This window comes from Mirounga angustirostris, unplaced genomic scaffold (assembly GCF_029215605.1).
Source record: "Mirounga angustirostris isolate CCGP_5_RB_7025 unplaced genomic scaffold, mMirAng1.0.hap1 SCAF_6, whole genome shotgun sequence".
NCBI classification, from domain to species: domain Eukaryota; kingdom Metazoa; phylum Chordata; class Mammalia; order Carnivora; family Phocidae; genus Mirounga; species Mirounga angustirostris.
Genome location: NW_026991714.1, coordinates 33,795,654 through 34,081,730, shown reverse-complemented (window position 1 = coordinate 34,081,730; position 286,077 = coordinate 33,795,654). Strand labels below are relative to the sequence as shown.

The window sequence follows — 286,077 nt, the reverse complement described above, 5'->3', positions numbered from 1 at the left end:
CTAATCTGAAAGATGGAGAGGGAGAGTCAACGACATTTTGCCTTTCCTTCTTATCTGAGAGGTGTCATTTTGTGAACAAAATGTCGCTACTGTATTGGTAGACCACAATTTGCATTGGACCTTCTCATCCCGAAGCTTTCTCTTTTTCCCTGACATATTCTCTGTCATCCCACATACCACCCTACAGGTGTCTCACCATGCGGAGGGCTCCAGCCCGGACCAAGGCCTTGAAGGACTCCGGCAGTGACATGGGCAGGAACTGGCCTGAGCCTGGGAAGGGTGGCAGCTTTGTGCTGCCTTGATGTTTGCTTTATTTCAACTGAGACGCTGAGTCTGAAATTGAGGAACAGGGGACCTGAGCGCATCTGCCGTTGTGGATGTTGCCAGAACACAGAGTTCACTTTGCCTCTTGGGATGGGGCACAGTCAGAGCCCGGGCTAGGCGTGGGTGATAGATGTAGCTGGAAAACATGTCTCAGGCAGGTGAGGATGTGGAGGAACGTGTCAGTGGTTCACTCTCTCCAATAGCTTCTTCCCCAAATCTACCAGCTAGTTTCCCCTCTTTGTGTTAGTGTATCATTAAAATGTAACCCATAATTTAAAGCACCATCTCGGAGTCCTAAGGTGACTATGGGAGTCATAAAACCACTTTTGGAGAACTTGGATTTTAAGTTGTCTCCTCTCCTCATTGCAAAACATTCTAGGGGGTTGCAGAGAAGAGGCGGGGACCCGCTCAGATGGTCTTCTTCATCAGCGGGGGACACGATGACCAAAGATTGGAGAGGAACAAGTATCTCCTGCCTAAAATACTCAGGACAAAGTCTTTTGTCTGGCATTAGGTAGCACTTAACCTTTTCCACTTGAAAAGCAGAGTCCAAATTTATTTTTTGTCAAGCCAGGTCACACAGCTCCAGAGCCCTACCAGAGAGGCACCGCGTGCGGCATCCATCCTTTCCATTCTGGCATATCTAATGCAGAGCTAAAGACAGACCCTACTCTGTTCCCTATCCTCTGACCTTCACTTCTGAAAGCCCCTTGCTTTCAAGGTGAGCAAGTCTTGTCTTGGAACCAATTAAATATACATACCACAGTGACTGGAGTGTTCTTGAAAGGATGCGCAAGGGGAGTACCAAGAAAGAGGAAGCATTTCAGAATGAATTATTGATCAAGATTTCTCTCATACACAAACCCACGAACAAGAGTCTGGCATTCCCAGCCAGGGGCAGATTGCATCTGGTGTGGTCTTCACGGGGTTAAGAAAGATAACCTCTTTGCTCTAAACTCTATTTATTTGGTGGATGGGAAATGCATTTACATCTCTGTGTATCTCCTTTTGTTTGATTTTCCAAGGAAGCCTGAACCAGCAGATTTCAGAAGAAAGCTAACACATCTGACAGGCTTAGAGAAATGATGTGTGCCACGCGAAAAAATTAATTGAAAAAAAAAAAACCACTTTTCACTTATATAGCAGTTTTTATCCCAGGCTTTTTTTTTTTTTTAAGATTTCATTTATTTATTTGAGAAAGAGAGAATGAGAGACAGAGAGCATGAGAGGGAAGAGGGTCAGAGGGAGAAGCAGACTCCCTGCTGAGCAGGGAGCCCAATGTGGGACTCGATCCCGGGACTCCAGGATCATGACCTGAGCTGAAGGCAGTCGCTTAACCAACTGAGCCACCCAGGCTCCCTAACCCAGTCTTTAAACAGGTTATGGGTATTAATTAAATGTTGTCATGCATCACTTGTCACCTTGGTTCTATTAACGCAAGTAGAAACATCACGTTTGATTGCTGTTAGAGGTGGAAACTGAGGCATTGTTGATGGATAGACAAAACAGTCCCTGAGGAAGTGAAGGGAATCTCTATATGGACCACTGAAATCTCACTCATCTCCTGAGAATGATGGAGACGAAAACCAGGTATAGGCCACACTCTTCCTGCCACCCTCGCTCCTCCTGGTTGCCATTTTCTGCTAACCCAACCGACTGAGCTGTCTTCTTGCAAGTCAACTTAGCGGCCATGACCAAGAGTATTCCTTATCTAGGGCTGTGGAACTAATTACCACGAACGTATAAGCTGAAACAACACACGCTACTGTCTCACAGTCTCTGTGAGTCAGGAATCCAAGCATGACTCAGCTGGGTCCTTGGTTTAAGGTCTTGCATGGTGACAGTCACAGTGTTGGCCAGAGCTGGGTTCTCACCCAGAAGTCAGCTGAGGAAGAATCTGCTTCCCTGCTCACATGGTTCTGGCAGGCTTCCATTCTGCGCTAGTTTGTGCTGGTGTTCCTAACGGCCACCCACAAAGCCTTGTCACGTGGCCTTCCTCAACACGGCTCACTTATTCATTGTCAGCAAGGAGAACATCTAGAGTCCATACCAAGATGGAGTCTCATATAATGTAATGTCATCACGTTATGTGCTTGGCCATTACACAGGGGGCAGCCCATCACTTTTGCTGTATTCTGTTCGTTCACGGGAAGTCACAGGTCCCACCCACACTTGAGCTGGGGTCATTACACAAGGCTGTGAGTCTGTCTGCCACACCCAGGAATCTGAAGTAGAAGCTCCTTCATACCTGTAAGCTTTGAGGTAGGCTTTTGGGGGAAAGTAAGGAGCTGGTCAGATTATTTGATATTATTATCTATCTGGCAGGAAACAGGAAAACTCAGCAGAACACTGAACCCATACAAAAATAGGTGTTTAATAAAGATCTCAAGGAAGCTCCAGTAGTTTAGCTCATTAATCGAGATATACAGGATTAATACACTCAACCAGCAGCCAGAATACTAAAATGACTGCCTTCAGACACCATTTTTTCGTTCAGGAAAAAAAAAAAAAAAAGCAAGGATAAACAAGAGAAATTCAGTTCAATGCAATAAAGATTTAATTGAATGCCTACTCTTTACTCACACTCTCCTAAAAGCTGGACATGAGACACAGGATGCTTTTAGACGGGGGCAACATTTCTCAAAGTGTAGTCCTCATCTGGATCAAAGCCACGTGCCGGGTGTGTGATGAAAGGTAAATTTCTGGGTGCCATCTCAGACCTTATTGAGTCAACTCTCTGGTTGTAGAACCCAGCAATCTGCATTTTAACAAGAACCCTGGGGAATCTCCTTCACATTGAGGTTTGAGAAAGGTGGATGCACTTTGCAAACTTTAACACGCATACAATGACTCAACCGAGGTCGTGTTAGAATGCAGGTTCCAATTCAGTGGATCTGGAATGGGGCCCAAGATTCTGCGGTTCTAGCAAGCTCCCAGATGACATCATTGTTGCTGGTCCTCTGAGCACACTTGGAATAGCAAGAGTGGAAGACAAGAAAGACTGGAAGATCCAAATAGCAAAATTTCTCCCCCTCTCCAAAGTGGCTGTGAATTACAGGATTTTAAGCAATTAAATATTTTAAGTGAAAATCTCTAAAAACTTCCCAGAGCCAGATGGGGATTGCTTTTTTCTGTGCACTAGGCATATTGTGAATTTGGGAGGAAAGTGGCATTTAGGCTTGTGGGGGTGGGAAGGGCTCAGGTCAGGAGAGTGAGTGATGCCCAGGGAGAAATTGTGACGTCAGTGGGTGGACATTTAGAGAGATAAGGGCACGGGGAGGAGATAGCAAGGGTTCAGGAGAGTGGCTGGGAAGCCTAGAGTCTGGTCAGAGCTAGCTAGAATAGCCCAGACAGAGCAGCACCCCTCTCTAGCAGGACCCAAGGGAGAGATGAAGCACAGAGCACAGGCCGCTATGGAATCAGCCAGGGGAAGATAAAAATAAAAGACAAGAAGGAGAAGAAAGAGCTTTAACAATTATGGATCAGAATTAACCAAGTGTGCTGACCAAATGCACAAAAAATAATGGAGAGCGAATAAGATTTCCTGGAAGGGCACCTGGGTGGCTCAGTCGTTAAGCGTCTGCCTTCGGTTCAGGTCATGATCCCAGGGTCCTGGGATCGAGTCCCACCTCGGGTTCCCTGCTCAGCGGGAAGCCTGCTTCTCCCTCTCCCACTCCCTCTGCTTGTGTTCCTGCTCTCGCTGTCTCTCTCTCTGTCAAATAAATAAATAAAATCTTAAAAAAAAAAAAAAAAAAAGATTTCCTGGAAGAAGCCAGAAGGTCGTAGGCAGCTGGTAAGGTAGATGGCCACCAATGTATTCTATCACCAGAAGCTGACAATGGTATATCTCAAAGGCAAAGGTTTGATTTTGAGCCACACAACGGTTGCAGGGAAAATGCCTGGGAGGTCCAGGGTGGCTAATTAATATTTTAAACCTGAGTTAAGCTAACTCAGCCATGGGAGTAGCACTATTTTGGAAGGCCTGGGGCTGTGTGATCTGGAGGAAAGGCCACAGAACTGGCAGTCAGGAGACTTGCCTTCTCCTGGTTCATCGACTCATTCATTACAAATTTATTAAGAGCCGACCAGATTCTAAGCCCTGTGCTAAGTTCTAGAAAACCTAAAACAACTATTAAAGTAATTTAAAAAAAAGATCTCACAATAATAATGTTACTACTACTACTAATATTTAGTGATTAATTTGTGTTGAGTATCATCCTGAGTAGTTCATATTTATTGGATGTCTTAAATATGAGAACAATCTATTGAGGTGGTTAATGTTTTTATATCCACTTTTCAGATGTGGGAACCGAGGTGAAGAAATAACAAGAAAGACTATCTCTGCTCTCGGGGACCTTATAGTCTAACAGTCATCCTCCCACTGATGAACTGACTTTTGGGGAGTTTTCCTTCTGTTTCCTCTTCCAATGCCATGGCAATAATTAAAAATGTTAAGAGCTTTCTCTGATCCATATTATCTCATTTAATCTTAGTGATCACTTTATGAGGTAATTATTATCATCATTCCCATTTTACAGAGGAAGAAACTAAGTTTCAGAGAAATATGTAATTTTCCCAAGAGGCCACATCTAGGATTCAAATGCAGTCAGCCTACCTCCAGCCTAAAACATGAGTACAAATAGCAGATGGGACTCCACCTCTGAGCTCACATTTCACTGGAACGTCCTCTGGCATACCTATGAGTTCCCTGAATTTTATATAGTTTATTACCCAGATATTTAGTATCTGAGATCAGATGAGATTGGGCGCGTTCAGGGTGGTATGGCCGTAGACCAGATATTTAGTATCTGAACCTGCTATGTGTGCTAACAAACTCTAAGGGACAGCCTGAAGAAAAAGTCACAGCCTAAGGACAAGTTGTGACAGGGGAAAAAAAAAAATCTATTTGATGTCCATGGCAATGGGAATGAAGAGCAAATTCAAGGTCTCCGCCCCCTACGTGGACTCAGACCCAGCACTGCACGGGGATGCTCCATTCGGCTTGCAGACCTCAAGGCACAAGAAATAATTGACTCTTTGTGAGTGCAGGGATTTGTTTCAGCACAGATCCAGAATGCAACCTTTCCTGATCGAGTTGAACAGGAAAGGATTTAAATTGAGGTCCTGAACTCAAAGGAGAACACATTAATCATGCTCATTGCTGGAGTCAGAAACAAATTCATTTTTCCTGTAAGGAGTGTTATCAAACAGGAAATCAAGTCCACAGGGTGAGGGAGGTGGTGAGGTGCCTGGGGGCAATGACAGAAGTGCCTGGGCAGACACTGGAGGAAGCGCATCTCCAGACTCTGTAGAACTTCACACACACACACACACACACACACACACACACACACACACGTCTCCATGTGCAGAAGACTATGTGCAACCTTTTGGCTTGTATAATGGATGACCCAGAGTGTAAAAGACGCTCCAAAATTTGAGACCTTCAACTTGTCCACAGTCAAAATGATTCATTCATTCATTCAACAAAGCTCCAAGCCTAAGTGGTTTAGCAGGGAAACAAATCAACATTGGCCCTTCCTTTTTTAAGCTTGTTGCTAGATATAGAAAATAATCAAAGGACCTGATAATGATACATAAGCTAATAGCTAAACAAGACCATTCTAGATGGGCACACATGTTATGAAGAGCGCATACAGGATGGTCTGATTGGTAGAGGCCCAAGATGGGACTATCTTAGACCTGGATGCCAGGGAAGATTTCTATTGTGAGGTGACGTTGGATCTGAGACCTAAAGGATGAACAGGAATCCATGTAACAGGCATGGGGATGGCAGTGCTAGGAAGAAGGAAGAGAAAGCACAGAGGCCTCTGAAACAGAAAGAAGCAAGCTTGGCCTATGCAAGGACCCAACAGGAGGCCACCATGGTTGGTGTGTAATGGGAGGAGCGCACAGGATGAGATATGTGCGAGAAGCCAGGGTAGGACCAGATCCCACAGGGTTGATGTGCCATGCTAAGGAGGCAGGTTTTATTTAAGAGCAAGTGAAGCTTTTGAAGCAGAAAAGTGATCTGATTTGCTTTATGAAAAAGATTGCTTTGCTACAGGGTAGAGAATGAATCGTAAGGGTTCCAGATGGTGGCAGGAAGACCAGCTAGAAGACTACAGCAGTTGTCCAAGCTGGAAATGATGGTGATTTAGATGAAGGTGGGGCCAGGGAGACTGGAAAAAGGCAGGTGGATTTAAGAGCTATTCTGGAGGTAGAACTGATAGGACCCACTAACGGGTTGAATATGGGGATGAGCAATGCCCTAAGATTTCAATTTTTCTGTATTTGAAGTTTGTTTTTGTGAATTGGGTTCAGCTTCATATAACAGAGATGCTCCCGTGTGTGAAGCACAGTTAACCAGTCTAGAGTTTCTCCTGCTCTTCTCTCATGCTGAGGACCCTGGGCAGAGGCACACCACAGGAGGGAGGAGAGAGAGCCAGGAGCCTGGAGGGTCTCTCACCTGGAGGAGCCCTCACCTGGACCTGAGGCCTCCTGGCACAATCAGCTTCTAGATAGCTTTGACAAGAGACTAGCCTTTGGAGGAAGACAATGACACAAAGTGTGGGCACAGAACATTGGAAGATGGTCTTGCCAGCAATTGCAGATTGACCTTATCCCATCAATGAGGAATGAGCCATAGATCAGGATGAGCACACAATCCCTGCGTGTGTGTGTGTAAGTGTGTGTGTGAAGGAAAGCTGGGTTAAATTGGGAAAGACATGGAGAGCAGAGGCAGGCTTGCTATTGTCTTTAGAGAGAAAGGATGTTCCTTACCTGCCTTGAATTAACAGAAAAAAAAAAAAAGACTACATCTAGATCCTGGATGTCTAAACTTATCTCCGATTTGCAGCAAAAATAGAAGGGTGGGTGGTAAAAATGTGGCTGAAACAGTCTTCAGGAACTTGGGTTCCCTCAGAGCCCAGCATCTCCGCCCTTTGTCCACACAGGTCCTCACGAGGGACCCTGGTGTGAGGAGGACGGGCTGTTGCCTCATGGGGGCCAGGTCTTGGGGCAGAGGGGGTCATTGGAAATGTCCCCCTTCAGGCCCCTGTCAAAGCCAATTAGCCATAAAGAGAGGGGTAGGTAAGTCTCCAAAAACTTTTCTTTAAAACAAATATAAACACAGAGCTGGGCCTGAGTGATCTGCCTGGGAGAATCAGGGGAAATGAAGCTGACTCCTGGGGAGGCGGAAAAGCAGCATTGCTGAAGGGGGAATTCGAGAGCATGTTTTGCTTGGCATGTGATGAAAAGGAAAGAACCAGCAAGGACTGGCGCTCCCCTGACCCTTTAAGGGGGAACTCCCTTCCCTCCAAGCATTTAATATCTCTCTGTTTTGACAAGCTACTTAACCCCTTGGGCCTTCATTGCTTTGTATGTAGAAAACATACAATAAAACCTCAATTGCCTTAGAGACAGGGGCTGGAGCAAATGATCTCTGGAGGTCACTTCAAAATCTTGGGCCTGTGGTTCTACACAGGAGACAGGTTCATGCACTGGTGAAGAATACAGTATGGGAAGGAAGCTTATACCCAACTCTTCCAGGTCCTGGCTGAAGAGCCTGGGGCAGGTCATTTATCTCCTCTTTGTACAGTGCAGATTATAATAGGGTTGTTATAAGAAATGAATGAGTTAATAGACATAAATTGCTCAGAACAGCACTTGGCACATGGTTATGACTCCATAAATATTAGATGTGTCTTCTCTGCAAACCAGCCTTCTGTACCGATCACCCTATTATTTGGGCTCCAAAGAATTCAACACAAGGATCCTTAGGCTGCCAGGATGATCCCAAGTCAACTTGTCTATTCTCCTGCTTCCATGGAAACTTGGTCTAAAGTACTCCAGAGAGGGGAGTTGGTGCCACATGGTATCATTTGGGGAAGCACCCCATGGTGTCTGGTTTCCATGGTTACCATCACAGCTGGTGGGCTTGCATGTGACCCGGGAGTCCCCTTTGACCAGGAGAACTTGTGGATACCACAGCCACTGTATGTGAGGCCAACCTCAAAAAATGAGGCATCTGGGCCTAAGGTCACAGGGAGGGGCTGTTTTCAAACATCAGAAAGTGACCCAAAGAGCCAATTCAAGCTCTCATCCCCTGATCAATGTTGCAGGGAGTCACAAAGCAGAATAACCTCTTCCCAAACTTCTTTTATTAGTAAGGCCAAAGATTCAATAATTAACCATTAGTCTCATTAAAAAGAAGAGAGGCGACTTCACAAAGCACCGGGGACCCACGGTCCTCAGAGCTAGCCGTGGAGGCCGTCAGGAGAGGCAGGAAGAGAACTTGGTGACCCAGCATCAGGAACAAGAGCATACCCAGAAGTCCTCCCTTCCCTAGGGCAACGTTAAATGTTTCTCCAAAATAGGAATAATAAATGGCATGTGGTGGGTGGTTCCATTTTCTAACAAACTCAGACACCTTCAGGAGCAACTGCCCTCTTATTCCTTCCAGAAGAAAGAAGCATTGCAAATGCCTTTCCTTATATAATGGAAGAGAAATCTGCAGTCCAGAGAAGAACTTGTCAAGATAGAAAAGCAGTAGGAAGACTTGAAATAGAACTTCACTGTTCTACTCCCAGCAACTCAGGCAGCCTCGTACCTGATATTTTAAGCAAGGACTAGAAAATGGCTTCCATAGGAGCTTTTGGTTAGCCCCCTGGCCTGACCCAAAGGAGCGACAATGTTTTGGAAAGAATGGGGAAGCCATCTCCTGATGGGCTTGCTGCCTCTCGTCCCTTCCCCTAAAATTCAATACTGTTGCCAGGGTGATGTTTCTTAAACTTTAATCTGCTTATGTCATTCCCCCAGTTAAATCCTTAAATGACTCCCCATTGACTTTAGGATAAAATCCAAAGGGCTTGGTAAGGCTCCTGCCTTCTTCCCTGGCTTCATCGCTTCCCACCCCCAACACACATATGCTCTGGTCCATCCATCAGGATAGCCATACTTTCTCTTTTCTTTTTTCTTCTATGTGCTGAGTGTATTGCTCATTGCCTGTCCATCCTTTTCATTCTCGTTTTAAAAAAGATTTATTTACTTATTTAATGAGGGGGGGGATAGGATAGAGGGGGAGGGAGAGAGAGAATCTCAAGCAGACACTTTGCTGAACACGGAGCCCAAGGTGGTGCTCCATCCCAGGACCCTGAGATCATGACCTGAGCTGAAATCAAGAGTCGGCTGCTTAACTGGCAGAGCCTCCCAGGTGCCCCCGCCTGCCCATCCTTTTCAATTTCCCAACTTCAGCTCCTTCATAGGCAGGTATCACCTCCTCCAGGATGCCTTCCCCCACCTTCAGGCTGGAGAAGGCTCCTTTGTCAGTGCCTTTGCAGCACGACACCAAAGAGACCCCTTAGCCAGGATGTTTCACCACCTTTGGAGCTATCCTATTGCCAGCCTGCCTGCAAGCTCCCTGTCGGGCAGAGGCTGGGTCGTATCCATGCCTTACCTCCAGCCTCCAGTACAATGCCTGGCACATGGTGGGTGCCTAATAGATAGTAAACGAATGTCTCTCCCTCGCCTAAAGTAGTCACCTTTTCTTTAGTAATATTATATATAACTATTTGCATGGCTATTTAGTTACAGCCTAGAAAAAAACGGGAGGAGAATCAATTGTTGCTCAGAAAGTGATGATCACCTGCTTTGTTAGAGGAATAGAGTTAGGGGAGCATGACATTGTGGGGTGTGTGTGTGTGTGTGTGTGTGTGTGTGTGTGTGTGTAGAGAAGGGGCATGAGCAATTACGTGTGAGATTTACTTTTATAATTTGACCTTTGTTTTTGTTGATTGTGTATATGTGCCTATTTCCTGGGAGCATACTCACCAAAGTGAATGAAAGGGGAGGAAATGGCAAGAAGTTGGAAGAGGTGAGTCTGGTATTGCAAACTGCCCCAAGACACATACTCCTCCAAACACATAACGCATAGAATTAGCCCAGGAATGCAGCAAGGATCTATCAGGGTTAGGGATCTCTTTATCATAATAACCCCTCACCTTTAGGTTGCCTGCTAGAGTTTACAAAGCACTTTTACATTAAAGTACTCATTTGTTTCTGAGACCATTCTCAAAGGTATGCAGAACGTTTTATCTTGTCTTGTTTTATCTTTAAATAATGTAATGAGCAGCCACGTGCCCACAGACAGTACAAAAAATTAGAACGTTCACGAAAACTTGTACCTATCGTTGTAGTCTCCTCTGGCTCTAAGCCCTCCCCATCCCACACCCAGAGCCCCATGCTAAAGGAAATCATCTGCTTTCTTTTATATGTATTTCTAAAAAGCATAGTTTTGTTTGAGTCTTTAGCTACATAAAATGGGCATCACACTGCAGAAATCATGTGTGCCTTACCTTTTAAAAACTTAGTATGATAGTTCTAAGTTTCATCCATATTATTGCCCAGAACTGTGGTTTATTCCTCTTGCATGCCAGGTATTATTCCGTATATGACCGGCTTTACCACAGGTCACTCCCCCACTTCTCAGTCAGTGGGTTTTTGAGCTGTTTACACTCTTGCTCCTGAATAGCGTTGCTATGAGTATTCTTATACATATATCTTGGTATCCATATACAGAAGTAACTCTTGGGTATTTATGAAGTATCACAGTTGCAAAGTGATAGAGAAAATGAATGTTTAATTGCAGAGTAATGTCAAACTTTCTTATAAGGTGTTGTCATACCAAATCGTGTGCCAGCCAGTGGCGTATAGGAGCAGCAATCACTCTGTATCCCCTCCAACAACAGGGTTAACCTAAATGATGAAGAGTGATTAAGTATGAGTCTCACAGTTGCATCCTTCGAGCCAAATCAGGCTGCTTGTCTTACAGAATATTTTTCTAGTTGTTCTTATTTTTTTTAATTTTAATTTGAAAGCCTTTAGATGGAGACTACTGCATACTACAGATCCCACTATTCCTAGTGTCTGATACATGGGCCAGTTCACACATTTATGTTATCTCCTGGCCTCTATAGGCATTTGAGTTGAGATTCCTGTGATTTATAAAGTCTATGAATTTAGACTTGTGGAATAATAGCGAGCCCAAGCAAATGTGCTTTCTAAAAGAGAATTGGAAGAACTCACTTCTGCAGATTTTGATCAAGCACCCCCCAAACCCAAAACTGGATAGTCCGTACAGAACAGAATGCATTATAATCTAAGGAGTTAGTGGAATCAAGGTCAAGAGACAGGCACAAATGGGATGGTACTTGAGATAAACAACCGTGGAGAGCATGGGCTGCCTCAGCTCACCCACACACCCATTCTTAGACGTACATGTCATTATCCCCATTTTATAGCCAGAGAAAATGAAGCCTAGGGAAAGTCATTGGCTTCCATAGCTAATAAGTAGGGGAGAGCTGGGATCCAAATTTATGGCTGCAAATTGAATCCAGACCCAGGTACAATATACCATAGCACACCGCTTCCTAGGTAACGCACTGTCTCTTCTCTGTTGGAGCACTAACCAGGTTTATGGGAAGAACCTAAAGTTTTTAAAGATTTAAAAAAATTTTTTTTATTTATTCGAGAGAGAGAGTGCACATGTGGTGGGAGGAGGAGCAGAGGGAGAGAGAGAAGCAGACTCTGTGCTAACCACAGAGCTGAACACTGGGCTCGATCTCAGGACCCTGAGATCATGACCTGAGCCGAAACCAAGAGTCAGATGCTCAACTGACTGAGCCACCCAGGAGCCCCTGGGAAGCACGTAAATTTAATGCCCATTAGTGCTGGAAGGTGGCTATAGCACTTGCTCTTGCAGTTTTTATAGATAAGGAAACTGAGGCCTAGAGAAGTTAAGGGGCTTGCCCAAGATCTCCTGGGGAGTCTGGGAAGGCACTAAGATAGGAGCATGTTCTCCTCACACAAACACCAACTTCTTATTCCATACTGACTGAGCTTTGAGTTCCTGTCAAAGGCCCAAAGACAAGTCATTGCAAACTGATATAATTCACTCTTTCTGGATTGAACCACATGTCTCCTTGCAACCAGACACAGAAGTTGATAGTCCTGGAAGGAGCAAGTGTAGGGAAGGAGAGAATGATTTTACCTATACTGATCTAGAAACTGAATACCTTCACAGATTTTGATTTTGGGCTGCACTTCGAGTATAATTATCTTTTTTGGAAAGCTACTAAAACAAGAGACACATGCCAGAACTTAGAGATTCACTAATCCTTCTGGAAAGGAGAAAAACATTAGGAAAGCAGTCTTTCAAAGAATAGTAACATCTTTTCTAGAAACAGTGACAGAGAATGGGAACCCCCTCCATCGAGTTTTAATGTGAGGCCTTTCTTCTCAAAGTAGGTTTGGAAGGTTGCAAGAATAAACTGATCCCCTTTAAGAATAAATTCAATTTTGAATTTTTCTAATCCAGGTCTGCTTCCCTCAATGCTGGATCCTAGTGAAGGCTATCTTCTAGAGACCAGGAGAACCCTCCAACTTCAGGATAATCCCCCAGAGAAACTTCACTGGATCATTTACCAAAAACAATTTTGACTCCATATCTGTTGAGAGACAGCATGTTCCCAAAAGACTCAGATGTCATTAGCAGGAGTTGCTCTAAGCTTTGATGGAAGTCCAGGGACTTCTCTGCCCTGGACTACCCTCCACTACCACCGGGGGAAAGGTTTGATATGAGATCACTTGCTTTCCTTCAGGCACAGAGCTAGGCACAGAAGATACAATGATGAGTAGGATAGACATTGCCCTCAAAGATCTCACAGTCTAGTAGGGAAGGCATATAGAGAAGCAAGCACAAATCAGAGTACCCTGTACAATGGCAGGACTATGCAACTAGACCAGAAGAAGAGGGGAAAGTGATTAGTACTCCCAGAGGTGGAGAAAACCACTCAGGAAAGGAGATGTAAGAGCTGAGTTTTAAGGATAGGTGTGATGCTCAGTTCTAGCCATTGGATCTCAAGCATGTTCTTGGAACTCTTTATCTTGGGTTATCTCTTTTTTTTTTTTAAGATTTTATTTATTTATTTGAGAAAGAGAGAATGAGAGACAGAGAGCACGAGAGGGAAGAGGGTCAGAGGAAGAAGTAGACTCCCCGCTGAGCAGGGAGCCCGATGCGGGACTCGATCCCGGGACTCCAGGATCATGACCTGAGCCGAAGGCAGTTGCTTAACCAACTGAGCCACCCAGGCGCCCTATCTTGGGTTATCTCTTAACCAGAAAGGCAGAGTGGTTATCTCCTGTGTGGAAGAAAATTAATACTTTCATTTGCAGAGCTGAGATTCAATGGTCCTAAAACTATTGAGTAAATGTATCCCCTTGAAACGCATCCCTGCCAAGCGCAGCCCTTTTCCTACTGTACATGAAGGAGAGACATCTCCACCCAAGTGTTCTCCGGCTCTCTGGATTTGTTTCATACCTGTGGAGACAGGGGATGACCTGATGACCCCCAGCAGTAGCATCCTGCCTCTTATCTTTCTCTCTATTATCCAGCAATAACAGCAACCTCTTATATTGTCTCCGAATCCACAAGTTCAAACCGGCATCTCTATCTCCTATGACCACCAGACGGCCAGATGTGACTACCTCTGCTTTCCTCTCCAGAGAAACCAGAGGTTACTTTGGTTCCAACACAGTGGAGGAGAAAGGATTATCATCTCCCACTCTCAGGCAATTTTAGCATCCCTACTCCTCCTGCCCCCCTCCCTCCCATCGAAATCAAACAAAGCCAACCATTCCATCCTGATCTGTCCCTTTCCCCTACACTATATCAAGCTAGCCACAGATGGCATACACGGATTATTGCTCCAAAACTCCCCAGTGCCCACTCTCTTCCATCAAGCTGGTTCCTAAATCTGTGGATGCAGCAGACTTCAGAAGAGGAAGCAGCGTGATCACGCAGCATGAGCCTTGGCACAATGGAGTCTGGGCTGTGCCAGGGCCAGGATGCCCGAGTCTCACCCACTCTGATGTAGCACTCAGAATGGCATCTGGTTGCCCCACTGTCCACGTGATGGGATCCTTGTGCTAAAAGCCAAGTTTCTCTCTTTAGTGTTCTCTGGGTAGTAGGTAAAGAAATTCACAATAAAGTAGGGAGAAAGGAAAAATGGAAATGATCAGGGAGAAGTAGTTGAAGGACTTGGAGGCAACAAAAACTTGAATACCTCCTTCTCTATCATTCATTTTCCCTGCATACAGCTTCCAGAGGGGGGTCTTGGGGAGGGCCAGCCAAGGAAGTAAAATGAAGGTTTGGGGGGCTGGGGGGGTCTTTTCTGCCTTGGGAGCTTTTGTGTCCTCCCAGTAATCCTGCCCCCAATTATCCTAGATTCCATCCCAAAGCACTTAACCGTAATACTCATTTGTTGATATTTATTATGTCTCAAGCACTGTGTTTTATGTTTTATTCTCATTTCTTCATTTCATCTTCAGACAAAACTGAAGGCTAGTATTATTTTACCCCCACTTTTCAGAAAAGAAAACAGAGCTGTTAAAGAAGTTGCCAAGATCACACAGCTCTTAAATGGTGGAGCCACAATTCTAATCAGGTCTGTAGGATTTCAAAGACTTCTTCCCTGAAGGATCTCATCAGCCCAAACTAGCTGTCATAACAGAGTAAAAAGGCATTACCTGAAGCTTTCTATCTGGGAGATATTTACATTTTAATAGCCTGTCTCTTAACGAGGCTTCAATGAGCAAAGAAATGAATTGCTTGTAATGCTATTTGGGGCACTGTAATAGGTCACAGAGGAAATACATGAGGTCAGGGGTGTCTCAAATAATAGTGTGTAGACTGTTGTCTATCTTGACTCCATATAATGAAGCCAGGCCCATCTGAAAAAAGGTTGAAACTACTGCTCTCCATTTATTCCATTAGAAACTGTGCTTCCTAGGAGTTACAAGCAAGAGAAGCTTTGGATATAGGAAAGTCTTCTCAGTGAGGAAGCCTGTGAAGTTTGGTAGATGTCTATTATACATACATGCATTTGCATGTACACACACACACACACACACATGCGTGCACGCGCCTCTCACCTCCCAGCCTGGGAGGGATTTAGTCATACCTAATCACAGAGAGATGAACAAGGTGATTTCCCAGGAAAACTGGCCTCAACTTGGAACCATTAAGTTTGACTTGGAGTATTCCATTTCATTTCCCAGAATTTCCTAAAGACACACATGTAGTTGACATTTTTTGTCCTTAAAACAACATTAGATAAGCAAGGCAAGAGACTTCCAACACATTCTTGGAAAAGAAAAACATTTTTCCAGACGTGGGTAAAGAATGAGTTGTCCAGCCAGTAACACTGGGGGATTCAATTGCCCCCCTCCTCCAGACTTTCTGATCTTTCAACCCAAGTTTGATTTTCTGTCCTGCAGGACCAACCCTCCTAGGAAATTATCTTCTGACAGGCTACCAAACACAACCCCTTGAAAGCAAACAGCCCGTCCAAAGGTCTTTATTTGTCTTTGTCTCTTCCCTCTGGCTGTGCAGAGGTCATCTCCGGCGGAGGAAGACACAGGTGGTGCCGACCTGCTCCGCTCCTGGGACAGGCAGAGGCTGATTGCCAGTCCCCTCCTCCGGTGCTCGCACTCTCTTACCCCTTCCCTCCCAGAGTGTTCCTGTGGCTCCCTATCTGAAGTGGAGAGGAGAGAAGGGAACAGTGGCAAGAGGACAACGCCAGAAACATTCCATCGACAGGGACCCTGCCCTACACCCATCAACAACGAAAGGAAATCTAAACAGGGCTTCCACACTTTCATTCCAGAGATATGAATGCAAGTAAGCTAGATGCGTATGGGGTTAGCTATCCCAGGGTTACCTTTCCATTCCTTTGCATCATTTTAGCACAGGGAGGAAGCCGTGAAAGTTCTAGTTCCATCCTATCAAAAGATGCACAATTCCTTGACAAATGCTTTTGTAATTAGCAGTTAGTCACCCAAGGTACACATTTGTCCTAGGGACATTTGTACCTAAGAGAGGATGCTCAAACTGGTCAATGCTTGACCTCAACATAAAAGCCAACATCCTATTAATGGTTTCCTATAAGCCCTGTAGCACTTTGCCCTCTTCCCCAGCCTCTCTGACCTCATTTCTTACTGATTTGCCTTCTGGATTTCCCACTCACTCCTGTCCAGCCCAAATGGTCTATTTACCAGATCTCCCATTTTAGTCTTAGTCCTGGCTATTCTTTCTGACCTGATCAATATTTCCCCCAGAAATTTCCTTGGCTCACTCGCTTACTACATCAAGTCATTGCTCAAATATCACCTTTCAAAGAGCCTGTCCCCTGTTTCCTAATGCAAATTGCATCTGCCCCCCCATCCAGTCCCCACCCCTGTACTCTCCCCAAACCCTCTCTACCCTGCACTCTCTTTTCTTTTTTTTTTTTAAAGGTTTTATTTATTTATTTGACAGAGAGAGACACAGCGAGAGAGGGAACACAAGCAGTGGGTGTGGGAGAGGGAGAAGCAGGCTTCCCGCCGAGCAGGGAGCCTGATGGGGGGCTCGATCCCAGGACCCTGGGATCATGACCTGAGCCGAAGGCAGGCGCTTAACGACTGAGCCACCCAGGCGCCCCCTGCACTCTCTTTTCTTCTCCCACAGCACTGGTCCTTTTATAACATACTCTCATTGTTTATTATGCTTATTGTTTATTTTCCTTTATCTTCATGCCCTGCTAGAATGCTAACTTAAGACAGTAGCGTCTTTTGAGTTCTTTCATCACTGATGTATCCCGAATGTCCAGGAGAATGCCTTCTGCATAACAGATGCTCAAGAAATGTTGGCTGAATTAATGCTGAGTGGAAGGATGTACTTCTCATGGAGACATTTCAAATACTCTCTAGAACTAGACCCACCTCCCCCCGTATTCTAAGCAGCCAGGTCCACCCCTGCAAGTGCAGTGGCTACAAAGGAGAGCAAGCCCCCCATGCTTCCTGTGTTCCTCACAGCCTGAATCCTGCCCCCCTATTTTCCTTTGCACATCTCACACTCTGTGCCCAAACTTGAAATGCATCTTCCCACCTTTTAACCTCCTGATGCAGTTCCCATTGTAGGTTTCAGGTACAATAACCCTCAGTTTGCTTCGCTACCTGCCTGCAATTCAGACTTTATTCCCCACTCTGGGGCTCTGGCCTCCTGGGGCTGTGTGCCTCCTGGTTCTGCTTGGAGGCTGGGTCCCTCTGCCTGGCAACAGCCCCATGCGCACCCTGCTTGGCTCAGAGAGGAAACTTGGACCCTAAGCAAGTAATGCTCGGGGATGTATCTTCAGTCAGTTATCAGGAATGCCTGGACACATTTAAATCGGTAGCACTGAGCTCTTAGCGTCATCCAGAAACAAGTCTAGTAAAGAGTCCAATGCACAGTTATGCCTCTTTGTGTTCTGAGTGTCAGAATTAACCTTGAATTTGTACATCAATCTGACAGGCACAAAACATGTAAACTCTGAAGCCACAATGATCACAAACCATCCCCAAAAACTGCACATGTGTTTTACAGAAAATTTCTCCTGGTCTAACTCTATGTGACAGCAAAAATCAAATTGTACTTTAGTTTTCAACAGCTATTCAATCTCAAAGTGGGGCGGCCACTCTTAAGCTGTCAACAGCCAAACTGCCGACTCTGTAGCAGGGAAACTCAGAGGGCGCCAGACTGCAGCGAGGCTGATGCATTTATGCAGTGCACTCCGCAGACCCACTGCATCTGTAAAACTTCAGCATCCACATTAATCACAAACTCCTCCCAGGGGAACCTGTCACTCCCCATGCTGCAGGACCCACCTGCCTCAAACTTTACAGTTTCCCACAACATAAAATATAAAATGATATATAAGCAATATAAAAATGATACCTACCATGCGTATATCACTTTGCAGATTGCAGAGGACATTTACATCCATACCTGAATTTTACTCCCACATCAACACTGCAGAGTAGGTATTATTGTCCACATGTTAGTGAAGCAGGAACTGAAGTTCTGAAAGGGTAGGGAGGTTGTGCAAGGCACACGGCTGGGACATGGTGAGTTAAGTTCGAACCCAGGCCCTCAAGTGCACGGCCAAGGGCTCAGCCTTCCCACCTCTGCTGCCTGACTTGGTCACTCAGTACCCAGTGCTCCTCACCACACACCCCCGCCCCCAGTGACTACTTCTGCAGATGAACTCTCTCCATGCTACCAACATACTTCTCCTCTTCCTAACTGCATAGCAATGCTGCCCCATTTTTGGACACGCCATGCATTTATTGTAGTTCTGACACCAAACATTCTGTGTTCAACTGCCCTTCCTCCTCTGTGCTCTTGATCCATACCTTGACTATTGCTCTCATTATATTGTACCACAGTTATGTGCATGTGCATCTGTCTCCTCCTAAGGGCTCCTCCAGGACAGGGGGGTGTCTCAGCTCTGTTACCCCAGATTTTAGCACAGTGCCTGATATGAACATTTTCAGTAAAGATGTAAAATCTTTGAGATGTTGAATAAATGACAGTTTTGCCCAAGAGATGCAGGAGGATCCCTCAGAGCCCACGTTCAGTTCCCCCCTCCCCCCGGCCCACGTGCCCTATCACAGCCGGAGCGCACCAGGAAGAAGCATCCTGTGCAGCCACAGACCACGTCGGCGTCCGAAGTCCCAGCAATCCTCAGCACTGTTGTTCCAAGAGTCTTGGGGGAAACTTGACTCAGTGACGAGCTGATAGGGACAGAGACCCAGGAACGGAGGAGAGAAGATCTGCCAAGAGAACAGAGGGGAAGGGGGCTTGCCAGGAGGAGCTTCAGCTCTGTCTCCAGTCTTTACCTTGACGTGGCAGGTCCAGAAGACTCTGAGGCCCCTAGGAGGGAAGCAACAACTGAGTCAAGGAAAAGCTTATGCTTCAATCTGGAATTGTTTTTCTGTAGCAGAACCCTGGGCTCCCTGAAAAGTGGCCCACTTATAGTTGGTTTTATCTCCATAAAGCTTTGTTGCAAATTCTTCTTCCAGCTGGGGCCTCTGTCCTATGTGTGCGTGCGAGCGCGCACAAACACACCATCTCCTGGGACAGAGCTCAAAGATCTATCGCAATGACGTGACCTGGAACCTTCACAGCTCTCTGTACAAATCAGTTAAACTCAACAAATTCAACTAATGTGTTAGGGTCTCCTCTGGGTCCAGCAACGTTCAGGACACACAAACCGGAAGAGACACGGCTCCTGTCTGATGGAGCTCTCATCGAGTAGATCAAGTAGAAGCCATATAAAAATTAAAGAAGCTATCACAAGTAATAAACACGCTGTGGGATTAAGGGAAGGGAGAAATTAATTCCTCCTGAGGAGAACGAAAATCCCCTTGGAGTTGGTGTGAATTCAGCTGGGCCTGGAAGGATGGCACTGGGGCTGGTTACTTTGGTGTCTATGCAGATCATGATCTCCATTGCAGGGAGGAACTCAAACAGGACTTCTAGGCTCTCCCAAGAACAGTAAACATCAACCAGAAAGCTAAAAAGCAAAGATTACGGGTTCAGGGTCATCCCCATTTTGGAAGTGAGGAAGATGCTAGTCCACTAAAGCGTGCTAACTCACTCAGGAATAGTGAGGACTCGAGATATTAAATGAAAGCCTGAACATGAAGTGCTTAGCACAGAACCTAGATGAAATCACTCCGTAGCACCCTTCCCCCCCTTGCTTCCCGGCACCATCTTACACTCTTGCATATTCACTTTCAAACTTGCTCCCCATGCCAGCCCTGCTCCCAGTCTTGGTATCAAATCTAAACACAGGAACTTGAATAGGAAATTGTGGAAGGAGGCAACATTCCATGGGAAGAGGAGCACTCGGGTCATGTCAGGGGGTGGGGAATACTTCCACACAGCTCCCCAGGGAGCAAGTGAGTGAGGATAGTGGGAGGCAGATGTGGGGGTCAGAGCATTCGGGGCCATCAATGCCAAGCTCTGAGTGGATGGTGCCTGCAGGGTGGACCACTGAAGGCTTCTGAGGAGCGAAGTGATCTAATCATGTCTCTGCTGGCTTTCCCAAGACCCGTGTCGTTCGTTACCTCAGGAAGTAACCACTTGCCTATACAGACTACGGTGTTAATCCTGTCCCTAAAAGATGGAGAAGATCTTTGCTGCCTCTGCGGTCTACGCTCTACGTGGGTGCCTAGAACAGCTATCTCTGAGGGCCTTCAATGCCAAGGACTCCACCAGACATGAAACACTGACAGGTGAGCCCCAGGTGAGCACTGATGTGGCTGCGTCAGCTCTTGGTGAGGGACCAACAGGCCTGTCTGTGCAGATGCTTCTGCCAACAGTATTCAGGTCCCAGATGGCTCAGGCCAAGCAAATATGATACATCTCCTCTCCTTCATGGCACTTGTTCTCCATCTTTACTGAAAGCCCCCCCAAAAGAATGTGTTGCTTCTTCAGTAAGAGGCAGTGATTTTCATCACAAATTTATGGTATTAACCAAACCATGGGGAAGAGTTTCCATTGAGCCCTGCATATTTCTTTGTGTAGCCCAAACGGTAACATGTGTTCACTAGTGGGGAGCCACGAATAACCCATCCTTGGCAGGGAAGGGCATTCCAGTAAAAGCAAGTAAACTCTAATCATTAGAGGCAAGAGTGAATAGTGGTGTGGTCAGTCTTGCTCTTTGAAGAAAAAGGAAGTGCAACTGATATTACCTAGCAAGTACACTGAAATTCTCCAGCCTGAAATCTTGGGATTGGTAGGCTTGGGTGGAGCTGGGGCAGAATCTGTGAAGTAAAGAGAAGTAAGACCTTTTTTTTTTTCCTTCTTGTTTCTGGGTTATCAGGGACTAGAGAGTGTTACCATGGCAAAATAAATAATCTGATAGTTACAGGGAACATATTTTTTTAAAACATAAAAATGGGACATATGGTTTGAAAAGTATGAGTGTACTTTGGAAAATATAAGGAAAAAAAAAGCATACAAAATTGGAGCTGTTCCTGAAAAATCTTTAGCATGTGGTCACCTTCACACGGTGCCTGTATTGAAGAGGAATGCAGTACGTACAATCGAGGATAAGCCAATTAACACAAATCACTAATTGCGACTATGGCCAACCTATGGTCTTTGTGTAAGAAGAATTCATTAGCACTGCTCAGCTGAGCCTCTTCTTGACTCTGAGCAGCTAAGCTAGTCGCTCAGAGGTCTCGGCCTCCTGCAAGCAAGCAAAAGAGCCTTCATTTCTGCACGTCAGGAAGTAACACAACTCTGGCCAGTGTCGCCTTTGGTGAGCAGACTCGGAGGCTAATCAAGTTAAAGGGAAATTACACACTGTCCTCCAAGAGAGCTTACCCTGAGGGATTTGTCCATCTCTTTTTTTGAACAATTTAGACCAGGAGAAAGTAATGGCTTTCCTTACTACCTAAGAATTGCTTTATTCTCATCTGCAAAATGCATAGATGGTCTTGCTCATCCCAATATACATACACACACACCTTCATCTCACAATTCCCTCTCCCCACCCCACCTCTCTCTCTCATACACACACACACACACACACACACAGGATGTAAGAGCAGGCTCCATTTGGTTGTAGCTCCTGGGAGGGAAGCAAAATGGAGCCAAATTTGCATAGTATGCCAGACAAGCCCTCCGGCCCCTGAAACTTCACACCTGTCTCCTGCCAATACCCAAAGCGCCATCTGCTTCTCTGGGAAAGCCAGACACAAGGCCCCCTCTTTATGCCTTTGGTAGATGATGAGAAAATCTGGCATGGGGAGCCTTAATTGCTCAAAAATAACTCTATGGTACGTAACATACAGTTACATGAAGATCCGAAGAAAAAGCCTTGGCAGTCTTTTTACAAACATTCAGGATAATGGTTGGGGCATGCAAAAGGGAAACTATTTAAGGACTCAACCTAGTCCCAAATTATTTCCACTGCCAAGAGCTCCACAAGTGAGGAGTTTTGCGTGTGGTAGAAAGTCCCACAAGAAGAGCCAGAGCAAGCATCGAGGCAGGGTCCTATTTTTTTCACCCACTCCACTCTGTGTTTGAGCTGCTCTCCTAAAGATCTTTCTGCCACCTCACATAAACGTAAAGTAAAATTTACTCATTAACACGCCTTTTAAAGTACAGGTGTATCTCCAGTTGTGAGAGCAGAGCCGAGGGAAATTCCGTCTCCCCGACTTGCACAGCGGTGCCGGCGCAGAGACCAGCCACGTCCAGCGGAGACATCTGAGAGAAGCTGGGGCGTCTCAGCCCAGTTCAAGTGCAGGACGGGAGCGAGGCAGGAGGACACAGGTTTGCTAACAGCGGTACTACTGACATTTGGGGCTGGAAAAATTCTTTGCGGGGCGTGTTGTTCTGCGCCTTAGGGGCCGTTGGGCAGCACCCCTGACCTCTATCCACCGCATGCCAATAGCACCCCTCTCTCCCAGTGTGACAACCGGGGAACAAAGCTCCCCCTTTTAAGAACTACGGAACGAGAGGATCTCTTGAGGTTTCCTCAAAGCCCACTGTTGGGGTGTGTGGCTGGCAGAGAGGGCTCGGAGAGCATCGCATCTATCACAAAGGGTGATATTTGCTTGATGATGAGTCTGTCCCGCATTCGACTGTAGTTTTGTCAGGACAGGAACCATTTCCATCTGAGCCCATGGCCTGGAGTGTTGAACTGTTATGTGAAAAGATTGAATCAGTGCCTGAATGAATGGTGGGCTAGATCCCAGGCTCCTTTCCCCATCCCGCGTTCCCTATGCCAAGGGCTGAGTCCTTGTGTTGGTGGTGGGGACATGACAGGGTGGGGGGATATCTTCAGAAAACTAATAAAATAAATGACTAAATAAATGGAACCTCTTGTCTAAAGAACACAGAGATAAGATAAATCATTTTGAGTCCTGGGAAAATTATCTCCACCATCCTGCCCTGGTTTCTCCGTTCAGCCAGAAAACACTTCAATTTATCTTGTGAAATTTTTCATCCACTAGACGAACATTAAGTATTTCTTTCCTCTTTTTTTTTTTTTTTTTTAATATTCTTCTCTCTACAAAGGTGGGTTGGCTCTCAACTCATTGGAATAAAAGCTCCATTAGCCTCAGTGCACGTAAGGCTTGTGAAGTTGGCCTGGATTCAGGGCCGGCAGGAGGATAAAGAAACATGACACTCATTCTTCACGTAATTAGAGTTGGTAAAATAAACTGTGTGCATTTCATTAAAGGAATGGATCCATCAGGCCCTGGACAGGGCGGGAATCCTATGCTCACAGCATCAGTCTTTTGTCTCAAATTAAGCCCTAGCTGATAGAAAAAAAAAAAAGGCTCCCATGGAGTCATCGGGGAGCTTTCCTGTACCCCGCTCCCCATCACGTCGTATCATTTAGTCTCGGAGCCCACATAATTTCTCAGCTGGCTCAAACCCGGCCAACACTGCAGCTGTCCTCTTACACATGACACACGTTCTCCGTCACCCCCCAGAGTCCCTGATAGGATGCTTCCCTCCCTCAGTCGCATGATGTCATTGGCACGTGTGTATCCAGGAATCCACCCTCACCCTCCGTGCTTGGCAGTAGCCAGGATGAGGTTGCCCTGAGAAACCCGCATTTTTTACTAGTCTTATGACATGTAGCAACATGAGTGAGACCACTGATTGGAAATCAATAGAATAACCTGTGATCATGAAATAAATTCTCTTTGAAAAGTAAACAACCCCTTCCTAAATTCAAGTTATTTAGTTATTAGGACCAAGTTCTGGTCCTTAGTTATGTTAGCACCCTCTTCTAAAAAAATCTAATCCCACCAAACCCAACCCAGCTTTCAAAAAGCCAAGAAGTTCTTTGCAACTCCAGTCTGTATTCTTGGTTTACCAGAAGCCACAGTCATAGCTAGGGATGGTCTTCCTCTCAGTCATAGATCTCTCTCCTGCCCTCACTTCAGCTAACTTAAAATCAGGAGCCATCTCCTCGGATGGTCCTCTGCACCCTCCTTACCCAGCAAATGCTCCTTTTTCTCATATTTGATCTATAAAACAGAGAGGAAGGTAGGTGGCGAAATAAGGCAGGCTTACGTAACAGACAAGCGAGCTCTCCACTAACAGCGGAAGAACATCTCAAGCAAGAGGCAAGAAGAAGAGCCAAGAAGAAGAGCCATAGGAACAGTACAGGGCTGCCAGGAAGTAAAGACAGTCTCTGGAGTAGACAGGCCGAGGAAGAGGTGACAGAAGTAGGAGTTGTTTTGTCTGGAGATGCCAGCAAGCACCATGGCAGTTTCCCTTCTGGAGTCCTGGCAGGGCGCTGGGTTACTGGTGCTGCGCGGTTGGGGCCAATCACGGCAGATGAGGAAGACAGCCAAGGCTCCAGGATCAGCCAATGAGAGAGCTTCTCTGATGACGCGAGCTGTGAAACATGGGGGTCACCATTTCTGGGGGTCACCATTCCTGGGGGTCTTTAGGATGAGGAGAGGCAGGGGCTCTTAGGTGGCTCAGTCAGTTAGGCGTATGCCTTCAGTTCAGGTCATGGTCCCAGGGTCCTGGGATCGAGCCCCACATCGGGCTCCTGCTCAGTGGGAAGCCTATTTCTGCCTCTCCCACTCCCCCTGCTTGTGTTCCCTCTCTCACTGTGTCTCTTTCTGTCAAATAAATAAATAAAATCTTTAAACAAAAATTAAAAAAATAAAAGATTAGGAGAGGCAGTCATCCATCCAGGAAAATAATACTGTGCTGGCCTGGATGAATTCTTAGCAGTGTCCCTAATTCTAGAAAACTAAGGAACTCTAGGAATTATATTCAGGGCAGAATGCAGCTCCAGAGCAGGTTTGGGGTGGGGGACGGTGGTGCTAGCAGGAACCCGGCTCTGCCCAGTGGCTTAGCAGTTCAATCCAGCCTGGGTCCCCTCTGGTTTAAACATGTTCTGAGCGGCTGGTATATTTCCCCATAGTTCTGGTGGGTCTATTTTGTGGTGTTTTCTCCTTCATTATCCCACTGAGGGTGGAGTGTGTGTGTATGCGTACATGTGCATTTCCTTGGCCATTTGTGTCATGGGAAGTTTTCCAGAGACATTTCCATGAGTGTAGAAGCTTCAGCAGAATCAGGGAACAGAGATGGGTTTGGGGGTGGGGAGGGGGTCTGCTCGTGGCTGTGCCTTCTCTTCTCTATGAACTCAGCTATTTGGCATCCATGACGTCTCTCCCATTAAGCTCACTGAAGGGTTTGGGGGCAGCTTCTCTTCCCTGCTGTTCTTTGTACACCCTCTGCCCTCTCTCCCTCCTCACCCCCTTCTATTTTCTGCTCTCCTTTTCCCTTCTGGTTTCTTCAATTTCAATGAGTTTATTGGCATGACGAATGTTGCCAAAGCCAATAGCACTGAGTCTCAGAGTCTGGGGATGGATTTCACAGTGGGAAGGGGGTGACTGGGGCCTCGGACCACATTCCCACTGTGGGTTTCTGCTTCAGTCTGAGGTGGTGGCAGGCTGCCAGCGCCTTGTTCACTTGGGTTTCCAGTCTCAGCTGAACTCACCAGCCTTGTCTCCAGACAGGGAGAAAGTTCTTATTATGGCAAAGGTCATGTCTGGAGCCTCAGTTCTGGGAGGGGTGGGGTTCAAGCTTATGTTTTCAAGAAGCAGTTTAATAAACAAGTCCCACACTGTCCCCTACAAACCGTGCTGTTAAAACTCCAGCCTCCCACTGACACTGCAAATCCACAGGCTGGGGCCAGGGTGACAAAGACCCGCAGGGCTCAGGCCGGATGCTCTAAGGAGATTAGAAGGGTCTTTGACAGTCTTCTAAGTAAGTGAGAGTCTTACCTTTAGTTGTAACCACCCCCACGCCCCAAACACACACTCAAGAACAATTCTGGAATGAGAGATAGACAGGAGAAAATGGATATTGTTACAACTAGAGCCTCAAACATCCATTTCAAGTGAGTTTCAGCTAAGGAAGTCTCCTTCCTAATGAATGAGCCTTATGAGGCTTAGCAAGCTCCTATTTTCAGCCCCCCACCCCACCCCCGTACCTCAGCTGATGGAAATTTCTATTTGTAATGAAAATCAACTTTGGAAAGCGTCACAGCAAGGGACTTTTTTTCCTGGCTGCCCCAAGATTAATCTGGTCCATAGGATGCCCCAGATCATTGCATTCGGTAATTTCATTCTGCTTATGATCTATTTCTTATACGATCAATATGATAAATGCGATGGAGAGCAAAGTGGGTTACGCAGACGCTGGTGAAGTGAAGAGGAGAGGGGAGTGCTGGGCTGGCGCGCCGTGTGTCTCATGAAGCAGAAAAGCAATTCAGTCAGACTAAAGGCTACAGACAAGGCGGTATATTCTCCCTGATAAATGCAAATGATGTGACTGCACCACCCCGCCACCCCGCCCAAATGGGGAGGGAGTGGGGGAGGGGCGAAGAGCCCTGCTGTCGGGAGCCCAGCAGTCCCTTAGGAACCCACAGGCAGTCTGCAAGCTGTAAGCATAGTGGGTGGGGGGAAAGTCCGGGTGCTGGGAAAGAAGAATTAGAGTTTGCTTAAACAATCAGGGCTAATGGCAAGCCCCCTCTTCCGGACCTAGCCATGCCTCTGAGCATTGCCAGTTTTAAAACAGTTTTAAAACCGAACCAGGCATCTGGCAAGCAGAGAACCACAGGGAAATAGTGGAGAGCGCACTGAGCCATGAGAGAGCCCCATCATCTTCTCTGAGCTTCCGAGTTCCCTTGGCTGCAGATCTTGTTAGGTAACAATCAGTTTCGTCATCTGCGTTGTTATTTTGCACCAGGGTCTCTGTTCTCCCACGTGAGCTGACGTGAGCTGATGTCCAGATGTCCTCACACAAGCCATCGAAATTCTCCGCATCCAGGTTTTGTCTTGTGTTCCAGGGAAACGATTACAGCTCCTCTATTGCTGGAGAGTGTCTTTATGAACATGGAATGAGATGAGGTAGTCTGTCGTGTGCCGGAAGGGTGAGGAATTGGCTGCAGAGCCACTGCGAAGCCTCTAAGATGAGAAAGAGGGTATACTGCCCTCAGAAAGTTTAGCGATGAATACGGAAGTGGGTCAACTGCATGATAAAAAGAAGCAAGACAGGGAAGAAAGAATCCTCGCCCAGGAGGGGCAAACTCTGGCTTATAACCAGGGCTTTACTGCTCTCATTTCATGATCCCACAAGTTCCTTCCCCACTCTGGGCCTCAGTTTCCCCAAAGGAATATGAGACAGTTGGGTAATCTCTAAGGCCCCCCGCTTTGACTTTTTATGATGCTGTGACAAACTGAGCCCTAAAGTGGGTGCAGATGTTCAAGAGTGATGTGAGCTCCAGAAGGAAACGTGACAGAGCTAGGTTTTAGAACAAGGAAGGGTAAGCTTTGGCAAAATGGAATGGCAGGGACATTCCAAATGTGGAAAATCAACTTTACTAAGTCCTCAATTTGGGGCGAGGATGTCTTGATCAAGCGGACAGTTTGAGTAACTGGAACCTAGAGAAGAATAAGGGGAAAGGTAAAGAGGTGTGGAAGGTGCCCTTGGCCTCTGAGCCCTTGTCGGTGGGGAGGAAGGAGTGGACTGTGCTGCCGGGTTGGGTGGGCTCTTCACACTAGAGTTGAGAAGAACCTGACCTGTTGCCCTCTCCCCTTCACATCTGTGTCAAAAGGACCCCAGCCTTAAGGATCTTTCTCAGGAGGAGTGCTCTGTCACAACAACGCGGCTGTTTCTTAAGTTCCTTCAGGAAATAAAATTGGAAGTTGCTCAGCCCTGCTCGTGTTTGATCCCTCACAGACACTTTGTTCTCCTACTGCAGAAAGCCTGAGGCAGGCTGGGGAAGGTAAGCGAGGGAGTGCTGTGATGGGGCTGTCGTGGTAAAATGGATTCCAGCAACTCTGCATTGGTGATTCTCTGCCTTCCCACACCTCCCTCTACATGGAAGTCTGGTCTCTGGAGGAGGGCAGGCAGAAGGCCCCCTCCATTTTCTCATCTAGATGGCAGAAGCTGTGAGGAGATCTTCACTGGAAATGTTGATAAGTGGTGATCAACTGTGATCCAACTGATATCCAAGCCATTCACGGCCTGTGTGAAAGTGGTCAGGACAACTCACCTGAATGTTTCCATTTGCAAAAGGACCAGGAGAACTGTGTTCTAATATCTACTGCATCTATCACAGGTAGATCTTAGATCTTTTTGAAGACGCCAGGGGCCTGGGCGGGAAGAGGGGGCCATCCACGGGCAGATGTTGAGCCACATGCAGCGGTTTGCAAATTAAAAAAGAAATAAAACTTTCAGAAGGAGAAGTGACTTATTTTAGCCAAAGCTTCCTCATTTCATCTCCATCCAAATACCTCAGCAAATGCCACGTTCCGAAAGGAGTGCAGAGTGGCGTCAAGGATCAAAAGGCAAGGCCTCCCCTCTCTGACCTGCATGAAATGAGTTGTCTAGAATGACAGCATCAGCTGCCTTACCAGTGGCTGAGGATCATCAGCCAAACCAAAAAAAAAAAAAAAAAGTATGGGCTTGCCATCCAAAAAGAGAGATCTCTTAATCTTCCCCACCCTTCCCCCTTCTGAGTTCATTTTCTATTGACCTTACTCAAGCTTCTTTGGGTTCTCGGCCTTGAAGAGATGTTTGATTTGCTCTGCCAACAGCCCAGGCTGTTATTCTGTTGGTAATGAGTTCAATTCACGTGAGAATCCAGAGCTTGCTTCTGAAGCATGCGGGCAAGTCCCAGGTGACACGTCTGCAAGGGCCACTTGTCTGAGAGTTCCTCTCAAGCCCTTGGATGACTCAGACTTCACTTTCTCCAGAACTCTCCAGACTCTCGAGGCTCCAGAGTAAGTCCAGTACCAAAAATCAAAGGGAATTTTCGAACGGGAAGACTTCCAAAATCACCAAAGACTTGAATTACCTTTCCATAATTGGGAAAGTCCACCAAATAGCAGAGAAATGATTTCTTTCTTTTTCCTCTGGCTTGCTAATCAAAATACTGTCTGCTCGCAATCCAAGGAATGTCATGAGGCCTATTCCCAACGAGCTCAACCCCAGTAATTGGAAGCAGGCCTGCCTCGCCTTTGGTCTTGGGTATTTTCATCATTGGACTGTTTGAGCCAAGACATACGTTTTGCCAAGGAAAACTTTCCTTTGAAACCTCTGTCTTATCCAAACAGAGAGTTGGAATTGACTCTTGGCAGCACCAAAGATAGTTCTGAGTTATGAAAAATAGGACATATGTGTCAGTCAATCCATGAGATTGTCCCCCATCTGGAAAAAAGAAAGCCTTGGGTATGAACCCATCTTTCCTTCCTGTAAACTGATAAAGCCAATGCACCTGTAACAAGCTCAGAGACCTGCTATGTGGCCCACATGTCCAGTTCCTTTGACTGTGACCTCCAAATCCTTCTACCCAAAGAGGTTTGTGAGGCAAAAGAGCAACGCGTGCTCAGTGAAAGGGAAGAGCTGGGGTATAGAAGAAATTTGGTTGCCTTCTTCAAGGGGAAACATTTGAATTTCAGCTCTCAGCAAGACTGCAGTTTGGGGAAGGTTGGGTCCAACTTGGAGGACTTGCAATATTGGAAATCATACTACTTGCAGGCATTATTTTCTTGGGGAGTGGAGCAGGTATTCATAAAGGGAACCATGTTTATACCCAGATGCTGATGAAAACATTTTGCAAATATTTAAACCAATGAGCTTACCTGGAAAACAGAGGGTACGTGATCGGCACACTGCCTTCCGTAGAGGAGGGGCCAAGTAAGGGAGAGATGGGCCCTTATTGAGGAATTCCAGGTTCTGTGAGTTCCCTCCCCACCCATGCTGCCTCATCTTGGGTTCCTGGTTTCTCTCCTAGTGCTTTCATAGCTCTGAGAGGTGAAGTATTGCCATATCACACTCAGGACTGTCACTTTTGCAGGGACGAAAACTACTTAGAACCATAGAATCTTGAGGCACCTGGGTGGCTCAGTTGGTTGAGTGTTTGCCTTCAGCTCAGATCATGATCTCAAGGTCCTGGGATCGAGCCCCCCGTTGGGCTCCCTGCTCAGTGGGGAGTCTGCTTCTCCCTCTGCCCCTCCCCTTGCTCATGCGCTCTCTCTCTCTTTCTCTCTCTCTCTCTCTCAAATAAGTAAAATCTTAAAAAAAAAAAAAAGAACCATAGAATCTCATAATGAGACACGACCTTAAAGCCCATTTAAATCAGATGGCCGGTCTCACGCTAGAGTGCCCACACAGCACAATACACACCAACAACAGGACATCACTGCCAAGAGCACAGCTCGACCTGCAGGACAGCACAGGGCCACATCCTCCCAAGTGCTAACGCCATCCCAAGGCACATAAACACTTTGCCAGTTTAGGTGGTTAAGATCATGGGCTCGGAATGCTTGGAGTTCGACTCCCTGAGTCCAAACCCTGGCTCCACTGCTTACTCCTAGGTGACCTTGGGCAAGTTACCTGACCTGCCTTGCATCAGTTCCTCATCTGTAAAATTGGGATAAAGATAATACCTACCTCCTTTGGTATTTGTGAAATTAAAATGAACTAATACAAGTAAAGCACCTAGATCCCGCTATCCCACTGAATCAGCCAACAGAGATTCCCTTCATTTAAAAAAAACACTTTTTATTATAAATAATCCTATGTATATACAAAAGCATAAATATCAGGATAATGAGCCCTCTTGTATCAAGAATAGTATAATGAATGCCTCACCTAGCTTCAACAATGATCAACACGTAGTCATTCTTGCTCTATATACACTCCACCCACCTCACCCCCACCGCAAGTATTTTGAAACAAATCGTATTTCATCTTAAATTATTTCAGTATGTATCTCTGAAAAGGGGGACTTTCTGAAAAATTAATAACCATAATGGCATTATCATACTCCCCCCAAAATATAAAAATAAGGCTATAATACCAAAGTCAATCTTTGTCTTATCTATGTCTCTCTGTCTCTCTTTCTCTTTCTCTGTTGCAAATGATATGAAAAAAGGTCCACACATTGCAATTGGTTGATATGTCTCTTAAGTCTCTTTTTTTTTTTATTCATCTTTTTTTTTTTTTTTAAGATTTTATTTATTTATTTGACAGAGAGAGATAGCGAGAGCAGGAACACAAGCAGGGGGAGTGGGAGAGGGAGAAGCAGGCTTCCCGCAGAGCAAGGAGCCAGATGCGGGGCTTGATCCCAGGACCCTGGGATCATGACCTGAGCCGAAGGCAGACGCTTAACGACTGAGCCACCCAGGCGCCCCTCTTAAGTCTCTTTTAATTTATAGGTTCCCCTTCAATTCTTTCTTTTGACTATTTCCTCCATGTTACTTTTTAGTCTGAAAATTAAATCGTTTGCTGTATAATGTTTCTAACAGTCTGGATTTTGCTGATTGCATATCATTTAACATGTTCCTCTGTCCCTCTGTATTTCCTGTAAATTGATAGTTAGATCTGCAGGCTTGATTGATTCAGGTTCAATAATTTGACAAAATTACTTCATGGGCCGTGGTATGTATTTCTATGAGGAGGTTCACAGTGTCTTGCTGGTCCTTTTGTTGTGATGATAGCAATATCAATGATCATTGTTTAGATTTATTAACTCATTGTCAGGTTGCCAAATAAAATACAGGATGTCCAGTTACATTTGAATTTCAGATAAACAACAAATGTTTGTTTAGCGTAAGTATATCCCAAACACACACACACACACACATATATATATACTAAGCAATTATTTGTTGTTCATCTGAAATTTATATTTAATTGGGAGTCCTACATGTTCATTTGCTAAATCTGGCAACCCGAATTAGGGGCTGCAAAATGGTGACATTCTAATTCTACGTGTCCTTCTTTGGTGGCTGCGATATTTTTGTACGGAGAAACTGCCCCTCATCTAGTTGATAGACCTGAAATACTGACCATATATGAGAAACAGGATAAATGCTTGATTTTTTCCTTTTATTTATCAACTTAAAAATAATGAGATAGTTCCTTCAATGACCAAGAGAGGTATCATTATAAACTCATGAATATGAATATGTTTGTTGTGAATTTCAATCCTTTGCGGTTATTATACATCCTGGGGTGTCTAAGATATCCCATCTCTGGTCGGTGAGAATCTAATCTAGTAGGATACTGAGTCCTTCTGATATACCAGTCGTGTTTAATAGTTTGCTTTCTGCTATGACAAGATTTTTCGGGCTCATCTTGTATATTTCTTGTGCTGGATCTGCATCAGGCATTTCTTTAAGAAATCTTGTTTCCTTGGGGTGCCTGGGTGGCTCAGTCATTAAGCGTCTGCCTTCGGCTCAGGTCATGATCCCAGGGTCCTGGGATCGAATCCCACATCAGGCTCCTGGCTCAGCAAGGAGCCTGCTTCTCCCTCTCCCTCTGCCTCTCCCCCTGCTCATGCTCTCTCTCTCTGTATCTCTGTGTCTCAAATGAATAAATAACATCTTTAAAAAAAAAAAAAAAGAAATCTTCTTTCCTTTTAAGAGAAAATGGTATTTAGAAAACATAATCGGGGAGCTAGGCCTGTTCCATGTTACTGAATTGTTCATTTCTTTTAAGTCTTTTCCATACAGAGAGCCACTAAGCATGTACTTTTTAAAAGATAATATATACTGCGATTTCATAATAATATCTCAAGACAGAACCATGGGTATTTCTTCTCCTCAACGACCTCACATCGGTATGTCCTTTCTCCCATAATAAAAATCCCTGTTCTCAATAACATTCATATAATTGCTTATATGCCAACAAATACACATAAAACAATGTTACAGGTTCACAAAAGCTGCAACCTCAGAATAACAATAGGACACCACCAACAACATGGCTGAAAAATAGCTCCAGGTTTTGTTTCATTTCGTGGTTCTTTTTGTACTTAGGGCATGTCCTACTAGGGATATAAAAAAATATACACTTGTTTTAAGTTACTTGAAATACTTTCCTGGTGTGGTTATGCTCCAATTGGATATACATTTAAATTCTTTTTCCCCCCTTTCATTTTACTTTCTAAATTTTTAGGGATTGCTTTTTTTGTATTTTGTTTTAAGATTATGTAAAAATATTTACATAATTCCAAAGACAAATCTATAAAACATGGTTTATTCAAAGAATTCCAGTGCCTCTCCTGGCTTCCTCTATTCCCTCCCTCCTTCTAAAGGTACACATGTTATTTTTACAATCTATCCTTTATTGGTTTAGCCTTCCAAAATTACTTTAATCTAAACAGATACAAAGATATATCTGTATCCTCCTCATTTTTCAAGATTCCACTCCAATATTATTCCTCGGAGGCCTTACCACCAGGAATAGAGTACTCATCAAATTGATTACAGCCAAAAATATATCTTGCCTGGCAATATACTGGTCTGGTCACACTGACTGTTTAAGCCAGCCTCCATTCTGACTGTTCACGTCTCTATTCTAATTGGTCGGTGCCCAAGTTTTACCTAATTACAGCTCGTAGCATTCATGTCCACCTCCCTTGGTAGCAAAAGTTGCTAGGATTTCCTAGAAAGCCAGGGCCAGACCAGCCCTTATGCATTTTTTTTTTTTTTTAATATCCCATACAGCCACAGACACAAAGAAAATTTGTTGAATTGAATGCATCAGTCAGTGCTTATTAGCCCTGGATAAGCATCCAAATTACCTATCCCACTTTTTCGGTACAATTTTAAAAAGTCCAGGTTGCCAAGTTCTACCCAAGACCCACTGCATCAGAATCCCCAAAAGTGATCACCAAGAATGTGGATTAAATGATAAACCATGATTCTGTTTTCAGCCAGCTTGAGGACCATTGACCAACTGCCACTCTGCATAAATGCCCTAATGGAGCACATACAAGCACTTTGCAGGGAATGTTTCTCAATAGATTCTTCCCTCTGCTGTTGGAGATGGTGCGATTCTGTATTGGTAAAGCCAAAAAGAAAACTTAGCCAGTCATTCCATTTACCTTGATGATTTTCTTCAGAGAAAACTTAAAGAAGGATGGAGGGTGGGTTTATGCCTCTCAAAGAGGATCAGTTGCATCGAAAGGTTAATTACTTTTGAAGGTCACACAGCTTGTCAACACCTAGGATGAAACTGGCTTCATGATCTTCTGGCTTGGAGCTCTGTCACTGTTAGCAAAACAGCTGTTTCCTTTCACCCATCCTAGGATTACCTGAGGGCAGAGATGACACAAAGCTTCTCATCCCTTCCTGGGCTCCTCCATCCCCAAGCAGGACTTGAGAGCCAGGGGGGATCTTAGGGATCGAGTCCAATCCCTAAGGTGACACGATAGTGGCCTGCATCAGAAGGGCAGTTAATGGCAACGCTAGGACTAGAATCCAACTTCCCTGCCTTCCTGGCTGATCAGGCTTTTTCCCTCCGTGGCTGCATGTACACTCTCATCTGTTCTTGGGTCATCCCCACGAACAGTCCAAGCTCAGAGGATGCCTTCTGGTATGAACGGAGCTGCGTCAGAGTCGCGGACATCTAGTTCAGCCACGTGGCCTAATGTCGCATGTCTGCGACTATGGAGAAGGCAAGAATCAGACCCTATTCCACTTGTCTGGGCTTCAGTGACAAAAGCCATGGCCAAGCGGGGGTCTAGCGAGTGACAACCAGTATAAGCTGAGAGGAAGAGGCGAGTGGGCTGAGAAAAATCCCCTCCTCCTACCGTAAGCTTAAATGAGCTCTCCCATTTGATTTTTCTTGCTCATCCTAGCAGTGAAAAGAGGCAGTGGGTGGGTGGGATAGCCGGGGGCAGGGGCCTCCCAGAAGTCTCAGCTCACTTGCTTCCTCCGCGTCCTCCTTTTCGCTTTTATCCCCCGGGCTCTTCAGGCCAGAGATAGTCTAATTGGTGTCCTGGTGGAAGGAGATGGCGGGTGAGCTTTAGAGAAACAAGGCTGAGGGATTTCTTCCATTGTGCTGGTCTCCATAATCCTCACCATTCCCTGTCCCCAGCCCGCAGTCTGAACCAAAGGCAAAAACTGGAGGGGGTCCACTTGGTACATCTGGCTATTTTGGAAAGCTCCAGGGAGGGAGTCATCATGGTAATCGAATGCATCAATTAAACCCAACAGATTTTTTCAATCACAGGCAGTATATGCGTGTGCACGCACACACACGCACGCACACACACACGCACGCACACACACACAGATACTGTGGCCTGTCTCAATGTGTATCCAGGGCTCACTCTGGCCTCTCCGGCTTCCACAGTGTGAGGCAAGGCAACGAATGTATTCAGTCCACAAGAATGAGGTTATGGGGGATGAAGGAAACCAGAGGGGGTGGACAAGCATGCTGGTGAACTTGAATGTGTGCCAGAGAAGGGGGCAGAAGGGCTTTGAAGGCAAGAGTCCTATAGGGATGCTAATCGTGAGTATTTTATTGTGATTATTCTGGTCTCTTTCTCTCCCTGGGATGCACACAAAACGGTGACGTGGGATGGGAGCCTCCCGGCTGCTCGCATATTGCCTTTGGAAAAGAGGTCAGTGGTAGAGAAAAGCTTTCTGCCCAAAGCTTTTGGAGAAATCGTTGCTTGCACTGGATTAAGGTTCAAAAGGAAAATTTAGGCTAGAATTTAAGAATCTTTCAGGCTAAAAGTACTGTAAAACTGTAACAGGTGCCAAGAGTATTAGTAATATATTCTAAGCCTCTTAAAATTTATAAGATGGTAAATACCTTATCATTAGATGCACTCAAAAAATGACCACCTACTTGGTCAAGACTTTATTTGGAAATAAGTTCTTTGCAGATGAAATCAAGTTAAAAGGAGGTCATCCTGGACTAGGGTGGGCCCAAATCCAATGAGTGGCGTCCTTCTATGGAGGCCATGTGAACACACATGGGCACACTCACACACAGGCACATGGAGGAAGAGAAGACAGCTATGTGAAGACAGAGGCAGACTTTGGCATGATGCAGCTACAAACTAAGGACCGCCATAGATTGTGGACATAAGCCAGAAACTGGAAGAAGCAAGGGAGTCTTCTTCCCTAGAGCCTTCCAAGGCAGCAGAGCCCTGCTGACACCTGGACTTCCCACTGTAGACCTCCGGCACTGTGACAGAAGAAATTGTTTTTAAGTCACCCAGCTCATGGTCCCTGGTTCCGGCAACTTCAAGAAACTAACACAGGGTCAGACCGAATGGCCTGGAGGGTCTCTTTCCACTGCAACAGCTGTAGTCTTAAATTTATGGTGGTTTCTTTGTTAAGAGTTGATATGGCAACATCTTTCCACTGATTTCCACACAATCCTATCGTAAGAGAGAAGGAAGCATGGCTGCGAAAGAGAAGTAGGGAGCTGTGAAAGCCATTGTGGTCCTGTAGAGAGAGCACCAACTGGACTCTCCATCCCTCCAGGAAGGGTCCGATTTTGTCTACTATGAAATTCCCTCGCAGACGGGCTCCCTTGCTCCTCCTCCTCCTCCATGGAAGTGAAAAACAACTGCATACTCTGTACTTGCTCTAGGGGACAGGAACCAGACCCCAGTCCCCAGGGCTGTCAAGTGGGATTCCTGACTCAGGAGTGCCATTCATTCCCAAACAATTAAGATAATCCAATCATCGCTGCAGACAGCACACATTAATGCCATTAGAGGCAAAATCTCCCAGGGCAGCGGTGGGAGGGGGAGAAGGGGCAACAAAGCAGAGTGGGCCCAGTCTCAAGGTCCCTGTGTTCTCCAGACTGAGTTACCTGAGCCAGATGGCTCTGAGGCAATGCCAGTGCCCTTCTCTAGGGAAACCATGGCCAAAAGTAAAGATGGTTTATGCTAAAAGGAAATAGAATCATCCAGACACTTGAAGGACAGCCCATGCATCTCCATGAACAGCGCATGGGGAGAGACTCAGGAGACCTGGCTTTGATCCTGGCTTCTCCATTTATCAGCTGCATCCCCTCGGGCAAAGTACTTAATCTCCTAAACCTCAGTGTTTCATTTGAAAACAGGGAGGATTACCCAACTTCCTGTCTGTCTTTGCTGTTCTGAAGACCAAAGCGCATCAGGATGCAATACTTCTTGCTTTGCAGAAGAGGAAAATGAGGCTACCTGACCGCCCCCACCCCCCCGCAAGGCCACCCCCAGTGAGAGACAGATGGGGGTGACACAGAGCAACTGCCCTATAAATAACACTTTTTCTTGCACCAAACGCTGTGGTTTACAAGACTCTCCGTTGACTCTCATCACAGCACTTTGATGTCCACCTTCTTTTCCTGTTTTACCGCTGGGAGAGGCTGAAGTTAGCAAGAAGTTAAGTAATTCTGCTGAGACCAAGAGGCACCAGTCCCAGAGCCAGGAATCAAACCCACTCTGAAATCTCTGCTCTTAGCAACTACAATTGGGCCCGTCAGTCTTTTTCGGATACAGCTACCTGCTTCTCATGTACACGAAAACTTGCTATATACATATTATTACATTAATTATTAATATTAACTGTTCAATGGTATTGCAGTAAGAGAAGTGGGCCTTAGTTTGAGTTTGAAGCTCATCAAAAGCACAGAGGTGATTCTCAGGTCCTGGGATGAGGTAGATATAGAAATTGCAAAACAGTTTGGCATACTCCTCCGTCGGAGGATCTTTTCTGAGCTCATCAGTCAACAGGGAGGAGAGGTACTGTGTATAAATAAGGCTCAAGTGTTAGTGGCTGTCCCCAGTGGTAGAACTGGTAGCAGTAAAACCAAAGGCGTCGCTAATGCCTCAAAGGAGGAGACCTTTGACCTCCTGACATTTCCTGTGTCATCAAGCTCCATGTATGGAAGAGAGCCAGGTGTGCGGAGCAGAGCTGGATGGCTTCTGCGGTCAGCCTTAGCGAGGAACATATATCATGGGTGTTCGCCAGTCCGGGTCCACAGGAAACCCCAACATCAGAACCAAGACCTGCCATTGGTTTCTGGCAGACTGAAGACAAGTTGGAGTGAAGTGGTTACAGATGATAAAGAACTTTCACTCCCAGCGGAAGATATAAGAGAAACCTGTCATGGTCCTTGCCCATAAGGAATTTGCAATCTGATGAGAGGAGAGAAATGCTGAAGTTAAGCACACTGATTCATAACAGGAGAGGTCAGAGGGGACTATAGCACAAACAGCACAACGGAACAGAAGGGACCCAGGACTTGGAATTAAAACGTCTGAGTTCTAGTATCTTCTCTGCCACTTCCCGGACAGGTGATCTACATATCACTTGACTTCTCCAAGAGAAGGTGACCTTTAACGTCTCAGAAGTGGGTAAAAGATGGCAGATACCATTAAGGAAGGAATTCAACAAGCATTTATTAAGTGGCTTTTCTATACCGAGCTTGCAGTGGGTAGGAACAAGTTACAGACTCTTACATACTGCATGAGCATAAAGTGCCCTTGGCCAAGATATTGGAAAAGAGAGGGGTCTGGAGAAGGTCCTGGAGATTGCTGAGGCCTTGGATGGCTGGGGGACGGACGTGAAGGTGGATGACTCATTCCAGATAGCAGGAATCACATGGGTAGAAGTTCAGGGGATAAAATGAGCTTAGTGATTTCAAGGAATGGACTGGGAACCAGTATGCCTGGGGTGGGTGGGTAGGGGTTGTTAGAAATAAACTGTGCACAAAGGGTAGGGCAGGATTCTGAAAAACCTTGATAGATGGCCTCTAAATCCTCTGGTATTATAGTTATGGGTGTTATTTTTGTTCAAGGGAAGAAAAAAGAAAAGAAATGCACGCTGCTCACCCAAACATCAGGACATTCTGTTCCTCTATGATTGTGCTTTGTGAAAATGCTCTCCAGCAAAAAAGAAAAAGAATGATTAAGGGAAAAATATAACTAGAGCCACATTCATTTCAACTCCACTGAAAACACAGCAGGAGGAAGTCGCTGTGTTTGCCAAACTCCAGAAAGAGACACAATTGATGGGGGGGGGGGGCGGGGGGAGGGAAGCAGGAGATGGGAGATGAGGAGGAGGGGTCCACTGTTGTTTTATTCTCCCAAGAAGATGTTGTAAATAATGGCAAGGTATAGTGCACGGAAGGAGACATTACTGTGACAGGGCCCTTTTAGGAAGGAAAATGGAACTAAATACACGTTCTTGTTATTCCTGATCTTTCATTCAACCCCCCATTTACATAGGGGTTCCCTGGAGCTGATGTTTCCCCTTTGCTGTCACAAGTAGTCATTGACTGGAGCCCATCATTTCAAAATAACGCCCTGCAATTCTTCCATTGTCGTGATTAATACAGGGTAATAATTATTAGCCACACTGAAAACTGCAGAGGAGAGGTATGGCTGCCAGGCTGCCCAGCTTTATGGAAGCCAGGAAAGTTCCCCGTCATTCCACCAGGGGGGGTGATGTCCCTGAGAGACCAGGGAAGGCTTTCTGCTCTCTTAGCGTCTCCAGGAGGCCAGGCCCTGGGGCTCCCTCCCCACTGGGGCAGAAGCCTGGGCTGAGATTCACCCTATAGCCAGGACCTTGCAGAACCAAGCAAAATAGGAACTCCACAAGAAAGGCAGGAGCCTGGGGCTCCAGGGAGGGTGGGGGAAGAAGAGAGAAGGGGAATGAATATACGATACCCAACCATCCCCTACTCTCAAGCCTTTGAAACATCAGGAAATATTGTCAGCTGAATGGATCGAAGGGGCTAGAGCCACCCATGACTCAGGAAGATTCATAACACCAGAGCCCTGAACAGAAGGGTTTATCAAAGGCAGGCGGAGAGAGAAATCATCCCACTCGAGACAATTCAAAGGCAAAACCCTATTTCTCAGCTCTGTCCCTGTATTACACCCCCTCTTCGATTTTTTAGGCCCTGGGCTTTCTTCGCCATTACAAGTTGGCTGTCTCAGTCCCCCGGCCTTCCTCCATCCTCCGAGGAGAGAGGTGGAGTGGTGGTGGTAGTGAGGCAGGGCTAGGAGAGAGGAGAGCATGGAGCCTAATTCTTGCTTCTTACAGATGTGGGGACCAGGGTCAATGAGGGAGGGGCCTCGTGCAAGGCCAGGGAAGAGCAGAAACAGGACCAGAACGCAGATTTTCCTGGCTCCCAAGAAGTGGGGCTCTAGGGCGCCTGGGTGGCTCAGATGGTTGGGCGTCTGCCTTCGGCTCAGGTCATGATCTCAGGGTCCTGGGATCGAGTCCCGCATCGGGCTCCCTGCTCCTTGGGAGCCTGCTTCTCCCTCTGCCTCTCTCTCTCTCTCTCTCTGTCTCTCATGAATAAATAAATAAAATCTTTAAAAAAAAAAAAGAAGTGGGGCTCTAACCTCTGGTTTTTGGTGGAAATCACAGTCTTTTCATTCAGACCATGGTTCTGAGTAAACAGAAGCCATTTCAGAAAACAAAAACAAATAAAAATGGTGCTGTGACCCCAGAGGGAAAGAGGAGGAAGGTCAGAAGAGAAAGATGGACACAGAGAATTGTTCTTGTTGTCCTCTCCTTCCCGTGTCATACTCTACCTGGGACATCCAGCAAGAGGCTATTTCACCAGAGGAATAATAATGGACTCGATATCAAACTGATGCTGAAGGAAAAGCGTGGATCTTTCTTTCTAGGAATTCAAAACTCAGAAGACAGAAGGCAATGCTAAAGTGTTTTATTCCCGTTTCATGATGCTGATGCTGATGATGCCGTGGTTTCCTGCTGACCAAGGGCTCGTGCCATTTCTGGATTATTTCTTTTCAGACCTCGGTAGTTCACACCCTGCCCTAAATTTACAGCAATGAAGCAGGAACTGGGGTCTGCACCTGGATGGCAGGGTATGTGATTTACTTAAGCAGTGTTTTGCTTTATTTTTGCATGGGGCAATAGACTTGACCTTCTGTGAGCCTCCTCTCTGGGTGAGGTCCCACCTACCCCCGCCCCTGCAGGGCCCTGGACCAGCCCCCACCTGTCTGGCTTGAGGCCTCCCAGACTCCCCTTGGCTGCTGGTATGCACTGCCAGAGACAGGTCCCTGGGGCCACGTCTAGCTTTTCAACCTGACCCTCCTCATCTTCCCACCACATACCAGCTCCAGTCCCTGGGAGGGCCTGGGCACTGTGTTAGGGACTCCACGTATCAGTCAGAAAAGAGAAGTTCGGAGGCTGGAGGCAGACAGACAGAAAGAGAGTGTCATGTTCTGTCCCAGAAGAGCTTGCAGTTAGAGGCAAGAAGAAATTCTTCTGCTATCATTCTTGTCTTTCTTTCTCCCCTAATTAGGAGGAGATGTAAGTTCAATTCTGTTGGGGTTTGTAGGGCACAGATGCAATCAAGGCGAAGCCAGGCACCGGCGTTTTGCTCACCCTGCTCCCTGTGGGCTCCCACAAAGACCGACTGGCAGGCTCTCTCTAAGGGGTGGGGGTGACACGCGTTGCACCCAATTATCCCATTATTTTGAAAGGCAGGCATGGCCACCTATGTGGTGTGGTGCAGGGCAGAGGCGACATAAGCTAGTGGAGAGGTGCCTGGGCTGGCAACTTCTTTCCTCTGGGCCAACTCTCATTGTTAAACACATACCCTGCAAAATGGGGAAGAATTGAGCTCATTAGTGTGATTGTTTATAATAATCATGATAACAACCACAACATGCTCTCCTTTGTAAGAGAAGATGACACTCCTGACCCTCAGTAGGGCTGAAGCTTTCCCTGACTCAGGATGAATCTGCAGGAGCCCCCTGCTGCAGGGGCTTAGGGTCACTGGCTGGTGGGGAGCTAAGAGGGATGAAGCCCGGCACCTCCCATTTCCTGGCATCTGAAGTATGGACTCCCACAGTCTCATCAGTTTTGCCTCCTCTCTGGAGAAAATGGAATGTCAGATGAACCTAGGTTCCCATTCTGACCACACCACGTGCTACCTGGGTGGCCTTGGGACCAATGGCTTGACTTACCGGTCATCAGTTTCTGCATCCATAAAATGGGGTGATGGTGCTTACCCTGTAAGATGAGATTTGTGAGGATTATGTATCATATGGGTATTCTGCCGAGCGCTGTGATGGAGACAGGGTGGGAGCCCAGCACATGTTGGCCCTAATCGTTCTCCGTGGATAATTTTAAGCAACTGAAGGGAAGGTATCTTTTTGCCTAAAGAAAGAAACCTGGACAGAATGATCGCTTCCTATTGGTTCTGAGAGTTTCTGATCTCAAAGGAAGGAGCTGTGCTGGCTCCGTCCAGTCTTACCCCCACGGCCCTGGGTGTGCCTGCCATCAGAATGAATCCTCAGAAAGCCTGGCCGTCCAGTTCCAGCTGAAACTCAGAGAGCAAGTGTCACCCGAACCAACCTGGGCCATGGGAGCCAGAGAGGTCAGTGTAGGGCTTCCTGGCCAGCGAGGGCTCCCGAGCAAGGAAGGACCTCACAAAGGCATCTTCATAATATATCTCAGGCCATGAGGATCCATGCCGTTCTCATTCTGAGACAATTGAGGAGTGTTCACTGAGGCACCTTGGCCACTCTGCCTGCCTGGCACATATGGGTGGATATGGGCTGCCCACTCCAGTGTGGACGTCGTGCTCTGTGATTCCATAGGGGAAGGTAAGAGGCAGAATCTCTTTTGCTCTGTAGCATTTTCCAGTGAAGGTGTGGGAGGGAGAGACCCGAAGTGATAGGGAGACAATGCAGCCACCCATAAGCAGAAAGGTTTTTTTTTAAGATTTTATTTATTTATTTATTTGGGAGAGAGAGACAGAGCATGAGCGGGGGGAGGGGCAGAGGGAGAGGGAGAATCCCAAGCAGACTCCACGCTGAGCACAGAGCCTGACACCGGGCTCGATCTCACAACCCTGAGATCATGACCTGAGCCGACACCAGGAGTCAGACGCTTAACTGACTGAGCCACCCAGGCGCCCCATAAGCAGAAGAATATTTCTAATGAGCCCAACTATTTTCCCTGGTAAAACCGAACAAGAGAATGAACTGTAGTTAATAGCAATGGAGAACTAAGTTTGGTTCTGGAAGGAACTTCATGATTTTAAGACAACCACCCCATATGCTTGCATAACTCTCTCCAATTCACAGCCGGTGTCTTATTTGATTCTTGTGAAGCAGAATATGCAAGGCAAGGGATATTGTTTCCACTTCATAGAGGGGGAAACTGAGGCACAGAGAGGCTTAGCCAGGAATTACAAGACCAAATAAATAGTGTCTTCTTTTGGGGGGGAACCTCTTAGAAAAAAAATAAAGGAGGAAGGCTCTTTCACAGACTCGCGGTGCCAGGCAAGAGCAGTAGCCAAAATCGTGAGCAGAGGACTTCATCTAGCCCTCACATCCCACGCCCGAAGCCCAGCAGTCCAAACTCCCGCCCTGACCCCTTCCCTTGCACGTGCAGGATTCTTGTGGCTTGTTGCAGGGAATTGTTTAAGTAGCTTTAGGCTGCAATTGGTTGGGCCTCACCGAGAATATTCTCCTCCCAGAGCAGCATACCAGATGGATGGAGGGAGGAGGGAACTTCGGGAAAGAGGGCGAGGTATACAGGACATGAGCTCCGCTTGTGGGAGGTTTAGCGAGAAAGGAGTGAAATCCTGCCTTGTTTGATCTGGAGCCTTAACAGGCTCGCTACTGTTTAAAGTACACAGGAAAGCGGGATTTGTGAAGAGATGAGAGGGGAGGCAAGAGGGGGGTGACATCTTTATGAATGGTACTGAGAATCCCAGAGCAGGTGCCCCGTGGCTGTGTCCTGGGCCTGTGTCCCCACGGCCCAGCCTGAGGCTCACCGCTCTGGCATCCCAGCAGCCTCGCCTCCATTCATGGGACTTGGCGCACGCACTCCAGTTTGGCCCGTCAGACCCATCTCTTTGTTCCTAACAATGGGGGGGGTAGAGGAGCCTGCCGCTTCTGCTGTGTGGCTGCCTGACCAGGGTCCACTGGGCGAAGGTGAGGTATGACATGGGAGACAGAGGGGCCCACCCACGAGGGGAACGTGTCCCTGCCTTGAAATGGGAAGACTCGGGGTGAGGGCACCTGAGAGATGATATGCGTTTGGAGTAGAGATAGCCCGAGTTGGTGGCGGCAGCGATGGCCCCAGCTTTGGCAGCTAGATGCAAGCCTGGTTACAGACCACGCACCACCCAAATGTCCCCCGTTGACATTGGCAAGTGTGAGACCCTGACCTCTGACCCCAGCGGTCCGAGCACACTGCGTCCCAGGCCCAGCCCCCATCCCACTCCAGGCACCCTAAATATATGCACACACACACTTGCAGGCAACGTTCCCATGCAAAACGCGGATGGCTTGCCACCCGCCCCCCTCCACCTCTGAAAAGGAGCAGACTTCATGCTGAAAGCCTGCCGAAGTATGGCTGGCTTCCAGCACCAAAAACACCTCTGGGGATCTGAGGGGCTACTGCGCTGGCGTCTATTTTCGGGGCTGGAGCTGGTGCAGTGGCCGAGAACTCCCTCTGGGGATCGGCTGGCTGCCCATTTGGGCCTCTTCTCCCCAACGTCTAAGGTTCGCTTTCCAGAGCCTGAGGAGGGCTGCTCAACCAGACTTGCCCTCTGCAGGAGAAATACTTACTCATTTCTCCCAGAAAAGAAGCTCAGCTCCATTTCTAGAATGCTGTTGCCTCGTCCTCTTCCACTTGTCTGATCTTCTTCCCCAAGTCACCCATCTAATGACAAGCAAAGAACAGGTAGGGGTGGGGGTGGGGGGCCCAGAATAACAGAGCGAAGCAGCCACAGATGATTTTGCAGGGGTGAGGCTTCAGGAGCACCGCCACTGGCCCAGGTGGGCGGGCTGGGGTGGAGGAGAACCCTGTTGAACTTATTAGGATTTTCCAAAGATGAGAATTTGGCATACGACAAACAGATGCCCATCCAACCATCCATCCATCCATCCATCCATTCATTCATGTGATAAGTATTTATTAAATACCCACTACTTGCCCAGAACTGTGCTGGGCTGTGACCGTCTGTCCCCGTGGAAATGAGGATGAACTACAAGGCATTGGCAGAGGCTCCATGAGTCCCCAGGGGCGATGGGTTTGACACCAGCTGGACAGGATGAAGAAGAAGACATCAAACTCGAGTTCCACGAAGACATAGACAGGTCTGAGGGTATGGAGCCTATTAGCATGATTATTAGCAAGATTTCTTTTTTTTTTTTTAAAGATTTTATTTATTTATTCATGAGAGAGAGAGAGAGAGTGAGGCAGAGGCAGAGGCAGAGGGAGAAGCAGGCTCCCCGCGGAGCAGGGAGCCCGATGTGGGACTCGATCCCAGGACCCTGGGATCATGACCTGAGCTGAAGGCAGATGCTTAACCGACTGAGCCACCCAGGCGTCCCATAGCATGATTTCTTTAAAAAGTATGTGAAGAGATAATCATGTACTGTATACAATTCCTTTAAAAAAAGAAATCTCATAAATGTACTGTTAATAAATAATATTTATGGAATGAATGAATGAATGAATGAATGAATGAATGAATGAATGAATACCCAGTGATCAAAGGGATGCGCTTAGTGGAGCACCTTTAAAGACTGAAAGCTCATGTATATTGTCATTGCCACATGGGATGTTATATTTAAATACAAACCATGAACTTGAGTTGTTCTTTTTTTATTCCCAAGATACATCGTTATAATTATGTGCTTAACTAATAAGATCCATATTTATTCTAGCTTATTGGGACTAAAAATATGAAAAAAATCTTTCCATTTTAATGATGCTAATAATTCTTCCAATGGTTTTACATAGATCCATTTTAATTCCATCAACTATGTGAAGATTGAAGGTAGAAACTCCCATCTTACAGATGGACATACTGAGGCCCAGAAATGTTAAGTGTGCTTCATCCAGGCGACAGCTCAGTAGACTGGATTAGTGTGCTTCTGGGGCTTATGCTGGCCATAGGTACTCCCATAACCTCACAGAACTCAGATCTTAGACCGTGTTCAGTGACAATGTGGAAACTTGGCGATATTGTGTTATGCTGCCTACAGTGTGTTCTTCCACCTGTCTTTTCTCTCTCTTCCCCTCCCTGCATTTGGGAAGCATGGGGGAGGCTGAGGAGGAAGGATGGGGTGAGTGGAGGGGTCTGTTTCATTTTATCCTGTCTTGCTCCTCATTCTAGGATTTATTTCTGGACCATGGGTGGGGGAGGAGGTATGAGACAATTATTTAAATCGTATTATAATCTTCCCAAGATGTGATTAAATCGAGGCATGGGGAAGAGATGTGACCCCCTTCCAGGGTCACACAACATTTGATTTAGAACCAGAAGGTCCTAGTTTTCAGCCTCAAGCTTTATCAATTGGATATTTTCAACCCTACCACTGGCTGTCTTGGGTGTAGCTGGCCAGACTGATGTTCCATGTTTCGATCAAATGGGAGAAATGTTGTTCTAAAATCTTCTAGCATCTTCTTCAAATCATATTCTTTAATAAATTGTGGTTTATATTCAGTCTACTCAGAGATAAGAGGGTAGACAAGACTGTCTGGATGGGGAGACAAGACCTACTTATAAAGAGAAATAAATAATAATATGGGGTAACTTATGATAATTGCCTGGAGGGATGCCAACAATAAATGCTAAAGTAGTTCAAAGAGAAAAGCAAGTATGGATCAGGGAAAACAGCTTAGACGGATTCTATGTGGCTCCACAGGACACACCAGGAATAACCAGTGAAAGTCACAGGGAGACAAATTTCAGCTAATTACAATGATGAAAGAACTTCTGAAGAATTAGTTAATTTCTGTGGATGAAGTAAAGCCTAGATTTTCCTACACACACATCCTACACTGTGTTGAATGGACGATTGTGCAAGACCACCGTTGAGTCTAAATTTCTAATTACCACCACCCTTTTTCTTAAGCTCCTGCTCAGAGAATTTCATGGACTCCCTCCAGGGCTCCCAGGAGTGATTTTTTTTTTTTTTTTTTTCCTGTTTATACCACTGAGGACTGTGGCCACCAGAGGGCAGTAGATGGAGCTTATCAGAACACTTGAACATGTTGAGTAAACTCGCCTGTGCTCTAATCGCGAGCAGGGACTACGCAGATCCTGCGAACTCACTGGGGTCTAGCTTGCAGGCCTCTTTCGGAAAGCCGCGTCCAGGCACTGCGGACATACTGAGACTCTATGGCACGGAATCAATGGTCGTAAAACCACCGAGGCATTGCCATTTGGAATCCAGAAACCTCTCACCTTAGGTTATTAAAATAAGTTATCTTACCCCCACCTCTGCTTGCCCTGCCAGGCAAGCTCCCTGGGCCTGGATATGGAAAGTGCCCCTCTGGTTCCCCCACGCTTGCCAGGTGCCCAGGATCCCTAATAGACCTGGAAACTTGAACTTCAGAGCAAAGCTCACCTTTGCATTATAAAAATAATAATTAATAATAACTTCAAACCTCATTTGACAGCTTGTTGGCTTTTTGAAATTCACTACCAGAGAAAATTTGCTCCCACGGATTCTGAGGCCCCCTTCTCAACCTCATCAGCCAAGGCCCGTTCCTCCCCACTCACCCCTCACTCAAATTAAAGATGAAGACGGAGGTGTGCAGGATGGGCGCGGTGACAGGTGATGCTAAGGCGGGGGGGGGGGGGGCATATCCCCACTGCCCTCACCCACTCTGCTGGCGTCCTGAGCTCCTCGCAAGGGGGCTACGCCAGCTGAGCTCACAGGGCCCCCACCGGAATCCCCAGGCCCTGGCAGATTTTCGTTGCCCCCTTGGCCACTTAAGGTGGCCGGTAGGTCCGGGCTGAGCTGGGCTCAGGGCGGGCAGCCCGGCGGCCTCCCGATGCCAAACCTGATTCTCCTTTGTTGACAGCTCGCCGAGGAGGCAGTCCGGGCGGGCGGGGGCGGGGGCAGGGGGCTGGCGGGCGCGGCGGTGCCAGCGGCGGGCGCGGGCGCGGCCGGCAGGGAGGGGGTTAACGCGCGCGGCCTCTATGATAATGAGCTGCATGGTAATATAGGGAGGCCGGCGCTGTGGGCTCAGCCGCCGCCGCCGCCACCACCACCACCGCCACCGCCACCGCCACCACCGCGGGAGCCGGAGCTGCCCGGCGCAGCGGCGTCCGCGCCAGACTGGAGCGGGAGGGTGGCCGAGCGCAGTTGCTGGGAATTTGTCAGCCCGGAGGGGGAGCGATCCGGAGAGAGACCCCGCGAGCTGGGGAGCGGTGGAGAGCGCGGGCGCCGGAGCGAGCCGAGCCAGCCCCGAAATAGATCTAGAAAGCCAGGTTCCTGGAGGAAATGGGACTGTGACCGAACCGGGGAGCAAGAGGGGAAGGAAGCGCCGGGCTTGCTGATGTCAGAGGAGCCCGGAAAGTCGCGCTGGAAAAATCCTAAGACAGCCGGGGCTCTGCTGCTTCCCCAGGAGAGACACGGCCAGCCACCCCCACACGTCCCCTCGGCGCCTCCGGGTTCCCCCCCGCGAGCCGGCGACAGCGCGCGGCGGGGCTGCTGCGGGGCGACGGGGGACTGAGGGGCGCGCGGACCGGAGACCGAGGGGCCACTTCAGGAATACAGATAAGTGGCTGGCGGCTGGACGTGGATTTTAATGAATTTGGACTCCATGTGGATTTGGTCGTCCCCGTGATTGCGAGCTGCGGGCAGCGAGAGGGGCAGCGCGCCGCCCTCGGCAGCCGGCGGCCGAGGCGGACCGGCCGGGAGCGGAAGGACAGACCGACGTCGGCGAGCTGGGTAAGCGGCGCCTGGGGCCGGGCGCTCCGAGTCGCCGGCGCCCTCCGCCCTCTCCCCGAGCGCGCGCCCGCCCGCCTGGTCGGGGTCCCGGCCCCGGGCACGGCGGCTCGGCCGCGGCGCGCGAGTCCCCGTGCGGGCTCGGCCACTTTCGCGGGCGGGAACGCGGCGTGCGCCGGGTGCGGGCGGACTCAGAGCCGCCGCCTCCCGCCCGGGGCTTCCCCGCCGGCCGCCGGCTCCTGGCGGGGAGGGCGCTCCGCGGCGCGTCTCTGCCGCGCACCTGCTGGCACTCTGCGGCTTTGGGGAGCACGGAGGCGGCGGGGCCGTCCCGATAGCTGGCGCCCAAAGCGGGCCTCGCTGGCACGAGCAAGGGAGCCCGAGGCCACTGTGGCCAGCGCTGGATTTGGGGGCCTGAGTCCCTGGCGGCCGCTGGTCGTTCCTTTGGATCAGGGGACTTGGGAATGGAAGGGGAATGCATCATCTGCGCGGGGTCCGTGAGGCTCAGGGAGCGAGTCCAAGGCACTGAGTGGGGCTAAGTGCTCCATGACCCTCTCTGTGCTCCCTCGTGGTCAAGCACCCATCAGCACCATCCTCTGGTTTGAGCAGCACGAGAGGGTTGGGGGCTGAAGCAGGAGATGGCCCAGGGTCCGAAAAGCTCCTTATAAACCATTCGAAAATATTTCCCTCCATGTGTTCCTTCTTGCCCCACCCCACAAGTGATGGAGGGATCTTAGAACATTCTAGCTCTTTTTATCCATCCCACAGGTAGTCTCTGTAAATATTAATCTTGGTCTGGGTGAGCAAAGAGAGTCACCGGAAACTGCCATTCCAGGTCCGTGACAAATGTCCACCTGTTCGGCATGACCCTTGCCCTAGGAGGAGCTGCTTGCTCAAACTCAGCTCTAAGTGAGAGATGATGGGGGGTGAGGTGGGTAAAAGACTTGGAGTGCTAGGTCCGTTAAGAGTCTAGGAATGACAGCCCCATGAAATGGGCCATGGAATCTGATCAGGTCTCCTGTAGGAATGTAAGATCCTAGGGTGATAGTCGCATACCAGAAGTGTCTATGAAAGGGACATAGGGACCGGACCAGTTGGGGGGGGGGGTACCAGCTGTAGCTTGTGGCAGTGGTTTGGGGCTCTAGCAGCTCAGAGGAACCCACACAGATGTGGGGATCCATTCATTCCCTTCCTGCTATTCACAAGCACAGTGGACAAGGTTTGTGAGCAGTTAAGATGGGTATCTGGGCTGGGCTGGTCGTTTTAAGACGAGGAGTCAAGTTCAGCCCTCCCCTCCCCAACACAGAAGCAGGCTCCTGTCTTGCTGGGCTTCTTTCCCAGACCTTGAAACTTCATTCTTCCCTCTGGGCAGGCTTTGGATTCTGGGGCCTTCAACAGAGCGACAGAGCCCTAGAAGAGATGGCTCTGGCTGGAGGAATTCTGCTCTTCCTAATTGAAATGCACAAGTTTTGTGCAATCACCCCAGAAAGCTCCTGGAGTTGCTAGCAGCCCTCTCTCCTCTGACCTCCCTACAAGAGAGGAGCATTCATTAACTTCCCCCTCACCTCACACAGCACCATTTGAAATAATTACCTGTGAGCTGTCCCTAGGGGGTGGTGATGGGGGGCCAGTGTGGAGTGAGGGGAGAGGGTAGGGAACCTAGGAAACTGAGAGAGATCTGTCAAGATATCCTAGCGAGGTGGTTTTTCTTTTCCATTCTTCCACCTGGCATTTCCGCCTTTTGCCCGACCCTTCCTCATCCCAGAACTTGCCCTCCCTGCGTTACCTGAAAGAGCCTTTCCCTCTTCGGGGACCCGCTGATAAAGGGAGAGCAATGCAGGCTGCCCTCTCTGCTCCCTCACCGTCCTCAGCAAATTGCATTAGAACGGGGCAAATTGGCTTGCAAAGCAGTTAAATGGAAATGACATTTGGAGTGATGTGCAGTGGGGATGCTGCTAAGGATCAGCAGGATCCAAAGGGGTAAAGTAAAGTACCAGAAGGTCTCCTCTGCCCAGGGGTCATGAATCTGGCAGAAGAATCCCCCCCCCCGGCCCTTCTCTTTAACAGAACGGGAGGATTGGGGTACCCCACAGTCTGGAGCAGGGCAGAGGGGCTGGTTGGCCTTTCAACCCACGTCCAAATGAAGAGCAAACGGTGGTGTTGCACGTCCATCCCCCAAAAGAAACCATGTCGTTATAAGGTCGGTGACCCCCCTTTCAGAGCTGGCCTAAGTACCTATCCCTGTCCCCAAAGAGCTGGGGAGCATTCACCCTCCCCAACATGCTTGACCATCAAAAGCTGCAGGTGTAGTAAATGTGTAAGTTCCCCATCTGGTATGCTGAAGTCTGTGCTTAAAATGAGGTGAACAAGAAAACCCTCCAAGAACAGCTACTTCTCCACTAGGCCCCTTTCCCATTTGTGAATACTTCTGATGATTCCGTTAATCTTTATTTCATGGGTAAGATACCAGAAAGCACAGGTGCAGGAGGGGCAAGGAGGGCCACAGTTAAGTATATAAGGCACCAGCCAGCAGCGGTGGAAACGCACCCGTTCAGGTGCTGTGGAATATTTACAGTGCTGAGTTCTCACTGTTTGGGGGTTTATAGTCTCTATCCTGCCTCCTTTCCTGCAGCTGCCGCCCCAAGATACGAGGTTTGTTGTGGGGGGAGGCGGTTCCTGTCCCCGGCAGCAACAGCCGCCCCCCAGCCCCCCAGCTGTCTCTCCACATTGCCACACAGCTGTCTCCACACACACAGACGGGGGCCCCATATACTTCTGCCCATCGTGGCAAATGGAGAGGTAAGGAGCTCCAAGCCCAGCCAGAGCCCCTACCCCCACCCCACCCCCCATTCTTGATTGTAAAGAGCCCAGAGCATTGTGTTACAGTCTGTTAGCTACAAATAATTCAGGACTGTCCACAGAGAACCTGGTGGCAACAGGCTTGGAGGTGCTGTTGCTTTCCTGCTCGTCTGCACCCCCAGCCCCATCGCCACCACCCTCACCCAGGGGCAGTCTGCTATCAATTCATTATATGTGAATATAATATCTCTTTCTCCCCTCCACATATGCTCAGCTCCAACAATGATGAATGGAACAGTTTTTTCACTTAGTTACAAAGATTTCATGCCTGATTAGAGTAAATGAAGGCTGGGTGTGCATCCACTTCTTTTTTGGTCATTTCTAAAGGTGAGCCCTGCAGAGACAGAGAAAGGCAGTTCTTTGCGGGGTCAAACGGCTGGTCCCAAGGCGCCCTGGGAGGGACGGTTGGTAAGAATGGGACACCCCTTTTCTCCTCGGCTTAGCCCTCAGGCTCTCCGGGGCCCCACTCCCTGGCACTGGGGCATATGGAACCTCTTTATCTAGCTCCACACTGTTCCATCTGGAATTCAAGGGCAGAAATAGAGGCGAGAAAGTTCTTTGTCGGGGAGCGGGGTCCCTACTGGGCAAGAGTGTAAAGGAAGAGGAGGAGGGGAGGGTGAGAGCTGAAAGAGAAAGCTTAGGCCTGAGCAGTGCAGAAGTTCCCGGCTCCTACAGTTGGTTAACCATTAACCCCCTGCCCTGCCTTGGCCAGGTCTCCCGCTTGGGGGAAAAGATCAGTCTCAGAAACCCAGAAGCCCAGCAGGTGTTCCCTGCAGCCCCCTCTGGCTCAGCAGAACATGTGCGCCATCTCCCCTCCTTGCTCCAGCCAGAGGCTCAGTCCTAGCCCCCACCCCCCCCTCCCCTTCCCTGGCAGGGGCACCCTCTTCCCACCCCCTGTCCCTTCACCCAGGCATTGCCTACTGTTTCATGGCAGCATGCCTCTCAGCGACCAGGAAGTAGGGGGGCTGGTGGGGAGAAGTGATAGAGGGGAGCAGGCTGGTTCCACTCAAGACCCCAAAGCCGGAGCGCCAAGCTCAGGTTCAATAATGTTCCAAACATATGTATCAACCCACAGGGCCCAGGTTTGCTTGGGGCATGGAGTAGGGGAGAGTTTCTGTGCAAGTTTCCTTCTCCTCCAGGAACACTGGGTTGTCCTGGTGCTTCTGTGATCTGGCTGGCGGGTCCCTGTTCAGGCTCTCTGAGAGTGGGTCATTTGATCCAAGGCCATGTCAGAGCATTTCCAGTTCATCAGACCTGGCGTCTTGAACTTCAGAAGGAAAAAAAAAAAAAAAGCCAGCCGATGAACCAAGCATGCAGACTGACAAGATGCAAGGCAAAGGCACACGTGGAAAGCCCGAGTCCAGATGTAGGAACAGTCGCAGACACACAGAGAAGCAGGGTGACGGGGAAGGAAGATAAGGACAGAGAGACTGAGAGTGTGAACGGGGCACAAAGAGCTGAGAGCAAACACAGAAAACAAGTGGGAAAGAACAGTCTAGGCAGAAGGGAGCTCTGCTCCGTCTTCCCAGGCAAGGGGAGGCTCCATCTGGGCTGCAGGGGGATGCTGAAGTAGCAGGTTATCTCCACTAGAGGGGGCTCTTGAAAACCAGGCTTGGCCCTAAACAGTGGTTTTTGTGCTTTTTTTTTTTTTTCTTTGAGAAGAAAAAAAAATAGATATATTAGAAACTCCCAGCTGTCACTACCCAGAGACTACAACTGGTAGGGTCCTATTGCCAGTGGGACCTCTGGGCCGCCGTCTGGGAAAGGCGTCTGCCGCATTAAGTGGCGGTGCCCCAGCCGGGTGCGCAGCTAGGGAGAGGCCTGCCCGGGCAGGATGCGTCTGGGGTTGGGCCCTGGGGAGGGGGGTGCAGTCTCGAGTTAGCAATCTGCTGGCCTGCCCGCCAAGAGGCTCCTGCCTTTCTTTATCAGCAGCAGAAGTTCTTGGCCCAAGCCCAGGACTTCACATGCCTGCCCCCCCACACCCCCTTCCAGCTCCCTAAATGTGGATTTTTGAGATCCTCCCAGGTGGTGGCAAAACTGCTCCTGAGGAGACTTTTTTAGAAAGACTTTTCAGGAACTGAACGCATGTCAACGTTGTATCGCTGATTTAATCTTTGTCTTCATATTCTCTGTGGGAGCCTTTCTCTGAATCATAATTCCCCCCTTTCATTTCAGCAGAGGACAGTATGGACAGGGAATGGAGTCCAGACGCTTTTCTCATCTGAGGAGATAATAACTGTCTAACGGGGTCTGGAAAAAGATTGAAGTTTGGGGACAGGCAGGGGGCCAGAGAGTCACATCTTTTCAGATCTGATACCAGCCTCTGATGCCTCATCTTCGTTTCCCTTTGGCTCCTATTTACCTGGGGTCAAGCGGAGGGAGGGAAGGGAGGAGCGAGAAAAGAAAAAAGAAAAACAAGATAAATGTATCATGTTCTGAAAGTTTAATCCTGCTTTTCCTTGGCTAAAATTACTTTCGGTGTGAGAGATAAAAGGCAGTGGAGTTGCCCTAGGAAAATTCAACTTGTCTTTGAGAAGGAAGAGGGGAGGGATCCTGGGTCTCAGCGTGAACAGCCCTTGAATGAACCTCTTTCCTCCATGCCCCCCACAACAAGTTCTCTCTGAAGCTGAGAGAGAGAGGGAGAGGGAGGACGGAGGTGCCTCCAGGGCTTGTCTGCACCGTCAGGGAGCTCACGCCAGGCTTGCTCTTCCTGTCTTTAAGCACCCTCCCTTCCCACCTTAGTTGCTTGTTTGGGTTTGCAGGGGACAGAAGAGGGGATGAGGGAGAACCCCAGGACACCCCTCCAACTTTACCCTTGGTATATGGATTGGTACACCACCCATCTTGCCCTTGCACTGAACCAAATAGGAAGACACCCAAAGCAGAAATTGGGATCCATTTACGTTTAAACAAACAGAAGTGGATCACTTCTTTGTGCAGTGCTAGCAATGTGTTAGCTCCAAAACAAAGATGGAAGAGTAAGAGATCATCCCTGCAAGGAACAGTAGGTTGCAGGGATGGGGGAATTACCTAAGCCAAGGATCCTCCAAGGAAACTTTAGTATAAGGCAGGATGGAGTTAACCGGTCTACTGGAGGGGCCAGGGAAGTGAAGGCACAGAAGCTCCTGGAAGCTTTGGCTCTGGTCCGTGGAAGGTGTAGATTTCCAGGAGAGAGACTCATACGCCGACAATTTTGGTTGACTGTCAAGAATGACTGTCTAACATTGTCCCATCCCTCAGCTTCTCAGAACTACCCGATTCCCCTCATTCTCTGGGATTTTCAACGGACAGCCACGTTGTTGTTTTCTGTTAGTCAACATCCGAGAGCAAGCTCTCCATGGCCCACACTCCTGAGGGCTTTCCACATTGCATTCTATGCAAATTGCATCCCTTTCCGGTCCTCTTGAGCTGGCGGCAGAATGCCCACGTGGTTCATCAGGAAGTGTTATTACTCATTGGTGTTCACATTTCAGTGTCCAGAATCCTGCTGTTAACTCACCCACTCTTACCTGAATGAACTCATTAAATGGATCAGACACAAGAGGAAAAAAAAAAAGTTTGGATTTTACCTCCACACCTTGGCTGGGCAGGCAAGCCAAGTCCACCAGTCACCTCTGCCCTGTTTCCTACCTTGGAGAAGGAACCAGTATCTTTTTAAGGTTTCTGTCCAGAAAGAAGGCAGGGAGGATGAATGGAAAGAGGCTCAAAGGAGGAAGATTTCAACTCAATGAAAAAACTTTATCCAATCCAGTAGTGGATGGCCATACTCTCCTTGCATCTTAAAATGGTCACATAAGATCTGGGGTAGGCAGACCCTGCATTGGGATGGGGGGCATGTTTGGAACTTCAAGAGGCCCTTGATCTATGCATATATATGTAAATATATGTATATTTGTGTGTATATGATATATACGTGTGTGTGTGTGTGTGTGTGTGTGTGAAGAGAGAAGTTTATGCTACCCCCCGCCAAATGTACGGAACCACTAGACTCTAGTGTCTGGGGCCTCTTCCTGTCCTCCTTTTCTGCTTTCAGCTCTCGTTGTGGGACTAACCCAGCACCTGTCCCATGTCCCAAAGTCATAGGCCACTCACTCTCAGGATAAACGAGAAATCCAGGGACAAGACAGTCTCAGAAGGTCAGGGAAGCCCAGGCTTTGTCATTGCTCTGCGACTCTGGACAAACTATAGAACTTCTCTGAGCAGAGGCTCCTCCCGTTAAGGGCGAGAGGGAAGGTTCAGGAGGAGAGGAAAAGGAGGTAAAAAGTCCCTGCCTGCCCTGTAAAGGCAGGGGGACCAGAGAGCAGACAGAAGTGGCAAGAGGGGATGTTGCTGCTTTGAAGTGGTTTCCTGCTTCATAAAAGCGAAAGGCCTCGGCTGGGCTGGGTAAATATTACGTTGGCCTCTGACCTCCCACCTCCCTTGACTGCTCCCCTGGCTTCCCTTTTTTTTTTTTTTTTTTCCTCCTGAGCAACAGAGATACCTGAGGGAGAAGAGGCTACTTTCTCAACTTCAGGGTCCTCAGCAGGAGCCTTGGTCAAAGCCAGACAGGAAGACCAGGCTCCTTCCCTGTCCCCAGACATGAGAGCCCTCTTCTGAGTCAGCAAGCTCTACCTGCTCTCCGCACACGCCATGTTGGCCGGTGGTGGTGGTGGTGCATTTCCAGAGACAGTGGGGTCAGGACCTCACAGTCGCCTGATAGGACTGGCCTGCCCACCCTCACCCCAGCCACCTAGACCTTCCTGCCAAGTCCTTTGACATTCTGTGGAATGAAAACCCACACCAAATGAACACATTTCAAGTCTACCACCCCATTCTGAGGAATCCCCCAGGGTGTGGAGCCCTTCAGCTTTCTGGACCAGAGGACCCAGCTCTGAGACACTTGGGGGGAATGATGTGAATTGCATGTGTCACTGGGAGGCCACACCTGGCACCCTTGTGTAGGAGGCTTGGACGCCCCCCCGAGAAGGGTGTCAGAACAGATGGCCAGGAAGAGTCTGGTGTCAGAGTCAGGTCCTAATGCACAGGAACAAAGGGCCTTCCCTCACACTTGTCACTTTTCCCTCTTCCTGAAAGACTCCTCACCTGCCCACTGGGGCTTATCCACCATTTGCTCTCTGATCACGGGAGGGAGGCAAGAGGGAGCCGTAAGACCCTCTAGGAGAGTCAGCTCCTGCCCCTAATCTTGTACCTCAGTTTCTCCATCTGTACAGCGGGAACGAATGCTTTTCATGACTACCCAAGCACCCTCACTTCCCTTTGTTTCTGGAGCCAGGCATAGGGAGATAGTTAGGGGATTTGGAAAAATGACAATTGTTGCAAATGTGCAAAACTATTCTAAAATTTGGAGCAGGAATAAAGCCAAGCTAGGGACATTTTTCTCCTCCTCTCTCCCTCTCTCTCCCCCTCTCTGAATTTGTTTGGAACTTTCTGAGAAAGTAAGATTTTATTTAAAAGAAATCTATATGCTAAAGGTTCTTATATATAAAAATAGATAAAAGTCTCAGTGGAGACTGGAAACTGAGAGGAAAGGAAGTAGTGATCCTGGCATTGGGGCCACATGCCTGGCTCATGGGTAACACTTAACCAGTGGGGCTGGATTTTGGATTCTGAATGTGCTACCCTTAGGGTTTCAGTGGCTTTGGCTTTAAGAGTTGAGATGAATGATACTGTCATAGAACTGGTAAGTTGGCATATTTCTGGGAGTCAGCCTCCCATGGCAGGAGAAGGGGCAGATCTCATGGGCCTCTGGCTGCCTGCCTGCAATAAGGCTTGCATCTCTCCTACAGTGAGAGCGCCTCAGAGCGTGAGTATTAATGGGGCAGACTCAGCATGAAGGGCATTAGCAGGAGCTGGGTCCCAGAGCCCACGCTGGACCCTGGGCCTTAAGGATTAGATCATTGGACAGAACAGGAGGATGGCTGGTGAGGTGCATCAGCTGTCATCTCTTAGCCCAAGCAGCACCCCCCCATCCAGCTGAGGCACAAGGAGCCTTGTCCCCTTTTGGAAGCGCAGAGCACGGGAAGGCCCTGGAAGGAGAGAATCCTATGCATTGACAGCACTGCCCAAGAACCAGCTGTGGAAAATGAGTCTGACGAGGTGCCTTGATTTTTTTTTTTTTTTTTTTTTTTTTGTAAATCACTTTTGAGAAAACAACTTGAATTACAAAAGAAATGGGTGTTATATGTAGAATACCTGGAAATTGTCTCTGAGTATCTGAGAGCAGCTTTTACTCTGGCTCATATCATAGATGTGAAACCCGAGTCCAAACCAGGTGAGTAGAAGGCCCTGAGCAGTCACACAGCGAGTGGCCATTCACGGCCCTCTGTGGGCAAGGAGGTGTGTTTGCCCCAGCCTAACCCAGCACTCTTGAGCCCTTAGCCACGTTCTCTTCCAGTCTCTCAGTTCCCAGCTCTGCCCAGCGACCTCCCCCGTCTCTCTCTCTGTCTCTCTGAAGATTTTATTTATTTATTGAGAGAGAGTGAGCACACAGAGGGAGAGGGAGAAGCAAGCTCCCCACTGAGAAGGGAGCCTGATTCAGGGCTCCATCCCAGGACCCTGGGATCATGACCTGAGCCAAAGGCAGACACTTAACCGACTCAGCCACCCACGCGCCTCTCTCTCTCTCTCTCTCCCCCCCTCCCTCAGGCTTGAGCAGGCAGGCACCTCACGGTGAAGCAGTAGTCCCTGAGAACCAGTGTCTCCCCCTCTCTGCCAGTCTGCGGGCGCTAGGATACCCAGACTGCCTCTCCGTGGAGCTGCACAGTATGGTGGAGACAGGCCCCCCTCTTTTCAATTGCTCCAACCAGCTTTCCTCCATCCCCTGCAAGCCTTGCTATTTGCACAGTCAATGGCTCTGGCAAGGCCAGGCCGCCCCTCCCTCCCCGAGAGGCACTGTGGGCACTGTTTGTGTCTCGGTCTCTATGGACTCAGCATTCACCACTTGAAGAGGGTGAGACAACAATGGCCAGAGCAGCTGCCTGCCGACAGGGCTGCCGGGGAGGCTGCCGGGGAGCGGCAGGCCCTCCAGACTTTGTGCACCATGCACCTGTGAGCTTTCTCAAGCAGCCAGGGCCAATGCAGAGGGAATGAGCAGGGCAACCGGGATCCAGAGGACCTGGTCCAGGCCACCTGATTGGCTCTCTCCGCATGCCCGCAGCTTTCTTGGCCGAGCCTTCTACCAGCTGTGTAGTCCCTCAGGGCCTGGAGGAAAAAGCAGGGTCCCGGCCCCTGGGAAGCTGCCATTTTTAGCCTCAGGACAGGAAGAGGCAGGGACATTTGCCCAGGTAGAAAAAGACAGGGACGCTCCGCCAGGAGCCTGCCCCCAGGTAGAAGAAAGGTACATTACTTGCAGAGATTGAAGTTGGCGCAATATGATTTCATTTGATTGAACGTGCAATTATTGAATATGTGCTGTGTGCCAAGTGTTCTGGGAGGAAGGCATGTCCCTGTCCAGGCTCGTGACAGGCTTGCAATGTGGCAAAGGAGGCAGGGGATGCACAGAAATGATGCTTGTACAAGTTCAGTGTAAGTACTGTAGGGGGGCACAAGAGAGAGGGATTAACCAGAGCCATCTGATCAGAAGGGGACCTCCAGGGAGGGAATGAGCCCTACTGCATTTGGGGAATTTAAACAGAGGTTGGAGGATGACAGCCGGATCTCAAGAAGGGATTCCTCTGTGGAGCAGAAAGGGACAATGGGTGATGGCTGAGATCCCCACCCACTTCCAGGCCTTGTAACCTGGAGTCCCTGTTTGCTGCTCGGTAAATACAACGGAGGGAAAAGGCCCTGTTGGAAGTGAAGTGGAGTGTTGGCCCGGGCTCGTGAGAATGACCCGCAGCTGCTGGCCTTAATTTCACAGCAAACAGAGCGGGTTCTCACCCCTCCACCCCCACAACTCCCCTCCGAGCAGGGTGCCAGCAAGGCTAGGCTGGGCTAAGCCCCGGAGCCAGAATTCTCATAATCACATGAAAGTGAGCGCTCCGTCCACAAGCAGGAGCAGACCCGCGGAACGGAGTCTTGGAGTCTTGGTCAGCTCTCTGCTTACACAGCTCTAACTTCTAATCATTGTCATAAACAGGATGGAAGCAGCTGCTCACTCCAGTCTATTATCAGCTTGGTTGGAGACAGAGAAATTTAAATGACAGTACGATGCTTAGCAAAGAAACGAAAGTCGGTGTTAAAAATAAAGAAAACAAGACAGCTCATTTCATCGAAATGGAAGGGTTATTAAACAGCCCCGAATTAATCAGTGATGTGCCAGGGCTGGGAATTGAAGAGCAGCAGGGCCAGGGTAGAGAGCTGGGAGAAGGTGGGTGGGAGAGACGTCCTGGGGCAGGTAGGCACTGCCTGGTCTCTCCTCTCGGGCTGCCTGCCGGGACTGGGGGAACTGGGTGGGTCTTCAGAGGGGCAGGGGCAGCTAATTCTCTGCCCCACAGATAAGAGCGGGTAGGAGGCCCTGCGGACTTTGGTATCCCAGCCTCTCTCCTTACAAAGTCCTGCTTCTGGAATCTTTCCATCAGCTACCCGCCACGCCAGCCCTGGGGGCTGTCTCCAGCCCTGCGCCTTCCCACCAGCCAGGGCTGGGTGGGAGCCCAATGGCTTTCTGTGGGTGGCCAGAAGCTCCCCACCAGGCCTTTCCCTCTCTCCCAGGGAGTGTTCGCAAGATCTCAACTCTGAGTTGAGCTCCTGATACCCCACCCCCATTCCAAAGGGCATCCCGAGTATGACCAGGCTGTCCCTCACAGGCTGTGGGAGGGGTACGCCAATGACATAGCATATGGGGCATTCTTAGTGAGCTCTAATATCACTGCACAAATGGCAGTTTCTATTACATGGGCGGGGGGGAGGGTGTCCTGGGTCCTGAGAACACAACAGCAGAAGAAAGGTTTCCCAGAGGGCACAGAATGGGTCTGGTAGAGAAGCAGACCTGCTCACACCTTGGCGGGGCCGTGGGAGGGGAGGCCGTGGCAGGGGAGGCCGTGGCCGAGCCCATCTGCATGCACGTGTGCACCCATCCGGCTGTGCAACATGTTGGATCTTGAATCAATCATTCCGAGAGCATTTTCTCTGCTCTTTGGCCTCCACATTCTTTCTCTTCACCCCTCCCTCCCTCCTGCTTCCCTCCTGGCTGTTTACCCTTTTCCAGGCTCTTCTCTCACACCCCATTCATCATCTGGGGCCAGATTCTCACTCAGGGAGTTCTTTTCATCTCCTGGCCCAGGTTCCCCCCCCCCCCCCCATGCTGCACCAGCCTGCATTCCCCCCGCTTTCCCTCCAGCACATTCTTCTCTCCCCGTGTCAGCCTCTCTGATAACCGTGTCCTTCACTTTCCCTCCCAAGAGGGCTGGGGTCCTAGACATCGTGAGCTGATAGGATGACAAGGGTCTCAACCGAGGGGCTGATGCCGCTCCAGGGGGGTAGGGGTCCTGCAGACCGCGTGCTTGTGCATCTTGGCACCGACAAGCCCCCTCAGTGGACGGAACTCTTTCCGGATTGGCAAACCCCTCCTGGTCCACATGTGTCCCTTTTATCCAGCTCCAGAGCACTCCTCCTGCTCCGTGTGCAGGGGTGTGAACGTGCCTGTTACTTAAGAGCGGCTGCCTGGCAGCTTGGGATCTTTTCGGCAGGAGCTCAGAGTCTCAGACAAAGAGAGGAGAAGAATAGAGACTGAAGGTGGGAAGGTACAGGGTGGGGACACAGCCTGCTTAAGAAGCTTCCTCTTAAAAAGGAGTTACAACTTTTTATACAAAGGCTGGCTGTCAGTTCAGAAGAGCACAGGAGAGGAGGATCAGGCGGGGGGACTTCACCCCACATGCTGGCCAGACCTGGTATGGGACGAGTCCAGCGAATGCGGAGCTCGAGGCCAGAGACCGTCCTCAGCATGGACTCCTCCTCCTCCTCCCAAGGGCTGACTTTCCTCTTTCCTCCTTCTCTCCCTCTCTCCTGCCAAGGGCACCTGGATGAATCACCAAGAGTAGCAGAAGTGCCCTTAAATCACCGTTGAGGTCAGAGGAAGTGGGGGGTGAGTTGGAAAGCGTGGGGCCCAGGGAACTGGGGAGAAAAGCAACAAGGGACCAGGGGCACCCAGGTCCTCCTGAGAGGCCAGAGCCTCGAGAGCTTCCCCGTCCTAAGAATCTCGGTCACCTGGCTAACCAGAGCCTCCAGCCTTTGTCACCAGCGCATACTGGGCAGCCAGTTGCTGCCAAGGAGGTGATGTCCTTGTGCAGTGTTTCTCCAAAAACAGAAACAAGAGTCACTGGTGTTTATCCAAAGCAATGGAGTTTGCGGAACACTTTCCACATCCATTGTCTCGTGGATTCTCACCACAGCTCTGCGAGGTGTCCTTCCACAGCTGGGAAACCAGGGCCCCGAAAGGTTAAATAACAGGTTCAAGGTCAGCGAATTAGGAAGTGGTTAAGCGAGACCAGAGCCCAGGTCTGTCCCCAAAGCCCACAGTGTCTTCCCTCTGCCTGCTGCCTGGCCACACACACCATTTGACCCCCTTACAGAAGAGCCCTGTTCCGGAGCCTTCCGAGGGGATTCTCACCCCACCCCACTCTGCGCTTGATCACTCTTGCTGTCAGTTGGCCGTGTATTATACACATTTTGTGTGATCTTTGAACTTGTTCAATTTGTGTCTTTGGAGCTCTCTTGCCTTTTCCTGCATGAGCTCTGTCTGTGTTGTGTCCTTCACTGACAGAGCGGGTGCCCCGGCCCCATTCTTCTTCATCCTTCTGCCCACCTCATCCACCTCTCAGTGACATTTGCTCTTTCCCCAGCGGGTTCAAGATGAACCTTCCCAAACGGTTCATCCCTTCTTCATTACCTCCGTCAGTTATGGCAAATCGTTGAGCCAAGCGTGTTCACACCTCGTCTAAGGGCAGACTAGTCGCTGAGAAAAGCACATGAGCCATCCCCATGTCCGCTCTCCCCTGCTCTGAGCACAGAACTGAGTGAGAGGCATCATGCTACCCCTGAATGGGATGCCAAAGAGCACAGGGATTATTCCTGCACTCTTACCTGGGAGCCTCTAATTCGACGGAGAGATAGAACACAGTCATATAACAAGAGACCCAACAGCAACAATGCAGCATGTGCTAAAAACAACAGTTTCTGATTGATTTTGGAGGAGAGAGAGGTGATTAGGGGTGAGGATGTCCTAGAGGCTTCCTGAAGCTTTGAAGGACACACAGGGCTTGGATAAGCCAAGAAGAATGTGGAGATAGTGGCTGTGGCCATGAAATTCTGCAAGGTGTCCTGGGGACTCAGCACATGAACCAGTTTGTTGGGAGTGGAGTTGGGAGAGGGGGAAAGGGAAGCTGTAGAAAGAAGAGCCAGCTTGGGAAGAACTTGAACTTGGGTACTTGGCAGTCCAGACTTGAGTCTATCTGGGCAACAGAAGGAGTTGCCATAGGTGGATCTCATACTTGGCCATGTGCCTGGCAAATAGACAAGGAGTTTGAAGTACAGGAAATGATGCAGTATGAGGCACGCCAGGCAGGAGATCTGTGGCCAAATCTTCGCTGCGAGGGTCTGTGTCCGCAGATCGTCTCTGGGCCAGTCTTACATGTCTCAAGGAGACGACACCAGGCTTGCTGGTAAAGAGACCCACTCTTGAACTTTGGAAAGCCTGACTTTTGGAAAAGGATCGGGTTTTTTAAATGCACCTTGATCTGGCCCCAGTGGCTCCCTTCTTGCCCTGCCGCGAGGACGAAGCAACAGTGGTAGGGGAGTGCTCCTTGTCCCTGGAGCATGTCAGTGGTCAGTGACCGGCTCTAGGAGCCACCAGGGAGCAGAGAGGCAGGAGGGTCTGCACGAGAAGGAGGAAGTGCCAGGGAATGACCGGGGCCATTACAGTTTTCCTTCAAGAGAGGAAAGATGGGGCAGCTTGCAGGGAAAGGAAGTGGTGTTTAGGGCCAGGCCGTCGCCGGAGAGCTGAGGTGAATGCCTGGTGTTTTGTTTGGGTTGTTTCTTCCTCTCCTTTTCTCTCCCTTTCTCTCCCACTGCTGCGAATTGGAGCTGTGTCATTATTCTTTGAAAACATTACGGTTAATGGCAGCATAATATGCCATTATGTGGAGTAACCGTAATTTATTTAACAATTTAGTCGGGCACTTTCTACCCTGTGTCCTGCTCTCCTGCCCCATTTCAACCTCAGAGCCCCGTGGCTCTCCCGTGTTCAGTAAGGATGGAGTGAGAAGGCAGGAGATACGTCTCCGGGCTCCTTGGAAAGGTCATTTGGAATGTCTCTGAAAGGTGACTGCCAGCTAGCAGACCTCTTGCCACAAAACAGCCCCAGAATCCACCTTGTAACAGATATCTCAACCCACACCTCCCCACACATCCCAGCCCTGCTTCATTACCAAAATAAAATGGGAGCCTCAGGTTTTGACCTTTAAAATAAAGTACTTGCCAGATCTTCCTTAACATTCTACTGAGTTTTCCCAGACCAGTGATAAGAGGGTTTGGTTGAAAAATAACATCTAAATATGTAGGCAGTGTGGCATAGTGGGGAAAACATGGCCATCAGAAGGTCCTCCTTCCTAGCCGAATGACACTGGTCTGGTGATTCAGCCTTGCTGAGATTCGGGTTTTTCATCAGTGAAATGGGGAGAAGAATACCCATCTTGCAAGATAATCACAAAACTCCAGTGCGTATGCAAAGGATCCAGCACAGTGTGCCACGTAGCGAGGGGTTAATAAATAATATAATAACAGTAGCTCTTCTTTATTGTTTTGTGTTATAGGAAACAAATAGCAGTGGCTATTTTATGCTACCCATGGCCCCTGGGGTACGAAGGCTCCTAGCATGAATCTGGCTCGGCTTAGCAAAGCCATATCCCCACGTTGATGCCTAGCCTGCCTTTGGAAGGAGCCTGGGAATTTCTTTTTCTGTCCTTTCATCCCAGAATGCCTACCAGAAGAGTAACCCCACTTCTAGGATGGTTGAAGCAGGGGCCAGCTCAGAGTCAGGGGAGAAGCGGAGCGACCTTTCAAGGCCCCACGCAGTGCAGAGGGCAGGCTTGCTCCCAGGGCCGGATGCTCAGAGTCCCGCTAACTTGCCGAAATTCTTTCTGCCCCAGGGGTGGGGTGGCCATGGCAAGTCATGCTCCTCCCTGGCCATCCCCCAGAGGGGGTTGAAGAGGGCAGAGCCCACGGAAGGGGGGGGAGGGGTGGCGAGGCAGGCAGCTGCTTGAAATTGATTGCTCTTGTAGTTTAGTTTAGACCATGGGCTTCTCAGCGCTGCCCGGGTGGCGACCTTTAGATAATAAAGGGAATTCTGGGAGATTTCTGACAGGCCCATGACATATGGGGCAGGTCTGCAGGGTCAGGCGGTGTATCTCCCTGCTCCTGGCCCCAGGGTAATGAATCTTGTTTTGACTTTGCAAAGCCAGCCCCGGCACTGCCCCAGAAAGGAGCCGAGCCCCCTCCCCTCCACCGGCCCTCAAGTGCGTGTGTGTCTTTGGAACCCTTCATAATTCAGGGAGACACCTCCAAGCTTTTACAGCCTGTAGGGGGAGAGGACAAACACCGCAGGCTCTGCTAAGGCCCTGGGAGAGCTGGTGTGGTTTCCAGGGCCCCATCAGAGCCCACGGGGAGAGCTGGGAACAAAAGCAACAGAAACCCCTCGCCTGGTGTAAAAACAGGCAGTGGTCCCGTAACAGGACTGGGAAAGGAGCTGGGGTGGGTTGGAGGGAGTCACAGAATATCCCATAGGGTTCTGGGGGTCTGCAGGTGACACCCCTACTCCTCTGGGCAGGTGCAGCAGAGAGAACGGGAACCCGTCTGCAGGAAAAGCCCCACGAGTGAGAGATGGCAAATACCATCTCTGACCCCACTGGGGACGAAGCGGTGAAAGGCAGTGCGCGGTTGAGGTCTCTGGGCCTCTGTTTGGTGCTGGGTGAAATAGGAGGTGTGTTTGCTGCCGTCAGTTCCCACGGAGACGTGGAGATTGACATCTCTAATGCCTCGCCCGTGTTGGCAGATGCAAACACGCGTGCTTGTACGGGCCTGTCTACACAACCCTCCCCCCGCCAGCCAAGATGGTAGAGTAGGTTGTTCCCCCCGCACCCCCCCACCCCTGCTCTGGGGACTGCAACAACAAAAACGTGTTGTCTCAGTTCTGGAGGCTACAGGTCGTGCGGCTGGCAGCTCCTTGCAAGGGCCAGGAGGGGAGGGTCTGCGCCAGGCTTTCTCCTAGGCCCGTGGAGGGCCGTCTTCTTTCTCTCTGTGTCTCTCCACCTGATCTCCTTCCTGTACCTCTGTGTCCAAATTTCCCCCTTTCTATAAGGACACCAGTCATTTGGATTAGGGCCCAACCTAATGACCTCATTTAATTACCTCTATAAAGTCACTGTTCTCCAAATAACAGTCATATTCTGAGGCACTGGGGGTTAGGACTTCAACACACGAATTCGGGGGGTTCATGACTGAACTCCGAGCGCCGGGACCCAGCCTCTGTACTTTGCCCTGTCGCCCTGCCTCTGCCCACTGTGCCTTCTGAGAGGTTACGTCATCACATGGGATCTGGAGCAGAGAAGCGCACACAGCTCTGGTCACCCAGACCCTCACTGCCTCACCGCCTGGAATATGGGGTCCTCTCTCACTGCCGGTCGGGACTCTTAGGGCCACCCCACATTGCCTTCTCTTACTCTTGATGCTTGGCCGCTGGCTCTGGCCCACCCAGGTGTGACAGGAATCCCAGGGACAGACTGCTGGGGCATCTCCCTGCTCACAGTGAAAGCCGGTGGCTGGGTAGAAACTGTCACCAGAAGCTGTCCCGACCGACACACACTGGAGCACCACCCTATCATCCAGTATCATGGATCCCACTTCCTCAGGGTCGGATGCCAAGAGGGCAGGTAGGCAGAGGCCCGTTTGCCCCCTCTGGCTCCCCTCACCTTCTTCCTCTCGCTCCGGGGTGAGACGTAGTCTCTTAGCTTCACATAACAGCACAGAGTCTGGGGGAAAAAAATGACATTCGATTAATGAAGCAAACGCAGCTGGTATAGCAGTGACATCTAAATTGTTCCTTTGGTCCCTTTATTTTCTGTAGGAAATTCTCCCTCTCCCTACAACCCCCCCTCCTTTTCCCTTTAAATTGCGTGCATAAAATACGCTAATAACAATCTTCGGTGTCTGTGCATGAGTGACAGCTGAAATAAGAAAAAGACTAATCGTACCTCCTGCAGCCCTGTCACATGGAGATTAAATGAGCCTCCCTCCTGCCCCTCTGTGCTCACCGCCCCCTCCCCCACTCTCTCCTCTTGCTCCTGGTCTCCCTCCTCAATGAGAATATGGGCATTTGAATAATAATATTATAGACGCCATCAGGGTGACAGTGGGGAAAAAATCAGCTCAAACCCATGATTATTCCTTCAATCTAATAATTATTTAAATACCAGATAACTCCTTTCACTCTAATTGAGGCCTTTCAGCTGTCGGCATTACCCGGGGCCTTTGCGTTCGCCCTCTCGCTCACCTTGTGCTGCCCAACGTGCCTGGACTACCTCCGAGGTCCGTGTTAGACAGAGTGACACTTGGCGTGTTTGCATATACGACTGCACAGATGACATTATGACAGGTCCTTCAGGATCGTGCCGCCCACAGGGGACAAGCCAGGGCCCCAGAATCGCACATGTAGACGTTTTATCCTCGTAGACTTTAATTCATAGAAATCTTAAACCCAAAGGAGCCTTCTGAGGTCATTGGGACCCATCCCTTGCCTCTGGGTAAACGTCTTCCTAGACAGCTGTTGGGAAAATTCACCGTTAGAAAAGCCCATAGTCTCCTTGGCATGAAGCCCAGGAATCCTCTCTAGACAGGATGTCCCCCTTCATATCTAACTTTAGTCTCTCCTGCTGCAGTTCTAACTCTTTGGGGGAAGAGGCTTCCTGCCGCTTAGACTACATCTGACCTATCTGTGAGGTTGTCTGCAGCCCAGAGGGATGTGGCATGGGACAGCACAGCCCCCAAGTCACAGTGTGGGTGCCATTCCAGCATGTCACAACGGCTGCAGCTTTGAGTAGGTCAGAGGAGGTCGTTCTCCCGACAGAGAAAGGAGCCATTGACAGTGGCTCTTTCGTCCCCCTCAGTCCCTAGTCCCTCTCCTCCTTGAGTCTGCCCTGCGAACTCACTCCCTGCCCAGGCCTGGCGGCAGGCTCACTTCTGCCCATCAGGGGACTGCCACCATCAAAGGCACCTTCTTTCCCTCAAATAGGGCAGTCTCGAGGTGGAACATAACTGACTCCCAGGACCCTTTCACCTACAGCAGAGGAAGCACGAGGCTTTTTGTCACAAGGTCTAGCCTGTCCGTGACTCATTTGGGGTCACATTGGACAATTTTTTCTTTCCATGATCTGTGGTTTCTTATAGAAAGAAGGAAGGAAAGAAGGAAGGAAGGAAAGGAGGGAGGAAGGGAGGAAGGAAGGAAGGAAGGAAGGAAGGAAGGAAGGAAGGAAGGAAGGAAGGAAGGAAGAAGGAAGGATGGTATCCCGATTCTAACTCCTCTTCCTATTGGCTCCTTTTGCTATAATGGAGACCAAGTGAAAGCATAGAGGTCATAGAGGTCTGCGTCACCCAGATCTCCTGGGAAAAGGCACCAGAGCAGGTAGGCGGGGAGGAGAGAGTCCTGCCCTGAGCTGAACTGGGAGTGCCTGATTGTCATTTCCTCCCTGCTTTGCCTCCGACACCTACAGCAGCTGATCTGGAAGGTATTAGATGCTTCCACTGGCTGTCCCCAACGTCTGCCTCCTGAGTCCTGATCGGGGAGACAGTGTCATCAAGCCCTCCAGATAAAATATTTAGTGATACTTGCTTCCCAAAGAGGCAAGTGTGACCTCTCCTTGGTATGCGGCATGCTCTGAGTAACATGTCTCCAGAGGGTCGGCTGATAGGGCGAGTGTCCTGGAGCAGCATGTCCTGAATTGGACTGGGGGTGGGGAGAAGAGAGAATAGGCAAGTTTTTGGCTCTTGAGAATGCATCTGACAAACTGACTTCACAAACAGCCACAGAGAGAGAAATGACGGAAAGAAGGAGGCATCATTAAGGGAAAACTCCCCAGGTTGACATTAGACAGTTGGTATTAGGACGAAATGCTGGGTATACAAAGTCATAGGCACATGTTTGCTGGCTTCTACCAAACCGAGGCTGGAGAATTCATTTTAAGACAGATCATGGAATGGCGGAGTTCATGAAGAGCTGGAAATATTGACAAATAAATTATTAATAATAAAGGCTAATGTCTCTGGAACGTTTCAAATGGACATCATTCTAAGTGCGTTATATGCATTAACTGACTTCATGGTCATAATCCTATGAGATAGATACTACTACTAATCCCATTTTAGATAGATAGGGACAGAGCACCACAGAGTGGCTACGTACCTTGACCAAGTTTACACAGCTGTCGGCTCTGTTTGAATCCAAGCAGCTAAGTTCAGAGCTCATGCATTTAACCATTAGAGCACACTGTCTCTCACCAGAGGCACAAATGTTCTCTTTCCTCTGAACTCAGATAGGAGACCTGATCCTTGCCAGCGGGCCCCGCCTTGGAATGGCTACTTGGTAATATCAGCCTTGGCATGGAGAGACGGAGGCTCCCAACTTGGCTGTTAAGTCCGTTGTCCTTGGGAAAGCCACATTCCCAAAGTGGACCGTGAGCCTCCCTTGCCAGCCCTGCACTGCAGACCATGCCTCCTCTTGACTCCTGTGCACCAGTACCTGCTGCTTTAAGATCAGAAGGTCCCAGGAGCTGTCAGTCCCAGAATAGATGCTGATAAAGGAATGAGAGGGAAACAGCCCACTGTAGTGGTCTGTTGAGAACTCCTGGCCCAACCAGCCTTACCAGGTAGCGTGGAAGGACCTCAGTCTCAATGGCAAACTCTAGAAGCTAAAGGAAACAAGCCTCAAGGTTATCACTTCATCTGAAAGAAGAAATCGTACAAACTGGTTAATTCAAGCACTCTTTATTTTAAGATCAAGAAATAGGCTCAGGAAGATGCTAGACCAGTTTAAAGCCATAGTACTCATGGGGGACACAGGCAGGATTTGAATCCTGGGTTCCCGAGGCCCCCCCACTCTTCCTCCTGCCCTAAGACTTCATAGCTATCACGCCATTTTCCCATTCATAGTTTACCTCCCAGCGTTCTGTACTTCTACCAGCTTCCCTGCTGGCTGCTGAGAGGCTATGTTGGGACTTGTGCAGTAGTATGATAGAGAAGATGGCCTTGGATCTATTCCCTTTCCCCTGACACAGGCTTCCCAGATTGAGCGCCTTCACTGGGTCAGGGAGAGCTGGGCCTCAAGGTCTAACCACAATGTTTATTCCCATGGAAAGGAAGACAATGAGCGAAAATGGAGCTCAGGAGCTCTGGCAGGATTCCTGAAGTGCAGTCTCCTGGGGAGGCTTCAGTGATGATAATAACAGTTGGCATAAGTTGAGCACTCACTGTGTGCCAGGCGCCACGCTGAGAGGTTCCCCACGTCATCTCATTCGCTCTTGTGACAACCTTGAGAGGTACCTTCTGTCGTTGCCCTCATTCTGCCAGAAAGGGAGATGAGACTTGGCTTGCCCCAGAGCCCAACTTGTCCCCAGATTGTGCCTAACAAAAGCCACTCACTTTTCAAACTGTGCCTCAGGAGGAGAGTGAGCTGGGGGGCCGGGGGGGGGGGGGGTGGTGAGATGGTTGATCTTAACCTCACACCGTGTGCTTTGTTGTTATCTCTGCTACCAGAACCTTCTTCCTCCAGCCACGGGCTAAACATGTATGTTGTACGCATGTTGTGAGAAGGCAGGAGTGTAACATTCCCACCAGCTCAGTGCTGGGGTGTCTGAGAGCACACTTTCTCAACGGCCAAACCCCACGTGTGGGGTGGTGACACTTTCGCGGCCTCCCTCACAGCCCCTTGTGGGACACCCTGCCCTCCGCCGGGCCAGAGGAGCTTTCCTACCCAGAGACAGGGACATGCCCAGAATGGTCTCTGGTCGTTCCCAGTCCAGCTGCAGAATGGGAGGATTCTGTTATTTCCTTTCCACAGCTCCTCTTGAGGAATTCACGTCCTGCTACCGGCCCCAGGACGTCACTAAAAATAACCTCTGGTTTCCAAACCGAAAGCCCTGTCTGTCGGGAGACTTTGCTGGTGCGCGCGTGGGGCCGGAAGGGCTGTGTCGGAGCCGCTGAGGTCAGCCTGGGCCTCATGCCGCTGGTGCCTTCCTCTTTCCAAGGAAGCCTGGGGCCTCATGAGTCAGCCCAGAACACCCCAGTGGAGCCTGGTTGGAGGAGGGTGGTCAGGTGGGGCCTCGCTCTGGCACCATGGTGGCTGTCAGGCCTTGAGGAGGAGCGTTTCTAAAGACACAGAGCAAAAACTGCGGATTTCCAAGGTGGCGCCTGTTCTAATTCTAACCCATTCCAGCCAGATTTGGGGGGGGGGGGCGCACGGGGGCGGGGGCGGAGTTGAAAGAGACACGACTCTTCTAAGCCGCCTTGGAGCAAATTCTCCATCCTTGGTTTGGTTGTTTCCATTCCTGCCCAGAGTTCTGTCTGGACTTGTCTGAGAAGGTTGCCGGATAGTCTGTCCAGCTGGAGAGCAGATTTCTCTGCCAGACAGCTCGCTGCCTCGCCACTGTCCCTGTCCCTGACAGTCAGGGGCAGTGCTCTTAGAGATGGGACAAGCTCTACTCTCCCATCCTCTCTGCCCAGGAGTCTGGAAGCTCTCCACAGGAGCCCCACCTTGCCCTTCTGGGCAGCTTCCTTAGAATACAGAAAAGCTTTAGGGCCTGGGGGTCGGAGGGACAGGAGAGTGACTGGACTTCAAGCAGGACAGGCTGAGGCCTGGCATGGACTTCACGCATCCTTAAACAGTCACGGGGCCCCAGCAGGGGCTGGAATGAGACTGATCATAGACTCACCTCCCTTTGCTCCTCTCCCCGTTCTCGAAACCCAGAACTCTTGCCCAGGTGGCTCAAGCTGGACTCAGGTAGCCAGTTCCCCTCAGCAAAGAGGCTGGCTCCTCCCGGGCTTCACCTGTAGAGCGGCCAAAGTGGGAGCACCTTCGGCTCACCAGAGAGGCAGTGGCTGCCATCCCCCTGTCCCAGAGTGGGGTGGGGGGAGTGTCCACGCTTCTCCTTGGGGCTGTTCAGGCCCCTGAATGGCACACGTGAGAACCCCAGTCCTATCAGTCTCCCCATATTTCACTTTTTTAACAAGTTTCAACAGCTAACACTCAGGGCCTCTCCTTTCTGGAGACGACGAGGCTGAGGAGCAGTGGGGGGCACTGTTTTTCAGGATGAACAGCCCTTCTCCTTCCCTGTGGAGGGCAGAGCATGAAAAAGCGCTGAAATGCAGCAGTGTGAGGGGCTGGGTAGTCTGGAATAAGAAGGAATTTTATTGGCGACATCAGGCTCTGGGAGTAGTTGTCCTAGAGAGCCTGGAAGAGGGCCTTCTAAATAAGCTTTTCAAAAACAGGAGAGATTTCCACTCGACCGGGAGAGGACAGACGTGACATCTGGGTAGGGAAGACCGGCTTTAGTGCCGACACTCAGATCGACTGGCTGGGTGAACTTAAACAGTCTTTTAACCTCTCCAAGAGATAAAAACGACGTCTTAAGAAGACAAAAATAGAGATGCTTTGTAAAGTAAAAAAAAAAAGTATTTTACAGCGTAGAGGCTGGAGACCAAAATAGATAACAGGATTCCCTGAACATCCCAAAGAGGGGGAGAGTATATTAAAAATAGAAAAACCAAAATACAGAAGGAAGAGACTCAGAGCTAGCCGGGATTGGGACCCTGGGTCAAGCCATCCTATTCCCTCTTCCCAGGATTTATTTTTTCCATCTGACCACTCTGCCTTGTGTTTTCCAGAACCATGTGAGGGCCAGCCCAGGAAGGTGGAGTAGATGAGAACTCCGAGGATCTGTGTCCTCCTCCCCTCCACCCCACTCAGAATGGAAGAGAGGAGGCCCTGGCCACGCGCTGCAGAGGTTGACAGCTGGTCTGTGGTCCTGCTCTCCATGGTCTGGGTGCTGCTGGCTCCCGGGGCGGCCGGCATGCCTCAGTTCAGCACCTTCCACTCGGAGAACCGGGACTGGACCTTCAACCACCTGACCGTGCACCGAGGCACGGGGGCAGTATACGTGGGGGCCATCAATCGGGTGTACAAGCTGACGGGCAACCTGACCATCCAGGTGGCTCACAAGACGGGGCCGGAAGAGGACAACAAGTCCTGTTACCCCCCGCTCATCGTGCAGCCCTGCGGCGAGGTGCTGACCCTCACCAACAACGTCAACAAGCTGCTCATCATCGACTACTCGGAGAACCGCCTGCTGGCCTGCGGGAGCCTCTACCAGGGGGTGTGCAAGCTGCTGCGGCTGGACGACTTGTTCATCCTGGTGGAGCCGTCACACAAGAAGGAGCACTACCTGTCCAGCGTCAACAAGACCGGCACGATGTACGGCGTGATCGTGCGCTCGGACGGCGAGGACGGCAAGCTGTTCATCGGCACTGCCGTGGACGGCAAGCAGGATTACTTCCCGACCCTGTCCAGCCGGAAGCTGCCCCGCGACCCCGAGTCCTCCGCCATGCTCGACTACGAGCTGCACAGCGACTTCGTCTCCTCCCTCATCAAGATCCCCTCCGACACCCTGGCCCTGGTCGCCCACTTCGACATCTTCTACATCTACGGCTTCGCCAGCGGGGGCTTCGTCTACTTCCTGACGGTGCAGCCCGAGACCCCCGAGGGCGTGGCCATCAACTCGGCGGGGGACCTGTTCTACACGTCCCGCATCGTTCGCCTCTGCAAGGACGATCCCAAGTTCCACTCCTACGTGTCCTTGCCCTTCGGCTGCACTCGGGCTGGCGTGGAGTACCGCCTCCTGCAGGCCGCTTACCTCGCCAAACCCGGGGACTCCCTGGCCCAGGCCTTCAATATCAGCGGCCAGGATGATGTGCTCTTTGCTCTCTTCTCCAAAGGGCAGAAGCAGTACCACCACCCGCCAGACGACTCTGCCCTCTGTGCCTTCCCCATTCGGGCCATCAACCTGCAGATCAAGGAGCGCCTGCAGTCCTGCTACCAGGGGGAGGGCAACCTGGAGCTCAACTGGCTCCTGGGGAAGGACGTCCAGTGCACCAAGGCGGTAAGGAGGCGCTCCCCTCCCCCTCCCCCTGATCCCTCCCTCCCGCAGTCCGTTTTCCGGCGGGTGACCCGGTGCGCACCCTGTTCACCGGGCCACCCACGGCCTCAAAAGACAGGGGTTTTCAGGTTCACGTTATCTGGTTAGAACCAGGAACACAGAGCCTGACCTAGCCCCGACAGTTGGAGTGTGTGTGTTGATCCAGCGAGTTGTTCCAAAAATGCACCACACCAGGCCCTGGTGTAGGCCTGGCCGGCTTCTGAAGCCACCGAGCCAGCGAAGTGCCCTGGCTTCGTGGAGCTTTCATGAGTGAGGGGTGATAAATAAATACCTCAGAGGTGTAGTCTGTCAGATGGCAATAATTACTGTAGAGAAAAATGAAGCAGGGAAGAGGGAGGGGCAGTACCCAAGAAGATTGATTCATTGAAAAAGTGGCATTTGAGCAAAGACTGAGGAAGGTAAGGAAGTGAGTCATGTTGATATCTGGGGAAAACATTCCGGAGAGGCAGCAGCAAGTGCAAAGAATTCAGGGCATGCCTGGTGTGTGTGAAGAGGTAGGGAGGCCGCTGCAGTAAGGGATGAGGCCGGGCAATGATGACAGGGACCAGATAGTGCACATGGAGGGCTTTGTAGGCCACTGGGAAGCCAAGTGCAGGAGTCGCATAGTCAGGGGGATGTGTAAGTCGGAGGAGAGGGAAGGGAGTCAAGCTTGACTGGTAGATTGAAAACTAGGGAAGAAGAATCCAGAGTCTGGGCAAAGGGAAAAGAGGAGAGGAAGGGAAGCTCGGGATCCAGACCTGAGGACAGCAGATACAAGAACATCAGTGGCGAGCACTGTCCTGACAGAGGGTCAAGATGCTGCCATCTAAGTGGTCACCACAATCTATACATCCACCCATCTGTCCATCCATCATCCATCCGTCCATCATCCATCCGTCCATCATCCATCCATCTATCCATTCATCCCTCCCTCTATCCATCCATCACCCATCCATTCACCCACCCATCCATCCATTTAACAAGAGAGTATTGAAGATGTTCCGAGTGCTTAGCACTGTCCCGGGCACTGGGGATGCACATATAAAAAAGATGTAATAACTACTCTCACATGTCTCATAATCTAGTGGGAAAGAGAGAGAAAGGGAGAGGGAAAGAGAGGGAGATACTGGCAATGTAATACAGTGGCTAGGAGTTTGGGCCTCAGAGACAAAGATCGCAGTCCAGATACTATCTGTGCCACTTCCTGGCTTCAAAAGTAATTTAATGTCTCTACATTATCATCTGTGAGATGGGGATCATAATGCTTACCTCATGGGATGATCAGATAAGATAATACGTGGCACAGATTAGCACTGTGTTAGGTTTACCATTATTAGTTAACTATCGGGATGTGTGACAAGTGCTAAGATAGATTTCTGTGCAAAGTGTTGTAGCCTGTGGATTTGCAGCCTGGGGAAAAATCTGAGACCAAGGGGCCTGTATGGCCTTTTGTGTACCCTAAATTGAGGGTGCCTGCTATTGGAAGCAAAAACCACATCTTAAAGCAAGAAAACGTGTCATGCCTCATCTGTGCTTCTGTTCCCGCCATCATTTGCTTGGTATGATAGGATAGTGGTTAAGACAATAGACTTTGAAGTCCAGTGGATTTGTACTTAAAATCAGTTCTACCACTTAAAACTGTATGACTCTGGGCAAGCTATGTATTTGGTCTGAGCTGTAATTTTTCATCTTTAAAATAGAGATGATACTATCCTCTTTTTATGACTGTTATGGAGATCAAATAGAAAATGTATATGAAGTGCTTAGCACCATACTTGACACATAATAAGCATTCAATAAATGGAAGCTATAATTGTTAATATTAATCACAATAACAGAACCAGTTATTTGCTCTTATTTCACTTTTATTTTTTTTAATTAATTTATTTATTTTAGAGAGACAGAGAGAGAGAGAGCACATGGGCCAGAGGGGCAGAGGGAGGGGGAGAGAGAATCTCAAGCAGACTCCCACCTGAGCGTGGAGCCCAATAAGGGGCTCGATCTCACAACCCTGAGATCAGGGCCCTGAGATCACAACCTGAGCCAAAACCAAGAGTCAGATGCTTAACCGACTGTACCACCTAGGCACCCATATTATTTCACTTTTATTAAATGAGGAGGCTGAACTAGATAATCTCCAAAGTTCTTTACAGCACTGATATTCTATACCTTATGGTCCCTAACCAGTCAGGAGAGGTGGAGAGGAAATGCAAGGGTTAACCCCCTTCCACAGTCCTGCCTGGTTCCCATTGCCCAGAGGGGGCCTTGTCAGGAGGAAACTGCTGATTCCTGCCTGCTTCTGAGCCAGAGGGAAGAGGAAGCCTACACCCTTCTCTGGCTCCAGTGGCTTGCAGAGAGACAAGCCTGGGCTAGTGACCAAAGAGCAACAAAGGCACTGGGAGAGAGGTGACAGTAGGTGGGACCAGGACCTCAGAGAACAGCCCCTTCTCAGTCCCCCTGTCCCACCCCTGAGAGTCACACTCATCTGGTGCAACCTTTACAGCAGGGTGGGCAAGGAAGCTGGAATAGGAGTTGCTGCTTAAAGTCTTTATAATCTAAGGAGTCCCAGACCTGGGGATCCAGAAACATTTGGTGGCCTTGGAGAGGGTTAGGGGTGGGTGAGCGAAGCTGTGGTCCCAGGGCTTAATTTTAACATAATCTCTGGACTGGCGTGGAGCTCTCAGATGAAGGACTTGAGCTTTGCACCCAGAAAAGGGATGAGGAAGAGGACTATCACTCACTGAATGGAAGCTCTGTACTAAAGACTAAGCTGGCCAATTTAAGTGGTATCTTATTTGAGCCTTGGTATAACCCTATGAACCAAAGAGGATCATCCCTATTTGGCAGATGGAAAAACAAAGACTCACAAAGATGAAGTAAATTACTTAAATCTACACAACTCTGATGACAAAGCAGGGATTTGAGTTCAGCTCAGCCCATTATGACTTCTGAGTCCAAGCTCTTTCTGTTTAGCCTTGCTGCTGCTAAGGAAAACCATACATCAAGCTCTCACCATTTGAGCAAAAATAAAGGGGCATCAGCTATTTAGAAACACCTGACAATTTAGAGAAATGAGAAAGAAATGCCAGTCAACTCCAGGGGCTGAGATTCTGGAAAAAAAACATTTCCCTTACAGTTCTGGAGATTTTAGAATCAGGAGGAATGTAGAGAAATCCATAATCACTGGCAGGTTTTTTTGCTTTTGTCATCATTTCTCAGAATTTGGCTTGGACTATGCCTATGCCCAGATTTTGCAGCCTTACCAGCCCCTGGAGAAAGTGGGAAAGAAACTGAAGCCCTGAATCAAGGACTTTCAGAGCTAAAGAAAGCTTGACCATCACCTTGTCCAATCCTTTCACTTTACGGAGGCTCAGAGAGGGTCTGTGGTATACCAAGGTCACATGGCTGGATAGTGGTAGCAACAGGACTACAATTTAGATTTCTTGAGTCTTACCAGGGTACCTGCTGCATACAGTGTAGCGATAAGAAAGAGAAGTAGAAAATGTAAAACGTGGTAACTGATTCCTCTGACCTGCCTTTCTTGGGAGCTAGAAATTTCCATCACTGGGTCTAGTGATGTGCTAGTAAATATTACAGTTGGTTATGTGCAGAGAGTGGGGGTGGAGTGGGGACACTTGATTTGAAGCATTTGCCAATTTCCAAGGTGTAAATACTCCCACCGTGGCCACATTCAAGCCACCAATGTGATGCCACTGAATGCAGACAGGTGTACAGTCATCCCTCATGAGCTGTCCAGCATGCCACTGCTTCACTCCCTTCTTGAGGAGCTTATCTCTTCTGCTGTGTCTCCCTATTATCTAGTTGTTCAAGGTCATCCTTAACCTGAATGTTAGTCCCTTTGCTAAAGAACGCATACATTTACACAGACACACACACACACACACAGGCACACCATACACTCTCACACACACAAGGGCAGCTCCACCTTTCCCACCAGTATCAGGGGCAGCAAAACGCCAAGGACTCACAAGATCCGAGTCTCTATTCCCTTTGGATCTAGGAAGGGAACAGAAGGGAAGTCCCTGGGTTAGCCATCACATGCCCTAGCTCATAAATCATTTCTTCCAAGGAAATTAGCTGTCAGTGAGTGATGCACCAGCCTGTTCTTCCCCGGTGAGGGTGAGAGGAGGAAGTGGAAGGGAACAGTTTGCAGGTTTCTCCCTCATGCTTTCTGTGTTTCCCACAATAATCATTTCCTTCCTTCTCTGGGCTGCCTTCTCAGACCCAGGAGGAACAGCTATCACGGAACTCTGGGTTCCTTCTGGCCCAGAGTCTACAGCCTCTGCCCACAGCATTCCTGGTTGTACAGTCAGCTGGGGTGTCTCAGGGGACCCATCACGACCCAGTCCCATCATCTGTTGCACCAGATGAGTGTTTTGCAGGCAAAACAAGCCCCTCAGCAGCCCCTGTCCTCAGGAAGCATGCAGTCTTCTTCTTGTTCTTCTTGTTCTTGTTCTTCATGTTCTTGTTCTTCTTGTTCTTGTTCTTGTTCTTCTTCTTGTTCTTCTTGTTCTTGTTCTTCTTCTTCTTCTTGTTCTTCTTCTTGTTCTTCTTCTTGTTCTTCTTCTTGTTCTTGTTCTTGTTCTTCTTGTTCTTCTTCTTCTTCTTCTTCTAACTAAGTGAGATCTTAGAAATAATCCATTTACTATCCCCTTTAACAAGCCCAAGAGAGGATATTACTGTTCTTGGTTTACACAGCCACTTAGCAGTTGAGCAGAGGCCAGAATTCAGGTCTTCCTACTTTGGGGTAAGCGAATTTTTCATTGGCTCAGGGTGGTTTTCTTTCCAGGGTGCCCCAGTGTTTCCTGAAAGAGACTCTTTATCTAGGCACACCACCAGACCCTTCAAAAGCCCGGTAACAGGAAGGCTATCACCTCCAGCATTCTCTTGTGTTTTTCTCTGTGAACCTGGCTGAAGACCTATAGTATACAATAGTGGAAACCATTGTATGACTTAACAAAGCTCTGAGGAATGGATTCTTCCGTTTGCTCTTCAATAATTTTCCCAGAAAAGTGGTCAAGCAGTATGACAAATGAAGAAACTGAGATTTATGCCGGTGAAGTAAGTTTTCCAAAGTATGAGGGCCTGTCCCGTATTATGATGATCCTTTTCAATCTATCCCCGGTATAGGATCTGGTGAATAATGGGATGGCTTACAATTCCTTATGCCCAAAGGGAGACCTGGCAGCCCAAGACACAAATCCTCTCCAGCTGATGGAAATCCTGTGATGACACTTCCAGACAGAATCTCCCCTGTCTAAATAGAAGCATGCCTACAGAAGGGTTTGGTCCCCAGGGACATTAAAATGACCAGAAAATGAGTGCAAGCAATCAGCTTTCCAGATGACCCCTGATCCCTTGGCAGAAGAGTGGATGAGTGGCTGTGGGTTAGGGTGAGGAAGGCTGCAGACCCCTCTATCTAGTTTCACAGGAGCCAGAGTGGGATTTGTGAGTCCCTTGGTGAGATGTTTTTGTTTGAGGCATGTGTTAGGTTCCTGAACCCCACGTGTGTACCTCTGGGAGGCCTTGTGCCCTCGAGTTGACGGTTGGGTGGGGGCTAGTGTAAGGAGACTCTGCCCGACTTCTGCTGTCATTTACCCCAATCCCCTCCCTTCCCTCCAGCCGGTCCCCATCGACGACAACTTCTGTGGACTGGACATCAACCAGCCACTGGGAGGCTCGACTCCAGTGGAGGGCCTGACCCTGTATACCACCAGCCGGGACCGCATGACCTCCGTGGCCTCCTACGTTTACAATGGCTACAGCGTGGTTTTTGTGGGGACGAAGAGCGGCAAGCTGAAAAAGGTAAGAGTCCATGAGCCCAGACACCCGGTGCTGTTCAGCTGTTGGCGGAGATATAATACAGGCAACTCTTCCTTTTCTTGAAGGGGGTTAGAATCGGGGAGTAGGTAGGGGTTCATTTTGTGGCTTATCTTCTAGCTGCTTCCTCCAGTCGTTAGTCAGCGAGTGTCTAGGGAAGGCAAGCATATTTCAGTATTGCCCAAACTTCACGGAATTAGACAGGCACCTCCCTCTGAGGGCAGGAAAAAAGAATCACCCTTTATCTGCAAACCAAGTAGAATTGATGCTTTGACTATCTGCGTTATGAATCACCCACATCACAAATCCCTCGCCACGTTCATAGAATTGATGGCACTGGTCAGAAGTCTTTGTTGCGTCCAAAGCAGCTGGTCAGAGCAGGTGACTGGGCCCAATTCGAAGAATCCAAGCGTATGGTGCCTGAGTGAGAAACTGCCCTCCTGCCTTGCCTCGTCCTGCAATCACAGACTCTTTCCTGACCTTCTGCTCCCCCCCCTCAAGACTTGAGCTGCCAGGAGGAAGTCAATATCTCATCTCATGCCTGCCCTGGGCACCTCGGGAGGGCACTGGCTGGGGCCGGCAGTTCAGAGGGCCTCTGGTGCAGCGGGCTGAAGCCAGCAGCTTGTACCTGCTTATCTAGAGCTCAGGGTGCAGAGACAAGCGCAGTCCGGTTCATTATGTGGGATTACAGCAGCCTCATTCTTTCCGGTCCCAGCTAATCCCCTTTTCCCAAGCTTACCCTTCTGCCACCTTTCCCCTGTCCCGCCACCTGTGGATCGAGGCCCATGCAAGACCTCAGCGCATCTCACCCTTTGATGTTGACAGCACCCCGGGCAGCTCTTTCCCTCAAATCCATTTAGAGCCCAGGGAGAGATGTCTTTCGGGAATGTGGAGGGAGGGGGTGGCAGGGAGGGAGCCTGAGGAAGAATTTGCATGTTCTGCTTGTTCTGAGTTGCGGCCAGAGGAGGTGAGAAACACTGGTCTAGGTTTGTGCGGAGGTGCTGAACTGTCCGGACTGCTTTTGGTTCTCTTGATGCTAAGGCCCTTTAACCCTTTTCTCGCTCTGTGGAGAGGTTGCTACTTGTTGCCATCCTGTGCCCCTATTCTGCCTGGGACCGAGGACCTTGGCCTGGCCTTTAGGCCCATGGAAGAGAGTATGGATGTGGTTCCTGCGTTTGCCTTTCCAGAACTCGGGGGAGGGGGAGTTGCCTTGGGAGATTCTACCAAGATTTAAAAGTGGCATATTCCACTGGGCCAGTGTGGAATTCAGCGTGGACCCCTGCGGCTGGCTACTTCCCTGCTTGTATAGACAGGTAGACAGCACCTTGCGTAGGGGCACTGGGGCAAGGAGCCTGCAGGAGTTGAAATCAAGCCTGAACTCTCTCTGTCAAGCCAGGTACCCTAGGGTCTTAACATCCATCCAGAGGGGCTCCCCTTATTAAGTCATCTGCCCACAGAGACCGACTGTTTCTCTAATGCACAAAGGCTTTTGAAGGGCCAGCAGTACCCACAGTGAGGTTGGTGCTCAGCACCTTCCCTAGTTCTTCCAGGGCCTTCACTCACTGTTCTGGATCATTTGTGTGACTGTTTGTCTCCTTTATTCCCTTGAAAGTTCTGTTAAAGGCAGGAGTCATGCTCCATTCATATTTATTTACCTCCTTCTGCCTAATTCTTTCACCAAGTGTTCACACATGGGATAGGCCCCCAAGCTGCTTTTGAGAAATAGAACCATTCTAAGAAATCTTCGAGATCATCTGGCCCAATACACTCATTGCTCGGCAGGGAAACTGAGGTCCAAAGAAGACAAGTGACTTGTCCAAGCATAGAGACTGTGACAAGTCACTTCTTGCCCTGACACTCAATTTGGCACCCTTTTTACTTGAAGAGTCAGCCCTGGAGCACAGGGATGGAGGCCGAGAACTATCTTCAGGTCCAGGCTTGCTAAGGAGCTCAGCCAGGGACTTGTGCCTCCATTCACATCAGTCCTGTGTCTGAGTTAAGGAATGAACAGTTGCTGACCCGGGTGTATGAGAACAGAACAAAGGAGGAGTGACCCAGACAGACGCAAAGGAACCCTTGTGCTGACCCTCCCGTTATCTCTGTACATCTTGTGCAGCACGCACAGGGGGCTGCTTGGGGCATCTTTCCAAGCCACACACCCAAGTTAGCCAAGCTCTCCCGGCCCTGTTGGAATCCTGGCGGACAAGTCGCTATGGAGGCAAGTCAGCGGGTTCAAGGGCAAGGCTAGGGGCGTGGCTGCCCACAGCTTGTTCCAACCTGCACAGTGGCCACTACTTCTCAGTCTTCATTTGGCCTTCCTTCGGCTGTTTCTATGAGCTCATAATATCACTCCTTCTCCTGTGCAGCCCGCCCTTCCTTTCCACCCACGCTCCTTTGAGGCACCCCAATACTTATACCCTGGCTCCCACTAGCCTCCCATTTACCCACCCGCTTGCCCCCACCCTCTCCAGAGCATCAGTCCATGAGGAATTTGTGGAATGTCCCCAGGAAACTCTACCATGGTCCAGGCCCCGTAGCTCTTTCAACACAGGAAGGAAAATAAAGGAAAAAAAAAACAGCTAAGAGTTTGGAGAGGGGAGGGAAGTAGGGTGCGTCAGAACTGTTCACTTCTTCCCTGCCTGACCAGGCGTCTGTCAGATGGTCCAGCCCTCATCCACTGCAGCCACTGGAACAGGATGTCCCTCTGTGGGGAAGTGTAGAGGACGCAGAGACCATGGCATGACCGTGAGGGGCTCTTATGTGCCGTGTCACATACTTGCTCGTACACTATTCTCTGCTAGACAGAGAACAGCAGACTAGGCCTTCTGAGCCCCAAGCCTGTGGAAGGAACAGGCAGAATAAGGGTAAGACCTCAAAGCCAAGGTGGGTCGTACCTGCATCGGCTAAGGGTCAGTGCACTACAGGTGGGAAGAAGACAGGTGTGTGGCCCACCACAGGGATGGGACAATGGCAAAGAAACCAACCACTCTGGTGTGACTGACCTTGAAGGCTTTACTGAGGAGGAAGGGCTGAGAAACTGATGAATTGACCAATGGGGAAGAGAGAAGGGCATTCTAGACCTTGGGTGCCACACTGAGAAGGTGCAGAGCCTGTGCCCAGAAGGTCTAGAGTGCACAGGGCGGTTTGGAGGATTGGTGAGGGGAAGGTCAAGCTGGAGCACCGTGAGGGTCCAGCCCTGAGAGGACCAAGTGAAAGGATCTTGGGATTTTTGCTGACCACAAGATCAACAGGAACCAACTGGGTGAGGCAGATTTCCCCAAATCAATTAGTCTTCACTGTACTAATAGGAGAATAATTTCCAGGTCGTGAGACATGGTGGAGTTACGCTATGTGAAGACTATTTTCAAAAGGATAGTAACTCAAGGAAAGAAGAGGAAAGGAGGAAACAAAACATCTTTCCTCAGATAGTACAACTTACTGAGCACTTATTATATGTCAGGTGTTATTCTAAGAGCTTTATATCTATTAACTCATTTAATATTGATATAATTCTGTGAGGGAGGTGCAATTATCACCTCCATTTTACAGATGAAAAAACAGAGGCCAAGAAGGGTAAAGACGTTCATCTGAGGCCACAGAGCTAGTAAATGGCAGAGCCAGAATTTGAACCCTCATCATCTGCTTTCGCAGTTCACATACTTAGCCATCAAGCTGTGGAAGACGAACTAGACTTACCTGGTGTGGCTCCAGAGGGCAGAATGGAACCTGTGAGCAGGACTGACAGTAAAGCACATTTCCACTACTCTAAGGAGGGAGTTTCTGGTAGCCAAACATGGAAAGACCTGACTCAAGAGGGAATGAGCTCCCAGTCAGTGGAAATATCTAAGTCACTGACCAGGGATGCTGTGGAGGAGCTCCTGCGCCTGCCACATGATCCTTACGCCACCACTGTTCCCCTGACTCCTTCAGTAGGAGTGGGCGTTAGGGGAGGGCAGGCTGTGGCAGAGGACGAGCAGAGAGAGGGAAGCCGAGGCACCCTGCGTGTGGGCTTTGGCGTCTCGAACTGGGTTCAGCTTGCTCTCGGGGTGTAGCAGAAAGCCCTCAGGGTCAAGGAAGAGGTGAGGGTGCAGAAAGGGCAAGGCATGGCCAAGATGTTGAGGGCAGGCAGGCCTGGGGGGTGGATATAAGGGAGAGGAAAGTGGGGTATTCTGGGTATGGGCACAGTGGTGTGGTGGCTAAGGATACGCTGAGAGTCCAGAGAAGAGAGGCAGGGAGCGCATGATGAAGCAGATGGAGGAAGCACAGTGGCATCAGGAACTGCAAACCCGTTGACTAAGACTTCCCAGCTTGAAAGGAGGAGCCCAGGAGGCAGTTGGAGCACAAGTCATGGGGCAAAGGAAGGAAGGAGGTGGGCTGAGAAGCTGCAAGGACATGGGAGGGAGGACTCTCTCCAGGTTCGGGGCAGAGTCCTTCTCGTTCCTTCTCTCTCTTAACGACTGCTGAAGCTTCTGCCTCAGTCCCAGCTTTATGTCCCTGCAGGCTTCCCCTAACCCCTCAGCCCCGGGGCCTTCCACAGCAGCAGGAGTTGTTGGCTTTCTGTTCTCTATCCCCGCTGGAAACCTTACCTGCTGCTCAGGGACTAGCGACACGTCCTTTACCCTGTCCCTCCGAGCATTTTTGAGTAGTCCCCTCCTCAGACCCCTCACAGCATGCAGTTTTGCTCTGATGGCATCCAACATGGGAGCAGCTACTAATGTGCCCACTTGAGATTCACAGATTCTGAAGGACAGGGACCCTCTCTTTCATGTTTATGTCACCCTTCCCCATGGCCAGATCCAACATTGCTCACACATTAGGTGCTCATTAAACTTACCTCCGATATATTGGGTGCCGCCTTCCTGTGCCAGACACCTATTTGCACTGATTGGAAGAGAACCAGACGCCAAGAGTGACCACTGTTGACGTGGCTGGTTTGTAAGGGAAGGAAGTTATGCTGGGGTACATATGTCAAGGGCAGGGGAGTGGCGGTAGGATGAGGCGTCAAGAAAATGGGAGAGCTTGGTGGGTAACAGGAAAAGAGTTTTTTTTTTTTTTTAAAGATTTTATTTATTTATTTGACAGAGAGAGACACAGCGAGAGAGGGAACACAAGCAGGGGGAGTGGGAGAGGGAGAAGCAGGCCTCCCGCTGAGCAGGGAGCCCGATGCGGGGCTCGATCCCAGGACTCTGGGATCGTGACCTGAGCCGAAGGCAGACCCTTAACGACTGAGCCACCCAGGCGCCCCAACAGGAAAAGAGTTTATGAACAACATTTGGAAGAGGGTGGGCAGTACTCTCAGACACGGTGACCGGAGTGGAAGAAGGGAACCGTGTTTACACTGTTGCCTGGAGATCCCCAGAATAGCATGGCCAGCCATCTGCCTCCCTTGGATCAGACGTGGGCTGGCTGACAGCAGGGAGCAGGTGCAAATGCCCAGGTAGCCACCGCCCTGCCCCCATCCTGCCAAGCCCTCCCTTTATAGGACTCTTGGACAGTTTTAGAAATCCACAGAGACTTAGCCCTTTTCAAGTTCTGGGGAGAGCCCTGGCCTCTTTCGGCACCACCTCTTTTCCCATTAGCTAACTGGCATGGCCACGGAAATGCCTGTGAAATTCTTGAGGAAAATTCTGTCTTTCCCTAAGGGACATACCAACCAACCCAAGGTCTCCCGTCCGCAGCCCACAGGAAGCCCCGACGCCCCAAGCCCATTCTTTTTTTCTAATTTCACAAACGGTTTACTGAGCAAAGCCAGGAAAATGGAGCTCCTTGCAGAAGCAGCTTAGGCACTGGAAAAAATCCATCAAGAGCATGAAAGTCGTCACTCTCCTAAGCCCCAGGGTTATTGCTCAGCTGTTTGATAACACTGATTATTTACAAGATACCTTCCTACGGTCCTTTTCATCTTCTGAGACTACTTCAAGGAAATACGGTGATTGCCCCCTGCATCTCCGCCCCATTTTGCAGATGTGGAAAACGGAGCCACGGAGACACGAAGTATCCTCCCTAAGGTTTCGCGGCCCCTCCATTGGTACTATTGACTTTGGCATTCGTACTTCCTCCCCAAACACCCAGAAGTTCCTAACCTGTTACTTGACTTCCTCATTGGGTGGAGTTGTCTCGGCGGACTGGAGGCCAAATTGGTTGAAAAGCTGAGAAACATGCTTTTCTGTCTGTGCCAACCCCACCAAACAATAGCCACTCATTCCTCTGAGTGGAAATGATTCACTCATTTCTCAGTGGGAACCCTGGATTGAGTAAACAACCAGGGCCATGGGTCCAAGTCTAGGTGACCTCAAGGCTCTCCTGGCCCTTGTGACGGCTGACCCGAAGCCCTGACCCCCTCGGGCATCTCAGCAGTGCCGGGGGACTGGTGCGTGGGGAGCAGACACCCTCTCCCGCTTTCCCCAGAGCCTGTGGAGAAGAGCTGGGGTGGTGGCTCCGAGCACACCACCACATCCCCGGTAATGAGTTTGGCTCCCTGCCCAGGCTCCTGCCGCCAAATGCGCTGTTTGTTTTGTTGTTTTATAGGCCTCTTGGGTCCCAAGAACTAGTCTTCTGAAAGCTGGGAACCACAACACTTGGTTGGCACCCGGAAGGAGGCATATTTTTACAGAATCCCCCCACCCCCCTCCCCCGGCCACCACATCCCTCTGCTTGACCACGACAGGTGCAGAGAGGGGGTATGGGTTTCTATCCAGAACCCCAGCTGCCCCCCAGGGAGGAGGCCCTGATCTCCCAGAGACATTCTGAAAGGGAAGATGCTAAAGATTCACTTATTTTTTTGCACCTTTGTGCAGCTCCATAGAGGCTTCCATCCTGACAGTCCCTGTGGGAAACATCAGGCTGTGTGCTCAGCAGGTCGCTTTGCCATCCAAGAGGGAGCCCCTGGGGCTCGAGGCTTTATCTCAGGACAGGTGAAACACAGGGAACTGGGTTTCAGGGACGGGGTGGAGGAGGGGTAAGGTTTCAAGCTCACAGAATCCAGGTGACCCACATAAGGCCACACAGAATTTTGCAGGGACCAAGGTGCTAATATTTACAGAGCTCTCATCTTTAGGAGAATACAAAGCACATCCTTTTAGGCCATTGAGCCTTGTCTGCCCGTGGATACAGGACAGGCACATGTATGTCGGGGTTGGAGGGGACCTCCAAAGGCCACCTGGTCTGTTCCTCTGCCTTCACGTAGAAACTGAGTTGCATAAGGAAGAGTATAGGGTCTTACAGGGTGTAGTCCTGGCCTCCACGTCAGTTTCTTCATCTGTAACATGTGAGTAATGAGAGTATTTGCCTCATGAGCTTCTGCTGAGGATTCAATTAAATGATTCATCATTGAACTAAAAATGATTGAGTACCTACTATGTGCCATTTTCTGGGTAAACAGTTGTGAACAGAGCTGTCAAAAATGCCTGCCCTCATGAAGATTATATCTTACTGTCAAAAGACAGACTGAAAAAAAATAAGTCAGCAAAATATATAGTATGTTTGGAAGAGAATAAGTGCTAGTAGAAAGAGTAGAATATGGTGAATCATTCCTGTACAGCATGGTGCGGGCTTTGAGCATATTTGCTCTTAAATATCACTACTATTGTGACTTAACATGCGAGCCTCGATTTTTTCCTTCTGTGGAGTGGGGTGGTAATAAACACTTGGCATGGTCGTTGGGAGGACCAAATGAAATAGTGTACGAAAAGTACTTACTATTAAGCGTTTGGCACAAAAGTGCTTTGCAATCGTTATTACTAATATCTGTGAGGCTTTCCCCAAATCCCACTTCTTGTCTGGCTCCCTGGGGGAGTGGGGCCATCAGACCAGCCTCCTGTTTTAGTGACATGTTCGCAAGGTCAGATAGAGGAAGACAATCCTGCCGCCTTCCCCCCATCCCCAGCCTGAGTCATGGGAAAAAAAATACTTAGAAGACTAGACCAGCTGAGCCGAACTAATCTAATCCTGCTGGACATTGGCATCCAGCTGCATTAGTCACCAGTGAAAGCTTTCCGAGAGTTCTACCAAACAATATGAATGGACCCCTCCCCAGGGCAGGGCTCGGGGAAGTGGCCGGTGGCTCTTGCAGCTTCGCAGAATTAACTGCAACAGAGCCTTTCTCTGTCCCGTGCATGCTCCCAAGCCGACCGCAATATCCTCGTGCTGTTCACTCTGCCTCGGATTCACTATGGAGCTTGGGGGGCGGGATGGGGGCGCTCAGTTTCCTCCATGGGCCCACTAATGCTGCTTCGCAGGATTGTCCTGCGTGGCAGACACAGCGGACGTAAAGTACCTAATACAGAGCCCGATGCATAGTAGGTGCTCAATAAATGGTAGCCATTGCTACGGATGTGACTCTCACACGTCTTATTATTGCTACCACTTCCGTGCTATTACCAGGCTCTTCTTCCAGGGCCCAGATCCCCTGGGTTTCTATTAGCTCATTAATCCCATAACATTTTCTGATGACTAGGAAGGGTTGGGATATTTCTCTGCTCTGTTGCAGATGTTGGTACAGAAATTCAGAGAGGTTAAGGACTTGCTCAGGGTCACAGGGTCAATCAAGGGAAGATGTGGGACTTGGAACCAGAGCTACAAATATTTCAGGTGGAGATGGGCCCAGCAGTTACCTAGGTTGCTTCTATGGTTCAAGATGATGAAGCTGGAAGCTTGCAGCTACTTGAACTTCTGTTCTTCTTATCATGTGTCCTTCCATCACATGTTCAGGGAAGCAGGAACTCCATGGGGACGCAAGGTGGTGAAGGTCAACCTGAGTTTCTGTCTTTGGAGCCCTTCCTAGGATTCTGTCCCTCTGCCACAACCTCCAGAAAGGTTTCTAGGCTCCAAGGTGGGGCAGACATTCAAGAGCCAGTGCCTCTGTGGTTGTCCCAATCAGCTACCACTCCTATACCATGTTCTGGGTTTTTAAATCAAAAGCTACTGGGCGCCTGGGTGGCTCAGTTGGTTAAGCGACTGCCTTCGGCTCAGGTCATGATCCTGGAGTCCCGGGATCGAGTCCCGCATCGGGCTCCCTGCTCAGCGGGGGGTCTGCTTCTCCCTCTGACCCTCCTCCCTCTCATGCTCTCTGTCTCTCATTCTCTCTCTCTCAAATAAATAAATAAAAAAAAATCTTTAAAAATAAATAAATAAATAAATAAATCGAAAGCTACTGCCACCAGCCAGGTGTCCCCTCCTAACCCAGAAGGAGCAATGACACTAACAGGCTTTAGTAACAAATCAGGGATTCTCACATTGACAGCTCAGGGTGGGTGAGAACGCAGCCCAGGATGGGGAGGGGCCGTGGAGTTGGGGCCCCCGGGGAGAAGGTGGACTCCCTCATGCAAGGTCAGAATCTCACCCTGATTTTATACCTAGAAAGGATCTCAGAAAACTGGTCCAGCCTACAGACTTTGGGCGGGTGAGATATTTATTGTTACATTTTATAGCTAAGATAGCTGATGCTTAGAAATGTGACATGATCCATTCAAAATCACTCAGGTTCTTAGTATCAGAGGCAAGATTCAAATTCAGGTGCTTCAATTCCAATTTTTGGTCCCTTCTCTTTATATCATATGGAAGAATATTCTCTCTGCACAAAACATCCGCCTCTCCCTGGCATACAAGCATTCTCTAAGCAGAATCTATGGGATCATTCTCCTGGGAACAAGAGTCTTCCTGAGCTTCCTATCACAGGCCTGTCCACACAGCCTTGTTCTGGGGTGACCAGCATCCCCAAGCCCTCTCCACATGCCTTGGGGGTCTTAGCAGAGCCTGGCCAGCAAGGAGGCCTACTTGACCACAGAATGCTTGCCTTGGAACTAAGATGTTCTGACCTATCAGAAGAAAGCTGAATTAGGAATCTCAAGTCTTACATGTTAGTCCTCTCTAGACATGCCACTTTTTTGCGGGGGGGGGGGGGGGCTCTCTTATTAATTAAGCACTTACTATGTGCTAAGCACTGAGCTAAGTGTTTTTTCAGTTAAGTCTCTTAATACCCTTGTAAGATAAAGATTCATATTCTGTCTGTTTTCCGTATGAGCAAACTGAGGCTCAACAAAGTGAAGTAACTTGACAGAGTCACATGGCTCCTCAGTGGAGAGCTGGAATCTGAGTCCAGACCTGTGCCTTGGTAAGCCCTGGCTTTGAGCACTCTGTTGGGCTTCTCTTCGATCCCATCGGTCCCTCTGCATCCTACCACCTGCCCTTCAGAGAGAGGCCAGGAGAAGCATGGAAGGGCTAATGCTTTGCACTCCTTCGAGCGACAGTGCCCTGGGAACCCAGGGCATGGCAGCTGTCACCTCGGCACACGCTGCCTTGTGTCAACCCCTCGGGCCTCCTCCTCCCCCTCCCCACCCATCTCAGCCCAGGCCACAATGGATGGGGTAGCAGCCCTTTGTGCCATACACAGTCCCCAGCTGACTCTCCTTTCTCCAGGCATCATTGTTTGCCATGAGCTTTCTGAAGGGAAGACAAAGGAGTGTTGCTGACAAGGCCAAGAGCGGCTGTGTAAAGCGTAGGGGCCTCGGCCCATCACCCGTGCATCCCCTGGAGCCCCTGGGCTCTTCTTCAAAGATGCTGTCTGGGATCTTTTGTGTGCCAGTCATACCCATTCAGAGATGGCAGGGCAAAGGTTCCAGGGGGGCGGTAGGGGGATACTGAAAAATGGAGTCATTTTGATCTGGCAAAATTGGAAGAGACATTAATGCAATAGTTAACAGCAAACCTCCGCTAGGGGGATGGGCCCGAATGCTTGTTCTCTGTTTATGGGGCTTATGCAGTTCCATCAATATTGATGCCTGATGCCTTTGATTCTGACACTAATCATTGCTATGAATTAAATCTGCAGCCATATAATTAGGATTGCTATTAATAGGGCCCTGAGCTAAGCACTACGATGCCGTGTGTCTTTTTCTTGATAGAGAATGGCATCCTTGGAACTCTGCTAATGGGGCGCACCTGGGATTTGCCCAGAATGATGTGAAAATTATACATTCTATATTTGTATTGGGCCTTAACTGAAATACCAGCAAGCCAAGGTGAGGCTGGAGGAAAGGTTCCCTCCTGCCCACTGCTGTGGGCAGCAACAAGGTGTGTCTCCAGCTCTTTAAAGTCGGTAGGAATGGCTATTTCAGAGCCAGTGGTGGTTGCTCATGGTCAAGCCTCTGACAGGAGCTCATGGTCAAGCTCATAGTCCGGAAGGTCTTCCCTAAGTCTAACCTAATATGAGTCAGCTTAGGCTAAGAGACTGGATACTATGGTATCTTTTTTTTCAGACTTCAACGTGGCTATGAGTCAACTAAGGGAAGAGGAATGTTTCTTTATGCTCTAAGCTTGGTTGAAAGGGGCTGAGCCAAGCCCCTTTTGAGAGGCCCATTGGGCCTCATTTCTAGGCAGATGATTGGGCAAGACCCCCCACTCACAACTGATCTCAAGGCCCCTCACCCAGAGAGCTCCCTGGACCACAGAGCACCAGTTAACCTCACACCTAAAAGAACCTGCTTCTACACGTTGTGAGAAGGAATGAGCTGTCTCTCACGACGAGATGCTTTTCTGGGTAAATTTGTAGCATATTTATTTACTGGGGAACCCTGTCTGTGATTATGATCAGGCCCTCAGTTCAGCAGTGCCCCATTGCCCCATTCACCCTCAGTCTGAGTAATTCATCACGCACCCAAGGCTTCTCTAACCTTCTGCTAACAATAGAATGTGTGGTGACACCCCCCCACCTTATCACTTAGAGTAATAATATGCACCCTTTGACATAAGGGATGCATTAGTCCCTGCTCTTTTGACCTTCATCTGAAAATAATTTTTCCTCCAAATCATCATTTATTGATTTTTTTTTCCTTTCATATTTTTAAATCGTTGTGAGAAGACAATGGTTTGAGTTCAAGTCCTAACCCTACTATTTATAAAGCATATGACCCTGGCTAAGTTACTTAACCTCCTGGAAACTTGGAGTTGAAGGTGATGATAGTAATGTCTACATCATAAAGATGAAAATAAAGTTCAGGAAGTAGCTAAATTGCTTATTACAGGTCTTCTGCACCTAAGAACAGTCCCCATTCCCCTCTCCTCTGTCTCCTGCCATGTAGACCCAGGTACGGAAGACAAAGCGGTAGCTCTCGGTACCCATGGCCTCAGAAGAACACCACTTTCTCTGCCACCCATGCTCAGGGACAGCGCATGGAAAAATAATTCCTCCAGAACAGATGGTGCACTGGGACATGAGTTCCAGATGCCCTCAGTCTTCTCACCTCACCCTGAAAGACTCAACAGGGGCTTATTTTTTGCCCTACTGTAGGCACCAGAGCTTCTGCTGTTTCTACTGCTCTCCAGTGGTCCAGGCTCTTGGGTGGACTGAACCCATCCTCGAGGTCAGGGCCCCACAACTCCAGCACTGCTCACAGGCTCGAGTACTTCCAGGCTGTGGAGAAAAGGGTGAGACCATCTTACCCTCGTCTAGAATAGAGGCTCTTCTTACACAGGATTTGTATGCATTTCTGCCTTCTGCCCCACACATACACTGTACCTTTGACCATTCTATGCAAGTGCATACTTAAAGGCACATGTGTGGATAGACAGCAGTTGGCCAGTCGCCGCTATTAACCAGAGCTGGAGGTACTTGGCCACATAAAACTCTAGAGTGTGTGTGGTTGAATCCTCAAGTACCTGAGTTTTTCATTAATTAACAGACAAGGGTCTTACTCTTCGTACCTGAAGTTGAGAGGGGATAGAGGTTCTTGTTGGGTTGTTGTCGGGCTTGCTGCTATTTTTGTTCTCACTAAGTGGAAAACATTAATCAAAGAATATTAGTCCTTTAATATTGGAAATTAACCTGACGTTGGGCACCTACATGGTTACTCATAAATGCGTTCAAGCACACATTCAACATAATTATGCTCACTCCATTCGGTTCTCTTGTCACTTGCAAGATCTTGGATGATACAAACAAAGCCCAAACCTGACTCACTCTCTGAGGCAATGGCATGCACCCACAGATCCTCCTATACCCCCAGTCTTTCCAGGAGTCTAACTGCTCTGGAAGCCATAAAACATTGAGTAGCTTCAGTCTCAGACAGACTGGTGGTATTCCCAGAGGAATGGCCACAGTCAGAGAAACAGAGGGAAAAATATGCCCAACCTCCCCCTACCATCAAATCAAAGAAATAAAAAATCTGTCTCCTTGGTGCCTCCCCAATATTTATGTCTGAGCTCAGCAGACACCCCTGGGCTGTGGCCAGTCTGTGTATTAGCATTAGTCCATTACGCTTTTTATGATGCATGTTACCCACCCTCCACCCCCCGCCCCCGTACAGCATTTTATGACTGTCCTTTTCATTTCTGGAAAGAGCTTCACAGAATGGCAGATGCCTGCATTTCCCCACTCTTTGGGGAGCTGTTTGTAGGCAGCCTGTCCCAGGCCATAAACAACGGGAGATAAACCACAGCCACCGGCAGTAAATGCATCCAAGGCCAAAGGGGTGCAAAGAGGGGGACCGGGGTAAGCTCGGTGCTGTCTGTACAAGGCCAGTGGCCAGTGGGTCTGGGCTAGATGCTACCCACAGAAGGAGAGTCGTGGGGCTGGTGTGGAAATGGATGCCTTCCAGATTTCCAAGAAAGCTCAAGGGCCACCCGCCCACTCTCCCTCATGCCTGTCTCCTCCACCAAGGCCACTTGTCCCTTAACTGTGATCAGAACCAGGAAACTTTCCAGTGAGAAGAGCATGCTTCCCCTTGGCATCAGTCTTCTCCTGCCTGTTCATGTTGCTACATAGATTAGTATGTACCACTCATCTCCCATCGAGGCTTCTAGATCTTGGAGCAACTCCCTGCGAGCTTCTCTGCCTTCTCCCATCCTCTCTCCCTGTGACGCTCACCCCAACCTCTTCCTCCTCCTCCTCCAATACTCTTGCCCAAGACCAGCTCTTATCAATCAATCACCACCACTTCTGGCTCCTTAAAACTTCAGCGGTGATATTTATTTATTTCTGCTTTTGAGCTGCACCCACAAGCAAGTCGCTCGTGACGCAGCAGGAGATAGCACCTGGAGCCAGCTTTGCTCCGTAAGAAGGCGCCCCTGGGAGAAGAAAACCAAATTCTGAATGAATAATTGGCTTAGTAGAGATTTCAGATGCTTCCTACACACACAAACGGCAACCGAAAGCAAAGAATAGAGCAAAGATAACAGGGGCCGGTGGGATGTGGAGAAGAAAAGCCAGCAAAGCCCTGAATTATTAGTGCACCGACTAGTCTTCTTTCTCATCAGCCCCATCGTAGGGGCAGGACGTAGACAGGGTGGAGGTGACGTTCTTTTTCTCCTCCTCACTTGGTGTTGGACTCCACATCAAATGGAAACATGTAGATGAAAGTGCTGTGCATTTAAAATGTATGTACACATGAGACTGCTGGAGATAGTAACTATTATACTGCGTGTATGTTTTTTTGCAGTAAGCTGCTAAATTATTTATTGGGCACTGGGCTTTAATCTCATAAACCTGCTTGCGGGCCCCAGGCCCCAGCCGCCTGAGCACTGCATAAAACACAGACGTCGGTCTGGCTGCACAGAGCGCTCTGGTGACTCTGCGTCATGATTGTTCATTTTCACTGGGCTTTTCCCCCCAGATCAGCTCATTAACAGCAGGCAGACCCAGTGAAGAACCTTTTCGTTTTCCCATCACTGAGAACTTGGAAGTTGATTTGTACCTCGTAGTAGCCTGAGCACAAAGGATCAGGGAGGCCGTAGCAAGGGGCTGCTCCCAGAGTCTGTCCTTAGTTGAGCGATGGGAGTCACAGATGAGGGAGCAGATGACTCCAGGGCCACCGGACGTTGCTAGGATTGTCCCGAGCTAAGTGCCCTAAGCTATGAGTTCCCCCCACACACCCCCAGGGCTCATCGATGGATGACCGGACAAATCATTGTATATCTGGGGCCTGAATTTGTCCCTTTTAAGTAAAAGTGATCTCCATTATCCTCTTTGGTCCCCAGTCCATACCTCTTGGTATGACTCTCCCCATCGTCTCTGCATGCCAAGATAATAAGAACACCCTTAAACCTGTCCAGTGGTTTGAGGAATATAAAGAGCTTTCATGTATATTTTACCCATGCCAAGCTCATGTAGTCACTCCAACAAGCCCATGGGCTGTTCATCTTAGGGATGAGGAAACTGGCCCAGAGGGGTCAAGTGATTTGCCCAACATCATCCAGCAATGACACTCACATTGGCACCTGGATGCCCATCCATTTTCTGTTCTAATCATAGCCTAGATATGTGAGCTCACTAGCATGAGTGTAGTGTGGAAACTGAGGCAGAGAAAATTTCTGACAGCCAGGCCCCCTAGGGATGTGTTAACAAGCGTTAACACCCTTGTCTTAGAAGGATGTGCTCAAACCTGGGGCCTCTGCTCTTTTGAGCAAATGAAGCAAAGCCAGGGCTGTCTGGTTTCACCATTCACAGTACTGTAGCCACCCACTCCCATCTTAGAATGCTCCTTTGCAAGGCACAGAGGCAGGGAGACCCGATAGGTAGGTAGGACAGAAGTTGAATGCATGGCATTTTAAACCTGTGTTCTAGGATTCAGAGGGACCATCATCTGCCAAAAAACAGAAACCCAAAAAACAAAAAAACTGTTCTGTAAACATTTGCATGTCTATAATTTTTATATAGACAGCCCATTGCTTTCATCAGATTGATTCTTAAAGCTGTCTTTGATCCTAAAAGGTGAAGTTTCCTTGTCTGATGGCTTTTGAATGGTGTGCCTTTGAGCCCTAGAGTGACCACTCCAATCCCCCAATTCCACCCTTTTTAAATCAAAGCATCTTGCTCTCATCTATGTTTACATATGTCAAGGTTAAGAGTATGATTTTTTATTGTTGCTTAAAAAAAAACAGGTTCAAATGACAGATGATGAAATGTTGGGCTTGCCTGCCCATCACATGGGGTGTACCCCATGTGGCAGTCATGCGCACACCATTCTCACCACCTGCCCCCCCACACACACACACGTGGTGTCAGTGGCAACAGAACAAGGCAAGGCTGCAAGAACCCGGATCGGGGCAAAGAGGTGAGCCAGAGGGCTGGGGCAGGGAGAGCAGATGAGGCTCAGAAGTTGGGGAAGACGACACCAGCGGGAGACAGAGCAGAGGTCCTGGGCTTGGTTGCAAAGCCCAATCAGACATCACGGGCTGAGAGAGGAGGCCAAATAAGTGGCTCCTGGGGGGTGTACCCAGGACCAGGCCAGGCCAGAAGGTAGGAGTCTTGTCCGCTGGCCAGGCCCTCACCCAGCCATGAGGCTGAGGGAGGGGAGTCCACACCGGGAGGGGAGGAACTGCCCCATGGAACCCTGGCGTGTCTCTCTGCTCCTTCTTACATGCATCGTTCTCTCAGACTAGGGCCACCTCTCCCTTCCCCTCACCCAGCTAACACCTTCTCTCATCTTCAAGATGCCATGGCATCACCGCCTCCAGGAAGCCTCCCCTTTGTGTGCTTCATAGCCCCCATCACATGGCTGTCAGCAGAAGGGCATGGTAGTTAAGAAGAGTCCAGGTCCAAGAGCCAGGGTGTCCTGGGTTCCACTCCCGATAGTGCCCTTTCATGTATGGTGATTCAGTAAGAGTCCCTTCCCTGCTCTGGGCCTGCTTCCCCATCGGCAGCCTGGAGAAGGTTGTGCTTTGTCCCTCGCAGGCTTGTTTCGAGGGACATGTAAATGAGTGTCCACATGTAAAGCACGCAGAGCAGTGTCCACGAGAGAATAAGTGCTCAGGAGATGTTACCTATTATGATTGCATGTATCATCGTGGCCCTTTTCCCTTTCCCTGCCCCTCAGCAATTTTAAGACAGGGCCTGCATTTGTCGTCTCTGTGTCTAGAGTGCCAGGTAATGTAGCAGGCACTCAGTATATGTTTAAAAAGGAAGAAAGGGGCGCCTGGGTGGCTCAGTTGGTTGGGCGACTGCCTTCGGCTCAGGTCATGATCCCAGGGTCCTGGGATCGAGTCCCGCATCGGGCTCCCTGCTCTGCGGGGAGCCTGCTTCTCCCTCTCTCACTCCCCCTGCTTGTGTTCCCTCTCTCGCTGTGTCTCTCTCTGTCAAATAAATAAATAAAATCTTAAAAAAAATAAATAAATAAAAATAAAATAAATAAATAAATAAATAAATAAATAAATAAATAAATAAATAAAAAGGAAGAAAGGAGAGCGGGGGCGGAGGGAGGGGAGAGAGGAAAGGAAGGAAGGCATCCTAGGACCTGAATCATCTCCCTGTTCCAGTGTGAAGGCATCTTTTTGGAGTGAATCAAAGGGGCTTGCAGGTGTGCGCTATGCATCTAAGTACGGTAGGACTTAGGGGTTCCTGCCGGTGTCTGTGGCTGGCCATGGCAAACGATGAGGTTCTTCGGAAAGTGCAGATGATTCCAGCAGCCACATCTCATACTCAGAAATTCTAGCCCTTATTGCTGCAGGCAAATCCCATGGGGACTGGCCTTTCCCAGAGGGGACAATGCCTTCGGCCTCACTCAGCTCATGGCCCCCCTCCTGTTGGTGCTCCATCTGCAAAGCCCAGCAGGTGCCAGGTCCGCACCGAAAGACAGCTAGTGGCAGAGACACCAAGGGGGTGGGGTGGGGGGCTGCTAGGTGCCCTCCCAGACCCCTCTGTGATTCCATCAAGCTTCGAGAGTACAGAACTTAGTGGACAGTACTCCTCCTGCCAAGGGTTTGAAGATGCAGAACAATACCCGTTATTAGGTAGTGTGCTCATTCATACATTCACTCACCCATTCACAAAAGTGACTATTCTTATCAGTGTCCACTATGTGCCTTCAAATATATTACCTGGTGGTAATATCACCATTAATTACATGCGGCCAGTATTTCTCAACTGGGGTGATTCTGTGGACATTTGGCAATGTCCAGGAGACATTTTGGATTGTTATGCGTGGGGCAGGAGGTGCTCCTGGCATCTAGTGGATAGAGGCCGGGGACACGGCTCTCCATCCTACATGGGTGCAGAACAGCGTACACAACAGAGTGTTATCCTGTCCAAAACGTCAGCAGGATGGAGGTTGAGAAACTCTGATCAGGGTGCCAAACATTTATTATTATGTGCCCACCACTGTGCTAAGCGCTTCAGCTCATTCACTCCTCCTAAGCGCCCTGCAGCATAGGAATGGTGACGGTGTATCTTTACAGATGAGAAAACTAAGACTTGGGAAGGTTAAATTATTTCCCCATTAGTTCACATAGTATGTATTTATTGGACAGCTCAGTAGGTGGGAGATTCGGAGACCAAACCCAGAGGGGCTGGCCCCAAAGTCTGTGCTCATTCAAAACCATGCCAGCTCTCTGCACAAGGTCAGGAAGGAGAAAACATGAAATAAGTGAGTGAGCGAGAAGCCTAAGTTTGGGGAGGAGAGCGTAGTTGATAAATGCCATTGGGTATGGAAAAAGATATTACTTTCCCTTTCCCGCCTCCTTCTTTCTTTCTCCCCCACATATACTCACATGGGCGCACAGAAGCAATTGAACAAAATCCTTGAGGCCCCAGTTCGCCTTCAGGTTTATTTTGGTGTGGGTGGTGATCGGAGCTTGAGATTGCACCCTCCTTCCCCTCCCCACAAAATGTTTCTCATCTCACAAACACAGCCAACCCTTTGGCTGGGAGGAGGGTGGAAATATTTCTCCTACTCCCGAGGTGTCTTGATAAAGATCTGCTCTCTGCCAGCCTCCAGCTTCTCTTGCTGATTCAGTGCGGACTGTAGGAGGTGTGGTATTTTATTGGTAGCTCCTGCCTGGTGAACTGTTTGGACAGGGGCAGCGTGTGTAATGGGAAGAGTGTGGACTCTGAAATCAGACCACCTTGTTTCAAATCCTATCTTTGCCACCTACTAGGGAGACGATCTTGGAGAAATTGGTTAGCCACCAAGCTTTGGTTTCTTCATCTGCAAAGTGAGAATGATGATACCTACCTTGCAGGGTGCTTTGACCATTAGATGAGGTCAGGTATGTCCCATCTTTTCGCACGGTGCTTGGCAAAGAAGAAGTACTGGGGAATCGCTAGCCAATATGCACCTCCCCCTGCCTCAGCCCCAGCTTGGCTTTTTCCAGGGCTCAAACAGATGGGAAGGGTTAGTCAGCGCACCCTCCTGGTGGGCCTCCCTTTCTGCTCTGAGTCTCCTCAGGGGCCCTGTGTGTAGGTCAGGCCAGGCGCCTGAATCAAGCCCAGGACTGACATCTTGCCCTGTCTCTGGAGTGAGTCAGCCGACGTAGACCACAGCCACCACCACCTCCCCTGGTGTGATCATGTGAGTACGAGTCATCCGTATTTACCCATCAGCTCAGCAGGGACCCAAAGAATGGCATGGAAGCATTAAGCAGTGGCAGCAGTTGGCTCTTTCAGAAGTCATACCATTTTTTATGACTATAATTATTTTATTTTTTTAATTTAAATTCAATTAATTAACATATAATATATTATTTCAGAGGTACAGGTCTGTGATTCATCAGTCTTATGTAATACCCAGTGCTCATTACATCATTACATCACATACCCTCCTTAATGTCCATCATCCAGTTACCCCATCCCTCCACCCCCCTCCCCTCCAGCAACCCTCAGTTTGTTTCCTATGATTAAGAGTCTTTTATGGTTTGTCTCCCTCTCTGGTTTCATCTTGTTTTATTTTTTCCTCTCTTCCTCTATGATCCTCTGTTTCGTTTCTTAAATTCCACATATCAGTGAGATCATGATAATTGTCTTTCTCTAATTGACTTATTTCACTTAGCATAATACCCTCTAGTTCCATCCACGTTGTTGCAAATGGCAAGATTTCATTTTTTTTGATGGCTGAGTAGTATTCTATTGTATATATATACCACATCTTCTTTATCCATTCATCTTTGATGGACATCCAGGCTCTTTCCATAATTTGGCTATTGTGGACATTGGTGCTATAAACACTGGGGTGCAGGTGCCCCTTCGGATCACTACATTTGTATCTTTGGGGTAAATACCTAGTGGTGCAGTTGCTGGGTCATAGGGTAGCTCTATTTTCAACTTTTTGAGGAACCTCCGTACTGTTTTCCAGAGTGGTTGCACCAACTTGCATTCCCACCAACAGTGTAGGAGGGTTCCCCTTTCTTCGCATCCTCGCCAACATCTGTCGTTTCCTGACTTGTTAATTTTAGCCATTCTGACTGGTATGAGGTGGTATCTCATTGTGGTTTTGATTTGTATTTCCCTGATGCCGAGTGATGTTGAGCATTTTTTCATGTGTCTGTTGGCCATTTGGATGTCTTCTTTGGAGAAATGTCTGTTCAGAAGACATACATTTTAAAGAGGAAATCATTTAAGACTCTGAGGCTCGGGCGACTGGGTGGCTCAGTCAGTTAAGCATCTGACTCTTGATTTCAGCTCAGGTCTTGATCTCAGGTTATGATTTCGAGCCCCATGTTGGGTTCCATGCTGGGTGTGGAGCCTACCAAAAAAAAAAAAAAAGACCCCAAGACTGGGATGGATCCTCAGGATCCTCAATTATTGTCTTCACCACTGTCCCTTTGCCCTTCTCCTAGTGCCTCTCACAATAGAGGATTTTATAGAATGGATACCCATTCACTGAAAGCCTACCATGCACCAGACCCCTAGCTCTCCCCACCACCGTAGCCCACCCTCCCATTGTGGACACATGACCCTCAACCCACCTGGGGCAGGAGGGCATGAGCAATGCTCCAAGGACCCTCAGAAGAGGACTTTCCTTATCTCTTGCTATCTTACCTGTGACCCCCTGAATGTCAGGGTCAGGAAGATCCAACTGGATGCATCACAGTATGCAGTATACTTGTCCATTTGTCATCTCTGTCCATTCTGATAGCAGTTCTAGAGGTGGATATTCTTACCTCCACTTAGAAGATGCAGTACACAAAATTCCCAATGGATTATTCAGTCAGTAAATCTTGGAGCCTTTGACATAAATCCTTGTTTTGTGGTTCAAAGTTCACAACTCCTAATGATGCCTTGGTTCCCTTGTGTCCTTCCTTATATCTTAACCCAAAGTAGCCATTCAAACCACACTTTTGGAAGACTGTGGGTTATGGGCCACAGGGGATGTAAAGGACCATAGAACGAGGGCCGTTTCCTCAGGTACCTACAATCTATTTGAAGGCATGGGATGTGTTTGCCTCCTTCCCATTTCCCCTGAAGACAGGACATGGTGCATCCTTCTCTCAGAGGTTCTGGCCATGAAGCAGCATGGAGCTGGGGAGAGTGAGTGGTCTGGGCTTTAGCCCTTAACCATACAGCCACGACCTCGGGGAAGTCACCCTGGTCCCTTATCTGTAAAAGGGAGATGGTGATCATTCTGGTTCCTGCTTCACAGGATTAAAAGGCAGATTTAGTGAAACATAGTACGTGTGGAAGCATCTGGAAAACTGCACACTGATGCACAGATATAAGGGGTCAGTGCTCTCCTCTCCTCCACCCCCTCCATCTTACTAGTAGCCTCAGACCCTGAGGACACACTTCTGTTGCTGACCACCATTGTACCCTGACTGTCCTGGGACCAGGGCGATTACAGTTACCTGCTTTCCCTGCTGTCCCAAAGCCTAGCCCCTTCTCCCCATCAGGTTCATAGATAACCTATGTGGTGGTAGGTTAAAATGCCACCCCCATTAAAAACAAAAACAGGGGGCACCTGGGTGGCTCAGTCGTTAAGCGTCTGCCTTCGGCTCAGGTCATGATCCCAGTGTCCTGGGATCGAGCCCCGCATCGGGCTCTCTGCTTGGCGGGGGCCTGCTTCTTCCTCTCCCCCTCCCTCTGCTTGTGTTCCCTCTCTCGCTGTGTCTCTCTCTGTCAAATAAATAAAATCTTTAAAAAAAAAAACAAAAAAACAAAAACAGAAACCTAGCATGAGCAAGGCCCTAGAGAGAGAACCTGAAATCTGTAGGTTATTTACAAGAATATGTGGCCTGGTATTTCCTCCACCGCCTTGCAGGTGGAAGAAAAAAAAAAAAAAAAACCCCGTGAGGACCTTGCACAAAATGTTGGTCATTGTCCCAACAGGAAGGGTCGCCAAGGTTCAGGGAGGGCAGAGGACCCCGGGACCTCTTCCCACCGTTCCGGCTGCCCAGGAAGGTTTTTGATGGGTGAGACTCTAGGTTTGCCTCCATGAGGTCAGTTGGAGGGAACAAAGCTGTAAGCACAGAGCAGAAAAGAACGTCAGACTTCGGGGGGTTTCTGAGGAATGCATCCTGGTTGTTAGGCTCTGTGGCTGCTGCCCTGCCGCCTTCCAAAGCCAGCCTCTCACACAGCGTGGAACAGAGATCAGCAAGGTAACAAAACACATCTCCCTGTCGCTGGTCTTGGGCACCCCCCTGCCAGCCTGGGAGCCATTACCTTTTCCAGATGTGGAATAACTGCAGGGCTCATCACCCCTACAGTGTGCTGGGATCCGTCTCCAAGGGACTCCCGGGCCTTTCACTTAATTCTCATGACAGTCACTCACAATAAAGGAGAAAGTGGGAGACGCCAAGTAGAGGAGCAAAGATATCTGCCCAGAGACACAGCGAGCTGCAGTAATTCCAGCTCAAAATTCTTAGGTCCGCCAAATGAAATAGGCCTCTTGTCCCTCCCCCTTACTTCCTACAGGAAGAATTTTGTACGAAATCATGTTGCCTTTCTCAGAGCAGCGCTCCATTCTTTAGCTACCTCTCTGCAGATGTGGGGGCCCTCCCCTCCTTCCCCCACACCATTTTCTCCATCACCGCCCCTTGCCTCCAAGCCTCCCTTCCTGAAAGACGTTCTTGACACAATATCAAACAGCTGCCTGCAACACCCGCTGGCATTCTCCCTTGCAAAGATAACAGCCCAACTTAAAAAAAAAAAAAAAGAAGAAGAATGCTAAGCAAGAATGGCTACAGGAGGTAGAGTTGTGGGTTTGAAATTTGTTTGGTTTTTGCCAAATTACGTTTTCTCTGCATTTCTCTGTTGATTCTCCTTTGCACTTTCCACGTTCTACTTACGAATCCCCTCTTCCAACCCCCACTTTGAAAATCAAGAAAAGAAAACCTGTTTCGGGATCAACTATGGTATCAACCTGTGGCTAGGATCTTCGTGCCTCAAAGAAAAGTCTCATGGGCCGTCTCCACCCACCCAAGCCTTCAATAGTGGAGGGGGGGAAAAAGAGAGAGAGAGATGGAAGAGCCAGTCTTTCCCTCCTCCTTTCCTGGGCCTCCTTCCAACAAATGCTGTTGCAGGCTGATGAAGATAGGGTTCTCAGAACCTGTGCCTAATGACAAATCCCGTAGAAAGTCATTACCTGAGTGGCTTTTCCAGCCCTGTTCTTATACCCTGGAGTCTCTCCTGTTTATTCTAGAAGCCGTCATAGGGAGACCTGCCACATCTTTGCTCATCGCCCCAGTGGTTGCTAAGCCTTGATGGATGCCTACTCAGCGGGCCCCATCATGCTGCCCGCAGAGGGCTAGCCTGCTTGGAAACTGCCAGCACCTCATCCTTACCCACACTGTCCCTCAGTGCCATGGATCCTGCTGCCCAGCTAATTCCTCCTGCTGCCAGCTAGAGCTCAGATACTAAGCCTAATATTTTTTTTAAGCTAAGTCAAAAGCAATGGATTTTTTTTTTTTTTTTTTTTTGCTTTCAGACAGAGGCCAACAAGGAATGAAGTGGCAGTTTCAGGAAACTGAGCTTTATTTTGTGGTTGCCAGGGTATGGGAGGCCAGTGAGGGCTGAAGGGGTTCAGTTATGGGAAGCCGAGTTCAAAGGAGCTTTGCGAAGGTCAACCCGAAGCTGTGTTTGTGGGAACCATCAAACCGATGACTCTGCTGGTTTTCTATTGTGTCATGGAAAAGGCTTCTAGGGAATTCTTGCCAAGTCTTTAGAAGAAAAGATATATATAACTAAAGATGTGTATATTTATAGCAAGATGTATGGATATATTCATGCCAGTCATGCCTATTAGCTCTGCAGGGAGGAGGAGACGGCTCTAGAAGAGTACAGCACCAGGATCTCCCTGCAGCTCTTCCAGGCCCTTGGGAGAAGGAAAAGAGAACATCACAGAAGGTTCAGGGAGCTTTGGCTTTCATCCCCAGGGGCCCCGTCCGGGACCGAGAGAAGCTCCCTAGTGGAGGCCAAGCCTCTGAGCCCCAAGTTTTCCTTTGAACTATTCAGGCAGGTCCCTGCGGTCTAGAGGACATTTTGGAAGGAAATCTTTCTGGGGGTCTGTGATCCCTGAGTAACCTAATCTTCAGAGCAGAGTGTGGGAGGCAAGGAGTCCATATGGGAAATTGCAAGGATGCCGAGGGGGAGGGGGTGAGGCCCAAGGGCTTGATGCCCGAAAGAACGAAAGGAATGGCTCTGAATTCATTTGCTTTCCACCTGTGGGAACAAAGCTTAATTGGACTGTTGGCCTTGGAGGGGCCCAGACCCTGATTTTAGAGGCACTGGGAGACTTGCCTGCTTAGCTGGGACCATCTGCTGGGCCTCCCCACCCCCCCTCCCCACCCCCCCACCCCCCGCCAGATCCTGGAGGAACAGCTGAGGCTTACTGAGAATGGGCCAAAGATCCTTTCCAGAATCTCCCGGGAACTACGTGGTGTGTGTGTATGTGTGTGTTTGTGCATTTATGTGTGTGTGTGGTGTGTGTGTGCATGCACCTGTGTGTGCGTGTGTGTGTGCGAAGTATGTGTGCACATGCACGTGCGGGAGACTGCATAGTGTGTATGTATGTGCGCATGTGCTCTTCCTGACTTCTCCCCACCAGGGGACCTCTTGACGTGGGTTAAGCAGCTGGGCCCCTGAGTGAGTTGGGTGGCAGGCTTAGCTGGGCGTGCCCAGTATCTGGCTCTGCATCTCTCATTCCATCTCTATCATGTCAACAACTTTCAAAATTGACTGAAGCGTAACCGCTTGCCTCATCCCCAGTCCATGTCCCCCGTCCCCCTCCCTGCCCACGCCCGCTCCAGTGGAGGCCCCCGGGTGTGATGAGTAAGTCAGGCTAATGACACTACACCCACCTTATGTAGGATTGCCCTTGATATACCATGCTTGTTTCTGAAGCAGGAGGTGGGGATGGGAGGCAGGGGATCATTGCAAAACCCGTTTGGCTGTAGCTGCCACCTGAATCCCTCCTCCGCCTCAGGCAGCCGCCCCCTCCTCCCCAGGCAAATTGATGAGCTTCCTACCAGCAAAGAGACCCAAGGTCTAAAGAAAGCATACAGGTTGGCAAAATGAACAGAAGAGTTGTGACATTCTGACACCTCCCCTCCCTCCTCCCACCGCCGCCCCCGCCACCTGGCCCGGCTCCCCACCTGCAGCCTGGGACCTGGAGGCAGCAGGACGGGGTGGGGGGGGCACACAGTGCGGGTTCATGCTGCAGCCCCCTCGGTCTCCGCCACTCCCGTTTCTCTCCTGTGGGCAGCATCTCATGGCCGCTGATGGTCAGCAGAGTCAAAGAGGCCCTGCAGACCTCTCCTCCGGTTCCCTCTGCTCTTTATCCCCTGCTGCGGAAGGAGGGGCGGGGAGAGGAAGAAGTAGACAGGAAGGCAAAGGGAGGGTGAAATGAAATGTTAGTGACATTCAAGAAAGTGATTTCAGAGGGCCCAACTGCCCCCTGCTCCGGATTCAGGATGAACCTTGTCTGCTTTCTAAACCATCGGTGACTTCTCCCCTGTCTGAGTCGTCAGACCCTGGCGCCCCCACCCCCCTTCCTTCCCGGGCGCACAGGGACACATGTGCCTCTCTCATCCAATGGCAGGTCCATCTGTGACCTTTATTCTTCTGACCTCACCCCTGGAGGGGAAGGGAGCCCCAGAGGAGCTTTCACTCCCTGTACCCGACTGAATAAATCCCGCCCCCTTCCACCCTGGCTTCAGCCTTCCCAATTCCTCCAGGTCCATGGGAGGAAGAGAGGAGAGGCTCTCTTTCTGGGCCAGGAGGTCGGCAGCCCCGGCCGGATTCCACACATGGAGAAAGCCTGGCGGGAGCAAGTGTCCCTTCTTCTGATCCCAGCCCATTGGCCTCGGCTGGCTCCCCCAGCCAGGGAGGTGACCGCCCTGTGAAGTTCTATTAATTCATTAGGCCGCCCAGCAGCAGATTCTTCCCAGAGCCCGGCTGAGCTGCCCCTCCCCGGGGGGCGGTGGGCAAGAACCCAGCCATGCTGGATGCAAACGCCCTCCGCACTCTGCTCAGTCCAAGACCGGTCTTCAAGCCCCTTTCCCTTCTCATAACTGCAGGGGATAGCAGAAGGGCTCTCGTTTCCACCACCAACCAGCAGAAGATGCCACTGCAAGGCCCTTCTAGAGCTAACCTTCCGTAAACGGAACTTCCAAAAAACTCCATTTGTGTGGGCCAAGCAAAGCACTTTTAGTAGCTCTGGAACTGCAGTCAGTTAAGCATCTGACTTTTGATTTCAGTTCAGGTCTTGATCTCGTGGATTTTTGGTGGTCCTGATTTCTCAAGGAAGAGACCTGAGCTGGCTTCTCGTCTCCCCTGGAGGGGTTGAGCCGCTCACTGCGTTTGGAGCCAAGCTAAGTGCCGAGCTAGACTGAACAGGCCGTGGAAAGAAAGGACCGAGACTGGGTAGCTTAGCTTTTGTTCACGTAGCAGCTGGAGCAGGGAGGAGCTGAAGTGAGATCGTAGAAAGAACTTCCAACACCAGCCGGCTTCTCAGGGGAATGTAGGCTTTCCTTTCCTAGCAAAGTTTCCAAATAAGAAATTTGGAGGCGTACATTTGCATCTTGAGTTATTTTTCGGGGCAGGATTAAAAAACACATGTTCCCCTCGGATCTGTACACCAGCGCTTCCCAGCCCTAGCCCCAGCCCTGGTCCCTACCTTCCCAGCCCCGCGGGGGCCTGGTCAGCAGATGGTGGCAAGAGGTGGGCTCTAGGAGGAGGGGGGCTCGCCGGAGAGCGGGGGTGACATTCCCCTCCCAGCCCCTCGCTGACTTCTGACCTCTGCACCTCTCTTGCTGGTGATCCCTAAATTACCGAGCTGTCTAACCCTCTCCGGGGAGGAGAGGAGCAAACAGGGCTGACGGGAGGTGGAGCAGAGAAAGTATGAGGTGGAGGTCGGGGGTCATTTCACAGTATGTTTTGGCAGAGGAGGCCTGTGGAGCAGCCAGGGGGATCAGACTTTCATCCTTCCAGAACTTCCCCAACAAGGAAAGCAATGGCTGTCGCTTAAGTTGTGATGTGGAGCATGTGCTCTGGGGAGCAGGGACTCACCCTCGGGGTCCGCCTACCTGGGAGGATGTGAAAACAGTCACCAGTCACTGCCTGACCCTGTGCTTCCCCCTACCCCCCACAACCCTTCTTCTCAGCCTGGGGAGGTGACCAAAGTGTCTGGGGAGGCCACGGGCTCTCCTTGAAGGGGCTTCTCTGGAGGAGAAAGGCTCCTCAAAGCCCCAGGCAGCACAGAGCTTCTGGGACGCGCCTCATGGCCGTCCACAGCGCCATGTTGCTGCCGAGAACCACAGGTGCAAATCCGCCCCCTGCGCGGGTACATTAAGGTCTGAAAGGAAAGAACTGGTCACACGCTCAGGCCTGGAGGCTGGAGTTTTCCTGCTGAGTGAGCGCTGGGGTTGGGGATGGGGATAGAAGGCTGGGAGTTTGGGGTTCCAGAGGAGCCAGCAGCCCCCATCATTCCTTCTCAAACCTGGGCAGAAGGGAGACACCAAATGCTTCACCTGACCAGGGCCGGAGCAGTTGGGATTCTTTCCCCTGCTGCCTCTGCTCTCCTGCCCACCCCCCAGCTGAGGTGTCTCCTGCCCCAGCACCCGTGGCTGCTTTGGGGTGGGGGACAGTGGCCACAAATATTCCTGAGGGGCAGCAACTCCATACAATGAGCTGGTCTTAACTAGAGCGAAGTCTCCAAAGATGTGAGCCATGGTGTCATGTGGCCTGTTCCCAGGCTCGGTCTGCCACTTGCTAACTGTGTAACTTTGGGCAAGGTACTGCACCACTGGGACTCAGTCTCCTCGTCTGCAAAATGGGGATTCACTGGAAAATAGGTGCAGAGTGCATATACAGTGCCTGACGTGTAGGAAGCGCACGGTCAGTGTTAGCTGTTTTTTTTCTGTTTTGTCTCCCAGCTCTTCTCTGTCTCTAACACAGGCACAGTGACAACCCAGGCCCAGGCAGCCATGGCCAAGGCATGGACTGAGCGACGAACCCTTTTCCCTCACCCTGCTCCCAGCCATCTGGGCGCAGAGGTGCCTGCTCAAGCCCCCGACCCCAGCCCCTCTCCCACTCCCTGGCGCAGAGGCGTTTCCTCTGTTGACAGCCTGAAGACAGGTCATTTTTCTTCTCTTCCCATATAACGGCCTTTACTCCCCTACCCGCCATCCCCTTTTCAAACCTTAATGACTTTAACATACACACAGTTCTTAAAAAAAAAAAAAAAAAAAAACAGCCCCCAGTGAGCTGCCCCAAACCTCTTGTAGTGAAGGAGAAACAACCCAAGCACATGTTCACAAGTCACTGCTTGCGATGACAAGGGCCTTGTGCTGATTTCCTCCTCTGTTTGAAGCCCAGCATGGGGGCAGGGTGGCAGGCAGCAAGAGGGAAGAGATGGAGGGCTTGGGTACTTGGTTGTTCCCTTTGATCCTCCTGGAAACCCTATAGCATTGGGGGAAATATTTCATCCCGGGAAATCTTGAAGAATAGGAGAGATGGGTTGTGCAGGTGGCAGGGGCTATAATGCGGAAGGAGAATGCTGCCAGATGACCTTTTCTCTCCTTGAGATTCTGGATCTCCACTCTGCCTGGTTTCTCTGGGCAAGGGAGGGAGGAAATCATCTCTAAGCGGAGACTCCAGCTCAAAAGTATTTTTGGCTTTGCTGAGGCCTCCTACCCCAACTCTTGGGGTTTCTATCTCTGGTTTCTCTTCGTGGCTTGCCCTGGGAGGTGTGAAGGCAGGCAGGGCCCGGCGCCCTCACCTTCTTCAGGGTGAGCCTCTCCCCGGCTGCCTGCCTACCTCTGGCTGTCTCCTGACCTCCTGGGCTGGCATCTTGTCTGCAAACTGAATACCCACCGGATGGTCTTTTTGGGGGTGGAAGATGGGTACTGCCTACCCCTTGGCTGCCTCCCCAACCCTTCACCTGCCCAGACTCAGGGCAGACTCCCCTTCCAGGAGGGGGGAGCTGGCTGATGACAGGGAGGGTCTGGCAGCAGGGAGGGAGGGCCCAGGACTCGGAGCCCCTGGCTGTACACACCCCTCCCCTCCTCCTGCCCTCCCCGCAGGGAAGCGGAGCTGGCTGGGATCCAGGTTTTCCTCTAAGGCAGAAGCAAATGCACCCAAGCCGCAACCTTACCCCTTGACCGAAGACGGGAAAGTGCCTGTCTGACCTCACGTTATTGGTGCTATTATCATCATTATTGGTAATATCACCATCATCATCCTGCAATTTACCAGTTTCAATGGCAGGGAGGCCTAGGCCCCCTCTGAGCATTCATGTTAAGAGAAAATGAGTCCTGGCAGTCTCCCCACCTCTTTCCTTCCCCCCTTACCACCCACGGGGCCTCACCTCCTATGCTGTCACCACAGACTCTCTCTGGCCCCTGCCCAGCACACCTTCACCCTCAGGGGAGGGGCAGGCACTGTGTGGCAGGGTTAGGTGCGGCGGTGGGGGAAGGCCCCTCTGTTATGGGGTGGTACATGTCCTTCTTAGAAACAAGAAAAGGACTTCAACCCTTGCCCTAAACCAGTGGTTCTCGAACTTGGCCTGTATCCACATCCCCTGGAGACCTTGGTATAGTACAGACTGCTGGGCCCTGCCCCTGGAGTTTCAGACTGAATGGATAAGGGACCAGCCTGAAAATGTGCTTCCCTTGGATGCTGAATCTGCAAGTTCCCAGATGCTGATGTCTCATTCTGGGAACCACACCTTGCAAACCACTGCCCTAAATCATCCTAAATTGGGTATATTGAAGGGGTGAGCCACCTGAACTCCCCATCTCCTCCCATCCTCACGACACAAATGTTTGCATTGTGCCTCATTCAGTACCTTCCCAATTGCGTTCCCAGCCAGGGGGCGGAGGGCGCAGGTGCAGTGTAAGGTAAGGGAGTGCTGCTAGCTCTCGAGCATAAGGACCCCTTGGAGAGAAGGCAGAGGCAGGCAACACCCCATCCCCACCCCCTGAAGATTTATTCCTTCATTTGGTATTTTAGGCCTTCCTCAGGGGGAGGCTGAGGCCAGCCTGACTCACTGAGTAAACCTTTGTCAGGAATGCTGGGCCCCAGCCAGACTCTCCTCCCTCACTCTTTCCCACCTGTTCCTCTAGCTGAGCTTCAGGTTCCGCAGAGAGTAACAGTGTCCCTGTGCACACTGTCCCCATGCCCATGAAGGAACACGTGCCCAGGGCGCACAATGTGTGCACTGATCCTCAAAGCAAGGCTCCCACAATTCCGTGCTGTAGCTTTTGCCCTCCCCTCCACAACAAAGAGCTCAGGGATTCTCCAGAAGCAGTGCCCTGGGAGCAGAGATTTTCTCTTTCATCCCTCTGCTACCACTTCTCTGTAGGAAAAGGAGGAGAGAGGCTATGAAGTGACACTGAACTTGAGCTCCTCCTACACTGGCAGAGCCCATGCTAGATTCGTGTACACAGTCCACGACCAGCACAAGTGTCTTCTCCCGGATGCTTGTTCTGTTCTGGCTAAAGCCCCAAACTTCTTTCAAATAGCAGGTTCGAAATCTCAGGGCACACACTACACCCAGATAATAAGAGATGGACGAGGTCTGGCCCGGTGGGCCTCAAACTTGAGGTGTATCTGAATCACTAGAGCTTTGTTAAAATACACTCACTGGGGTGGGGCCTGAGAATGTGCTTTTCTAGTAAGTTCCAGGTGGGGCTGATGCAGCTGGTCTGGAGAACACACTTGGAGAACAATTGGTCTAGTTCTCCGGCCCACTGATGCGACTTCTTGCTGGCTGTCAGTCCCTGTTTCACTCCATCAGAACACCTTCCTTTCACCCCTCCATCAAATGATACCCTTTCTGAGTTCTTCTGAGTTCACTAAGGAAAAATGTGACCAGCTTGCTAATTCCATGTTGTTTCTTCATTCATTCAAAAGATAATAATTATTATAGTAAACACTTACGTAGTGCTTACTAAATGCCAGTGTCCTGGAGCTTTGCATATATTAACTCTTTTAATCCTCATAATGACACCGTGCGGTATCTGTAATTATTATCCCCATCTTACAAAAGAAGCAACTAAGGCACAGAGAAGCCAAAGCTACGCGTTAAGCTGAGGCGGAGCAGGGATTCCAACCGGGCAGGATGGTCTAGAATCCAGGCTCCGAACCAGTCCTTGACTAGCTGCAAGTCATTTATACATCAAGCACCATGCCTAACTAGCGATAAGCTGGGACTCTGGCTGGGTGAGGTGGGAAGAATACAAAGGTGCGGCTCGGTCGCATTTTGCTGTGTATTAACAAACGGAATATGCCATAGGAGAGCACCAAGACCCAAATATGTCCACGGGCCAGGGCCTGAAGCAGAAAGAACGAGTGACTTGGCCTGGAAACGTTGGAAAAGGCATCAGAGGAGAGTAGGCATTCGAGCTCAACTTAGAAATATAAGAACGAGTTCTCAGGTGAAGAAAAGGCTGAAGGCTGCTCCCTAGCAACAGCCGGAAGCGTCTGTGCAGACCCACATGTATGACCGCAGCAAGCACAGAGCCTGTGAGCAGGTCGGGGCTCCAGGAGGTGGGGAGGAGGCAGAGAGGGCCAGCCACTGTGGAGGCTCGCAAGGGCCAGTGGTAAGCGATCTGGAATGGCATGCTCAACCGTTGGACTTTGGTCACCAAGGGAGAGCTATTTAAGGTCTTGGAGCAAGTCAGGGACATAATCGGATGTGTAATTGTGAGAGAGAACTCCAGCTCCAGGGTTGAGCCTTTGATCAGCATGGGCTGTGTGCCAGACACACCAATAGTTGACCTTCCCCTGCTGTTTCAGTCACTTACTTCCCCTGAATAAAATCACTCTTTCCTTGGTACTTTCTGGCTATCGGGACAGTACCCCTTGACTGTCTAGTTCTCACTTTGGGGCTTTCTCCAGTTATATCTCCCATTGTTCTCAAGACTTTTACAACTGCTATCAACCTCATTCTGACCTTCTCACTCATTGTCTCTGGGTCTTATTCTCTATGACCTCAAGATATGTGGGTCTTATTCTCCATACCCCCAAGGCCTGTTGTTGTATAGCCTCAAAGCCCATGCTTGGGTTGACCAAGGCTTCTTCTCTGGCAAGTAAGGGTATGCTTGAATACATGGGAAATACGAGATGGATAGTGGTTGCAGCCCGGCCCACACCCATGGAAATGGCTCGGGCCCAGAGTTCATTAGAGGCCATTTGGACCTCCTCTGCAGTGCTCACCTCCACTGCATTTAAAAGGCTTTGCTGGGCCCATCTAACCTGATTCTTATCATCTGACTACAAATGCTGGTAGGAACTAATGGCAGAAGCGACATCCTTCGACCTTCCTTTCCTCAGCTGTGAAATGCCAGGAAGTCTTCACCCATTATTCAACAGATTTTTTTGTGTGCATTAGATCCACCTGGCTTTGAAAGCATTTTGCAAACTGTAAAGCACCAGACAATATGAGGTGGAAGGAGGATCCATCAGGCTGGTGGCTTCAGACAGAAACAGAATTGAGCCATCCATCCATTCACTTCAGACAAAACCCCAAGATACCACTCAATGGGAGGCCGACCCATGGCCAACCCTAGAACCATCCTGATGAGTCCCTAGGTATCTTTTAACTATCTTTTGAACCGCAGGGTCTTCCGTCTTGGTCAGGCTTTCTTAGGCACTCTCTTAGGAAGACTGCCTTTCTTACATCCTTTCTCCAGCCTGACCCTTGCCCCTGGGGCCTCAGGTTGTAGCTCCCATCCCCCATTGGGGCTGTAGCTCACCTTTCCAGATTTCCAGCCCTTTCCCCAGGAGAGCAGTAACTACTGGTGTGGAGGCAGCTGGTCCCACACCTCCCAGCAGAGGACAGAACCAAGAAGAATATAAAGCTCACCAGGTGGCCTAGAATTTGAAGGGGTACAAAGTTAGGCCTTGTCCACCCCAATAGGACCTTTCCGAGGTCATTTTCCCTCTTAGTCCTCTGGCAGGCCGTGTAGCCTCCATCCTTTCCTACTCGCATGCAGGAGCCCTTGTGCCTCCCATTCAGAGGACTCAGGGTGGCAGACATGCCAACCCTGGGGGGATGAAGGGGCAAAGAAGGAAGGACCTCCTCCCAGAAAGAAGGGCTCCACTGGCCCAGCAACTGGCTATATTCCATACTTGCATCCACGTTTTCCTGCCAGGTGCTGAGCTGGGATGAGTGGACCTGGGTGGAAGACCCCCACTGTTCGTGACCTGGCATATCCCTGTCCCCCCACCCCGGACCTGTGCTCACCCCTTAGCCTTCTTTTGCATTCTCCCTCAGTCTAGCTTCCGAATCCTCTTCAGGTAAAAGGGTCTCCACATGTTCACATCACTCCTCATACACCTCCTCCCAAAGATTTCTGCCAGATCAGCCAGTCTGCTCTCTGCTGGAGGGCTGGTCAGCGGGCTACTGAGTTCTATTTCCTACAGGGTCTGGGAGCTCCCACGGAGTTGCCAGAGTGCAAGGTTCCAGCCGCAGCTGGCTCTAGGCTGACCCAGCTCCCCCAAAGACAGCAATGGGCTGGGCCCAGCCAGAGAGTTCCTGGTCCCGGGAAGATGTCAGATCAGCTGGGGCCAGATCCAATTTTCCTTGCAACCCAGGGGCATTGAAGGAGACCAGGAAATACAGACTCATTTCTCCTGCGCCCACCCCTGCAGTCTGGGGAATATGGTCCCTTTGCCGCAGGGAACCTGAGGGTATTAAGGAGGAGAGGAAGCAGGAGGGCTGGTGCAGAGCAGGGGTGGTAGTGTGGGGTCATGTCGAGCCCTGGGGGGAGCTTCAAGCAGAGCAAGTGGGCAGAGCATTCTGCTGAGGGCCTGGCAAGCCCCGTGGTCCTTGTGTGCTAACCAGCTTCACAGGAGGGGTGCGAGCACCTCCCACTTCTCACTCCCATGGCATCTCTGGGCCAGTGGAGGTGAGCTTTTTCTCTGCTTGCCTCCGATGCCCTTCCCAGCCCTCCTCCTTTTATTTTGTCCTCTTCTCCCCCACGCTCACTTCCAGCCCTTCTCCTCCATATGGTCTCCACATCTGGCTGATGACCATCCAGAGATTCTGACAGTGCCTTCTTCCCTCCCTCAGCAGCCCTGATGTCCTCCCACCCCCACCCACTGAGTCTCCTTCTGATTCTGCCTTCCGTACTCCTCCCTGCCTCCCCCAGGTGCCCTGCAAGAATAGAATAAGAACACAGGCTCTCCGAAGAGTTGTCCCTTCTCTCCCCCTCCCACAGCCCCCCACATAACCATAAGCCACGAGGCCTTATCAAGTCCCCAGTGCCCTCCCTCCTGTGTTCGGAAGCCCCTCTCTCTGACACGGGCCAAGACCGGTCTGTAAGCAGGGCCCCTCCATTACCAGGCAAACCCCAGACAGATTTGCAGAGACCAATCTCATCACGACTCCAGACTCAGGCCTCTGACCCCAGTACCCTCCTTGGAGGGAGCTCAGCATAGGGAAGAAGACCCACATATTCCACTCACTCTTCTTCTTTCCAAGGATCTGCATCCTCAGGCCCTTAATTCTGTCCCTGGTATGAGTATGTGCCTGTATGTATGTGTTCCTACACACATCACATCTTGGTGCCCCAGGGCCCATGTAGCATTCCCGGGTGGGATGGAGGAGACAAAAGTCCAGCAGACTGTATAGGAGCAGATGTGGCTGAGCGTTCTTGCTGGCTCAGAGCTGTCCATCCCTCCGCAGGTCAGGCCTATAATGAGAGGGTTAATTTTACTTCCTCTCCCGTCTTAGTCCCGCTATGGCTGGCTAATGCTGGTTCAGCTGGTAACATTTTCATTGGCAAATCCCCTGCCCACCCTTGAGACGGGCTCAGAATACACACTGGGTCCAGAATTGGATCGGCCAGGAGCCAGAGCCTTGGCCCTGAAATCTTGGCCAGACGTAGCAGCTTCGTACCAAAGGACTGGTCCTTTCTCCCCACTGCAGACGGGTTAGAGTGGGAAGAGGACCGGGTGGGGCCGTGTGTGGATCCTGGCTCTGCCGTGTGCTAGCTGTGTGACCTTGAGAACTTCCCTTGCCCTCTCTGAGCTGTGATGGTCTCATTTCCTAATGAGCATCATAGCGTCAGACCCACAGGACTCATTGGAGGATTAAATATGATAATACATTCACATGTAAAGTGCTCGGGAAAAGCTAGTTAAGTTGGAATCTAAACGGTGCTCAGAGTCAGGGAAATCGAAGCATAGACTTGGTGGAACCCTTGGAAGGGCTTGCTGACCCGACACGCTTGTTGGTGGTCGTGGGGGCAGCAGTCCTGGGAAGCACATCTAACATTCCCGGTGCCACCTCAGCCTCTAAGTTTTGAGCATGTATTAATTCATAATCCTGCACCAGCCCATTTTACAAATGAGGAAATTTGGCTCCTGGAGGTTAAGTCACGCAGCTCGTTAAGGCCACAGCTAGGAGTCCAGCTTAGGGAGAAGGGGTCCGGGCTTCACTGTCAACCACTGCCTTCCACTACCCTCCACTCCCATGTGCCACGGGGGCAGCTCCAGCCACAAGAGAGCAGGGACTGACTCAGGGTCACCCAGCTCTTAATCTCCTCCCTCCTAGGCCTGGGCTTCTTTCCATGGCATCAGGCTGATCAGCCACATTCCTTAGGAGGGGCCGGAGGACTCATCCTCTGTAGCCAGTCGGCCCCAGGGCAACTCAGTTACCCCATCTTCTCTGCTGCTTGAGAAGGTGTCCCCTGAACACAGAGAGCAGCTTTGTTCAGGCTCCTAAGGTGCCTGCCAGGTAAGGCCCGAGCCCAGCCAGCCTCCCTTCAGTGCAGATAAGCAATGGACTCTGTACTTTCTGGGGCACTAGGAGGTCAGATTTCTCTGCCTCCAGAATCTTTTAGAAAGAGAAGACAGCTTCTTTGGGACAGTTACCACCCCAAAGCTCAGAGGCCTTGCCCTCCAGCAGTGAGGTAAGTGTCAGGGCATGGGCTCTGCTCCACCTGTCCTTGCTGAGATCAGACCCTGGGGAGCCCTGGGTGTCACCTGCACATGCAGGCAGTGCTGAGGGCATCTGGAGCGGGCAGAGGCTTCCACAATGGAAGCAGAGGGGGCAGTAGGAAGTTGCAGGTACTCAGGAGTTGTTTTTAAGGCAGTGGCAAAGTAGAGAGCTAGGAATAGAGAGAACAACGCGTGCCCTTTCCCAAGGCCAAATGCAGGCATTCCAGGCCTTCCTGATGGGATCCCAACCACCTTTCCAATTATACTTCCCCCAGCGCAGAAATGTTACTCTATGAGTTAACAGAGGCCCCAAAACAGAGGCTTTCACATAGGTGTGCAAGCCTAATATGCATCTCTTTCCCAGAGCCACTTTTCATGATGCTCAGGCTAATATTTATTGAGCACCTACTACGTGCCAGGCACTGTGCTAAGTGCTTCCCATTCGGTTTCTTATTTAATCCTCACAACACCATCCTATCAGGAAGGAGCTATTATTATTATCACTTAATAGTTAAAGAAACTAATGTTTACAGAGTAGATTAGGTAATTTAAGCAAGTTTCTTAAATTCGCGATGCCTCAGTTTCTTCACCTCTAAAGTGGGGAATAACCTTCCTAATTGTGTTTTGAAGATTAAATGAGATGGTGCATAGAAAACATTTAGAATAGTATGTGGCCAAAGTAAGCCTTCAGTAGAAGTTAGCTATGATTATGAGTTATGATTATGAGCTATGATTATTACCATTAAGTCTGAAAGTACCCCATTCTACTCCCCAAATCCTTAAATCTTAGTAGTGCTTTAGGCTCAAGTAGTGGCAACACTATCATTCTTTGATATGGACAGTTTGCCTCTTTCCAAGTTTGTCAGGTGCTAAGCAGACGTACCCACTTGCCTTTAATCTGTGTCCCCTTGTCCCATCTTGCAGTCAGATTGCAATCCTTGATGAGATGGTACCACCTGTTACAGGACCACTGAGAGTGACACCCCCTCCAGGAAGTCTTCCCTCCTCAGTCCCACCTGATCCCCGAATTCCCAGCACCACTACCATCATCAAGCATTTGCTCACTGGCATTGCTCCCTATTATTTTTCTCTCCCTGTCTTGCTCTCTTTATTAGATCCTGGGATTCTCAAGAAAAAGGACTGCATTTTATTTATCTTCTTACTGTGAGGATATTTATTACGAGGAGGAGCTTAAAGCACTTGTTGGTTAGTGGATCTCCCAATCATGGTTAATTGATCATTAAAACAATACAGATTAGAGGGTAGAAGGCATTTAGGTCTGTTCCGAAGGCCAGAATGATTTTGGGGTCACAGAATCCCATCAGGAAGGCTATTTGATTTTGCCCCCAGACTCATTCCATCTTCTTGTGCTTGGCTGAACTAGCCTCTTTATGAGAACCCCACAGATCACTCTGGCCTGCTAGCCAGCCCCTTACCCCCCATCTGGCAGGCATCCCACCCCACAGGGCCCCCAGTTCCCCTGCCTCTGTGGGTGGCTGGGTCTCTCTTCCTGGCTGTAGTTCAGATCCCAGCCGCCCCCTCCCCATCCGCTTCCCCTCAGCCTGTCAATCACCAGTCTCTGGAGATGGTCCCTAAGGCCCATCCCATTCTCCCCAGCCTCCAGTCACAAATGACTACTCCAAGGCAGGCTGGTCTTTGTTTAACGTTCCTTTCATTTGACTTTGGGCTAAAGAGGAAGATAAATGACACTCTGTCTCTTTAAGGTAAAAAAGAGCCATTTAAAAAAAGACCTCTTTTTTTTTTTTTTTTTTTTTTTTTTTTGCCTTTTAAGAGGAAAAAAATCCTCCAAGTTATTAGGGGAAAGAAAATCATTTGACTTAGGCAGCCTCTGGCAGTCTGGTGATGCTGAGACAATATACCTGTCAGCATCCATCAGGTTTGGAAAACAAAGCCATCTGCATATGGGGAAATGAAGGGGAGCTGGGGAGTGAGAAGAGGTGGGGAATATCTAATGAGGGATACATGGGGCACCCCACACCTAGCTGGAAAAGTCCTTGGAGATCCTGTTTCTGAGCTTGGCAGGGACCAGAAAAGTCCAGACATTTAGGGAGGAACTGATAAGTCTGGAATTTTAAAATTTTTTAAATAGTAAAGGTTTTTAGAGTTTATCCAACCTAAGCCCTTTGTTTTTTTTGGAGGGGGCGGGGGGTAAATAAAGTCAAGAACATAAAAGAGAAGTGACTTGCTCAAAGCCACACTTGATTTATGTCAACACCAGGACTAGAGTTGGCTGTCCTTGGCATCGTGGGTTTTGTTCTCCTCTGCTGCCTGAGGTCCCCTTTCTCACCTGTTGAGCATGCTCTTTCTGTTCTTCCTCCACCCCCATCTCCCAAGCACTGCCCGGAATCTGTCTTCCATTCCCCTGGGCTTCTCCATATTCTGCCCTTGTGAACCCCAATGTCACCAGGTCTGAGTCTCTGACTTCATGGTGCTCCCAGCCCCCACAAGGCTGGGGTCACTCTAGAGTGTATAGGAGAGGGGCACCACTCTACGAGAGGGGCCCTGGCTTATTTCCAGATAGGGCCAGATGCACCCAAGATATACTCATGGATGGAGCACCAATCTGGCTGGGGGCCGGGCCTCTGCAGCATCTAGGCCACTGTAGGAGACAGAGAAATATTCCTGATGAGCCAAAGTTCCAGCAGCACCCGAGCTGCTGGTCCACGCCTTTGGTGATCACGTGTCACCCATCTGAACTTGGCCTGTGTCTTGTCGCCACTCCATTAATCTGCTCTTGTTTATCAGTTGTTTAGTATGTGTCATGTCTGGGTCTGGAGTGTGTGGCCTGTCACTCCGTCTGCTATGACTCCCAAAGGTCAGCCTCTTCTATCCTCCAGCTCTCTGCAGTGTCTGGGGGCATGCAGTACAGGGAGGGGGCTGCCTTTACCCCAACCCGGCTGTCCCATGTCCAATAACTCGGTCTGGAAGCATCGGCAGGCCCCAGTGAGGACAGTCAGAACACTCTCTCGCAGGAGTTCACTCCGAAGAGTGCAAGATGGCTCATGGTCAGCTCTGCCTAACAGAAAACTGCCCAAGGGGCATAGTGTCTTTTGAAATGAATATGGCGGGTGGAGTCTAGAGTCCTGGATCCTGGAGGAGTCCAGCCTCCTGCCTCACTGAGGTCCCACATCTCGTGCCTGCTGAAAAGTCCTCTTTCCGTGGCCTCATGTCCTGGTTAAAACTGGGACTTAATGGGATGATATAATCTGGCCACAGCTGTGGAGCTGTGTTGGGGCCCATTAGCCTCTCAGGAGCACGACCTGTCATTCTAAAAAGCCACACCCACTTTATCTTCTTTCTGTCTTTGTTTTCCCTTTTTCATAAAACGAAAAACTCCCAAGCATGTAGAGCCCGCTGAAGACACTGGAAAGAGCCCTTGAGTCAGACACCCGAGTGGCTAATCTCAGGCCAGCCGTTGGGCTTTGGGCAAGGCATTCAGCCTCTCTGAGCCTATTTATTCTTCTGCAAAATGTGGCAATACACTCCACTGCATGGGATTAGTATGAAAATTAAATAAGAGAAATTATGTCCTTCAGCTATTTCCTGAGCATCTACTATATGGTGGTCACTCTTCTAGGGGTTAGGGATACATCAGTGAACAAAACAGGTAAGAACCTGTTGCATTCTAGTGACCTTTTTAAAATTCCAGTGAGTATGCTCTAAACTGAAATCTGAGTGGAAGGCATTGTTCCATCCCTTGGGTACATCCCCCTCCCCTGAACAGATGCCCCCACTCCCCATCCAGACGTAGGTGTCACTGTGCCCACTTTCCGTATAAGAAAACCAAGGGCCCAAAGGTTTAGGTGACCTGCCCAGGGTTGCACAGCCAGGAGGAAGTAACAACACCGGGATTTGAACCAGGCCTCTGACTCTAAAGCCCTGCCCTTTCAGTTCCACCAAGCTGCATCATATAGCAAGTTCACCTTGTCACCCATCTCAGTATTAATAACGTGGGACCCCCAAAGCCAGAGAGTAATTCTCTGGATGGATTGAGGGGGGGAAGAGGAGGCAGGGGCAGCACGCAGGCGCTGGTGTTTGTGTCTGCTTGAGTACCTTGGGGGGGGCGGGTTCAACAACAGGGAGCTCAGTAGGGAATTGGTATTTGGACTGCTAAATAACCACAATTTGTATTAAGCAGAAACATAGTCATTATGCACCCTGTGCGGGCTGCCGCGGCCAACTCCATTACAAGCCGGGGAGCCAATGATGGCGCCTTGGCCTGTGGTCTGGAGAAGGTTCCACCGGGGGTCCTGAGATGCCCTTCTAGGCGTGGGATGTGGGAAGCAGGTGGTGGAAGCAGGAAGAGAAGGGGACCTCTTAAGGACCTCATCTTCAGGTGACATGCGCCTCACCCCTCCCGCCTGTCTGGGCCTCTCGTCAGTAAGGCCCCTCCGGTTCTCATTAAGGCGAGCAAATACGCATCCCAGCACTGGGCAGGGGACACATGTGTTGATATTTAATTATATAGCGCGCCCTGAGTGTATTATGGCTCCTCCAGGGAATGGCGACTGCAGACAATGAGGTGCAATGGAGTCCATTCAAAACTACTTAGTTAATTAATGCATTAGCCGCTCCTGTGGCTACGAGGGCTGTGGGAGGACAGGACACCAGATAGTTTCCTGGTGTCTCCTCTCCCTTCCAGTAGTGCCTGGCTTCCTCGGAGCCCTTTCCTTCCAGACACTCTATGAAATTCTCAGTGGTCAGGGCAGCCCCTGTTAAGGAGCTCTGCCCCAAGATTTCATGGGCGAAGGGGGTAATGACTTGGCACACTGACTCAAGTCAGTGAAGCTTGGAAGTTAGGGGTGGATTTCCTTTGTCTGTGGGCACCAGTCTCCAGCAACCTGAGAGACTACGGAAGTTACCTTGCTGACATCCCTGCGTAGCCCCGAGCCCTGCGCTCTATTTCAGGAACTCCCTCTCCCCGCTTGTAGCCCCAGGTGCAGAAATAGGTGCTAAGCTGCACTGAATCCTGTCTCCTGGGAATGAGAGTGGGTTGGGGCCTGGGAGGAAGGAGCGGAGGTGGTGAGCGTGCCAGGTGAGGCGGGAGGGACTGAAGCCAGAGGTGAGGAATCCATCCGCTGAGAACTGCGAGGAGGGAGACCCTTCCTCCTCTGTTCCTGCCCACATGTGTGTCCCCCACCCTCCTGCAGCTCCAGGCCTGCTTCTTGCCTTTGGTTAATTATCATGTCAATGCATGATGCCCTCGTTTTGTGTTCTTTGCAAATCTCATTACTGTTCTACTTTGCACATTTGTTGATTTTCCTTTCCTCACCAACCCCCCACCCCCCCAGCCCTATGGACCTTATCTCTCATTCTTTTGAAATCTCCAGAACAATTTCCACATCAGTCTACATGCATTTGTCATTAAGGCTCGAAGTTTTCTGCATTGTTTCCTCAGGGTGCAAGCTCCGGGGCCAAGGCCCTGTCATGGCCAACTCCCCATCCCTAGCACCATGCTGGGCACAGCGGGCACTCGACAGCATGTGAAGTGATGCATTCTGTCCTTCTCAGCTCTTCAGGAAGTCCCTGTGGTCAGTGATCGTGTCTTTTTGTGTTTTGGAATCCCTGCTCCCACATCATTGGGCAGAGCCTGTTGAGGGTTCCGGCCACGCCGAATGGGTGGCTGTTTGACTTTAGCTCTTAGATCAGCCTCCCACTGTGAGACCTCACTGTGAGAAGGGGGGACTGGGAGTGGAACCAGGTTACCTTGGTGTTCCTGTGGGAGTTCCCAATCAGTTGAGATTTCTTTTTTTTTCTCTTTTCCAAAATCTTGCTATTTTTGGTTGATTTCTTACCAAACCGTTGCCCTACCATGATTTCTTGCCAGACTATGAGAAATGTAATCTGCTCTTACCTGGGATGGTGGGATGGGTTCCCTTTTCAGAGTCCTCTGTCCTTGGGCCATTGGAGATGGGCCCTGCCTCCTGTGGGAAGTAACCCTCAGTTTAAATATACCTCAGCTGTAGCAGGAAGTTAAACCTTAGGGGGAGCTTTCTGAACAGGAAGGAAGACTATAGTAAGTACTGAATCAGTTTGCCAATGAAAGTTGTAGGACATTTGTTCTCTTTGGTCAAAAAATGAGACCCAGATCCCCTGACCCACATAGAAGATGAAGTCCTGGAAGTTTGGGGCTGCTATCAATCCTGGGATGCCGTGACCCTGAGCCCAGGAAGGGATGCCGCAGCTGCAAGCTTTCATCTGGGTCCTGAGGCAGTGAAGACAAATGGCCAGCCCAGTGCTAGACCAGCCTGGACCCAGTAGAGGCAGCTGGGCCTATGGGCTTTAAAGACAAATGAAATTGAAGGCTAGGCTGTTGGGGACAGCCCCATGGGTTTCACCCTCTTAGGAAAATGAAGGGAAGCAAAAAAGTTGAGAGAATAAAGGATGCAAGGTAAGCCCTGGACAGGAGATCAGGAAACCCTCATTCAAATGCATACTCTGCCACTTCCTAAATACGTGACCTTGGGCAAGTCTCATAAACATTCAGAGCCTTGTTCCCCCGTATATCAAACTAGGATAATAATTCTCACCTCACAGGCATGTTATAAGGCTGCAGTGAGGTACTGTATATGGAAACACTTCAGAAGCAATAAGAACATTCTATAAATGTAGGGTATTATTATTCCCATCCATCCAGGACTCGGTTCCTTTTCTTGGGTAGGAGAATGTGCGCTATAAAATGAATCAGAGCCTGGGCATCCACCACCCTAGGCAGAGAGGGCCAGGCGACTACAAGTTGTCCCACCCAAGTCATGGCTGGCGAGGCCTCATAACAGGTAAAATGAACCCCCGCCCCCCGTTTCTGCGCTCATATTCAAAATGGTGGCAAACTCAAGTTGGAGGCAAAAGAGAAGCCGAGGGTTCAGCACCTTTGGTTCCATTGCTGATTTCTTGTCCCAGAGGCTTCTCATCACTGTAATTCTCATGGCAGGGCCCCCACCTAAGCCTCTTTGCTAACGGTATTTTTAACCTGCCACCTTCTTCCGCTTTGCCCATCTGCAGACAAGGGTCCTGGCGAGATAACAGAATCCATTAGTGCCGCTAGCGACAGGCAGCGCCTGCTAAATACGTCCGGAGGAGCTCCCTCCCACCCGAACCCTCGGAGGGTGAGGCAGCCTGGCTGTGGGGCCCCGGCGAAGGAGGCTCCAGCTGGACCCAGAAAGGAGTTTGCTGCTCCCACTTCTCAGGAGTTTTCAAAGATGCTCCCTGCCCTTGCTTGGTGAGGAGCCAGCTTATCTCACTTCTGAGAGTGAGGATCAGATACTCTCCTCTTCCCTGGTTTCTCAAAATCCCACAGGGATTTGGGGGGGGGGGGAAATGTCTGGAAGTGGCCCTCAAAGGAAGACACCATCAACAGGTAACTGGTGGTAAACTTGTTGAGGGGAGGGGACGAAAGACCCACTGGCACTCTCTTACTTTCTGAGCCGGGGGCAGAGGGAACCAGAACTCAGGGATGAGGCAGGAGAGTTTGGGGGAACACAGAAGCAGCAGAGGTGGACGGGCAGGAGGGGCTGACCAAGGAAGGAAAGCCCTAAAAAATCTCAACTTAGTTGAGCACCGCAGGTCTGAAGGTGTCCCCTAGCCAAATGCTCTCTTTCACACACGCACACACAGCCCCCTCCTGCGAAGGCCAATTTCCATGCTAAACTGTTCATTATTGCCACCTGGCAACACTGCACGGAAGTGTCAGAACCCATCAGTGTGGCAAGAATGGACAGGTGAACACATGAATACCTCCCCGCCCCGCGCTCCACAGGGAGGCACCGACCCCCGGGGGAAATGGTGATGAGAAGCCACGGTGCTGACGTCCCAGGGTGGGAGAAGGGCATCCAGCCAAGAGGCAGAGCTCCATTCCTGGAGCAGGGACTTCTAAGCCTGGACGAGCCCTGTGCTGGGTCCGACACCGGGGTGCAGGCTGCCCCCGGTGCATGGGCTCGTGGGGAAAAGGACACCAGCGAGTCACAGTGCGAGTAACGGCTTGTTACAGTGGTGACCAGTTGGAAGCGACGTACAAGAGTCCCGTCAGCGGCGGAGACCCTGTAACTAGGGAGCCCCTGAGCTATTGGGGGTGGGGGAGGGGCCAGAAAAGGCTTCCCTGGGGAAGTGATCCGCAAGGCAAGCTGAATCCTAAATGCTTCAGCAGCCCCCTGTTTCACCCCTGCTGTGCACAGCTTAGCCACCCACCCACATCCCTCACCAGTTATTCCAGGAGAGCTCTCATGGACTTTTCTCCTCCCTCTCCCTCAGGGCCCACGTTTGGTTAGTTGTCCGTCTTCTAGAGGGGCCCCACCTGCCCTCCTTCCCACCAGCCCCAGCTGAGCTTTGATCAGCCGTTCTGGAACCTGCACCGGCTTCTGTTCCCTGTCCCCGGAGGTAGTGATCACGTTCTTTCTCTACCTAAGCGCCCCTTCTTCAGTCCATTGCCTGTACCTTGGCTCAAGCTATTCCCGAGGCCCCATCCTCCCTTTCGCGGTCGACTCCGATCCCACCTCCTCAGTGAAGCCTTCTTGGATGTGTCCAGGCCGCTGAATCGTTATCATTGGTTACAGCAATGTAGCAGAGCCAGCTGTAAATGTGAACTACTTATATTCCTTTCCCCGAGGCGGTGTGCATAGTGGTGAGTGTCGCAGTCTTTGGATTGGGACTCCCTGGGTTCAAAATGAGGTCTGTCCGTTTGCTAGCAGTGTGACTTCAGACAAGTAACTGAACCTCTCCGGGCCTTACTTTTCTCATCAGCAATCCAGGGCTAATAGTAGAACCTGTCTCATAGAGCTGTTATGGGCATTTAGTTGTTCTTATGGGTAAAGTACATGGAATGGTGCCCACTCGCCATTATCTTTATGTTCTATGGTATTGTAATCTGTCTTCTCCTGATTGTGAATTCCTGGAGGTCAAGAAGCACACAGAATTCATCTTCATATTCCCCCAAAGAGACTCTGCTTCTCCCCATAATCTCTCATAACTTCTCCCAGAAAGAAACACAAAAGACCCAATCTAGAAAGGACCCCAGAGGTCATCTTGAGTCAATACTAGTTTTACAGATCAGTAAACTGAGGCCCAGAGGAGCTGGAGGAGTTGCTCAAATCAGCTGTTGACCCAGCTGGTCAACAACAGTGCTAGAAACCTGGAGGTCAGGAATACAATGTCTGGGTCTTACTCACATCTTTCTTGCTTCGTTACAAATGCTATTTCTATCTTCTCTGGAGAGAACAACAGATGGTCAGTATCATCTCCAGCCTTGCCTTAGCAGATCACTGGGCCACACTTTCAAATTGCCCCCCACTGCCTTCCATCCACCCTGCAGTTGATCTCAGTTGTCCTAAGCCCTTTGGCTCTTCCTAATGAGGCAGGTTTTCCTACCTTCCTCTTGGGGTGCTACGTGTTCTTTAAATAGAGGGCTGTGAGTCGGATCGGGACTTGGTCTTAACAGAGACTCCAGGTGGGGAGGGGAGGGGAGGGGAGCCCTAGTCATGCAGACACAGGCTGGCCAGCCCCTGGCCCCCACCCTCTGCCAGAACCCACCCTGCCAGGCACCCAGGCAGCATTCAGCTTCCTCCCTTCACTGTGGATTTGATACAATCTGGAAAACGCATTAAACGTTACACAGAGTAGTTGACGCGTAATTAATAAAGTACAGATTTTGGCTGGAAGCCTCAACTTAAAATAGCACCAGGACTGGGAGAGGAAGGGCAGGCGAGGGAGGCTGGGAAGATGGTGTGTGATGAGAACTGAGACTGTTATCTCTGAGAAGAACAGGGCCACTTCTCTCTGAAATGAGGGAGGGAGGAAGAAAGGGTGAGCCTGGGACTCAGAGAGGCTAACTAACTGTCTTGCCCAAGGATACTTGCAGGTCCCAGGACAGAGCCAGGGTCCTGGGGGAAGGGAGCAGCACCTTTGACACCTGTCCGTCCCCGCTCTCACGTAGTGGAAGACCACCACTGGGGTTTCCCGGAACCACTCTCTCGTGAAGCTGCACATTCCAACTGTTTTTAATGTGAGAGATGTTTTAATGGCATTTTGAGACAGCCTGTTCCCTCCCCGATTCTCCAGAGAGGCTGGAGGGAGCTTCGCATCTTCTTTGAAGAAGCAAAAAAAAAGGCCTTTCTTCTGCAAGCATGTTCAGAGAGCCCTTTGCTGCAGTTAACCAGCCTTCTGGTGTGGGGGGAGAGGTGAGGAAAGGGCTTGAGGAAGTGGAGGGAAAGGGGAGAAAAGGCTTCTGTGGTTAATTCAAATGCCTGGCCTCAGGGGCATTCTCTATTGAAGCTGGAGCCCTGCTGCTTTCTGCCAGCCAGATCCCAAACTGGTTTTCTGAAGCAAAATGCAAATTTAAGCCCCAACTAATCAACCCTGACAGGGCAGCATCACCTCCAGCCTGCCAGTCATTAACAAACGACCCAAGGCAGACCTGAGAGAAGAGGAGTGCCAGCCCTGTGAGGAGGAGGTTGAGATAGAAGGTTCTAGAAACTTCAAAATCAAATCACTGTCTAGCAGAACTTTGACACCAAAAGGGAAACTGAGGCACATTTCACCGGACAGGAAAGCCTGATGTAATCCCCTTATTCGATTTGTAATACTTCTTCTCTCTGCCAGGCAGAAATGAACTTGATCTTCTTGTCTAAACCACAGTGAATGGGTGAGGATGTGTGAAAGTCTTACTATATTATGAGACCCCGAGGGCCCTCTATGAGAATAATTAATCTCTTAATTATGTGACATAAGGAAAACAGCACTGCTTCTATGGCATGATCTGTGTTATATTTGTTTCTGTATCCCCAAAGCATAAGCCCTATCCTTCAGAACGTTTCAAAATGTTTGTGGCCACCTTCAGGAGACCAAAAACAAATCTTTGCTCTCAACCTCCCCGAGCCTCCATATATTCATCTGTAGGATGGGGATAAAGAGAGCTTCCCTTTCCTCCAGCCTATTGGGTTGAATGAGATGCTCTTGCTGTTCTGGAAGCCATGCCATGGCACGGCGCTGGGGTGATATCAGATATCCGGCTGCCTTGTTCTTAGTTTTCCTTTCTCCCCTCCCATGTCTGGCTCAGAGCCAACGAGGCACATCTGACATTCAGAGGGACACGGGAACTTCTGCCCTCTACCTCCCAGGCTCCCCATGCAGACAGCTTGTTCTCAGAGATCCAGACCTTGAACCCAGAACCTTATATAGCTACTTCTTCTCAGGGGAAAATCGGTCAAAGATCCCAAATGGGGGGCCTAGCCATCAGCCGAATCCTCAGCTCTAGCCCTTTCTGCTTCGGCGGGGCGGGGCGAGCGCGGTGTACTAAGGAACGAGGGAAGGGACTGGGAAGAAATGCGCTGTCTCTGGGAAGAAATGCAGAGGGAGTGGGGGGCAGCCAGTGGAGGAGGCAGGTTGGGTTTCACTGGCATTCCATAGCATGCTTCTGCCATGCAGCCGAATCAGAGCTGAAGGAGCTGCTGAGACCAGAGGAGCCTCAGAGTCGACTATGGGCAAACCTGATAGCCCATCTGGAATCCATCCATGGCCTGCCTCCCTCCCCCAGGCCCTGAGCCCTTGGGAGGGGCCACAGTGGGGGAAGCAGGGCCGGGCTCCACCAGCAGGCTGGGCAAATCCCCCAGGTGCCAGCCCACAGGCCCTTGTTGCTCCCTTCTGGCTCTGAAAGCACAGGGCCCCCACGCACCAGCCCCGGCTTCAATTCCTGCGCCTTCCTCTCAGAAGCTAATCTCAGCGCTCAGAGTAGTGCAGAAGAAAAGGGAAGGAGACTTAGAGTTCTGGCCACACTGGGGTTATTCAGGTGGCCCGAGAATGACAGCCCCGTTCTGCATCAGGAAAAAGTTTGAGTGTTACGGTAGCTTTGGGCTTTCAGATTCTTCGTGGAGGAGTTGACCCTCACCTCCTTGACTGTCAGAGCCCTAAATCTCCCTGGATATTGGTGTCCCAAATCTTCCGTCATCCCAACATCCTAAATGCCCAAACTCACAATGGAAGGATCTCACAGCTGGAAGATGTGAGACTGTGCAAAGAACAGGGACAACCAGCTGCCTGGAGCCCGGAGCCTTACCCTCAGCCATGCCACGATGGTTTGCTTTGTGATCTTGAGGGCGTCGTTTGCTTTCTCGGGGACTCAGTTTGTTTCTTCTCTAATAGGATGATCATGAGGATCATAGAAGGAAAATTTAGGTGACAGATACAAAACATGAAATGTCCTTAGCAGAGCACATTGTCTGCAGAGCAGATGACAATGCAGTGCTGGTTCTGTGGACAGGTGCTAGCCTCAGTCGGGCCAGTCTGATCCTCAGGGTCCCCATCCCCTGCCACTCCGACGAATCCTCCCCAAAGCCTGGAAGAGAAGGATTTATTTCTCCATTTTCCTGGCATTTCTCCTACTCCCTGGGTCAGTAGGCGTCATGGCAGTCTTGGCGCCTACCATCTTTTATTAACCTTTGACTGCCACCCATCCGGCATGTGGGGGTGGACACCTCTGGGGCTGTCCCTCCCTCCCCCATGCAGAGACACACACTGCCCTCCATGAGCAGAAGGAATCTCCTCCCTGGGGATCCCCTTGGTGTGTTGTGCTGGAGACAGGGCCTGCTCTAGGGAGGCAGGCTGAGGAGAGGTACCCATTTGTTGGAGAACTGACAGGGTCAGGGGCAGCTCAGCTCACCAGGTGGGAAACAGGCCCCATACCCACCACAAATCTCTTTCCACAACAAACTTTGTGAACAGCCTGTCCCCCAGTGCAGGTTCCTGCGCAGTGTTTGCCTAATCTGTCTGTCCAAAATCCCTCTCCAAACACGAGGTTTCCTGCCCTACACTGGCAATGAGAGAGCTAATTATCTGGGATTAGAGATGGAATTGGGGGGGTTCCCTTCTAATTACAGGAAAAAATTAGCCCAACCGATGTTGGCAGGGCCACTGGGATTAGAGTTGGAATCTAAGCTTGGACACAGGTCATTTAGGGAGGTGGGAGTGTCCCGTGCTCTGGGCTGGTGTCTTCTGCTCCTGACTGCTGGAGCCTGTGGGAAGGAGGCCAGAAGGAGGGCTGCGAGAGCTTCTTGCCCCGGGAGCTGGGAGAGTGCCAAAGAGAGGGTGAGAGGCAGAGAGACAGCACAGAGATAGACAGGGAGGTAATAGATGAGCAGAAACAGGAATTGGCAGGAGAAACACAAGAAAGAGCAAGAGAAGGAGATGGGAGATTAGAGGTAAAAGGAGATTGCCAGGGAAGACAGACAGACAGATATGTTTAGAGACCACGTTTTCTCTCCCCACCATTGCTGTGAGCCACTTTGTCATTCAAGGGGGGGAAGCACAGAAAGGCAGCAGAAACAGGCCTCCCTCCTCCCTTCCTCCTTCCCCCTCTTCCCACTCCTCTTCTCCTGGTGTCCAGCACACTGACCCAGTTTTGCCACCCACAGTGCAGGTGACAAATGCTCTTGACCTGGCCAGGGGACAAGGAGGGGGTGGGGAGCTTGGTCTCCACTGGGCTCTTAGTGATCTTGAGTTTCTTCTGTGGTCTGAAGATGGGGCTTTCCGCCAAACAGTCCTTGCCTTCTCTCCTGTGAGAAGAATCTCTTGGCTCAGAAAAACATTCATTCACTAATTCATTTATTCATTCTTCCATTTTATATATAGTTAGAGAACATTACTACGGGCAAGACTCATTGCTGATCTGTGGATTTCAGTAGGCCAACAGAATGCAAATTGAAATCTGGTTCTTAGTTTTTAGTGGTATCTCCCTACTTCTTCCCTCTCTTTCAACATAATGGCACCTATATTTAAACCATCCTAGGAGTAGTCCAGGCCCTTGCTCGGAAACCTCCTGGCCAACTCCTACCCACAGCGAAAGGATATGAGCACACAGTGCAGAGACCTGAGAATTTATCACAGCAACATACAACAGAGTGCAAATTCATGTGGTGCAAACAGAGCATGTGAGAGCATGAGCGTAATTATTTGTAGGTATTCCCATCCCACTTCTTTCCAAACGAGGAAATAGGTAACTTATAATAAAAAATTTGGCAAACGTAGGTTATGAATACTAGCATGGAACTAGAAAATCCCAGTCATGTGAGGGGAGTAGAAATAAGTATGCTAACAATAAAAAATATAAGCACCAGGAGCCAGCACCAGATTTGGCCTGAGTATCCTGGTAGCCAGATCAAAAAGGGAAATGAGATGAACTAGAAATCCTTATACTCAGATAGAGAGAAGTATACCTGTTTTTTAGGAGAGACGATATCCAGACATTACATTCTAAAAATGATCTATCATGTGAGACCATGTACATAAACCAGAACAAAAGTTTGACATCAGAATCAGAGCGTCTTTTATATGACAATTTCTGGTATTAACTCGTGCTAATGTGCCACGGCTGCAGTATCCATGTAACAGTCAACATCCAATGAATTATTCTCAGGGAGCAACAACAGTGAAAAGCGAGTAGATAAGGCCATTAAGGAAAGCAAAGCTTGCTGGTTAAGCTTTTGTAGTCCAAGTTTGTGGCATTCTGGTGCTGTAACTTGATTCAAGGATCAAATGCAATTTTTTAAGCACCCCATTGTGCTTGGCAGTCCGCTAAAAGTTGAATAAAATGAACTATAGCGCTTCAGTGTCTACATCTGGGAATTTACAATTTTTGTTGGCACTTCTACAGGGGCTCAGACAGCAGAAGAAGAGCATTAAAATGCTGGTAATATGTTAGCATCATGCACAAGACAAAGGTGAATGCCTTTTCAGGAAGCATGGGGCTTTATACAAGATCGTATAATCAAACTGATCCAGGCTCAAATCTCTCTCTACCACCTACTGTGATCCGAGGCAAGCTACCTAACCTCTCCAAGCCTCAGTTTCTTCACCAGTGAAATGGATTTTGGAGATTAAAGTAGATATTTTAGGTAAGGCGCCTGGTGCCCTGTTCAACACCAAGTATGTGCTCCGGAAGTGGTAACAATACTCTACTCTAGGATCTCTAAATAAGGCTACATTCCCAGTGGAGGAGAGGAGCCATGGGCAAGACAAGAAGACAAGGAGTTCTCTGATCCTCGCCAGGGTGCCTGGGGGCCCACTGGCCTTGCTGAGAAACCCCCTCAAAACCATCAGCTCCCTCGTGGTTGGGACTGTCCAAAGCCAATTCTGCAGGTGTTCCAACCTAGGTTCTTTCCCAGGGGGCCCCAGAATTCTCGCTCTCTTGACTCTGCTTCTGGAAACCGTGACCCTCCTTTTTCTCATCGTTTCTTTTTCCCTCTTGGGGAATGCCCAGGGCTTGGGTCTGGCAGCCTTGCAAGATCCCTGTTTAGGCTCCCGCTTTCTAGTCAAACCTCAGCCCTCGGGTATCCCTCCTCTGCTGGTCATGGGGAGGCTCAGGTGTCCAGTAGGATGAGGAGCATTAACTCCTGCCTCTCCTCCAGGCATCCCTTGTCTGGACTGGAGGTCAGCCAGCCCCCGGCAGCCTCTAGGTGACGGCAAAAGGGGGTGAGGCTAGGAAGCCATGCGAAGCTCCCTGCTCCCCCCACCGCACCTGCCTGACAGCTGGGGACCCAGCGGTCCCCAGAGCCACAGAGCGGACGGGAAGAGGGAGGCAGGTGCCCGGTATCCAGGTGCCTGGCCAGGGGCCGGGGACACACCAGGCCGGTCCTTCGGACACACCCTTCTTGCCCACCCTCTCTCGCGCTGCTGCTTTGTGGTTTCTCTGTACGTTCCAGCTCACTGCCAAGTTGTCAGAAGCTGTGAGAGGCAAAGTGCTGTTCAGTTAATGATTCCAGTCCCTAGAGAGGTGGAGCACTCTTTTAAGAGAAAAAAATAGAGAGGAGTGGGGGTGTGGGAGGGGCAGAAGAGGGGGACGCTTTAGTACTCTACACAAAAGCTAAGCTGTAGCTCCTTCCAGCTCTTTTTAAGGAGCAGATTAGGAGTGGGTAGGTTTGCCCCAGCAGCCTTCTCTCTGTGGGGGAAAGCCTGGAGCCTCCCCCTCACTTTTCTCCTTTTCACAAAGTAAAAAGGGTTTGAATCAGAAAGCTGCCATCCTTTTGGCCCCAGTGGCCTCGGCCCTCTGTCCCCAGCACAGGTCCTGTGGAGACCCTAGCACAACCATTCCTTCTCACTCAGAGGCTGCCTTTAAGCGCTGGCCACAGACTCCATAATGCAAAGGGCCCCTGCTCTTTGCTCCCCCTCTTTACTCTCCTCCCCCTCCCCCTTGCTCTCCTCCTCTCCTGTTCCCCCCTCCTCCCCCCTCCACCTCTCTTCTTCCCCTCCCCATCCTCCTCTCCCTCCCACTTCCACCTCCCCCTCCTCTCCTCATCCCTCTTCCCCTCCTCCCCCTCCTCCTCTCTCTTCCCCTCCCTCCACCTCTCCTCTTCCTCCACCTCTCCTCTTCTCCTTCCCCTCCTCTCCCTTCCCCTTCCACCTCTCCTCTTTCCCTCCTCCTCCTCCCCCTCCCTCTTCCCTTCCTCCTTCTCCTCCACCTCCTTCCCCCATGCACCCTTCCCCCCCTCCTCCCCACCCCCAGCCTACTCCCTTGGAAAGGACAGAAAGTGGAGGTGACTGATTGCCCCAGTGGGCCCCTGAAGAATTTCCTCCCTGCCCAGCTTTCCTCCTCAGCCTGGTCCCACCCAAGCCTGTGGATCAAAAGAAAATCCATCAAAAATTCCTCACCTCCCTGCAGCCTTTTCCAGTGTCCCAGATGCTTTCCCATTCCTTATCTAATCTGTCCCCCCTGTAGCCTCCTCAAGTAGGCAGGATTGTTTTTACCAGTTTTGCAGACGAGAAAAGTGAGAATTAACTCCCTTGGCTGAGTGCCCCCGTGTGACCTCCGCCCCAGCAAGGGAAGACATCAGCCCTGACTGGACAGTCAACACCTCTCAGCAGGGAAGATCGAAATGTGGGGCTTGAGAGATCAAGAAGGAAAACCGAGAAACCTAAGAGGCTGCTGGAGAGGAGACCTGTGTGCCCTTTAATTTCTATCAGCACCAAGTGTGATCTGGCTTTATGGTTGTTGGTTTTTTTTAAGGTTATTTTGTTCCAAAGTGTCCCTAGACTCGTTCCCTCCCATCAGTCTTGGTCCCAGTCCTCTGCTCATATCCTCATGCAAAGAATTCCATGGGCTGCTACCATGTGGCCACTCCCTGGATGAGGTGATGTCGGTTCTCTAAACTCCAGGCGCACGTAGCACCCTGGGACGTGGAAGCCTCTTGGGTTGGGAGGATGGGGGGGCGGGGAGGCTGGACAAGAAGAACAGGGCTGCGCTTTGCTGACCGGGAGCCCACTGGGTATTCTGCTCATGCTCAGAGAGACGCAGTGCAAAGTTTGCTCCTCACGAGGCCAGTTGCTGCTTCCCCCCTTCCCTCCGCAGTGCGGCCCTGGCCCCCGCTGTATTGTTGTAGCCAGCCACCAGCAGGGGCTGCACCCTGGCGCTGTGCCCAGCAGCTGTGAGGTGTCCATGCCAGGAGGGGCTGGGCACCAAGGAGAAGCAGGTGTCCAGTTAGAACAAGGTGATCAGGAAGGGTCTCGGGGCAGCCACGCTAGAGAGTAAAGCTAGAGTCAGTGGCAGACCACGGAGATCAGACGGCCCTTGCTCGGCAGCCCCCACCCCACCCCACCTTGATTAGAATGATCTGGCCCCAGAAGAATAGCAGTGAATTAATTAGGGGTCTGTTGTCACGAAGGCGCTCATTATTAAAGTCCTTCTCCTGGGAGGGGAGATGGGGAAAGGTGTGAAGACGACAGCTAGTCAAACAGAATCTTTTAAAAGAGCCAGGCCCTCCCCCAGCTGTCTGTTCTGCCCTTGGGCTCTGCCGGGAAGTCAGACATACCAGAGCACGGGGCCACCCCGGCGCTGGTGTCTCGGGATTTCAGGGGATAGAGGCCCTCTGGCCTCACTTGCCTTCTGTCCTCCGTCCTCCTCCGCTGATGCTGTTTCTTAGACCCCAGCTCTGAGCCCATCTCTGCCACTTTAACCCTTGCTTTCCACCTGCCTTTGAGCCGGCCAAGCTCCAGCTTAGTAGCCCTGGAGTTCTTTCCAGAGCAGCACCTGGAGCTGTTAGAGTGCTTTCCTCCCAAGAGCTCCTAGCAGTCCAGTGGGGAGCGGAAAAGATCGCTTCAACAAAAGCAGATGTGTACAGCGTCTTTACGTGCCCGGTTCCAGGAGATGTGGTGGAGGGAGGGGAGGATGTGCAAAGCAAGATTCTCTCTTTCTCCATTCGTTATTTTCCGGAGATGGGAAAACAGAGGCCTCGACAAGTGAAGGCCTCACAGAGTTGAGATTCTAGCTCTTCTGCCCACCAGCTATGTGACCTTGAGGTTACCTCTCACCTCTGTGCCTCTGTTTCTTCATCTGTAACATGGGACTAATATGGTTGTGGTGAGGATTTAATGACAGGGCTTGTAGAGAGCCCTTAGCACAATGTCTAACAATAATAGGGGTTGGTTAAATAAATGTGAGCTATGGCTAATCCCTACCCAGTTTCAGTAACAGGGATTCATTGATTCCATCATTGGGTGGGACTGAAGCCCTACTATGTGTACAGTAGTACTGAATGCAGTGAGGCATATGAAGCTGCACTAAACAGTGTCTGTTTTCTAGGAACTTACGATCTTAGGAGAGATAATCGCATGTGTTCACAGGTAACCATGCCAAGAGACTCGCTAGGGACTATGGGAGTTCAAAGGAGAGATCAGGATGGGCTTCCTGGAGGAGGGGGCATTTGGGTTGGTCCTTGAAGGATGGTTAGGATCTAGGAAGGAGAATAAATTGTCGAGCCAAGATATGAAGAGCAAACACCAGGAGACATAATTGGAGAATGGTGAGAAGGCTATGCTAGCTAGATCCGTGCATGACAAGTAAGGGACGTGAACTTTTCTAAATTCTCAATGGGGGCAGTTAAAGGTGTTCTGTGTGTATGTGCCTGGGTGCATGCAATGATTTACTTTCTTTCATATTCCAAAAGTAGTGTATGTTCATCATAAAAAAAAAAAAAAATTAGGAGTGAGATAAGCAAGAGAAAGAAAATTACAAACACCTGAAATTTAAGGATTTTGCATACAGAAAAGGCAGGATCAAATAAGTGTTTTAAGAAGATTAATCTGGCCATGTTGGTAGAACAGATTAGAGCGGGAATATGCTGGAGGCAGGGAGATTTCTCAGGTTATTGCTGTAGCACAGATAAGAGGCAATAAAGACTCAGGCCTCGCCCCTTAGCAATGGGAAGAGAAATACAGCAGCGTGGATGTGCTCTCTGCGTCTCTCGGTTACTGCAAATTTTCTGCACCATGGTGTACGCAGGCCACATGCATTTTCCAAATAACTTTTCCTTTTAAAATCTCAGGGAGACTCCCGCGTTCAGGCAGAAGCCCTGTCAGATAGCTGTGCTCACAAGTCTAGACCTCCCTTCCCATCCTTACAGCTTTAAATGTCATCCTCGGTGTTAATGAAAGCCAGAGATTACTGTTCCAGATTATAAAATGCAGGGCAATTTTAGGCCATTGAAAAGAATGAGTTAATTAAAGAGGGTAATAACCCTCTTAAACGCCCCACCCTTTGCTCTTTTTCCAGACTGCAGGTGGCCTTCTTTGTCATAGTGGAGGAGACAGCTATATGATCTATTTTGTTCCCCAGGACTTATCTCCAGGGGCACTGAGCACTTTTTAGATGTAATTTTTAGTCCCAATGCAGGCATTGTCCTCTTGTTTGACTTAGGGAAAAGCGAGGCCCCAGAGGAAGCCTAATGAAAGAGACAGAGTACAGGCTTTGGAATCAGGCAGACTCAGCTTTGAGCTTGGCTCTGTCACTAATTTGCTCTCGACTCCTAACGTTTCTTATTCTGTGAAATGGGGAGGCCGACTTCACAGTGTTCAAGATCATTCATGTTTCTATCTCCAGCCTTTTGCACATTGGTTGACATGGTCGATCGATGTTCAGTAAATATGTTGAACTACACTGATAAAGGGAGATAAGCGATTCAGAAGCCCTACATGTCCAGTCCCAGGAAGTGCTACTTTGCTTTGCCTACTTGCCCGCCCCTCCGTCCCACTGGGGTGGGGCAGGGCATTTCCAAGGCAGTTAACCTGGGCGTCAGTCTGCCTGATTCTCGCCACACCCTATTCCAGAGCTTGGTGAGGAAGGCTGCATCACCCTCCACGTGGGCCCTAAGAGGTGCTTCTAAATCATTCCCAGTCCGAAAAGCCTAGGAGGTTAGATGCTATCCTGAAACAGGCGGGGCATCCCCAGGCAAGGAACCTGTGCGTGGTACCTCGAATGGGGATTCTGAGAGCCCCATGTTGCTAAAGCTTCGGGTACACAGAGATTTCGATTTGGCAGAGGTTGCTCATCATTCTTTATTAATTCCCCCCCACACACACCCCTCAGTGCACCCCCCTCCCCAACCCTGTGCCCTCCCTGTGAATTACTGCTTTGCTGCTGTGTGATGTGATTTCGTCTGAGGCTGCCTTACGATTCAGCTGTCCCTTGCCAGTGTTTATCTTATTGTTTCCCAGAACAATCAAGTGCTTCCGCTGCCCCTGGCAACTTCATCTGGTTCCCAGATCCTCCTAACTGGCCAAAGTCTGAGCTGGAGCAGTGTTGAGAGGTGGCGCTAGTCCAGGGCCAGAGCCCTGCGCTCCCAAATGCCCATCGTATTCACCTGGATAAGCTCTTGCCCCGTCCTGGGCCTGGGAGCTCAAAACCCTCCCTGACAGAGGTAGAACCAAGAATTGGATTCTTTTGCTTCTAGATCTTGATGTCACTCTCTGCTGAGTCATAAAGGGAGAGGCCCCTGGGATAGGGAAGTCGGTGCCCTTGTGAAATGCGGTTGGTCTTTAACCACGGGAAGGTCTCAAGCAGAGGCTGCTCCTCTCAGTTCTGTGGGCCGCGTGGATCAGTGGTCACTTAGCCGTCCACCCCTGGCTGATGAGGAGACACGAAGCCAAGATTTAAGAAAAGAGACTGTCCCTCCAGCCAACCTCCTCAACCTTACCTCTGAACACTTTATTTCTAGTCATTGCTCAATAAATATTCACTATATCACCTATCATAAACCAGGCTCTTAATTCTCACTGTTCCAAGATGCAGAGGTCCAGAGAACAAATGGTTTCTCTTAGGAGCCCCTCCCCACGTTCCAGGAGAAAGGCTTCCAAATGGCTTAGCCTTCCATGAAGGAAGAAATCCAGGAGCCTCAAGAGCATGAACCCCTCCACTAGATCATCCATCCCCCCGCCCAGTTTAATATCTAGGGCAGATTCCTAACATGCACAGAGATAGAAATAATTGTACATGGAAATGTCAGTCTCCAGTGTCAAAGCCCCAGTGATGGACCGACAATTCACTGGGGACCAGTTCTAGAAGCATCTGCATATGTGTGGGAGGGTGTATGTGTGTGTGTCAGTGCACATGCATGCGCAGGGGAGGGGGGCACAAAATTCACAAAGTTTAGCGTATCTTAGTGATCTCCTTCCTTTTCAGGGACAGGAGGGATCCTTGGCCTTGTCTCCCCTCTCCCTCTGCTCTCCTGGTTCATTGCAACCCATAGGCCAAGTTTCCCTGGCTCCTGTGTCCCTCTCCAGTTGTCCAAGCATTTAGGGCCGGTCTCCGTCCGGGGATCCTCGGCCTCCCGGGCTGTGACTCTGCATGGTTAGTTAACATTTGCAGAGCTCTGGGGAAGCGGGAGACAGAAGCACCGTGGAAGGTGCTACTGCCTCTGCGTGCGTGCGCGTGCGTGCGCATACGCATATGCAGGCTAGAGGGAGGAAGAATCTCAGAGACTGAATTTACGAAAGGCTTCAATCTATAAATAATTTGGGTCATGAAGCTCTACAAAAATAAACTTCAGCTTGAATCCTCTCGTGCAGCACTAAATGCACAGCTGCAGATACACTCGCTCATTAACTCACCCCCAAGTTCAGTCTGAGCAGCACCAGGCCTGCCCCACCTCTCTCCTCTTTAAACATCTACGTGTGTGTATGTGTGTGTGCACGCGCACGCACATACACACACACACACACACCCACCCCACACATTCATATAGTATGCAAGCCCTGAGTCCTGAGGCAGAGATAAAACCAAGTAATAAAGGCCTTTTCCAAAGTGCCTTTTCGGACGTAAAGTGACAAGGCCTGCAGAAATTGTCGAGCCCTCAATAAATGCACATCAAAAGTCTCATCCTCTCCAAACACTCAGGTCTGAGAGACCAAGTTTCCAAGAAATCTGAGCTCAGACATAACAATGACATGCTTATGCTGACATCACGCTTGAAATTAGCCAAAGAACTCACATTTCCACTCCTGCTCATCCGTTCAGGCATCACCTTCCCCAGGAAGCCTCCGGCTCAGGGCCTCCCTCATGCCCCAGCCTCCCCGGGGTGTTGGCCTCCCTGCTCCCCACCCCCCCCCCCCAGTGCAAACTCCTCTCACAAGGGGTAGCCCCTGTGTTTGTGAAGACTAGTTGGCTTGTCCGTTCCCCAGCTTCTCGGGCTTCTGAAGGGGAGCCTGTCCTCGTAGTATCCCCAGCGCCGAGCGCGGGCCTGGCTCACGGCAGACGTGTAATAAATGGATATTGGACAGTCCTGAAATTCATAGCTAATAACTCATTTCATTCTCCCAGCATCCTTTTTGTGCTCATAAGGACAGGAGTTCCCACCTTATTTGGCAGCTACAGAAACTATTACACAAACAAGGGAAGTGACTTGCCTGAAGTCACATAGCCAATTAATGAGAACGCTGAGATTAGATCCCAGGCCTAAAGACATGAACTGGTGCCTCCCTCTGCATGGTGATGCCTCTCAAACCAATCTGTTTCCTACTGAGAGGCCCAAGAAGAAAAAGATTCCCAATTGCTTTTCAGCAGCTCTTGCCAAATAAATAAATAAATAAATAAATAAATAAATAAATAAATAAATAAATACTATTACTACTTGTACTACTAGTACTACTAATAAAGTGATATTAGAGTGATAAATCCCAAGTAGGGGCTCCATAATTTAGAGCTAACTATAGAAGAAAGTGATGCTCAAGAAAAAGGGTTTGGAGGGGCCTACAGGTAAGCTAGTTAATTGGAATTGGATACGCTGATTTGAATTGGATGTTCAAGTAAAGAGGCTGTCATTAATTTCTGCACAGGCCTAGCTGTGGTTTAAAGGGAAGCCCTAATGGGATTACTAGTTCCTTCTCTGTTAGCAGAGGCCCCTGCCACGCGGAGGGCCCGACAGTTGCTCTCCCCTGGACTGCACCTCCCATCCTCCTACCCCACAGATGGCCCTGATAAACTGAGTTTTCCCCCCAACCAAGGTCCCTCAAAATTAGGTTCTGAGTTTATTGTTGACTCCAGGAAATGGATGATTGCCCCGCCTGGGCCTTGGGGTCCAAAAGAGGAAGGGTGGGTGAAGAGAGAACTCGGACTTTCGGCCTTTCGGTCTGCTCTGTCTGTTCTGTTCCTGGCAGCGATGAACAGCTCCATTTGCCCGTTATTATCCTCTCCTAAGAGAGTCACAGAGCGCCTGAGAAATCAGGCTGTATGTGGGAATCCCAGCCCTGCTGCCCTTTAGCTGTGCGATCTTGGGAACGCCACCTAACTCTCCCAGGCCTCAAATTTCCTATCTGTAAAATGGGAATAATAAGAACATTTACGTCAGGGGTTCTTGTAAGGATAAGAGAGTTGATTTTTGTTAAGTACTTTCGACAGCGCTTGGCACATTGTAAGAGCAATAGCTGGGTAGCTGTTATTAATTCTTGAGGCAAATGGAACCCTTCGAAAATTCACCAGGTCCTTGCTACCGCCTTCAGGTAGGGCCACGCTGAGCCATGAAGCAAAAGAAGTTATCCTGTTTTCCAAACTCTCCTGAGAAGGTTGCAGGGTCCTGTGGCCACTCATCCTGCAGTCAGGGCTCTACGCAACAGGAATTCTCACTAGAACCAACCTGAATCTCCTTGCGTGACAGTGTGGGCACCTTCTGTCTTTTGCGGGTTTCAGTAAAGACCGTCACCCTCCACTGCAGCAAACTGGCCCTCTTATCCTACCTGGTGAGCTTTGTCCAAGCAAAATGGCCTCCATAGCTGCTGCATGCCCACTGAGGCCAGGCCCTCTCAGGAGAGGAGGAGCCCAACCAGAAAGACATGTTCAGGTGACTCGCGTGTCCCCGTGTGTGTCACCTCCCTCCTCTGCCCCAGCTCCTCCCCTGCCCTGTGCAGCTTGGGCTGCTGACACCCTTCTCTTGGACAGGTTCGTGATCTACTTCAGTCCATTGTTGTCCTTGTGGTCACTGAAACCTGGCCCTGGGGACACAAGCTTGAAAGCTGAAAACTGTGTCACAGCAGTTTGGTTATTCTGGGACAGCCCCGAATAGACTCGATTGGTCGGATTTAAAAATCCCACCTTTGCTCGAGACTCCCAGACTGTCGTCCCCACACCGCTACCATCTTGTGTCTGGCAAGGATAGAGACAACTTTGAACCTCAAAACTTTCTCTCTGAGGCAGAGCAGTCTGGGAACCCGTGTGCTTGCCCTGCGGCAGGACCCTTGTACCCGGCAGTGGTCACGGGGCACTGTTTCCATCTGCCATGCACTTTTCTCTGAGTCCCGGTTCCACCACTGGCCAGCCACGAGCCTGGAGTGGAAGAGCTTAGGTGAGGTGAGCTCCCAAGGCTTTACAGCTCTAGTACTTGCTATTGTGGTTCTCCTGTGGCCGGCACCGAGCAGATCACCTTGGCCTGTTATCCAGAAGGGAAAACTGAGGCTCAGGGGAGGGATCTGAACACAAACTGTACCATTAGGCAGAACTCAAGCCCAGGCATGGAGTCCGAACAGAAACCCAGGCCCCCTGCATCCCAGACCTACACTCTGCCCACTGCTGTGCATGCTCAGAGGGAGCACAAGGTGTCAGGGAGGGGAAAGATCTCTGCTACCTGCTGCCCACCTGGCCCCTCCTGCCGCCTGCCTGCCAGCCTCCCCCTGCCCGTGCCCTTTGAGCCCCTGGCCTCCTGCCCCATCCTCCATCTTCTCTGCCCTCCCGCAGGTGTCTCTGAGGGTTACACAAGCTGGAGGCAGATAGCATGGGATGAGGAAGTAAGTGGGGGGGCAATAGTGCTCTTCCCTCCAGGGATTTAGACTGAATGAAATAGGATCGCCTAGTTCAGGTTCAGTACCAAGAACAATTTCTGTTCTGGTTTGGTTTTAGCTTTGACATTTGAAAGGTAGGTAGGTTTGATTCTGGCTTCAATTGCTTTGTTAAAAGATTGGGGTTGCAGATGGGAAAAGAAAAAAAAAACCTGCATAGATCTCTGATTCAGGAAAAAGTTAATGGCTGGGATTGGTCCTAAGTGGGACACAACAGAGAGTGTGATGATAAGTTGACTTTGATTCAATTCCAGCTCCAAGCCGGCCGTGGGTACCATCTCACCCCGGGGACCACAGAGGGAAGGCCAGGCTGATGGAGTTCCTCCTTCTGACTTTGTGTCCAGGCCCTGCCAGGGAGGCAGGCAGATGCTCAGGCTCATGGGTAGGAGGCCGCCCCAGCTGATAGAATGTTAACTAGCCTCTCGGGGCAGGGAGATCTTGGTTCAGGCCTGAGGGAGGGTACTGGTTCCACAGCTCCTGGGCGGAGCCAGTACCTTGAGGAGACTTAAATCTCCTTGAAGAGAAGCAGCCATTATAAGGAGGGTGATGAGAAGCCCTCGACCAGTTCCCTTTCAAAGGAAGAAATAGAGCCTGAACTCCCCCATATAATGGAGACAGAAAACTGAGGTCAAGCCAGCCAGAAGCCAAGACTATCACATCTTCTCTTTACTTTCTGCAATAGCCCAAGAACTTTATTGACTAAAAACTACTATATTTCTGAAAGGATCCCAAGGAAATTTCAGATCTGTCCATCTAAGAGAGAATGCTACTTCAAATGTTAAGGGGAACCTTTTTAATTGTGGGGTTTTTTCCCAGGTAGAGACCCTTCCCTCTGCTTGAATCCATAACCATATTTGCGCTGGGGTAGAGGACAAGTAACCTCAGCCTCACGACATCATTGCTGACCCCAGAGTCTTCCTCCACTCTCTGAGAATGAAGTAAATGAACCCCCAAGCCCCTCCCCTGGATGCAATGGCTTTGAATGTAGGAAGCCACTAGCTAGGCAGAGAAAGGGCAAAGGGGAATTTACCGTGGCATCAGGCACCAAGTGTGGCCCTTGGGATGAATAAGTCATGGTCCTTGCCCTCAGGAGCTCCTGGTGTGGTGGAAGAAATGGGCAGAGGGAAAGGCATGGTTAGAAGTACAAGAGAAAAATGAAAGGGAATGTGAGTGGGGAGGGGGCAGCCTGAATCCTACAATCTTCCAGAGAAAATGCCTTTGAATCTCACTTTGATTTAGCACTAGAGTTCATGAGACTTTATCAGCGGGTTCATAGTTCATGTCCTTTCAACAAGTATTTCTTAAGCATCCCGTTTTATCCATCACCAGCCAGGTTCCTGAACCCATTCGAGTCCTCAGAGGGTTATTAGAGAAGTAGAAAACACATCCTTGTCTTCAGTGTTGACAGACTTACGCACATGTGAGGCAATTAGAGAACAATGTGAGTGGGTAGTCAATACATGGTAGCTAGTACATATACAATGAACAGATCAATTGACTATAATCCTAAGACAAAATGTCTGATAGAAAAAAAAAAGGCATCAGGGTGATGAGCAATTAGTGTGGTGGAGAGATTAGGGAAGGCTTCATGGAGGAAATAGGGCTTGAGCTAGAGGGGGTGTAGATGGGCAGAGGACAGAGAAAACAAGCCAGGGTGGGGATTATTGGTCACCCGACCAAGAAACGTGAAGGCAGGAGCATATTCAAACCCAGGACTCCCAGACACCAGTTTTTTGTATGACCTTAGGGACCGTCTTCCGCTGAGTCTACACAGAGCTTAGACTAGCCCTCTCGAATCCACAGACCAGCAGCCTCCACATCACCTGGGAATTTGTTAGAAGTGAGAATTCTCAAGCCTCATATTTGCTGAATCAGAAACTCAGGGGCGGGCTCAACAATGTGTTTTCCTAAGCCCCCAGAGGTGATTCTCAAGGCATGCAACCTTGAAAACCACTGGACTCCATCGCTGCTTCTAGACCCTGGCCACTCATCAGATTCACTTGGGGAGCTTTGAATCCCCAAGCAGATTCCCAGGCCACACCCACAGAGATTCTGATTAATGGATTCAGCCCTGGCATTTGTATCTTTTAAAACTCCCCAGACGAGGGCACCTGGGTGGCTCAGTTGGTTAAGCAACTGCCTTCGGCTCAGGTCATGATCCTGGAGTCCCGGGATCGAGTCCCGCATCGGGCTCCCTGCTCAGCAGGGAGCCTGCTTCTCCCTCTGATCCTCCCCCCTCTCATGTACTGTCTCTCATTCTCGGTCTCTCAAATAAATAAATAAATCTTTAAAAAAATAAATAAATAAATAAATAAAAAATAAATAAAACTCCCCAGACGATTCTGATGTGCAGCCAGGGCTGAGAAGCAGTGAACTTGATGGTGTCTGAGTCCTTTCTTTCTGACTTATTATCCAGAGCTGGGCTCTAAGAGTCTGATCCAGGATTCCTGGCTCCCCAAAATCCCAGGGTGAATTTGCACACATATAGGGGATCTGTTTGGGGGCAGAAAGGCCTTCCTGAGATTCTAAAATCTTGAATCTCTTGATGACCAGCTTTTTAATGGTTTATATGATTGTTTACCCATTCTTCCTCACCCGCCTGAGACAGAAACACTGTGAGCAGGTGTTGACTGTCCTACCCCAAACAGCAGTAAGTGTGCATAAGCACAGACACACACACACACACCCTCCACACAGTGCTGTAAATACATGTAGACACACGCAACAGTAACCACATTGGGATATTCAGAATTGCCTCTTAGGGCACATACGCACACACAAATGAACCTACCGTCGAAATGCCAGACCTGGCACACTCAGACCACTTGGGAAAGGATCGCTCTTGGTGGAAGCAAACAGCCCACTGTTTGAACTGAAAGGCACCTCTACCTTCCCTGAAGCCTAGTTTGGTTCCGAGGAGCAACTGCGGGTCGGGTGGGGGAAATTATCTTCGGGAAATACAACCACTTCAGGAAAGTGACCTGCTCTAGGCCGAAGCAGGGGACTGCTGAATACAGATGCTGAGGATGCCTTGTTTCTTTCTCAGATTCGAGCTGATGGTCCCCCCCATGGAGGGGTCCAGTACGAGATGGTCTCTGTGCTCAAAGATGGGAGCCCCATCCTCCGGGACATGGCCTTCTCCATTGATGAGCGCTACCTGTACATCATGTCTGAGAGACAGGTAAGTGCTGACACCCATCCCTTCTTTTCAAAGCCCAGGAGTAACTGATAACCTGTGACCTTTGTTCAGAAACTGTTCTTCTAACAAGAGAGACCTCTGGGTTTGTGGCTCAGGGGTCCAGGGAGAGGCAGAGTCCTTGGAGGCTTTTGCAGGGAGCCAGAGAGAAGAAACTGGGGCCAGCCACTTCCCGGAGGTTTCTCTCCAGGCCACAGCCCCTGTCTCAGTGTGTGATGAACAGCCCCGCAAGAACAGGCCAGACTGCATGGAGCAGCTTGGTGTGATTAGGAGGTAGATTTACAGCTCCCGGGCCCACAGAGTCTGCTGCTCAAGGGAGCCAGAGAAGTGTAAATAATCCAGGCCTCCTGGCTGGGCCTGATCCTGGGAGAGACAGACCCAAGATAGGGCCCCAGAAGGAGATAAAAATCTTGGTCTGAGTCATAGACTGATGCCAGTAGAAGCTGGCCAGCTCTGGGAAGCCAAAGTTGGCCTGAGAAATAGACTTCTACCCTCTGCGGGTAACCATTGAGCAGGTTCCCCACCTTCTCTGGTGGAGCATTATTCCCCCCCGGAGTGTATTTGCTCTGAATACATGTGAGCAAAGAGAAGGTAGATGCAGGAGAGCCATGGTGATGGGCAAGAGAAGCAGGGAAAACAGAGGATTCACAAATTAATGGGGATGCAAAAAGCAAAGCAAAGACCTTAAGAAAGGCTGGTTCTTTCCATTCGTTCAGTCAGTGAGTCTACTGTTGTTCAGCAGGAGCATGGTCTTGGCATTGACCAAAACCTAGGCTAGACTCTAGGCTAGACAAAGATGCTGGGCTAGAAGACCAGTGAGCATTCACGAGGTGCCTCCCAGCTCTGGAGTGTTTGTCATTCCCAAAATACTCTGCAAAGATTCCTGGTGTACTTGATGAACACCACCTTGCCCAGAGTTCTCGTTTCCTCATTTTTTTTGAATGTAAGAATTCTGAATCTGGGGATGAGAGAAGAATGGAGGGAGGAAGGGAGAGACAAATGGGCACGACAGCATTCAGAGAAGCAGTGATGCAGCTCTAAATCAAAAATTACTTCTTGAGAACAGATGACACAAATCATATGCAGATTGCATGCAAATTATATCCAGACCCCCTTGAACCCACCTGTCTTTTTACCTTCTTTCATATGGCCCCTGCAGTCGAGGCGTAAACAGGTGCAGATGGGAATTTGGTGGAGCTGGGGGAGGATTAGCCTAACCTACGGTGGGTAAGACAGTTGGAAATAAACACTGTTGTCTCGTTCTAATAAAACAGTCCGTGGGCCCTAACAAAGCCCATTACTGGGAATATATTTTTCGGGAACAGTGTGCTGGGAAAACTTTAAAATGAATGGGACTTAGCCACTACCCTCAGGTTGCTTACAGTCTAACGAGGGAGGGAGACAAGAAGCCAGTTACCTGTAACATCCCACTGAAGCCTATAAATATTCTGCCTTTTCTTCCTTTTCTTCTCTATTTATAGACATAAGGTTATTTCTTAAACAGAAACAGTAGATGCTCACCATGCAAATTCCAGCAATACACACAGAAAAGAAAATGGCAGTGAGTCCCCAGTCGGGTCTGCCCAAAATGTAACACCATGTTAACATACGGTGAACACCATTCTAGATGCTTCTGCAGGATAATAATCAGACAGAGGGATAGATGGATAGATGGCAGTCCAGATAGGTGGATAAAATGATGATCAGAGGGATCCAACAGACCCCCAATATATGTGATATTTTCAGAACACATTATGTATGGCTGAGGACCAGCCAGGTAACTCTGGGTAAAAACTCTTCCTTGGGTTCTCTGAGCCCGGTGTGTGGAAAAGCATTGACAGCAAATAGAAGTGATCAGTGAGGCCTTAATGGAACTGAGAATATGCCAAGGCTCAGATTTTGGCTGTTTCTCAAATGGGATGCTTTATGAAATTACATTCGAAATGTGGCCAGAGGAGAGGGGCCTGAGTCAGAGCTTGAGACTAGTGAGTGGCCTTCGGGGACTGGGATGACCTCCTGAGATCATAGCCGGTGTCACCTCTGAGAGCATCAGCCCTGGCTCTACCAAGTGTCCACATAGCTTATTTCTAAATCTCCTGGCCTTTGTCCTCACCTTCTGCCACCGCTGTGCCATTCTTGTTACAATCTGCACCAAACAGAGGGCTTCGGTAGTAGCCAGTCCCACTGAGCAGATATGGGAAGAATTTGGGGTTAATGCCATGGGGCCTGTCTCCAGTCAGGTGAGATATCAGTCCAGAGAGCTCCCCATGCCAGGTGGAGCTGTGATCAGTGGGCAGAGTCTAAGGGGGATTTGTGGCAGAGCTCTGAGACCTGTCAGCCCGAGAGCTGTAAATCGTGTAGAAATAGGTAGCTAGGTGATTTCACCTGGGGCTGGGCCCAGGGATGAGGGCCAAGAACAGCTCAGGGGGCCCATCTGTCTGAGGCCGAGCAACTCTGAGTACAGAATATTCACAGACAGCTCGGACATCTTTCAAGAAACAGTTTAGTGGGTGGTGATGCAGATGGAGTTGGATGGCTTGGGTTCTAGTCCAGCTGTTGCTAGATCTGGAAGCATGACCCTCTCCCAGGTCATGAAATAGTTGCTTCAGATAATAGGATTGTCTCTGAAGTCCGAAGCTCTGCTTTGGATCTCGTCTCAACATTTCATAGCCACATGGCGTTAAACCAGTCACTTGGCCTCACTGTGCCTCACTCGGGTCAACGTGAGACTCCATTCAGCAGAGAGGAGGTTCTTTCCCACGGCCTCACACGCCACACAAACCCTTGATCATTGAGCCTCTGTGTGGCCCCTTCCAGCTCTCAGGCCTTTATGATGCCGGCTCAGGAGGGTGGTGACCATGAGTGATGATTAAGGGGAAGTAAAGTGGCTGTGGGGCACATCCAGTAGGCCTCAGGCTGAGCCCGGGGGTCTGTGTTCTAGTCCAGGCCCACCTCTAATGAGCTGGATGGCTTACACTCTTAAGTTCTCAGAGATTCAGGTTCCTCCCTTTTAGAGATAACGGTTAACAAATCTAACGCTAGACTCCTTTCCATATTAAAGAGGCTTGTTTAAGGTGTTGGTATTGAGACTCTTCTCCATGTCCAGAAGACAACACTAAAACTACAGTAGACAGGCCTGAGGTTAGACCAAATGAAGAACTTTTGGAACAAGAGTTGTATGAGGCCATGGGTGCCCATGTGAACTTCTTCCCTGAACGGTGACCAATGCAGAAAGAGGGAAAATGCTGGCTGGTTAAGGATAAGTGTATTCCTGTTTTGAGGCAGTGATTTAAGACTTTGGAGGTTCCTGAAAGACCTGAGACCTTATAAGACATCGTGGGAATGGGGCTTCCCCTCACTTTCTTTTTTTTTTAAAGATTTTATTTATTTATTTGAGAGAGAGAGAATGAGAGAGAGCACATGAGAGGGGGGAGGGTCAGAGGGAGAAGCAGACTCCCTGCTGAGCAGGGAGCCCCATGCGGGACTCGATCCCGGGAGTCCAGGATCATGACCTGAGCCAAAGGCAGTCGCCTAACCAACGGAACCACCCAGGCGCCCTCCCCTCATTTTCTAATAAATCTCTGCGCAGCCTACTGTCATCCCAGCCCTCACCTCATCCCCACCTCTTGTCTCTCTGTCCCTCTGATGCTTCCCCAAAACATGGCACCTATTGTATCTTTGGCACCATGGGAGTGTAGATCCAAGTCTCCGGCCTCAAGTTCTGCCTGGAGAGGCTTGCATCTCCTTACAGAGCTCCAGCGATCCCGTATAGCTCATTCATTCTCGCTCCCTCTCCCTCTCTCAGTTAATTACACATAATTAAGAAATAGGACTAGTGAGAAGTGTTGGGTCGCTAGTGCAACTGCCTAACAAGCCAATGTTAATGGACTGTTAATAGATCCAGGGCTGGCCAGTCCCAGGGGAACATTTGGAAACTGATTTCCCAATCCTGCTAATTGCCCAGGTGCCCCACGGACAGGATGCCTGGTTCTTCCCTAGAAAGTCCGCCCCGGCTTCCTCAACAGCAGATCGACAGATGCTGTGGGTGTGAATACAAGTTCTCCCGTATCCTCAGTGTCTAATGGAAGTCAGTCAGCAAGTCCAGGGAAAGTCAGGCGACGAGCCAAGTGCAAAACGGAGCGAGAAGATGAAAAGAAACTTGATAGCCCCAGTTTCCACCCAACTTGTCAGGTTGGCCACTCCCAGATAAAGAATATAGCTCTGTCCTCAACGTGGATGGGAAAGAGTATGGGGATGGAAGCAATTATTCTATTTTATACTTTAATTAGTTTGAATTAGCAGAGGGAATAGAGGCATAAAATGATCCAGCGAAGGGTGAAATGGAAAAAGGGAGTCACAGTGGAGAATGGCTCCGTGCAGGCTGGAAAGGGCCTTGGGAATAGCAGAAAGGCTGGTTATGGGGGCGTGCACGCGTGTGCGCGTGTATGTGTGTGTGTGTATGTTGGGGTGGGTGGAGGCATGGGCTGCAGCTCTCTATTTCAGAGCCTGGGAAGGCAATATAGTGTAGTGGTTAAGAACTGGAGCCTGAGAATCAGACTGATCTCCATTTAACCCATAGCCACTTGCTAGACATTTAGCTTTGAGATCTCTCACCACTAAACCTCAGTTTCTTCATCTGTATAATGGGCCGAGTAATGGTAACCGTTGTGTCTGACACACAGTGCCTTCAATGTGCGGTATGATTATTATCATCATTGCTGTTATCAGTCATATTATTAGAAGTTCTCTGGAATCCCAGAGAAGGCTAGAAGCCTCTCCACTTAAACTATGGCTGGGACAGAGTTCCCAAGTCAAACACCTCCAACCTTCTATTTCTGCTGCTCCCTCCTAAGGGACGGCTCAGAAGCCTGTGGCCTGGCCCAATGACAGCATTAGGCTAAGTCGCTCATAATCTGCTATTTATTTTAAAAATCCAGGAATGTGCCCAGCAGACTAAACAGTCCCACTCCCCTTGATATAGGCAGAGGCAGCCCTGGGTCCAGATGTGAGGCCCAGGAGGCCAGTATTGCAGGCCTCTGCAGAGAGAAGGAAGGGGCACCCTGAGCATTGGTCAGACCCCAAGCCCTCAGGGTCCTGTCTGGATGCATGTGTGGACACATGGCCAGAAAGGGGCTACCCATGGGGCTTTTCATTTTTGGTCTCTATGGGTAAGGTAACCAGGTCTCAAAAGATGGGGCTGCCGTTCTCCAAGTAGTGGGCAGTCAGACCCCAGTTCCAAATGACCTTGTGTTTGTCTGTAGCTGGCTCACCATTCTGGTCACTTATTGCTACATAAAAAACCACTTCAGAGTTCTGGGATATAAAACAAACTTTTTATTACGTTCACAAACTATGGAAGTCAGGGACACAGACGTGGTACATTGAAGAGGGCTTGTCTCTTCTCTACTACACAAATGACTTGTGGTGTTTAGAATTCTAGGGACTAGAATCATCTGGAAGCTTCTCCTGTCTGGGAACCAAAAGGCTGGGCTCAGCTGCGACTGTTGACCAGAGTGCCTCAGACAAGGCCTCTCCATGGGGCATGAGCTTTCCTCACAGCATGGTGGCCCCGAGAGTCAGACTTCTTGAGCATGGCAGATCATGGCAGCTCAGGACTCAGAGAGTGAGCCTTCCCACAAATAAGATAGAATTATTGCCTTTTTTATGACACAGCCTTAGAAGCCACATCGCTGTCTCTCCTCCCTGCCCCTTCACCTCTCCACAGCCAGTCACCTTAGGTGATTCTGATTCGGTGGCCCATGAGCACACTTCGAGAGACAAGGCTCAGGGAAGATACATACGTGGTTTCCGGACCCCTAGGGTCAGAGCTGCTAAGAACTTAGGGATCACCCATCCTGTCCCCACATGAGAACAGGGAGGCCCAGCAGGCATCTGAACAGGTTAGCTGCCCCTTCAGTGTCAGGCCATGCACAACACCCCAGTCCAGAGTCATCAGAACTGGCTTGATTTCCCAAAACTCACAGGGAAGTGCCAGGAGCTCTAAAGCCTACTGTTGATTTGCTAAAGGTTGCGTTAGGTCCTAAACGAAGCCCACATTAAATGTGGGCTCGGAAAGTGCTTCGTGCAAGCCTTTGAGGGAATCCATCAGGAGCAGGATCACACTGCCAGGAAACTGCCCGGACAGTGGCACACACAATTTCAAAGGGTTCTCCCGGGCAGTGTCTCTGCAGCAATATTACATAAGCCCCCTCGGAAGGCAGGCCTCCGGGGTGCCCCACCTTGGCTCTGCAGGGCCGTGGTGACTTCTCCCGTGGATATATACAGGAAACTGACTTTTTAACTACCCCCGCCTTAGTAATTCAAGAGAGTTGGAGCAAGAAAAACTTTGGCCTGGAGTTAACAGAAACAAAAATCATTTGGGAAGACTGTGAAGCCATCCTTCTCTGAGGGGCTCATGGGCAGGAGAGAACCCTTCCCTGGCCCTCAGTTGAAGGGGCCTTGGTTGAAGGGGTGTGCTGGGTGGGGCGGACGGGCCACGCCCCTCCAGAGTGCCATCCGGAGTGTCCATTCGGCTAAGCAGAGAACTAATTTGGATTTCCTTGGTTTGGGGGAGGGCCTACCTACTGCAAACCTGGACCTAGCACCAAATATAAGCATTTTCAAAGGGCCTATTGTGACTCGGAAGTAGTCCGAGTGGCCTCGGACTAGTCCAAGTGGCCGGAGCCACTGAGCTGCCAGACCCCTAAGGCATCTAAAGGTTTGAGGAAGGGAAGGAAAGAATGTGGGGAGCCACACTTCCAGATGTTCCCTACTCATTTATTTTGACAACTCAGACTATTATTTTGATTGTGCACATTTGTTTAGTCCAGGCGATAAGGCTTCCCAGGGCGCAGGCAGAGCGTGCCAAGGTGTATTTTTACAAGGCACTCGGGGTCTCAGTAACGGGAGCCCTCCCTCTGCCGGGGGGGCGGGGGGGCGGGAGACCTGGGCTGAGCTGTGGAGGGAGGAGAGGATGTGAGCAGGCTTGGACTGTAGCAGAGTCTGAGGGGCTTTGGGGAGAATTACAGAGTTTGCGGATTAGGAAAGTGAGGATAAGAGAATTTCGGCTGCACTTTTGTTTTCAAATGTGTCACTTGCAATCCAAGCCTTTGATGCACATGTGTTTCTGGTTAAAGACCGGGGACCCCAGTGTGGCCCAGGAGCTAAGCTGCTCCTTTCAGTGCCTTTCCCAAAGGAAGGGCAGAATCCTGCCTCTTGAGGGAGGGGGCCCGGGGAAAGGTGACCACCGCAAGCCTGGGTTTTGATTTTCCTTCTCTCTCCCCCTCCCCGCCCCCCATTTCAAATGTCAAGGAACAAAGAGGCTGACACAGAGCTGATACCCTGGCTATTAATATTCTCATTGGAACATTTTTCTAATAAATATTTTCACATGAGAGAAAGGAAATGCAAACCCACCCTATTAATCAGACGCTTGGCTTGTTGTATTTAAGAGAGAAAACTCCAGCCTCTTATTTTAAAATCCTTTGGTTTGGAAAGAAATGATTGAACACAATGCCCAGGCTGGGAGAACTAGTGCCGAAAAAACTCATTTCTCTAAATGGGCAGGGGGGCTGGAGACTTTCTCTAATCCTTGGCAAGGGATTTGATTTCTCTTTCTAGGCAGGTAGTGCTGAACACTGACATTCTGCCTGCCCAGGATGATGTTCCTGTGACTGAGAGATGGGAAATCATAGTGTCTCGATGCCAGCAGGAAACCCACTCCCTTGTTCTTAAAGGTGAGGAGACTGATGCCCAGAGACGGGAGTCCCTTGCTGATGTCTTCCCCTGAATGACCAGGAGAAGCAGAATTAATCCTAATTAACCTGGTCCAGCCCAGCATTCTTTTCCCAACTTGACAACAGCTTCCCTCGGCACAGGCAAGAAAGAAAACTGGTTGTCTTTAAAGACTTTCAATTAAAAAAAAAAATTAAAAAACAACCTGGGCCCAAGAGAGTCACTGAAGATGTTCCCGAGGGTCAAATTAAAATAGGGAAAGATTTGCATACCATTTGCATACATAGACTCATTCACTCAACAGACCGTTAAGTGTCTACCATGTATAATGCATAGAGCTGTCCGCTGACAAGTCATTTGCATATGCAGATATAGATAGGGCAGTCTTTCTAAGTAATATTCCAGCAAACTGTTATAAACAGGGCTGTCTGAAGATAGGTACCTTCTTGATTTCTTTCTGCTCTTTTCAGTGCAATGGTAGCACTGTTAAGTATGCTTTTGTGTTCAATAAATAAAATAGAATCCCTGCCCTCAGGGAGGTCTCATTCTGGTGGGGAAGAATGACGTGTAGATGAATTACAATATAAAGTGAGCCGTGCTGTAGCAGAGACACACAGTGTGCTTACTAGCCAGGGAGAGAGAGGCCTGTCCGTGTCTTTCTCTTCTTGGGGTCACTCCGACAGAGGACTCATTCTCTCTTTGACACAGCAGTTCAGAGCTGGTTAGACCTCAGGGATTATCGAGTCAAGAGCGGCCTTTTCTTTGAGGACAGGAGACCAGAGGGGGAAGTGACTCTTGAGAAGGGAAGGTCTACCAAACCAGAACGGGAGGAAGCAGATGGTGATGATGGGCAATTTCCTGACCCCATGAAGAGTATGGGCTCTAGACTCTGCCTGCCTGTTGAGGTTTGAGTCCTGGCTCCAGTACTTATTGCCGTGTGACCTGGGGCAAGCTGCTTTACCTCTGCGTGCTTCAGTTTCCTCATCTGTAAAATGGGCATAATTATGGCATCTGCTTGAGGATTAAATTAAATCAATTAATACATAAAAAGCACTCTGAAAAGTATCTGGCTTATATTACCTGCTTAATAAATGGTGGTAGCCGTAATTATATTTTTATGATTGTGTCCCATGCATAATCACCAGGCCCAGCCCTGCAGATCATGCTCTGCGTATAGCCACACCTAAAAAAGAAAACTAACCACCCTGCCTTGCCTCTCACCTCTACTTTATTTGTGTTGAAATCTAACTAACATTCAGGTTGTTTTTCTTATTTTAGTTTACAAACATGACCTCAGCTAATCCAACAATCCCATGGGAGAAGCAGTATTGTCCTCGCCTCTTTTAGAGATAGGAAAACTGAAATTCAAGTCTGGCTAAGTCATTTGCCCAGAGCCACCAAGCTGGCTAACCACAGAGCTAGGACTCCACCCCACCCTTCTGAAGCCAAATCCACACCTCCCGCTTCTTGAGACGGCGCCCCCTGGCTGCCGCGTGTGGGCACAAGGCACCTCCCCTCCTGCTCCCACTCCACCGGGTCCCAAATTAAGGAAAAGGTTTAGCAGCGGCTTTAAAGGCTTCAGGGGACCAGCACGGACTCACAAGTCCTCGTTTGACACCCCCAAGGAGACTGGGGCAGTGCGCTGTTTTGTTTTCAAAACCAACAAAGGAAAGCGAGCGCAGCCCGGGGGCCTTACATGGACCATCCCGGGAAATGGCTCTGGTGCGCAGAGTGGATGGAGAGAGAGTGCCCTGCCTGAGGAGGGTACAGCTGCAGTTTGGCCTGTGCAGCAGGCCACAGGCTTCACAAACATTATCTGGACTCTTTACAACAAGCCTTATCACCCCCACTTGACACACAAGGAAGGCTCCGCAAAGTTAAGGGAACTGAGCAAGGCCCTTCATACCACTCCTAGGAGGCAGGGCTGGGATGGAGGTGCAGGTCGGTGTGGTTGCAAAGCTCCTGCCCTGCTTGCCTTCACCCCACCACCAGGGAGGCCCAGTGGGTGACACCATGACTCCCTTGCACTCTCTCTACCCGCATCCACAGCCGGCCCTCTTTGCAAGGAGAGCAGGCCTAGAACACATCAGGCCCCAATTCAGCCTCTCCCGTGCAGCTCCAATGTGAACCGGGCGAACGGGTATCCATGCCTTCACTGCCCTAAGCGGGGGTTCTTGGGCTCTTGGGTTCTGTGCTTGTCGTCTTGAGATTCATCCGGCCCCGCGGTGACGCCCCAGAACTCTGCAGCCTGCTTTTTAGCTCCTGCCCGGAGCTCACTTTCATGCTCCCCGTGTTGGGTTTCTGTAATTGAATGTGTTTTGTTTAGACCATAACATTTAGTGCCACTTTGGATTTCCAATTAGGCTTCAATCAAACGCCGCGAGTCTGATTCGTTTTGTTGTTTTGATCAACACAAAAGATGGCAACACCAGAGGAGCCGTCGTGAGGAGTTATTTCCATCCACTGATGAGCAGGACAGTTGCTGTGATGTGAAGATACAGCGTCGGAGGTGCCAAGAGATGCACCAAGCATCAGCGAAGGGGGAGGGCGGGGAGGGGAAGTCAGCGAACCTTTCCGAGGAGCACGATCTGACGTTCTGAGGTGCACAGCCCATTCTCCACGTTCCACCCCAGGAGAGGGCGGGAGGTGGGTGCTGCCTGTTAGGCCCACTCGATGAGGCTCCTTCCTCTGTGGCCCTGGGTTCTGGGTGCCCGTGTAGGATGGGGGAGGAGCTGGGCCCCACTCCCGCTGGCTGCTCGTACCCAGGGCTCAGGCCCTTTACACAGGAGAGGTCCCATGAACACAGGGTTCCCGTGAGATGGGAAGCTGACCACGGGTCGCTTTCTCCACACACTGGCCTCTGCGCTCCTCAGCCAGAGGTGACCAGCTGTGCTGGCCTACCGAAACACAGGGGGCTCTTCCTCTGGCCAGCCACCCACACATGGCTGCCCGTCAGACAACGGGTCTCTCGGGAGCTGGTCCTAGGGACGTTTAGAACCCAACTGGGAGCTGCCAGGGAGGTGTGTGGGAAGGGTGGTGGAGGGATGGCAGGGGGTGACAGGAGAGTGACAGGGGAGTGGTAAGTTAGGGTTCTTAATCCCTGGAGTTTCCCCCGTATGTCTGAGTACAGGCCAACTGGAGCCTCAGTTTCCCTACCGAGAAAATGTCTTTGAATGTCTCCTGCGGCCGTGACATTTAGCGCCTCCTTTCTGGCCATGAGCCTGTGCAGGACAGAGGCTGACCTGGGTCTGGGAGTGTGTGTGCTTATGAGAACAGCGTACGTGACATGCGTCAGATGAGAGCAGGCATTCCTGTGTGTTCCAGGAGTGCGGAAGGGTATCCACACTACACGGCTCTTTCAGACCACGGGTCAGGGCTGTGCTCACTGGGGGGAGAGCAGGGCTGTGCTCCTTCTCCTCAGGCTTGCTTGGCTTTTGGAGTCCCACTTGGCTGCACTTTCCAAGCTGGCCCTTTTATCTTTCCGTAGCCTGCCCAGCTCTGGGACCCCACATCAGGCACCATCCCCAGTTCATAGTGTGTGTGCCCCACAGTTAAATTCCCTTTGCCACTCTGCACAGAGCAACCCTCCTCACTCCCCCTCCTGGTTATTCCCACCCCCCTCTTCTGCAGACAGGTTGGGGTTTGAAATTTGCACCAGGTGGAGGGAGAACTGGCTGTGTCATCAGCTGTTGGGGGCTTAGCAAACGGTCTGGGTTCAGCCTCTGTCCCTCAAGTAATGTTTAATGAGAAGAGGGAAATGGGCAGAGATGAGAGTCAGGCCAGAGGAAGATTGGAAAGAGAAAAATGAACAGAGCTGAGAACAATGTCTTAGTTAACCACTCAGCTTCCAAGTAATTTATCAACCAACCTTTGAGGACCTATTGTGAGCATAGAGCCCGTTCTGACAAAATCACACATACGCCAGGGAAACAGTATTGTGATACAGTGTGCAGAGCGCTGGGAATGCAGGAGAGGGTGCTACCCAACAGTCTGTGAGTCAAGGAAGGCTTCCTGGAGGAGGTGTTGCTCTAGGTGACTCATGAAAGGGGAGGAGCTCACCAAGTGGATCAGAAGGCAAAGGAGTATTTCTCAAGTGAAGGAAAGCACAGAGGCATGAAAGAGTTCAGCATATTCAGGGAATAGTCCCCCAGATTTGATATTGTTGGAGTTGAAGGCAAGGGTTAAGAGGTATCAGTCCTCGAAGACCATCTATAGCTCACAGGAAGCGAGAGGACTTCAGGTAGACTTAATCCACCTGCCCTCATCTCCACCCAAGAGAAGGTGCTTCAGGCTCCCTCAGCCCCTGCTACTGCCTCACAAAACTTGGGAGAAAACGATCGTGCCCCAAGCTCCCAGTGTTTCCTCTTTGCTGACAGCAGCTGCCCCCTTCCCCCCCCCCCCCCCCCGCACCCTGCGCGCCAGGGATCTGAGAGGCACCTTCAAGAGAAAGGATGGCAGGGCGGGTCACAGCCCACCACCAAAGCCCTTTGTGATCATGCCAATCCACACTGCCACTCAGGACGGCCGCTTCTCTATACGGGGAGGAAAACCTCTGATCATCTCAGGTTCAGGGAAAGACAAAGAGAGAGACCGCGCTGCTTCATTCATTCATTAGGTCTTTCCAACAACATGTCTTGGTAGCAGAGACCTTTCCTCTCTGGGCCCCTTCTGTCTCCCTAAGAGATACTGCAGTGTTTGGCCCTTACTAGGGGCTTAATAAACACTTGTTGAAAGTTAGGAAGAGAGGGCGGGGAAGACAGGAGACAAGAAAAGAGAGAGCGCATGGAAAGGAGACACTGTAGGATAGTGTAAGGAGCTCATCTTTGGGGGCAGATCGGCCTGTGTTCAAATCTTGGCTCTACCATTCTTCAGCAGAGCCTGGCTTGTCCTCTCTAAGCCTTAGTTTTCTCTTCTGTAAAGTGGGGAAAACCATAATACCTGCCTTCTAAGATCGCTGAGCTGAAATGACGGAGCCCTGCAAAGTGGCTGGGACAGAGCAGGAGCCAAACCCTGGAAATAGCTCCTTCTCTCGGGTTCACTCCCGAGCTCCCTGGTTCACTGCCACTGAGCCCCCCATAACTAACATGTTGCTCATTTTTCATCCTTAAGTCATCTGCCAGTTGCATCTATTTCTAGCCTCTGTCTTATGGGACAAGAATAAGGCAGGGAAACAGATAACTGCAGAGCCTCATTTGCCAATTGTCAGCTCCTGTCATCCGCCCAGCTCTCTGCTGGCTTCTCCCTGGGTGCCTGGAAAAATCACCGTGACCTTTTATTTACTGGTTGATGTAGTCAGCCCAGGTCTCTCTGCCTCCCCGCCCCCCACCTCCAGCCCACCCTCCACACTCCCACCCCTCCACCAGCCCAGTGCAGGCTTCTTGCCTCCCGTGCCCCTCATCCCACCGCGGGGTGGGCACGCTCTGCCGGTCCCCTGGAGTCTCCCTGTCTTCATGATCAGATTCTTAAAAACCTGCGGGCACAGACAAGAGGAAGAAGGAGAATCTTCCCGGTGCTGGCACTAGGGAGGATTTTTGCCTTTGATCCTCTTCTGTAGGGCCTCCTCTTCGGTCCCATTTCACCAAGGAGCCAAAAGGAGGTCGGTTTAGGTGAGCCAGTGACCCACCCCAGGCAAGACTCAGTGAGTCGCAGCATTGCCTGGAAGAGTGGACGTTTCTCCCAGGCCCCAACCCAGATTTTACCCTGTGAGCTTTACCGTGCATCTCCTCTTCCATCCCCTTCCCCCAAACCCCGCCCCTCCTTGCACCTCTTCTGGCTCCCAGCCTGCTCTAGCCAGAGGCTCTTTCTGCTTTTCTTCCTCTTCCTCCCTTGGCCCAGCCGTGCTGTCACCTGTGATCCCCTGAGCCAATTGGGCTGAGGTGTGCAGCCTCGGGGATATGGGGGTGGCCGTTGAGGGTGGTGACAAGGAGACCAACGTGGCTAACAAGTGGGTGCTGACAAAAAGACATTCCACAGAGGCCCCGGGAGGCCAGGAATGAGCCAGGCAGACCCAAAGTGCCCATGCTTTGCTTAGCTGCAGGAGTTAACTATGCATACAGTGGGGGGGGGGGGGGGGGGGGCAGTGCACACGCACGTGTCTGTATATCAAAAACACCCAAATTGGCTTCCCAAAAAAGTTACCCTAGGTAGAGTATGGCTTTCTTGCTCCATTGCCCTCAGGCCATCTGCCTTGGACGTCCCAGAGGCTTCCTGGCCCATCTCGGGGCCTGGCCGGCCGCACAGCTCCCTCAAATTTCAGGGAAAGGAATTTTAAAAGCCTCTTGTGCAAGTCAGCTCCCTGCTTTCCAAGCTCTCTTCTTGGCCCCCGCTGTCAGCACCAATTTTCTGCAGGGAGTGATTTAACCTTCATTTATTCATTAATTCTTTTTTCCCCTTAACTTCATTAGGTAAGATTTATAAAGGTGCTGAATTGGAAAGGTCACCTGTCCCTGGGCCCAGGACACAGTGTGCCTGCATCCCTTGTCATGAGCTTCCTTCCAGGAGCACTCTGGAGGTAGGGAGGGGAGGGGAGTAGCAGAGGAGGAAGTCAGCAGGGCTTGTGGCTTCCCAGGAAGGCAGGGCAGGCAAGGGGATTCCAGGCCCTCTGAACACATTCTGTGTTACCTGCTTGCTGGTGGGGGGCCGAGCGGCAGGGGCGGAAGGGCAGGCTCCGTTCAGCACCTCTGGAATCCTGGCCCCACCTCTTACTAAACTGACCTTTGCCAAATTACCGAATGTAAGCCCTCAGTTTCCTCTCAGATCAATTGTCAGTAATGATAGATTCTCCTTTATCGGGTTGTTGGCAGGGATTAAACTGGTGACGTCAGAACACTGAGCGCAGGACGTGACACACAGCAAACACTGAAGAAACAGTAGCTTGTTAAGAAGATCTTGCATCGTCTCCGCCCCACCCTGGCAGCTCTAGCTCACTAACCGCTAGAGACCGGCTCGCAGGGAGTCGGATTGCTCCAAGAAAGGCGGCCCACATAGACCATGACCGATCCTATCTCCAGAACCACAGGAAAAGCCTAAGCTCCTAGAGGAGCCAGAAAAAAACCAAGCCACCACTCGATTCAGGATTGCTTCCCGAGGCCCAGCAGATTTCTGCAGGAAGCCAGGCTAAGCTGGCACCCGGCTCTCTGCCGTGGCCTGGCCACGCTCACCACCCGGCCCATCCCGCGGTGGTCTGTAGTCCCGGGCCTCTCCCAAGCCTCTGAGGCCTGCTGGGCTCAGCCTTCAGCCATCCCATCTCAAGGAGCTCTCTCTCTCATTAACAGCCTCCCTAGATGAAGGAAAAGCAGACTCAAGGCTCGAAAACCATGCCGGTATTTTGAATTTGTAGAAAGCTAAGAGTGTCCGCTCGCTGCCACGTCCCTGTGTCCTTGCTCCTGTGCCCCCAGCAGAACTCCGAGCCATCCCAGTTCACTCCAGTCAGAATGAATTCAGCTCTCTGAGCTTCTTTAACTTCGTGGTAAAAACGACAGTAAATACCCGGGGTCTCCCGCATCAGGCTCTAAGCTTCTGGGAGACTGGATGCAGGTCAGAGGTACCCTGGCCCCTCCTGGCACCGACCGTACACTCAATCAGTGTTTGAGAAAATGCCTTTAATAGGAAAGCACGGAGGAAAGCGGGCAGGCAGACCTACTCTGTGGGCCAAGCTAAGAATTACTGGGTTTGACTGTGATCACAGAGGATGACAAGAATTTATTTTATTCTACCTAATGTTCTTAGAGTTAGGGCCTCTGGAATGCAACATGCAAATTTATGCTCAGAGTACAAATTGGAGCATGCCCAGATTAATGGAGAAAATTCTAGCCACCTCGCTTTTTCCAGAATCCCCTTTCCCTCACCTGGGGTCCCCTGTTTGTTGGCCATGCACCGAGAAGTAATTTGCAATAGAGGAAGGAACACGGGCTGGGAAAATCTGCCCAGTGCCTCCTCTGTGGTAGGTGGAGTGAAGAGCAACGCTGAGCACTGGACAGCAATCCCCCCCCTCCCCCGCCCACCCCGAGGAGCTCAGGGACTTCTGAACAGTAGCCACGGGAGACTTAAACTGCCAGTCTGGTCCCAGGGCGGTCCTCCTTGGTATGCAGATCACTTCACATGTATGATATTAGTTTGTTCTGTCCTCACGCTCCCGGATTTAATGAGATTCTTTGGGCATTGTTAATAAACAATGCTTGACCTTTTTAGAATGGCAACATTGTATCGTTTTATTTCGTGAAATAGGGTCCTACACAACACACCATTTGGTATCAATATTGTTCCATTTCAGATGGATTTAATTCTAAAAATGAGTTCTGTGAGTCTCTCAGTACCCACTGAGCTCACTGGAGATACTGATCACTGAATAGCCCCGGTAGGAAGTGACCAGTAGTCATACCTGGACTCCAAGGGCATTCCTCATTAGCGGAGTCCTTCCCTGGTTCTCCAGCTGTGGCTTCTAGCATGGCCACCGTCCGTGGCATCTAAGGACACTAGCTTGTAGCTCTGTCTTGGCCAGCCTGTGGACAACCTCCTCTCCCTGTGATTCAAGCTAAATCAGTACTGGGATTTGTAGGGAAGAAAGACGGACTCACATCACCATCTTCCGTTGGGCTTCCCTGAAGCATAAGTTATCAGTCAGTGATAGGTCTGGTTCCATTTTGCACGAAGTCCAGTTGCTTTACCGGTGGCCCTAGACTAACATCTAGTGGCCATGGGCTAATGGTGGTAGGTGGCAGTACGGGCCATGAAGCAGGACACACAACTTAGTCTTTAAGTATTCTCTGTCTCTAGGGTCAGCTGGACCGAATAGATACTGCCCTGTCATTCCTGGAACTCTCAGCATAGCTGCCCTAAGGGACACATCTCGCTTCAGTGACAGAACAAAGGTGACTGACGTTTCCTGAGTCCAACGACCAGCCTCCTCCTTCTCAAACCAGATTACAAGCCCCTCCTACCTCAGGGACTGCCTGTGGCCCAGGGGTCTCGCTTTCCTGCATCCTAAGGCTACAGTCTTAACATATAAAATTACTTTAAACATAAACTATGACAGATAACCATTAGAGGAGAGTCATCCTTTTACATTGTAAAAATAGAGTTGGGAATTGTCACTTTTAAGAGGTAAGAGAGAGACATATGGGCAGAATACCAAGAGGCTCTCATTTGCCTCTTAACATTAAATCTAAATCATAAAACCATAGACAAGAGACTCTTACATTTGGATCTTATTTTGTTTTCCTTTGTTCGTGAGAAACATATGGAGGGCGCAAAACGCACACACTCGAAACACGTATCCTTTCCCTGCGCTTTGGTTTCCCCAATGGTAAAAACGAATGAAGACTCTAACCGGCTGGCCTCTGAGTCTATAACTTTGGGACTGACCTGGATTCAGTGAGCTTTGCGGGGTGAACTATTGGACAGTCGCCGCTTTGACACTTGCTTAGGTGTGGGTATATGAAGCTCTCTTCCTTCACCTTTTTGGCTTTGAGTTAAGAAATTTAAGAAGTCACTAATATATGCTACAACACAGATGAACCTTGCAAACATGATGCTTAGTGAAAGAAGCCAGCCACAAAAGACCACATTCCATATGCTTCTATTTATGTGAATTGTCCAGAATAGGCAAATGCATATAGACAGAAAGTTGGTTGCCTAGAGCTGGAACAGAGGCAGTTGTCCCGGGCTGGAAGAGGGGGGCGGGGGGGTGACTACTAATGGGTACAGGGATTCTTTTGGGGGGTGATGAAATTGTTCTGAAATTGATGTGGTGATGGTTGTACGATTCTGTGAATCTACTAAAAACCATTGAAGGGTACACCTCAAGTGGGTGAAGTTTATGAAATTATGAATTATAATTTTGTGAATTATATCACGATAGAGCTGTTATTTTAAAAAAAAGTAGTAGGAAGGTGGGGCCATAATCGTGTGGCTACAACCTCACCTTCCCCTGGTAACCACCACCCAGACGGGCGGGCATGGGCAGCCCACCCCAGATGATGGCAGGGGTAGCATCCAAGAGGCCTGCCATCTTCCTTCTCATTTTCTTGTCCTTTTCCTGTCTTCTCCCTGCTCTGCTCCTGCCTCAGTTTCCTACTCTTCCTATTCCTTCTATCTCCCTTCTCCTTTATCCTTCTCTCTCTGCTGATCCCACCAGCCAATTGGCTCTCCTTGACCCCAGGAGGCTGAAAAGGGGAGGGGACAAGAGATAACAGTGAAAATTAATCATAACTGTAATAATAAATTATATTATTATAAGTTATTATTAGAGCTGTCTAGGACTTAATTTAATCTCCACAACATCCTTATTAGGGGGATAATTATCTGCATTTTATAGATGAAGAAACTGCGATCAAACAAGCAGAGTAACATGCCCAAGCTTGTCAGGAGCGAAACCAGAATTCAAGCCCAGGTCTGTCTGGCCTCAGAGTCTATTCTTTGCAGCATGATAAGACCTCAGATATGAAGTTGGGCCTGGTTATTTATTGATGAATTACAATAAAAGTAATTTGATGGGGTTCAGAACTGCAGTATCTAAGATCTCATCTGTTGGTCTGATATTTATGGCCATTAATGGATGATATCTGTGTGGCTCTTCCATTCATTATGGTTTTCATTAAGACTCTAATCCTGTTTAGAAGTCTGTTTGTCATTTTTAACTCCTCTGTTTAATCTTGGGCAGCCCTAATCCTTCTTCACGACAAACCCGAAGGAGACAGCTCCTGATGGCTCTTCCTGCCCACAGTTGCACGCGGGCAGGGGTGGAGGGGGGCAGTGAGTGTGGTAGGAACGTCTGTGTGTTACGAGTGTGTGTGACAGGAATGTGTGTATGGAATGTCAGCGTTAACGTGTGTGCAGTGTGTGTGAGGTGTCAGGGTGTTGCTGTGGAAGGTGAGTGTGTGGTATGACGTGTGTTTGTGTTCCCTTGTGTGTTTGCGTAAGAACACGAGTTTGTGGGGGGGGTGTGTGTGTGTGTGTGTGAGATGGTATTCTTTTTTCAGAAGCACAAGAATCCTTGAGTTGAGGTCCGGCCGTTTGCTCCCAAGCACAGGGACCACCTGCCCCTTCCCTTTCAGTGTGTAGAAATCCTGCCAAGGGGAGGGGTTATTGGGAATCCTGGAAGGGAGAAGGGGCCTGTCCATGAGGCAGTCTTGGAAGCCAGAGGGACTCCTGTCACTCATCTGGACCTTGAGCCTCTCCTTAGAGCTCCCCCGCAGTGGGAGGGGAGCTCTCCCACCCGGCATTGTTGGTTTATAGGAAACTTCTTCCATTGGCCTATGGTTCCTTGATGGAGGCCTAGAACGATGTTATTTAAAATGTATACTCCTGGTGGAACTAGTAAGAAAAGAAATCTGAATGGGGATGTCCTTCTTGTGTCCTTTGCTATCCCCATAACACACCCCGAAGCTCATTCTCTCTGCTTTGGCTTGTGATGTTTTCCTGCCCAGGACTTTTCACCCTGCCTTCAAGTCCCACCCTTTCCATGGAGACTTCCCTGCTCCTTAGCCCACACTGGACTCCAGCTTTCTTTGTGCCTCCCACTGACCCTCCCACCACACACAGGGCTTATAAGAGGTACAATGTTTAGCCCTTAAAAATATTCTATCTTTGGCTCAGCTAGGCTTGGACTCCAGGAGACCCATACCACACATTTCGACTCTCTGTTCCCCTAGAGACTTTGGGCATCGGGGCCGCCAGATATGATGGTTCAGGTTGTGTACTGAACAGAGCGTCTGGCTGAGGACGCAAGTAGGGGCTGAAACAGAGTCCTCACCCATCTCACCAACCATGCACCTAGAGGGTCACCTTTTTCCAATTGCACACAAGTGCTGTAACGGTTAGAGGTGACCCAGAATGGGAGTTTCTGAGAGAGTTCAATCCTGTTGTCTCAAGACCTCCAGTAGCAGCCAGAAAAATGTTTAATGAGGGCACAGAGAGGGCTGCCATCCCTTCCTGGCCTCACGTCCTCTTCTGGAAGGCCTTTACCCCCTCTCTGATTAATCCCATCATGTTCTGATCACCACTTAACTCCGCTTGCCCTTGCCCCGCTCCAGCTTAATTTTTCCTTCTCAGCGTCAGCCTTTTAAGTATCCTAAATCTTGTTTTCACATCTTTGTTATCTCCTTCCAATGAGTTAGCAAGCTCTAGGAGGGCAGAGAGCGTGTTTCCATTTCCTTTGCTCTTGGGCACCCCCGTGACATCCATCCGAGCACTCCACCCCCAGTGGGGGCCAAGTCAGTGTTGATACAACTGAGCCACCCACTGAAGGAGAAACCAAAGCTCTGTGCTCAGAGCCAGGGCATTGACACCACTCCCCAAAAACCAGCTCAGCCAAGCATCTCAGGAGACAGCAAACACATCCAGTCAGCCTCCCTCCAGGCTGTGGACCTAGGTTAACCCTGAAAGGTCTGTAAGGATTGGAAAGTTCTAGAAAAGCTCAGCCCATCTCATGGTGTCTCTCTAGGGTGATCCGAAGTGCTGGACAGGGAATTTAAGAAGTGGTCCCAGCCCTTCACCAGATTAGCCTTTGGTTATCACTCAGTGAGTGATAGGTTAGATTTCTGATGACAGTGGCTTTGCAGCGGACTAAAGCTGCACTGTCTGGACCTGTGTTTGGTTTGGATGACCGGCAGGCCCCCCGTGAAGGTGGAGCATCCCAGGAAACGGCCCTTAGCTGGGTCTGTGACATTATGGCTTGACTGTTTCCCCGGCAGAACGATGGATAAGGCATGCCCAGCAGCAGGAGAAGTATCTCCTGCCTTGCCTTCCTGAAGACCTCCAACCCCGAGCCCTTGGCTGGCCCCCTTCACTTCCATCCCCACCTTTCAGCATCAATGCCCCCCGAGCCTCCTCAACACACTCTCACACTCCAAAATAAAGCATTCAGGCCATCGCTAAATAGCAGTATTGATGCTCCATTCCCACATGCCCTGAAATGATAATGTATCACCCATGGTGCGCATCCAGACGGAGCCAGATTACGCTCAGGTGGTTAAAAGTCCAGGTCTAATTAGAGTTCCAGGGAATCAAGCCATTGTATTATTAATGATTCTCCAGCAATGTTCTGATTAAAACAGTAATTTTAATAAGCACAGGCTCGATGCTAAGTGTTCACTGAGCACCTAATTACATCAGTTATAACTCCAAAATTATTTAAAATTCCCCTTTTTTTTCCAGCAGACCTGGCATGCACCAAATAAAATAGAGACTCAGGCAACTTGGTGATTATTTGCTCTAATTAATTTCCTAAGCACCTATTAAAAAAAAAAGGAAAAGAATCTTTTGTTTCTCTTCCATTTCCCCAAGTTCCCCTCCACCCCTTTCTATCCCCAGCAGCTCCATGACAATGGTTCCATCTGAGGCAGCCATTGAAGGAGGCGAGGAATAGAAAGCAGTGAGGCAAGTGAAGATTCGAACATTCCCCGCCACCGCCGTCCAGGAAGCGGGAGCGGCAGAGCTGTAATCCCCGCTGATGGCTCAGGCAGGGCTGGCCCTGCGTGCCAGGGGGGCAGGGGCCCCCAGAGGGCTTCTCACCAGGAACCAGCTCCTCACAACACCCTTGTCTTCATTAGACCAGCTTGGAATGTCACATTTAATGATTGTGCTCGCATCTCCTGAGGCCTCCCACTGGGGCAGTTCTCAAATTCTTTTGACCCATGAACCCCTTGAGTTGAAAAAGAGACTGCTGCACCCCCTGTCCACTCCCTGGAAGGACACCAGGGTTTCAGAGAGAACACTCAGCAGAATCATTTGAGAGTCGACACCCAGAGTTTTCTTTTTATTTAAGATCATGTTACCAGGAGGTTATCAATATGTCCCCAGAAGTAACACCAGCAATTGCCCCAGATGTGTGCAATCAGCCTGATCCTGAGCCATGCAGGGTTGTGGCTCTCCCTTCGTGTGCCCGTCATGAAAACATGCAGTTAGGAACGGCGGTCCTTAGCATTCTCATGCCCGCCCGTACATTGGCAGACAGCACCAAAACACTGCTCTATTTTGTCTCCTCCGGGCCCGTTGCCTCTGTCTCCGGCACCTGCATAGCTCATCAGCTCACTCTTGGATAGTAATATGAAGGCCTTTGAGTCTCAAACACAGTCTCCGTTCAGAGTTATATTGTCCAGTTCACCAAACCAGAAGTAAAATTCTGACCTTGACCGAAGCTCAGATCTCCCCCATCCCTCAGCCTGGGCCTCCTGCACACTCCCCACCTGGAGCCACAAGGAGTGCTTCTGCTCTTTCTCTCACTTACCTTCCCCCACCCGAGTATTGCTATTGAAACCTTCGAGGAAGCAGAGAGGAAGGGTCATAGAGACCCTTTTGCACTTGAAGTGGACTTGTCACAAGATAGCCTCCTGCTCTCTGAGCTGGCTAGCACTTCTGCCTCTTAGGGGGCTGGGTCCTTCGTGGGCCCATGGACACCCCTCTGCTGAGCTGCCATGGCTCCAGCTCCCATCCTACAGCTCCCTGCTCTCAGCCCTGATTTTCCAGCTCTTCTGTCCACATAGAACCCAACTCCAGGGGTTTGTCTTGGACAGGTCATAAGATGCTCCCAGGCCAGCTCTCCTTCCTGGGGTGTCCACATCTGGATCTGGTGCAAGAAAGCACTTGCACATCCTCAGTCTGCCACTGTCACCGGGGTGGGGGCGCTCAGTGACTGCCCAAGGTCCTGACTTCACTCTGCCTCCTCAGAGCTCGCCAGCTGAGTCTCTGCATTTCCCGCCTTCTGGGTTTTCCTGTCCACTGTGTCCCCTACAGTCCAGGGCGTGCATCCCAAGCTTTTCAAGTGGTCCTATTAAAGGGTGGCTGGCTAGGTTACAGCATTCCAAGGGCTTCCTCCAAACATCTCACAAAATCGCCTCCTTTTCTTTCCTTGACCCCTGTATTTCTTTGATCTGGGACCAGGACCCAGGATGAAGGGCAGAAGTATCTTGAGAATCTACTCTGAAAAATTGTGTGGTCGTCGGCCATCTTCGTGAGCTTGCTGTGTTCATTTGCTGGATGCTTTAATTTTGATATCTGATAGTATTTACAAAGGTAGAAACTGAGGCTTAGAAAGGTTAAGTGGTTCACTCAGCACAGCTTAGTACAGGGTGATGCTGAGCCAAGTTCTTCTAACTCAAACAGTCATGTCCTTTCCATGACATCATGCACCTCTGCTGGGTAATAAACAGTAAGTGTCTTTAAAAAGAAAAAGAAAAAAACAAAAAACACTTCACATCACCTAATGGATCCCAGCAGAATGCCAGGGGCATCAGCCACACCTAGAGAACCTTCACATAGTTCTTAGTACATTTACTTAAGAAGCTTAAAATAAAACCTGGATCACTGGGCAAGTGTGATTAGCTTCTCAGCAGGTATTTATAGACCTATTTTGTGTAAGAAAGTAAAGTTGGAGCATACAGGGATATCTCATACGAAGAAGTAAAAAGCAGAGCCCTATGGATACCCTAAAAAGATAGAGTCCTAAGAAGATTTTTTTAAAAAGTGCATTAGAGTCCTGCCAACTGGGCAGGTGGTCAGATTCTAAATTCAGAGACATCATAGAGCTTGATCAAGGAAGGCTGCATGGAAGAGGGGAAGCCCAGGGATGAGCAGGAGAGGGGAGGACGTTCTGATGAGCAGGAATGTGTGAGCAAAGTTAAGGAGGCAGGGCTGTGCAAAGCACGAGAGGCCACTGTGCCAGGAGTGGGGCGTTGACACTGACAGAGGGGGTCTAGAGTGGAAATGTCAGCCTGGTGGCTAGCAGAAGTTAAAAGGCTCAAAAGTTGGGGGGCATTTGGACTATAAACTTCATCCAAGAGGCAGTTTTTCTTGTTTTTTGAAAAAATTTTTTACATTATTTAGGTTTTTTTAGCCAAGGGCATCATTATAAAACACTGCCTCCTGGAAGCCTTCTGTGATTTTCCCTTTACTCTTGTAGCTATACTACATCTCAGTCATTCTGCGCCAATATTTCATTATAATTGGGGAGGGCTTATCTGTTTTACACTCTGAGTACCTAAAGATTAGAGCCATGTCTATTCACCCTTTGAACTTCATGCCTACGCAGCATACATAGCATGTGCTTAGTACGTACCTGTTCATAATAACTGACCTCTATATCCTAGACACCAGCCTAATGGTTTCCTAACCCATGCCACCCTTCATGCCTAAGAGACAATTTAGTGTAGAAGTTTGGAGCACGAGCTCTGCAGCCGAGGCTCGAGTCCCAGCTCTACAACTTCCTGGCTGTATGGCCGTAAATGAATTCACTAAGACGCTCTGCGCCTCCGTTTGTTCCTCATCTGCAGATAGTGAGTCTTTTATAAATATGTGCTATTATTATCCCCATTTCACGAATCAACAACTGAGGCTTAGTTGAGGAAGGTGCCCAAGGTCACACAGCTAATCAGCGAAGGGGCTAGGACTCGGACCGGGGCAGTCTGACTCTAGGACCCATGCCCTCAACCTTTCTGGAAGAAAAGAGAAATGAGGGTATGCGGGACACATCTGGTGTGCGGAGAACAGAATGGAGATCCATGGGGCCGACAGCCGCCATCCTGCTCCGAGGAGGCTGGCCTGGAGCGGGGGGCAGGCGGAGGGGGCACCAGGGATGCTCTGACAGGGACAGGTGGGGGACACGTGGTGAAAGAAGAAATGCAGAACTTCTCCTTTTCCTCCTTTCTGCTCTGTTTCCACCACCTTGGCCTTCCACGATGTCCCCTCAGTTCACCTTTCCTACCAGTTCCCTGCTCCAACAGTGCTCATTCCTGGAAGCCTCTCTGCACCTCCTCATGCTTGGTCTCTGCTCATGCCCTTCTCTCTATTCCTGCCTCTCTAAATATCACCAAGTTTCCAGGCCACAAAGGGTGGCACTTTCCCGGCCCCTAGAGATGATCACTCTCAGCTAGGAACCTCTCCAATGACACTTGGACTTTCTAGGTTACCCCCCAGAGGGTATGCTTCTTGAGGGCGGCATAAGACCATGATAACTTGTCTTTGTAACTTCACCGTATGAGACTTGATACCTGGTCTGGTGGATATATGGAGACACGAATGAATGAAGGATTCATACCAGGATGGACTAACAAATGAATGAATGAATCAATAAGCCCATGAACAAATATAAGCACCAATTATAAAAATCAAATTATAAGCACCAAATTATAAACAACCGAATGCAGGTCCACTCATGAATGCAGCTTCCCAAGGTCAGCCAACCCCTCCTGACTCACCCCCGGGTACGGGGCACTGTGGCCCTGTTGTTGTTGCTGCCCCAGGGGAATGGTCTTTATCCAACCGACCAGTCTATGCAGATGCCCAGAGCAGCACGGCGGCTCAGGATCCAGCAAAGCTTGGAGCCTTCCTGTCTCACACATCACCACCTTGCCAGGATTGCATGAACGAACACGTGAACTCTATACAGAAAGGAAACCTTTAAAATTCAATGTAAGTGTAGGAGACTCTTTTTTTCCCTCAGTCAGAGATTTAACATGTACTATTATCCACCATCTCTATCTCTCTGTCTCTTTCTCTCTCTCCACACACGCCCACACTCATCCACTCACCTACTCACTTGTCCTAGGAAGCTGTGAGTGACAAGACACTCTTCTGTCCTTCCCAAGGGAACCAGACACTTGGCATATGACGAAAAGTCAGAGAGAACATTTTCAGATCTCATGTGTCAGGGAAGACAAGATGGCCAAGTCTCAGATGGTTAGAAGAATAGAGAGATGGCTGAGAAGATGCCCTCCATGAGGTCCACTGGAAACCCAAATTCTGTTTTACAACATGAGGCTCCAATGGCTTCTTGTCTGCTCAGATCTATACAACACCTGAGGTGGAGAGGTGGAGGCCCATCTCAGATCTAGTGCCTGTGGATGGAGCGAAGCTGGCTCTGATCTTTCTTAATGTGCGTAGCTGTTGATGAGGGTGTCCTGGAGGAGGGCTTGTGTGGTTGGGCTTGGCCAAACCTTATACCCTTCAGTAGGATTCCTCTCCTTATGTCAAGGTGACCTGGGAACTTCAACATGGGGACCCTTCGTAACCCCAGGAGCAGATGCCAGGGAAGATATCAAGAGTGGGAAATTCGTACACAATTCGTACAGCCCCTGAGAACCTACAAGCTTGTGTCAATAACCACGAGTGCCAACATCAGAGCCAGAAGTGCAGTTGGGCACCAGAATGCAGAAACTAGAGCTTGGTTAGAAGGCAATGCCAGGGCCTCTGCCAAAAGGAGCTCATTCTTAGGGTCCCCTTCAGGAGCAGGGATGTCCTAGAGGCCCCCCTTCCCCTCTTATACAAGGATTCCCTGAGTCCTCATCCCAAACCACACTAAAGGCAGGCCCCACCTTCTACTCAGACAACGGCGAAGGTGTTCTTATTCCAGATCCTGACAGCCTCTTCTTGGGCCCTGATGATTCCCACCACAAAGCTCACCTTCCCAAGTTTATGCACCATAGATGATTCAAAGAGAATTTGGGATTAACTGATGCTCCACTCCCTCTCGTCTTGCTCTGCTGGTAACTGGAAGCAAGGGGAGCAGAAGTTAAGGGGATGGAGCCCAGAAACCAGGGCCTATAAGGCAGAGGCCCAGCTCTTAAATAAAATCAGTCTCCATGTGGTAAGGTTATACTCGGGCCCTGGGCATCCAGGGGCCTCAGTGGGACCACCTGAACAAGTAGAAGTTTGGAGTGAATGAACGGGAATGGGTGGGTAAAGAGTCATCCCTGCCATGTTACTCCATCCCCTTGCCCTCATCACTTTTCCCCTCCTCAGGTAGACAAGTTGATGTTGACCCTATAGGGAACTTTACGGGACCTGGCTTGTCCTAGACATCTCGATCCCAGGTGGGAGATCTGTTTCAGTTATTTCTTAGGCCCCATTTCTCATCCCTGATTTCCTATCCCACCCGCTTTCCTTAACTGAATAAACCCACAGTTGTCATGGAGACAACATAGTATCCTCATCTCTGCTGCTTTATAGATCCTCCCATAAAACAAAACTAGAAAGGGCCCTATGTCTACCTCCCTTGTATTTCTGGCCCAGAACTCCTGTCTAAGAAAATATGTTATGGTGCTTGGAATATCTACTTTGTCCATTCGGTTTCCTACCCTCTTTGTGCTTTTCCTTTGCCCAAGTTTTACCTGAATCCTTAGGAGACGAAGCTTGATTTGACTTCTTTCAGCAGAGCATCTTGAGTTTTAGTGCACTTTGGCCTCAAGGAGGGATTATGTCATCGCGAAGGACAATAGTTGGAGTGGCTGTACCACTCTTCATGCAAAGGGCAGACATACTTCTCCTCCTAGGACAGATTAGCAGTCCCAGCCCAAAGAGCCTAGGTGGCTTGCCCAAGGTCACTCAGTACAGGAGTGCAGAGCCTGGGTGAGGGCCCTTTGCAGCTTTCCCGTGCAAACACTGCCACCTCCAGTGGGGTCTGCAGATAAAGACTGAGCACGGTAATAACTACCACTATTGAGCACCAACTGTGTGCATGGCTCTTGGTGTGCAGTTGTCAGTGAAGCCCCCAAACAACCTTGTGAAGTTGACATCATTATCGTCACCATCTCACAGAGAAGGAAACTGAGGTAGGGAGAGCTGACAACTTAATGCCATACAGCTTATCAGCTGTCCCCTTCAGCGTTCACCTTCAGTACAAAATATGGCCTCTCGCTGAAAAAAAGGGGTCCAGGAGAGGCCACTGCTCTAGTGCTCATCAAAAGGATAAATTTCACTGGTCGGGGCCAGAAATTTCTCTTCCCACCGCCCTCTGCCCTTTGACTCCTGCATAACCCTCAGCTGGGTTTTATGAATGAGGAGGAAAAACTGTCATTGAAAAGTTCAACCAACTTTGGATTCCACTCTCTGAGTGATAGATAGCTTTAATTACTCCAAATTACTCAGCTACTCCACTCTTCTCCCCCAAGTCATTAAAAATAGATTTTCTCTTTGAACTCCACTCTGCCCTGGGTCCCCAGATAGTCAGGAGTTCTTCGGAGGCAGCCCCAGGGTCAGCTTCTGGTCAGAAGGTTGCATGTTGCTTTGGTTGCAGTCACAGACTCCAGAACCTCCAGCTGGTTTTCTGGGGGTCAGTGCCTCCTTTTTCTTAATGATATTGATCATGTGACTTTTCACAGCTCTGAGGACAGGCAGGAGGCTGGGCCGGTGTTTACTTTATGAGGATTTAAGGAGGTCTCACAGATGGCTATTGATTTTTGAAGAACTGAATCTAACGCTGGGAACAAGCCATAGTGAGTTCTTCACGTTAATTACTGGGAGGTTGATTCATAGGAATGACCGAAGCAGAAAATGTGAGCTCAGGGATGCTCTGCTCCCTGATGAGCAGGTACTGTTGTGTCCACAAGAAAGGTAAGAAACTGGAGGCTTAAGAGGTGAACTGGGCTGCCCTAAGCCACACAGCTAACTCCTGGCCAGACCAGGACAGAAAGCACCTTCCACCTCTGTGCTGAGGGCTCTGTGACATTCCTGGGAGGCTCGGGATGGGAACTGTGCAACCTGCTCAGAGCCTCTCCTGCTATTGGTCTGGGTCCTGGCCAGCTTGAAAAAGAACCGAGCAGGGGCTCTTCCACCTTCACCAGCCTCTCTCCTTCTCGGCACTCTGACATCACCCCTTTTGTTGCGTCTAACTCTGGATTCACCATCTGAATCGTTGCTAGCGAACAGGAGAGTAAAATGAGCTAAGAGGCATGCAGCGGTCAGATGGGTGATAGTACAGATCTTCCTGGACTTAGGATAGGGTGACGTCCCCATAAACCCATCGTAAGTTGGAATGCATTTCATACACCTGGCCTACCGAACATCATAGTTGAGCCTAGCCTACCTTAAACATGCTCAAAACACTAAACATCAGCCTACAGTTGGGCCAAAATCATCGAACACAAAGCCTATTTGATCAAAAAGTGCCACCTGGCTCACATAATGGATTGAATACTGTACCGAAAGTGAAAAACAGCATGGTTGTGTGGGCACAGAATGGTGTTAAGTCTGCGGGTGGTTCACCCCTGGGATCACGTGGCTGTGGTCACTGCCACCACCACCCAGCGCCACGTCCTGCTAGCCTGGGAGAGGATCCAGATTCAGAATTCAAAGTACGGTTTCTGCTGCGTGCGTATCTCTTTCACGCCATCTTAAAGCCGAAAAATCTGAAGTCAAACCATCCTAGGTGTGTGACTGCAGTGTCCGAGAGCGTGCCTAGGCACTGCAGCCCGTGCCTGATTTCCAGGAGAAAGAAGGGCGGCCCCGGCAGCCAGCCCTTGCAGCAGCCTCAAGGGGGGGGCCTTCCGTCTCCAGGGTGGCCTGTCTCCACCTTACCCCCTCAGCCCGGGAGCCAAACAAACCTGGACTCCAGGTCGGTGCCTGCCACACCTGCCAGGCATGTGACCTTGGGTGGGTTATGCTACCTGCGACTGTTTTCTAATAAGTAAAGCGAGCCTAAGAATACCGTGCCTGCGAAGTTGGCACAGGATTAAATGAGATAATATACACCGTGTGCCTGGCATGCAGTAGGTAGAAAGCTATCATTATTATTATTCCTGCTGCCTCATGCTGTTCCCCAAGCTCAGCCAACTGCTCAGCCCAGAGCCAGGTGGAGCCAGCCAGGAGCAGGAGACCTCAGGCCCTGTCGCCTCCTCACCCCTCTGTCCTTGGGGAGCAGATCCACGGAGGGGATCTCATTGCTGCCCCATACCTCTGGCCCCTCCCACTCCCAGCAGAGAGGTTTAGATGAAGATGCGGCTTCAGGCATCCAGTAGACAGTTAGCTCTTTGCCCGAAAGGGCATGAGGGAGAAGCTGGTTTTTCCCATGGAAACTTGCTGAACCATAGGCGATGTAGCATGAAGCATGTCAGGAGCTGGTGCAGCCTGTCCTGTCCCTGGAGGGTCCACTGGGGCTTGGGCTGGGCACTGGGCTAGGCCTCTCCGATCAGCTGCCTGTGTCCCTTTCCTGGTGAGGACTCTGAACCCTGGCCACATCAGGTGTGAAGGGAAGGACAGAGCCCCAAGCCCTCGGGCCTCTCGAGGCTGATTGCACCCATTACCACGGGGCTGACGGGATTTGGGGAAAGCCTGTGAAGAGAGACTCCACCCACCTATCCATCGCCCCATGAACAACTACTGGGTGCCAGCAAGCTACACAGAACTGTGGGGATAGAGAAGCAAAAGGCTTACCTGCCCTCAGATTCCTTCCTGCCTCCTGAACCTGGCTCTGGGCTCACCTCAAACCTTGTCTACTGAAACTGTCCCCTGAACCTCCTGTCCGTCCTCATCCTCCGGAAGCTCCTTTACAGTATGTCACCAGCATGGGCCATGGAGGAGCCACTTTGCCGCTCACTCTGAGATGGAGCCAGGGCTAAGCCAGCCCTTTGGGGACCTCTCTTTCCTAGTGGATCAAATGGAAATCATAATACCTAACAGTGGCCGCCCTGTCTTCCTCCCTGGGGAGTTGTGCAGGTCAAAGGAGATAAAGTGTGTGAAAGCACTCGGAAAAGCTCAAACTCTCCCCTGGTACGTGGTGTCAGTGCCACGGATGGCTGTCCGCGTGCCAGGCCTGGCCGCGGCTCTCTTCAGCCTGCCCTCCACCGTGGATGAACAAGAGCGTCAGCACTTTGCTGGAAAACAGGCTTGAATTGGAGCAAAAGGAGAAAGTGGGTCTGAGACCTTCCTCACTGGAAGGGGAGAGGGGCCAGCTGGTGGGACCACCTAAAGAAGGTACAAAGGGAAGGAGCAAGCTCGGGGAGACAGTTGGGCTTCAGCTGCTGTGTGCTTTGCCCCAGGCCCCGAGGACCAGGAGGCTGTTGATCGGACCAACTGCCTGCCCCCAGCCAGGCTGTGTGTGCCACCTGGCTCCTGGCCACTGAGAAGGCCTCTGTTTCTTTCCTTGTGTCAGGAGGCCGGGGACACGTGTGGGGACAGGTGTACCATCTGGCGGGGGGGCGGCAGATTCCAGGGAAGCAGGGCATTAAATGCTCATTCTCTGAGGGGCCCCGGCAGCCTGGAGAGCAGCTTTCCCTGATTGCTTCCTGGTCTCTGCGTCTCTCTCTTGCACGATGGCAGGGGAATCCCGCAGAGCCTCGGGACCACTGAGCGCCATGCTCCCCCGAGGCGAACCTCTGCTCTGCGTCCTTTGAGCCATGACTGTCTCTTGATTCTACCTCTTTTGTGACATCTATCCCATTGTGTTGAGATTATCTGTTTCCTTGGTTTTGTCCTCAAACAAACCAAGAACTCCAGGAAGGCAGAGAATATAGCCCCAGAGCGTAGCACAACATAAATGCTCAGTAAATGTTTAAGGACTGTGGGGGACCCAGGCACAGTCCATGGTCAGAAGCCTATGTGTTCTGCTGCTTCACCTCAGATTTTTCTCCAGTAGACCTATCTGGGTTCTCAGAACCACGTAGCTCCTTTCAGGTGTCCACACAGGGCGGCAGAGACGTGGTATTGATTCTCTGTGCCCAAGCCCACTTGGCAAAGAGCTCTGGGTCCTCTGCCTACCACTGGATGACTCTGAAGAGTGGTGATGTGTTTGTACCTGAGGTACTCACTGTCCAGGGCCTCAGGGGCCTTCCTGGCCTTACCGCAGGTGGTCCAAACCCCAACAGTCTGCCATGTTCTTCAAGATCTGGAGGAATGAGGCTGGTCCCAGCCATTCCCTCAGTGACTTGCCGCCATAGCCAATAATAATCTGATGTCATGTCCCTGGCCGTGCAGAGCCTCCCACCCTGTGGGCTACGTGTTGTGCTAAGAAGAGGGAGAGTGAGGGGAACCACCCTAAACTCTGCACAGCCCCCCGATCCCTTCCCACATAGAGCTCCAATCCTGCTGAATCAGGCCAAGGAAGCCACTAGAGATGCAGGGCCCCAAGGCCAGAGGAGCCAAGAACACAGTGTGAGTCACCTTTAATTAAGAGCATTTCTTAAGTAAATGACTTAATAAGACAGTTATATTCATTAGAGGTATAATTACAAGACCTAAGATCAAGCAGAAAAGAATGTGGAGCGTGAGGGTGGAATCTATGGTCCCGGGGAGAAGGCGGTGGAGGGGTCAGGGGAAGGGCGTCCTCTGACTGGTAGGCTTCTCATTGCTACGCTCATTTCCCAGCCTCGCTACCCTTGGATCCCAGCACTCAGCCAAGGGGGTGGGGGAGCCTCAGGCATAATTAAAATGCAATCATAATAAACAAACACTAATTAAAGCGTCACAGAATGTCCCATTAAACTCTGAGTCAGCCCTGACAAAGTGCCGCCTTGACTCAGTGGATGCTCTGCAGGAGAAAGCTCGAGCTCCTTCTTGAGCTTCTTGAGACCACTCCCATCCCTACCCCGTCCTGCCCCACCCCACCCAGTCCCAGAGCAGGTGCCCGCCTGTCACTGGGGATGCCGGATGAAGCCTCCAGATTTCCGAGATTCGAACTTGGTCCGTTAGGGCCTCCATAGACTCAGAGTTATCAGGGCCAATTTCTCCCTGGACATAAAGCAGTCCCCAGAATGCCCCCTTCTCCTGCTCCCCTAAAGCAGTCTCGTTCCTTCCATAGCCCCAAAGCCAAGTTTTATTCCATTTCTTCCTGGCCTGGGGACCTGACATTTAAAAAGACTCTCCCAAGGAGTGAGGTTATCTGCATCAGTGGTTCCCAATCTTTCAGTCCTAAGAATAGCTGGAGAGCTTGTTAGAACTATCGCTCAGGCCCCATCCCAGAGTTTCTGACTCAGTGGGCTCTGGGTTTTCTTGTCTCGTAAGCTCACAGGTCATGCCAACAGTGCTGGGTCCAGACCATGCATGGAGAGCCGTTGCTCCTTCAGAGCTCCTGGGCCCCCTCTTTCTGGAGGACGTTCTTCTGGCCACGCAGTGGCAGTCTGGAGAGCAAAGCCACTTCATACGTCCCCAGTCCCGTGGTCTTCCCTGTCCTTCCCAGCCTAAGCCAAACCTGTCTCTCCAGGTTTATACCCACCGCTCCCTCGCTCTCACGCAAGGTTTGCTGAAGAAACTCTGCTCTCCCCTTCGTGCGGTGACTCTTTCCACCTGGAGCGCTCTCCATCCATGTCAATGATTCACCCTTCAAGACCCAGGCCCCTGCCTTGTTTTCTCACAGAACCTGCTTGGGACTCCCATCTAGAGCAGCACTGGCCCAGAGAAACAAAGTGCAAGCTGCAAATGCAAGCTCCCTGTATACTTGCAACTTTTCTGGCAGCTAGAAAACTAGAAGTCAGAGGGAAGAAGTAGAATTAATAATAGATTTTATTTAACCCAGTATCTGAAAAAAATTCATTTTTAACATTGTCAATAAGAAAAGCATTAATATGACCGTTTACATTTTTTTTTCCGTACAAAATCTTTAAAACCCAGGGCGTCTTGTGTCCTTAGAGCGCAACTCAGTTTGCACCTGCCACATTTCAGGTGCTTATAAGCACATGAGCTAGTGGCTGTCGCTTTGGACACAGCAGACATAAAAGTATCTTCTCTTTGCTCCGAATCCCCTCAGCTCTCTTGCGGTGCCTTAGAGCACACATCACTCTCTCGTCTTTTCCCTGCGGGTCTGTTTGCAACTTGAAGTTGATGGCTATGTTTTAATGTGCAGTTGCTTTCATTCCCCTGAAGTGCCTAGCACTAGCCCCTCTCTATATGTAGGATGTGATCAATGAATCTGGGCTGATGAATGACTATGGAAACACAGGAATATAGAAAAGACAGAGAACCCACAGAAACATCTGACGTGGAGGGTCTCCTCCCAGTCCGGGTGACATTTCTTGCCTCTGGTTTGTGCCTGGCTAGTAGATCTCGGAGGAGAGAATCATTCAGGTTTTAGAACCACCCCCACCCCAGAAGTTTCCTGTTTCACTTTGCTCTTCAACTCAGTGCCTTAAAAAAAAAAGAGAGAGAGAGAGAGAGAGAAATTCCCACCAGGAGGGCCCAGGAAACAGGAAAAATAGTTGTGCTATTGGTTTCATGTTTGGAGAAGAACAGGGTTCTCACTATCTCCGTGGCACTTGGCGTGAAAGTGGGCTTTGTTGCTGGAGACACTGCTCCCATTCAGGGCCGTCTTCCCCAGCTGCTGAGAGCCGGGCTGTGTTTTGACAGACAGGCCGAATGCAATGCAGACAGTTGTTTTAATTTCCAGCCAGATGCAGACATCACTCACATGGAGCTCGAAACCCAAGAAAAGAAGGCTGGGCCCTGGGCTGCAGTGGCGCTCAGGCCTCAGAGGGCGGGTTGGAGGGGGCCGGCGGAAGCTCCCCGGGCCGTGGGGTCACAGAGATCCTGGAGGGCTGAGAGTTCCAGGCCCCGGAGAGGCAGGCTTTCAGAAAGATGCTGCTTGGAGGGATCACAGGCCATGAGTCAGAGGTCAAGGGTTACTTCTTAAGGCGATGTAATGATGCCGGTGGCCAGTGGCAATGGCTGGGTGGTCGCTTTTATTTATGTATGTATGTATGTATGTATTTTAAAGATTTATTTATTTATTTGAGAGAGAGAGTGTGTGTGTGTGTATGTTTGTGTGTGTGTGCATGGTGGGGGAGGGGCAGAGGGAGAGGGAGGGAATCTCAAGCAGGCTCCATGCCCATCGCAGAGCCTGATGCAGGGCTCGATCTCGGGACCCTGAGATCATGACCTGGGCCAGAATCAAGAGTCGGACACTTAACCAACTGAGCCACCCTGGTGCCCCTGGATGGTCTCTTTTAACTGTACCAAATTGTTCAGGGCAGAAATCGTGAACAGTCTCAAGGAGGAGTTAGGTAAACTGTGGGAAATAGATTCCCAAAGGTCAGAATGTGAAGGACAAATGCGGCCTCCCTCTGAGGACAGAAATCCCTCTCACAGCCTTCCAGACACCTGTCACGTTGACTCTGCTTTCGAATCCCAGTGATGGGAGTTCCTTGCAGAAGCGAGGGCTGAATGTTATTGGACAACTTTGACCTTCCTAGTTTGGGCTTTCCTGAAACTTTTCACCCATGAGTCCTGTTGTGGCCACATTGCTGCCCTTCAAACATTAGAAACCCCATCTTTTTGGATCTAATAATTTGGATCTAATAATTTGGATCTAATAATTTGGATCTAAATAAACATCCCAGGTCCAACACCTCAGATGCTGCATCTGGATCCCAGCCCTCCTGACCACTCTTCTGGGAAGGACCTCTGGTTGAATAACACCGCTCTTGGGCACTCCCCAGTGTGGGGTGCCCTCTCTCCAACCCTGACACCCTGTCTGTTTATGCAGCCCAGGAGCAAATTAGCCCCTTGAGCCATTATATCAGCCGGCCAGGCCATACGGGACTCACACCCTCAGGTCTAGTATATAGGAGCTATTTCAGACCAGCCTCCACTCACAGTACCAGTTTCTTCAACTGAATTGCAAGATTTGACTATTATCCTTCCTGCGTTTCCTATTTTTGTTATTAAAAGGAGGTTAGGGCTGTTTAAAGCTGATCATGTCCACCCACTTATAGGAAAGCCTTGTGATACGAATATTAGGTGTTAGGATGCGGTAAGAACGAGGAGCACCCAACAAAGAAAGGGAGCCTCCCGGAGCTGGTGCACGAGACCTTTCATCGTCTGGCCCGGGAGTACGTGCCCTGACATCTCACCCCGCCCCAGCCAGGCTACACCCTTGAGTTCTGCTGAACTTGTCCATGATGACTTTGGCTTGTGATAATCACTGAGCATGCCGTGCCCTTCCGTGTCTCTGCAGCAGCTCTCTCCTGCCCTGATTCACGCTTTCTCCAGCGTCCAGCGGCCACTTCCCCGACAGCTTGTCCTGGGCACCCCTCCTCCAAGTTCACGCCTGTCCCAGGCGAGGAGCTCCAGCATTGCAGTTACCAACTCCCCCTGGACTCTGAGCTCTGCGGGGCAGGCTCTGTGTCCTGATGGCTGGTATTTCCCTCTCACATAGCACTGGAGCCTCGCTGTGGTGACATCTGATAAAGATTTGCTAGATAAGCATGTTAAACTCCGAAGCCTCTCAGGAGGATGCTGTGAAAGTGTCTCGGGCAGATCCTTTGTTGCTCTGCCCGGAGGCAGGACACCATGTGGCTGGACCCCGGGTTGTGGGTTTGCACTTGCGATCACACATCCGGTGGGTGGGGGACCTCTCTGCCCTGACAAAGGAGAGCCCAGCCCCAGCCCAGCAAATAGTTTTGCAGCCCAGCAGCCTCCGGCTCCAACCCGCAGCAGTACCTAGTATCGCAAATGGAAGACTTCAATCTTCTGACCCCCTTACCTGGCCTGAACGTCACACGTGGACAGGTGGTGGTGTCGGGTCCAAACAGGCCCATCTCAAGGCCCTGCAGGGCCCCACGGGGCAACTGGCAGGAGTTCGCTGGGGCTGCATCCTTGGGGTGGGGGGCAGGGACTTGATCTGTAAATTCCCACTTTCCCCAGCAAGACGGACTCAGACAGGCAGCTCATCTCTGTGGATGTTCCCATTTAGCCAGACTTTTCAAAGGATGTTAGATTTACTAGAAAAAATTGAATGCAGACATCAGAGAATGGGATAATTGGATCCAGGTGGTATGTTTGGTTGGATGTAAAGAGACTGTGCCATACGATGAATATTATTGGATAGGAATAGTTTCTCCTTCTCTCCCTTTTTAAATGTTTTCTGTGTGGGCAGGATGTCTCAGCCCAAGCCCAGCTGAAAGCCCTTCAGAGACAAGTTGGTGGCACTCAATAGGCTTTCAACGGAGTTAACCATTTTCACGAACATGGCAAGCTCTCAAAAGGACTTGAGTGGTGGGCAGATAGAGACAGGAAGATTTGCTTCTGCCCCTGGTGAAGGCAAGAAGCAGCCTTGGGCCAGCCACCCCAGAAACACATTCCCTTAGCTGTACCCCCATTGCACCAGGCAAACAAGTGAGAGAGGCCATTGACTCCTGCCCGCCCCCCCCGCCCAGTGTCACCTCTTTAGGGGCGGTGACAGGGTAACTGCAGGTAGGTGTAGGTGAGTGTGAACACACATCAGCCAGTCATCACTCCCTGATCTAACTGTGCTCTCTTTCATCTCTCTGCCAGATCACCAGGGTCCCCGTGGAATCCTGTGAGCAGTACACGACCTGTGGGGAATGTCTGAGCTCGGGGGACCCTCACTGTGGCTGGTGTGCCCTGCACAATATGTAAGTTGGGGATCGTTCTGAAAACAGGCCTGGAATGCAGATGACCAGGTGCTTTCCTGGGACTGTTGATGAGGATGTGACCGTGGTTTCCAGGGCAAGGGGAATTTCCAATAATTCTCATCTAGGTTGGAGAGCAGGAAGAGAGGCCACGGGCGGGCAGGGGTCCTTCTTTCCCAGGGTCGTGCCTTTGCCTCTCGTTTCACTTCTAAATTCTGCCCTCCCGCCTGCTCCCGCGTCTGCACCTTGTCAACACTGGGAAGGGTGGTGGTACCAGAAGAACTCACCAGGGAAGCTGTAGAATTCTCTAGGTTTGCCCAGAACCTCCTCAGTGCATCCTGCCACCAGCGTGCAGATGGTAGTGCACTGTTGGGGGGGCGGGTGGAGGGTGTGCATCTGCACTCCAGTGAGCTGCTGTGTGACCCTGGATGGTCACTGACAACTCTGGGCCTCCACTTCCCCAGCGCTGAATAGGGCTAATGCCTACCTCGCAGGTACACTGTGAGGATTAAATGAAATAATAAATGCTTTGGAAATAAGGAAGCCCAGAATAGGCTATACAAATCAAAATAATTATTATGAACTCTGAACCTTTGGGAGGACCCTTCTGGCCTCATTAATTCATGATTTTAAGAAGTCTGCATCTCATTCTAACTAGCCTCACACCCCTATTCAGATACATCCTGGCCATTGAATACCAGCTCAATAGAAATGCAAAATCACACTTAAACTTCCTAATTTGAAGGGCCGCGGAGGGAGAGAAGAGGGTGAAAACCCAAAGGCGGGACCTGGCTGGGAATTCTGTTCCCCAGTGGAGTTGGAAGCTCCGTGGCTCAGTGCCAGCCAGCAGCGCATCTCCATGAAATGTGCCGGGTTTGGGGTGGAGGCGGAGGGGGCGGGGGGCCAGAGTTCAGGGTCCTGCACAATAGCTCTTGGCTTCCAGCCTCTGCAGCAGGTGTTGCAAGGGCTAGGGAGGGAGGGAGGGAATCACAGATACAAAATCTGGACTGGATTTGAGCCCACAACTACTGGGTTCCCTGCTTGGGTTTGGAGGTAAGCGACTCTCCTCAAGAAGTTTTGCAGAAAATGTTCTTGCCAGAACCAAGGCAGTGAGTCGCCGTTTCGGTCAGACAAGATGCGGATGGCCCAGGAATCGCAGAGGTGGATAGCCATGTGTTTCCCCTCAGTGCGGCTGATGGGCCAGCCAGCTGAACCTCTCATCAGGAGGATTTCTTCCTCCCAGGACCCTGACTGCTGCCCCCACTCCGTGCCAAGTGTCCCAGGCTACATGCCCTCTCCTTGTGCAGTGCGCATGCCCAGCCACACCTCCCACTCCCCTGCTCCCTGCCCTGCCCTCCCAGCCTCTGAGCCAGTGGCTCTTCTCACAGGTGGAACACACCCCTTACAGATGGGGGATTGTCATTAATTCAACAGCAAGGACAACCGTGTTCCCCGGCTTGTGCTTGAGCCTATTAACCTGTCACAGTGCTCGAGTCTCCCGGTGGCCCCACACCACCCCTGTCATCCTCCTGTCCGGGTGGGCTGTGGCATCAGGATGGTCTCCGATTTCCTCTGTCCTCTGAACTCCCTACCTGTGGCAGGGAAGCCCTCCCACCGATGGGGCACACCTCTCCTTCCAGCCACTCTGCCTGCCAAGAGCACTTAGGAACGAGCTTCTTCCTCTTTCCACCCAGAGCTTTCTCCTCTTAGGTCCTTCTGGTGGTCAGCAGCCCCCTGCCATGCCCTCGCCCCCGCCCCCAGGGGCCTGCCTCGGTAACGGGAAGGCGTTGGCGGGCCCACTTGCAGTTCCCCGGCGCACACGCTGGACTGGAGGCAGGGGCCCAGGGAGATTGCTGAAGAGGCTCTGGGTCCGGGGGGATTTGAAACCTTCCTGTCTCTTCTGTTTGCCTTGCTCCTGCAAGTGTGTCAGTGTCTCCGAGGCTATTTATCTCTGTTAGGGCTGTTGCCATAAATAGTATGATAAAAAAGAGCCATTTCAGCGAGTCAATGAGATAAAGGCTCCAGTCAAGAGCTCACTTTAGAGCTATCTTAAGGATTCACTTAAACCTCAATAATTCTTTTCTTTGACAGCATTCATATTTAGATCCATTATGTGCCTGGAAAGGAAGAGGGGAGGGGCGGGGGGACTTTGGGTAGGAATCACTGCCTGATTGTGGCATCTTGTGGTATGTCAGGGGCTAGTTGGTCTGGAGAAGCACCAGCCCTGGAGTGTGTTCCCATGTGACACAGGTGGCGAGAAGATGCTCTTGCATGCAGGCGTCACCATGCCCACCTGCCGCCCGGGCAGAGATGAAGCTGTTGGGAGAGACGGCCACACGGCTTTCTGACGGAGGCAGCCCTGGCTGCCCCTCCTGGGCTGCCTCTTTGTCTCCAGGCATTATTTCACACCGCAAATACTTATTTAAAATATAGCATGTGACAGGGAGAATATCTCAATGAATAAAACATGGCCCCTGCCTTCAGAGAGCCATGAGTCCAGCCACAAGATCACATGTACGCTGTCCCACACGGTGAAGACCTGTCCCGCGTCTGACATCTTTTTGGAGTAGAATAATAACATTAATAGTCATCATCATTAATATTATTATTATAAGGGCTAAAAAGCCATTTTCTTTTTTTTAAAAGAGTTATTTATTTGAGAAAGTGATCATGAGAGCAAGGGAGCAGGGAGAGGGCCAAAGGGAGAAAGAGAGAGAGAATCTCAAGCAGACTCCCCGCTGAGCACGGAGCCCCACCCAGGGCTCCATCCCAGGACCTTGAGATCATGACCTGAGCCAAAATCAAGAGTCAGAGGTTGTTTTTTTTTTTTTTTTTAAGATTTTATTTATTTATTTGAAAGAGAGAGACAGAGATAGCGACAGAGAGCAGGAGCAGGGAGGAGAGGGAGAAGCAGGCTCCTGGCTGAGCAGGAAGCCCCATGCGGGGCTCAATCCCAGGACCCTGAGATCATGACCTGAGCCGAAGGCAGACGACGCTTAACCGACTGAGCCACCCAGGCGCCCCCAGGAGCTATTCTTTATGTCTAAACTGTACCTCTCATATTGGGGGTTAATCCAACTCCCTCTTAGTCTGTGTTTACCTGTGATCAGGACCATCGGGGAGTCACCGAAGCCCTCTGGGGTAAGTGAAAAGTGTAATGAGAAGACAAGCCAAGAGCCTCAGAGCAGCAAACCCCTCTTAACCCCCCCACCTCCAGGGGACAGTGGAGCCAAACAGATGGGTCTCAGAGGCCTGACCTCTTGTGCATCTGTGTCTGTGGCAGGTGCTCCCGCAGGGACAAGTGCCAGAGGGCCTGGGAACCTAATCGATTTGCAGCCAGCATCAGCCAGTGCATGAGCCTCGAGGTGCATCCCAGCAGCATCTCAGTGTCTGAACACAGCCGGCGGGTAAGAAACGTATCCCGGGGGCTGGTGGGGAGCACAGAGCACACACGTGGTGTGCGCGTGTTCCTTCAACACTTGCACGTGTATCTGTCACTGGATCACACTTTAAATGCTCCAAGGAAACTGTGTTTATACAAAACCTATGGTAGCTCCTATTGTAAAGGGCACAGTCATTCTCTGTATTCCCTGCAAACTCATTACCCATTGATCTGTTTTGTAAATCTAGATTCTGCATTTAGTAACAAACATTTACAACATAGTGCAATCCGATACTAAATAACACATTGTTTGTTATATGCTCTATTTACATTCCTCTATCTCATGCGGTTTTTCACACAGACCTTAGAGTTGCCTTTGTGTGTGTGTGTGTGTGTGTGTGTGGTGTGTGTGTGAGAGAGAGAGAAAGAGAGAAAGAGAGAGAGAGAGGAGAGACAGACAGAGACAAAGAGACTGAGGCTTAAGTAACAGTCGGTATGTACTTGAAGAGAATATTAAAGAGAATAAAACAACCCTTAACCACCTGTCGAGGTACAACCCCAAATATTTCATGTCCTTAGGTCCTGCACGATTATTTCATTCTGAAGGTTTTGTGAGCATTTACGGATGTTAATTAGTTAATGAACCTTCCAAGATTTCTGTTCATTCACCCCCACTAGGAGGTTTTGGCTCCCACGGAGCCGAGGGAACAAATAGGGGAATTTGTACCTAAGTCTCTTGGCCCCATGGAAACGAAACTGGGGCAGGGATTCAGCAGCAAACAAATGTTTGGAGAGGCTAGGTGACACTCATTGTGAGTGAGAAACCTCTGCAAATAAATACAGCCAGGTGTTGTCAGGAAGACAATGGGAGACCTACCTACACTGTGGCTCCCAACTTGAAGGCTCTGGGGGGGGGGGGGGGCGGGTATTGTTGCCATGAACCCTTATGGTCACCCCCTGTTGCTAGAGGAGGCCAGGGGCATTTTTTACCTATTGTGTCAAATATCACTTAGATGTTCTATTGTGGTCATTGCGAACAAACTCATTTCTGGCCGTCAGTGGTATTTTTACCATTCAAAGGATGGTATGCAAACTTGAAAAAGCCGCAAAGTGCTGGCCTAGATCATTGGAATCCACAGGCAGCAGCAGACATCATCCGAGCCGTTGGTGTCCACGTTCCTTGCTTTCTCTGGTCCCCACAGCTCCTTGTGAAGCCACTGCCCTACTGGAGGGGGGCTGTCAGCAAGCAGGGCGCCTGGGGTTGGGAGGACAGAGAGGCAGAAACCCTAGGACACTTGGCATCCTGATAAGCAGCGCCTGAATCATAGCCAGGGTGAGGAGCTCACTGTCTCCCGCCAACCTGGTAGACCTCGAGATCGGTAAGCCAGTGTTAAGGCTTGTTTGCAAAGGGCTCAGCTCGTGATTTGCTTTCCAGGGTCATGGTTTCATGTCAGAATGACGAGGTCTGAGGTGGATTTTGGTACCTTTCCCTCTAGGCCCCCTCACCCAGTCCTTTCTGATGCTGGCCAAGACTGAAAAATAAATGCACAGTGATATTAATAAAGACCCACTGACTCTGCACTCTTGTAATTGTCAAAGCCAGAAGATCACTAGACCAATGTCCTTCCTTAGAGATGAGCTCAGGGGACATTAGTCCGCAAGCAGGCCACAGCAGGGCCAGGCCTGGAGCTCTGGTCTCCGGAGCCCTTAGGATTCTTCCTATGGCATCGTTTTTTGCTCCTGAGCCTCTTTGCTCCTCCCACAGCTCAGCCTGGTTGTGAGTGATGCTCCTGACCTGTCTGTGGGCATCTCCTGTGCCTTTGGGAACCTGACCGAGGTGGAGGGACAGGTGTCTGGGAGCCAGGTCATCTGCATCTCACCAGGGCCCAAGGATGTCCCTGTCATCCCTCTGGATCAAGGTAAGAAGTGAGCGCCATGAAAGTCACATGCCAGGGGCTGCCCTACCAGAATGGTCAAGAGTAGAGTACACAGTGGAAGGGGTAGCAAGTAGAGGGCGCAGGGGATGGGGTGGCGAGTACCAGCACCAAAGTTGCCTGCCCGAGCCTTCATATCGCAGATGCTAACGTGGGCTTATGTAACTTGTTTGAGTTTGAAAGCTCCTTGTCATGCCCCAGAGCAAAATTCAGAAAGAAGGAAATCCCTTGCTCCAACTTCGGTTAAGTCTTCACCATGTGCAGAGAGTTTTTCCAGACTTCCCTTCCCTTCAAGGAATATCAGTGGCTCCAGCCAGTGATTTTCAGTGGTCTCTCCATGGAACTGGGGGTTTGAGGGGTTCTGGCCTAGTATTTCTGAAAGTCTTTCAGTAACTGAACATGCCTGACCAAAGCAAGGGTTTCTGTGGGATGTGATTCATTCCGTTTCCCCTAAAAGGGGGAGTGGGGGTGGCTGGGTCCCAGTGACGGGTGTCTCAACAGGACCAAAGGGACTCTCGGGCAATTTTCATCTACCATCTGTGCCCCAAGAGAGCCCTGGAGTGGCTTCATGGATTACCCTCAGATTCTCCACTGGGCGCCCAGGTTGTTACCCTCTCCTTTTTTTCCCCCAGACTGGTTTGGGCTAGAGCTGCAGCTGAGATCCAAGGAGACAGGGAAGATATTTGTCAGCACCGAGTTCAAGTTCTACAACTGCAGTGCCCACCAACTGTAAGCATCCCGGGGCCTGGATACGGGTGTCGGGGGTTCTCTAAGCTCCAGCCATGTTGGTTTCACCTCTCAGTCTCCCCACGGGACCTGGCACACTGTCTGGGACAGAGTAAGCTCTCCATAAATGTTCCTTTTCAGTTCTGTTCAGTTTATTCAGTTATATTAAACAGAATGGCATTCACTGTCCACAGCCTCTGATGTCATCCAGACTCCCTTGCCTGACCCCCCCTACAACCCTACCCCCAATTCTCAAGCTAAGACGGTAAAAAGAAAGTTTGACATGAAGACGAAGGTCGTGGTCCAAGGACCATAAGAAAAGTTCTCCATTTTAGACCAGCTGGTGGTGGCTTTGAACGTAGAGATAGACAGTGAATGGAGTTTAGACACATCCTCCATGAGCAAGCAGAGAGGGACTCGGAGGTAAAAGGCAGCTATGCACACAGCTACCCGAGAGGAGGACATGCCATAAGGGCCCCAGGCTGGGAGGGGGAGAGGAGACTTTCACTCCACTGTGATCCAGACCCAGCCTTTGACTTTTTAAAGAGGAGGGGGAAACCGGCGGCCTCTAGAGGGGCTTGAGTAGAGCCCAGCTGACCTCACCAGCCATCTCCAGCAGTGGGACACTTACCACTGGTGCCCACAAGCTAAGAACTTCTACAGCTGGGCAGGAATAGAGACCCATATTTAGTTTCTATCTTCGCTGGAAGAGAAACTGAGACTCCTTCCATACAAACTGGGAACTCTATACCGCCTGGTTTAGAAAGAGGGAAATAGGTCTCTGTAATAGGGCCACATAAAGGCCACTGGACCAGTGACCATGAACATTCCACAAGGATAGAGATATCAAGCAACAATGGCACACCAGAGGGAGCAATCGCTGGGGATAGTCTATGGACCCATCCTTCCCATTTCTTAGGACAGGAATACTCTGAGGTCTGCATAACTCCAAGGCATCATGTCTGTAGGGTCCAGGCTATGGATAAGATGGGCTCAGCAATCCACATGGGGAGAGGGTCTGTTTGCAGCTATCCCTGAAAGGAATCTTCAGCCATTAAAAGAGACAAATGAGTCAGTCTTCCCGAGCCTCCCCTCCTCTGATCTTGATTTTTATGACGGGAATCAGCTGCTGGAACTGTAGGATCTCCGAAGTAGTTAAGAAAGAAGGCACAGTTGAGCCCCATTGGGATAAGTCAATAGATGTGCCGAGAAAGACAGGACAAGTGGTAAAAATGGCCTGGGGCGGGGGCAGGGCAGTAAGTGCAGAAGCTGAAATAAACAAAATTGCCCACTAACCACGGCGTCCCAATCCCAGCTAACCCTGTTGAGGAAAATGCAAGCATCTTGGAGAAAGAAACTCCCAACCTCCTTCTAAACTCCAACACAGTGGTGATAGAACTCATTGTTTGTGAGAGCATCCTCATCTCCATGGCAGTTCGGTGTGATGTCACCACTTTGCATTGCTATGGCAACAGAAATGCAGTCACAGGCAGTAAGTTTTAGCCAAAAAAAAAAAAAAAAAGGCAGGTCTCCTTGACCCCAAAGATTCCATTTTATTTCTAAACACTATCTTACCCCTACTCCACTCCTGGCATCCATAGCAAAAAGTCACAGAATCAAGTTCAATCCCCTGCTTTTAATATGGTAAACTGAGGCCCACAGGGGATAAGTGCTGCAGCGAAGGTCACAAAATTAGCCAGTGGAAAAGCCAGGCTTAGAACCCCATCTCATCATTCTTGGTCCATTTTCATTATTTACTTGCTGAATCATAAGATATTAGCCAGAACCAGTCAGTCTGGCCTAAGCTCAGAAACACAATCATTTTGGGCATATCTGGAAGGGGATAAGACTGATCAGCATGGGGAAGATGAGGTGTAGATGTGCTGATGCACCCAAAACAGGGTGGCAAATTAGCCAGTCACCCCCTGGATGGAGACCCATCCACCTAAATGTAAAGAGAATGCCCACCAGATGGCGCCAGATCGCAGAGCCGGCTGTGTCCCTTCCAGGTTGGTCTAGTTGTCAAAGGCTAGATTAGGGGCGCTGGCATTTTAATGGTCTGGTCACACACAGCCCCCAGGTAAAACTAGAGGGAAAGAAGCGCTTACCCTGGCAAGAAATGCATGAGCCACACATATTACTGCCTATGCCTGGCTACTTGGAGAGTGAGACAAAATTGCCATTTAATATTGTTAACTCCCCCAAAGCCCAGAAACACAGGTGGTTGAACTAGTTGTTGACACTCAAATGTGACTTAAAAACTTGAAATAACAGGTAATTTAAGCACTTGAAAATAACACTCACATTTAACATTGTACCTTTCAAAACCATTTCCTACACATTATCTTGTTTGATGCTCAACAGCCCTGTGGAGCAGACGGGAAAGTTTTATTACAGACTGATGAAGAACTTCCAATGCAGAAAGTGAAGTGACTTACTCAAGGTGACCCCAGTGGCAGTGGCAAGCCTGGAATCCTATCTGCCCAATTTCTATCCCCGTGCTTTTCTGTCTTATGTCTTCCAAGCTATTCTCTTATTAGTGGTGGGGTGCTGGTAAATATTTAACTACCAGCAATCAAGGAAAAAAACCCTAGTATGTAGCATTTGCCAATTTCTATGGTGTAAATACTCTGTCCGTGGCTGATTCCAAGCTATAACATGATGCCAACCACTTGCAAAATTCCTGGAAATGTAAATAATCAGCTCTCCTGAGAGAGAGACTAGGATAACCGACTTCCATCATGACACATGGGCTACTTGGCACCCTTACCTTCCCTGTGTGCTCCCTTCTCTTTGCCTCTTACTATCTCCATCCTTGCAGGTGCCTGTCTTGCGTCAACAGTGCCTTCCGCTGCCATTGGTGCAAATACCGGAACCTCTGCACTCACGACCCCACCACTTGCTCCTTCCAGGAGGGCCGGATCAATATTTCAGAGGTAAGCAAGGCTCACCTTGGCATGGTGATGTTTCCCAGCGAGTCTGAGTGGCCCTCCCTTTTCAGATGGGCAGTCCAGTGGCTTGGCCATCTCCTTGCCCTGACCCATCTTGGTCTTCTTCCCGGAGATTCTATATGTTAGAAAGCCTCATTATTAAAAAATGCAAAAAAAAAAAAAAAAGTGGTAGAAAATACCCCAGAGGCAGAGAAATGTGCTGTCTCTTCTAGACTCTTAAGACTCTCTACATTCAAAGGCTTGAGGGGAACTGAGGGTTGAGACTAAAAGCTGAGAGGACATATCCAACCAACCAGACTCCATTGTCTAGAAGAGGGCAGTGAATGACATTGATTCTTTGAGTCTAAGCCCTTTGCTTGGCTGCAGACATAGTCCAATTCAACAGAACATTCACTCTCAACCATTCTTTCATGCCAACCTCTCTTCCAACTCCAAGTTTCAATGATTCTTTGACTCTGATGTATGACTGGGTGGGTGGCCTTCCAGAAAGAGAAGGAAATTCAGCTGGTGAAAAGAACCAGGCCTTGCTAAAAGTCCCAGCTTATTATACAATCAGTGTTCCATCCCCAAGGCCTGACCCACCTTTGTTTTCACCCTCCGTGAAATATCAAATTGCTTGTCTTTCCAAGGAATATCACATCCGATGGTTATCTACTGATGTTGATTTTCGTACACAATTCACAGCATGCCTTAGGAAAATGAAGCCTGCTTGGTCAATTTCCCTTTCTCGTATTTAATGTTTTTCACACCACAGCATGGCCAGTAGGTTGGGTTTGAACGACTGTAGAGGCCTATGTATTCATACAAGTTGCACACGTGTGCATACACACGTTCCCCTCTTCTTCCACCTTTTAGAAAATCCGCAAATGTAAATGAGCAACAGCATAGCATGTGCATATTTTACTGTACTCTTTCCATACACCTGTTGCCATTGCAGTAGACTAGAAGCTTTTTTTTTATTCTTATGTTAATCCCCATACATTACACCATTAGTTTTAGATGAAGTGTTCCATGATTCATTGTTTGTGCATAACACCCAAGACTAGAAGCTTCTTGAAGGCAATGGCTACATCTTACCTTTAAATCCTCAGTGTCTTCTTCAGTGAATGTTTGCAGAATGCATGCGTGAAAGAAGGAAGGAATGGCCACTTTACCCAAATGCCATTGATAGGAAGGATTCCTTGGATACATTTGTCCATGATTTCAAGAAATAGAGTCTTATGGGAAAAAAAGAAGAAACAGAGTCTTCTGTGTCTCCTAATCTTGATAGAAATGCTAGTTGTTTCCATGAATAAACATAAGAAAGTAGACCTTGATATACATATTTCAAATCATCATGGTGCATACTTTAAATACCTTACAATTTCATTTGTCAATTATACCTCAAAAGGTAAAAAAAAAAAAATTAAATAAGAATATAGTAGGCCTTGAACTGTTTCTCAAACACACACCCATGGCCTTGAATTCTTCTGAGTTTCTGAAATAATATGTGTTACGTTCAGCCAGAAAAATGTAAAAATGGGCCCATCTTGAAAGAGAGAAACATAGATGGTATCCACAGGTGGTATTTAAGACAGGCCATCTGCAGGTGCCCCAGAGTGATGGACACAGTTATCTAGTGCCCTGAAAACCTTTCAGAAAAAGATTTCCCTCCAGCCAGTTGGTGTGCTTTGATGTAGCTGGCCTGAAAGATCTACCCTGGTCTTAGTGGACACTGCAAATTAATCCCAGCCCTGGGATTGTGCAAGAGTATGGAACTGCTTTCAGGCCAGTCTTCTTACTCAGAGGATAGGACCCAAGGGCTGCAGGGATGGAGTGGAGGGTGGTTAACACAGCTGGGGAGTCGACAGAAGAATGGCGAAGGGAGGCGAGGCGGACCAGGAACAGCAGAAGCCACAGACGGGGCTGCTCAGAAGCAAAGGCCTGGCCGTGAAAAGATGGTGATAAAGGGTCTCAGAAACCGACCTTCACATGGGCCTCTTCTAAACTTCTAAGTTCCTTAATAAAATAAAGTGAGGCCGACCACAAAATGCAGACAGAGAGAGAGAGAGAGAGAGTGAAGTGCAGATCTAGACGAGAAAGTTTTCTTCCAGGGGCTCCCCCTCGGGCAGAGAGAAACCCAAAGCCAAGCCTGAAAGGGGCCTGCAGCTGGAGCGAGGGCCAGAGGAGTGGCCCACAGAGCAAGACAAATAAACTCTGCCGGGGTGTGGAGGCCAGAAGGCTAATTGGAAACATGCCGGCCTCCCTTCGTGCCCTTTAGAAGTCACCAGAACAGGGTTCCCTCTCAGCCACGGGGGAGAGACTGAAATGTTCCAGAGAGCTGGGCCTAAGAGAAGCTGTTGCCACCTGGCCACTCGGGATTGAGTGAATACCAAAGGAGGCCTGGGGGGAAACCCCAAAGGCTTCTCACCCCCTATTAGTTTCACTTTCTTTCTTGAATGTCTGTTGCTTGGGATGCTCCCCGCTCAAGTCCCCGCCTCTCCCGAGTGGGACTGGGCCGGACTGCCATTCTCCTACTGCTGATAAGCACAGGCCCCTGATGCGGGCCTGGGGCTTGGCTCTCTGGAGGTCGGGGATGGAAGTCTGGTCTGTGTCCGGCTCCTGACTTCCCCCAGGAAAGAAAATCAGTTCAGGTTCCCAGGAAGCTTGTGAGGGCCACTTCCTCAGCTGCCTTGAATACTGCCAGAGCTCTTGGCCACAGCCATTCACTCATCCCTTCCCAGCAAATAGCTCCCAGGCCCTGCTCTTTTCCGTCCAAAGCTCTGCTTCTGGGGAGCCCATTCCCGAAAATGTGGGGCAACAGCAGAAGCACACACGTCCAGCTTGGGTGAGGTGTTCTTTACTGTATTAGGAGTCTGATCTGATGTCTTTAGGTTTTTCTGGGGATTGAAAATCCCTTAGGTACCTCTTTGGGGGTCCTAGAATATCTCTTTCATATGTCCAGTAAGGGCCCCCTAACTCTGAATCAAAATTTTATGTCCATTTCCTTGAAACAATACATAACTGATAAGCTCCATTGATGTATACGGAACATTAATGTAGCACACGTTTGTAATTCTCTCAAATGTGCCGAAAGTTCTCAAAGCATATATGTCAGGGTAGGGGGACCAGTAACATCAGCATCACCTGGGTACTTGTTGGAAATTCAAAGTCTTGGGGTACCTGGGTGGCTCAGTCGGTTAAGCGGCTGCCTTTGGCTCAGGTCATCATCCCAGGGTCCTGGGATCCAGCCCCGCATCGGGCTCTCTGCTCAACGGGGAGTCTGCTTCTCCCTCTCCCTCTGCCTCTGTGATCTCTCTCTCTCTCAAATAAATAAAATCTTAAAAAAAATTTTCAAATTCTTGGGCCTCATCCCAAATGAGTCTAAAGATTGAGAGTCACGGACATGTGGCATCTCAACTGATTCTCGAAACAGACCTGCAGTTTCACATAATTCATATTTGACACATGTAGTAACCAACGTGCTAAAAATTTAGGTTTTTTGCCCAAGGCTACAGAGAACTCCGGCATCCAAAAGAGCTGAGGACAGTATGCTTTCTGCAGAAAATCAGAGCCAGTTAGCTTGCTTGTCTCCGTGGCCACAGCCACACTTGCCGACCAGATCCCAATCTGGCTTTATGCTCTTTGGTTGTGAGGGTTCGGGGTAGGCAGGGACTGGTACAAATCCATCTCCCCAGATGGGGAGGCTCCCGTGGAGTCCCACTTACAGATACACGGCCAGCCGGCACATGAGGTAAATCTGCCTACTTCTTTCCAGAGGTCTGATGGACCAAGTCCACGCTTAGGCTTGACAAGAAAGTACCTAATTCAAAATAAAAATATTGGTAGTGAACATTTATTGAGTGCTTATTATATATGCAACATTTTCTACATACATAAAATCTCATTTAGTCTACTCTATGAAATGGGTTCTATTACAGATGAGTAAACAGAGGTTTAGGTAAGTTAAGCAATTTTCCTAAGATCATCAGATACATGCAGAAGGCATGACTCAGAGTAAAATGTTCCCCAGGCTGACTGTGAGTAAGTCGACAGCCTCTGATCCTGCATCCCCCCGCCCCCCCCCACACACACAGACGCACACACACGCACACACAAGAAACACACAGTGATATTCATGTTGTTAATCCGGTTTATTGCCATTTACAACATTCTTTCATAGGCCTCTTTTAAGCCATCTAGGCCTGTCAGGTATTTCTGGCCCCATTTTATAGATGAGGAAACTGAATTTCAACTGAACCATCTCTTGAGCTCTTTTAAGGTTATGAGCCAAACCTTTCCACCATGCAGAGCACAGCCGATCTGTGATGGGGCCCTCCAAATCTCTGCCTCCCTGGGCCGGATCAAGCTGCGACATGGTGTTAGCAAGCGGGCGTGCATGGGAGTGTGTATGGCTTTCAGCTCTAGAAGCTCATCTCCCTCCATGGCTAAACCAGGCCTAGTGAGATGTAGATACATAAATATCTTCTTTACGCCCTGTCCCAGGGGAAAGATAGAACCAAATAAATCCGATTAGCTTCCCAGGATACTGGCTGCTTTCTCTCTTTGAAGTCCAGTGGGTGAAGATAATGCCATTTCCACACGGGGGAAGTCGTTTCCGAGGGCCGAAGGGTCCCCTGCGCTGAGAAGCACAGCTAAGCAGAGTGGGTGATGTGGCCGCGAGCCACGCAGGGCTCCCACACCAGAGTCCCGCCCTCCCTGGAGCCGTGGCTCTTCCTCCCCAGACTACCCCTGCCCCCCTGGGATACTCCGAAATAGGACATCTGTTCATCTTGACAGAAACTCAGATTGCTGCCAAGGAGGTGATCCTGCTGCCAAGTTGGCCTAGAGACAGAGAGAGGAGTAAGATGACCTAAAGACAGTGGAGACCAGCAGTAGCGATGGGCATTTTAACACTGACAACCGTCTTAACATTCTGCAGAAAAAGCATAGCGTGATCATTTGTGTTCTTATTCTTAGGACAACTGTGTGTGTGTGTGTGTGCCCGCGCACTCACAGAAACAATTGGGTTGCAAGTGCCCTCATTGTATCTGATGAAACCCAATGCCTTCCTCAAGGCCCTGAGGCATTGAAGTTCCCACAACTTGGCAGTTTTCTGGGCTTCTGGCTTTCCTGCATCTGCCCTCAGCCTTCACTACTGCCATTGCTACCCAGGATTCACTGCTCCCTCCTTAACATATTCACCTGAGCCATTCACAACCCAAGCGTTCTATATCTTCCCCTGCTTCCCAAGAAGAAGACAGGATACCTGCCCCCCAACCCCTTCTTTCCTTTACCCTAGAGAATAAAAGAAAGAATCCTACTCTGTGTGGCCTGAAATAGCAAAAAAACCAAAACAAAACCAAAAAAAAAAAAAAAAAGGCAAAGGATAAGACATCTGTTTCTACTGAGGCAATCTTAGAACCTATTTCGGCATTTGGGAAGCCCCTAATCATTGTCTTTAAATTTAGTCCCAGAAGGTCCAAAACAGCAGACCACAGGACTCTTTTCTAAAATTTTAGAATCCCTTCAAAAAAAGAAAAAAAAAAAAAAAAAACTCCTAAGGAGTACTCATAAAGTGTCTTCTTATGATTCTCTAACCTCCAGGTTGGACCAGACTTAACCCAGACAAAAAGATGAGGATGTGCACACGTGTGTATGTGTGCACGCGCGTGTGTGTATTATATGTAAATAAATATGTGATACAATAAGTATGTATATAAATATATTTGTTATATATGTAAATTTGTCAAAGTTAAAAGGATTCTACAATCTTGTTTACTAACGCAAAACATCATACTTCCAGAAGCACATCTTTAAGACTGTGCTGCTAAAATTTGAATTTGTTCTCTGAGCTCATTAGAGATGAAAAACAACTAGTCATCACTTACAATGTATCAACTAGTTCTGTGTCTGAAAATTTATTCTCTCTGTCTCAGACACACACGCACACACACACACACACACACACACACACCCTCCTTATACCTCAGCCTTATTTCTAGTCTAAATTAAAATTTTAATTTATTAGACACTATGGGGATTTTTTAGCTACCTACAGGAAATAGTATCTCCTTTTCCAGGGGATACCTGGGTTTCCCTAAAGTGGTGTTCATTTTTTTTCTTGGCTATAAATATATGAAAGACTCTGTCAAGCGTGCCCTCAGGGCATGAAAGGAAAAGTGCAGTAAAGAGCACGTTTATGAGTTGGCAGCTTGAGTGACTGGCTTCTAAACAGGGACCCATCTGCTCTGGGGTTGCCTTATGATCCTGTCTCTTTTAGAGACCTTGTCTGCTAGGTGTCCTCACATGCAGTTAGCCTACAGGTGACGGAGGGCACCAGTGACCCGAGAAGTTCATCCAGGTCCTGCTCGATAAGATTCTGTGGAAAATTTCCCCAGTGTTTCATAAATTCTCAGGATTCCTTACTAGATTTGGACAGGCCTACTTAGTAATCATGTGACTCCAAAAGCAGTGACCATTTCCAACCCCAGCTTTGGAAATCAAACTGCTTCTCAAGTCTCTTGGTGTCCAGAAGGCAGGGATCTCCTCTCATCTCTGAAGAATGTAGGAAGCCGGAGGTGGAGAGAAAGTTTGCGATCTTTTCATCTGTCGCTTCATTTTCTCATTTTCTGTTTACCCTCCCACGAGCAATGACCAAGTGTCCAAGACATGTCAGGAACTGGGATAAAGACTGGGGATACTGAGGTGAATGAGATGCAGCCTGATCCTCCAGGCTCACACACCAGTGAGGACAATGAGTCAACAAGCAGTTGCAATTCTGAGGGCTAAATGCGATCATGGGAGAACATCCATAACCCCTCCTGAAGGCCAGGGCAGGGAAAGGGTCAGTGATGGCTTTCCAGAAAAGGAGCTGCAGAGATTAATTTGAAGGCTAATTACGAGGCATTCAGCTACGGAGGGGCTGAGGCAGGGGCCAGGAGGTCGAAGGGGGGGCAGGGCGTGGCAGTGAGTGTTTCTGGTAGAGAGAAAAGCATCTTCAAAGGACCAGAGGCCCATGAGTCGGGAACAACCCCCCAACCCCCCCAGAATTCACCTGAAGTCCCGGATGGCTGGAGCAGGATGCATGAGAGCCCCCAGGGAAGAAGGAGGCAGAGGCCAGGTGGTGAGGGCTTGTAGCTGAGGCCCAGAGGAGAGAAGAGACTTCCTCAGCCCCCCGCTGGGGTCCCCTAGGTCTCCTCCCAATTCTGCATCTGAAGCTGTCCATTGCTCAACACTGCCTGTGTCATGAGCGGCTTCTTAGCAGGGAGCGTCTTTAGCACTGGGATGGGGACAGTTTTCCTTGTTCAAGACTGTCCCACAGCTCACAGGCAGTTCAGCAGCTCCGGCCCCAATGCCAGTAGCACCCCTCAGCAGGATAGCTACATCAAGCCCCACATGCTCCCAAATGCTCCCTCTGAGAACCACTGCAGAGGGGAAGGGGATGCGGAGCCAGGCGCCTCCCTCAAGAATTTCTGCAGTGGGTCCCCGGGAGACAGGAAGTGATCACACGCGGAGATGGCTGGCCCTTACCATCCTCACTGCCAGAGGCTGCTGGGCTCTGTCCTTCCCACGAGGGAGAGAGCGGGCCGGGGATCAGAGCTTCGGGAAGGTGGCAACGTGATCTTCGGAAGAGAAGCAACATCTAGGAAGAGAACTCAGGAAGATCAGTCTGGCTGTCTCACTTGCTTGGGCTCTCGTGGCCCTTCCCACAGCCCCTCCCCACCAAGACTTTCTTTTTTTCGGTTTTGTTTTCCGAAGCAACATGGCATTCATGCAGGGCCTGGTGATGAAATGAGATAAAAAGCCAAAGCAAGTGTTTAGAGCGTTGCCGGGAGGGCTGATCCCCATTCTGGAAAGGCCGACTCAGCCGGAGAGGAGAAGCTGAAGCTGTCGATAACAGGATGCCCCCGGCCAGACCATGCAAGGGGGACAGGAGCTGGGGAGGGGATGAAACCGAGAGGTGGGTGTTCCAGGCTGGGGACAGGGACACACAGGGGCCTCTTTTATCCTATGTGGCAGGAGATAAAATCCACAGCCTGCCACACCGGTGCTTGGAAATTAATTCCTAAGTTGTAACATGCACACCAGATCCGGGACAACGTGTGGGCTGGGGAAAACAGTATCAAAGCCCCAGGAGCTAAGAGATAGATTTCATTTCCCCTGCCGACTCCCCCGTGCCCCTTAAATGAGGTACATCCTTCTCGTGGGCAGCCCACCCGGGTACAAGAGGGTCTGGCCGGGCCCCCAGGTCCGGCCCCCTGCCCCGGTTGAGATGCAGAGGAAGGTGTGAGTCAGGACAGATGGCGTCTCTCTGCTTGCTCCCGCAGGACTGTCCCCAGCTGGTGCCCACAGAGGAAATTCTGATACCAGTCGGAGAGGTAAAGCCAATCACTCTGAAGGCTCGAAACCTGCCCCAGCCCCAGTCGGGCCAGCGAGGCTACGAGTGCGTCCTCAGCATCCAGGGAGCAGTCCACCGCGTGCCCGCCCTGCGCTTCAACAGCTCCAGCGTCCAGTGCCAGAACAGCTCGGTAAGAGCGCTCACACTCACGCCCTGCCCACAGCACGGCTATCTCTCACACCTGTGCCCAGGTCTCAGCCTCACCTGCCCCAGTTCCCAGAACCCTCCGGGGCCACAGGCTGACCCCACATTCCCGGAGACAGAGGAGGGTGCCAGCACCCAGCACCCCTCAACCAGAGCAGAGGAGGTTGGTGGTGACAGAGGAGGCCGAGTGACTCGAGGAACCCCTGGCATCAGTTGAGAGCTTTGTGCTCTTCCTGAGTTCAAAGAGACCTCTTGGCCTTCAGTGAAATTGCAGTCAAAGCCAGTGGACTCCCCCGCAAACCGCCGTCGTCATTTAGGCATAAAGCAGAGGACGGCGGGCCAGGAGCTCAGCAGCAGTAGAATGGCGTGAGGGGAGGTGGCGGGGGGAAGGAGGGAGCAGTGAGTTCCAAGAGCAGCAAGGGTTAAACCAGTCCCACACACCAGACAGAAAGCACAAGGTGTTTAATTATAATACTAGCCCAGAGAAGATCTTTTTATCTGCCAACGCCTGTCTCTGACTATGGGGGGTCAGCTGGAGATGGGGGTGATGTGACAAAGGTGTTGAGGGAAGCTAATTTGCCTGGGAGAGATAAAGAGAATCTGGGCTTCTTATCAGGGGGCTGTCAGATTCCCAGGTCACAGGCGCTTGATAGAATTTGTAATCAGTGGAAGGCCGCCAAGCACAAGGCGAAGGTGGGATGAGAAAGAAATGCAACAGGACAAAGGGAAGAAGCGGGCGGGAAGGGCCGGGGGCAGGAGGGCGGACAGGGTCGTGGCCTGCCCTGAGAGCTCAGTGGCCAGGGTGGGCCAGGTCTCTCGGGAGGGGATTCCCAGAGGCCTTCTTCACCGAGGGGCAGGGCAGGGGCTGGGCCACCAGACGGTCTATTTCTGAAGACCAGCATGGGAGAGAGAGTGGACTCCTGGCCACAGCTTGAGGCCTTTCATGGTCGGCCTGGTCAGATCTGTGCCCAGAAGCTCTGAGCTCTTTCCGTAATGGACTGTTGGCCAAAGTAAAGCTCACGTGCAGCCAGAGGACCCCTGCGGTGCCCAGCCCACCTGCCGCTGCAGTCCTGTTTGTTGTGCATATGTTCTGCTCAAGGCTCTGGTGGGGTTCGCACAGCAGGACGTGGACTTGCTAGAGAGACTGGACTTGTACGTGAAAAGATGCAGAGCAGCTCTCAGGAAGTGAGAGACAGAAACTGGCAATGCTGAGGGACAGGGAGCTTGAGGCTTGGGGGAGGGATGTCAGAGAAGACGCTCTGGGGAAGGTGAGTCTGAGCTGGACCAGAAGAACACAGGCAGCTTGAAGGATGGAGGCCCTAGGGAGAGAGAGGCGTTCCTTAGGAGATGTGAGCTGAACGGAGGCAGAGAGGCGCTGGGGCGGGTGCGTCTGGAGACAGGTGGATTCAGAGCTTTCTGTAGGAGGGCAGTGGAAGAGAAGGTTGGAGAAGTGAGTTTGAATTTGGATTACGGGAGGCACTGAGCACCACACTAAGGGGTTTGGGCGGGATCCGCTTGGCATTAGTGACTGGGAGTCAGGGGGAGGGTGCCGTAGACATCACTCAGGCAGCAAATGGGGTTCCCCGGATTCTCCCTCTGCTCCTTTCTCAGCCCAGAGGTAGCCAGAGCCCCTGGTTTCTCTCCTGCTGTAGTCCTGGTCTTCCGAGATGCCTGCAGCATCCCTGACCCCCTGTGATAGGGAGCCTCACAAGCCGTGCACCCCATGCCCCTCTCCCCGCAGTACCAGTATGATGGGATGGACATCAGCAACCTGGCCGTGGACTTCGCCGTGGTGTGGAATGGCAATTTCATCATCGACAACCCACAGGACCTGAAAGGTGAGCAGCTACTTCCAGGTAGAGTTTTGATCTTTTCGTGACCCCAGGAAAGACTGGGGCTGAGGGATCAGAGCCGGCCAGCCGCTGTGCCATGAATAATACACTCCCTCTGTCAGCGGAACTCTTCAGAGGATCCTAAAGCAACATTTGGAACCATCAAAGGAGTCCTGTTGGGAGCCCTGTTTTATTACAAACAGAGCATCCGCCAGGCGGCTGCCGGCTCATCACGTTTTTCTTTGGCTCCCGAAGACTTTGAAGTATCTACAGAACCTGACCTAGGAAAGCAGCAAGCAGGAATGTCCTGCCAGTTTCCAGCGAAATAGAGATCTGTTTCCAATTAGGGTCTGATTCCCCTGTCCTTGGTCCCGTCGCTGCACAAAGAAGGTTTGTGAGGCTGCGCCCCTGGTTCTAGGGTCGGGATGGGGGACAGGCAGGAGGACGCAAGCCCACAACTGTTGCAGGGAAGCTCAGCAAGGAGCTGGGCTGACCCAGGAGGGACACTCCGTGAGGGCCACCCTCATTCATCGTCCTCCAAACTCACAAGCAGCTCCCCCCGCGCACCAGGTCAGCATCACCCTCCGCGCAGCAAGTATCAACACACCCCTCTGCTCTCCAGAGGGACAAAAGCAATTGCAATGTGACAGGTACTCGCTGTGGGTAGGCACTCCCTCGGTGATTTTCTGAGATTGTTTTCTTTAATCCTCATTACAACCCCGAGACGTGTGTACTAGTATTATTCTCATTTTATGGATAAGGAAACTGAGACCCAAAGAGTTTAAGAAACGGACCAGGAGTGCTCACTTCCCGCAGCACATATACAGAAATCCGAACGGTGCACAGATTAGCATTGGCCCCGGCACAGGATGACTTGCAAATTCACAAGGCACTCCAGCCTTTAAAGACAAATATGTGGAATCTTAAAAAAAAAAAAAAAGTCAAACTCATACAAACTGAGACTAGAAAAGTGGTTGCTAGGGGTTGGTTGTTTAAAAGGTGCAAACTTTCAGCTATAAGATGGATAAAGTCTAAGGATCTAGTGCAAAGCATAGTGTCTATAGTTGATAACACTGCATTGTGTAATTGAAATTTGCTAAAAGAGTACAACCTAAATATATATTTCTAATCACTATATATATATATATATATATATATATATATATATATATATATATATAGTGATGGATATGTTAATTAGCTAAATGGGAAGAACCCTAGCACGATGTATATGTATATTCAATCATCACAGTATATACTTTAAATACCCTATGATTTCTTTTTTCTTTTTTTTTATTTTTTATTTTTTATTTTTTTTTAAAGATTTTATTTATTTATTTGACAGAGAGAGACACAGAGAGAGGGAATACAAGCAGGGGGAGTGGGAGAGGGAGAAGTAGACTCCCCGCTGAGCAGGGAGCCCGATGTGGGGCTCGATCCCAGGATCCTGGGATCATGACCTGAGCCGAAGGCAGATGCTTAATGACTGAGCCACCCAGGCGCCCCTCAAGTCAGTGTTTTACTTGGTAAACATGTCTGAGACCATGCATCCCTGGCTGCTAAGCACCATGGCGGACAGGGCTAGAAAGGTAACAGCTTTATTTTGAGCAGGGGGCAAAGACAAGGCAGCACTTTACAGCTACATTGTAACTAGATCCTGCATCCCTTATGATTTCTTTAAGTCAATTATACCTCAATAAAGCTGAAAAAGGAAAGGCGGAGAAAAAAAACCAAGCTGAATCAGAAAGTAAGAGCCAGGATCCGAACCAAGGATGTCCAATCTCAGAGCTCACGTGCTGGACCACACCACTGTCCTTCCAGCAGCTCGGGCCACTGTGGGACGACAAGCCTTCTGCCCTCCAGATGCCTCTCCTCACACCATGAGCCACATCTCACTACACTTGAAGTAGCTAGGGCTGCCCCAGCTTCTCCCTCAGCCTGAGGGTCACCCATGGGCGTAGACAGAGGACCAGAGCCACCAGAGGCCCCCACCCACACGCTGGCATGGAAATCAACACCACTTAGGCTTGGAGAGAGAAACTGAACCAGGGAGATTTCTGCTGTCTTTCTCCTTATACCCCGGCCCAATTTCCCCACTGCTGAGAGATAGACATCCTCCCTGCTGAGGATCTGGGCTTGGTTCCCAGAGGTGGCCTTTGCACCTAGAGCATAGAGGAAAACGGCCACATCCAGGCTGTCACATGAGAGCCCTCCCTGGTGGCGCTCAACATCTTGGAGTGCCCAGGTAGCACCATCTCCATGTTCATGCCTCTGAGAGCCCATTTTTGGAGGCTGTGCACCGTGTTGGGTGGAGACGGCCACGGTACTTATGGACTTGGGTTCTAGAAACCAGGAAACGAGGGCTCAAATCCTGGCGCTTTCACTTATAGATGGGGGAACTCAGACTACATACTGCCCCTGCCTTCATCCCAGTTTCCTTCCCTGTGAAATGCAGGAAGGGATGCTCTCCTTTTGGGGTCAGCATGAAGACCAAATGAGGTGTGCACCATTTGTGCATGTTAATAAATGCTCACTCTGTAATTGTTCATCTTGAGATTCCCATTTCCTGCCCTCTACCAGCCGTAGGTATGAGGACGTTTAAATGTAGTCCCTGCAGCTGGGACTGAGGGACACTCGACAGAGCAGAGGAACAGGATGAGGACCCTATAGAGGAATAGAAATATGCCCCTCCCCTGAGGCCCATACCTGATCTCCAGCACAGGCACGCCCCTCCCCACCCCCCAGTCCTGAAAGCTCATGTCTGCTTGACCAGAAAAGTTGAAAATGACTCTCTGAGTATTCTACTTCTGGAGAATTCTACTCAGGATTCTGAATTCAAAACATCAATAGGCAACAACGAAGTCCCAGGCTCCCAAAACACAGTTCTGCAGCCTGGCGTGCCCCGGGCTTCTAAGTCAGTAAGAGACAAAAGCAAAGGCCAAGGGTCTGCAAACTCCAAAAGTGACCTGTTAAGTAGCTAGGTTGCCCTCTGTGGGAATGTCACCCCCCACTGAAGGGGCCATGAACAGGACTGTGTCGACTCTCTCTCCTTCTCAGTTCTGCCCGCACTTTGCCAGCCACCTGGCCTTTCTTGGTAACCTCTCTCCCAAACCACCCAGTCCCCAGTGTATGGGGGGCATGCCCCTCTCTTCTCAGGATCTACAGTCTAGCCGCACAGAGAGCTGGAATGGCACCATCCTAGCTTGCGGCACTAACCTTAGCAAGCTTCAAGAGTCACTATATATTGAGGTGTCTGGGTGGCTCAGTCAGTTAAGAGTCTGATTTTAGCTCAGGTCATGATCTTGGGGTCCTGGGATTGAGCCCGCTCAGTGGGGAGTCTGCTTGTCTCTCTCCCTTGGCCCCTTCCCCGTCTTGTGCTCTCTCTGTCTCTCTCAAATAAATAAATAAAAATCTTTAAAAAGAGTCATATGTACCTCTTTGAGCTTCATTTTTACCTGAAACGGGGAAATCAGTCCTTACCTGTTGTGATGAGGGCCCCATGGAGGAAAGACAGTGCAGAAGAATGTAGTGTGACCTCAAAGAAAAGAGAATAAGCCTGTGTGGCCCATCGGGTATGTTACAGGCACTGTGCTAAGCACTTAAGACACAGCACCTCACTCAAACCTCCCACGAAACAACGATCATCCTCATGTCATAGATTAAGTAAACGAGGGTTCAGGGAGGTGACATTCTGTCACATCGCTAAGGAAGTAGCGAGGCCACCATCAAAGCCCTGATGTGACTCGCTCTAGAGCCAGAACCCTTAAATAACATTTTCTGTAGTACCTTTCGACAACGAAGAGGCTCAATTTAGTATTTGTCCTCCGTCAGTTATTCTTGCAAGGATGATGGCGATCATCCGTGTTACCCATGCCGGGGACGGTTTCCGCCATGCCTCCCAGAAGAGGCGCGGTCGGGAGGAGCCCTCTCCAATCCCGCTGTGTCGCCCCCTCTCTTTGCAGTCCATCTCTACAAGTGTGCAGCCCAGCGGGAGAGCTGCGGCCTCTGCCTGAAGGCCGACCGGAAGTTCGAGTGTGGCTGGTGCAGCGGTGAGCGCAGGTGCACCCTCCAACAGCACTGCATCAGCCCCTCCAGCCCCTGGCTTGACTGGTCCAGCCACAACGTTAAGTGCTCCAACCCTCAGATCACCGAGGTGAGTCCCACAAGTTCCCAGAGCGGGGCGGGCTGGGTGGGCAGCGGGAGAGGAGTTCACATGGAAGAGTTCTTCTAAGTGTAGCGCACACTTAATGTGGGGTGTGGGAAGCCTCTCTCGGGCGTCTCGATGGCCCGCGTCCGGGCGTAAGTGACAAGCGCATGGATGTGTGTCCTCAGGCCGGTGTGTGGGCGTGTGCACACAAGGGAGGTAGAGCCAGCCCAGCCTCCCCGCCAGGCCTGCAGAGCCAGGTGGGGACGGGAAATTGGCTGCATGGTGGGTAAACATTTCAGAGAGTAGGTTTAGCTTTTCTCAGCAGAAATGTGATTTCGGGAGCCGCAGTTAGCTCCGAGTTGCAAAGTTGAACGTGGAAGAAGAAAGTAAAGGCAGTCACTACATTGGCCACTGTGCCATTTCCCAAGATTTACTCTCTGTCCCAATTTGTTGGTGCATTTTAATGGAAAGAAATAGGTAATTAATTATCCTAGAAAAAAAAACGATGTTTCCTGAATAGCAAATTGCAAAGGCAGATGAATAGATGATGTGAATGAAAAAGCAGCTGCTCGGGTTTTGAATGGCCTGGGAGAGGAATAGTTGTATTTAACTTTGGTTGCATTATGTGTTCATCACTCTTCACGGCTCCCTATTCACCGGATGTCACTTGTGCTTTGAAACTAATTGCACGTTCCTTATGGTGACTGGGAATAAAGGTGTGGGCAGGTAGCACTGTGGTCTACTCATTTAAGAAAGCAGTGAGGGGCTGCTCCTTTTCTGCCTCTTCCCTGAATGGATGCACTGCCCCTCTTCCTGGCTCATTTTCCTTTCTAGCCAAAGAAAGCACCTTTGGCTCTCACCTATGTCACAGAGTATTGAGAAGCTTCTGGAACATCCCTGCGATCATTCTGAAGCTTCAGATCCGTAGAAAGAAAACCCTCAAGATCAAATGAGTGTTGTTAACCTTCAGGTGGGTTATTTGAAGAGGGAACTGATATTTATTCAGTGCGCTTGGCACCGTCTCGTTTAATCCCACATCCACCGTGGGAGGTAAATATTTTCACCTCCATTTTACAGATGAAGAAAATGACGCTCAGAGGAGAGGCGTGGTTGCCCCAGTTCACACAGCTGATAAGTGGCAGACCTGGTATTTAAGCTCAGATTTATGGAATTAGAGAACTACTTGTAAAGTCTCTGATTGCTCAAGTAACGCAGCACAAGAAGCAGGGCTCCCCCTTCCTCGATGTCCAACCTTCCTAGCTAAGGTAGACCAGGAAGATGCCATCCATCCATGTGGCGGGGCATCCCCGGGGAAGCACAGCGCGGTGGGAGAGTGTCTCCTGCTAGTTAGGTTCTCATCATCCTGATGGGAAGATGCGGTGAGCGTGGAGACACTGCCCCTCAAAGATCAGACTTCTTCAGTTTCATTTTACTCTTGGACATGGCCCATGACAGTGTCTACTGACTCCATCCCCTGTCTTTATCTCGCTGCGGAAGTGCTTGCAGCGACTGCTGGTGGGGCCCCCGCCTCTGCCCTCACACAGCCAGCTCCCTGAGCTGCTCAGGACTCCATGCCTTCTCCCTGATGCCAGTGATTTCCCGCAACTGCTGGAACCTGCTCTGCCCTGTACTTGTCTTGCAGCTGTACTTGTCGGTCTCTGTGTCTCTGCGCCTGTGGCGTAGGGGAGCTTATATCAGGCAGGGACTCACTTCCATCAGCACGTCTCACCTCCCCCTGCCCCGGCTGCTGCCTCGGCCCCGTCTACTCACCGCCTTCCCAGCCCTAAGGCAGGCTTGTCCCTGGGAAATCTCTGCCTCGGTGTCACCCCTGCTCACTGACCGTAGACTGATGGGCTGCTCCATTCACAGAGGACACCCAAGCGACATGATGCTAATTAACCCCTGGAGGTAATTAGGCTGTAATTGATTTTCCCAGTGAAACAGCAACAGGAGTTGGAGGCCCCAAGCAGTGGGGTCTCCTGTTGGCGTTTTTCAAGTAGAGGCTGTGGAGAAATGAAAGAGCCTCTCCAGGGAAGAGAGACAAATCCATGCTGTGTCTCAAGCCATGCAGGGGCCATCATTCGGGGCAGGACATGCAGGAGGGAGGATCCAGGCCTGGAATATTTCATCCACTATGATCAGGAATAGCTCCTTTCATTTTGCGGCTCCTACCCTCAACCTCCCTTCCTTGCCCTGTAAAAGTCATCTTTAGTTTTTTTTAACTTTTCATTTTTGAAATAATTTTAGACTTATAAAAGGGTACAAAAATAGTACAAAGAACTTTCGTATACCCTTCACCCAGATTCTCCCAAATTAACATCTTATATAACCACAGTACAATTATCAAAATCAGGAAATTAACATTTATACAATAATGCCATGTAATATACATGCTTGATTCACATTGTGCCGATTATCCCATTGATTGTCCCCCTTTTCCTGATTGAGGATCCAACCCGGGGTCACATGTGATGTTCCATTAGCGTGTTTCTTTAGTGCTCTGGTCCTCAGTCTTTCTTTGTCTTTCATGACCTTGGTGCTATTGAAGAGTACAGGACAATTATTTTGTAGAATATCCCTCGGTTTGAAGATGGCTAATGTCTCCTCACAATTTAATTTAGGTGATATTCTCATGGCAAGGCGTACTAACAAAAATGTGGAGTACATGTCAAAAGTGCACAGGAGTCAACTTGATTTGGGCCCACTAGCCAAATCTGGGACAATTCTGAGTAAGAAAGTAAGTGAAACTAATTGACTATAAGCAATAGAGTAAAATAAGAATCTATGCTCCTTCTTGATACAAATAAATAAATAGTTCGTGGGGGAAGGAGGAAGCTCTTCTACTAGAATTCTAACTCAAAATGTTAAAGGACCTAGGGAAATAGAAAATTTGGCAAGATTTGCAGTAATAATTATTTCAGGAAGAATGGCCGATGGATACTAAAATTAGTAAATGAATGTATGATGAAAAATAGGATATTTATATAGTCTCAAGCCATCTCCCCACAATCTAATACTAATCTCAACAAGAAAAACAGAAACTTTACAGAGGAGAAACCTGGTAGACACTGCTTTTACCAAGTGGTGGAAGTTAGTATCACCAGTAATGGGAAGAATGGACCTCATGTGCCTCTCTGACATTTGTTACCAAAAATGTATCATTTGTTAAAAGTAACTTTTAAGAAGAGTCAGCTCGTTTTCTTTACCTTGGCTTTCTTGGCTAATTCCTTGACATTGGCATAGATCTTTTTCTTAATAATCAGAATTCAGTGGGATCCGTGCCCTTGTATATGTACCTCCATCTTGTCTCTGGCCCTTGCCTTCAAAATGTGTACCCAGTCCGTGCAAGCCCATCTGCAAGAGCCATTTACTATGAAGATCCTTCTTCAGGGATGAAAGGGGAAGGATTCTCTGGTGGCCGGTGCTGGCTGTTGGAGGCAGCAGAATTTCTAATGCTGGAAACAAGTGGGGTCAGGAACTGCCCAGGGGCGGGGAGATCAATGTGTGACCGCGAATGAGTTCTGCATTAGGGAAAGGAGTGGGCTCAAGCTTAGTTGAATGAACAGCTGTGTTCATCCTTAACCCCTTCTCACCCAACTGTTTCCATGGCAACCAAGCCCACCCCTAGAGACCCACCTCCTGTGGCAGCTACATGGAGGACAAGTCTTAAGAATTGCTCAGTCTGCATAAACTTCAGGTTCGAGCCCCCCTCAGGACCCAGCATCTGCTCCTTCTCAGCCAGCCTGTGGTGTGATAATGATGCTGTCCCCCATGAGAGGCATCTCAGGCTGCTCCCATTCTAGCTGTCATCCGGTGTCTGTGCACGTGTCTCCTGTTCAACCCCGGGGACAAGAGACGTGCAGAGCTTTGGAGAGGCCGTGAGATGCCTGGTCCGCCACGTTGCTGTGCTTCCAGAACTGCTAGGACCTCAAAGAGGAGGACGTTACAAGCCACCCGCTAGAAAGGAAGGCCCAGAAGCAGTTCTTCTGATGAGCTGAGAAGGGGCAGCATCGGCAGAACGGGAAAAAGAGACCGAATATGTGTTTGGGGAGAAAAATATAGGAAGGGTCAAGGGGCTCTAGAGCTCACATGACAGAGGTCTCCACTCAAAGTGACTGTGTTGGTCAGCTGGGCTTAGACAACAGAAATGTATTATCTCACAGTGCTGGAGGCTGGAAGTCCCAGATCCAGGCGTCGGCAGGGTCGGGCCCTTCTGAGGGCTGTGAGGAGAATCTGTTCCATGCCTCTCCCCTCACTTCTGGTGCTTTGGGAAAGCAGCAGTCTTGGCATTCCTTGGCTTGTAGACGCATTGCCTTCATCTCTGCATGACATTCCTTCTTATGTCCGTCTCTGATTTGTTTGTTTGTTTGTTTGTTTGTTTAAATAAGGATCCCAGTCATATTGGATAAGCACCCACACTAATGACCTCATTTTAACTTGATTACCTCTGGAAAGATACCTGTCTCCAAATAAGTCACATCCTGAGGTAATGGGAATTCGGGCTTTCACATATGAATTTGAGGAAGATAAAATTCAACCCATAACAGAGCATTGCAATAAATAAGTATTCATTTAATGAGCGACTGCTGCATGCCATGCACTGTGCCAGGCTTGGAAGCTATCACATGGAAAGGTTAGTTCTGTGAGGGGAGGCAGGGGGTGTAGTCCCTCACTGCAAAGCCCCAGCCTATCCCTGAACATGGGCCACCTGGAGGAGGCTGGAATCTGCTTGCCCTGCAGGCCACTCTACTTCCTCCAAAGGACCTAGGACAGAAACTTCTCATCTACACACTTTGCTGTTGTCTCTGTTTAGAAGGAGAACTACAGCAGGGTTCCAGGTCTTGACACCTAATGAGGACACTTACCTCAGGCCAGGGACATGAACAGACATGATCCACATCCTAGTTCTGGGAGTATTAATAATAGCCAGACTCTACTGTGCACCAGGACCTTTGCATACCTACTCATCCTAACAATCCTGCAAGATGCCCAGAATTATCTTCATTTAAGAGTTGAGGAAACAGTGCTTAGGGAAGTAAATCGTTTGCCCAGAGTCACCCATTTGGTTAGTGGCGGAACGAATTCAAAACCAGGACCTTCTGACTCCAGAATGCAGACTCTCCCCACCATAAAATGCCAGCCGTCTTGGTCAGAGGGATGGGGGGTTTTTCCCTGGCTATACACTTTTCCACCTCACTCCACTGCAAGTGTACCAAAAATATCTGTGCCCAGGATCAGAATTCTTTTGGAAGGTCCCAGGGGAGGCCAGAAAAACTGGGAGCATTAGCTACCCTTTGTATTGAGCCTTAAGGTGACCTTCACCTGTCTCCCTAGACATAATTAGATCTACACTTATTCCTATGAGTGGTGGGGGAGCAGGAGGAGCATTTGGGGTGTGTTTAAACTTAGGGTGACCCCTTCTTGCCTGTACAGGATAGAGGTTACTTTAATTTTGTATGTTTATTAGAGTTATCACACTTGATCCAGTTGGTTTCTGGTTGTGTCTATCAGTGGGGTGATGGGGTTGAGGTGAAAGTTGGAATTTACGGAGCCTGGTGGTTCGTTCTTTTCAAGCTAATGGGAGCCCGGAGGATGGGGCCTACATAGCTCACACCTGCAGGTGATGATAGAGGTCAGGGGGGAAGAATAAGCAAAGCAGGCTTGAAATGCAAGGGGCAAATCTCCAGTGTTGGGGTCCTCAGGTATTGGCCAGGAACCTATCACCATTTGGGTACCAAAGAATATTCCTATGTGTTTCTGAACTCACCTGCCACATTGCCCAGTAAGGCCAGTCTGATGCCAGGCCGTAGGGGGGCTGGTTTTACCCTCATCTCTCCATTGACCATGTTGTAGATTTTACTTTGTGAATTTTTCAGTGTCACTAACTTGCCAATCCCTCACTAGTTTATGCTCAGGGAACATAAATTCTCTTTAATACTATCTTAGGTATGTGTAACTGGGAAAGAAAACCAAATGTAGAAAACCATGTGCATTGCTTTCTAAAACCAAGCAAAAATAACAGTTGATACAATATTTGTTGGAGATGATCCACTGCTCTTGCATTCCTTCTGCTCTCCATTTGCCCAAATAATTGAAAGTAGATTTTTTTCTTTCCTGGATTCTCTCAGTTGTGAACGCATTTGTGAAATTGGGGAGTTGAACATTTACAAGTATTTATCTGTAAGGCTGTACCAAATCTCTGCAGGAAAGGCCAAAAGCCACCTGCCCAGGGCCAGAAAGACTCGCTGCAAAGTTCCCAACAAATAAATAAATATGTCACCTCGCTTTCCTGAGAAACAAGTCAGCACTCTGATCTCCCGTTCATTTATTTGCAGGCCTCATTAATATAACATCACTGCAACAAACAGCTAACGGGGGATGGTGTCAGGATGAATAATGGAGTTACTCTGCTGAGATAACAATTAGGTTTTGAATGTACTATCAGCTAAGACAGAGCCAGCAAGGATTCATGCCGGGTAGGAGAGCTGGCGCTACCCAGGCCAAAGATCCCCACAGAGCACATCAGCTGGGCTCTGGCCCACCCTGAAGAGCGCGCACACTCGTATGCACACACGTGTTCACACACATACACGCCCAAGGTGGAAAAGAATGTGACCATTGGCCATCTTGAATCCAGTATCCAGGTGTCTCTGGCTAAGCACCAAGATGGCCTCAAAATGTGCAGGCACAGAGTCGGCCCCACTGCCCTCTAAAGTCAGGAGAACTCTAAGCAACAGGGAAGGACTAAGTGGATGAGTCCGAAGATTAGCTCCCTCTATACTGGCAACTTGTCCTCAGTGGCTCGTCCTCATTCGGGGGCCACTCGGGGCGGAACCCTCTTGATCCCAATCTCAGACACGGGAGCTTTTACTACAAAGCATGTCCATCAGCTGGGGGGTGTCCGTCCTGGAGTACCTTCTCTGGGACCCCCTCCCTTGGCTGCTCTGGGAGGTTCTGATGGCAGTCTCTCCCGTGTGCTCTTAAGAACCCAGGCTAGGGTGCTGACAGCCTGCTGGAGCCATGGGAAGAGCCAGACAGGCCCAGCAGAGAGGCAGCCATGCTGGACCATCTCCACACCAGCCACTTCTCCTCTGGATTTCAGCCAGCATGACTTCTGCCCAGACTTCTTCATCATAAACTCATAATAAAAGTAACAGCTACCTTTTCCTGAATGCTCACCGGGCACCTTATAACACTCACGCAGACCTTATAACAACTTGTATGAGGTCAGAGCTACTAGGATCATTAGCCCCATTTCACAGATGAGGAAACCAAGGCATTATGAGGGGTGACAACGTTATCAAAGGCACCCTGCTAATAAGTTTTAGCACCAGGAGTTAAGCTACAGCTACTTGATGCTAGAGCCCCCGCCTGTGACCTGTATACCATCCTTCATCTCTTTCCTGGGCTCATTTAGGAAACCAGAATTCTCAGTCCACAGGGCTGGAGTGGGGAAAGGTGCTGGCATGGAGCGCTCATCCAGCCTGCTGCCAAGAAGGAGAGAAAGCCAGTCGTCCATGCTCCAGGCATCAGACTGGACAGGCACAGGCAGAGATGACAAGGGGGCGAGACCGAGGGGGGGCATGTGCACATCCACGGGGGGAACGGAAACAGAGAGCAGGGAGGGAGAAGTTGACAAGTTCAAAGACATGGCAGGGACCAGCAAAGCCAACTGCAGAGATTCTTGGAAAGTCGTACGTTCTGGCCTTAGCCCGGGTAGAGGGGCTGGGGGACCTGAGCAGTAGGATAGGGCATGAGTTCTCCTGGCTGATGACAGAGGGGTCTCTTCCGGTGCAAGAGGATGGTCAACTCAGGCAGTGTCGTGTGGAGGCTGGAAGACGGGTGAGCTGGACCTGGTGGGCTCTGCCACTCACTATGTAACTTTGGGCAAATTACTTAACCCCTCTGGGTGCGCTTCCCCATCTGTAAAAAGGAAATTATAATAGGACCTCCCTCACAGCTTGTTTTGAGCTCTAAGTGGGATAAAATATGTAAAGCCTTTGGCACAATTCCTGGTTCATGATAAGTATGATATAAGGGTATGCGATTATAAAAGAAATGAAATAAATGATGGTCGGCAGCATTATCAGAATCTTCAATAACCAGGAACCAGTGTTCAGTATCCGTCTTCACTCCCACCATGTCTATCAGGCAGGAGATGCGAGCCGAGGAAGCCAGGGGCACAAGGATGGAAGCCGGGCCTTGTTAGGCTCCCGCCAAGGAGCGGTCTTCCTCTGACCCCTTGAACCCCTGCCCTGCAGGAGCCCCCCCATGCCACCCTCCAAGGCTCCGCTCCCCGGGGCAGCCCTTCGGAGCGCCCCAGCTGTAATTAGTCAGCCGCATCTGCTCCCGCCCTTGGGCGGCTTTGTGGCACAGATCCCTCCGAACTGTTCAGTTAGTGGCTGTAAGAATGAGGGCGAGTGTAGCATCATGGCGGCTGCTTTCCAGGTCACGGCACCCACGGTGGAAAACAAACATGACACAGTCTGGCAGGAACACAGATTTGGCTGGGGTGCCCCGGAGCTCAGCGGCACTCAGCGGGGCTGCGCGGCCGGCAGGTGGGGTCTGAGTAGATGGAGAAGTGGCTTCCCAACACGAGGCTCTGGGAGGCTTTGAGAGGGCCCAGCAGGAGACTAGCTGGTCCCCTACCATCAACACAGGCCAACCTCATCCCACATCCTACTGCCTACTCATCTGGGCACAGGATGTGCTGATGAAAAGCCCTCGGCCAGACGTGAATTAGCCACCTGTGTACCTGGGCAAGATCAGTGACTGCTTCTTGGACAGGGCGTAGGGCTGTTGGACGGAGGCCTCTGCCCTAATGCATTCCCCACGCTCTCCGTCTGAATGCCATATATAGACAGATGTTTTATTCTACAATCAGTTAAAAAGCTCTTCAGGCAAGGTCATATCATAGATTCCCATTACGATGCAAATAAAGGTTTCTTTCAGGAGAAGAGACTAGCAGGGTGAGAGGTACCTAAAATAGGGGAAGGGACCCCAGGGAGGAAAAAAATAAAAGGACCTGGGAAAGAGACCTAGGGGTTAGCCTCCCTCTGGGACTTGCCCATGGCTGGCCTGGTTAATGGCGTGTGTGACAAGCGGAGGGTAGTCATCTGCATGGGCATTCCTCACTCACCTCAGGCGGGCCTCTGCACCAGCCACAAGCCTACTTTGGGTCATTACACTCTCAGAGGATGCCTGGAAGTGCAAGGGTCCAGAGAAGAGCATCTGAAATGATCAAAGGGTTTAGAAAACAAGAGCTTCCGACAAAAGGCTAACAGAATTGCAGAAGTGCAGGCCAGGGGTGCCTTCATTACTGAAGATGTCTGACAAGGAGACAGCTGTTCACTCATCCATTCAATGAGGAATCCACCAGAAATTGGCTTAAATGAAACTAAGAGAGACTGCAGGAGGAACTTCTTGAGATTCGGATGTTACAATACTACGTCACTCCCGAGCCACACATAGACAGCTCCCTTCTTCCAGCCGTCCTTATAGAACACACTTTGCTCTATGGTCTGGTTGGGACCAGCGTTTCCCAGTAACGGAGAACTGGGGATACTTATGGAAGGCTGCTGTGTTCCAGGCAGTGTGCTAAGGATCAGGTTGCTAAACAAAAGTGAGATCGTCTCTGTCCCAAGGTAGTTATTATCTTATTGAGAAAAGAAGCAGTTTACAACCCAGCATGCCCATTACTTTCTCTGGGGCATTCACAAAGGACAGTGGGAGTGTAGGAGAGGCTGCTACGGAATCTGCCTCAGGGGGTCAGAGAAAGCCTCACGGGGGAGGCATTTTTTAGCAGAGGCTTGCAGGAGAGGTAGGCCTCTGTCAGTGGACATGATTGGCCAGTGGGGGGAGCGGCGTGTCAAATGCACATCGCCTTTAGACCCTATAGCCCTGGGGACCCTTAGCTCTCCCCAGGAGCACGTGTAGTACAGGAGAGAGCTGAACTGGAGCTCTGGAGAGGTGGGCCGGGAAGGAGTGCACAGCGGGAGTCAGCACAGAACATAGGAGGGCCGTAGCCCCCTTCACCCCCCTCTCAGCAACAGCAGCTGCTTCTGGGCGCTTCTCTGCCTCATCCCCTACTTCTGAGGTCCACAGAGGAGAAGTTAGATAGATTTCTGGTCCACAGTAGAATATGTGTTGAGCAGCATGGGGGCTGAAATGATCAATATCTAAAGATCCCAGCTGATTTCACAAGTTTCCAGCTCCCCTCACCCTCTCTCTACACCCTCACTACACACACACACACACACATACACACACATCCGTACGCATCCCACACTATCAAGCCATTTGTTTGTGTGGGTGTCTCATTCAGAATTACTTTCCTGGAAGCATTCATTGAGTTCATTGTGCGATGCTTTGCCTACCCCAGAATGGCTAATCGCCAAGGGAAAAAGAAATGGCTCGAAGGGAGGGAGGAAAGAATGAAGACCATTTTAGACAGGGCCAGTGTCCTCCCAAATTTATTCTGGGTGAAAGGGTGATGTCTGGCTCAGAGTATGCTTCTGCACAGGGCCCAGAATCCCCCAAAGCCAAGGCCCTGTCCTCGGCAGCATGGACAGGCTCAGGCTGTAGGACACCTCTCAGGCTTTCTCCAGTCAGCCCGTGGGCAGCTCTCTGTACCACTCCGTCACACCAGCATCTAAGTTCCCCGGTCCCTGTGTCCTCCTTCCAGAGAAACAGAAAGATTTCCAGCCTCTGTAAACTCCCCACCAATGCCACCATCCCACATTGTCGTGATCTGGGAAGCCACAGATGCGGGGGGAACTCGGGAGAGGAAACTGCCAATTGTCAAGACCTGCTCTCTAAACCACCGTCCTATTAGGGACTTTACAGATGTTGTCTTCCTTAACCTTCAGAACATCCCTGGGAGGGAAGTAGTGTTACCTGTTTTCTGATAAGGACATTGAGATTGAAGGTCACGTCGTTCATACGTGTCAGGGCTACCATTCAGATTCAGGTCTGACTTATCCTCTTCCTGCTGCAGGTGCTCCCTGAGATCAGGTAGGCTGTCTTCCCTCTCCCAGAATAGCCAGCAGCAAGGGCCTTCTGAAACTGGAAGCCAGGACATGTGGATCTGACCACCATCGCAGCCCTGTCTTGGTTCCCCTCTGTCTTTGGGGGTGGGAGGCATCTATATAACTCCCATCCTGCTTTTTCACCCTCACCTCTGTAGGAGGCTAGCTCTCCCCTGCCCTGGAGCCCCACAACTTCTTCCTGATCTGAAAGCCCCCTTTGTAGTTCTATAAGCAGAGGACTCCACCAACTTGCCTCATTGTAGATCTATGTCCTTCTCCCAAGAGAACCAAGCTTTGCAGATGTTACACTGAGCACCCTACAATCTAATGCTGCTTTTAAGATTGTTTGTGGGCAATCTCTAGGGTGGACGAGGGACCCCACAGCTGCCTGGTCTGAAGTGGTATCCGAAAAGATCCTCTTCACTTTTTTTCTGGAGAATAAGTCCTTTTTCATCAAGCCTGCCCTCTGTAGCTTCTCCCCAGTACTTGGTCCTGGGAGAAACAAGGAAAGCAGGAGGCCTGGGTTTTTACCACCCCACGCCACCGCCCAGACATCAAGGCCCTTCTACTCATTCTCCGAGTCCCCTGGAAGCCCTCAGGTATTAGGGGATGTGTCTGACAGGATACCTTTTTCTGTTCCCTCCCACCTGAGCCCAGACCTCCACCTTGACTCACTCTGATTTTAAGCTGGGGAGAGCACAGGACATAGTATAAGATAGCAGATGTGGCTGAAGAAGTAATGAAGATCAGAACTTGAAGGACGAGGGGCGCCTGGGTGGCTCAGTCGGTTAAGCTCAGAGTATGCTTCCGCACAGGGCCCAGAATCCCCCAAAGCCAAGGCCGATCAGATCGGTCTGATCTCGGGGTCTGGGATCAAGTCCCGCATCGGGGTCTCTGCTCAATGGGGAATCTGCTTCTCCCTATCATCCTTCCTCTGTGCTCTCCCTCTCTCAAATAGATAAATAAAATCTTAAAAAAAAAAAAAAAAAAAAACTTGAAGGACAAGTGCCAGGCCAGGAATTAGGGACTTTGCCTTGACAGTGGTCAGAGCCATTAAAGGTTTTCTGAGCAAGCAACTAGTCACCTGGCCAGGTATGTGTTCATGAAGGTCACCCAGTGACAACAGGAAGTTAGCTCTAACGTTAGACCATGGAGGCAGTTAGTACAAGTGAGAAGTGGTGGGGCTCTGCTTATCGCCGCCCCTGGAACACAGAGCGGGGCACAGATTCAGAAGATGCTGGGGCATAAGATCTGAGAATGCCTGGTGACTGTTATTTATTATACATGGTAGGTAGGTGAGGGAAAGGAGATAGGTGAAGGTGCTTGCAAGGATCCTGGCTGGGTGCACAGTGATCCCATTAACCTTGAAAGAGAATCTGTGAGGATAATCAGGTTGGGGGTGGAAGGAGGAAAAATTAAGAGTTCATTTTTAGACACGGTGAAATTTGGGGGTCCTGAGGGACATACATGTGGAAGTAGAGATGTCCAGGAGCAATTGGATATATGGATATGGAGCTCAGCAGAGAGGTCTGAGCCGACAATATAGATTTGGAAGTCATCAGTAATGGAGACCGGGGGAATGCTTGTGCAAATCAAATGCTCACCACCTCAGCTATGTTTGGGAAATCCTGACTTTTACACATCGGTTTTGTTTCAAGCAAGGAAGATGTAAGCTGTGTGCCTCGTAAACCCTAGGGCATGCTGGTTGCTTAATGCCCTGACCCCAAACCCCTTTGCCACCTACCCCAGGTGCTGTGTGGGGAAGAAGACCCCCAGGGCCCCAGCAGCCCCCAGGCATTTTCCAATGACCCGTGAGGACTCTCATTCTCCAGGTTTGGATTCCAGCAGCTGTTAGCTAGCTTACAAGTGATCAGGCTGGTGTCTCCACACCCCAAACTAGCTATCTCTTTGACACGTGTCTTCATGCTAAGACTACAACACTTGCTAACAATTAAAAAAAAAAAAAAAGTCTTTCTTCTGTAAACAGTATGCCGGCTTATGCAACATGCACATGCTTCTGAGCAACTCTGTTCTGGCAGATGGACCTGCAGCCCCTCCCAGGGCCCACGGTCATATCTCGGACCCCAACCCTTGAATGTCAGAAGGGGACCCTTCGATGATTTACCAGCTGGAGGAGGCTGCCTCACGGGTCCTGCCAATGCTGCTGAACATCCACAATACAATCCCCACATGCTACCTGCGAGATGGAAATATTTTTAGGCATTCCAGAAGGATTTCGTTTCACAGTTTTTCTGAAAGGTTGTAATTAACTGCAGCGAGCAAAAGAATGTATTTTTAAGAATAAAAGTAGGGGAAGGAGAGCAAAGCAATCACCACAGTTTCGTCAGTTCTTTTTGGTAGATGGGTTCTTGTCATCCAGGTGCCTGGGGGAGGGGTAAGAGGGGCCTGCGGAGCTCATTCGTGGATCAGAGGAGAACCGGGCACTTGAATTTGCTCAGAGCAAATTCTTTCTGACTGATGTCTCCTGCAGGGGCATGGAGGCATCCCTTTCCCTGTTCCTCATTAACAAGGGTCCATCTCGCAGAGCCAGGGAGGCTCAGGTTCCAGGGGAGAGTGCGACAGCCAAGATCTCGTATGGGTTATTTTTAGATCCCCCTGGGGCAGGAAAGCTGTGGGGCTACTGGTTCCTCAGGCCAGCTCCTTTCTCTCCATAGCGTTCTGCTTCTCTGGCTCACGCCCAGCACACAGAGATGCCTCTGAACTACCTCCACGATCCTTCCCTTGATTCTTTTCATGAATCTTGTTTATTTTTATTCAGAAGGTGGGATATTTTATTCCCAGAGAAGGAAGCAAGAGCCTCAGACAAGGTGACCTGGGTGAAATGAGCCCCCAGATGAGAGAGTTTATGGCCTAGCCCGTCAAGGAGGGAGGGAAACCATGCCATGTAAGACTTGTAGAAGAAGATGGGGGCAGGAGGTCTGAGTTCAAGTCCTGGCTTTGCAGCCAACTTGCTGAGAGCCCAGGAGTCGGCCGGGTGGGGAGGGAGGCCTGTTCCGGTCCTCTTCCCCACCATCATCTCTTCTCTGCCCACCATCACCTGGGCATTCATGGCCAAGTTGGTTGTACAACTAATGGTGCTCACATCACAGGAAGAGTTCAGTGCCCTTTTGGGGGGCAGGGAGGAGGGAAGAGTTTCCAGAACCTTCTAAAGCATTTCACCTGTGCTGACCAATCATCTCTGCCCTGGGGCACACTTGACCCCACTGCCCACTGGATGCTCCACCAGTATGTACAGGGTTAAATGGAGGCTCCCAGTGGGACCCAAGCTCCATTTGGGAGATTTCTGGTGGACTCTTGGCCTTGACCAACCCACCTTCCCTCTCTCCATCTTTCCCTCCCACCCCGTCTTGCCTTTCTTATGGTGTAGTGAGAAGAGCCTCAGACTTTTTTACAACTATATGTATAGGTTGTACAAGAATCTTAGTGTAAGATACTCTGAGCCTGCTTCCAGTGATTGAGTTCATGTCTAACTTCCTCCTACTTCAGATAAGTATGGACCACAAAGGATAAACCTACTCCCTGGACTCTATCTGTTCCATCCCAAAGAGCTGCGTTTTTCCAAGAGCCTGCTCTAATCCTGGACAGACGTTTATACCTTGAGAGAGCTTGATTTCTTTTCCCGTTTTGGGTCAAAGCAAAATGAGACAGCATTTGGTGACTGAATTAGAAACTAACTGAATGATCCTTGCTAATGAGAAGCCAGCAAGATTTGGAAAACCCTAAAGTTATTGTTTTTCATGGTTCCAGCAGGCATCCTGGGATTTTTTTGCAGCACAATGTCAAACACACTTCGCATCTTTCATCATACCCCCGAAGCAGGACCTAATCTTGGACTCCTCCGGGCTCCCACCGCTTTCCTCCAAATCCATCTTATCACTGTGTGCCCCGCATCAGCATTATTTATGGCTTCCTTTATCGCTTTCTCCTTGACCAGAAGTTACTTGAGGGCAAATTTCCTGATTTCCTGCCTGTTCACCGTTGTAACCCCCACAGTGTCTAGCAGACAGGAGCGGCATTAATCGCACATTACAACTAGAAAGCCCTTTCCGCTTTACAAAAAGCTCCTGGACATGCCCTGTTCGGTGCTCCGAAGCCAGGTTGATAGAAATGATTATCCCCGCCTTCACAACTAAGAACTGGGGTCTCAGGAGATGATGTGACTTGATCACATTCAGGCAGCTAGCGAATTAGAGACACATCTCAAATAAGGATTTTCTGCCTCGCGTCCAGGCCTTGCTGGTAATTTTTTTAAGTATACGAATGCATGAATGAATTAATGACCTCAGGAACCGAGGAAGTCCTATAAAACGAGATGATGTCAGGAGCCTAGAGAGGCTAAAAGGTGGAGGAAAACATGCTCCGTTCCCCCAGATTCCGGGTGTGCACGGGGTCCCCCAGTCTCCCGGGGCAGGGCAAGGGCACCGCTGCCTCTCCTCTGTGGCCCCGCAGGTTTGTGATCCCATTTCCCTCCCGCAGATCTTGACGGTGTCTGGACCACCTGAAGGAGGGACTCGAGTGACCATCCATGGCGTGAACCTGGGCCTGGACTTCTCTGAGATCGCCCACCACGTGCAGGTGGCTGGGGTGCCCTGCACCCCCTTGCCGGGGGATTACATCATCGCTGAGCAGTGAGTCCAGCGCGCTCTGGCCCGCCCTTTTCCCAGGCAGCTTCAGGGTGGGGACTCTTCCTTGCCCTTCTCTGGGACTTCTCCAGGATTCCCTCTCCTCCCGTGGACCCTGCCCCCAGAAGCCTGCCCAGGGCCCTCTTCTACCCCACCTCCTCTCCCAAAGGCTCATATCTATGCGATTCCCTGTCCCCTGGTTCCTATGGCACCAGAGCTCCCGGCTCAGCGCTGCCCCTTATCCCGTCTTCGCCTGGCCAGTGGTGACTGAGCCATGTTCCCAACCAGCCCAGGCTCTTCCTGGGTCTCCCCGGCCCCTCCCCTGCCCGCCCCCATTGGAATGCAGCCCTCGCGGTGGGCTGCAGGCAACAATTTGTTTGGCTCATGGGGCTCTGACAGCAGCTTAATCCGAGCAGGGCCTCCGCCGGAGCAAATTCATTTATTTCACTAAGGGAAGTGTCAGCTGGAAATTAGAAAATAGGCGTGTAGCAGCGGACAGGCGAACGGGGCTCCAGGAGTGACATATGTTCCAATTTGGGGCGTTCATTTGGCAGTGGCGACCGCTGTGCAGTCAGTGGGCAGGAGGTGGTCACAAAGCTGGGGGCGGGAGTGTGGCAGGAGGGATGCTTCCCCCCAAGAGACAGTGAGGGGGAGTAGCCAGATCATTATGCATAATTTGTCAGGTAAAGTGGGGTCAGGTCACCCTGGTTCCATTGAGAACACAGCTGGGCCATGGGTGCTAGGAGCACTCTGAGAGCAGGGCTTGTGGGCGGGGCTTCTCTCCCTTAGCTCCACCCCCGGGGCCCCAGGCCCCTCCCCCTGACGTCCCCAGAGCCTGCCTCCTGTAACAACCAGAAAAATGACATCACTTTATCTCTGTCAGTACTTGTACTTCTCATCCATTATTTCACCTTAATTGGGAAGGACTCTTGAGAGATACATGTTGCTATCGCCCTTTCCAAAGCAGGAGAAAGCCAAAGGCGTGGAGAAGTGAAAGGACTTCCACAGTTCACTCCGGGCTCAAGTAGCCTAGGCAGAGCTGGAACTTCTCCTCCAGGGCTCTCCATCTCGTAAGAGCGATGGGGCAAGGCTCCTGGACAAGAGTGCTCGGAAGATCCCATGATCCATCAGCGAGTGGCCTCTGGGGCCAGGGCTCACGATTCTGACATGGCCCAGAGCAGGGTTAGAGTCAGAGGGGTGAATCCCCAGACTCTGAGGACCACATGGAGTCTGCTCACCCCTGCAGTGGTGACAAGAAGGAGCCATTCTGATCCTTTAGACCGGATCCTACCCTGACAACCTTATCCCTGCAAGGACTGAATCTTGGAGGAAAGACTGGCTGGGTCTCCAGGAAAGAGATGAGGGACAGGGGAAGGGAGTTGGCAGAAGTTGTGCTTCGCAGCCAGAAGAGGAGGGGAAAGCCTCTGGGGCGGGAGGCAGGACAGCCTGCAGAGTTCTTCCCGGTCAGTGCCCTGCCAGGCTGGGCTAGACACTCGGTCCCCCTCCCCAAATCCACCTTGGCCTCAAGGACCTGCCTTGAGCCTCTAGACACGGGCCAAGTTTCCAGCTTGGTGAGAAGCCACGGAACTCCAAAGGAAAGGGTCTGGGGGGCAACAGTTAGGGCTTTGAGCTGAGAAGTAGAGGCTCCTGAGCAGGTGGACATGGAGCGCTCATGAGATTTGGAGTAAAGGTGGTCTAAGTCCTGGCTGCTCTACTCACCAACCCTGAGACCTTAGCAAATGTCCGCTCTCTCTGACCTTCATCAGCCTGATGGAAATCATGATTCCTACTGCACGGGCTTTGGGGGACATTCAGTAAGATGGAGAAAGGGAGACCACGGTGTGCCGTAGGAATGTGAGGAAATAGTCTATCTCTGAAATCAAAGGCACCACCCTCACCCAGGGCCACGGGGGAGAAAGTGCCGAGAGACACGAGAAGGAGGATGTGAGGGGAGCCCAGGGAGGCCACTGGTCGCCAGGGGTCCCAGCCGAGACTGGTGGCCAGGCACCCTGGAGAATCTGCATCGCGTTCTTCAGGGGCACGGGGCAGGCAGGAGGGAGCAGGCACTCTCCGCACCTCGGCTGGTGCAGCCCTGCTTCCCAGCCGCGCCAGGCTCATTACCACTCTCGAGGGCTTCGGAGTTTGTGAACATCATTAAAGCCTCGTCCCAGGCAGTGAGCCGCAGGAGTAATCGTTACAGATGTCTGGGAGAGATGAATTTGGCTAAAGGGGCCAGTGCAGTGCCCCAGGTGCGGGCAGGATTAGCGGGCCCAGTAACGACTCACCATATGCTTGGGCCACGCCATCTATCACTCAGCAATTAGGTTAATGTTGGTTAAAAGGCCCCACTTAGTCCTGCAATCAGCACCCCACCGGTCTGTGGAGGGTGAGCTGAGTCCATCACAGGACATTTTCTGGGTGATAAGATGCAAGTGGAGGCTGAAGCTCAGCCGCTTCGGGGGACAGGGACTCTGTGAGAGGGACTCAGCCCAGGTCCTCAGACCTCCGTCTCCCCCCCACCTCCTCTGCTGCACCTGTGAACCAGTCATGGCTAGCTGGATGTTAGGTGCATGTGCCCCCACCCCAGGAGTGCACACTCAGAGGGAGAAAGGCACCATCGCTGCCAGGCTGTGGGGGGTGGTATGGTAGGGCGGGGAGGGCACTGGACTGGGGGCCAGGAGCTCAGCTATTGGTGAGCTGGGTGACTTTGGGCAAATGACTTTGCTCCCAGATTCTCAAGTGTCTCATCTGGAGAGTGGAGAAATAGATGATCTCTACAATTGCATCTATGGTCCTTAGGATGTCAGAGCAGTAAGCTCTATGCCCCCATGGAACTGCAGTTCCTACCATTAGAGAGCCTGTGGGTGTCACGAATGTGTCTCCAGAAGCTCCCTCTCAACCAGGAAGGAGTTGAACGTCCAAATGTTGAAGCTGGACGGTTATTAGTCAAGCTCCTCATTTTGCAAGGAAAAAATTTAGGCATCCCCAGCTATCATCTCCTTACGATGTATAAGGAAGCTTCGAGCCACCAGAGGCACCAGGAGGAGGCCGAGAAGGCAGGAGGCCCCCAGAAACCAAACCGCAGGAACCTCACCGACTTGTAAGGCTTGAAGGAGGCAGTGGTGCACGCACTGCAGCCCGGGGTCGTCCGCACCCAGGAAGGTAGGGGGCATGGGTAGTCAGCTCTCAGAGTCTTAGGAACACAGCTGGCACTTCCCCACCCTCGCCCCTGCATCTCCCCACACCCCCAGCAACCTCAAGTGCACCCCCGCATGGCTGCCGTGTCTACCATGCCCCCTCCCCAAAACACATGGAAGGCATTCCATTGATTCTAGAAGCAATAGAACAGAACGGTCAAAGGCACAAGCTCTGGAGCCAGGCTGACCTGAATTTGAGTCACGGGTCTGCCACTGTGTTGGTGGATGAGTCACTTAGCCTCTCTGAGCCTTAGTGTCATTGGCCAGAAAACGGAAATGATAAGACCCACCCTTGGTTAGGAGAACCTGAGATGCCACGGGATCCTGTCTTGTACAGCGCCTGCCCCCTACAGTGCCTGCCCCGATCACGGCTCAGTAAATCGTCGCTCTTAGTATTATTAAGGTACCGAATATGCCTTGGCCTGACCCTCATTCCTCCATATAAGCCTTTCTACTCCCTGCAGCTGCCCTTGCTTCTTCCTTTACCTTCCTCTCTCCCTGAGCTCCGAGAACAAATGCCTACAACAGATGCACTCAAGGATGCCTCTCCATCTTTCGGCACAAGCACCGCATCCCAAGAAGAAAAGGAAGAAGGGTTAGAAGCCATTGGGGTTCTTCCGCGTGCTGATTCCTTAGGATTCTCACCCAGTTCTTCCCTACCAACCCACACCCTTTTCTACGGCCCACAGCTGCCCACCGCAGGATGAAGTTAAACCTCGGGGAGAGGAGGTGGGGAGAGGTGTCAGGTTCAGTGCCGAAGAAGGGAGCACACAGACCGTGGAGTTGAGGCCAAACCCCTGTTCCCCTGCATCATGCCCTCCCAGGTGGGGCATTCAGAGCCAACAACAGACACTCAGCCTTGGACGCTTGGGCAGTGCTCATCTCCCATCCATCCCTCTTGTCCCAGGTCCTTGATATGGAAAGCTTATCTTTTGGGACATGAGCCCTAAGTAAGAAAATGTTCTAGAAAAGACGGTGCACCAAAAGGCTCCAGGTCATCGTTAACTCCCTACAGAAACGGCTGAACAGGCCCTTCCCAGCCTTGTCCTCTCCTAGATGGACTTCTGGGCCTAAGGAAGAAAAAATATGCCCCCGACTTTCACATGTTCTCCTATTTCCTCTTTCCAGGACGTCAAACCTACCATGATTTCCTCCTTTCTTCTGGAGGATGACTCTAGCACAGAGTGGGGGGAGGGTGGGTAGTGAGGGGCAAGAGGGCCCCGATTAGAAGAGAGGGAAAGAGATTTATCTGCTCCCCCTTCTTATTTGTCCTCCTCTTCCTGTGCAGTAGATGACAGTCTCCTCTGAAGCCCCTTGGGACCACAGGGCTCTGTTTGTAGGCTGGCAGGGACCCCACACAGGGGCAGGTGCTAGGGCCCGGGAAACAGGATGAGAGATTTGTTACTCCAAGCAGGTAGCGGCATGAAAATAACCACACGCAGTACCTTAAATTAAGCTTCTCATATGCTCTGCTAATGAGGTTTAAGAGGACAGTTACGTGTAAGATACTAATTGATCATCACTATCGTCTTTACTCTGGGTTTGCAATTAATTTATTTATTCACAGAGAAAGGGAAGGGAGAGTATGCTTCCATGTGCATTCAGTACTTTCTTGTTGAGTCTAATATGCTAAACGTAGTAAGACAGTTATTGCATGTTAAGTCAATATTCACCAGGAGTTAAAGTACTTATTTGGGATTAACTGTTATGAAGAAGGTGGAGACCTGCGTGGCATGCCGTGTGTGCGAGTATGCGGTGTATTTGTTTAATGCAAGTTTTATTACTTCGAAATGAAATCTGTTTAGTTACCTTCCTAGAGAAGCTGGGGAGATAAGCAGCGCCTGGTTAAACACCGACCTTCCCCACGGTGCCAGGGTAATGCTTGGGATTAGTGTACCGGGCTCTGTCCTCCTGACTTCCCACTAAGCAGACTTGCCAGGGGCACTGAACTGCTCTGAACTCTCACATGGTGTTGGGAGGAAAAGCAGAGTCCTTTCTTCTGTCCCTAGCTTCCTTTTTTGCCGAGCCTGGTGGGGCCCTTTCCCACCCGCCCCATGCCTTCTAATTCCAGGCAAGAAGAATCCCCAAGAACCTGATTTCTTCAGTCTCTCCCATATCTTCCAGCTGCCCACCCTTTCTAGAAGGCTGCTGTGGCCAAGGCAACCAGTGTCTAAATGTGCTTGTTGTAACTGATCTCAGGCACCAGGGAAGTTATCACGGGGGGTATTGATCTGCACTGCATGAGAGAACACTGCATCCCCTCTTCCCTCCAGCTACCCAGCCTCTTAATGTGAGACGTGACTTCCAACCCCATAGCTGGTTCACTGCCTCGCCCACCAGCATAGTGCCCTCAGACCTTGATTAAGTGGGAGTCCAGTGTCAACTGCTGTCCTAATGAACTCACCCGCCACCCACCCCCTCGCCTACTGCCACAGGACTCCACTCCTCCCTTTGGCTGGGAGCTCCTGTTTGGGGCGCTCAGTATCTCCCCAGATTATCTAGTCCCTTTTTAAAACTCACTGTCGGAAACAAACCACAATTAAATCAGCTTGGCAAATAGGCCCTCCCTCCCTCCTTTTGGGAGAGTTCCAGTTTTGGCTTATCACACAGGAAAGAATGCTAACTAAATGACCGCCCCTAGGTCTCTCTGTTGGACATTGGGTTTTGTCCGACAAAGACTGGGTAGCTACCCAGCGCTAGGTCCTGCACTCGGCACTGGGAAGACGGGTTTATTCAGAGAATTAGGCAACATAGCGTCTGGAGGCACACCAGGCTTTGGAGGTGATCTCATTCAGCCTCTCACTGTACAGATGAGAGGCTGAAGCCCAGAGAGGGAAAGCACTTTACCCAGGGTCACACAGCGAGATGGGTGAGCAAGCTGAGTCTTGGTATAGCACTAATGCAAGGGTGTGAGGAGTCATCCAGTGGGCTGGGGGTGAGCAGTGTGGGCAGGGATGACGGCTCTGGCGAGGCCTCTCACGGGAAGCTTTGCTTTCTCCTCAGGATCGTCTGTGAGATGGGCCATGCCCTCGTGGGAACCACCTCCGGGCCCGTGCGCTTGTGCATTGGCGAGTGTAAGCCAGAGTTCATGACCAAGTCCCATCAACAGTACACCTTTGTGGTGAGTGCTGGGTCCTGCACAGGGCTATGAGCTCCCAGCAGGGGCACACTTCTGTTCCAAATTTCTCCCGGGAAGTCCCACACCCCCCTCCCAAGCCAGCGGTGGGACTGATGTGTGACTAACAATGCTGTTAGAGTCCCAGAGAGCCACAGATCAGAGTGCTAAATAAGGCAAAATCAGGCCTTTCTTAGAAAGTGGATCCTACCCCTAGGGTGGGGAGGGGCTGCCCCTTGTCCCGCCAATGTGACATCTTAGTCTCATCCAGCCTAATGAGGACACATCGCCTGAGGGACCTAATTAAAAAGGTCTGTATTTATCCACATGCTTTGTCTTCTGCCAAGGATATTGTACGTGGGAGTTTAGAAAAGTCACTTCAAATCCCACGGGGACGTGTGTCTGCAGCAGGGCCACGGGAGCGGGGTGCACGCGTGAGTTGCTCTCTGTGTGGTGGGGTGGTTACGCACACACATGCGCATTCTCACCATTCTCACACCTGAAAGTATCTCTTCACACTCAGGCAGCAGGTAGTAGATTTACAAAGGCTTTCTTTAAGGCCGGCATGATCTTCCTACTGAATCAATAGCGTTCTGGGGATCTTCCCACCGAATCAGTAATGTGCCTCGGGGGCCCCGGGGGCCCTCCTCTGACACACATCTATGTCACCACGCTGAGTTGTTCATTAAAATGTGTTAACACCAGCCAATGGGGTCAAATCAGCCTTGCTAAGAGTTTTGGAAAATCATTAGACCACAAAATTTTATTCTCTCTAAAGCATTTCACTCCTTGCTCTCGGTTTTCCAGGCTCTGCCTTCTTATCTTGGCATCTCTGCCCTTTTTATCCCACTGGTCTTTTTCTCAGATTGGAGAGTACTGCAGCCTACCGCGTCTCCTATGCAGGATAGGGTCTCAGGTGGAGACAGAACTGTAGGATGTCTGAGCTGGGAGGGGCTTTAGAGATCACGGAGCCCACCCTCCTCTCGAGGTGGGAGCAAACAAAAGCCCAGAATGATCCAGAAACTTGCCTCAGGGCCTATGAACAGTGAATGGCTAATGAGGACTCAGATTCATGCAGGTGTAGTTGCTCAGCTAAACGCGCTTTCCGCTCCACTCCCCTGTCCTCTAAGCAGGAGCAGTTCCTTTCTGACTTGGGTCAGCTGCCTGGGGCACCATAGACCAGATGACATTTCTTTCAAGCTTCAGATTTAATTTTACAGCTTAGTGAGTTTCCTAGAAAGTCCTGGTCACTGACTTCATCATCCTCCTGATGAAGGTTGGGGAAGCCATGTCAAGCATTCACTGACAGCTCTGTGCACCAGGCCCCCTGCGGTGCCCCTCACGTGGGCCATTCAGAGGGGACACGACACGTGCGTGGGCCATTAGTGGAAGACTTTAGCCCCTTGGTGGCCCAATCTAGACAAGGATGCTTTATTCAGCCTTATCGATTTTATGCCAAAAAAATCAGTACAGGCTCTAGATAGAGAAGCATTTTCAAATTGCTCTCAATTTGTAAACTAACTGATAGATTAGTCAGTGTTACCTCTGCCTTCCCATCAATGTTAGGAGCATGAGATTCCCCAGGGAGTTAATTAATTCTAAAACGTGGTCCTTCTGCCTTCCCTGGACATGCCAGAGCCTCTTCTTAGAAGCAGTCTCAGCTCCAGGAGAAGAGATTAGAAAGGGCAGGAAAAGTACCTGTAACCCGAGTATAGACACAGTCCCTCCTTTGGTCCTTACGTCGAGCCTGGGTCTGTCACTTTGGGCAAAACCTGAGCTGTGACTGTTTCTCTGCTTCTTTCCAAAGAACCCCTCTGTGCTGTCACTCAACCCCATCCGAGGGCCAGAATCGGGAGGCACCATGGTGACCATCACGGGCCATTACCTCGGGGCTGGGAGCAGCGTGGCTGTATACCTGGGCAACCAGACCTGCGAGTTCTATGGGTAAGATGGGCTCACAGGAGCCCTAGAAGGCTGGACACATGAGGCGTGCACACACCTGCTCCTGGGCATGTTCACACAGGTGCCCGCCCCATTGCTTCCATGGTGTGGACATCCTGGGTCCAAACGCCATTCCTGTTCCTGTGCGAAATATATACTACTACTCAGTTTATAGCAATATATACCACTAGCGAACCTAATAAGGGGCTGAATACTTCTAAAAATAATTAGGATGAGGGCCCTGAGAACTGCTGGTGAGGAAAGTCCCAGAAACTCTTTGGTCATCATTGGGACCGAGCACTGACAAGGTCCCCACTAGGGGGACTTGAGAGACATGGAGGCTGGGTGGCCTCAGTCCTCAGCAAGCACACACACTCATCCTCGGGGCATCTCTTGTGCATAAAAACCCGAACACCTGCTATTCGCCAGATACACCAGTGAAACCCTGGGGATATACAGACTCCTGAGAGCATCCTGACAGAACCCATGGGTGAAAACCCAACATGCTCAGGATTATCCAATTATCTCCTCTTCAGATTAGAAACTCCCTAAGGGCAAGGAAGGAACTGTGTGTTTCTTTCTCTGTGTAGTAGGTGCTCAGTGAATATTTATTAAGTGACTGACCAGACTCTTAAACCCTGGCTAACTAGTCTATTCTAGAAAAATCCAGAAAAGAAAAGATCCCCCAGAACCCATAAAGCCCTGCCCCTGCCCCACATTCTCTAATCCCCCTCTCTAATTCGTTCCCTCCATATTCCAACCAGAGGTGGCTCTCCAGTAAAAAGAGGGACCTATACACACCAATAAGGGATCTGTTCCACTGTGTAGAGTAGGAAAGAAGAGAGCACTTCTGGGCCATCCACACCCTCAGACCGAGGAAAATCCCCTCCCAAGCCAGAGAGCTCTCCTCCTTGGCCAGGCCTTTCTTCACCACCCTCCTGCTGTCTCCCCGTCAGGAGGTCAATGAATGAGATTGTGTGCGTCTCACCCCCGTCATCCAACGGACTGGGCCCAGTCCCAGTTTCCGTGAGTGTCGACCGAGCCCGCGTGGATAACAACCTGCAGTTCGAGTACATAGACGACCCCCGGGTGCAGCGCATTGAGCCAGAGTGGAGCATTGCCAGGTGAGGCAGAGGTGGGAGGGAGGCGCCCGGCTGCCACCTGACCTAACCCCTTGGGCCAGGTGGGACTTGTGAGGGGACCCAGGGTGGCGGGGGTTCGCAGCTTGAGGGGGCTTTTAACCTGACCCAGCTTCTGCTTGTTCCCAGCGGTCACACACCCCTGACCATCACGGGCTTCAACCTGGATGTCATTCAGGAGCCAAGGGTCCGAGTCAAGTTTAATGGCAAGGAATCTGTCAATGTGAGTATTCCCTAGTCTGCCTGGCCCTCCGTAACCACAGTCATCTGTCTGCGTTTGTGATGTGCTGAGGTCCGTGTTAGCCCAGGAGCATCCACCTACTGGAAAAGAAAGTTAGTTGAAGACCCCGAGCCCAGAATCAGGGCCCCAAACACCTGAACCTTACAGTGACTCTTAGAACTACTGTATAATCGTTTCTCGTCAGAAGGCGATACGACGAGTCTATAAATGTACTGGCTTCTGAGCTTGTGAGACCAGCACAGACGGGCTCCGGTTTCATATGCCGTGTTCACTTGGAGGTCTGATAAGAAGCAGTGTGAAAGGGTGAAGGAATTCTGCCTCCAGATTCAGACCCTTCTGAATTGGAAGCGGGACGCTACCATTTATTAGCTGTACAACTGTGATCCAGTCATTTAACCTCTGTGATCCTCTGTTCTCTGCCTGTAAATGCTAATGATAAGACTCTCCTTGCAGATCTGTAACACGCAGCCCTTGGCGGGCACCGGGTGGGCGGCCGGCAAACCTTAGTCACTGCACGCAGCTCCTTCCATCCCGGTGACTAAGATGGTCGGTCCAGCATTTGGCTTTACTCCCCTATGCGGAGCCGTGTCATTTAATTTTTTTTCGCTATGGATTTTTGTGATTTTTTTAAAGAAGTTCTAGATCGTAAAAGCAGAATGTCTGAGATGGCATTATAAAATTTTTTTTAGTTTGTTCTAGTGGCTCCATCTCAGTCTCGTTAGCCAATATTTTCTGAAACACGATTGTATTCATAATTATAGTCCAGGAGATGCTATTATGCCCGTTATTTGTTGTATAATTGCTATTATTACTGCTCTGACCTCAGGGGATTGAGTAGGTTGTGATGGAGATGGGAAAGATGGTACTGTATCTATCCTCTTATCCCTGACAGGCTTTCCAGCATGCTAGAAGCTTCCTTAGGAAATGCAGAAAGGCACAAAATGCACAGTGTTTGAAGGCTAGATCTGAAAAGGTTACAGGGATCCTCTGGTCCACCCACCCCCTCTTCATTGTCTAGCTGGGGAAATGGAGACCAGAAAGGAGTAATGACTTGCCCCCCAACCACGAAGGTAGCTGGTAGCAGGGCCAACTGGATCCCCAAAACCTGGACTCTTCATGACTAGACCAGGTGAGGTGCTGCTGATCTGGTGATGACATGCCTTCGTGGCAGACACGCGGGGTTACCCGTATCACACCTTTAGTAGCAACCATGGTCACAGCTTTGCGGGTGAGGAGAGCACGTCTCCTTATCCCAGATGGAGAGTCTAATCCATGAGTAAAAGAGCCTATATCTCCACTCCACTTCCAGACCGAGGCCAGTAGCTCCCAGTAGCTCCCAGACCGCCTTGTCAAACTCCAGGGCCCAAGTGGAAGGAAGGAAGGTGAGGGGTGGCCATGGAAACAGTGCGCTCGCACTCAGGAAGGATAAAACCCCTACACAAATTAGGGACGTGTTTTGAAACATAGGTTTTATTATGACTCAGGTGTGACAGGGCCAACAGAATAGGAGACAACTGCCATCGGAAAGACAGTTTGTTATATTCATAGAGCCGCAGGGGAGGGGGCCTGCCACACCACGGGGGGCCAAGTGGGAAGCGCCAGGGAGGGTTGTAGAAGCAGAGGGAGAAAAAGGCACTGTGGCAGGAAGTTCTGCAGGAAGGAACCGACAAGGCAAGGTAAGCAGGTTTAGGATTGCCCGGTCTGAACTGTTTGAGGGCTCTGGGGCGCAGGGGCTGTCCCTAGCTGCCCGGTACTTGGCTGGTGTGATTAGACATGATGGATGGTTGCGTGTAAGAGGAGGTGGTGGGGGGTGTGGGCTCTGCACAGATCGGTTTGCATTAGAACAGCATGCTCTGGCAGGCGGGCAAGCTGTTTGCTGTCTCTAGGCACTGGCTGGCCCCGAGAGGGGAGGTCCTCCAGGTCAGTAAGGCCCCAGATGTCACAGCATCAGAAACACAGAAAGTAAAAGACATGGTTAACGTGGTACAGAGTAAGTATGTGATTGATGAGGTTAACCTCCAAAGCCTGCAGCCTTCGTCCCCAGGAAGCCATGGGAAGAGAACACTGGTCTGGGAAGGCTTTCCTTGTACCTGACCTCCATCTGGAAAGACTAAAGTCCTGAGTGTCCCCTCCCCTCACCAGGGTACACTTGCAGCCCCCGGGCCAGGAATCTCCCAAGCATTTCCCCCAGCCCCCCCACCCCCATGCCCTCCGTATTTCAAGGAGCTGCGGAGTCATCCCTCCCTGTGGAGAGCTGGGGGTCTCGGTCTCAGCCGTGACCTGCCTGGGGTCTGCAGGCCGGCGTGCCTGGAGGAGAGGCCTGGTGTGCGGGTTTCATCAAGCCTGGCTCCGCACCTGGAAAGCTCATAATCGCTGCCCCGCGCCCTCTCTGTCAGGAGTGGTGGGGGAGCAGGGCTCTGCCCCGCGGAGGGCCCCGCCTGGGCCCCAGGTCATCCTCAGCGCCCTGGGGCTCCCTCTGCCTCTGGGGTTTGAAGCAGTCCCAGGGAGAAGTGAGAAGGGCCAAAGCGAAGGCCACAAAACCCCAAGGAATGTTTGGCAAACAAAGTGCCGATGCAGCACTGACTGGGCGGGAGGCAAACAGAGGCTGCTTGTTCGGGGATGATTTGCTTATTCAGGGAGGAGTCCAGTCCGGGGCGCCGGCATGAGCACGGACGGAGATGGGGGAGCGGAGGGAAGCGGCGCTGCCCCGCAGAGCCCAGGGTCCGAGACTCCCTGACTGCTCCCCCCACACCCCCACTGTGTTCCTCGCGCCAGAGCGTAGGCAGCGGGACCACGAAGGGGCCGGCCGTCCCATGCGGGACCGCTGCGGTTTGCGCAGGAAGGGCGGGAATGGGCCCTGTCCTCCAACAGGGCGTGAGGCCCTCAGTGAGCACTTCTGATGAAACTCGTCAACTCCTCCTGGAACGTGGGGGTTAATCCTTGGACTCGGAGCTCTGACATCATCTCTGTGCAACTGTCAGCTTTTCTGCAATTTCACACACGGTCTTGTTTTCAGAACATGAAGCCCGTGTGTGTGTGTCTGTTGGCTGGACTCACACATGTATGGACCTGCCAGCACAGCGTGTACTTGTGCGGCCGAGGTCTCCCAGATGCCCACAGGCCGGGACACCCGAAGCCCGAACCGGGGCGCGCGGAGCGCAAGCCAGGAGGAGGGGGTGGGAGGCCAGGTTTTGTCGGCAAGCCCCCCGGGGGTTCTGCGGTGGCTCCATGGGGCTGGCCGCTGCCTTGGCAGCCCTGGAACGAAACCGCCAGAGGAGGGGGCTGCACAGCCCCTGCTCAGTAGGGCCCGCGCAGCTAGGATTCTCGTAGGGACATCAGGGTCTACCCAGAAAGAAAGGACATCATGAACTCAGTGTCAGGACTTGGGCTGTTCCCTTGTGCCAAGTGAGGCAGCAGAAGAGAGAGATCCCGAATAGAACGTTCAAAGAGTTGAAAGGTTCTTTTTATTCATCAATGTATTCAATAAACATTAACTGAACACCTACTGGGTCCTGGTGGAGGGCTCATCTCATGGTACTTCCTGCTCCCCAACACACACACACACACACACACACACAGCCCTTACACTGCCCCTCTCCTGCTGTGTCCTCAGACATCCCATGCTCCCTCATCCCCTGCCTGGGACCTGTCCCCACACCCCACCCCACCCCTTGTCTAGGTGAGTCCCACTCGTTTTTCAGATTACATTACACTCATTTCTTCCAAGGGACAGCGTCCCTGAGTCATCTTCAGGCCACAGCCATGCACACTCACACACAGGTCCTCCCACCCTACCTGGTCCTTGCCCACCTGAGCGTTTCTCACCCCCATTCATGCATTTACCAGGGAGGCCTCCAGCCCCTTCTGCACACCAGGCCCCCCGCCAGGACTGTGTTATAAAGCATGTTCGGTCCTGTGTCTCCCCCTGCAGACGACGATGATGTCGCTAGTGGGCCCCGGGTCCTAGCACAGTGCCTGGCACAGACTAGGCACTTGAACAATGTTGGCGAATGAATGAATGAATGAATGAATGACGTTAAAATGCATGCCCCCCTCAGAAATTTCACAGCCCTTTTTCTCAAGGGGCTCACCATCTAATGAAGATCACCAAAGCAGACAGCGTGGGAGGCAGTAGCATGATACCCCCCACCCTCGCTCAGTCTGCATTTCAGTGCCACACTCTGGGCCTCCTAGGTGTGCAAAGTCGTGAACACCACCACCCTGACCTGCCTGGCGCCCTCTCTGACCACGGACTACCGGCCCGGCCTGGATGCCGTGGAGCGGCCAGATGAGTTCGGCTTCGTCTTTAACAACGTCCAGTCCCTGCTCATTTACAACGACACTAAGTTCATCTACTACCCCAACCCAACCTTTGAACTGCTCAGCCCTACTGGAGTCCTGGATCAAAAGCCAGGATCCCCAATCATTCTGAAGGTAGGATGTGCAGAGTGTAGCCTGCCATGCACGGTGATGGCGACAGGCCCCCACACCCGTGGCCCTTCCCTTCACCTTTGTGTGCACGCAGACTCACAGAGCTACTAGCTCCCTGCCAAGGGAGCTTGTTTATAGATATGGACTCACCCAGCCGTAGATCTCGCACTTGGGATCTCGAGAAACCCTTGATGGTATTTCTGTTTGTTCTTGTGAGCTTTGGGACCCCAGGGTTCTGCAGCGCATCGGAAGTAAACATTTCCTTTTATTGTCCACTTCCCCAGCCACCATAACCTGCACACACATTTCAAGAGGTCACGGTTCCCTGGTACGATCCGTCCACCTGTTTTGTTTCTTTTGTTTATATCCCAGTTGCCCTCCTCCAGATTTTCACTTGTTTGCCGTGTGGTCTCCCCTTCCTGTCTTCTTCCCCATCTCTTCCTGCCTTTCTTTCTCTCCTCCCCACATTTTCCCTTTGGCTCTTTAAATTGTGGCTGTTCAAAGTTTTCTCCAAAAACTTCCTGGGAGGGGCACCTGGGTGGCTCAGTCGTTAAGCGTCTGCCTTCGGCTCAGGTCATGATCCCAGGGTCCTGGGATCGAGCCCCGCATCGGGCTCCCTGCTCGGCGGGAAGCCTGCTTCTCCCTCTCCCACTCCCCCTGCTTGTGTTCCCTTTCTCGCTGTGTCTCTCTCTGTCAAATAAATAAAATCTTTAAAAAAAAAAAAAAAAACTTCCTGGGAAGCCATCTATTGGCTTTTGCTTGGCTGCCCTTCTCCCACCTCTTTAATCTCTTTGGTAATAGGCAATTAACTTTTGCGTGCATGTGTCAATTATTTCTATTAAGATTACTGTTATCTACAGGGCAAAAACCTCTGCCCTCCCGCTTCTGGAGGTGCCAAACTCAACTACACAGTGCTGATTGGAGAGACCCCATGTGCTGTCACCGTGTCCGAGACACAGCTCCTTTGCGAGCCTCCCAACCTCACGGGGCAGCACAAAGTCATGGTGAGTGAACCCCCTTCCTTTCCTGACTTCCTCCTCTCCTCGCCGTGCATGCGTGATCTGTCATAAAGTAAGGCTCCTTCATAGCTCCTCGTCACCGTGTTCTGCACTGAAATGGGTAGAAGTGGAGAACACGAGAAAAGGCAGGCAGATAAGCAGGAAGTTGTTCCATATCCAAGTCTGTATTGTGTGGTTGTGGTCTTTCATGTGCTTTCTGAAACCTAAGGATGCGATGGCATGCCAGCTCTCTACAGCAGCTGTGTGTGTGCAATGCACAGGTTCACGTGGGCGGGATAGTGTTCTCTCCTGGCTCGGTGAGTGTCGTCTCAGACAGCTTGCTGACCCTGCCAGCCATCGTCAGCATCGCGGCGGGCGGCAGCCTCCTCCTCATCATCGTCATCATCGTCCTCATTGCCTACAAGCGGAAGTCTCGAGAAAACGACCTCACTCTCAAGAGGCTCCAGATGCAGATGGACAACCTGGAGTCCCGCGTGGCCCTGGAGTGTAAGGAAGGTAAGTGGAAGCCCCTGCTTGCTTCCTGGCCCCATCTTTCTTCACCAGCCTTATTACTGCCTCCCTCCAGACAACTCATCTCTATTGCCATCCCTCCCACCCTAAGCCTCTGTTTGCCCAGAAACTCCCTTTGCCTTCAGAGCCAGAGAAGTCCTATTAAGAATTCCCCTGGGGGCGCCTGGGTGGCTCAGATGGTTAAGCGTCTGCCTTCGGCTCAGGTCATGATCCCAGGGTCCTGGGATCGAGTCCCACATCGGGCTCCTGGCTCAGCGGGGAGCCTGCTTCTCCCTCTGACCCTCTCCCCTCTCATGCTGTTTCCCTCTAGCTCGCTCTCTAAAAAATAAATAAAATCTTTAAAAAAAAAAAAAGAATGCCCCTGGGGGTGGGGGTGGCGAGGCACCTGGGTGGCTCAGTCGGTTAAGTGTCCCACTCTTGATTTCAGGTCCGGTCGTGATCTTAGGGTTGTGGGATTGAGCCCCACGTCGGGCTCTGCGCTGGGTGTGGAGCCTGCTTAAGATCCTCTCTCTCTCCCTCCACCCCTCTCTCTCTCTCTAAAAACATAAATAAATAAATAAATAAATAAATAAATAAATAAATAAATAAATAAATAAGTAAAAAGAGAATGCCCAGGGTGAGGCCCCAGGCCTGCTCATCTTGTTCGGGTCCTTCCTGTGCCCTGACTCACCCCCAAGCTGGCCCCCTCTCTCTCCCTTTCAGGGCCTCTGTTTCCCCACAGAGCCAGGCTTGGCTCTCTCAGACCCTGTAGAGCCCCCCAAACAGGAGTCCGGCTCCCGTGTCCTGCGTAGCTGCCCTGGGAGCATGTGGAAGCAGCAGGAACAGCGGCAGGAAGGGCAGGCAGGGATCCCCCACCTGCCTGTGGCCTCAGCCTCCCCCAGGGCTAGTTTCCCACCAGCGCCACAGGCTGGGCGCTCTGAAAGCCGCTGCTTGCTGGTATCCTTGGCCGTGGACGCACATGGGAGTAGAGAATGTTTTCTTCCATCTCCCACGCGACCACAGCCTCGAGGTGACAGGTATCTCTGGCGTCCCCTCAGGCTGAGGACTCAGCAGGCTCTCTGAGTAAACATTTCAATAAGGAATCAAAACATTTCTCCTTTTGCTGCAAATGTCAGGATCAGGAACAAGGCCTCTGCTGGAATAAAGGGAAGCGCTGGGCTGGGGCAAGGTGGGGAAGGCTTCTCCTGGTGGCAGGGCAGGGGAGGAGGGAGGAGAGGAGCATCCGGGAGACACGCCTGCCACCAGAGGGATGCGCCCCAAGGCTGGGCTTGGTGCTCTTAGTGTCCCCTGCGAGCGCGCGTGTGTGTGCCTGTGTGTGTGTGTGTGTGTGTGTGTGTTAAGATATACATAACATAGGGCGCCTGGGTGGCTCAGTCGTTAAGCGTCTGCCTTCGGCTCAGGTCATGATCCCAGGGTCCTGGGATCGAGCCCCACATCGGGCTCCCTGCTCAGCGGGGAGCCTGCTTCTCCCTCTCCCACTCCCCCTGCTTGTGTTCCCTCTCTCGCTGTGTCTCTCTCTGTCAAATAAATAAATAAAATCTTTAAAAAAAAAAAAAGATATACATAACATAAAATTTACCTTTTTTAACCCTCACTGTCTCTACACCCCAGGGCTCTTCCTTCCTCCAGTTCAATAGCATTAAGTGCATTCACATTGTTGTGCAACCATCCCCACCATCCATCTCCAGAACTTTCTCATCCTCCCCAGCTGAAACTCTACTCATTAAACACAAACCCCCACAGCCTCTCCCCCACAGCGGCTGGCAACCACCATTCTACTCTCTGTATGAATCTGACTACTCTAGAAGCCGCCTGTAGGTGGAATCATGCAGTGCATATTCTTTTGTGTCTGGTTTACTTCACTCGGCATCTTAAAGCTTCGTGCGTCAGAATCTCCTTCCTTTATAAGGCTGAGTAATACTCCGTTGAATGTATATACATGTCGTTTATCCATTTATCTGTTCATGGACAGATTTGGGTTGTTTCCATCTTTCAGCAGTGTGAATAATGTTGCTACGAACATGAGTATACAAATATCTAAGTCCCAGGTCTCTTGCGTAGATACCTAAGAGTGGAGTTGCTGGGTCCTATGGTAACTCTGTTTATTTTTGAGGAACCACAAATATGGTTTCCAGAGCGGCTGCACCAGTTTGCACCCCCACCAGCAATGCACAAAGTTTCCCGTGTTTCCACACCCTCTCCAGTACTTGTTGTCCATTTTTTCTTTTAAAAAAATGTTATGTAGGGGCACCTGGGTGGCTCAGTCGTTAAGCATCTGCCTTCGGCTCAGGTCATGATCCCAGAGTCCTGGGATCGAGCCCCGCATCAGGCTCCCTGCTCGGCGGGAAGCCTGCTTCTCCCTCTCCCACTCCCCCTGCTTGTGTTCCCTCTCTCGCTGTGTCTCTCTCTGTCAAATAATAAAATCTTGAAAAAAATAAAATAAAATAAATTAAAATAAATTTTAAAATGTTATTTATTTATTTATTTTAGAGAGAGAGTGTGTGTGTGCACATGGGGGGGGCAGAGGGAAAGGGAGAGAGAATCTCAAGCAGGCTCCCCGCTGAGCACAGAGCCCAACTCGGGGCTCAGTCTCAGGACCCTGAGATCATAATCTGGGCCGAAACCAAGAGTCCCGTGCCTCGTCAACTGAGCCACCAAGGCGCCCCTCCATTTTTCTATAATAGCCATCCTAATGGGTGTGAAGTGGTATCTCATGGTAGTTTTCATGTTCATTTTTGCCCAGGGTTTTTGCATCTTGATTGATACTCTGGCTTGGGAAAAAAAGGGGAGCAAAGCTGCCTGTTCTTGTCTTCACTTCATCCCCTTGGCCACTGCCTCTCAGCTGTTTCCGGAACCTGCAGGCCCATGCATGACCCAAATCATAGTGTTCTTCCGTTTTCTTTGTTTTAACTACAATTACAATACATAGAAAGACACGTCAAAATTATGCATCAGCATAGAAGAGGAAATAACATAGAAATCACCCGCATGCCCACCACCTACGAAAGGAGGCCTGGAAAGATCGCATCCCTTCTGGAGACGCGCCCCTACAACCCTCCCTGTCTCTACACCCCAGGCCTGCCCCTCCTTCACAAACGTCTTCTCCTGCCTTCCCCCTCCCCTGCGTGGGGTGCCCTCCTGAGCCTCCTTGTCTCCTTGCACTTGCATAGCTTTTGCTGAGCTCCAGACAGACATCAATGAGCTGACCAGTGACCTGGACCGCTCGGGAATCCCCTACCTGGATTACCGCACCTACGCTATGCGAGTCCTGTTCCCTGGCATCGAGGACCATCCCGTGCTGCGGGAGCTGGAGGTAATGCCTGCCACCCTCCCCAAGCCAGCCAGCCGAGCGCAGGGCCTGGGTGTCCGGGGAAATGCAGATGGGGCCCAGCAGCTCAGAGGAGGGTCAGGAAGGATGAGGAGAAACAGCTGGGAACAGCGTCACCACAACAGGAAGATCATAGCCAAGGGGGGCACACAGTCTCTTTGGGATGATTCCAGGGGAAGGCTCATTGTCATTTTTTAATTAATGACTAAATTAATTAACTAAGATCCTGCCATATTCTCAAATGGATTTAAGGTGGCTTACGGAAAGGACATATGATTCTGGGAGGCTTGTTTATTCACGTGTTGGTTTGTTTTACTAAAGATAATAAATCAGGGCAGAAAGGATTAAAGGGAGACTAGTAAACCAAGCAAGTCTAATGGAGTCTCTCCTACTGAATCCCTGGAAGAATCAGATGGATGGTGTCCCCTCAGAGGGCTCTGCCTGGAGCCAGGCCCCCCAACCCAGTGGACGGGCGGAGCAGACCAGAGACTTCAGAGACCAGCCATTCCTAGGGGGGCGGGGGTGTAGCCAGGCGGCTAGAGAGTCCTGTTGCTCTCTCCAGAAGACCCTCAGTGCCAGCCCGGGCGGGGAGGCGGGAGGCTGTCCTCTGAGGGCGCACCCCTCCTGCCCATGCCCAGGTACAGGGGAATGGGCAGCAGCATGTGGAGAAGGCCCTGAAGCTCTTCGCCCAGCTCATCAACAACAAGGTGTTCCTGCTGACCTTCATCCGCACCCTAGAGCTCCAGCGCAGCTTCTCCATGCGCGACCGTGGCAACGTGGCCTCGCTCATCATGACGGGCCTGCAGGGCCGCCTGGAGTACGCCACCGACGTCCTCAAGCAGCTGCTCTCGGACCTCATCGAGAAGAACCTGGAGAACAAGAACCACCCGAAGCTGCTGCTGCGGAGGTCGGCCCCGCGGCCGGGGGCGGGGAGGGCGGCGGGTGTCCCGGGCTGGCCGGCAGGGCCTGGCTGGAACAGCACGACAGGCTCCCCAGCCCCAGACGCGACCCCACTCACCATGGCCTGAGCCCACGCGCGGCCCCTCGCAGCACGGAGCCTGAGCTCCCCGGGGCCCCGGGTGGCCGTGTCCGCGGCTGCTCAGCCTGATGGAGGAGCCCGGGTCTCCGCTCGAGCCCCAGCTCGGCCACCCGCTAGCGGTGTGCCCCCAGGCCTGTGATGTGGCCTCTCTGCTCCTCAGCTTCCCCAGGGCAGCGGTAACACCGTCTCCCAGGCTCCCTCCCTCCCTCCCTCCCTCCCTCCCGGGGCCTCTAGCGCCTAGCTGCCCAATAGCTGCCCAACACGGTAGCCACCTGTGGCTATGAACTAAAATGAGATAAAACGTAACGTTCAGTTCTTGGTCGTGCGAGCCGCCTGCCGAGGGCTCAGTCACCACGTGCTGGCCACCATATTGGACAGTGCACTTAGAGAACATTTCCTTCATGGCGGGCTGGAGATTTGGTGTGGCCTATCCCTCCAGCGCCCAGTTTCCAGGATCCGAATCACCAGCAGCCAGCACATGCCCCCTCCCCAGGTGCCATTTTTCCTGGCAGGAGAGAGGCTGGAGACCTTGGCATCCATTCCCCGAGCCCACCCTCCCTGGAGGCCCCAGGGAGCCAGCAGAGCTCTGGACCTCCTCTGGTAGCAGGGGTTGGAATGTGCCTCCTCCATTTCTCCACCCCCCTCTTTAGCCTGCTCCTAGCTGAGGTCTCAGGCTTCCAGACCCCACGTGGGGTGAAGAGGGAGGAAGAATGTCTTTGTTTCATGAGCACTGAGCCCCCATCCTGCCAATCTGAGCATTAGAAACTCTCATTAAGAACTGTTGTATTTAAATTAGAGCTAATCTCAGGCACAATGCAGAAGAGGGTGCTGGGAGGGGCCAGGGGACAAAGCTACAATTTCTTCTCCCATTGTCACTCTCCCCCAGGCCCAGACTGCTGAGCAGCCCTGGCAAATGCCTGGGATTTACTGCAACCGGAGGGTATAATTTGCACCACGTGTGGGGTGTTAAAATACCCCTCGGCATCCCCATCACTGAGGGTCTGTCACAGCCGCTTTGTTCCTGAGTCCCCAGATCTGCAGCCCAGGATAGGGGGTGGGGAGGGCTGGTGTTTGCAGAAGCAGATCCCCTGTCTGCTAAACACTCATGTCCCCTGCTCTCCCCCTGAGCGGCTGGGATCCATGACCCCACACGACAGCAGGAACGACAGCCAATACTTACGGAATAGTGCTTACTGGGGGCCAGATGCTATTCTTAGCACTTTACATATATGTTAACTCATCCAATTCTGACAACAGCCCTGAGGGATAGACACTATTATCATTGTCCCCATTTAGAGATGGGGAAAATGAACCCAGAGAGGTGAAATGACCTGCCCAAGGTCCCACAGCCAGTATGTGGCAGAGTCAGGATTGGAATTCAGGCAGTCTGATTCTGAGAGGTTGGAGGGGCACGTACCAGGGACCTCCTGGGTATGAAAATGGAGTATTCGGGCATGCAGGGAATCCCAAAGGGACAGAGAAACTCTGTTCCTCATCCTGAGGCCAGCAGGAAGTAGGGAGAACTAGAAATTGATAGCCCTGTGGAAATGGGGTACTTGGTGCCTTCATCTGCAGACCCAGAGCACCACTCCATTTCCACAAGGAATTGAGGCCCAGGAAGAAAAAGCCTCTGGTCCAAGGTCACACTTCCACCTCTGGTGTCCTGGCTCCCGGCTCTGTGCCCTTTGATGCCCTGTTGCTCTCTTGGGCCACGATGCATGCAAGCCAGACCCCCTCTCCGAGACCCCTCCATAAAGGACTGCCCCTCACATCCCTTCTCCCTCCCCAGGACAGAGTCTGTGGCTGAGAAGATGCTGACCAACTGGTTTGCCTTCCTCCTGCACAAGTTCCTGAAGGTGAGAGCGGGAGCGAGCCGGGGCCAAGAGCTGAGAGCAAGACAAGGGACTGCTGCCCCAAGCCTGGCCATCAGGGCTGCATGGGGACCCCTTGGGAATAGGAAGCTGCCCGGCTGGGATGCTCCAAAGCAAGGCGGGCCTAGGAGCCTGGCCAGGAGAGGGAGAGGAGGAGACGGGTGCCAGCCCACCCCTTGTGCCCTGCCTGTGCCCACAGGAGTGCGCGGGGGAGCCCCTCTTCATGCTCTACTGCGCCATCAAGCAGCAGATGGAGAAGGGCCCCATCGACGCCATCACGGGTGAGGCCCGCTACTCTCTGAGTGAAGACAAGCTCATCCGGCAGCAGATCGAGTACAAGACCCTGGTGAGGAGGCGGGGAACTCAGGGGACTCGGCAGACCTCCTGCCTTTGCTTCATACACAAAGCTAATCTGAGTGGTCAGCAAAGAGGCTGGGAAACAGCATGGGAGCCAGTCTAAAGGCTATGCTAAGTGTTCCAAGAGCGGGGCATACACGCCTGGGTTCCCCCTCCCCGTCTCATTGGGTGGGCCCAAAGAGCTCTGTCTGCCACCGTTTACCCTAGATGCTTGCTATGGCTGGGGGCAGAGCACCCTCCATTAGGTATGGGGAAATTAGCATTCTGGGGAAGAAGATGAATTTGCTAGTTCCTAATACAGAGGCTTTGGGAAGTGGGTGGTCAGCCCTTGATAGACCTGGAACCATCTCTAAACCCCCAGCATGCCTGGTCCCAGGATTACAGTCTCCCCCAAGCCAACCAGGGGCTAGAAAGTGGAGTCTCAGTTCTTTGAGAAGCATAGGCATGACTCAGGTTGTCATTTGGCAGAAGGCAAGAGAAACTGAGGCACAGCCATTTCTCCTGTGAGGAGGATAAGCCTTGGAAAGAGAGATTCCAAGGCCTTGCTCCCTCTCCCTCAAGCAGCCCCTCGAACTCCCATCCTGTTCCCCCTCTATCATCCTTGTAGATCCTGAACTGCGTCAACCCCGACAACGAGAACAGTCCAGAGATCCCAGTGAAGGTGTTAAACTGTGACACCATCACACAGGTCAAGGAGAAGATCCTCGATGCTGTCTATAAGAACGTGCCCTACTCCCAGCGGCCAAGGGCCGTTGACATGGACTTGGGTAGGAGGCCTGGCCTTGGAGTATGGGGGGCATGGGGTTGAAAAGTGGCTTCCGGGAGGGCATTTGGGCGATGGGATGGGATGGGGTGAGAAAATGGGAAGCCCCTTCCTGCCCAGGCCCCTCCTGGGGGCATGACTAGGTCCTGCCCAGGTGAGGGACCACAGGAAGTATTTCTCTTGGGACACTGCCTGCCCACACTTCTCCCCAGCTCTCTTGACCCCATGGAGCCCTGGACGTCTCTAAGCACTATGGGTCGCACCAGCTTGGAGCTGGGGTTGCCAGGTCACTAGAGGAGGCAGGACTGGGTGACCCTGACTCCCAGCCCCGCCCCACCGCCCACTCACACTGCTACCTGCACCACCCCCTCCACCCAGAGTGGCGGCAAGGCCGGATCGCCCGGGTCGTGCTGCAAGACGAGGACATCACCACCAAGATTGAGGGTGACTGGAAGCGGCTGAACACGCTGATGCATTATCAGGTGAGGGCAGGGGCTTTGCACCACGACTTTTGACTCCCCAGATTGTTCCCTTCACTCCAGGGTTTGCTTTCAAGCCCTCAGAAGCCATCTCCCCTTTCCTCCTCCTTCTGAATCTAAATCGGAAATTCTCAGGCATGGTTAGGAAATCTGTTAATATCATGAGTGCCCACGGGGCGCCAGGGTGGCTCGGTCGTTAAGCATCTGCCTTCAGCTCAGGTCATGATCCCAGGGTCCTGGGGCTGCATCAGGGCTCTCTGCTCAGCAGGGAGCCTGCTTCTCCCTCTGCCTGCCGCTCCCCCTGCTTGTGCTCTCTCTGTCTCTCTCTCCAGCTTGCTCTCTTTCTCAAATAAATAAATAAAATCTTAAAAAAAAAAAAAAATGAATGCCCAGACTCTACCCCGAGAAACTGACTTAACTGGTCTGGGTAGGGCGAGGCATTTCTCTCCTGTGTACCTTCCATGTCTGCAGAAAAATTGCATATTGTGAGGTCCTCCGTAAGGTCACTGACCATAGGGATCTGTGGCTTTCTGACCTCAGCATCTTACTGACACACCTTCCGCTACTCACTTGCCATAGAGCAGGGGATTGGATAGATTTGTCTTCAGCTCTTGCATTCTGCCACTTACTAGCTGGTGTCCTTGGTGAAATTAAGTTCTCGCCCTTCTCATCTGTAAAATGGAGTTCAAAGTAATCCCTGCCCCATAAAGTCGTGTGGAATAGATTCAGTACAGGAGAGAAAGTGTTCAGCACATTGGCAGAGGCACTGAATGAATGAATAATCAAAAAAAAAAAAAAAAAAAAGAATTCCAGCAAAAGAACAAAAGATCCAGGAGGGATCTATTTCCACCTCCCCCTCCCTCCCATGGTGGCTACTCATGGCTGGGGGTCTCTATAAGATTAAGCACAGGTAGGCTGGTTGGGATTCGGGAAAAATACTAAAATAGAAGCTGGAAATGAGAGACACCGAGAGAAATTAAACCAACCAGAAGAAGCGCCTCAGGGCTGCAAGACCCTACGGGATTGCCTGATTAGTAACATCCTCCTCCGTCCTGGCCTCACACGGGGAGGGGACAGGGGGACTGGCAGGCTGGACTGGTGAGCATGGAGTTGCCACGGACCAGGCCACTGGGGGTCCAATAGGAGCTGGCTGGGAGGCTCTGAGGCACAGAGGAAGCTGGTGGGGGGCACTGGGGCAGCCCCAGAAACCTCCCTCTCCAGGCTCCATCCTCCTTGCCGCCCCCCAACTGACTGCGCCCAACCCCAGACGGACTGAGTGTGGTGTCTGAGAAGAGTTCAAGGCTTTGCCAGCCATATTTGAACCCCTGCTTCTCCACTCATTAGTGGGGTGACTTTAACCTCCTGCAACCTTGGGCTCCTCATCTGTAAGGTGACATCTGGCTTGTGAAGGTGGTGGGAAGAATTAGAAATAGCAGATGAGGTACATAGGATGCAGACTTGCCCCCAGGGTAGTTAGAGCCCCCTGCCCGCCCCCCGCCGTTGATTCCACCCCACCCCACCCCCCCACACACAGCACTTAGTGCGTCCTGGAGAACACTTGTAATGAACCAGTGTGAGCTGAAGAAGAAAGCACAAAAGAGAATAGCATCGTGCCTTCGAATCAGAAGTTTCTCAAGGGCAGGAGGGAGGCCTTTCTTTTCTGTCTGTGATGCCCTAACGCTTGTTACTGGGCTGTCCGTCCTAAGGCTCCCAATCAGAATGGAATATTCTGTTCTTCCAGTGCTCATCATACAGAGCACTTTCAATTCCCCAATGTCATTTCTCATTCATGTATTCATTCATTCCTCAAATATTTACTGAGCTGTCCCGAGTGCAAGGTACTTCCCACATGCCAGCCCTGAGTGACAGGGAACAACAGGGATTATTCTTCCCTTTGGGGGACAGTGATGATGACGGTGATGCTCCTAATAACAACACTGATATCAGCGCTCACTGAGTGCTCACTGGGTCCCAGTCACTGCTGCCAGCCTTCCTGTGTCCTGACTCCTTTGAGCCTCAGGACAAACCTAGATGCCATTATTATCCCCATCAACAAATGAGACAACGGAGACGCAGAGAGGTTAACTGACTTCGCTGAGGTCACGTAGCTAGTAAGTGGCAGAGCCAAAGTCAGACCTGGCCGGGCAGCCTGACCATGGATTTGCATCACCTGTCAGTCAAGAAAAAGAAAGGCTAGGACTGAAGACAAGAGAGATTTAGTGACAAGACCTGGAATTGGGTTGAACTGTGGTCATTCGAGTCACCTTATGAATCCTCCAGGTGACAACAAACCATACATGAAGAATGTAATCTGTTCTTCCTGGGAGTATCATCCCCTGCCCCTGCCAGGCTTTCAGAGAATCATTTCTAGGCTGTCAGTGGCAAGGAGAGTTCCTGAAAGACAGAGGTGGAGAGGCCCATCCCCCCTTAGTTCCAGAGCTGGAGGGGATGGTGCGGACCACTGGCGGTCCAGGACACCGTCCCGGCTGCGGAGTGATGCAGCCTGGGCCCCTTCCACGCGCCCACAAGAGCCCAGGGCCCTGCAGCTTTCTGCCTCCAAGTCAAAGCACTGCCCCCTCGGGACCCTCCTTGGAGTCAAAGGTCCTGGAAGCCCCCACAGGAGAAAATCTGCATAATCTTAATTAAAAAAGAGATGTTAAAAAACTTCCTGGGCTCCCTCAGATTTATAGGGAGGGTAAAATTAAACACCACTGCTAAAACCGGCTATCAGGGAATCTCGTTAGCACTAATGTTCATTTATAGTTTGACTTCCCAACATTTAATTCTTTTTTGGTGGGAGAGAGGGACTGACAATTTAAGACCCAGAAAGATGGTTTTACGACTGGTGCAGCTATAAATCAAACTTATAAAGTTCATAAAAATTGTTAAAATAAAAAATGGTTTAATAGGAATGTTTTATGGCCCATAACATTATTATAGCTGTTTTATTCCCTCTGCGTTAGGGGTTTAATTGGATCGCCACAATTCTGGGGATTCTCCGTTTTTATTGGATGGAGGGTAATCTTATATCAAAATGGCCCCAAATGTCTTCACTATGGCTCCTCATTTATCAGCCCTTTCCCTCCAGCCTGGGTGCTGAGCCTGGGTGCCTCACAGAGGACAGGGAAACACGCCATCTTTCCCTCTGACTCCCCAAGAGTAGCTGCTCTGTTGGGGAAACTCCTCAAGGTGGCCCGAGCGTTATAGGACCCAGGCCAGAAAGAAATCAAAGCCAAAAGGGAAAATGGGCTTCAGACCAGTATGACTTGAAATAAAATCCCAAATTAGGATATAATGGGGAGCACATGCGCTCTGGAGCCTGGACAGACCTGGCTAAAAATACTGATTGTACCGTGTAGTCTCTGTGTGACTTGGAAGACGGTGCTTTGCCCCTCTCCGCTTCAGTTTCCTCACCTGTAAAATGGGAATAACCGTACAAATGCACAGGGTTGAAGGGAGGCTGGGTCTAGCCCTGGCTGTCCAGTAGAAAGATCATGCAAGCCACACGTGTAACTTAAAATGTTTTACTAGCCACATTTAAAAAGTAAAAATAACCCAATGAAATTAGTGTTCACAATGTATTTTATTTAACCTAGCTGATTCTAAAATAATTACCATTTCAACATGGAATCAACAGAATAATTATTAATGAGATCGTTTGTGTTATTCTATCCACGCTAAGTCATTGAAACCCAGTGTGTATTATGCGTTTACAGCATAATAGTTCGTGTTACAGTTAGTAGGTTGTAGCTTAGACATGGACAACGTATCTCCATTCAGACTGACTGAATTTCAAGCGCCCGTCGGCACAGGTGGCCAGTAACTACCACATCGGACATCCTCGGCGAGTAGCAACCATATTATTTTTAGTATTCCTGAACTCCTTGTGCTCTACCCCATTCCTGTGTCATTACCTTCTAGAGGTACTTGACAGTTGAATTTCCTGGTTCACCCACACTGTACCTTTGGTTCCCTTCTCAGGTGTCAGACAGATCGGTGGTGGCTCTGGTCCCCAAACAGACGTCCTCCTACAATATCCCAGCCTCTGCCAGCATCTCGAGGACACCCATCGGCAGATACGGTGAGGACCAGGAAGGTAGCCTGGGCAGCTCGGAGGCAGCTTCCGTGACCTCCCAGGGGCCCCTCACCGCCCCCCGCGACAGCAAGCAGCCCTTACAGCTGCCCTCCGCCAATCAATCATTTGCCTCCCCTCCTCCCAAGTGCAGTCACTCCCAGAGCGGCCAAGACCTCAGAGCTGGGGAGCGGGTGCGTCGCGCGCCCTTCCTTTGACAGCCCCCACCTGGTGAAGGAGTGCGAGGGGCCTGGAATCAGGGAGGCACGTGGATGGGGGTTCCTACTTGCCAGTCCCTGTTTCTACCTGTTGTTCTGGCTGAGTTATTAATGGTCCCCCTTTACTCTCAAAAGTGTCCCAATTGGGGCAGTAGATGGGCCATCCTAGCCTACCCACCCCTGAGGGTGCAAGGGCCCCCAGTGCCCGCTGGGCAATGAGGTGACCATGCTTCACTCTCTCTTGCTCCATGTCCTCTGCTTTTGTGTTTGCAATAAGGCTTTGGGCTGTCCAGCTAAAGGACACCTCCAGGACTGGGCCCCGCCACTCCAAAAATGGCTTAGGCAAGTCCATACCCTAGACCCCAAGTTAGAAGGACCCGTTAACTCCCAAGAGAGGGCATTACAGCTTATAGCTTCTCGGCACCCAGATTTTTCATCAAAGCCCCTATGAAAATATTCAGCTGACATTTTACCTATTGATTATTCTTTGCTGTGGAAGCATCGAGGGTGGGGGGGGCTCCCAAATTCTCAAGGCTCTCTCCAGCTCACGGAATTTCTAAATCTTCTTTTTAAAGAAAAGGCTTCAGGCTCCTCTGTCCTCGTGTCAGCCAAGGATTCCAAAATAACCCACCAAATATGAGGTCCCAGGGGTCCTGTTCCAACTGAAACTAGTTTATTCTGAGTGCAGTAGGCAGGCAAAGATTCTAGAAGGATTCTACAAGCAAGGATGGTGAAATCAGTGTCTTATGAGCCTCCGCTGCCCCCTTCTCCTCAGACTCCTCCTTCAGGTACACAGGGAGCCCCGACAGCCTGCGGTCCCGAGCCCCCATGATCACCCCAGACCTGGAGAGTGGGGTTAAGGTGTGGCATCTGGTGAAGAACCATGACCATGGGGACCAGAAGGAGGGTGACCGGGGCAGCAAGATGGTATCTGAGATCTACTTGACCCGGCTACTGGCCACCAAGGTAACTCCTGCTCTGCCCAGCCTGGGGAGGGCTCCTTAGAGGGGTATGTCCTGCCCACCCTCCACCCCGACGCCCCAGCATAAGGATGTCATGGAGTCTGTCCTTTAAGGGGGCCCATTCAGACGAATAGGTCCAGGTCCCAGTGCAGGCTTTCCAGAGGATCAGGCCACTGTTGTTCTCTACCTTTTGGCAAAAACTGCAATAGTATCATTTCCCCTGGCCCACCCCTCAAGACCACCATTACTCTTCAGAGGAGCTGCTCTCATCTCTGGGTCCCTGTACCTTTTAGGAAAATGTTGGGGTTTTCTTACTGATGTTAGCTGGCCTCCACCGTCCACTTTCTGGCCACAGTGAGAGAGAAAACACAAAGGCCGGGTCCTGCTAGTAATCGGAGAGAAGGCTCCCCCTTCCCTGCCCCATCCCATCGGCCCCCAAATGCTGATGGAGGTGAGGTAGCCGCAGTGCTGGAAGCTAAGATCTAAAGCTGTCTTCCAGCTTCCTGAGCAGAGAACAACTATGCCTGTAAGCATGGCGATCATATGGCCCATCTTTGCCAGCAGAGGTCAGATTTCAAATACTCTCCCCCATTGACCCCACAAAAATGCTGCTGAAATTCTCCCACAGTGGCATCCAGATTACAGCTCTGACTTGCTCCCCAAAGGGACATAGAAATACACCCTCAGACCATATGTCTTAAATTTTGCTTTTCCTAATATGCTAATAAGAGACCAACAGAGCCACCAGAAAAGGCTGGATGTGTTCCGAACCTTCAGAGGTGTGTCCCTTGAACCTGTAGCCTGGGGGACCCAGGCCCAGCCTTGTTCCTGCCCAGAGACCCTCCAGGGCCCTGTGGGTGGGGGCTGCACCTGGGTATTCTTGGATCTGGACCCTTCACCTGTAGCACCCAGGCCACAAATATGGCAAACATCTTCACCAGGAGGCTCAGGGTCCTCCAGCTTGTTCTTCAGACACGCTGTCATCCCAGCACACGCCCACCAGTCCCCGTGGGCAGCCGGGGCTCGGAGCCCTCACTGTCTTCCTGCCCCACACCCTGAGCCCGGTCCCGCCTGGTGCGGACACAGGCATAGATGGGGCATGTGGCTGCGGGTTGGAGGAGAGTTTCTTCCCAGGAATCTGCAGCCTCTTCAGTCCCTCCCATCTCCCCGACACCCCCACGGCCCCCTCCCCACCCCCACCACGCTGTCTGCACAGCCTGGCGCCGCCGACAAATTTCCAAGGCAGGATCAGTCCAAGGCACCATCTGGTCTGCCCGTCTGCTGCCTGCACCCCCACCTCCCCCCACCCTCCCCCTCACGCTGTCCCCCCCACCCTGTCCCTCCCCCAGGGCACCCTGCAGAAGTTCGTGGACGACTTGTTTGAGACCTTGTTCAGCACGGTGCATCGGGGCAGCGCTCTCCCCCTGGCCATCAAGTACATGTTTGACTTCCTGGATGAGCAGGCAGACAGACACAGCATCCACGACACAGATGTGCGGCACACCTGGAAAAGCAACTGGTAACCCCTCGGGGAGCCCAGGGGGCCTAGCTGCAGCCTGGAGAGGCCACAAGCTGTGGGAGGTGGGGCCGGCAGGGACCAGGGGGATGGGGGAGCCCCTTCGTCGCGGTGGCTGGGTGATCCGAGGCTCCTAGAACAAACAGCGCACATATGCTCTGCAGAGCCAACGTGGTCCCCAGGCTGTGGGCGCCAAGCGGGGCCTGCCTGGCTGAGGGCCGGCACCAGGACACGGGCTTGAGCTCTGCCCTTTCTGGTTGAGAGCCTTTCCCAGGCAGCACTTCCTCCCTGACTCTGAGACCTCTGGTTCTCAAGAAGGGTTGCTGGAGGAACCCGAGGAGCCACACTGGAGACAGCTAGTTGCAGGGCTTCAAAGCCAGGCAGCGTCAGGCGTTCTGGGCAGGGCAGAGCTGAAGACACCTCCTCCTGAGACGGGGAAGCCCTGAACAGAACATAGACCCCTGGGGAGGGAGCTTGCACTTGCTACAGACTTGAGCCCACCAACCAGGAGGATGTCATGGCAACCTTGATTCCTTAAGGCCAAGTTATGACCCTGGCGCCATGGGTTTCGGGAAGCAGCAGGAGGGATATGTCCTTTAGGCATGACTCTCGTCCCTAAGGTAACCCCCGCGGCCACACACAGCAGTGGGAGAAGGGGCTCCTCCAGGCCCCTAGCAGACGACTTTTCTCTCCTGGGTTTGAGATCTAGACCACAGACCGAGCTGAGGACTGGCTTTCAGGTCAGACAGGGCCTGGCCCAGCGCCGGAGTCAAAAACCTCCCTCCAGGCAAGAGCCCAGAGAGAGGAGGTCCAGGCATTTGGGTTGGGCAGGCAGCCCACACAGCTGTCTGGAGTCAACGATCTCCTCAGAAAACAGAGCCGACACAGATGGGCCCCGGCTGTTATTTGGGAATCAAAAAATCCTAGCAACCAGCAAAACACTTTGGAAAAACCCAACCCCAAACCCATATAATCCTTTCTTCTTTGAGATGCTGTGGTTGCTGGCCTTCTGGAGTCTGCAGCTTTGATCACAGGGTAGTGAAATGGGGAAGATTCTGGTGGTCGCGGGTGAGGAGCCCACAGCGCACTTCACCGGGGCAGGCCTTGCGTCTGCATTCCCAGGGGCAGGGCCATGGCTGTCTCCTTTGCTTTGGAAGACTCCCCAGCCCAGTGCTGGAAGTGTGCAATCTCAGGGAGATGAAGAGAAAGTTCTGGATCATCCCCATCTCACTGCCTTCTGTTGCCAGATAGGCCCAGGTCATAGAAATGCCCTACCCTGGAGTTGTGGCAGGAAGAGTCCCCTTATCCAGACCTCAAATAGCTAATGTCCACGGAAAGAATATTAGAAGCTCCTCAAAGCTGCCGGAGGACGGGAGGGTGGAAGAGATGAGTCACTTCTCAGCCGAGGCAGCTCTGCAGGAAAGAGCGATCCTGTGGTCCTTTGAAAGATGAGCAGAAATCATCCTGGAAGGACTTGGAGTGGGCAAAGTGGATCTTCCCAAGACTTGGCATGACTGAGACATTTGGGAAAGTTTGGGGATCTTGAGGTTCAAGAGAAGGTGAAGAAGGGGAGATGAGAGGTAGGCTGGATTTCTGGACCCCCATCTCAGGCCAGAAGGACACGCCAGGGAACAAAGGTCACTCGACAGAGGAGCCCAGGAGTTAGGGCCCTGAAGGCAGCCGGAGGAGAAGGCCAAGTTGGAAAAGGCACAGAAACAGCGGGCTCTTCTGCTTCTGAAGGGGAGTCAGTGGGCTGATCCTCCTCATGGCCGCAGGAGCAGAGAAAACCCATTCTCCTCTGTACACATTCCCAAGATGCAAGAAGGAACACTCCTGACGACTGATCAGTTCCTCTTGGGGTGGGAAAAACTCTGAGCTACAGTGAGTTCATTCCCAGCAGGCCAACAATGGCCTCCTCTCCTCCCCCTGCCCCTGCCCAGAGAGAAGAGAGCCCTGGGGAGAGCCCTGAAAGAGCTGCCCCAGGGGGGCCCACTCCTCAGCCCCACCAGGCCTGGCCGGCCCTGGGAAGCAGCGCAAGGGGCCAGGCTGGGTGGGGAGCACAGGTGGCCCCCTTTGTGCGGGCTCCCAGGCAGCGCCTGGGCCTGCTGGCTGCATCCTTCGGCACAATGGCCATGGGCACTGCGAAGGGACTCTAGGAGTCTGGTGGCTTTGTCTGAAGCTCTGAGAAAATCACGCAGTTCTCTGTCCTTGGGCTTCCCTGGGGGCATGGAGGCCTTTGGGAAAAGCTGCCAGGACGGAACAGAACACACCCACAGCTACCCCTCGGTGGTTAAGGCTCAGGGTCAGCACCCAGTTAGGGTACAATGGTGCCCCTCCTTTTCTTCCCAGGGTCAGGAACAGCTTAGGCTAAATTCACCCTCCTGGCTGGAGCAACTCTCAGTGATTTCGTTCCCTTGCCCTGGGGGAGAGAAGTTTTATTTGTAGAGGGAGGAGAGGAATATTCGTGGACAACATTAAGGGTGCGGCAGAGGTTCGGCCCTCAAGGTCTGCTCTGCCTTCTTCTACAGCCTCCCTCTGCGCTTCTGGGTGAACGTGATCAAGAACCCCCAGTTTGTGTTTGACATCCACAAGGGCAGCATCACGGACGCCTGCCTGTCCGTGGTGGCCCAGACCTTCATGGACTCTTGCTCCACATCAGAGCACCGGCTGGGCAAGGACTCCCCCTCCAACAAGCTGCTCTACGCCAAGGACATCCCCAGCTACAAGAGCTGGGTGGAGAGGTCAGTAGCCCCTCCCCAGGACAGGCCCGCACCCCCATCTGTCTGCTCCATCACAGGGCCTCACTGAGGACTCACAACCCACAACCGTGTTTGTGGTACATTTGGATCTCATGCTTCCATCCTTCCCCTTTATCCAAACTTCCTGCTGGGGGGGAGAAGGGGAAACTTTTGTGCCCTTGGAGGTCAGATCATTATCATTCTGATTACATTTTACTGAGCACACGCTAAGCAACCAGTGCTGTGATAAAGATTTTTTTATGTATCATCTCATTAAAACGGGGTTGCAAAGTAACCCCATTTTACTGATGAAGAGACTGAGATACAAAGAGGCTAAGTAACTTGCCTAAGGTCACACAGCCAGCAGGTAGTAGAGCTGGGATTGGAAGATAAGGAGTCCAGTCAGAGTCTGGTCAGAGTCTGGGCTTTTAAGCATTCTGGCCCCCGCCCCCACAGCGGAAGCTCCCAGCTGGATGGAGTCTGGCCTAGTGAGCACCAGTCTCTAGGCCTCAACCTTTAGTTTGAGGCAAGGAGCCAGAGGAAGTCACATCAGAAGAGAAAGAGGGAGGCAGGAGCAACTGGAGACATCCGGTGCTCTCAAGGGGCCTGAGGTCAGAGTCCTGTAGGTGAATGGGCACCGGGTCCCCGCTAAGGAGCCTGTCCTCTGTACGGCAGATACTACGCGGACATCGCCAAGCTGCCCGCCATCAGTGACCAGGACATGAACGCCTACCTGGCTGAGCAGTCCCGTCTGCACGCTGCAGAGTTCAATATGCTGAGTGCCCTCAATGAGATCTACTCCTACGTCAGCAAGTATAGCGAAGAGGTAAGGTGAGGCCCGGGAGGGGACAGAGAGCCACACGCAGCCAGGATGGCAGTTACTCAGAACGCCTGGCTCAGCCCTTCGATAAGAGCAACAGAGGGTAATTCAGACAACATAGTCATGGAGTCAGAAACCCATGAGTTCAAAACTCATTACCACTCCCTTAGACGGCAGCTTCTCTCTGATTCATCCAGAGCTTTCTTACACATTTCGTTGTCTTGCACTCATTGTTAACACAATAAATAACACTTTTCATAACGTAATTGTTCCTTTCAAAGTGTCGTACAATTAATTTCATCCTTTCTTAAACAATGAATCAGACTATTCCTTGTGCTTGGGCAGACGCTGTCAGTCACGTTTCAGGTACGCAGGTGGGCCCTAACATGAGCAGAGGGCCAGAGGACAGCTCTGGAGAATTCTCAAGGCATGCATTGGCATTGTCCTTGAACTTAGCATTAGTAGTAATAATAATGATGATAATAGCTAATATTTACATAGCACTTTGTCAGATATGCCAAATACGGTCTTAAACACATTGTTTTAAGATATATACATGTATGTGCATACATGTAGACGTACATACATACACACACACACGTGCATACATACCTGTCTTCAGTTAATCATTTATAGTATCTCAGGTTGTGTTCATTAGGGCAGAACGGAAAGGCAGGTAAAGGGATGAAGGATTCGGCCAATGGCTTGCTCTACCTAAATTCCTAAATTCCTTCCTCTACCTCCACCTTTGTTTTTGCTCCTCAGCTCATCGGGGCCCTGGAGCAGGACGAGCAGGCCCGCCGACAGCGGCTGGCGTACAAGGTGGAGCAGCTCCTAAATGCTATGTCCATCGAGAGCTGAGAGACGGAGCCTCACGTTCCCAGGAAGAGGGGTCTGGGAAAGCTGTCACACTTGGAGTCTTGGAAGGCAGGACAAGTGAAGGGGATCAGACCCCAGAGCTTGCTGTCCCCTGAGACCCCACCCCGGGGAGAGGGGAGGGCCCCTCCCCGCCACGCCAGCCACGGCCCATCAGCGCCGCTCCTGCAGGGACAGACGGCGGGCATCGTCCACCCACAGCGAACCCCAGAGAGGCAGGGGGCGCTGGGAAGGTGGTTCTTCAAGCCGAGAGGCACAAACTGGGGAACAGTTCTGCCTCTGACTGCTGCTTTGCATGAAAACTCATTTGTTGTATATTGGGGAAATAATGAGAACTTTATTTAATTTTTTTTAAGAAAAAGGAAAAAAAAAAAAACAGAAATAAAACAAAACAAAAAGCCTCCCTGTTCATCCCGTCCCACTTCTGTTTCAATCTGATTTCCGTCCCCATTTCTTCTCCCCGCCCTCCCCCTCTTCCTCGAATGACTCCCATTTCCAAATGCCAGAAAAGGCCTACAAAGAGAAGCTGAGAGGAATTGGAGGGGAAACGATCATTTGCTTTCCCTTGAGATTACAAGAACATGAGAAGGAGGAGAAGAATGAGCACAAGTTCACACCAAACACTTCGCAAAAAGAGAGGCCAGTACAAGCTGGAATCATCCCGGCAGCCCAAGGACCATGGCAAGTACTGAACTTGGCACCGACTGTGGAGCCATCGAGGGGCTCAACCTGGCTGACGACCAGTGGAGCTTTATGGACCACACACGTGTATATTCTCATCTCTGGAGGGGAGAGCTGTGTCTGTAGGGTACCAATGCTTTTTGCTACTGGGTTTTTTGTTTTTCTTTTATTTAATCTCAAACCTCAAGAAATGAGGAGCTGATCTTTGGTACTTTTCCCTTTGGTTCCCCTAAAGTTACTGTCAGAAGTGGGGGAGAAGTGGGCCTCTCCCAGAGCAGACACCTGGCCTCCCCGAGGACACTGGGCAGCTTTGCCTTACATCAGTCACTGTCATAAACCAGGCCCCCCTGGGGAAAGGGCCTGGAGTGTGTGGCCCAGGACTCCAGGAGATTCCATTCGGGAGTTGATTTGGGGACGTGGGTGTTTGGCTTTAGGTTCCACTCCAATCTGCCGGTGGTTTCTTGCAATTAAAGAGAAAGCAAAAACCACCCACTGTTTACAGCAAGCAATACTTGAAGAGCATACGTTAAAGAAGTGGCCGTATTTATTGTGATGCTTTCTTTCTGTCCCTCTCCTGTGCCTGCAGAGGGGAGACAACCCTCCGCTCATATGTGGAAGCTCCTGATCGTCTGAGCACTTGCCTCAGTAGAAATGACTGTAGCATCCCCACGTTACTGTCTCCTGCCTCTCTTTCTGCCTCCCACGTCCTTGTAGTTTGAAGGACAAGTGGGTGGCTTCTCACTGGGCTTATTTCGTTCTCTCTCTCTTCTGCTGACACCTAAAACCATTGGATGATCAACTCTCCTGAGTGTAGTTTCTAAACAAAGAGACCAAAGCTCCACACCCTGGGTCTAGAGGCCCCATGAAAGCCAGTGGGAGTCATCCAGAGGAAGGTGGCTCTGTTGATGGCAAGACCTTGGTGACCGGGACAGCCTTCAGAGTTTCCAGGCCTCCCACACTGGCAAGGATCCAAGCAGGCAGCTCCACCTTCTCTGTAAGCAGCATCAGAGGGAGGGAGAAGGCAGGCCAGAGAAAGGCAAAGGGGTGGGAAGGGGGCAGGCAGGAGAGGACCATCCTCCCCCCCCCCTCCTACTTTTCAAAGGGCTGCAGTGCTGGGAAACTGGACCAGCCAGCCCCAGAGAGACCAGACCAGGGTCACTGCCTCTGTAATTAACTCTGCGCCCCAGCTTCTCTGTGCTCTGATTTACCTCCAAACAATTCCAATTTCCAAAGGCTCTGCTGACCACACTGGATTCCCAGGAAAGGGCTGGGGGAGGGGGAGCTCTGAGGGCTGGCTTCCATCCCTGGCGTGTGGCTCTGGATCACTGTGCTAACCACACAGCAGACATCGCCTGGTCTCTTCAGCTCCAGTTTCTCGCCTGAATGCCGCTGACAAAGGGAAAGAGAAAAGCATTCAGCAAAATACTCAGGAAACTCGCTCTTTTCATTATAATTCACAACCAGCCATGCCAAGGCCACTTTCTTCTGATAATCCACTTCTGCTAAAGTTTCTCTGGGCCCTATTAATAGCCTGAAAGAAATACTAATGACTGGCCTTCCGCACTAAGCCAAAGTGTTTGCTCTCCGTAGCACCCAGTTTATCAGCTCGGAGCCTGTGATTAATGGCAATGAAAGGAGAGAAGGTTTGTGCAAGAGGAATGTGAGTGGGGGCCTTGGTGCCACAGAAAAATCCCAGCCCATCCTCACATGACTTCCGAGCTCTGAACGAAGGTTTTCTGATCACACCACTGTGCAGACCAGCATCCAGGGTTTTGCTCCACCAAGAAGTAAAAGGAAGTTTGACATTTCGACAGCATCTTGCCAACCTTTGCCTCTATGCATCTACCCAAGCGTCTCCCAGGAGCTACTTTGAGTGACTGTTCACTTCTCTGGGGCTGCTTCCTTGAAGGTTTCTGGAGAGTGTAGAGAATGATGGGGGGATGGCCAGCTGGAGAGTGGAGGGGGGAGGAACCAGAGCTGGAGTGAGTGGTTTGGCCGCATTTCTCGGGATTCCATGAGCATGTCGGGCAAGTTGGGATGGCAAAGGAGGTGGCACAGGGGCATCTCTGAGGAAGGAGTTCAGAGAAAGGAAAACTCGGTGCGACTCAAGCCAGGCCATGAGGGTGAAAGACTGTCGAGCCTTGCCCCCTCTCCAGCTTCCCATCAGTCCCTCCTCCACCAACTTTTGGCTTTGGGCCATCAAGAACCAATGGAGTTCATGCCTATAGAATGAGGAGAACAGGGAGTCACTTGGCCTCTCTCCTCACGATTATCCAATTTGAAGATATTTTGACCTCGTGTAAGGAAAAAGTCACAGCCCCTACCCCCCATGAAGCCCTACCATCTTGGAGGGAGACATGAAGGGAAGTGTCTCTCAAAAATCAGTCCAGCTTCATTTGTTTCATTAATCTGCACAAGAGACAGTTCGCTGGAAAAGGACCCCAGAAAAGTGCTTGGCAAGACAGAAGGTGCTACTGGACAAGACAAAGATGGACAAGATGTCCATCTTGATGGAGCAGATCCCTCCAACTGGCCTGCTACCACCTCTGCTCTCAGCACAGGGTCGGGGATCATGTACATGCCCTCCTCCTTCTCCCCACAGTGCATCTCTCAAATAATTTCTGATCCACCACTGCAAAGTGCTCCCCTTCCTTGCAGAGTTTAGTCATTCAAAGTGTGGATCAGCTGTTAGCCTCACTCAAGGGCAGGGACTGTTTCCTCCATTCCTCCATTCAAAGAGTCTTCATACACCGCAGCTGTCTGCTAGGGACTATTTGGGATGCTGAGAAAGAGCAATCAACAAGACCAAGAAGGACCTTCTTCTAGCAAATTCACATTCTCCAGGCTACTGGTCCCTGCCACCAACCTAGTAGCCACAGCTCTCCCCACCACCTGCAGAGGGCATGAATTTTGCAGAAAGGGGGCCAGAAGAAGGAAGAAAGCCGACCAACCCAGCTGCCTTACCTTATTCTGGGGACATTCCTTCGGTAGTGAGAGCCTCTCTCACTTCCACGGCTGCTGTCTCTTCTGCTAGTACGTCCCCTGCTGCTTGAGCTCCTGACCTCCCTTCATTTCCACCAAATGAGGACAAGAAATAGCAGTCAAGGCCTCTGGCCCTGCTGAGCATGAAGCAGAAGCAATGGATAGATGTGTTGGACTAAAAAACGATCTGGGCAGAACAAATAGAGACTATGTGAAAGCCTCTGGCTGCAAAATCTCCAGGTGCATCCCAGTTGCCACACAAGCCCCCATTAACCTGCAGCAGGTAAACACTGGGCCGGCAGCTGGCCTGGGGGAGACCGTTTTTTTTCCCAGCCACACTGTTGCATCTGAGGCTCCTGAGGCCTGGCCACTGACAGGAAAGACTTGAGACTCTTGGGGCAGGGGCTAGGGGGTGATGAGAAAATGCAAAACAGCCTCATAGTTATAGGGCTGTGGAAGCAGATCCCACAGGGAGACTTGGGAGGTGAAGTTCAGGGCTTTCGATGCCTTGTCTCAGGAACAAGCTTGGAGAAAGTGGCGGCATCCTCTTCATAACTCCAAAGTCTCTCTTCCCCATCTCTTGCCTTCTGCTGGTTTTCCCAAAGAGGGAAGTTTTAGCACCCAGGGCTCAGTGACACCATGAATGAAAGGTAAGTTTCACTCTTGGTATCAGGGACATCCTGGGAGTTGATTGATCAAGACCACTGCTTGTCAAACAAGGCCTCAGCCCAATAAGCAGACTGGAGATTCTTGGCCTCTGGTGGACAGCCCTATCTCCTTCTCCTCACTGTAACAGGGCTCCACCTTCAGACTGGGCTCTATCTTTTCTGCTGTGCAGCCTGCTCCTCCTGTCTAGCCTCAAGGAAGACGGGAGGCACCTTTGGATTTCAGTCAAGGCCCTGACTTTGGCTATATTTGCCATGTTGACATTACAGGTGGAGAACATAATGGAACATGGTCCCCCATTAGCAAGTGTGTTGGGGAACAAGGGGCAAGCTCTTTATACCATGAAACTAGGGACCTGAGCTCACCTGCATTTCCCCCCAACTTCTCCTTCCCAAACCCACTATTCTTGACACACTGGAATCTGTATTATATATATTTTTAAGAAAATACTATGATAGTTGTCTGGTTTTGTTGTTTTTACAGGTGTTGTGGAATAAAAACTGTAAGAAAACCAAGTATTTAAAATGTTCCAATAAAATGGGGTTTTTTTGGTTATTCTAATATATTATTGTGTACCTATTGTAAATATGAAACACTCCTATTTTGCAATCCAAGGACACAATTTGTACTGTTGTTATATATAAATAAAGTTTACTGGATAAAAAAAAATTTATATCTTCAGATAAGCCTGGTTGTTCAGCAGCATATATGCAGAATAACATTTCACGGGCATGTTTAAGAAGCAGGTTAGCTTATGGAAAAAATGAGCTAAGTGGATTTAAGGGACTCTAGAAGTCTCTCTATAGCCAGAGCTTATTAATGTCCAGTCATCATCGTCAACACACACACACACACACACACACGCACACGCTGCTCCAGTTTGTACCGATAGGTGAACACTGCCCCCTAGCCCCAAGACCCCAGAATACAGGTTTTCTCCAACAAAAGACAGAGTGCAGATACTTTGGGCTGAGACCCTTTGCCAGGGAAGAATGAGGTCTCAGGAGAATGAGAAGATCCATCCCTGGTCCTTCCTGAAAATCACATTCATTCGTTTATACAAACATTCATTAAGCATCTACCATAGCAGTGCTGGGGGAGGGGGCAGGAATAATAAATGAGAAACGCATGATCCTTGCCCTCATCAAGCTTTTAGGTTGGTGAAAAGCACAAGGATTCTGAAAAAGCAGTGTTTTGGCGACACCATGAGAAGGGTGTTTTTATTGTTTTCCTTTGATTTTCAGTGAAGGGATAAAGGGGGGATCAGGGAATGATGCCAGATATTGTGTGCTCGCAGATCCAGCACGGGGCGGGGCTCTGGCAGGGGGCGGGGCTCTGGCGGGGGATCAGTTGGGCTGCGTGGAGTCCAGGCAAAGAGCCTGGGAGGTAGCGAGTTGATTGGTCGACCTGAGGATGCCACGCCCCCTCCCCCCTTCCTTACCTCCGTTTTTCTCTTTTTCTTTCTTGTATCCCCAAGTGTGTGGGTGACTGGGTGACACTTCCACTCTCGGCAGGTAAAAGGAGCAGATGAGGTCAGCTCGAGAGCCTGTCAGTCTGACATCTCAGGAAACTGCGCACCAGGAGACTGCTGAAGGCTCCCTTCATGATCATGGGGTCAGAGCTGTTTTCTGGGCGCACAGCCTGGCACCCACATCAAAAGCAGAGGCTCCTGAAGGACGAGGTGCAGGCTTGCCCTTCGAGGGCCTCCAATCTGCTGGGGGAGACAGCCCCTGCCTTCGGGGCGCCTCCAGTCTGACGGGGGAGACACGGACCCTGCGCATGTCAAGGCCAGCCCAGTCTTCCGTGGACCGCCAGCACATGGACAAATGGGGCCTGGGACTCGAAGCACAAAATCATATAAAGTGCACGTTCGTGAGTGCAGTGCGTGCTAGGGCTATAGAATTGTGCTGGATTCAAAGAGAGAATCCCTGCTAAGATTTTTCCGTCCTTACTTGGCAGCCTCTGAGTTTATGATGTTTGCGCATGCGTGTGAGACACACACACACACACACACACACGCACGCACGCACGCACGCACGCACGCACGCACGCACTGTTCCCTGAGAGACTGGAGAGATGCAAATGCTGGTCCTGAGGGTGAGGAAAATGCCAGCACAACACCCTGAAGAGCCCGGAGAAGAGCAGAGCGCTGAGGCCGGTGTATAATCAGCGCGCTGTTTCCGCCGCACGGAGGGTTTGTCTGTGAGTGCACCCACCAACCTAAACCATGCCCGCTTCTCTTTTAAGCCCCGACCTAGAGCGCTGGAGCGCTCTGCTCCACCACGTGAGAAAGGTGCGATCATTTCCCGCGGCCCTGCTGAGCCCCGGGGTCCCCTCGCGGTGTGGGCCAGGGGCAGCCCCATGAGACGGGGCCCGGGGCTCGGGCAGCGCCCGATGGGAACCCTGCGGTCGGCTGGCCCGGGGCCCGGCGCCCGGCGCCGCAGGGACGCCACGGAGGAGGAGGACCTTTCTCGATGTGGGCTCCCCAATCTTCTTGCCACTCCCCGTCTCTTCCCTCAGACTTGGACTGGAGACAGCTCTTTTATTTTTTTAAGATTTATTTATTTCGAGAGAGAGTGTGTGAGCAAGGGGAGGGGCAAAGGGAGAGGGAGAGAGAGAGGATCTCAAGCAGACTCCCAGCTGAGCAAAGAGCCCAACACCGGGTGGGGTGGGGGGAGGTGGGGGACTGGAGCCCACGACCCCTGAGCCAAAATCAAGAGTCCAGCGCTTAACTGACTGAGCCACCCCGGTGCCCCGAGGCAGCTCTATTATTAAATATCTGCTGCAGGAACTACCATCCTCAGGGAAGGAAGAGACAGGGGAGGAGGGAATCTACCAGAGCCCGGTCTGTTCTGTTCACCACTGTAGTCCCAGGACCGAGCACGGTGAATCCTGCGGGGGGACAGAGGCCAATAAGAATGTTCTGAAAGAATGAACGATTGAGTGCATAAATTTTGTGGACCACCTACCATATTCCAGGCACTAGAAAGAACATCCTCTCATATGATTGGCATGTTCCATTTTTATAGTCCGAGGCTCAGAGAGGTTAAGGGATTTGCTGAAGGTCACACAGCTACGGCAGAGTTCCAATTGCATGCTCTTTCCATGCACTACACTCATTAGCGTCTCATTAGCTCTAGGCCATTTAAGACCTGGAGGTCTTCCCCGGAAATGGGTCCTCCCTCTTGTAACAAGCAGGTGTTGCGGGAGCACTCATCAGCCTCCGCTAACATTCATATTTGTTCAACACAGTCCTCATGTATTCATCATTTGCGGTGAGCAGGTCACTAGATTAGGCGCTGTTGGGCATATAAAGGGGGAAAGAAAGCTAAGTCTTAAAGTTGCAATTTTCTCAGAATTTACAATCTCACGTCAATACCAAATCATAATTCTAAGAGAGGAAGACTCGTCCCTTTTCTTAGTGGGAATTACATATCATTTTTACTACAAGTGCAAAATGTTTTGCCAAACTGCAGCAGTAGGATGCTCAGAGAGCTGGGACCCTCAATTTGAGGAAAACCCTGCATGATAAGGCACTCGAGAGGACTTAGGGAAGTGGGTGCTGCTGGTAACCTGTGCTTGATCACGATGACACTGGGAGCTATCAGACCCTCTGCTCAGCGAGTGAGCTGAAAGACAGAGGAGGCTCCCACCTGTGCTTGGCGGCTAGAAGCTTGGAGCCAAATTCATGGCCCACCTGCAGTGCACGTGCATGCAGGACCCTCTGCTGCAAGTTACTGTAATATTTGTCCTCTTCCTGGACTTTGCTTTATATCTCTGTCTTATTTATCTTTATTCCTCATTCCCTACTCCTTTCTACTTGCTCAATTTCCTGTATCTGTCCCTGGCTAAGAGCACAGGATTTGGATTCAGATTGCCTGGGGTTGAAATCTATTCCCATACTGTGTGTTCTGGGACAAGTTCCATAACCTCTCTGTGTATCAGTTCTCAAATCTATAAAATGGGGATACTATATATTAAATAGGGTTTTGGAAGGGGTTAAATAAGATACTATATATAATGGATTCCTTAGATATTATAATAGATGAATGAGAGAGAGAAAGTATTAATCCATCCTTCTTTTATGGGCAGTCCAGCAGGACCTACAGGCAGGAGGAGATGAGGGTCTCTATCTAGCTGTGGGAAGAAGCTGAATTAATAATGCTCATAGGTTTCACAAAGGAAACCTGGCGCCTGAGAGTTAAGCCCTTAGGAACCTAGGTATGGATGTTGACAGAGAAAATAGAAAATGAATCAAGGCTTTACCCAAAGGCAGAACCAGCCATGAAGCAGCCAGTAGATATGCTAAAAGTGGATAGAAAGCAGAGAGAAATGAATCAAGCCAAACCCCATGTACTAAAGCCACAGAGAGAGTGTAACCCACTACAAAGTCAGTAAGTGGCTTCCTGAAAGCCTGACTAGGGCCAGGGTCCAAAAAATGTTTGGGGCCTCATTAGAAAGACACCCTTTCACCCAGAGAGCCAAAGGGTAGGCCAGACCCATAGGCCCAGGGCAGGGGCACCAGAGAAGGGCACGTAGGTTGGAGGAAGAGGGCACAGACCCTAGGAGGGCTGATTCCCAGCGAGAAGCCAGGGAAGCAGAGTAGGAGAGGAAATGAAGTGCTTATCAGACCTGGGAGGGGTACTTCCCCTGTCTCCCCTCAGGGAGAAATCTGGGCACCTCCATCCCCAACTGGTTCCAGGTGAGTGTATGGGTCAGGGTTTTCCAGAGAAACAGAACCAATAGAGCAATAGGGTGTGGGTATGTGTGTGCGCATGTGTGCGTGCGTGCGTGGGGTGGGGGTGGCGTAGATCTATAGAGACAGACACAGAGAGACCTTCTGGAACTGACTCACACAACTTGGGGGGGGCGGGTAGGCAAGTCTAAAGTCTGCAGGGCAGGGTGGTAGTCTAGCAATTCGGGCAAGAACTAATGTTGCAGTCTTGAGTCCCAAGGCAATGTGGAGGCAGAATTTATTCTTTGGGAATCCTCAGTTTTGCTTTTAAGGCCTTCAACGGTTAGATGAGTCCCACGCATATTATGGAGGGCAATCTGCTTTATTCAGTCTACTGGTTATAAATGTTACTCACATCTAAAAAGTACCTGTGCAGCAACATCTAGACTAGTGGGTTGTTTTTTTTTTTTAAGGTTTTATTTATTTATTTGAGAGAGCGTGTGAGCGAGGAGGAGAGCAAAGGCAGAGGGAGAAGCAGACTCCCCGCCAAGCAGGGAGCCCGACATGGGGCTGGATCCCAGGACTCTGGATCATGACCTGAGCCAAAGGCAGATGCTTAACTGACTGAGCCGCCCAGGCACCCTTAGACTGGTGTTTGACCAAACAAGTGGGCACCAGAGCCTCGGTGAGTTGCCCCATAAAATTAACCATCACAGTGAGCAAACGACAAGTCAACCCACTCTCCAACAGTGAAGCTAAACCCCATGCAAAGGATCTGTAAATCCAACCACTTGGATGCTTTCTTTTTTTTTTTTTTATTGTGGTGACACACACATAACAAAATTTACCACCTTCACCATTGTTTAGTGTACAGCTGAGGGGCATTAAGTACATTCACACTGTTGTGCGGCCATCCCCACCATCCATCCCTGTAACTCTTCTCATCTTGTCACACTGAAACTCTGTCCCCATTAAACAACAACTCTCCGTGCTCCTCCCCCGCTGCCCCTTACAACCACTCTTTTACACTTCGATGCTTTTTAAAATCTGGTTTCTTTCACTCTTAATTTCCTGGTAGAAAATCCTTTTGAAAAGTCCCAACCTTTGCTGGCTAAGCAAAGAAGAAAAGGGATGGACATCAAGGAGGTGTGGAGTGACCTCAAAGCCAAGCATGACAAAGGGGCAGGGAGGGTTTCAGCTCCAAACCCAGAAGAGGGGCTGATGCTCCAAGTCATCATGGGGAATAAAAGGAAGTGGGAAAAACTGGAAACTATCCCCTTCTCTGGGCTTTCTCTTGGACATTCATAAATGTCCATTTTCTTAGCCCATTTATAAGGGTCCCACCAAGAAGCATACACCATAAACTGGTACAAAAAAAGAAAAAAAGCTTAGTTGTTTAATCCCCAAGAACCATGCAGAATTCTGTGCTTCCAGGTCCATCTTCCCAGTCTTGTCTTTCCCTGGTTCCCCATCTTCATTTGGCTCCAGGTTTCAGTTCCCTGATGTCACCTCAAGTGCCCCCAACTCTGAGGATGCATTTTAGAAAAGCTGAGCCTGGAGCTCCGGTGGGGCATCCAAGGCTCCCCCCAGCCGCACAGGAGGGTAGGAAGGGAGTCCCCCATCCATGTGGTGCCCAACTCCACCTCCACCCAGGATGACCCACAGAGACTTTAAAGGCCACAAAACCACGATGGGCGTTAAGTCCCCACTGACAGCAGTGAACCTTGAGCTTGGGGAACTACAGGAACCCACCTCCTCTCCCTTTACTTTAGAGGCAGCTCTTAGTTTCCATTTCCATTCCATTTCCCTGTAGGAGGGTGAGGACACCTATGGAGGAGGGAAACAGACATGATCACTCCTCTTGGCCAGGTCCCCCAAAGTGTTGGGGTCCTGAGTTCTTTCTTCCTCGACCTTAAGGTTGAACGTGGTGAGGTGAGGTATCACGTGAGGCGGTATGTGCACACGGGCGAGCTGTGTGGGGACTCCTCTCTAGGACAGCCTGTCCCTCGTCCTTTGTTTGCTTAATCAAACATTTCCTGACAGCCCTGTCTGTGCTGTGCTCTGTGCTGGGCACCGGGAAAGGTCCCAGACTGGGCACCTGACATCCTAGTCTTGTGAGCTTCCCTGGCGGCTCCCTTAACCTGGCAACAATGACTGGACGTCTACCGTGCACTTACTGTCATGAAGGCTACACATACATGATCAGATTGACTCCTATAACCATCTGAAGAGGCAAATACTATTTACTCCCATTTAAGGGATGAGAAAACCGAGGCTCAGAGAGATTATATAACAAATCCAGAATCACACTGAGGTTAGTGACCTCCTCGGGACTTGACCCCACAGTCTTCATGAGCTGTGGCATCAGGGCTCTTTAGGACTCATTAAGGGGCCTCACCGGTTCCAGCACATGGTGCTCAAAGCAGAAGGGGTGGGTGGCCCTTACTGCTCAGAGCCAGCCTGTGACAACAGCACTCGAGCTTTCTGGGCCCTCAGGCCTCTCCCAGCAGAACAAGGGCAAGACTCAGAAACCACAAGACTCCTGGAGGCGTGGGTCATGCTCCTGGGTCAATGTGCTTGGGAGTGTGCCCCAGTCATTGGGCCTGTCTCCTCCAAAAGCCCTAATCTGCCACTAAATCACTTAAGTGACCTTGATATTTCCTTTGTCTTTGTTCCATTTATGCTTTCTCCTTTATAAATTGAAGGGACTTAGAAAAGATCAGTAGTTTCCAACTTTTTACCAAAGAAGGTTCATACAGAATCCAGATCCAAGTGGAGTTGTCCTGGTGGAGATAGGAAGCCAAGCCCCAAACCACTCTGCCTCCACTTCCTGCCCCGGGTCTCCACCCCCAACCACCACCCTGTGTTGCACCCTGGATTGCCCCTGAGCACCGTTAGGGCTCCAAAGAATAAGGTCCCCCCTAGGGGCCACCCTCCCTACCAGACAGGGGTGCCTCTGACCCACAGCCAAGGTGTAGGCCAGGTAGAGAGAAGTGCCAAAGGCCAAACTAGAATCCAAGTTCAGAACTCAACCTCTGATCCAAGGAACTAGAGAGAGCAAGGGCCAAATATAGAGCCAACATGGAGATAGTGAAATCAGAATGGGTAATACTGGAATAGCAAAGAGGCAACAGGCCAAGAGGCCCAGAGCCATTCCAGAATTGAAAGTGAAGGATACAGCTGCTTTTTATAGAGTTTCTATAGAGATCCAGCCCTGAAGGAGAGGCATTCTGGGTTCCTGATGGTTTTGATTCCCAAAGCCACCAGGCGGGTGGGGGTGGCATCTGCAAAGACAATGGCTGACTTTGTGACCTTGAACAAGTCACTTGACCTCCAGGGCCCGTTTTTCTCTCATCTGTAAAACAAGAGGGTTAGACAAAGTCATCTGTAATGTCCTTCCATCTCTGTGGTTTCGTGATTTCCGTGACTCTCGTAATGGAACAAGTAAAATCTGAGAACCAGGGGAAGAAAGTATCAAAGACACACAGTCAGTAACAGAAAGAGCCAAGCTCAGAACCTAGGTACTGAGATTCCTAGCTCAGGGCTCTGCCTGCCTCAAGGGAAGGTCTTCAGAAAAATAATTTGCATTATTACAGTCCCTGTGCCCCCCAAAAGGTAAAGTCCCCCACAAAGCAAATGTGTTTTATCTTCTCATGACCAGATCATTCACTATCAGTCTGTTCATGCATTGCCCATTCCAGACAGCATTTGAAATATGTTTTGCCAGAATGTGAATCATCGATATGATGGAATATTACAGGCCATGATAAACGAAATGTGGGAAGTATGTCAATACTCGGGTATGTGAATGGGGACCGACCTTGAGTGGAAAAGGGGAACCCCCACGGGGACAAGGACGCACAGACTACACGGGTGGTAAAGTGACCATGTCCTCACTGTTTGTTGACCAAGATTAGATGCAAATTTAGATTGTAGTCTTTTCTTGAAGAGAGGTGAAATAAACAAATGTGTATTATTTTTAAATTCTGGCTGTTTTAGCCATCTCAGCCACTGGTTTGGACAGAATGTGATCAGGTCCAAAGAACCCTCCTTTAAGCAATGGGTTTCCCAGCCCACCGGCTCCTTCTCCTCGCTCTGTCCCCATGCCCCACATCTCTGCTTCCCACCATCAGTGGGCACACAGGCTCGCCCCTACACACACTCAGTCTTGGAAGTCAGTGGTTACAAAGGCCAACTTGCCTGCTTAGCTGGGGGGAGGGAACAACAGGCTGGGGGGGTGGGAGGCAGGATGGGAAGCTGAGCTTCTGCCATGGCTGAGAATGACATGGCCCCCAAGGTGACCCCGTTAGCCTGGATGGAGAGAGGACCACTGAGCCTTCACTCAGATGACCAGCTTCAAACACCTGGACCTCACATCACCTGATTCTACCACCAGGACAGCCTGTGTTAGAGACCCCTCAAAGCTCAAGGTGGCCTAAACCATTTTCTCCAGGTGGTAAATTCTCAGGTCAGAAGAGTCCTGGGGGCAGGAGCTGTGGTTCTAGTTCTGCTGAGTCCACCACAGCCCAGAAGTAATCATCATGGCACAATGGGGTTGAAAAATAGCTCTGCCCCTTAGTAGCCGGGTGGTGTTGTTTCTTACTCTCTCTGAGCCAGTCTTCTAATGTGTAAAATGTGGGATTAGCTCAGGTGGTTCTAGCAAAAATTAGACCAATGTATGTAATGTCCTTAGCCCAGGCCCGATGCAGAGCAGGCCCTTAGGAATGAGGAGGTTTCTAGTAAAGCGTTATTAACTTGCACCATCTCCCTGAAATGTTATGGCCCTTCTTTCTCCCTCATTCCGCCCTGGAGACTGGAGCTCCCCCACAGCCAACATCTGGCTGTGCGAACTGTGGGAAGGACAGAAGCAGGGATCGGGCCTCAGTCACCACCACTCTCGGTGTTTTCTCAACTGAAAACCAAAAACCTGGCATCAAACAGCTCCATCCCAGTCCCTTGGGCACTGACAAGCTTCTGGACCAGAGAGGCTCAGATCAAGGGGCTGACTCTGTATGCAGAAAATGAATCCTGGTTTGGGAGAGTGGGGCGGAGACTGCAAGAGCCATCTGGAGGTGGTAGGCTTCCAGCTCATACTGAGGAAGACCAGACAAGAATCAAAATGGTGTGGTATTAGCACAAGAATAGACAGATCAATGGGATTAGGCAGCTCAGAAACAGACCCTATTATATATTTAAGGACTTAATAAATGATAACAGCGTGCTGTAAATCACCAGAGAAGGTATGAATGAAGCAAAAGCTGGGATTGTGGGAAACTGACTATTTGTAAAGGAATAAGTTTTGATCCTCACCTCACAGTGTGCACTAAAATTTCACTTAGATCAAAGAGTTAAACCTGCAAAAACAAAGGAAAGAGAAAAAAAAAAAAAAAAAACAGAACATGTCATTTTCCCGAATGGCAAGACTGAATAGTACAAAGATGCAAATCGTTCATGAATTAAGATATATGTTGAATCTAATCCCTTTCCAAGTCCCAAATGGGATTGTTGGTTTTTTTCTGTTTTTTTTTTTTTTTTTTCTGGAGCTAGACAGCATGATTCTAAAATTCATCTGGAAAATGAGTAGGAATAGCCAATTTTTTTTAAACAGAGTAATTGTGGGAGATTCGTTCTACCAGATAATAAAACGCTACATTTCATATACAAAGATGTCATATTTTAAAATATGTGAATGTATAAGATAAAATAATTAAAACAGTGTGATTATAATGGAAAAAGGAACTGAACAGAATAAGACAGCTCAGAACAATGTACTGTATATTAAAAAAAAACAAATTCAGCATGTGATAAAGGTGGCATCCAAGCCAATGGGGAAAGAAAACATTCTTTAATGCATGATGCTGGGATTAATGGTTAACTGCTTAGGGGACAAATCTATTTAAGTCCTTATCACACAACATGGAACAAAATAAATGTCAGATTTGAATTAAAGGGTTAAGTGTAAAAAAAACAGAACCATAAAATACTTAGAATAAAATATAGATTACTATTTCCATCTCAGTTTGGAGATGGAATTTCTAAGCACAAAAGCAATTGGAGGAGTCACAAAGAAAAAATAGATATATTTGGCTGCATAAAAATTCAAACCATCTCTACAAAAAACATCGTAGAAAATAAAAATAAACAGCAAAATCAACCTGAGAAAAATGTCTGCAACAAAAACATCCAAAAATTAATGTTCTTAAAATATAAAATAGCATTTATACATAAAAAAACCCCTCTAAACCCAAAAGAAAAATGTGCAAAGACCAAGAATAGGCTCTTTGCAGAAGAAATACATGTAATGGTTTAAGCACAAAAAGAAATGTTGAGCTTTGGGGCGCCTGGGTGGCTCAGTCTATTAAGGGTCTGCCTTCGGCTCAGATCATGATCCCAGGGTCCTGGGATTGAGCCCCACATCAGGCTCCCTGCTCGGTGGGAAGCCTGCTTCTTCCTCTCCCACTCCCCCTGCTTGTGTTCCCTCTCTCATGTGTCTCTCTCTGTCAAATAAAAAAAAAAAAAAAGAAGAATGCTTAAAGAAAAAAGAAATGTTGAGCCTCACTAGCAATCAATACACTGGAAGAAAACAGTCATGAAATATATTTTTTCACCCTATCAAATTAGCAAATACTTGTAAAAGTCAATGTGGAGTATTGATGAAGTTATGGTGCAATGACAAGCCCTTTCACACATCACCAGACCCATAGAAATCTGTACAATTCTAGAATGCAAGATGGTAATGAGCCTCGAGAATCTTTAACAAAGTCATTCTCTTTGTTGCAATAATCCCACTTCGATTTTGAGCAAGTAAAAATAAGGACACACATATATATTCATCTATTCTACTTATAATAAAAACTACAAATGAATTAAATATTCACCAACATTTGGATATCCAAAATTTTGGAAAGTTAAATAAATTATAGTATATCTACGAGATGGAATATTATACCATCATTTAACATTACAGCCACCAAGAATCTCTAATGATTGGGAAAACCGTTCACGGTATGTTACAATGTGATCTGAACAGTTTCTACAAGCAGAACGATGATTGTAATTTTTTCTTTAAGGAACAATACTGTATTTCTGAACTCATCTTCCACAACCGCTCTCCGAGGGGAGCAAAAGGTACTCTCCCACACCCTAATCCTGGCAGACCCTCCTCTTCCAGGTCCTCCACCGAGCTCTCCCGTTGACGAACTCTTTTCCTCCTCTATCACTGCCCAGTTAGGATGGCAGATGAACCCCATGCGGGATGCTTTGTAGCTAGCCACACCGCCCACAGAACCTGGCAGCCAGAAGAAGGCAAAGCGATGCCCCAGACTTCATCGTTGCCAGAACCTACCTGGGTTCTTATCTTAGTCCTACCAAGTATGAATGCTGGCTGATGACCTTGGGCAGCTTGCCCCCCGGGCTGGAAAGGATGCTCCAGGAGGGCAGCCTCTCTCCTGTCCACTCTTGCCTCTCCAAAGCTACGGGATTCATAAGGAATGAATGAATGAATGTGTCTTCTGTGAAGTGGGTGAAAGAAGCCCATTTCGCAGAGTGTGATGAGAACCGAATGCACTCATGGAGGTACCAGTCAGACCCACACGGCAGATGCTCGGAGACGCTAGTGCTCACACCACACCCAGCTACCCACGGACAGGGCCTCTGGCTCCCTGCTCTCCTACAGCTAGACAGCTTTGCTGAAGGTAGAAATGGTGTAGCCTTGTCTCTTTGAGTTTTCCCAGATGGTCTACAACACGTGGCTTCCTTCCTCTTCTTTTCCTTTTGGTTTCCTCGGAATCGATTCTGCCACCGGTGAAGGGCAGTAAATTAATAACTAGATTTCCCCCCATGACAACAAGCCCCACAACTAATTGGCTCGATATCTCCCTGTTGCTGTATCACTTTGGGATTCTCTGGGTGAGATATAAATAAGCCAATTCTATTAATAAGCCATTTGACCAAGGGAAGAAAATACACTTCCGAGATCCCGAGGGGCCTGGGGAAGCCGCTCAGTGGCCCATGGAGCGAAGCACTTGATTACAGGAATGAAGCGCGCGGCCTCCGTGCCCTCCTCTCTGCAAATCTGTGCTCCCAGCAGATTCCCCTCGGTCCTGGGGGGCGGGGAAAGGAAAGCTTTGTTAAGTTTAAAAATTATAATTTAGATAAATCTGGGCATTCATTGGCCTGAGCGTGTCTCTGGAAAATAATAGTTAGCAGGGTAGAACCTGCCGCATTTCAGGGGCTTTATTGTCTCCTTATAATTAAGTCCTGCACAGAAATCCAATTACAAATGTTCTAAATCACCCTGCAGCTAAGTGCTAACAGAAGAGGGGAGGAAGGCTCCCGGACTTAAATAACTGTGGATAAAAATTAATATCGTGGCCGTGTTGGCTAATTAAAAGCGCCGCCTCTATTAGCGGGCCTTTATATTAATAAATGAGACTATTATTATCATATCCGACAACCAGGGTGCTTATCAAGTCTGCTCTGTCAGCCTTGCTCTTGAAAACTCAAGTTCATTGCCCTGGGTACAGGCTTCTGTGGGAACAGAGGGGAGGACTCCATTCTAAGCGGGCATCTACTGAGCTGGGCACCTTGCGTGCACAGTCTGTGTGCTCCACACCCCAACCCTGCCTGGTATGTGTCAGGGTTCCTGCCTCACCGTCAGACAAACCGAGGCTTAGATGTTCAGTAACTTCCCCCGACAACAGGCAGAGTCGGATTCAAACCTGCAGCCTCGGGACCCTATGTCTGGCACTCATCACATTCTACCGGCTCATTTTCCCGGCTGGCTGGGTGGGGCGGGTAGAGGTTTTTACTCTGTCCCGGTACATAGAAGGTGGAGAACTTCCCTTCAGTAGATCTGGCATATTCCTTTGTGGCCCCGTGACTTACCTACTAGTGGACCTACCTCCTGTGGACCAGGCGCTGTCCGAGGCCCTGGCCACATGGCTGGCCCGGCTCTCCCAGAGACAGGCAGGTATTCGCGATGGCAGACGTGCCCAGGGTGCAGTGATGGCCTGCCAGGAAATAGCCACCCCAGACTTGGGGCATAGGGGCTATACCTCAAGGGGAGGTGGTAGCTAAGCTGACTTTGGAAGGACAAAGAGAAGAAACCCAGGCCAAGGAGCAAGCCGAGGGGCAGATTCCCAGGCAAGGAAGTCCTGTGTACAAAGGGGTGAGAATGCTGCAAGGTGTTCACTGTGCCTGAAACATAAACATCAAGGTGTGTTATGAACAAACAGATAAAGCTGGAGGGGGAAGCAGGGCAGATCAAACCAGGTGAGGCCTTGCAGCCTCTACTTAAAACTTGGGCCCTTTACCCAAGGGCAAAAAAAAAAAAATCTTTTGAATCATGTTTTAAAAAGATTTATTTATTTGAGAGAAAGAGGGAGCACATGCAGGGGCGAAGGGCAGAGGGCGAGGGAGAGAGAATCTCAAGCAGACTCCATGTGGAGCGTGGAGTCTGACTCGGGGCTCTGAGCTGAGCCGAAACCAAGAGTCAGACACCTAACGGACTGCGCCACCCAGGGGCCCGTCTTTGAATCATTTTAAACAGGGAAGTGCTGTGAACAGGGGTGCCTGGGTGGCACAGTCGGTTAGGCGTCTGACTCCATGTTTCGGCTCAGGTCATGATCTCGGGGTGGTGAGATCGAGCCCTGTCAGGCTCCACGATCAGTGGGGAGTCAGCCTGAAGATTCTTTCCCTCTGCCCCTCCCCCCACTTGCATGCACACCCGTTCTCGCTCTGAAAGAAAGAAAGAAAGTGCTGCGAAGAGAACTGCATTTTGCACTTGTCCCTGGCAGGAATGTGGAGATGAACTGGTCACAGCCTATCCTGGAGGCAAAGGTCCAGTTAGGAGTAATGCAAGAGAGACACAAGGGTAACAAGGGAGGTAGGTAGCAGCGGCCCCCTCCAAGGGCTGTGCAAGAGATCAAATCAGCCAAATTCAATGACTGACCAACAAGGCAGGGTCAGGAAGAAGGAGGACTCACATCAGACTCCAGTTTTTTGGCTTGAGTAAAGTAGAGAGATTCCAGAAGATGGGAGTGGATAAGGAGCAGCTTTGGGTGAAAGATAGTAAGTTCACTCTTGGACATACAGTACATTCAGTTCCTGAGCAACATTCAAGGGCAGTTGTCTAGAGCTGTTGGATACGTTGGAACGCTCTGGCATTCAAGGGAGGTAATGGCCTGGAGATAACGCTTTGGGAATTTTCAGGTCATAGGTTTTTCAGGTCATAGGTGAAGACTACAGCATGATCCTAGATGAAATCATTCAGGAGGAGGTCCTCAGTGGTCTTAACAATCTTTGTTCATCATTTCAGCAAACACTTACCATGCATCCTCTGTGGGCAAGGGGCTTACTTCTTGTTACCTGGCATTTTTATCTGTTAGTATACTATTTCCTCGGTGATAAGAGGTGAGGAATGTCACGTCCAACTTTCAACCTAGGCTAGGTATCCCCCAACCCACACGGAAACGTTGAATTTGAGTCGTCAATATCTGTAGGCAATCCAATGGATGTGAATCAATTCTGGTTCTGTGCCCAAACTTGAGTTGGCCTCTGATTTACTCTGAGGCCTGAGCTATCATGAAACCAGGGTGACTGAGAAAAAGTAGCTGCATACTCTCTCAGCTCAGAGAATATTTACCTTAAGTCACCAGAGCCCCACAATGGAACCCAGATTGGATCATTTTAAAGTCTAAATTTCAAAAATAATGATAATAATGAATGAAATACTGACTAGACTTAACAAATGAAAGCTTTTCAGGAGGCGGAGGGGGGTGGAAGAGGAAGGAAAGATAAATATCTGAAAACAACATCTTGTTTTTACAAAGTAATGGGCCAGCCGTTTGCCATCCATCAGCTAACAAATGCAGGAAAGTCTGGATTGATAGGAACACCAGGAGAATGGGGACAAAGGGCTACAATGTGGAGGATTTTCTCATGATAAGAAGGTTGTTTCAGCCTTCATTGAAAATCTTTCCAGAGTACCTGGTTAAGCTTTCCCCTTCTAGTAAGTGGGCTGATTTTCTGATCTTGCTTCTGTGTAGACCCGGAGCAGGTGAAAGGCGAGCCTGGCCAGGGTAGAGTTTAGGAGGTAGTAGTTTCTTACACAAGATTATGAAGCATGGTGTCAGAAGGCTGACCCCCAACACTGTGTCTGGAGAAGAACCAAGGTCAAAGCTGCATGATAAGGCCAAGACGGGACCATCAACCCAAGAAGCTGGACAAGAAGCCAAAGAGAGAGAATCAAAATGAGAGGTTAGGAGGTGGGGAGCTAGAGTCAGGGCGCTAGAAAATGGGGAGTAGGGACAGTGTTGAATGAGGAGTCTGAAGGAATCCCAGAGATGAAGAATTGGTGATATACAGGTATGTTAGTTATCTATTGCTGTGTAACAAGTTACCCCCAAAACTTAGTGGCCTAAAACAGTGAAGATTTACTATCTTAAAGTTTCTGTGGATCATGAATCTGAGTATGTCTTAGCTGGATGCCTGTGGTTTAAAGTCTCTTACAAGGTTGAAGACCAGAGCTGTGGCCTCCTCTAAAGGCTTTATTAGGACAGGTGGGAGGACCAGCTTCTAAGCTCATTCCTGGGTTAGCTGGCAGGCCTCAATTCCTTATCACATTGACCTCTCCATAGGCTGTCTAAGGATACTCAAAGCATGGTAGCTGGTGACAGGAGAGAGAGAGAGAGAGAGAGAGAGAGAAACCAGAAACTGAGCGAGAAACAAGCACCTGAGATGAAAACCACAGTCTTTTTATAACCTCGTCTTGGAATTGACATGTTCTATTCATTAGAAGCAAATCAAGAAATCTAGCCCATACCAAAGGACAAGGGATGATACAAGGTGAAGGCCAAGAGGCAGAGATCACTGAGGGACATTATAAAGGTTCCCTGGGATTGCTTTTCAGTTCCGAAAACGAGACTGCATGTGTGGGCAAGCCTGGTTCATTTAAAAAGGACATTACAAGCTGAACACCAGCATGTGGGACAATTTCTTTGATGGACAAGAATATTGCAGAATTCCTGGCTCATTCATCATTCACATTGGTTATTGTTTCCCATGGCAGCAATGTTGAGATAGAAGGTATAGACAGCTAAGGTAACAACTTAGTGATTTTCAGATATTCTCTAGAAGTTGACTTTTGCTACCATGCCCAGCTCCAGGCCCAGCAACCGTATCTCCCTCAAGGGCAAATTCATTTAGCCAACTTTAGTGAGTTCCTGCTGAGTTCTAGGCCCAGAGGACATAAGAATGAACAAAAAAGACATCACTGCCACTCACTCAGTGTTCGCTCTGGAGGGGAAACAGAAATGAAGGCAGTATGATGGGGCTCCTGAGGAGGACTTCAGGCCATTAGGATGAAAGCATACCTACAAAGATATTGAGGTCCCTCTCTCCCCCCCAGTGCAGCAGAGTCTGTGACCTTCTGGCTTGCAGTCCATCCATATTTGTGGCCCAAAGCCAGGGCAAGGTTTGGAGTGAGGAAGGTTTGGAGGAGGCATTTCCCAGGAAATGGGGGTGAGGAAGGTTTGGAGGGGGCATTCCCAGGGATATGCCCCCTCCAAACCTGGGAAATGCCCCCTCCAAACCTTCCTTATCCCAAACCTTGGCCCTGGCTTTGGGCCATACCCTAAAAGCCCAGTGTTGGGCTCCTACTTTAATTCACCCCCGTTTCTCCCTTGGCCTCTCACTGCGCTAACCATCTCTCAGGATATGAGCATTTTAATCCTTTCCCTGCCTCTGTCCATCCAGAATCTTTGGGACTGGCAAGGGCAAGAGAAGCCAATGGCTGCCATTGGCCATGGGTTTGGAAAAGAGTATGTCCTCTTGTTGACAGGAAGAGGAAGGAGGTATGTCCAACAGAACTCTACATGGGAGAGGTAGAGGGGCATCTGGCCAAAGACAGCAGAGGCCCAGCATCCCCTCTCCCCTACTTGTCTCTTAATGGAACTGTGCTCCCTTGTGGTCCTAGGAGGGCTGACCCTCTGGGTGTTCTACAAGTGACAAGGAAAATCTGTGTCCTGAGATGGCCGACCAAACCCGTGAAAGGGTCCCAGTCCTCACCCTGGGGCTCTTCTGGGTTCCTCTCCCTGCCCCACTTTGCACACATGCCAAAAGTGCCAGATATGCAGAAGTAGAAGTGTATAAATTGCCCCCTTTGTTTGTGCTCGGGGCTCAGACCTTTGGAGACCACTCTCCTCTGAGCCCGCCGGCGTTAAATGAACCTCCTATCCTCCAAGATCTCCAAGAGCCGCTTGGTTCTTCCATCAGGCGATCCAGTCCAGGTTCCATAACATTTGGTTCCCTGACCAGGAAACCTAACAGCACTGGCCCATTGTTGCCACTGGTTTGGGGCGGTGACGGAATGAGAGATCGTAATGGAGAAGGCGCACCCTGTTTCGGCAGTCTACCACCACGATCGCCTCGGGCCGGCCCTGCTCCGCTGTTCCCACCGGACTCGAGGAGACTTGGCAGGTGAGGACCTGGTCCTGACATCAGATTCCGGTAAGGCCTGGGGCCCCAGGACCCAGACAGGCCCACCCCCATCGGGGTGGAAGGGGAGCCTGATCACCTCCCAGAGACCTCTTAGAGGTCTCACAGGTAGGGATTCCCAGGGAGTGAATGTAATAACTTCTGGAGTAAATGTGTGAGTGAATGTGCAGTCCGACCTGGCTTGCTCAAGCAGACTGATTCTGTGACTCCACAGGCGGGCACCCTTAAGGTCCCCAGAAGTCTACAGAGTCTGAGTGGGCCCATCTGCAATTCCGTGGTGAACAGCATACAGTCTATGGCGGCATCGGAATAGTTTCCGATTATAAGTCACAACACTGAGACCACTATGGCTAAGCCTCACCTAAGCTCCTTTGGGACACGGCCAGACGGGCATCTGATTGGTCTCTGCACCTCAGGAGGCACCCCCCCTTTTGTCTGTTTCTGCGCCACCACACATGGGGACATCACCATGGGGTCAGGGCAGAGTAAACCTACGGTTCTAGAGACCATGATCAAAAATTTCAAGAAGGGGTTTTCGGGAGACTATGGAGTCAGGATGAACCCCAGCAAGTTGAGAACCCTATGTGAACTGGAATGGCCCACCTTTGATGTCGGGTGGCCTTCAGAAGGGACACTGGATGTCCCAAAGATTTGTCGAGTATGGCAAATCGTAACAGGAGAAACAGGACACCCTGACCAGTTTCCGTACATTGACTCCTGGCTAGGAATTGCTCAGACCCTTCCCCCATGGGTGCGATTCACTTGCAACAGGCAGGGACAGGCCAGGGTCTTGATCGCCTCATCCAAGTGACATAAAGAAAATCAGCAAAAGCCCCAGTCTCCACAAATCCTAGCCGGATATCCCGAGGATGAACCGACCCTGCCCCCACCGTTAAGTACCCCCAAAACTGTCTACACCTGGCCCTTCAGCTCCAGACCCCCAGGCCCAGAGGATCCACTGGAGGCCCCAGGCCCAAAAGATCCACTTTCTCCAGGACCAGCAGCCAGGCTGCGCCCCAGGCCGGGCACAAGCACCCTCCAAATGCTGGTACGAGAGACGCAGGAACCCGAGAGGCACAATGTAGATGGGATAGTCCAACCCAGCCGTTCCATGATGTATTATCAGCCCTTCTCCACCACTGACCTCCTCAACTGGAAACATAACACCTCATCCTACTCTGAGAAACCACAGACGATGGTAGCCCTCATAGAATCCCTCTTTCAGACATATTGGCCAACCTGGGAAGACTGCCAACAGTTACTCCGCACCCAGTTTAACACAGAGGAAAGGAGGAGAACAATGAAAGGTGCACGCCAGTACCTGGAAGAGCACGCACCAGCGGGAGTCATCAACCCTGCTGCTTGGGCTAATACGACCACACCCGAAGATCGCCCAGCATGGGACTTCACCACAACCGAGGGACAGGCCCACATCCGCCAGTATCAAGAGGCCCTCCTCTGGGGAATCCGGGCAGGAGCTAAAAAACCCATGAACATGACTAAGGTATCCTCGGTCACTCAACAACCAGGGGAGTCCCCCGGGGACTACTACGAAAGACTATGTGAAGCCTACAGAATATACACTCCATTTGACCCCGAGGCACAGGAAAGCCAACAGATGGTAAACACCGCCTTCGTGGCTCAGGCCGCCCCAGACATCAGAAAAAAACTTTAGAAACTAGAGGGTTTTGCCAGGATGAACATCACCCAACTAATAGAGATTGCCAATAAGGTCTACATGAACAGGGAGGTCGCAGCTGAATGGGAAGCCGACAAAAAGATGAAAAAGAAAGTCAGCTTCCTCGCTGCCACCCTGAAAGAAAATGACAACACAAAGACAGGGAGACCCCAACCACCGAAAGTGGGGAAACCCAGAATCCTCTTGGCAAGGGATCAACGTGCCTACTGTAAAGAGAAAGGGCATTGGAAAAACAAATGTCCCAACTGGGGAAAGGCCCAGAAGCCCAGGTGTTAAAGAAAGAACCCCGAGAGGAGGACCTCATAGGCCTTGTGGGAATGGATTCAGATTAAGGGGGATTGGGCTCTTTCCTCCTTGGCTCCCATGAGCCCACGGTCAGAATGATGGTGGGGGGCCAACCAGTGACTTTTATGGTTGATACTGGGGCTGAACACCCTGTTGTCACCTCCCCAGTGGCCCCTTTCAGTAAAAGGACTTCAACCATCCTCGGGGCCACCAGGACACAAGCGATATAACAGCCCTTTTGCCAGGCTCGCCAGTGTGAACTCAGGGGCCACAGGGTCTGACATGAATTCCTTTATCTGCCTGATTGCCCCATCCCTCTCCTGGGCCGAGACATACTCTCCAAGTCTAGGGCTCAGATAACCTTTGAGCCCACAGGACACACTAGCCTCCAATTGAACCCAAGGCAAGAGGAGATGGGGTCTCTAATACTAACAATTACCATGCCAAGGGAAGAAGAATGGAGGCTATTCTGTGCCCAGGCCCAACCAAGCAGCCTGCCGGAGTTCAGACTCGCCTTCCCTTCAGTATGGGCTGAAAACAACCCACCTGGACTAGCCTGGAATTGGGCCCCTATCATTGTTGAACTGATCCCAGGAGCCCAATCTCAGAGGCAAAGTCAATACCCCCTCCCACAAGAAGCTAAGATCAGCATCCAAGAACATCTGACCAAACTCAAAGAAGCAGGTATTCTAGCCGAGTGCCAGTCAGCCTGGAATACCCCACTCCTGCCAGTCAAAAAGCCAGGAGGGGGATACCAACCAGGTCAAGACCTGTGGGCCATCAACAAGGTGACCATCTCTGCACCCAGGAGTCCTGAATCCATACACCCTCCTCGGCCAAATCCCAGGGTCGGCCAGATGGTTCACTTGCCTAGATCTGAAGGATGCCTTTTTCTGCCTCCACTTAGCTCCCCAGAGCCAGCCACTGTTTGCCTTTGAATGGTCTGAACCTGATACAGGGCGCCAGATGCAACTGACTTGGACACGCCTCCCGCAGGGGTTTAAAAATTCACCAACCCTCTTTGGGGAAGCACTGGCCGCATACCTCGCCAGCTTCCCAAGAGAGGCCACACGGTGCACCTTCCTCCAGTATGTGGATGACCTCCTCCTCGCCAGTGACACACAAGAAGACTGCACAAAAGGTACAAAGGCCCTCCTACAGCTCCTGTCAGACTTGGGATAATGAGCCTCATGGAAGAAGGCACAAATCTGCCAACAATAGGTCCGATACCTTGGTTTTCTCCTCACCCAAGGGAAGTGAGAATGAGGGCCAGAGAGGAAAAGGGTCATCATCTCCCTGCCACAGCCCCAGACAAAAAGGGGCCTATGAGAATTCCTGAGGGCTGCAGGATTCTGCTGCATCTGGATCCCTGGGTTCGCAGCAATAGCAAGACCCTTTATGATCTCTTAGGGGGACCAGATTGAGAACCCCCTGCCTGGACTGAGAAAGCAGAAGCCACTTTCTCAGAGATAAGACCACCCTGGGGCGGGCTCCAGCCCTGGGCCTACCAGATGTAGAAAAACCCTTCAATCTCTTTGTGCATGAAAAGGAAAGAATAGCGCTCGGGGTACTCACCCAGACTGTTGGGCCCTGGCAATGGCCAGTTGCATATCTGTCAAAGAAGCTGGACTCCGTGGCAGCGGGATGGCCACCGTGCCTCAGGGCCCTGGCAGCCACAGTCCTACTCATCAAGGAGGCGGACAAACTTACCCTGGGGCAAGAACTTAATATCAAGGTCCCTCATGCAGTTGTGTCCCTCATGAACACACAGGGACACCGCTTCCTTTCTAACTCTGGGCTAGCACAATACCAAGGGCTCCTCTGTGAAAACCTGTGGGTTACCCTCAAAACAGTAAGAACACTAAATCCAACAACTTTTCTCCCCACGGAAGAGGGGGAACCAGACCATGACTGTTTTGAGGTAGCTGATGAGGTCTACTCAAGCCATCTAGATCTGCAGGATCAAGCCATAAAGAATCCAGAGCCACACTGTTCAGCGATGGCAGCAGTTACCTACTGGAGGGTGCCCGGAAAGCGGGTTATGCAGTAACCACAACCACTGAAGTCCTAGAAGCTAAGGCATTACCAGCTGGATAGTCAGTTCAACAGGCTGAATTATATGCCTTAGTCCAAGCCCTCACCCTCGGTGAAGGCAAGCGAGTCAACGTCTATACTGACTCTCAGTACACCTTCGCTACTGTACATATACATGGGGCCATCTACAAGGAAAGGGGCCTCCTATCCACTGCAAGAAAACTATCAAGAACAAGGAGGAGATACTGAGACTCCTCGAAGCCATCTGGCTTCCAAAGGAAGTAGCAATCCTGCACTGTAAGGGATACCAGAAAGGAGACGACCCCATAGCGTGGGGAAATCATCTGGCAGATGAGGCAGCCAAGACCGCAGCCAGTGAGGACATGGACAGAGCCCCTTCCCTCACCATGGCCCTGACACCCCCGAAAGAAGTCCCTCTGCCCAGTTACACTAAAAAGGAAAAGGAATGGGCCATGGCAGAGGGAGTCACCCTGACTGAAAAGGGACGGTGGATGATGCCAGACGGGTGCATCTTTGTTCCAACAGCAACTGGAGGGCATCTAGTCAAGGAACACCACCAACTCACTCATGTGGGAAAACTGCATTAGAGGCCCTTCTCAAGAAGCACTACTACGTCAGTCAGCTGCCAGCACTACACCGAGCAATGAGTGAACGATGCATAACATGTGCTAAAAATAATGCTCGGTCTGCACCACGGCCCCCGCCAGGTGTCCAGAGGATGGGAGCAACCCCCTTCGAAGATCTAGAGGTAGACTTCACAGATGTGCAGCCAAGCAGGGGGTTCAGATCTCTCCTAATAATAGTATGCACATACTCTGAGTGGGTCGAAGCCTTTCTGATCAGGACGGAGCAAAGCCAGGAAGTAGCTGAAGTCCTCTTGTGGGAGATCGTGTCCCGGTTTGGCATGCCATTAACAATCCATGTTGACAATGGGCCCACATTTGTGGTGGACATTGTACAGGTCTTGACCAAATCTCTCAACATCACCTGGAGACTCCACACTGCTTACCAGCCCCAAAGTTCAGGGAAAGTAGAGCAAATGAATCACACCCTCAAGGGAACCTTACCAAAGTTTTGTCAGGAGACTAACCTCCCAAGGCCAGATCTGCTACCCCTAGCTCTCCTGCGTGCTCACTGCATGCCCGGGACATCAGGTTTCTCCCCATTCGAATTAATATATGGACAGCCTCCCCCGTGCTTGGGAAGCCTTCCAGGAAACTTGCATCAGTTTGGAGATAAAGGGATAAAGGAGCAGCTTCAGGCCCTGGGGGGCACCCTAAATAAATTACAAAAGTACACCATGAGAGGGCCCCAATCTCCCTAGGGTCTCAGGTACACTTCTTCTAGACAGGGGACTCAGTTTGGGTCAAAGACTGGAAGAAAGACCCCCTCAAACTGCAGTGGACAGGGCCCCACACTGTTGTTCTAACCACCCCTACTGCCCTCAAGGTCTCAGGCATCACCCCATGGGTCCACCACTCAAGAGTGAAGAAAGCTCATCATTTGGACGAGGAGCTGCACCAGTGCAGAGTCCAGCCAGACTTCACGAACCCACTCTGGCTTCACCTTCGACAAGACCCCACCAACTGATGGACACCTGCTCACCATGGTCCCTGGCTCTCATTGGCGTGATTTCCCTCATCCTGGGAGTCGGACTCTACACTGTTGCCCCTCCTGACTGGACTTTCCCCCAGAGGCTTACTATTGTCATTGTTATTGGGTGTCCCTAGGGTGTATTACTGCACTTACTTGTCCACGGGTTTCATCTGCTGACAGGTTAGCCATGATGGCTCCCTCTACTTAAGGTCATAGATCCCACTTTCACTGGCCCTCTGCTATCTACTCTGGAGTGCATTTCACCATGGTTCTCCTGGCCCCAGTCAATCCCGGTCTTCTGCTACCTGGTGTGCTGTTCTTCCGCACTGCCTCTAGCTTACCTGGCCAGGCAAGGGGGGCAAACTCTCGTATCACTGTTACTGGCAAATGGGCTTTCCAGCTTATGCCCCTCAATCCTGCACCAGAGCCCCCACTGACTTCTTCCACCTGGGATGGGCACACACCAAAGGTTGACCTCCATTTTGATGGATGCCAGCTTCTTGGTACCCCCTGGGAGCCTCACAGACAATGTTCCTACCATGGCCCTCACTCAGGTTACCGGCTGGTAGATATCTACACCTGTGGGGGCCCTACACCTCAACAGCCAAACACCTGCCCTCAGTTCTGCTCGCAAGCCTGGGGATGTGAGTCATGGGTGGCAACTTGGCCAGGAATGGAATGATGGTCCACCAGGTGGCACCTCAAACAGCACAGTGATATCTGGATTTCCTTGTCACATAGGCTGCCCCATCCTCTTGCCCTAACGATCACTGTATACCAGTCACCCTCTCAATCTTAGAACCCAATGCCACATCATGGGCTACAGGAATCATTATCCTGTTGGGTCAATATCACCCTATGGGAACCGACGCCATGGCCAAATTTATGATTAAGTCCATGTTCACTCCAAGCCTTAAAGTGAACCCCCAGAGTCAGACAGAAAATAACTCGCCCTGGTGTATCTCTGGGTCCCCCATCCACATGCAGCAAGTATCTATAGCGCAACTGTTAGGTATGATTAATGCCTCCCACCAAGCGCTTAACCACTCAAATCCACCCCTAGCGTCTGACTGCTGGATCTGTATGAAGCCCGGTCCCGTCCAATATCTAGGTGTCATCCTCAACCAGTCCACCATGTCACCTCCCACCTCGGCACCGGGGACCTCAGACTATCCCTTTCTGGCTCCAGTACCGCTGTATGACAACTCTTCCTCTCCCATCACGGGCCACGGTTGTGTCTGTGCGCCTAATACTTTTCTGGCTTGTGATCAAGGTGTATACACCTGCATCACCCCACGCTATCAATCATGCACACTTGTCAGTCTCTTACCCGATCTTTCAGTCCTCCCCGGGAGCGACGCCCCTCTCATATGGAGACCTCCTAGCTACCCTCGACACTCCCCTGCGGCCATCCCTCTTATCGTGAGCCTGCTGGCCGCATCACATGTTGCCCTCAGTGCCACTGGTGTCGAGATGTCTCAGGTTCAGTACCAGGGGTTAACACAACAACTCACGGCAGATTTTTCCACCCTCACTCAGTCGGCCCTGGCCCTGCAGTGCCAACTCGATTCACTGGCCTCAGTGGTCCTCCAAAACAGGCACGGATTGACTCGCTCAAGGCCGTGCAAGGGGGGCTCTGCTGCTTCTTACAGGAGGAATGTTGTTTCTATGCTAATGAGTCAGGGGTGGTCCAAGAAACTCTGACCCAATTACAGGAATGAGTACCTCACTGATGGGAAACACTCCCAGGGACAACTTGGTGGGATACCCTCTCACAATGGTTCCCTTGGTTCACCCCCCTCGTCGGCCCCCTCCTATTGCTTCTCCTCATAGTAGCATTTGGTCCTTGTATTCTTAATGCCCTTACTAGGTTTATCACTGCTCAAATTGCTAAAATCAGTCTCCAGTTACTCCTTACTCACTATCGCCCCTTAGAAGATGAAGATGATGCCCTCTAAACTAGGTGTTTAAAGGGGCATCAAAGGGGGGAATGATAAGGAAAATCTGTGTCCTAAGATGGCTGACCAAGCCAGCAAGAGAGTCCCAGTCCTCGCCCCGGGGCTCTTCCGGGTTCTTCTCCCGGCCCCGCTTCACGCACACGCCAAGAGTGCCCAGTATGAGGAAGTAGAAGTGTATAAATTATCCCGTTGGTGCTCGGGGCTCAGACCTTTAGAGATCACTCTCCTCTGAGCCCGCCGGCATTAAATAAACCTCCTATCCTCCAAGATCTCCAGGTGCCGCTTGGTTCTTCCGTCAGGCGATCCAGTCCAGGTTCTGTAACACAAGGAAGACAATTAATACAGAAGCAAATGGTAGCTGGTGAGTCTTTAGCTCCCACGTAGGCATCTGGCTTTAAGTCTGCTCAGAGAGCCCTAAAATGTCTGTGGCTGGCAGGGGGAAGGGTCTCCGCAGCCCCTGGAGGAGTCAGCTATCAGAGCTCTGGAATGGACTGTTGAGATAACCCACATTTTTTTTTTTCTATTCCTCATCTACTTTGTGAGTCAGAGCTTCTTTCCGATGTCTGCCCTAAATCCTCCCTGCTATTATTTCCTTCTACAGTTAAAAGCAAAGAACTGGAGTCAGCAAACTGTCACAGATTCTGGACACTCCTCAGCCCACAGAAGTCAAGTGCCTGAAGGCATTAACTGTTCACACTGGAAAGCTGAAGATGTGGCATCTTGAGTAGCACTTGAGAGGGACAGCAGGAAAGTCAGGGAGGCCCTGGAGCCCCATGGAAGCTGTGGGATGCAGGCCAGTGCATACGTCTCCCAGACCTTGTCGCTCCATGGATGGGCCCTGTGAATGCACTTGCAGATGAAAGCCATGGGCTCACCATGGTTGCTCCATGAGCCCCCACCGCCCCAGCTCCAGCCCTGTCAGAACTTGACACGGAGCCCCTCTCAGTAGCCCAGCGCCCCCTCGATTCTCCGACTCACCTCCCCTTCTCCCACCCAGGGCTCTCGCATGCACGTTGAGCCATCTTTTTAATTTTCTGGTTGGCTTGGCAAATGGCAGATGTCCTCTCCCAGAGTTCTGGGCCTCTGCACAACTCTGTCTGCATGTGGCTCCGATGCCCCTTCTCTCAGCTTTCTCCTGCTCATCCAACACCAGACCCCAACTTCTTCATCCAGTGAGTCTCCATGACACTCAGAGGCTGAGCCACCCCTTCGTCCCCTGCCCTCTTCATCCCAGGGCTCTCTCCCTTCCTCACCCCCAGCCCCAGACTCAGCAAGGGGGCCGCTCCACAAGCCAAAAGGGGTGGGAGAGGGAACAGGGAGGGAGGCTGGGAACGCAAGGCCCCGGCCCCCTCCACATCCGCTGCTGCGATCGCAGCCCACCCCCAGCTGACAAAAGCCCTTGTTGG

At 50.4% G+C, this 286,077-nt stretch overlaps 1 protein-coding gene, 1 long non-coding RNA gene and 1 other non-coding gene across 7 annotated transcripts; 1 reads left to right on the top strand and 2 right to left on the bottom strand.

The window, feature by feature from the left end:
• Positions 1-48,024: 48,024 nt before the first annotated feature.
• PLXNA2 (plexin A2) lies at positions 48,025-259,456 on the top strand. 5 transcript variants are annotated; one of them, XM_045877130.3, is made up of 32 exons: positions 48,031-48,737; positions 72,453-73,723; positions 79,403-79,585; positions 143,827-143,961; positions 180,682-180,782; positions 184,063-184,186; positions 185,927-186,080; positions 186,728-186,824; positions 189,643-189,757; positions 198,082-198,282; positions 200,038-200,134; positions 204,091-204,281; positions 219,800-219,951; positions 226,146-226,263; positions 228,065-228,201; positions 229,155-229,322; positions 229,467-229,560; positions 233,773-234,012; positions 234,870-235,013; positions 235,289-235,523; positions 238,709-238,851; positions 239,505-239,773; positions 241,695-241,761; positions 241,976-242,122; positions 242,741-242,900; positions 243,275-243,378; positions 247,357-247,456; positions 248,441-248,631; positions 249,977-250,146; positions 252,672-252,884; positions 253,557-253,707; positions 254,467-259,456. In XM_045877130.3, exons 2-32 carry the CDS (start codon positions 72,488-72,490, stop codon positions 254,560-254,562), a joined length of 5,733 nt encoding a protein of 1,910 aa, XP_045733086.1. In that variant the 5' UTR covers positions 48,031-48,737; positions 72,453-72,487; the 3' UTR covers positions 254,563-259,456. The 5 variants fall into 5 exon arrangements, 2 of the variants coding, with proteins under 2 accessions (XP_064450167.1, XP_045733086.1); XR_010412266.1 differs by lacking the exons at positions 219,800-219,951; positions 229,155-229,322; positions 229,467-229,560; ... (13 more) ...; positions 253,557-253,707; positions 254,467-259,456 and having other exon boundaries at positions 48,029-48,737; XR_010412267.1 differs by lacking the exons at positions 180,682-180,782; positions 184,063-184,186; positions 185,927-186,080; ... (23 more) ...; positions 253,557-253,707; positions 254,467-259,456 and adding exons at positions 154,074-158,221; positions 158,514-176,925 and having other exon boundaries at positions 48,025-48,737.
• Positions 103,248-105,122, bottom strand: LOC123846078 (uncharacterized). Its single transcript, XR_006791179.3, has 3 exons — positions 104,891-105,122; positions 104,597-104,783; positions 103,248-103,611 (listed from the first exon to the last, which is right to left on the bottom strand). It is a non-coding gene; the product is annotated as an uncharacterized LOC123846078 (long non-coding RNA).
• Positions 201,661-201,791, bottom strand: LOC123847240 (small nucleolar RNA SNORA63). The gene has a single exon (XR_006791483.1). It is a non-coding gene; the product is annotated as a small nucleolar RNA SNORA63 (small nucleolar RNA).
• Positions 259,457-286,077: the final 26,621 nt, after the last annotated feature.

Bases quoted from the DNA above. Each gene is read 5' to 3' on its own strand.
- PLXNA2 (XM_045877130.3), top strand. From the start codon at position 72,488: ATGAGAACTCCGAGGATCTGTGTCCTCCTCCCCTCCACCCCACTCAGA. The intron at 189,758-198,081 runs GTAAGCAAGGCT...TTGCTCCCGCAG, and splicing joins GCCGGATCAATATTTCAGAG to GACTGTCCCCAGCTGGTGCC. The intron at 200,135-204,090 runs GTGAGCAGCTAC...CTCTCTTTGCAG, and splicing joins CAACCCACAGGACCTGAAAG to TCCATCTCTACAAGTGTGCA.